Raw genomic sequence first — 287,242 nt, 5'->3', positions numbered from 1 at the left:
ATAAGCTTTTTTTTTTTTTTTTTTTGAGATGGAGTTTCACTCTTGTTGCCCAGGCTGGAGTGCAATGGCACGATCTCGGCTCATCACAACCTCCGCCTCTGGGGTTCAAGTGATTCTCCTGCCTCAGCCTCCTGAGTAGCGGGGACTACAGGCGCCTGCCACTAAGCCCGGCTAATTTTGTATTTTTAGTAGAGACTGGGTTTCTCCATGTTGGTCAGGCTGGTCTCAAACTTCCGACCTCAGGTGATCCGCCCACCTCAGCATCCCAAAGTGCTGGGATTACAGGCGTGAGCCACCGCGCCCGGCCGAATATAAGCCATTTTAACTGAGGTGAGGTAATATCTCATTGTAGTTTTTATTTGCATTTCTCTGATGATCAGTGATATTGAGCACCTTTTCAGATGCCTGTCTGCCATTTGTATGTCGTCTTTTGAGAAATGTCTATTCAAATCTTCTGCCCATTTTTTGATAGGATTATTAGACTTTTTCCTATATAGTTGTTTGAGCTCCTTATATATTCTGGCTATTAATCCCTTGTCACATGGGTAGTTTGCAAATATTTTCTCCCATTCTGTGGGTTGTCTCTTCACTTTGCTGATTGTTTCCTTTGCTGTGCAGAAGCTTTTTATGTGACCAAATGCCTTTCAATGGGTGAATGAATAAACAATTGTGGTATAGCGTTATAATGGACTACTACTGAACAATAAGAAGGAACAGACCATTGATACATGCAACTACATAGATGAATCTTAATGACACTATGCTGAATGAAAGACACCCTCAAAGATGTATGATTTCATTGATATGACATTCTGGGAAAGGGAAAACTATAGTGATGAAGAACAGATGACTGTTTGCCAGGGCTTAGAGGTGGGATGAGGGTGTAATTACTAAGACACAGCCTAAGGGAGATTTGGGGGATGATGGAATTCCGTATCCAGTTTGTGGTAGAGGCTATATAAATCTATGCATGTGTTAAAACTCATAGAACTTTACACCAAAACAAGCATCAATTTTACTATGTGTTATCTTCTAAATACAGACCTGAACACCAAATAGGTCAATTTTACTCTTTATTATTTAAAAGTAAAATGGAAACACAATGAGATATCACAACGTACACCCTAAAATGGCTAAAATGTTTAAAAGACTGATCATAACAAGTGCTGGCGAGGATGTAGAGCAACTGCAACTCTTAACACTGCTGGTGGAATTGTAAAATGGTACAACTATGTAGGAAAGTTTGGCTATGTCTAAAATATTAAATATATACCTACCACACAAACTAGTCATTCCACCTACCCCAAAGAATTGAAAACATATGTCCACACAAATATATAAATGTTCATGGCAGTTTTATATGTAATAGCCCCAAACTGTGAACAATCCAAATGGCTATCAAGAGGTGAATGGGCAGATTGTGCTGTATCCATACAATGGAATAATACTCAGCAATTAAAAGGAATAAACTATTGATATATGCAGCAATAGAGATGAATCTCAAAATAATGGTTCTGAGTGCAGGAAACAAGACTAAGAAGGGAAAAAAAAGGAGTAGCAGAGTTAAGAGATGATATGTAGCCCATAATGAAATTACTGAACTAGAAGGCAGGTTAAAAGAAACTATCCAGAATGAAGCATGGAGAGACCTAAAACATGGAAAATATGTTTTGAAAAGTGCAAGAGACATACAGGATACAATGTGAAGGCCTAACAAATATTTCTCCCTTTTTTTCTTTTTTTGAGACAGGGTCTCACTCTGTCGCCCATGCTGGGGTGCAGTGGTGCAGTGGTGCAGTCACGGCTTACTGCAGCCTTGATTTCCCAGGCTCAAGTGATCCTTCCACCCTCATACACTGCTGATGGGAATGTAAAATCATGCAACTGTTTTGGAAAATAGTCTGGTAATTGCTAAAAATGTTAAAAGTCAAGGTACTATATGAGTCAGCAACTTCACCTCTAGGTTCATGGCCAAGAGAAGTGAAAACATGTACACACAAAAACTTGTACACAAATACTTACAGCAGCATTATTCATAATAGCCAAAAGGTGGGACAACTCAAATGTCCATCAACTGATGGAAGAATGGATAAACAAAATGTGGTATATCCATACAATGGAATATTATTTGGCCATTAAAAAGAAACAAAGTACTGAGACATGCTACAACATGGATGACACTTGAAAACATTGTGCTAAGTGAAAAAAGCCAGTCAAAAACAGCATATATTTTATGATTCCATTTATATGAAGTGACCAGCATAGCAAACCTATAGAGACTAAAGGTAAACTAGTGGATGTCAGAGGCTAGGAGGATGGGGGGAGTGGGAAGTGACTGCTTATGGGTATGAAATTTCTTTTTTATTATTATTATTTTTTATTTGGAGACGGTGTTTTGCTCTTCTCACCCAGGCTGGAGTGCAATGGTGTGATCTCAGCTTACTGCAACTTCCACCTCCCAGGTTCAAGCGATTCTCCTGCCTCAGCCTCCTGAGTAGCTGGGATTACAGATGCCCACCACCATACCTGGCTAATTTGTTGTATTTTTAGTAGAGAGGGGTTTTGCCATGTTGGGAAGGCTGGTCTCGAACTCCTGACCTCAGGTGATCTGCCCGCCTCAGCATCCCAAAGTGCTGGGATTACAGGCGTGAGCCACCGCAACCGGCACTGGGTATGAAATTTCTTTTGAGAGTGATGACATATTCTAAACTTAGATCATGTTGATGGTTGGACAATTCTGTGAATATACTAAAATTTGAATTGTATACCTTAAATGGTTGGATTTTACGGTGCGTGAATTATATCCCAGTAAAGATTGTTTTAAAAAGCCATGATGGGGCCAGGTGCACTAGCTCATGCCTGTAATCCCAGCACTTTGGGAGGCTGAGGCGGGTAGATCACTTAAGGCCAGGAGTTCGAGACCAGCCTGGCCAACATGATAAAACCCTGTCTCTACTAAAAACACAAAAATTAGCTGGGGGTGGCGGTGCGTGCCTGTAGTCCCAGCTACTCGGGAGGCTGAGGAAGGAGAATCACTTGAACCCGGGAAGTGGAGGTTGCAGTGAGCTGAGATTACACCACTGCACTCTGGCCTGGGGGACAGAGTGAGACTCCATCCTCCCCCGCCCCTGCAAAAAAAGTTATGGGGCACAGTTACAGAGAAAGACAAATGACAAATGGAACAAAACAGAGATCCTAGAAGCAGATCCACTTACACAGGAATATTTTATATATCATGGAGCTGGCTCTGCAAATTAGTGGGCAAGTATTGATTTTTTCAATAAAGAGTTGAACTGTATGAAGTTGAAGTTGAAAAACGTTAAAGTGAATGCTTAACTCACACTATAATCCACATCGAATCCGTTTCAGGATAAAGACATAAGTATGAAAAGTCAAACTACAGAGCTTTAAAAAACTAATATCAGAGAATAACCTCATTACTATCAGGAAGGATTTCTTAAGACACATAAAGCATTAATCATAAGGAAAAGATACCAATTTTACCAGGTTATAATGATGAACTTAAGTTAATCAAAAGACACAATAGAGTAAAATGGCAAGCCACAGACCAAGAGAAGATATTTACAGAGATTTTAAAATTACATGTATGGCCAGGTGTGGTGGCTCATACCTGTACAGCACTTTGGGAGGCCAAGGCAAGAGGATCACTTGAGCCCAGGAGTCTGAGACCAGCCGGGGCAACACGGCAAAACCCCATCTCTACCAAAAAAGAAAAAAATAGAAAAATTAGCCAGGCGTAGTGGCATGCACCTGTGGTCCCAGCTACTCGGGAGGCTGAGGTGGGAGGGGTGGTTGAGCCCAGGAGGTAGATGTTGCAGTGAGCCAAGATTGCGTCACCGCACTCCATCCAGCCTGGGCGACAGAGCAAGGCCCTGACTCAAAAACTAACTAACTAAATAAATAAAATTACATATAACTGACAAAGGACTAATATCAAGACTATATAAAGGGGCCAGGCATGGTGGCTCACACCTGTGATCCCAGCTCTTTGATTGAGCCCAGGAGTTCGAGATCAGCCTGGGCAACATAGTGAGACCTTGTCTCTTAAAATAGATGATAGATAGATAGATAGATAGATAGATAGATAGATAGATAGAGATATAGATGTTTATGGATCAACAAGAAAAATGTAAGTGATCCAATAGAAATGGGCCATTCATAGAAAATAGGCCAAAAAAAAAACCAATATAGGCTTGTCACAAAAGAGGAAATGTGAATAACCAATAAATATGTGAAAAGATGCTCAATATTATTCATAATTAGGGATATGTTCATTAAAATCTCAATATAATATTCTTTTACATGCACAAAATTGGCAAAACTTAAAAGTGTGCCAATATTACCGTGTTCTCATTGCTGCACATCCTCACCAAAACTCAATATTTTCCAATTTTGCTGTGAAGAGTGTAAATTGGTCCATTTTGAAACAAAGCTTAGGACTGCACATGTGAACAAAAGTTCTCTGGAAAGGAATTTGGAGGAAAGATACTTTATTTCAGTGCATGGTTTGCAAACTAGGGAGAGGAAGGCTTCCCTGTAAAACAAAGGTGTTTTCCAGAGAACAAAAACAGGGTTACGGTCTCATAGCAAAAGTTCTCGACCAAGTTCCCAATCTGGTCTGTTCATGCAAATAAAGGACTGAAACTTAGTTTTGATTGGTCAGTGAAGCTGAGTTCTGATTGGTTGATACAGCTGAGCCCTGATTGACTGAGGCAGGTATGCTCTGATTAGTTGATTCAGGTGAGTTCTGGAGTCCCAAAGTTGAACAGAGGTGTGGATTTAGGGGGAATTCAGAGGATATGGGTGACCTCTAGTCAGCAAATGGCTGCTTGGCTCTGTTTTATTTTTACAGTTTTTTTCCTTTTTTTTTTTTTTTTTTCCTATACCAGTTGGTTCACATCTATTTTAAATTTAGGCCCAGTTAGCCACTGGGGATCCGTCTTGAATGATTGGCTCTCTCAGGTTCACATTTGTTCACACATGTTAAATTTGAATAAGATCAGGAATGACATTCAGGGACAGTGGTGATGTCTGCTACAACAATGCTCTCATTCTTGCTCATTTAACAAAATGTGTAACGTATAGGGAAAGGAAGAGATGGAGAACTCTTATTCAGCACTGTGTACCTAGCATTAAGACTTTTTTACATGCTTCTTTATTTAAAGTTGAGGCAAAGAAGGTACTCAGAATGCTGTTATTCTATGAAAGGAAATTTCTGGCTGAAGTTCCTTCTACTAGGGAGAAATAAATCAAGAGCACTGTTACTCCATCAGGACAGGTTGCACATTTACAGACTATCACTCTCTTGCTTCTTTTTTTCTTTTTTTTCTTTTTTTCTTTCAGCAATCCCACCACTGGGGACATACCTTCTCTCTTCAAGAGACATCCCTTTCAAACATTTAAATTTTTCGGTACAATAATGATCACACGCTGGGGCACGGGATTAAAGGGATTCTTTCTTCTTGGTGCCATTTTATGATGACAAGACAAATCCAGGAGATGTTATATGTGAAAAATAGGAATTCCCGAAGAAGCAAAATGCCAGTATGATAAGTAATAATTACACACAAGATGTAAGAAAACTTCTTTAGCTGAAGAGAGACTTAACAGAAAGAAAGGAATCAGCAAATAACAAATCCCAGATGTGATTAGAAGTACACACAAACACACACGTGCACACACACACCCCTAGATAGATTCTAGTGACCTTTCTGAGTTCCAAAGACAAAGGAAAATTCATATGAACTTCAGGAAACAAAGGAAGAGGCATTGGAGTTCTCATAACACTAAAGTTGGAAAACAATGAAACATCTATAAACTGTGAAAGAAAAGAGACTGTGAACAGAAGTTTATACCTACTAAGATCATTTGTCAAGGCAAAAATAGATGTTTTGGGGTAGTCAAGGTTTTAGAAAGAATATACACCCACATACCAAATATGAAGGAACAAACGAAGTATACATCAACCAAATGAAAATTTATTCAGCACAGAGATGTCAAATGGGGAAAGATGAAATGGACAAGAAACAGCAGTAGCCAAAAATTCTGCAGTGTACACTTATGTCTAATAAATTATGATAACAGAATTTGTAATATAAGACATAAGAAAGGATTGAAATAGAAAACACATATCAAAGTAGAGTTCAAGACCAAATACGTTAAAGAGGACAAAAATATCCTGTAAAAGGTACAATCATAAATAAGATCTGTCAAACATCTATGAAACAAAAATCGATAGAAACCAATTATATAAAGCAAAACTTTAAGTACAAGGAAACTCCATAAAACTCCCTTATAGTGAGATATTTTGATATTTTTTCAAAAATTAAAAATCAAATAGTCGCCAGGCACGGTGACCCATGCCTGTAATCCCAGAACTTTGGGAGGTTTAGGTGGGAGGCTCGCTTTAGCCCAGGAGTTTGAGACCAGCCTAGGCAACACAGCGAGAACCTGTCTCAGAAAAAAACAAACAAAAAAACTCAAGTAGTCAAAAAATAGCAAGGATATAGGATATAAAGGATCTGAATAATCAACAAGCTCAGTTTTATCTATAAGTTTATACCTATAAATGTAAAGATGTTATACTATATCTGTGTTGTATTTTCAAAAAAATTATGTCTTGCCGAAAAGGAAAACTTCAAAAATTCCAAAAAAAAATGTAGAGGTTATACAGGCCATACTTTGAACTCAGACCAACAAAACTAGAGATCAAGGCTAAAGGGATTAATAAAAATGTTTACTACTTGAAAGTTAAACTCTACTTAAATAGGAAATCAAAACAGATGTAAAACTATCTAGAATACAAAAAAGGACAATTCATATACAATGGCCTATAGCTAAAGTTGTATACCAAAGGAAATACACAGGTTTCAAGGATTTCCTTTAAAAATAAATGAAAATTAATGAAATACAAAACATCAGACATTTTAATTAGATAGTAAAATATACCAGAAGAAAATAGGAAAAGAAAATAGGCCAGGCAGGGTGGCTCACACCTGTAATCCTAACACTTTGGGAGGGGGAGGCAGGTGGATAGCTTGAGTTCAGGAGTTTGAGACCACCCTGGGCAACATGACAAGACACTGTCTCTACCAAAAAAATACAAAAATTAGCTGGGCATGGTGGTGCGTGCCTGTGGTCCCAGCTACTCGGGAGGCTAAGGTGGGAGGATCACTTGAGCCCAGGAGGTCGAGGCTGCAGTGAGCTGTGATCACACTACTGCACTCTAGCCTTGGCAACAGAGTGAGACCTTGTCTCAAAAAAAAAAAAAAAAAAAAGAGAGAAAAAAAAAGTAACAACGAAAGATAAAATTAAGTAGAAAACCAAAAAATATAAACAAAAGAGCAGTTTCTTTGACACCACCTATGAAATAGCAAAACCTCTGAAAGCCACTTAAAGAAATATGAGCCAGGCACAGTGGCTCACACCTGTAATCCCAGCACTTTGGGAGGCTGAGGCAGGCGGATCACCTGAGGTCAGGAGTTCGAGACCAGCCCGGCCAACATGGTAAATCATCATCTCTACTAAAAACACAAAAATCAGCCAGGCATGTTGGCGTGTGCCTGTAATCCCAGCTACTCTGGAGGCTGAGGCAGGAGAATCTCTTGAACCCGGGAGGCAGAGGTTGCAGTGAGCTGAGATTACACCACTGCACTCCAGCCTGGGCGACAGAGCAAGACTCCGACTCAAAAAAAAAAAAAAAGAAATATGACAGAAAACAAAACATATAACATTTAAGATGAGGAAGGAGATGCAACCAGAAATGCGAGAGAATGAGATTATTAAATAGTAAGAAAATATTGTATCTCTATGGCAATAAACTGCAAATCTAGAAGAGTGGTTCACATCTTGGCTGCACATTGTAATCACCTGAGGAACTTGAAAAATTACTGTCTGAGACCCATTCCCACCGGGCTCTGGGAAGTTCAAAGGCTGCCCCGTGTAATTCTATGACCGAAATCGAGAACCACTGAATTCTTCCAGGGCTTGGACCACGTGGTCCATGGACCACAGCGTCAATATCACCAGGGAGCTTGCAGGAAGTGCACAGTCACAAGCCCCACTCTGGACTCACTGAATCAGAATGAGCATTTTCACAACATACCCCGGATGATGCATATGCACATTAACAACATGAGAAGTATGGATCTAGAGAAAATGGATGATTTTCAAAGATACCAAATCTTAAGAAGAAAAGCTGATGGGCTAATTAATGTAGAAGAGATCGGAAAAGTAAAGGCCTCCCAATTTTATTTTATTGATTGATTGATTGAGACGGAGTTTCGCTCTTGTTGCCCAGGCTGGAGTGCAATGGCGCGATCTTGGCTCACCGCAACGCCGCCCAGGTTCCCAGGTTCAAACAATTCTGCCTCAGCCTCCCGGAGAGTAGCCGGGACCACGGGCGAACCACCACACCCAGCTAATTTGTGTATTTTTAGTAGTGGCGGGGTTTCACCATGTTGGCCAGGCTGGTCTCCAACTCCTGACCTCCAGTGATCCGCCCTCCAAGTGCTGGGATTACAGGCGTGCGCCACCGCCGCCTGGCCCCAAGACCTACTATTTATAAAAAGGCATCAGACCCAAATGCTTTCACAACTGAGTTCTATCTAATCTTCAAGGATTAGATAATGCTTCCAGTTTTTAAACTATTGGAGATTGTAGAAAAGTTTCCAAGTTTATTTTTTAGAGCTAGAGTTAAATTAATATGCAAACTAATTAGTATTAGTCTCGGCCGGGGGCCATGGCTCACGCCTGTAATCCCAGCACTTTCGAAGGCCGAAGTGGGCAGATACCTGAGGTCAGGAGTTCAAGACCACCGTGGCCAACATGGTGAAACCCCGTTTCTACTAAAAATACAAAAATCAGCTGGGCGTGGTGGAGCATGCCTGTAATCCCAGCTACTCGGGAGGCTGAGGCAGGAGAATCGTCTGAGCCCAGGAGGTGGAGGTTGCAGTGAGCCGAGATCTCACCACTGCACTCAAGCCTGGGCGACAGAGTGAGACTCCATCTCAAAAAAACAAACAAAATGCATGCAATCTGAATCAAAAATCCCAATGAGGCTTTTAAGGGAAACTGGGTAAAATGATTTTCATGTTCCTATGGAATAAGTGTCAAGAAAACTATGAAAAAGAACTAAAGAGGGACTTGCCTTCTGGTTCACCAGACTATTGTGAGAAAAACAATATGACATTGGCACAAAAATGACAAACATCAGTAAAACAAAATAGACTTCAGAAATAAATCCAAGGACATATATGATGACAACATAAAGTGTCATTTCGGCTCATGAGGGTAAAGGGTGACTTCATAAACAGTACTGGAATAGGTGGCTCTCTATCCAAGAGAAAACAGAAATTAGATGCCCTACCAAACAATACATTTTAAAAAAATTTTTTTGAGATGGGGTCTCACTCTGTCACCTAGGCTGGGGTGCAGTGGCACGATCATAGTTCACCATAGCCTTGGATTCCTGGGCTCAAGCTATCTTCCCACTTCAGTCTCCAGAGTAGCTGGGACAACAGGTGCATGCCACCTTGCCCAGGTAATTTTTTTTTTCAAAATAATTTTTAAAATCACCATTGGATCTGCTAAACAAAATAATTTTAATTACATAAAAATCCAAACAAAACAATAAAAATATAGGAAGAAAATCTAGGCATATATTTGTAGAACTTTGCGATGGAAAAGACCTTTTTAAGCAGAACAAGAAACACTAGGAATCATAAAGGAAAAAAACATTTGATTACACAAATATTAAAGATTTTTATATATGAAAAGATTACATAAGCAATAACAAGATAAATCATGGACTACAAAAATGTGCAGCAAATGTATTGGAAAGTTAATAGGCTTAATGTACAAAGAACTCCAAATAGAAAATGGGGCACAGGATTTGAATAGGCAGTTTATCAGAGCGACAACTTAAAGTGCTATTATATACATACAAGTATTAAACCCCACTAGGAGTCCAGTCAAAGCAAATTGAAACAGCAATGACATATTCTTTTTTTAACCTGTGAGATTAGCTGTAACACCCACTGTTTGTAAGGTTGAGGGGAACGAACTCTCCCATATACTGGTGTAGACACATGAATTACATTTGATGTTTGAAAAAGAAAATCCCTGAACCCAGAATAGAATTGATATTGTGGTTACAAGACAGATAAAAGATTTATGTGTATGGACTAAGACTAGAAGAGAACAAAGACAAGCAATCCCTTTAATAAAGGTGGTGGCCTTGTGGGTGATCATTTTCCCAATTTTTGTTACGAAAGCATGCAATAAAAATAACTTGCAAGATTTCCATCTTTGTATAGTAAGTACATTTGCCCTTTAAAAATTAATTTTCTGAAGAACCACCAAAGCATACTGCCTTGAGAGAGAAAGGAACTTTAGAAAGTCTGCCACAACCACCACTTCAAGGGGGAACAGTAAAAATCAATAAAAGTGGACACAAACATGCAAGGCTAATGGCGAAACCTCACATGTTGCTAGTGTGCTAATGTCAGAGGGCAATCCAGAATTGGACTAACCTTTATTAGGATGATGTAAGGGAACTCTCCCCCTTTTCCTGTGTTCTAGCCTGGGAGGGCTGGAGTAGATGCTCCCTTTCTCTGATGACAGAACTAGTCTCCTGATAGCTCACAAAGGAGTGGAAGGTAGGCCCCATGCCTTCAAATGACTGGCTGCATCAGTCAAGGCCTACATTGGAGGGAAAGAGATTGGAAACAGACTCATCTCAGCCTCTGGGTCTCCCAATCCAGCCTTACTAGAATAAATCGCACACTTAATTGGTGGTTTCTTGTCTATCTTCAATGTGGTTAGAACTCAAGAGGGGAGGACAGGTGACTAGAACCTTCAAAACCCCAACAGATGGCTTTGCAATACCCCTCCTATTTCAAAGAATCTCAGACAAAAGGAAATGGGTTCTGCATTTAAAAGCAGAAACTGGCCTCTTAGAAAGCAAAATAATATAGGTCTAGTTAACTATTCTATACTTTTAGTCAATGTGTTTAGATACTTCTGTGGTAGTTCAGAGCCAAACAACATCTAGAAGTCCTGAGCAGGTTTTTAGTAGCCAAGTCTCCTAGTGGCTTTACAGTCTCGACAGGTCACTGTAATGCCAGATCCTTTGTGTCCACCAATACCAGCAATACAAGTAACATGAGAGACCAATTGAATAGGAAAAACCAAGTAAAGGAAAGTAATTCTTGATTTTGACCTCAAACTTCATGGAGTGAGTACTTCCATCACAGAGGTCAAAACATGATTTTGAAATCCAAGTCGGTACAGATGCTATGCCTATATGCACCAGTGACATGTTCCTTGGTGCTATTATTAGTGTTGAACCACTGAAGGGAGTCGAATCACCTCCAGCTTCAAACAAGTTGGGAATTCATTAACTGTGTGATTTAAGTCTCCTCGTTTCGAGTATATACCTTGTCTATAGCCAACACTCCACTAGGGTAACTTAAAACAAAATAGTAATTTATTTACAATAGCAAAGATGTCAAAAATAACAGGAACAATATATAACAAATCCAAGATTTTTATGAAAAAGGCAAACAGTATATACACGAAACAAAAGATGAAACAAAATCCATAGGGTAAACTTAATTTGACCTTAGCTAAACAGTTACAGAATGTGGCAAAATGGTTATGATTTATTTAAGTAACCCTGGGCCAATTAAACACACACACACACACACACAATCTTTTTCAACCCTTCTCTTTTAAATGCTGAATCTTCCTCTCAACTCAGTTTACCTTTGAAGAATGTAACCATGGGAGGCCACACGAGATTTAGGAAGTGCAGGCTATTTACATGTGCGCTAAAGGCATACTTGTTGACTTGGCAGGCTCACACTTTTAAAACAGCAAATGGAAGGTATAAACTGTCTGGGGTCCTATTTTTCTCTCACTGTTCATTTCTGATTTTTTGTGATAATTTCTTTCTTATCTACCACACAAAATGCTGAACCAGTCATCTTTTAGGTTCCTCAAGTGCTCTAAAAGTGTTTCCCAAGTTTGAACAGGCATCAGAATCACTTGGAGAACATGTTAAAACAAAGACTGCTGGGTCCCACGCCAGTTTCCCAATTCAGTAGGACTAGGGTGGGGCTGAGAATTTGCATTTTTAACAAAGTCCCAGGAGATTAAGATGCTGCCAATGCTGTCCGGCCATACTTTGAAAACCACTGCTCTGAAAGATTGCCCCTTTAAGATATTGATTAGCCATGTTTTTCCTTACATGAATGCTAGAATTTGTGGGAAATGAAATTATTAATACTGAGATTCCCAGAGAATACAAATACAGCAGCATGTTATCGGACTTGTTGGATCACAGACAGGTTAGGTGTCATTTGTTGGGTGTTCCATTACAAAAGTTTTTCAGCATGCTATGTATGGTTTTGTCTGATTTATGGCTCTGGACAGTGACATTCACCACATTCCCTTCGTCATTTACCTAAAATTTTAATTTATTGTTTCAACTATTAGGCAAACGTTTGTTCATACAGTTGGAAGAACTGCAGAATCTTGTCTATAAAATCAAAGATGGCACAACTCTATCTCTTTTGACTCCTGACATTTACTTAACTGCCGATTTTTAACTGTGGCAATGACCATTCCCTAGTATGTTAGCATCTACTAGTCCTCTAAACTGGGCGCAGTGGGGTAACTCGAGGGCATGATTTCTGTTGTGGAGGTGGTAACAGTCCCCACTGATTAAATATGCTGTAAATTAATACTGAAATGAACTTTAAGTGCTCTCAAAAACCACTTTATGCATGAGTAATTTATCTCAGGGGAATTGGAGATGCTAATAAAACAAATCCTTTATGAAGATAAAAGAAAAAATGAATTCCAAGGACATGCTCATCAAAGGACTCACCAATCACCTCTTAACTTCTCTGAAATATTACTTGCAAATTCACAGAACTGAAATATTACCAGTATTTGCATCCGAGTCACAAAATTCAAAGCAATCAAGCACTTTGCATTCCACTGCTGTGAAAAAGAAATTAAGAAATGGGGGGATGAAAATAATCCACTGCTTTTGATGTTTATTAGGTTTACAAAAACTGTACATTTTTTTTCCTTGAGAAAAAGCATTAACTTAGTACTGGTATCAAATAGACTAAACATTCAATAACAGGAAAATATTCTGATTTTTATTTTTGCACGTTATTCTCAAGTACACAATTACAATAATGTCACACATCCCTATATGATTTTCTTTTTATGTATTTTACTTTCTTTACAAAGTGTACAGAGGGAGGGACATACAATATTTAATAGGATATTTCTACAGAACAATAACTTATATTATGTCCTTGTAAAAATCTGTACCTCTTTAAAACATTTAACTGAAACATCCATTTTTTTTTAGCTTTGCTAATCAAAATTGTTTTAAGAATTAAAACTAGGTTGTAACTAATGTCAGTACATAACAGTGACTACAATTTCATTTTCTCTTTATACAGACAAGTATGTTTTATCATATTCACTTGACCAAACCCTTAAATACCTTTTAAAGGTTTTAATGTTGTGCTTTAAAAAGAACTGTGTATGATTCCGGAGTATGTAAGAGAAATATAAAATGTGTGAAGTGTTGTGTTCTTTATCTTTCAGTTTATTTAAAAAAATATAGTTAAATGACCCAATCATTTATATTTTCTGTATTAATTTTATAGGATTTAAAATTAATACATTTCCACTTTCATTTAAGTGTTTTTACATTATTTCTGGGAAAATAAAAATTAAGGGAGATTTTAAAGGTTCTCACAAAAAAACAGACAGAGCTTTCAAGAATCGCAGGGCAATGAATCACGGATCACAAAATTGTAAGTTAGTTTAAAAAAAAAAAAAAAAAAAAAACACATTATGGGGGCCAAGAAGGTACAGGAATTTCCTATAAGATAGGCTAGGAAAACCCATGCCTTGACTTTGACTGGCATTTGGGCTGGAGTTCACACCTGCCTAAAGCACTTGGTTTAAAACTAGACTAAATCAGTCTAGCACTTCAGAGGTTTGCCAAACACCAAATATTTTGATTTCTAACCCTAAAAATATAACTCTTGAATACAAACATCAATGGCAAAGAGAAAGATGAAAGGTAAAAACCTAAGCACACAGGGGATGGAGCACCATAATGAGGTGACAAGGCAGCTATCGGGTGGGAAGACAATTTCTAAATCTCCTACAATGTGCTAGATGCATACGGACCAATAGCCAACTGAAGGGACCCCAAAAACTGTTTTCTGTTCTCCCAGATTCGTCTTAACATAACCAAGTTCTAATTAACCGAGTTTGTTTTATGAATGTATGACACTGATTCAGACCTATGTGGTGTCTGGGCACGGTGGCTCACGCCTGTAAACCCAGCACTATGGAAGGCCGAGGCAGGTGGATCACGAGGTCAGGGTTCAAGACCAGCCTGGCCAAGATGGTGAAACCCCATCTCTATTAAAAATACAAAAAATTAGCCGGGCGTGGTGGTGGGCGCCTGTAATCCCAGCTACTCGAGAGGCTGAGGCAGATAATTGCTTGAACCCAGGAAGCAGAGGTTGCAGTGAGCTGCAGAGGTTGCAGTGATCACACCACTGCAGTCCAGCCTGGGCAACAGAGCAAGACTCCGTCTTAAGAAAAAAAAACAACAAAAAAAAACAAACAAACAAAAAACCTGTGGAAGACTTAGTGATGTTCCAAATAAGGCCTCAGACTTTCCTTATCCACTTAAAACACATCTTTACCTTTTAATCAAAGCCAACTTGAGTGTTAAGTTTTTAAAGTTTGCTAACTGTAACTGAGAAATAACAGATCAGCCTGAACTTGCCGAGTGTGAAGTCATAATTAGCACCCGTTCTCTGGTCCACAGAGCCATCACTTCTTTTCCATCCCCCTCACTAGGTAAGACAGAGTTCCCTCTCAGGCTTCTCAAAGAGAACTGTGGGAGTCATGTCTGGATACTCATTTGCTTTTCAGAAAAACATAAAGACATGGAGGTGAAATTGTATGAAAACATTCTACCTAGAAACATCTTAACCTCTATGTTTCAATTACCAAAGATATTTAAAAGAAAATATCTTTACTCTTTAAAAATACTAGTGTCCTTATTTTCCTTCTAATTCTTCACCTGAGTAGTCTCTCTGAAGAGCATGACTTACAAAATGCTCTCTCATGCATCCCTGGATCTTTCATGTTATTGTAAATTTAATACTTTTCATTATAGATTTTAAACAACTACTACTTGGGGTTGTGTGTATAAATATGTAAAATAAGCAATACACACAGGTACATGATATATATGTGTATATATATAATTCAGGGTACATTTACATACATAAAGTTGCAAAAGATCCTATAAGCCATGAGTTACCTCTAGGAGATTCCAAAATGCAGTCCTCAGTAAGTGTCATTTGTAGCACACAACCATTCCAAGATGAAGCCGCACAGACAGAATAATCAAAATACAACATGAGCAAGCACAGTTTTTCAATAAGGTTTTCTAAAAGTTTGCTACGCTGACAAAAGATGTAAATAATCCAAAGAAAGCCAAAAGAAGTATATTTGAAAAGTAAACACGAACCCAGCCACTGCTCTTTACTCAGCAAAGCCAGGGACGCAACAGCTCAAATGGAAACTTTCACTGTCAAGTGGTCTGAAAATATTAAGCAAGACAAGTAAATGACTTCCATGTTATGATAATTAGACCTGACTGTAAAATCTCCCATTTATATTAGTAGATGTCTCTGACAATTTTATTGTGAGAAATGTATGGGGAAAAAAATGAGTCAACATGAATACTTTCAGAGTTACCAATATAAAGTTACCTTAAGTTAATGGTCTTAGAAGAGTACCATCAAGGTAAGCAAGGTAAATATTTAAATAAATATAAAATTCTAAGATATAAAACTTCGGTATAGAATCAGGGATTACTTTATTAAAAGTAACTAGCATGTTGCCAGTTTTCCCTATTTATTAAACAAACTGAATAGAATTCAGAACACACTACTGAGCAAAATGTATATTTAAAAAAAAGTCAACTAGAAGTAATAATTCTATTTGTACACAGCATAAATCAATATACAGTATTGTATGTGAATGAGACTGATTGGCTTTAAAATGAATTTTCTGCTTCAAGGCCAATATCTCTACAAACGTTCTGTAGAAGTATTGTTAGGGCAGGCCAACTTCTTTATGATGTCGCATTATGTGCTGGTTCTTTTCTGAAGGTCTTCGGAAGCCTTTCTTGCAGTACTCACACCGGTGAGGATAGTCTTTCGTGTGAATGGAAATAACGTGCCGTTTAAAGCCTGAGGCATCTGTAGTGCTATACTCACAGTACTCACACTGATACACTTTCCTGCCACTGTGTGTCTTCATATGCTTTTTAAGCTCACTCTGTTGCCTAAATCCCTTTCTACATCTCTTGCACCTAAATGGAAGATCCTTTGTGTGAACTGAGAGAATATGGCGACTTAGAACAAATGGATCTGCAATCTTAAAGTCACAATGTCTACACTGGTGCATTTTTTTGCCCTTGTGGGCAGCCACGTGTTTCTTGAGTTCTGAAGGCCTGTGAAAGCCTTTATCACACATGTCACACTTATGGGGGTAGTCTTTCGTGTGAACTGAAATTATGTGTCGTTTCAAATCACTTGAGTTCGAACTCTTGTGGTCGCAATGCAAACACTGGTGTGTTTTGCTTTCTTGGTGGATAAGAGCATGTTGCTGCACCTCTTTGGTATCCGAGAAAGTCAGAAGACAAATGTCACACTTGAATGGCATCTCTTTACTATGCTTAGTTTTGACATGCGTTTTCAAGTTAGAAGAGTCTGCAGACCTATATTCGCAGTACTGGCATTGGTACGGCTTCTCCCCAGTATGGATTCTCATGTGCTTTTTGAGCTCTGACGGGTGACGAAAACCCTTACCACACTCCACACAAATATGAGGAAAGTTCTTGCTGTGGACTGCCAAGAGGTGGCGATTCAATAACCCTTGTTCAGCTGTCTCGTATTCACAGAATTTACACTTGTGCATTTTGTTGGCTCCTTTTTCCTTATGCACCATTTTGTGAGTAAACAAAGCCCCTGCATGAGAGAAATGCTTCCCACACTCATCGCATTCAATGGCCTTCTCTGCCTTGCTGGTCAGCTTGTGGCTCTCCAGGTGGTTGTGTAAACTTATCTTCTTGTTGGTAGTGTAATCACAGTCAGTACAGCGGTATTTCTTCTTGGCAAGGTGTTCGGGATGGTTTTTCATGTGCCTTTTCAAAAAACCTCTCGACTTAAACTTCTTCCCACAAATCATGCAAGGATAGACAGTCAAAGGATGTCCATCAGGGCCAATAATTATTGCTAAAAAAGGAAAAGAAAGGAGTATGAGTGCTCAAACCAAGTTCTGTTCCAGTTTCTTTGCGAATATAAAGTGTGGGTTCTGACCACTGTTGGCCAAGGACTCCTAAATTGGACTATTTGCTGCTTAACATTCCTTTTACTGTTTTTCAACACAAGAGATATAGCAACCTAGTCATAGAGAAAATGGTCTGGAAACTTCCTTCATGAAGACTGTACCGCCTTCACTCCCTCTAGTTTAATAAAATTAATGAATATGTAACTTTTATCAATTAGTGATTAAACCTACAGCAATTTAGAAATTGGTGGAAAATTGGCTGGGCACGGTGGCTCACGCCTGTAATCCCAGCACTTTCGGAAGCCGAGGCAGGCAGATCACCTGAACTCAGGAATTCGAGACCACCCTGACCAACATAACATGCTGAAAACCCGCCTCTACTAAAAATATGAAAATTAGTGGGGCACAGTGGCACACATCTGTAATCCTAGCCGCTTGGAAGGTTGAGGCAGGAGAACCACCTGTACCCAGGGGGCAGAGGTTGCAGTGTGAGTTGAGATCACGCCACTGCACTCCAGCCTGGGCAAGAGAGCAAGATTCTGCCTCAAAAAAAAATAAGTAAATAAACTGGTGGAAAATTATTCATAAAAATAAACTTTGGTGACAAAAATTTCCACTGTTTATTCCAAAAAACATAACTTACGTTAACTTACAGCAAAGTTTAAATATACCCATAAAATTTTTAATACGCAAATCATCATACAAGAATAGGAATGTCATATGAACTAAAGTACTTATCCTGCTGCTCTGTAAATTATGCCTGCTTTATGCTGACATAGATTCTCTAAATGTATTAATTTATTTAAAAAGTTAATGCTTATAACATATTTGAGGGATTTCATTCCATGTACACATAAAAATCATCCAAGTTTTCAATTTTTCTCATCCATGTTTCAGCCATGTCCTGTTTCTTTTTATCCAAGGAAATCATTCATGAATATCACTGAATTCTGAAAATTATATTTTCAAGTTCAATAGACAAAGCTATATATGGTCTAGCAGCTAAAATGCCATTGTGACACCCCTGTGGATACATACTAGAGTTTCCTCTGAGAGCTCGCAGAGCACGCTGCGCCATGGAACTCGTGCGCCCTCACCTGTTTGGTACTGCCTGGAATCAGGTCTTCTCCTTTTCTTTGGTTTTTGTTTAGCCAGTCTGCCGAGGCCAGCAGACTCATCTATGTGCAAGAGGGCACTTGCAGTGCCATTCCGGTTTTCAATTCCATCAGAATTATTACCTAACAATGTGTATTAAAAAACAAAATTATACAGTATTATAAATTTTAAAGAATTAGGAATTCTTCATTAACTACAACAACGAAAAGTAAGCCATGATACTCATGAATGACAGAAATTCCCCATTCTAGGTCATGGGTTTTATGAGCACATTTATTATCGCGAGACCGTAGGAAACGCCTAGCTTCCAAAGCTAAAAAACACATGTCAGCATTTTTGCGCCATGGACTCCCTTGTTGTCTCCCAAAATGAAAAAGTCATGGGCCAAACATAATCAAGATGAAAACTTTCAGCCTGAAAGCCTGTGTACTTCTTGCAGTACTTCCTTCTACATAATATACACATGAAGGAAATTCCTGTTAAAAATAAAGACAAAAAGTAGACTTTATACTCTAATTCAATTCAAATAATCCTTACAGGATACTGGTATTTCAGACTTCTGAAACCTAAGACCACAGAAACCATTTTTCAATCATGGATTCATGTTTAAGAACCAACTTCTTCAATGCTAAGAGCTGCTGGGCAACTTACCATAAGCTGCTGCCCATGCAATCGGCATGAAGGTTTTGATTTCATTGTCATCCATTTGCTGCTCGTGCACGGCGGCGGCTGCCGCTGCTGCTGCAGCATCCTCCTCTCCTACGATCACTTCCATATAAACTTCGTCAGCGATTTCAGCAACATCTAAGTAGAAAGTTACAAAAACTTCTGTGACCAGGTTTACAGAGATCACAGGAAACACGTTTTTATTTGAATTCAGTTAATAGACAAAATGGAAAGATGGTCCAAATATTACATACCTAGAACATAGCTTTCACGTAGTAAGCACTCAATACATATTTGTTGAATGAATCATTTACTTCTTGGCTTTCACCATAACTTGGTTTTAAAGCAACATCATAAGCATATATAAAAGAGTCAAAGATGTTTCCCTTGGAATGTAGTAGCATAATAATCTCTAAAATAATGCTACTTATTTCAAACACTGGCCACTTAAAAGCTCCAGAAACATAAAATTTTCTCCCACAAAAAGGCCACCTACTTACTTAAATCTTCATCTTCTGGCTGAGAGTCATTGACAGTCATATAAACCATCTTTTCCCTGGGAACACGAATACTGCTGTTCTGATCAAGCAGTTCAACTCCATGATCATTCTCAGGCTCACTCTCCACAATGTCTACAGTTCCACCTATCAATCAGGGAAGAAGACAGCTTCAATAATTTATTTGAAAACTGCATTTCCACCTATTTCTTTTTACATAATTTTCTTATTACTTTTTACAAACTTTGGTATTACTACACCGGAATTCTTACATAAAAGTTACTTCAGAAGAGACTCCAAATGTTCTCAATCTAAATAACCCAAAAGTAATCAGGCTGAAACATTTGGATGAGGATGTATAATGTCTAAACACTTCTTCTTACCTAAGTCATCTTCTCCAGGGTCAGCTTTAAAAATGTACACCTTGATGACCTCAGGGCAAGTGCCATCCACTTTACAAGGATCAATTTCCGACTCTGTGTCCATGGTCATTCCAGAAGAACCATCGTGTTCTATTTTGCCAGCATCATCCACTAAAAAGGAAGGAAATAAATCACAAATAGTAACAGATATTTAAATAAAATGTTACTATTCGCAAAAAAAAAAAAAAAAATTTTTTTTTTTGAGACGGAGTCTCACTGTCACCCAGGCTGGAGTGCAGTGGCGCGATCTCAGCTCACTGACTGCAACCTCCGCCTCCCAGGTTCAAGCCATTCTCCTGCCTCAGCCTCCCGAGGAGCTGGGACTACAGGCGCCTACCACCACGCCCGGCTAATTTTTTGTATTTTTAGTAGAGACAGGGTTTCACCATTTTAGCCAGGATGATCTCGATCTCCTGACCTCGTGATCTGCCCACCTCAGCCTCCCAAAGTGCTGGGTTACAGGTGTGAGCCACTGCGCCCGGCAAAAGTTCTTTTACAAATATAATCTCTAACTTGATTCACATAAAATTGGATTTTACCTAGACAACTAGAAGATTCAATAAATACATTTCTAAAGACTTCTAAAAACAGAATCAGATATTAAAGCAAAAAATACTATACATAGAGAAAACTCCTGGTAGCCTAGAAAACTGTAAATACAAAAGAATATACTTAACAGCCTTTGCTAAGCCATAAGGTAAAAGCACTCTTATATTAAAGATCTTCTAATACTAAAACCTTAAAAGAACCAGCCAGGTGCAGTGGATCATGCCTGTAATCCCAGCACTTTGGGAGGCCAAGGTGGGTGGATCACTTGAGACCAGGAGTTTGAGACCAGGCTGGGCACCATGGCAAGACCCCCATCTCTACCAAAAAAAAAAAAAATACACACACACACACACACACACACACACACACACACACACACACACACACGCCAGGCATGGTGGCATGCGCCTGTAGTCCCAGCTACTCAGGAGGCTGAGGTGGGAGGATCACATGAGCCTGGGAGGTGAAGGTTACAGCCTGGGTTACAGAGTGAGACCCTGTCTCAAAACAACAACAAAAAAACTTAGAAGAATGTCCTAGAAGTAAAATCAAGAAATAGTCTTCATATAAATATTTTATAAGCAGTACTTCGTGGTCACTATTCTTGAATATCACTTGATATGATCTATTTGCAATAGAATAATACATTTGAAAATAATCAAAACATGATTGCCAGAAAGGTACACCACAATGAGATTGGTCAATGGAAATTCAGCTTCAATCTGCTTAAATGTAAATATGCATAACATACACACACAACTTTAGTTTATGACAATAATGAGTCTAGGTCCTTGCTGGCAAATGCAGCAATACGTGAATTTAAACATATTCTCATATACCCATTGCTCTCATTAATGAAGGTATAATAGCCTGTATGTGTTAAAAAATGAACAAACAGAGAGAGACAGAAGGGGAGAAAAAGAGGAAAAAAATTTAAAAAAAAAAGAGGTACATATGATTTCCAATAGTAGAGACTCAGGGGATATACAACAAACATCACATTTATTTATTTTTATATTTTATTTTATTTTTATTTATTTATTTTGAAACAGAGTCTCTGTCATCCAGGCTGGAGTGCAGTGGCACAATCTTGGCTCATTCTGCTTCCTGGGTTCAAGCGACTCTCCTGCCTCAGTCTCCCAAGAAGCTGGGATTACAGATGCCCGCCACCACACCCAGCTAATTTTTGTATTTTTAGTAGAGACAGGTTTCGCCATGTTGGTCAGGCTGGTCTCAAATTCCTGACCTCAAGTGATCCACCCACCTCGGCCTCCCAAAGTGCTGGGATTATAGGCGTGAGCCACCACGCCCAGCCAAACATCACATTTTTTAAAACTTTACAAAGTAGCCAAGAAAATAAGTGTCCTGTTATTCACAGGACCTGGAAAATAAAGCTGCAAAAAATGGTGTCTTCAAATAACAGACTCTGGATTTGAATAAATACCAAAAGCATAATCCCCATATAATGTAGCCTTACATTACATGTCACTTATGGACACTCACTGCTATGTCTAGCTCAACAAAAAGTGTGGCAAAGACTAATGAAAAGTTAGCACCCAATACAATTTAATTTATCACAAAAAGTTGGGTTTTTTCAATGTTGAGTCCATTAGTGAAACACTGAAGGAATGTTCTCTCTGCTCTAGGCCCAGCTGGCCTATCTGACATGGTGGAAGACCAACTAGAGGGGAGCAGGACCGAGGCCCAGAAAAGAAGGCTCATTGAGCTTGTCTGTAATACCTGCAACAACAAGCCTTTTCATTTCCCCTTTGCCCTTTTAGTTCCCTTTCTGGTGTTCCTCTGCTAGACATATCTGTTTTCCTTTTGGATGGACATTGTTTTATTCAGTTCAACAAACAGTGAATCACAACTACATTAGACTCTAGGCAGGTATTGGAGATGCAAATATGAAAAAGTCAAGGGCTCCAGAAATTTACAGTCTTATGGCAAAGTGGACAAGTAAACAGGTGAGTATTTTTAAATGTAGTAATAATAATGCAGCTACCATTTACTAAGTGATTATGGTAAGTACTACTTAATACCTACAACAACCCTGTGAGGCAGGTGGTACAATATTCTCTACATTTCACAGCAAAGCAAACTGAAGTTTAGAGAGGTTGAGTAACTTATCTGGAGTCACGCAATTCAGATCTCAAGCTACGTTAGTCCCAATCAGGGCTCGTCAACTTCTGGAATATGGAGCATGGGGTTTAAATTGGTAGAGGCAACTGTGATTTTTGAAAAATCAGAAAATAGTGTAACTATCTAAACATGCTTTCTTTTCGTGAAAAACAAATGAATGTGCTCATGACTCAGGCAGGCATAATCAGTATTGCAACCAAGGCTAGGTGGTGGTGGTTCTGACCACTATAACTTTTAAAATTCACAGTCATCCCTTGTGTAATTTACACCAGTTATACCAAGACAGAACTCAGATTCTGACGTCTTTGAAATGATACTTCTGCAAAGTTCTGTCGTGATCTCCATCAGATCCAAAAACTGTGTTTACCTAATCAAAATTCTTACACAGAACATCAAGATGAATCTAATATCTCAAAAGCCAACATTAAAAAGCAAAAATACAGTGACAATTTGTCAACTTAACTTCTGACTTACTGAGAATCAAGACCATCCACATCCCAAATTACTTGCAAAGAAAAGCTTGAAAATGGCAGCCCCAAACCTTTGTCATTTACAAACATAAAAATTATAAAATTTAATCAGCTTGTTTCAAATGCAAAGTTCAAGATTCCCAAACTCTGGGTCACTGAAAGCAGTTGTTGTTTTGGTCTATTTTTGATATCACTAATCAACAAACTACATTTTAATATACCTTCAGTTTCAAAACCAAACAAGTCACTTAAAAATGCACTTGTTGATAAATTATACTTTTTCCTACATAAATTGAAATGAAGGTCATTTATGAGAAAAAAGCAAAAGCTTATTTATGTATATTGTAAGATGACATTAATGTTGAACCCTCTAATGCAATCTTTAATAAACTGATACAGAAAATGAGAGGATGAGAGTCTGAAATGACTGGCAAATATCACTGTGCACTGATCGCTGCCATGGGAACAAAGGAAAGATACCTCACTCAGGTGAAGAGAAAGAGAGGGGACAAATGAAGGGAGACACAAAACGGCGTGATGGTAAGGGAATGCATGGTTCAATATTGCTGGAATGTGAGGGTAAAGGGTGGCACAGGACATGGCAGGAAATGCAGCCGACTGCTAAGCTGAAGCCAGGTCATGAAGGGCCTCATGCACAGGCAGAAGGGCTCCGACTTTATCCTTGCAGGCCAAGGGTTTCTCAATCTGGTCAGGTGTCAAAATCTCTTAGGGAATTTAAAAACAAAGCATCCAGTCCAGCAGCTCTACAGAATTAGAATCTGCAGCGCTGGGACCCGCTATATAGAGACAGATTTAGGGGCGCCCTGCCTCTGGGACTCTGATGAGAGGCTGGAGAACATCTGCTGCAGGACTGGGAGACTTTCACACGGAGCAGTGACTAAGTCAGGTGCCCGTTTTTGCTGGCCTTGGAAAGGTAGATCCAATGAGATCAAAGCATGGAGCTGACCTGAGTCTACTGCAGTAATGCAGGTGATAGATGACGAGGCCTTGAATCAGGACGGAGGTAGTACAACTGGCGGAGTGGGCTGGATTTGAGGCCTATCTTGGGACTGAAATGAGTAGAACTTGGTGTCTGACTGAAAACCCAACATGACGAAGAAGCCAAGGATAACTGGGTTTAAATTTAGGTGACTGAGTGACTGGGGTAAGAAATGTGAGAGAAATGAGGAAAAGGATCTCTCTTCCTGCATGTTTGATTAACTTAAGGTCCTAAGAATAACGTCCTGAAAAGCCCTAAGAACCAGTGATTGTCACTATTGCTTTGTGCTCACGGCACCCTTTGCTTGCTTCTCTTGGAATATGTGATTCACTGTGTGGCCACTGTCTGGTTTTTCTCCCCGTCTTTCCCATTGACACAGCAGAACCTGTATTTTCATTACTCAGTCTTTTAAGACCCAGTCTGGTGATGGTAGATGATCAGAATATTGATGAATCAACGATTCACTGAATGAATGAGATGTGAAGCCAGCTGCTTAATATTCAAGTCTGAAATTGGAAGGCTGACACACTTTGGGGAGCCCTCAACTGTGTTAACTAAGCTTTGCCATCATGCAGTGAGAATCTGCAGTGTGAGGACAGAGTCCTGGGGAATGCCACAGTTGAAGGGAGGGGCAAGAGTAGTTCATAAACCAGAGAAGGGAAAGCTGGAGAGGGCAGTAGAAGGGCATGAAGGAAGCTAGGGAGTTAAAAGATGCAGGAACCCTAGTAAGGCCCATGGCAATAATGCAGCACCACACAAGAAGGAACGTGGAGGAGGAATGTCCACCGTAGTAGCATGAGGTCGCTGATGTTCTTGGTTAAAATCAGTGGAGTGAAGGCTGTAGGGGGTCAGACTAGAGTGGGCTGAGGAGTCAATGGAACATGTGAATTTCTTCAAGTATGTAAAAAGGCAAACAAAAGGACAATAACTAGAATGGGTTGCAGAGTCAAGGACTTTTCCGTTTAGTATTAATAGATAAAAATACTCAAGCATGCTCAGTCTGTGGGAGAAAACGGAATAGAAAGTGAGAGACTGAAGCCAGAGCACATGATGAAATTTTGGGATCCAGATCTCAGAGGAAAAGGGATAAATGAAACTAGGAGCAAAGATGAAGGAATTTTCCTTAAATAGAAGAGAAACATGCTATCCTTCTGAGACTTGAATGAGAATGTAGCTATGCTGGGTTTAGGGAAGCAGGGAAGGTGATAATGCAGAAAGTTGTAGTTCATGGCTGGTGGCTTCAATCATAGGTATGAAACAGGAGGCAAGAACTTGGATAATCAGTGAGAAAACAACAGACTGGGTTAAGAGCTTGAGAAACTAGAGAAAATGAGTGATCCAGGACAAGCTTAATGATATGAAGGCTTAAAGAGTCCAACTGGTTAAAGTCTTTGCAGTTAGAAAACAACTACAGGTTCTCTAAACGCTGGACATAACTATCTAAATTAAAGTATTTTGATTATGCTTTATAAAAATGGTTTGTAGGGAGAAAGAGTCAATATTAATGTTCTTACTTCTGGACTGATATGTACTTACCCTTTTTCAAAGCTATTTTTATGATATACCCGGCTAACTGGGCCAAGGTTATTTTCTTAAAGGTGGTTTGGAATTTCAAACTGAGGTAGCAGTGGAGGGATAAAGTTATCACCAAACTAGGCAGAAATCTGTAACATCTTTGGATAACTCAACTCGAAACAGTTTGATGTTGTTGATAAAGCTGGCCTCTTTTGACAAGGCTTGTCAAAACTGATTCTAACAAGTACTGGAAAATCCAATGTCCTTGTGTTTACAAAGAACAGGGCCAGGCTTGTTGTTTTTGCATGTCAATTTGTCTGTACCCTTCAGGTTAAACCTCTGATGACTAGAAAATCCAATCATTTTAGAGCTTGCAAAATGTCATGGTTTTACCTGTAACTTGGAGTAAAAGCCCTTTGTTTGCTTTCACAAATGTGAGGGAAAACACATTCCAAATATATGAGCTTACCTGGTAGCAAAGCTATTCTATTACATAAATATAATTCACCTTCAGATTTTCACCTTGAACATTTATCCCACTAACTCAATCTATAAAATTATTCTGAATATGAAATGTTACAGGAATGATTTATCTTTAAAAAAGACACTTTTATGGTCCTGTTAAGTACTCAAAATTTCACTATGATTTTAAAGCTACCATTATTAAAAATGAATTTCTAAAAACAGACAAAGAAGGCTTCGATAAAATTGAGTCATCCTACCTATGATTCCTGCATAAGTGCCTTCTCCTAATGTAGTAATGAAGAACTAGAGCTTTAGAATAAGGCTTCTCCAAAATAGAAGAGCATAATTTCTGGAAATTAAGACTACTTCTAATAATAACTACCAATTGCATGGCATTTTGTAATATCCTTAGCATTTCTACATTTTTTTATTACATCTGATTCTCATCTTTTCCAGATAAAGAAATACAGGCTCTGAAATGGCATGTGATTTGCCCAAAGTCAGTGAGCTACTAAGTGAGAGGTGGAAGAGAAAGTGAGGTGCCTGTCTTTAGAACTCAGACCTTTATCTTCATCTTCTGAAAGAAATGAAAATGTGCTCAAAATCCTGCCACTGGGAACTATCAACAGAATTTACAGATCATTAGACATTTCTCCACGCATACTACAAATAAAAGGATGGAAGAAAGAACAGAGATTTTTTTGTGAAAATAAGATATTGTAACATGCTCTTTTTAAACAAAGGTACAACATTAGAATTTAAACTCAACAACAAAACAATTTTAACTCCAAAGTCGATCCCATTCCCTTGCCCACGATCTCAATTCCCTTTCCCTACCCCTTCTTTTGTTTCATCACACAGGCTTGGCACAATCAGACACTTTACAATTTGCCTCTTTGCCTCTGCACTAGCACCTATGTAGCTAAATGTGGCTGGAAACACACAGAAACACAAACACACACCCAGCAGATGGTTTCACTTTAAATTCATAACCCTGAACCTGCAGTGAGCCATTTCTGCTACTTTCTGTTCTCTCCTCTTTTCCCTATTCTCATCTCCCCTCAAATGTCTAATACCACCTCCCCATCATCACTTACTTCTTACTTCACCTAGAATTCAAACAATCAGAAGAGAAGATTTGCTAGCACATCTAATCCACCTACCAGCAACTAAGCCCATAAACGCTGTCTTCAGCCTGTTCCCACAAACCATTGTGTTCCTTCCTATCGCCCATCCCCTCTTTCTGAAGGCCCTTCACTGCTTGAGCACCTCTCCCCTCTCTTTCCCTGCATCCTCTACTGGATCATTCTCATCAGGATACAAACAAGCCATTCTTTCTCCCCTGCTTAAAACGAGCAAAAACTTTTTTTTTTTTTTTGAGACGGAGTTTCGCTCTTGTTGCCCAGACTGGAGTGCAATGGTGCGATCTCAGCTCACTGCAACCTTTGCCTTCCAGGTTCAAGCGATTCTCCTGCCTCAGCCTCCCAAGTAGCTGGGATTATAGGCGTGCGCCACCACACCTGGCTAATTTTGTATTTTTAATAGAGATGGGGTTTCACCATGTTGGTCAGGCTGGTCTTGAACTCCTTACTTCAGGTGATCCACCCACCTCAGCCTCCCAAAATGCTGGGATTACAGGCATGAGCCACCGTGCCCGGCTAAGCAAAAACTCTTGATCCCATTTCTCCACCACCTCCATTTCTCAAATTAGCCTCATTTCATCCTTTAAAGTCACTTCAAGGTTGGGTGCAGCGGTGCACACCTATAATCCCAGCTCTTTGGGAGGCCAAGGCAGGAGAATTGCTTAAACCCAGGAGTTAGAGACCAGCCTGGGCAACACAGCGAGACCCTTATCTCTACAAAAAATTAAAAAATTAGCCAGGCATGGTAGTGTGCACCTGTAGTCCCAGCTACCCAGGAGGCTGAGGTGGGAGGACAACCTCAACCTGGGAGGTCGAGGCTGCAGTGAGCTGTGATTGTGCCACTGCACTTCGGCCTGGGTGACAGTGAGACCCTGCCTCCAAAAAAAAAAAAAGATTCACTTCAATCAGGTCATTCTTTGCCCATAACTTCACCAAAACTGTTCATCAAGGTCACTCGTGACCAATTCTCAGCCCTCGTGTGACTTGCAGCGGCAGCATCTGACAGATGCTCACTCTCTGTGATTTACTTTCCTCACTTGGCTCCCCTGACCCAACCTCTTGGTTTCCTCTCACCTCACTAACCAAGACCATGCCTCCTCACTCTTTTGCTGGAGCCTCCTCTTACCGCCTAATGCTGCAAACCCCAGGGCTTAGTCCTTAGTCTTAGTTTGTCTACAATCACTCCTTTGGTTATCTCTTTCTGTCTGATGGCTTAAATTTCATCTATGTACCAACAACTCCCAAATTTACATCTCCACTCTAGACCTGTCTCCATAACTCAGATTTGTACATGTATTTCCTCTTTGGTGTCTATCAGATGTCTCAAAAATAAGTCTCTGCTCAAATGTTACCTTCTCAGCAAAACCCTGACCATACTTATAACCCAAATCCTCCTTATACTGCTTTTTACCTCCCTAAGTACGTATCACCTTATAATATGCTGTATTACTCACCTATATCTGTGTACCTCTGCTAGAATGTAATGTCTATAAGGGAAAGAAACTTCCCTGTGTTTTGTTCACTAATGTATTCCAAGTGCCTACAATACTGCCCAGCATATAGAGTAAGCAAGCAACATTCATTCGTTAAATATATGAATGCTAATCTTCAAGTAAATGTTTGGTCATTAAGATATTAGTTCTTAACCCTCTAAAAAAAAAAAAAAAAAACAAAGCCAGGTGCAGTGGCTCACGCCTATAATCACACCACTTTGGGAGGCCAAGGTGGGAGGATTGCTTCAGCCTGGGTAATATAGTGAGACCATCTCTAAAAAAATTTTTAAATTAGCTGGGCATGGTGGTATGGGGCTGTGGTCCCAGCTGCTCGGGAGGCTGAGGTAGGAGGATCACTTCAGCCCAGGAGGTCAAGGCTGCAGTGAGTCATGATCGTGCCACTGCACTCTAGCCTGGGCAACAAAGCGAAACCCCACTTCAAAAAATAAATAAAAGAAAAAATATTATAAAAGCATCCATATTTTGCCTATAATACACAAATAAGTTTTAGAGCCAGCATCTACTGTCACTATGTGAAAGATGTGGAAGTTAACATTTTGACTTCTCCACTCCCCCAAATATTTTATAGCTAGTTTTATATTAAATGAATTCACTGCTCATTTCTAGTTTTTTTAAAATCAGTTTCTCCATTCTAGGGTTCTTTCTATTGATTGATCCTTTCATCTGCTAGATTCAATACCAAATAGTTCCCCCATCCCTGTCAAGAAAGGCCAATGGGTACTACAGTCCCTGAATTCCTGAATACTTGAAAATGTTGGTCCATGGCCTTTACTTGAAGAATGAATTGGCTGAGTACAAAACTCTTAGGTTACAATTTCCTCAGAACTTTGCAGACATTGTTCCACTGTCTCCTAGCATTGAGCATTTGTGTGTGGATGTCCCTGTAATTCTTGATCCTTAAAGTTCACTAAATAACAGTATGATTATGATTTGCTTGTTTTACCATTTTGACAATTTCTTGGAACAAGAAAGATCCTAATCTTTATCTCAGGAAAAAAATCTCCCATTATAAATATTTTTCTAGTTCATTAGTTGTTCTCTTCTGGAATTTCACTTATGTGTGTTTGTATCCTTTATCTTTCTCCATATCTATCCTCCTTCTCCATAAGCATTTTCACAATTTTATTTTCTTACAATTTCATTTTGTGATTTCTTAAAGCCCAATCCCTCTGTCCTTGGCTATATGCTAAGATACATTTTTTCTTATTGTTGCTTCTCTGGTGGCTTTTACCTTGATCATATTTTTTTCTCTTCAGCTTCTTTCTGAATTTTGTCAATTTCTACTCTAACTGCCCCTATTGCCTTGTAATATATGATAAATAAATGTTTTTGTTTTGGTAGAGATGGGATCTGTGTTGCCCAGGCTGGCCTCGAACTCCTGGCCTCAAGCAATCCTTCCACTTCCATTTCCTACAGCGCTGGGATTACAGGTACAAGCCACCACACCTGGCCTGTCTCAAGTTTTTAAAAAGACATCATATTGTTTGCAATTTCACTGAGCCTGCAGATCAGTGCTAACCAACAGAACTTTCTTTGATGAAGGAAATGCTCTGCACTAGCCACATGTAGCTATTGAGTACTTGAACTGTGACTGGTGCAACGCAGGAACTGTATGTTTAATTCATTTTAACAACTTTATTTAGCCAAATATGTGGCTAGTGGCTACTATTAGAGGAAATCTCCAAATTCAAAGGGCTCCCATGCATGAAAATACAATGCATAAACAAACAAACAAACCAACCTACAGCCAAACATGGTGGCTCACACCTGTAATCCCAACACTTTGGGAGGCCAAGGTGGGAGGATCACTTAAGCGAGAAGTTTGAGACCAGCCTGGACAACATAGTGAGACCCCATCTCTACAAATAAAATAAATTAGCTGGGTGTGGTAGCACATGCCTGCAGTCCCAGCTCCACAGGAGGCTGAGGCAGGAGGACTGTTTGAGCCCAGGAGTCCAAGGTTGCAGCAGTGAGCCATGATCACACCACTGCACTCTAGCCTGGGCAACAGAGCAAGATCCTGTCTCCCAAAAGAAAAAAAAAGGTAATACAAGGGGGAAAGGAGACAATTAAAATTTCTAGGGGAAAAAAGCTGTATGCAAAAATGTAATCAAAGTGATCAATGGTTATGCTGCAAATGATATTTTCACAATCAAAATAATGTAAGCACTGAGTACTGATTTTCTACTTTATTGGAAGGCTAATGGTTATAGAACATACATGGATTGGCTGGGCGCAGTGGCTCATGCCTGTAATCCCAGCACTTTGGGAGGCCAAGGAAGGTGGATCACCTGAGGTGAGGAGTTCGAGACCAGCCTGACCAACATGGAGAAACCCCGTCTCTACTAAAAATAGAAAAATTAGCCGGGCGTGTTGGTGCATTCCTGTAATCCCAGCTACTCGGGAGACTGAGGCAGGAGAATCGCCTGAACCCGGGAGGCAGAGGTTGTGGTAAGCTGAGATCACGCCACTGCACTCCAACCTGGGTAACGAGCAAAACTCCATCTCAAAAAAAATAAACTTAGATGGATCAGCCTCAACAATACAAAGTAAACATAGATTGGAAGGTAGGCTGAACAGCTCAAGGAAAGTGGAGGGCAAAGGCACTGATATCCTCATCTTAAAAAGGAGGAGTCAAAAGATACTGTCCACATTTGATGGAACAAGAAATAAAGATGTTAATGTATTACTTAAATTCTAAAAGGCAAAGAACCAAAAATTGTAACACACTTATCATGAAAAGTCACGGGAAAGGGAGGTGAGAACAAAAGTGAGCAAAATTGTCAGCTATCACAACAGGACGTGAAGAAAGAACATATAAAACAGAAGTAATAAAAATCAAGAAAGTGGCCGGGCGTGGTGGCTCATGCCTGTAATCCCAACACTTTGGGAAGCCAAGGTGGGCAGATCACAAGAGACCAGCCTGGCCAACATGGCAAAACATCGTGAAACGTCTCTACTAGAACTACAAAAATTAGCCGGGCACGCCGGGCATGGTGGCTCACGCCTATAATCCCAGCACTTTGGGAGGCCGAGGCGGGCGGATCATGAGGTCAGGAGATCCGAGACCATCCTGACTAACATGGTGAAACCCCGTCTCTACTAAAAATACAAAAAAAGTTAGCCAGGCGTGGTGGTGGGCATCTGTAGTCCCAACTAGTCAGGAGGCTGAGGCAGGAGAATGGCGTGAACCCGGGAGGCGGAGCTTGCAGTGAGCCGAGATCGCGCCACTGCACTCCAGCCTGGGCAACAGAGCGAGACTCCATCTCAAAAAAAAAAAAAAATTGGCACGGTGGCAGGCACCTGTAATCCCAGGTACTCAGGAGACTGAGGCAGGGACAATTGCTTGAACCTGGGAGGCAGAGGTTCAGTGAGCCAAGATCACGCCACTGCACTCCAGCCTGGGTGCAGAACGAGACACCGTCTCAAAAAAAAATCAAGAAAGCGTATTATTTACAATCATATAGATAAGTACCATTAGAAATAGCTGAAAGAGAAGTACAGTGTAAGTCCTCACGTAATGTCATTGGTAGGTTCTCGGAAATTGTGACTTTCAGCCAAACAACGTAGTATATAACAAAAGCAGTTTTTTGGCCGGGTGCAGTGGCTCACGCCTGTAATCCCAGCACTTTGGGAGGCCAATGTGGGAGGATCACTTGAGGTCAGGAGTTCGAGATCAGCCTCGCCAACATGGTGAAACCCCCATCTCTACTAAAAATACAAAAATTAGCCGGGCAGGGTGGTGCATGCGTGTAGTCCCAGCTACTTGGGGGGCTGAGGCAGGAGAATTGCTTGAACTAGGGAGGTGGAGATTGCAGTAACCCGAGATAGCACCACTGCACTCCAGCTGGGGTGACAGGGTGAGACTCTGCCTCAAAAAAAAAAAAAAAAAATTTTTTACTGTAGGCTAATTGATATAAACAAGAGTTAAGTTCCTATGGCACATTTCTGGTCACAAAAACATCACCAAACTTCTAAATATAGTCTAAAACACTTGTAGCATTAAACATGGAAATAAATGTGGGCTACACATATATTTAAGAAAGAGTAGTAAAAACAAGATAATTATTTGCCCAGTGATTCTAGATCAGGGTCATGGGTGTAGGAGCCTCTCCAGCAGCTCAGGGTACCAGGCAGGAACCATCACAGGGCATGCTCACTCACATTGGGACAGTGTAGACATGCCAATAAACCTAATGTGCACAGCTTTGGGATGTGGGAGGAAACCCACATGGACATGAGGAGAATGTGCAAACGCCACAGGGACAGTGGCCCCAACAGAAAGTCGATTTTCTTTCTCATCAACATTATAAGGAAATAACGTGTTATTCCAGGACCTGCTACAGTTGCTTTGGTGGGGGGGAGAAGGGTAAGCCAGGAAGAACAAAGGGTAGGTAAGGCAAAGGATTACTGCTTTAAAATAGTTTTTCACTGGATAAACACAATATGGTCTATCCATACAATGGAATCCTATTTAGCCTTAAAAAGGAAGGAAATTCTGACACAAGCTACAACATGAATAAATCTTGAAAAATCATGCTAGGTGAAATAAGCCAGCCACAAAAGGAAAAAATACTGTATGATCCCACTTATAAGAGGTAGCTAGGGTAGTCGAATTCCTAAGAGACAGAAAGTAAAAGGGTGGCTGCCAGGGGCTGAAAGGAGGGGATCGGGGAGTTAGTGTTTAATGGATATAGAGAGTTTGTTTTGCAAGATGAAGAGTTCTGGGGATGGATGATACTGATGGTTGCTCAACAGTGTAAATGCACTTAATGCCACTGAACTGTATACTTAAAAAATTGTTAAGATGGTAAATTGTAGGTGTATTTTATAATTAAAAAACAATAATTTTAAAAACTAAATTAAAAGCTTTTGCCACAATTCCACAACTATCACCTCTCCTTTTTTAAACATCCCTCATGATACCTGAAGATATTTTACTGAAAAAAGTAATTGCTTAAAGAGGAAAAGCTAATTTGGGACCTTTAGTAAATAGAAAAGCTAATAATAAAGGCTCTAGGGGATTGTTGCTTGGCCCATTTGGCTTTTATCATTATTGAGATATAGTTTACATAACAAAATTATCCATTTTAAAGTGTACAATTAAGTGATTTTTAGTACATTCACTGTGGTGCAACCATCAGCACCCTTCTAATTCCCCATAAAGAAACACCATACCCATTAGCAGTCAGGCCCAACTCATTCTTCCCCCAATCTCCTGGAAACCACTTCTCTACTTTCTCTATGGCTCTGCCTCTTCTAGACATTTCACATAGATGGAATCATACAACATGTGGTCTTTTTCGCCTGGCTTCTTTCACTAAGCATAACGCTTTCGAGGTTCATCCATATTGCAGCATTCAACAAAACTTAATTCCTTTTTATGACTGAATGATATCCCATTGTATGGATATACCACATTTCAGTTATCCATTCATCAGCTGATGAACATCAAGGTTGTCATCACTTTTTGGCTAATGTGAATAATACTGCTATGAATGTGCAGAAGTTTTTGTGTGAACATGTTTTCAATGGCCCATCTGGTTTTACATCTTTAAACCAATATACTAGTGTCTGCTAATGACACTAGAAGGGCATAACATGGAAGTACTAAGCCTTTGGAAGTATAAAAGAAACAACAAGACCTGAAAGATAAGAAATGATCTCTTAAATAAAACCCAGAAAAGAGAAGTCATTAAACAGTCATTAAAATAAGCTCCAATAAAATCTTTTTTTTTTTTTTTTTGAGACAGGGTCTCGCTCTGTCACCCGGGCTGGAATGCAGTGCACAATCATGGCTCACTGTGGCCCTGACCTTCTGGGCTCAAGCAACCCTCCCACCTCAGCCTCCTAGGCATGTGCCACCACACCTAGCTATTTTCTTTTTTTAATTGTTTCTAGAGATGGGGTCTCCCGATGTTGTCAAGTCTAGTTTGAACTCCTGGGCTCAAGTGATCCTCCCGCCTCAGCCTCCAAAAATGCTGGGATTACAGGTGTGAGCCATTGTGCCAGGCTTCAAAATCTTAACACTGCAACACTGATTGCCACATTTCAATAAAGATTGAAAAGATCTTGTGCTCGTCTTGAGAACAACTGAAATTATCTAGGAGGCACAAACAAGAGGGAAAATCTATGCCATGAGGACACAATCAGTCTCAAACTCTAATTAAACTTGAAGTCAATAAACCTACGGCCAATACTCACAAGGTAGACATAAATTCATTCACTAAATCCCAGCCTTCCAGACACCTGATAAATCTTTAAACAGGCTAATCTGAGAGAAAAATAAAGATGATTTTACTTCCTAAGTAAGTTACCTCAAGGGGCAGTATGAATACACAAATCTTTTCTAAAGTTTTAACAAGATTCACACCTGTGATCTTGGGACTGATGTCAATGAGGGAAACCAGGCCTTTCCTTACCATACACCTCACTATTGCTAAGATAAAATTAGGTTCTGTGAACAATGAGCCTATTCTAACTTACTATGGCAAGTCTAATAGTCTTACTACCTAATTACCAGAATGTTTTTTAAACCTCTAACCCCAAAATCCAATCAAAAGAAAAACTGTAGGATAGACTTGATATTATTCAACATCCTCAGGGTCCCTGTGTGGATGGCTATTTAATACTCAATGAAGGCCGGGCTTGGTGGCTCACACCTGTAATCCCAACACTTTGGGAGGCCAAGATGGGTGGATCACCTGAGATCGGGAGTTTGAGACCAGCCTGGCCAACATGGCAAACCCCCATCTCTACTAAAAATACAAAAATTAGCTGGGTGTGGTAGCGCACACCTGTAATCCCAGCTACTCGGGAGGCTGAGGAAGGAGAATCGCTTGTACCCAGGAGATGGAGGTTGCAGTGAGTCAAGATCGCACCACTGCACTCCAGCCTGGGGGGACAGAACAAGACTCCATCTCGGAAAAAAAAAAAAATCCAATGAAGATATCAAAGATGGGTATTTCCTCCTAAAAGGATATCTGAGCAACTATTATGTCCCAGGCACTATGGTAAGTAGTTTCCCTGTATTTTATTATGAAATCAATGACGACAACCCCAGAACTTAGATGTTCTGTCTCTACTTGACATATGTGAAAACAGAGCACCTAAAAGACTGAGTAACTTGCAGGAAGTATTCTGTCAAGAAGGCAAATGCTTTAGTAGATAAATACATTTAAATTTCACTCTTAGACCTTCCTCTCTTAACTTCCTCCTCAGGAACCCTCTTTGTGGGGTTAAAATTCCACCTTATTTTTATTATATAGCCTATAAGAGACTTGAAAGAATTGGGTACGATCTGATCTCCTTTAATTCTTGAAACATTCCTAGAGCGATTCAAAGGTTTAGTGAAATTAGCCTCATTCCGTAGACGAGGAATTAAAGGAACAGTGCCAGTCAGGTCCCTGTCCTAAGTTAGAGTGATCTGTAGCATGGTGTCAGAGACCTAAGTAATGAAAAATAGTTGAATAGGTCTAAAACTAGTAAAACAATAACTGATTTCTTTATACATTCAGGAGGAAAAAAAAGGAATAACTGTTACAATCCCACCCTGTACCTGCCCTTACCCAGGAAGAATTCCCTGATGGGACAACAGAAAGGTCATAATGAAGCTAGTCGAGATTGAGCCTTGCTAGCCCAATGGATGCTACTGACTGAAAGCCTCTGGATGATAACCACAGCAACAGCTAGCAGTGACTGACAGGATCTCTCATTCTCACAACCACCCTGGAAGTCAAGCAGTATTGCTGCCATTTCACAAATAAGGAAGCTAAAACAAAAAGGTTAGTTAACTTGCCCGAATTCATTCAGCTAATGAGTAGCAGAGCTGGTATCCAAATCCAAGGCTGCCTGACTCAGCTGCAAGCTGAGTTTCCATATACCAGATGTTGCTTCTCTAAGATAGGCAAGGAGAGGTATGTTCTCTCTCTCCCTCTCTCCTTTTCTCTTCCCTCCCCAAGCCCATTACCTCACAAAGTAATCATATATCTGTTCAAAGGGCAGGGTGACATTTTTGTCTAGGTTTCAGCAGATAAACAGTAAATATTAACCACAAGGCCAGTCTGAAGCTCCAATTGCTTGTAATGCTTTCAAAATAGAGACCTTTTCCCAACCTTGTTTTTGGCAGGGGAAGGGAGAAACTAAAACATCTTTGCCTTATTTGAGTGCTTTATTCTTGTTATAAAGCTAGCCAACACCTAGATTGAACATTATACTGAAAACTCTTAAGTCATTAATTGTAGTGTTGATTTCTAAATAAATTTCAGTTTACAGTAAAGATACAATTTTAGATGGATTAAAATAACCACTTTTCGAATTTTATCTGAAAAAGCTTTAAAAAGATGCTTGAGGTGACTACAGTTAATAACAATGTACTGTATACTTGAAAATCACTGAGAACAGATTTTAAGTGTTCTCACCACAAAAAAATAAGAATGTGAGGTAATATACGTTAATTAGCTTCACTTAGCCATTCCACAACACATACATATTTCAAAACATCATGTTGTGTACCATAAATATATACCATTTTTACTGGGCAACTAAAAAAATTTAATTAAAAAATAATGAAATAAATTTTAAAAATCTTCAATACACCTTCTCCAAAATATCCTTAGTTCAGTAAATAACACTTTTCTCACATTTCAGAAATATTCCCATGTAGATATATAGTTTTCAAATTCCAAACTTTTTCCTGTGTTTTATCAAATGGTTTTTAAAAAATTGGTAGGGTACATACATAAAAATAATAAAATACATACCTAGCCAATAATTAACCCATGGAACAAAGGAGTAAATATTTTACTATCTCTTCTGTGCTAATAGTCCCTAGAATCAATCAATAAACTATTAGGATGTGTTGACCCTCAGAGTTTATACATTAAAGATAGGAGTTTGGACTTTATGTATTTATTTGCTCCCTGGTTTAAAAAAACTGGTAGGGTACATACATAAAAATAATGGTAAAATACATACCTAGCCAATAATTAGCCCATGGAATGAAAGAGTAAATATTTTACTATCTCTTCTGTGCTAACAGTCCCTAGAATCAATCAATCAACTATCAGATTGTGTTGACCCTCAGGGTTTATACATTAAACATAGGGGTTTGGACTTTATGTATTTATTCGCTCCCTGAACCACGTTTTATTGGATGTCTACTATGACCAAAGTCATGCTTAATTAGGAGCTAATATTAGAATGACTGGTCAAAATACCTAAACTAGATGGCCAGGGCAAACCAGGGCCACCTCATTACACATTTGCAGGAGTCCCTTTACATTGTAGTTGTATGCAGCAACCCTGTAAATAAATCTTTAGCATGTCCATCTGCTCCTCTTCTAGTAACAGTTTTGCCATGTGCCCAGTTGCATAAGCTGGAAACCAAGAAGTGAGCTGCAAACCCTCCCCTCTTCCTCAACCCTAAATTTAATCCAAATTCTACTTCCTACATATGTCATGAATCAGTTTCTGCTAAATTCTACCGATAAAACCTTATTTCAGGCCAGGCGCGGTGGCTCACGCCTATAATCCTAGCACTTTGGGAGGCCGAGGCAGGCGGATCACGAGGTCAGAAGATCGAGACCATCCTGGTTAACACAGTGAAACCCCGTCTCTACTAAAAATACAAAAAATTAGTCAGGTGTGGTGGCACGCACTTGTAGTCCCAGCTACTCGGGAGGCTGAGGCAGTAGAATCGCTTGAACCCAGGAGGCGGAGCTTGCAGTGAGCAGAGATCGCACCACTGCACTCCAGCCTGGGTGACAGAGCAAGACTCCATCTCAAAAAAACAAAACACAAACTTATCTCAAACTATTATCATCTGTTTCTTACCTAGACTACCACAATAACCTTCCGAAATGTACTTTTTGTTTCTGAATTCGCTCTTACCTTGCGCCTGCCCTGAACATTGCCATTATCTTTCTAAACTATAAATCTAAACATGTTATTATTAATCTGCCTAAAATCCTTTAACAGCTTCCCACGTCCAAAAAGTAAAGCAGGCGTCTATGTTCAAGAGCCTTTATGTTTTGGGCCCTATTTGCCAATCTTCTTTCTCACCACTTCCTCCATCCTCCTCACCAGACATTATTAGCACCCAAAGAATAGGTCTCTGAACACTCAATGATGTCTCACATCTCTCTGCCTTTCTTCCCTCCTCAGCCACCTCATGAACATTTTATTTTATACACCCTTCAGATTGAGTTCATCTCAAATTATTTTTTAAAGCTTTGAAAACAGTTTTTTTTTAATCCTTGTCTTTGAAAAGCAAATACTGAAATACTTATGAAAAAAATGTTATGTGGAATTTGCTTAAAATACAGGAGGGAGGAAAATGAATAGGAGATAAAATAAACTTGGTCAATATCTTCAAGTGAGCTTCCATAGAACTTCAGTTTATAACGCTTTTGTAGCATTTGTCTCCCTCAAGCGTACCAAAAAAAAAATTTTTTTTTTTTTTGAGACAGTCTCACTCTGTCACCAGCGTGCAGTGGCTAGAGTGCAGTGGCATGATCTCAGTTCACTGCAACCTCTGCCTCCCGTATTCGAACGATTCTCCTGACTCAGCCGCCTGAGTAGCTGGGATTACAGGTGCGCACCACCATGCCCGGCTAATTTTTGTATTTTTAGTAGAGACAGGGTTTCACCATGTTGGTCAGGCTGGTCTCAAACTCCTGACCTCGTGATCCGCCTGCCTCGGCCTCCCAAAGTGCTGGGATTGCAGGCGTGAGTCACCGTGCCCAGCCCCATCCTCTTAGTGCTTCTAAAGTACTTTCTATATCTATTTACATACCTTCCTACACTCAACTGTAATTGCCTGTTTCTGTTTATCTTCCCTCCCAGACTGTGAACTTAAAAAGCCAGGGACTTTGCTGTTTATCTCCAACCCCTAGTGAGGTTCGCAGCTCATTATGGCTGATCAATAAATGTTTTCTGAATGAATGAAGGCAAAAGAAAAATCAACACTGGCAAGAGTAAAAGTGATAGCGTATATATGATTCCTTTTTCTCATGTAAATACAAATTTGAAAAAAATTAATACTTTTCAGTTAGAAAAACAACAGGATGGGGTTTGGAAGCTGTCTGGGCTTCTGCTAGAATGAGTTAAATAAAAAAAATGCTTAAACCCTCCCAACAAATTATTGTTTAACATTGTTGAAATTTGGAATTCATTATTATTGTAAATTGTAGTTATCTTTGGAATTCTATTTGCCTCCCCCATCTACCAATAAGCACTATTTATCATGAACTCTACTGCTTTGTAGTATTAAATTATACACACATACATACAAACATACAAACACAGAGAGAGAGACACAGAGAGAGAAAGGGGGGGCCAATAAGAGAATTAAGAGTGGACACTTTGGAATAAAACATAACTGGTTTCAAAGCCTCACCCTAATGCTGCTGGGAGTGACCTTGGAGAAGCTATTATTCGAGGCTGCAGTGCACTATGATCAGACCTGCAGATAGCCACTGCACATCTACAGGCATGTATGTATGTATGTATGCCTGGGCAACACGGTGAGATCTCATCTCAAAAACTAACTATATTTTCAATTCCGGCACATAGATATCATTTATTGAAGATTTACTATTACCTATTTTTATCAAGAGACAATAGCTACTGGTAGGGAAGAAATTTATCGTTAATGCCTTGGATGAGGCATGATGTACACGGACTTTCAGCTATAACATTCATATATTCACTTATTCAACAAATATTTATTTCATACCTAATATACATACGGTGTGATGGGGAAGATACATAAGCAGCAAAGATGCAGTAAATAGTTCCTGTCCTCAAGAAACATATAATTAACTTAGAAGCCAATCATAAAATCTAGATTGCAAAGACTGAAGAAGGCAGTCATCCTGACCTCAAAGGTAGCTATATACTGTGACAATGAACATCTGTGTCTATATACACAACCATGATATTATAAAGAATGAGGACTGCTTCATCATCATTTATTGTTGTTTTGTGTGGTTTTTTGGTTTTTGATTTTTTTTTAAGAGATGGGGTCTCGTTCTGTCACCCGGGCGGAAGTACAATGGTATGATTACAGCTCACTGCAACCTCGAACACCTGTGCTCAAGGGATCCTCCTGCCTCTGCCTCCTGAGCAGCTGGAACCACAGGCACATGCCACCACACCAGCTAATCTTTTTTTTGGGGGGTTGTGGGGAGTAGAGATGGAGTCTCGCCATGTTGCCCAGGCTGGTCTCCAACTCCTTACCCTCGAGATCCTCCCACCTCAGCCTCCCAAAATGCTGGGATTACAGGTGTGAGCCACCTTACCTGGCCCATCATCATTTTAAATGAGACGTGCAGAGGGAAGAAACCTGCCAAGATGGATACTAAAGACATTGTAAAAGCTGTTTATTAGACACTCAGATCCAGTAACTTACTGAAATTTTTAAAGAAGAGAGTAGAAAAGAGAGTACTTGGACATCTGGCCACATTTCTGACCTAAAGATAGAGTGTTTAATAAATATAAGATTCAGAAATACTACCATCTCTCATCATAATATGAAAAGCATTAAAGTTGACTACCGATAATGGTATCTTCACATTCTCTATCATGGATTAAATCAGCCCATAGTTCCTCTATATACTTACGACAAAACCTTTGTTAATCCTTAACTTCTGAAATCAATATAGGTGTTTTAGGGGGGTTTTGGGAGGGGTTGTTTTTTTTTTAAGAAACAGGGTCTCATTCTGTCGCCCAGGCTGGAGTACAGTGGCGCAATCAAGGGTCACTGTAACCTCTGAACTCCTAGGCTCAAGCGACCCTCCCCCATCTCGGCTTCCCAAAGTGTTGCGATTACAGGCATAAGCCATTGTGCCCGACCTCAATATAAGTTTTAAGTTAAAATGCATCATTAAGGCCGGAAGCAGTGGCTCACGCCTGTAATCCTAGCACTTCGGGAGGCCGAGGTGAGCAGGTCGCTTGAGGCCAGAGTTTGAGACCAGCCTGGCCAACATGACGAAACCCTGTCTCTACTAAAAATACAAAAATTAGCCAGGCGTGGTGGCACGCGCCTGTAGTCACAGCTACTCAGGAGGCTGAGGCAGGAGAATCACTTGAACCTGGGAGGTGGAAGCTGCAGTGAACCAAGATCATGCCACTGCACTCCAGCCTGGGCGACAGAGCAAGACTCTGTCTCAAAAATAAATTAATTAAAATAAAATGCATCATTAAGTATCTTTGCTGGGAGGCACAGCCAAGAGAAATATTAGTTAATTCTAAAGTGTTCAATTGGTTTGATCCCAAAGCCAATAGTAAATTAAATTTTAAAATATGATCATTACTTTGAAAGGAAAGGGGATGATGAAGTAGAGGGAAGTAAGAGTGCAAAAGTGGCTGTAGAGGCCGGGCAAGGTGGCTCACACCTGAATTGAAGAAATTGGGGAGGCTGAAGTGGGCAAATTGCTTAAGCCCAGGCTGGTTCAAGACCAGGTTCAAGACCAGCCTGGGCAACATGGCAAAACCCCCTCTCTACAAAAAATGTAAAAATTAGGCGGGTGTGGTGGCACATGCCTGTCATCCCAACTACTCGGGAGGCTGAGGTGGAAAGATTGCTTGAGCGCAGGAGGCAGAGGTGGTAGTGAGCCGCGATGGCACCACTGCACTCCCAGCCTGGGTAAGGGAGCGAGACTTCATCTCAAACATAATAATAGAGAAGACAAAAGATACTACTAAAGGCCACCATCTCTAAACCCAACTTAAAAACAACCATTTCATTATAGTGAAATAGGGGAATAGCACATGTGTGCACGCAAATGCTCATGTGTGTATGTATTTGTTTAAATGTATCTCTGCATTATTTGAGTTTGGATATGTTTTATTTTAAAAGGAAAGAAATTATATTATCAAAATATATACACATACATAAAACATATATTAAAATATATAAAATACACTAATAGCCATTTATGTTCATCCATATTTACTTTTTCAGGAACATTAAAATCTATATAAATTAGAAGAAACCCAGGGCCTAAAGATGACTATAAATAAAATTTTTAATGAAAATTTTACAAGTCTGTAAAATTTTACATGTCTTGTATTACAAATTCTGTAATACAAGAACCTGATATGCTGAGTAAATTGTTACTAAAGCAACTTCTGGGTTTTTTTCAATGACTTCCTTGGAGGGCTGAACTTCCTAAAAGAGGAGAAAGTAAAGGCAAGAGATAGTGCGCAGTTAAAGGGCAAACCAATACCATGCATTTTACTCCTTAGCAAAAAAGCTGAGGAAGACAGAAAGGGCAGAAAGTGCAGAGAGAAGTCAAGGAGAAGCGAGAGTGCTTTATCCTCTTCAGTATTTCACCAGGCCCTCTTCCCCTCACAAACTGGGACGAACTCAACTCTCTGCTTTCTCTAGCCTTGGTCCTGGGTTGCCCGGTCTTGTAATAGAAAATCTGGCAGTCGTAAGGGTTGAGTAACCCTTATCCAAAATACTTGGACCAGAAGTGTTTCAGACTTTTGTGGATTTTGCAATATTTGCATATACACAATGAGATATCTTAGGGATGGGACCCAAGTCTAAACATGAAATTTATCTGTGTTTCAGCCAGGCATGGTGGCTCACGCCTGTAATCCCAGCATTTTGGGAGGCTGAGGCAGATGGATCACTTGAGGTCAGGAGTTCGATCGAGATCAGCCTGGCCAACATGGCAAAACCCCGTCTCTACTAAAAATACAAAAAAATTAGCTGGGCATGGTGGCACGTGCCTATAATCGCAGCTACTCGGGAGGCTGAGGCAGGAGAATCACTTGAACCCAGGGGGTGGAGGTTGCAGTGAGCCGGGGTGGAGGTTGCAGTGAGCCGAGGTGGAGCCACTGCACTCCAGCCTGGGAGACAGAACAAGACTGTCTCAAATTAAAAAAAAAAAAAAAAATTATCTGTGTTTCATATACACCTTATACACATAGCCTGAAGGTAATTTTATACAATTTTTTAAAACAATTTTGTGCCTGAAATAAAGTTTATATACATTGAACCCTCAGAAAGCAAGTGTCAGGTGTGGAATTTTCCACTTGTGGTGTCATGTCTGTACTTAGAAAGTTCTGGATTCTGGAGCATTTCAGATATTGGATTTTTGGATTAAGGATGCTCAACCTGCATTTTAAAATAGCATTTTCGGCCAGGCGTGGTAGCTCACGTCCGTAATCCCAGCACTTTGGGAGGCCGAGGCGGGTGGGATCACCTGAGGTCAGGAGTTCAAGACCAGCCTAGGCAACATGGTGAAACCCCGTCTCTACTAAACAATACAAAAATTAGCTGGGCATGGTGGCGAGTGCCTGTAATCCCAGCTACTCGGGAGGCCAAGGCATGAGAATCGCTTGAACCCGGGAGGCGGAGGTTGCAGTAAGCCAAGATGGCGCCATTGCACTCCAGCCTGGGCAACAGAGTGAGACTCCATCTCAAAAATAAAATAAAATAAAATAGACTCCTAACCTCAGCTGGCCCCTCAATGCGGTTCAGCAATCTATCTCATAAATTCTTGGCTTCCTACACTGGCCCATCCCCTAAAGACTAAAGCTTTTCAACCCTTTGCCATTATCCTTCAGCTTTCCACCCAGCCTCTGCAGTCCTTCCATATGTGCAGATGAACCTGCTTCACAGACAAAATAGCTCCCAACATTCAAGTACTCCTTTTACCTTCTGTCCCTGGAAAGGGGCCTCATCCTTAACTGTCTTCCTGTCTCAGAGAAGGGGACTCACTTTCCCTCTCCAGGACTTACCTAACAGCCATCTCCTGCAGCCCTGGACCCCAGTCCCTTCCCCTTCTCTGGAACCTGCTCCACTAGCCCATCCTTTCTTTATCTTCAGGTTCTCTCTGTCCAGTGATTTTTTTTTTCCCTTAAGTCTATAAACATGTTCAACTTACTTTCGCCATCCAGGCAACCATCAAAAGCTATACTCCCACCTCTTTAGTCCCTTTGCTGACCAAAATGGCAATTTATCCAAACCGCTTCACCTAACTCTACTTCCACTAACTTCTCAATCCATCACAGCTCATCTCTTCCATCTCCTCTCCAATAGCCCATGCCTTACTGAACCTACTCTAATTTAGATACCAATGACCTCCTAAATGCCAAACAAAAAAGCCTGCTTTCTCCTCAGTGGCTGATAACTTGTAGAAACTCTATCCTTAACAGTGTTGGAAATACTTTTTCTCCTCCTTCTCTTCCCAAAACCTCCTGATTTTTCAAGGACTCTTTTCTGCCTACTTCTTAAATACCTAAAGGAGCCATACTTGACACTCTCACTCGACAAGCATGCTCTGGAGACTACCATCCATTTCCATATATGATACTGCCTACATTCTGTTGTCCTAAATTTCTTCCTCTAGCAACAAACTCTCTCAAAAGCACCAAAGTCATATTTTCAACTGCCTAGAAGAAACATCCACCAACAAGCAATTCAAACTGTAACAGATCCTAAATCTTCCCCCTTCCCCCACCTTCCCCCACCAAACCTACTCCTCCTTTCAGGTAATGGCATGACTAGGCATCCAATCTCCCAAGGTAGAACACTTAGGGTCATCCTTGAATTATCTTTCTTCCTCAAACCCCTAGCCTCTTTTATCTATCATCGAATCTCATCCATTTTTCTTCCTAATCTCTCTTGAATGCAGCTACCTCTCTGTCCCCTTTACTATTATTAACGTACTTCAGATCATCTTATATATGAACCATTTCAACAGTTCACTGCCACTAATCTCTCCCTCACTTAAGTCTTATTCCACATACAAGGATCATCATCCTAAAATAAATTCAAAATTGAAACAGGGTAACGTATTTTTCCCTATCAGAATGGCGAAAACTAAAAAGAAAAATAATACTCTGTGTTGGTTCCAGTGTAGGGAAATGAACATTCTCATCAACTTGGTGAAGGGAATATTAAGGCAAAATACCAAGAGAATTTAACCAAACTTCAAGCATAACCAAACTTGTAAATGTGTACACCCTTTGATCTATCAATTCTATTTCTACAAATTTATTCTAAGGAATAAAATAGAACGTACACAAAGATATAAAAGTGTATCCTAAAGTTCCCATCATTATCAGCAATATCAGCAAAGGCCAGAACTTTTTTCTTTTTTAATACACTATACTATATGCCTGGAATGTCTTCCTGCCACCCGTGCCCTTCATCCTGTAAAACTAGAATTCATCCTTGATTTCAAAGGTCAGCTACTCCATCCCATCTCCATGGCAGTTTAGTCACACCTCTGCATCACACTACAAACTTTCTCTCCCACAGCAGATCAAAAGCTCTCCAGGGATAATGGTCTTATGTATGTATTTATTTAGCACATATCTGTATCTACGCTACCTACAACAATGTCTCACACATTCAGGGTCCAATAAACGTGTTGAATGAAGGCATTTTCTTCCCTTTTCCACAAATAATTCTTTGATTTTCAAAATCTCAAGAAGTTTTCAAAGGAGTTTCAAAATCTCAAAGAAGTTTCCTAAAATGCTGGTGGACTCCAGTATATTAATGTTATATTAAATTCCTGTATGAAAACAGGTATTCGAACAAAGCAAATATTCTTGTAAATTTATAAATAGTCTGTGAATCCTTTATATTTTAAGTTTAGTTCCTTAAGGCATAAGAATTTCCACACTGGGTCAGAACCGTGGCCTAGCCAATCTAGAATTTTATCTCCGAAATTGGTACCAAGAAGTATGTTGTAAGAAGATAACGGTTGTCTTTCCAGATGCTAAGATAAACATGTAAAGGTGTGTTTCAAAATACTTTACTTTTCTCCAATAACCTAATATGAATCCATCATACTTGATACCATGTTTTGGAATCATGTTTCATACTATACCAGAGCTCTTTTTCATGTTATCTGTTATGCAGTGTTTTACATATTATATAAGTACATAAGTATTACATAAACAGTACCGTGTATCCATATTCAAGAAAATAAGTAGCAGCGTGATACCTCACACCTGTAATCCTCCCACTTTGGAAGGCCAAGGCAGGCGGATTGCCTGAGCTCAGGAGTTCAAGACCAGACTGGGCAACATGGCAAAACCCCCTCTCTACTAAAAATACAAAAAATTAGCCAGGCGTGGTGGTGCGTGCCTACAATCCCAGCTACTTGGGAGGCTGAGGCACGAGAATCACTTGAACTCGAGAGGCAGAGTTTACAGTGAGCTGAGATCGCACCACTGCACTCCAGCCTGGACGACAGAGCAAGACTCTCCCTCCGAAAAAAAAAAAAAAGTAAGTAGCTTGGTTAGACTTTTTGTTTTTCCAAGTTGAACTCCTTTTAGGTTTCAAGAGAGTTCATAATTCTAATAAAGGCTGGTAACAGCCTAATCACATTCTTCATGATTCCAAAGTTCAGTTCTGTTTGTTTCAGCTTTTTTTTTTTTGAGAAGGAGTCTTGCTCTGTCACCCAGGCTGAAGTGCAGTAGCACAATCTTGGCTAACTGCAACCTCCGGCTCCCGGGTTCAAGCGATTCTCCTGCCTCAGCCTCCCAAGTAGCTGGGATTACAGGCGCCCACCACCACACCCGGTTAATTTTTGTATTTTTAGTAGAGACGGGGTTTCACCATGTTGGTTGGCCAGGCTGGTCTCGAACTCCTGACCTCAGGTGATCCACCTGCCTCAGCCTCCCAAAGTGCCCGGACTACAGGCATGAGCCACCACACCCGGCCTCACTTTTCTTAATTTTCAGTTATCTTGTAGGCTGCAAATGGAAACAACAATGCAGGTAGGTCTATGAGATTTACTTTTACAGACATTTAAGTCAAGAAAATTTCACCCCTGATGTAAATTAGAAGAGGCAGCCTACAAAAACACCTTTGACAATCACTGTACCCCAAGACTTACAGGAAATCATAAGGTAGTCCTCACAGTTGCCTTTGTCATCATCCTGCTGGTCCACAGGGATCCCATTGGCATCTATGACTGCTTCAGAGGCACAGTCTGCTACCAATACTTCTTCTGAAACTACGTCGGTAGTCAGAGGATCAGTGACAATTTCTGCTTCCACTACACTATCATGAACCACATGTTCAACATGTCCAACATGTCCAACATGTCCAACGTCAGACACATGTATAGAATCACCCGTCAAGACGTGTTCTGGCATAGACATTGAGGCTGAAGTAATGTCAGAAGCTAAAACATCATCTGGGACTGTGCAATGTGCTAAAGAAACTTCTTCAGTTACATCTGAGTCCAGCACTTGCTCAGGAATGATGACCGTTTCAGACACATCTGCTTCTTCCATGATATCTGGGCACTGAACATCTTCTATAACAACGTCCTCAATAACATCTTGGATTACAACTGAATCTGGGTCATCAGGAACAAAGTTATGCACAGTTATGTCTGAATCCACAACATCTGAAACAAAAACAGTTTCTTGTACTTCCACAACAATTTGATCACCATCCATGTGTGTACCATCAGCTCCTTAAAAAAAAAATTAAAATGACAAATTTCAGGTAAGTATGCATGACTACAATTAACGTAAATGTTACTTAATTTCTACTGGGAAAACAGATTAGCTCCTCAGTTTTCTTAAACATTAAGATAGATTAAAGAAATAAAGAGGGAATCTATTTTTGAATCACATGTTTTTAACCCAAGAACTTTTGTAATCATCTCAAATCAATAGATTTTTAAAAATTAGGAGAACAAAGCAATTGAGGCAGTCACAGAAAAAATACATACATGAAAGTAAAATTTTAGGCACACTAATAAAATCCATATATAGCCAGGTGCAATGGCTTCACACCTGTATTCCCACCACTTTGGGAAGCCAAGGTGGGCAGATCACTTGAAGCCAAGAGTTTGAGACCAGCCTGGGTAACATTGTGAAACCCCATCTCTACTAAAAACACAAAAATTAGCCGGGCATGGGTAGCACAAGCCTATAATCCCAACTTCCTGGGAGGCTGAAGCAGAACTGCTTGAACCAGGGAGGCGGACATTGCAGTGAGCCAAGGTGGCGCTGCTGCACTCCACCTGGGTGACAAAGCAAGACTGTTTTAAAAAAAAAAAAAAGGCCAGGCGCGCTGGCTCAGTCCTGTAATCCCAGCACTTTGGGAGGCCAAGACGGGCGGATGACCAGGTCAGAAGCTTGAGACCATCCTGGCTAACATGGTGAAACCATGCCTCTACTAAAAATACAAAAAAATGAGCCGGGTGTGGTGGCGAGCGCCTGTAGTCCCAGTTACTTGGGAGGCTGAGGCAGGAGAATGGCGTGAACCCGGGAGGCAGAGCTTGCAGTGAGCCGAGATCACGCCACTGCACTCCAGCCTGGGCGACAGAGTGAGACTCCGTCTCAAAAAAAAAAAAAAAGAAAAGAAAAGAAAACCATACACATAGGTACTTAAGGGAAGATTACAAAAATTAATTAAGTAGGCCGGGCGCAGTGGCTCACGCCTGTAATCCCAGCACTTTGGGAGGCCAAGGCAGGTGGATCACAAGCTCAGGAGATTGAGACCATCCTGGCTAACACGGTGAAACCCTGTCTCTACTAAAAATACAAAAATTATCCGGGTGTGGTGGCGGGCACCTGTAGTCCCAGCTACTCGGGAGGCTGAGGCAGGAGAATGGCGTGAACCCGTGAGGCAGAGCTTGCAGTGAGCCGAGATCGTGCCACTGCACTCCAGCCTGGGTGACAGAGCAAGACTCTGTCTCTAAGTCTCTTAAAAAAAAAAAAAATTAAGTAATGCAACTTCAGGTGACAAACATACTATTTTCCTTCATTATATGTGTTTTACCTTTTTGCTCCACCTCCCTCTCCTCAACTCATATTTGTTCTTCTTTCCATCTCTCCCATGTGTTTCTTTTACTTCTATTTTTTTTCCTTTCTCCCTTCACACGCTTCCCTTTTTGTTCTGGTGCAATATACCACCAATATGCTCCATCTATGGCTATAGAAATTTAGAAATCATCCTCTGAATCTAGGACATACAAGGATCAAAGGATAAATTAAAAGAGGGACTAAAGACCACAGTTGAGGAGGAAAGACAACTGGGTTGAGGAGGCTCTGGAGACTGATAGGATAAATACAAGTGCAGCTGCGCTGGAGTGGTGGAGGTTGAGAGTAGTTGGAGCAGGAGCTGCCCCAACTTCACCAGGGTACGTTGCCTCCATCTAGCCTCCTCCCGTCCCCCTAGACCCGAACTCCCAAGGCAGTTCCTCGGAACATAGTTCCCCTACTCTAGTCCATTTTGCAGTTAAGGAATGAAGGTAGAGGACTGAATCAGTTGAAGCCCAGTGAGATTAAATGACTTAACCAAGATCACACAGTTTGCACAGTGTATGGTGCTCAGAAAATATTATTCTGAATGAATGTCACAAATGGAAATAGAATCAAATATCCTTATCAAAAATATAAAATAAAATAAAAGAAGGCTGGGCACAGTGGCTCACGCCTGTAATCCCAGCACTTTGGGAGGCCGAAGTGGGCAGATCCCGAGGTCAGGAGATCGAGACCATCCTGCCTAACACTGTGAAACCCTGTCTCTACAAAAAATACAAAAAATTAGCTGGGTGTGGTGGCACGTGCCTGTGGTCCCAGCTACTAGGGAGGCTGAGGCAGGAGAATTGCTTGAACCCAAGAGGCAGAGGTTGCAGTAAGCCGAGATTGAGCCACTGCACTCCAGCCTGGGTGACAGAGCAAGACTCCGTCTCAATAATTAATAAATAAATAAATAAAATATCTTGGCTTCTGTTCTACAGAAAAGCAAAGAAAGTTTTATAAGTCTTACCTACATAGCTATTCAGTAGATTAGTGCCTCTGGTTGACTCAGACCAGGCTGAGTCCAACCAGGTGCCTAACTCAATGACTATGTGTCACTGGCCAGGCCCTCAGAGAAATACACAGCTTAATCAACAACCAAAAATGATCAGGTCTGGCGTGGTGGCTCACGCCTTGTAATCCCAGCACTTAGGGAGGCCAAGGTGGGCAGATTACCTGAAGTCAAGGGTTCGAGACCAGCCTGGCCAACATTGTGAAACCCCGTCTCTACTAAAAATATAAAAATTAACCAGGCGTAGTGGTGCATGCCTGTAATCCCAGCTACTCGGGAGGCTGAAGCAGGAGAATCCTTGAACCCAGGAGACGGAGGTTGCATTGAGCCGAGATTGTATCACTGCACTCCAGCCTGGGCGACAGAGTAAGACTGTCTCAAAAAAAAAAAAAAAAAAAAAATCAAAGGCCAAAGAATATTAGAAATTATAGGAAGTCAACTAATATCTATTTTAATTACATCTAGAAATAATAAAAAGAATATGTTCACTTTAGGCTGGGAACGGTGGCTCACACCTGTAATCCCAGCACTTTGGGAGGCCAAGGCAGGCGAATCACCTGAGGTCAGGAGTTCGAGACCAGCCTGACCAACATGGAGAAACCCCATCTCTACTAAAAATACAAAATTAGCCGGACATGGTGGCGCATGCCTGTAATCCCAGCTACTCAGGAGGCTGAGGCAGGAGAATCATTTGAACCCGGGAGGCAGAGGTTGTGGTGAGCAAAGATCGCGCCATTGCACTCCAGCCTAGGCAACAAGAGCAAAACTCCATCTCAAAAAAAAAAAAAAAAGAGTATGTTCACTTTAATTTCTACAGAATTTCTACAAAATGCTTTAAACTTGTTTTCAATATCCACAATATTATCATTAAGTAATAGATCACTAATCTCCATTTAGCATACATAAAGATGAAAGCATCTAGTGGCAAGAGCACTGGTTATAAAACGTAAATCAGCCGGGCGCGGTGGCTCACGCCTGTAATCCCAGCACTTTGGGAGGCCGAGGCAGGCGAATCACTTGAGGTCAGGAGTTCAAGACCAGCCTGGTCAACATGGCAAAACCCCATCTCTACTAAAAATACAAAAATTAGCCGGGCATGGTGGTCTGCACCAGTAATCTCAGCTACTTGGGAGGCTGAGACAGGAGAATCACCTGAACCAGGGAGGTGGAGGTTGCAGTGAGCAGAGATCATGGCCACTGTACTCCAGCCTGGGCAACAGAGCAATTCTCCATCTCAAAAACAAAACCAAAAAAAAACCAAAATCTAAATCAGAGAGTACATCAGGGTAGGACACTTATTAGTTTTGTGACCTTGGGCAAGTCATTCAACCTCTGAGTTTCAGTTTCCTCATCAGTAAAATGAGGACAGTAGTATCTGCCATGCATACCTCACAGGACTGTGGTGATGATCAAATGGGAATGTATGGGAAGTGTTCTGAAAAACTGTAATGAGAGGTTTCATTATTATTATGACATATGAAAACGGAGGCCCTGGCAGATTAAGTGACTTGCTCAAAGATAAACAAATACCATTAAGTGTTATCAATCAAGACTAAAACGCAATAGCCCTTCAATCTACCACTTAGTCCATTACCTAGGTTTGCCTGTGGCAAGATTAAGTGAACAAACACTGCACATTTTTCTCCAAAGAGTTTAGTCTCTTTCAAGTATATTACTTATATTTCATGTTCCAAGGAAGAAAGAATTATAAACCTTACATTTATCATTATCAAATTGAAATTACCAAACGAGTTAAAAGAGTATCCCAAGTTGTTAAGAAACACACACACATCCCCACTGGATTTAGAGATTCAAGAAAATTTTAAAATTTGACCGAGCACAGTGGCTCACACCTGTAATCCCAGCACCATGAGAGGCCAAGGTGGGAGGAGCACTTGTTCGAGACCAGCCTGGGCAACATAGCGAGACCCCGTCTCCACAAAAAATAAAATTAGCTGGGCTTGATGGCGCCCATCTGTAGTCCAAGGTACTCAGAAGGCTGAGGTAGGAGGATCCCTTGAGCACAGGAGTCTGAAGTTACAATGAGCTATAATCATGCCACCGTACTCTAGCCCAGGCAACAGGGTGAGACCCTGCCGCTAAAAGAAAAATAAAATAATAATAAAAAGAAAATTTTAGGGCCAGGTGCGGTGGCTCACCCCTGTAATCCCAGCACTTTGGGAGGCCGAGGCAGGCGAATCACGAGGTCAAGAGATCGAGACCATCCTAGCCAACATGGTGAAACCCCGTTCTACTAAAAATACAAAAAAATTAGCTGGGCGTGGTGGTGCACACCTGTAGTCCCAGCTACTCGGGAGGCTGAGGTAGGAGAATCACTTGAACTCGGGAGACAGAGGTTGCAGTGAGCCGAGATCATGCCACTGCACTCCAGCCTGGTGACAGAGTAAGACTCCGTCTCAAAAAAAAAAAAAAAATTTTAATTTAAAATCACTGACATTTAATTTCCTGATAAAGTTGATTGCTATTTCTTTAATATACTACAATCTGATCATTTACAGTCCAATGGAAAACTTATTAGCATTTTATTTATAATAAGGGGTAGCTACCTGGTGTGATATAAAACCCTTTTATTTTTTATTTTTATTTTTTTTCTCTTTTGAGACTGCGTCTCGTGCTATCACCCAGACTGGAGTGCAGTGGTGCGATCTCAGCTCACTGCAACCTCCGCCTCCCAGATTCAACCGATTCTCAGGCCTCAGCCTCCCGAGTAGCTGGGATTACAAGTGTGCACCACCACACCCAGATAATTTTTTTGTATTTTTAGTAGAGACGGGGTTTCACCATGTTGGCCAGGTTGGTCTTGAACTCCTGGCCTCAAGTGATCCACCCACCTCAGCCTCCCAAAGTGCTGGGATTACATGTGCGAGCCATCGTGTCTGGCCTCAAATCCCTTTTATGTTATAAAACCAAGTATAGGCCAGGCATGGTGGCTCACGCCTGTAATCCCAATACTTATAGGAGACCGAGGCAGGCAGATCACATGAGCCCACGGGTTCAAGACCAGCCTGGGCAACGTGGCAAAACCCCGTCACTACCCAAAAAAAAAAAAAAAAAATACAAAAGTTAGCCAGACATTGTGGCACACACCTGTAGCCCCAGTTACTCGGGAAGCTGAGCAGATCACTTGAGCCTGGGAGGCGGAGGTTGCAGTGGACCCAGATGGCGCCACTGTGCTCCAGCCTGGGTGACAGAACGAGACCCTGTCTGAAAACAAAAAAACCCAAAACGCAAGTGTAACCACTTTACAACGTTATATAATTATAACCATGGGTAATCTGAAATACATGTTTTCTAATACTGTTTTTTTTCCTATTTTTAGAACTTCCTGAGTATAATTTTTCCTTGTACACTATGGGGAGTGAAGACTCCATCTTCCTGAAGCAGAAGTCTCTTTTTGGGAACTTGCAAGAGAGAGAGTTATAAAAATAGGACAGGGTCAATGTGGGAGACCTTCTTTATCTACTGGGTATTAGAGAATAGAGAAATGACAGGATCCACATGTTATTTTACAGTGAGTACTCTGATCAGCAGGCTAGATAAGAGAGACTAAGGATAAGGAAAATAATGCAAAAGTTATTTCCAGACTAAGAATGAGACGTAGAGCCTGTCTATGTGGTAGGCACTAGGATGAAGAAGAGCAGATGTAAATAAAGAATATTTTTTCTTTTTCTTTTTTTAAACAAAGGTCCAAACAAAGCTAACAAGGAATATTTTCAAAGGGAAAAACAACAGGAATTAGGGACATAACTCGTCAAGATATTATCTTCATAACTGAAGATAAAACTAAGGTTTGATATTGCTGCTGTTACTGACAAGAATATGAGAGTTGGTTGTGAGGGAGCCACATCTTTGAGGAGGGTAATAATAATGTGCTCACCGTAACACCTGTGAATTTTGACAGGATAACAAGATAACCTGTGAATGATCAATGTGAGAGTTCTAGCAATTCATTGATGACAACCAACTCCAAATCTGGTAGATGGGAAGTGGAACAATTCAAGTAGTTATACCTGTTGCATCAAAAAATGAGTTTGGCTCTTGTTGTAATTCAAGCCCATCTTCATCCATGGCCTTTAATTCTCATCAGTCACAGCTCCTAAATCAGGGAAAAAAGTAAACCAAAGCCATTAGTTTTTTCATATCAGGTATTAAATGCCATCATGATAGTTTCATTTCTGAGACACTCAAATTATGTGAAAGATAAATGTGTATCAAAAACTTACTTATCTAAAGTAAAATAGAACTTACTTGATTTACAATGATAAATGGGCATCTATATGACAAAGCAGGGCAGATAAACAAGTCAACTTTGCCTGGACTTCTTTTTAAGTTGAAGCAATAAATGTATTGCTTAGGTCTATCAAGTGCACACATCTTGATGAATTCTAATACATACATAAACTTTTGTAATCACTACCCTGATCAAAATATAGAACGCTTTTAAGACCCCAGCACTCTTGTGTCCTCAGTCTGTAACACCCCATGTTCCCACAAGGGTAACCAGTTGTGTTAAGATTCAACTTAAAATACATTCTGTAGCTTACTGGGGGAAATTTTTGCACAATTTTCATATTCTCTATATGTAATTAGTCTACTAACTTCCAACCAGTAGATTACACAATGATAAAAATTCAAAGTGCATAACTGTAGTAAACAACCCTTGGGATTCTGCCTAACCTCTCTTAACTAACCCTCTCATCTAGAGAAGTAAATTCCCATAGTGTATTTATATTCTCCTGGCCACAGTTGATTGGCACTAGCTATAAAACGGTAAACAGTAAGCTCATCTTTAAGCACAATAAAATCAAAGTCCTATCCCTGAGAATCCAAAACCATGAGCAAGAATCAGTGTCTGTCTGTCTGTCTGCCTCTCTCTCTCTCTCTCTCTCTCTCTCTCTCTCTCTCCTTCTCTCTCTGTCCTGGTGGCTGGAACATAAGAGCTGAGAAAAGTCATTTTGCAACTCTGGCTTAGACTGTGAGTGCCTTGAGTAACAGAATAGAGTAAGCAGGGAGGGGAGACAGCTGTTTAGCTCCTGGTTCTAGACCTATCTGAGGTCCAGCTATATTCCTGCCTTGAATTCTTGTAAGACATTCCAATGGCCTTAATTCTCCCTTTTCTACTTAAGCCAAAAACTTCTGACAAAAAGAACTCTAACCAATAATTTTCACCTTTACCGCTTTTTTTTGCTGATTTTATAAGTACTACATGCTTATTAAAATTTCAATTAACAGAAACACAAGTCATTTTTCTAAAGCTAGGTGACATCATTCCTCTGTTCAAAAATGTTTAATGGCTTCTTGCTCCCTCTAAATAAAATTCAAACACCTGTCATCTTCTAAGTTCTGGCCCCAAACTACCTTCCCATCATCATCTCCCCTAACTTTCCTTCAAGCACTTCCCTCTACCACTGTCAGCATGTACACAAACACATGGTCCCCACCCACACAAAGTTCAGCCAAACAAAAATGCTCAACATCCCCATAAAACCCCAACTTCATATTTGATTCAGGGATCCTTCTACCTGGAACCCCTTTCCCCCATTATCTCTGCTTTGATCTTTCCCTCTAAATCTCCTTCCCCACAAAAAAAAGAGAAAGCTGGAAACAATTTTTCCCTCTGAAATTTCCACAGCACTCTATTCTTCTCTTATTGTACTGGTTTGTCATATTATGATTATTTATATATGTCTTACTTACAGATACTAAATTACATATATAGTCCTTAAAAAAATCCATTAACATGGAATAGTAATGGAAATATCCATTAAATGTTAATTGAGAAAATTAACATTCATAAAAGGAATTCTCAACATACCAACTCTGAGATATATTCTACTCATTTTTAAGAAATAGCATGTTTCATGTTATTTATTCAAACTGTTTCAAATAAAAGTAAATGGGCTGGGCATGGTGGCTAACGCCTGTAATGCCAGCACCGTGGGAGGCCGAGGTGGGTAGATCACCTGAGGTCAGGCGTTCGAGACCAGCCTAGCCAACACGGCGAAACCCCTCCTCTACTAAGATACAAAAAAATTAGCAGGGTATGGTGGCGCATGCCTGTAATCCCAGCTACTCAGGAGGCTGAGGCAGGAGAATCGCTTGAACCCGGGATACGGAGGTTGCAATGAGCCAAGATCATGCCATTGCACTCCAGCCTGGGCCATAGAGCAACACTCCGTCTCAAAAAAAAAAAAAAAAAAAATTAAAGAAAAAAAATTAAAGCAAATGAAAAACAGAAAGTGTACATGCTCTGAAAAAGTTATTACTGCCCCACTCCCGCAAAACCACCTCTGGCTATAGAATACCTTTTCCCCCTTTTAAAAATGATAAACGTAAATTAATCTTCTAAGCATTGGCTGGACGTGGTGGCTCACATCTGTAATCCCAGCACTTTGGGAGGCTGAGACGGGTGGATCACCTGAGGTCAGGAGTTCGAGACCAGCCTGGCCAACATGGCGCAACCCCATTGCTACTAAAAATACAAAAATTAGCCAGGCGTGGTGGTAGGTGCCTGTAATCCCAGCTACTCAGGAGGTTGAGGCAGGGAGAACTACTTGAATCCGGGAGGTGGAGGTTGCAGTGAGCCAAGATTGCGACACTGCACTCCAGCCTGGGCAACAGAGCGAGACTCTGTCTCAAAAAAAAAAAAAAAAATTCTAAGCATTATGAAACACTATGACATTAAAGCAAGCCAATTAAGAAGGCAATAAAGGGGATACATTAAGGTATTTAAGCCCCTCACCGCACAAATTTCCCTACATAAACCCAATCCCATCAGCTCTACGGATTCTCAACTTGCAGAACAACTTTTCTTGGCATTCATCCTCCTTGGCATTTCTATTAAACAATCAACTCCCTAATTTGTGAAGTGCTCTCCTTCCTCTGTTGCTTTAAGTGACTTCTAGTTCTCTTCCCTCTTCTTAACTGCTGGCTGCTCACCCTCCCCTCACCCCTTACTGCGGCTCAGCCCAGGTGTGTGCTCAACCCTCTCCTCTTCTGCTTTCTCTTTATTCCCATGGTTTCAACTACTATTTCCACAACAATGATTCCTACAATCATCCTAACATGTCCAACAGACTGTTGAATATTCTCATCCGGATAAAACCCAGCCTTCTCCTGATATGACCACTATGGCCTTTTTCTTCTTCTCTGCTCACAGTCAGATTGCCAGATCTTGTCAATTCTCAACTTCTCAAGAATCTTTTTTTTTTTTTTTTAATTCCTAGTTAGCATTCCCACTCAGCTTCATATTTCCTGATCCCTGGGGGATGAAAATAGCCTCTGGACTGGCCTTGCTCCTTTCTGCCACTCCCACAACAAATGACTAGAAACCCTAAAACTACACGTAAGGGCTGGTGCCAAGTATTGAGGCATTTCTGCAATCTGTAGGCAAATTAACCCTCCTGAAGCACTGCTTTGATCATACTACTTCCCTGCTCTGAACACTTCAGCAGTTCCTCAATACTCAAAGGCTCTGCAGTATTAACCCAAGCTACCATTAACAGACTGATTTGCTTTCTTCCCATCCTTTTACATCACGTGCATTTCCTAATAGATATTCTGGCCTACATGGGGGTGCCCGCTCATCTCATCTTAAGTGAGCAGTAATTATTCAACAAACTATTGTTTTGCCTGGTCATTTTCCCTTCGGTTTTGTCATTACAAAAATTCAAACATTCTAAACAGAGATGACTATACCTCAACTTTGTAACCCCTCTGGAGTTAGAATACTAACTCCCTTTGACAATCAGAATGAAACTGTTCTCAGAACAGAACCTACTCAGAGGAGTTCTCAGATATGATAAACGAAGGGTGGAAGAAGGTACGTGATAATGTAACTGGCGGTGTCCATGCCTTTGTAGTACAAACCAAGCCCAGAGATCAGTTGAACCTAAAGACAAATAAGTAGGATGGTTCAGAGAACCAAGAATCTCAGAATTTGGGTGAACAAGTACTAACATTTAGTCTTACTATCAAACGCCCTCAAGGTATTTCTGGGACTCTACTAACACCTCAAACTCAGTAAGATATTCCCTTCCCAGTTACGAGAATCATGATCCTGAAAATAATTCACAGTGGAAAAACATAGTTTTTGGGAACAGACTGTGAGGACAGAAAGTAAAAAAAAAAAAAAAAAAAGAAAGAAAGAAAAGAAAAACATATAGTTTTGAGGGAAATAATGGGCTAGGAGAACCCAGGAAATTCACAAAAATGTCCTTCCATTCTTTAAAGCAATATCATCCTAGAAGAAGGTAATTATAAATAAAATATATAATAAAGCAATAAAAGTTAACAGGTATAGCAATGGCATTTTATCTATCTTAAATTAGGGATCACAGATATAATTTATTTGTTTTATATATTTTGATGCTTAGATACTTCTGTGATCTCCCTCTTGGGCAAGTTAACAGGATTCTTATTTATTCACTTTGCTTTTTGCAGCTAATATGCATATAAAAATCACTTTTCTGCTTTAGGTCTCCCAAAACCTCACTGCCTGTTAATTCTATGACTCAACTCTAATTCTTCTCACTAAGTCACACTCAGAGAACTAAATTTTATTATACATGGTAGAAGGAATGCTTAAGCTGCAGGAAAGGCAAACAAAGGCAAATGTGTCTATAACAATTTGTCTTAGAGGGAAATCAGAACTGGTGAAAACTTATATTTAAGGCCTAATTAATATCTTCTCTCTTAAGCTGCATTTCTTTCCTAATTTTTCCCCCATGTTGTTCAATGTTAGCCATCATTTCTCCAGATATCTCATTTTCAAATCTGGAGTCATATTTCTCTTCTCTGACTCTATCAGCCCTTAAATTAAATTCATCTCAAAGCCAGTAACTCTTATACTTATCACTTCCTCTTTATTATCACTGCTACCACTCTAACAAGTTCTCTTCTCACATGCAGACCATGTGGGGCCTTTCAATCAAAAGACTTAAGCCCTTCTTGAACTTAGGAAAGTTTCTTGTTGTTTCTATACTTTCCTCCATTTTCTCTGTTCATTCTTACTAGCATTTATTACAGGATGTAAAAAGGCTACTAAATCTAGCTTCTATATTGCTTTAACTTTTCTCTCAGATTTTGTCTTTCTACTACACTCTCAGAGAATCCCTGAATTCTTTCTTCTAAGCTAGCTAATTTGATCTCCACCCCATCTACTGAATTTTTCTTTAAAAGTTCATATTTTAATTCTAATAGTTTCTTTTCCATAGCAATCTTTTCTTTTTTGGGTGGACACGGTATCTTCCCAAATCTCTCTGTGGATTTAAAGTTCATTCTGTACCCTATATAAACTGTCTCCTCTGGTGTTTCATTATTCAGTTAGTTGAATTTGGTGCCTCTCTTTTAAACTGCTGGTTTTCCTGAAAAGCATGGTTCTTCCTGGTTGTCTATTCCTACTTGTAGATGAGGGTCCAGACTAGAGTTATATTCTGACTGCTGGGGTGAACTTCTTCAGCCCAAGTGATAATTCCTGTTTGCCCAACAATAAACTTAAATTCAGATCACAGAAGTCCTATCTAGAATGAGTCCATAGGCGAGAAAGGAGCCATGTAACCAGCCAGGTTCTCCTTTAATGGTGGAAGAGTATCCCATCTTCCAGGTGCTGGAGGTTCAATATCCTTCAGGATAGCCACAAGCTACCTAAACTACTGCCCCTATCTTTCTTGCTATACAGCACTCACTTTGGAATTTCCTATGGACAAACAAGCAATTCAGAGAGCTGAATTTTGGGCATTATCCCAGCAGGAAAACCATTGCGGGCACCTATACTAATAGGTAAATGGCTTAGCTTTCCATGGCTTTAATTATCTGGCTGTACTCATGGCTTGTTCTATCTCCAAGTGCCTCCCTGCTTTTGATGTTGGTGGTACTGCAGGATGCCAATTCTTGGCTGGTCCCTTCTACTTTCTGAATAAGGTCACACGTTCACTAAGCTCTCTTGGGTTTTGACATTAATTGATTTCCAATTGCTTTATTCAACCAAAAATTCATCATATTCTGATTCATACCACTGAGGTTTTCTTGTTTCTCTGGATTTGTTTTTATATTCTTTATGTGATTTTAGAAGGAAGAAAAAATAAGTGTGTGTGTTCTCTAGTCTATGTTGAATTTGAAGTCATTATGCATTTTTATGTGCCAAATAAAACAGCATGGAAATATGTAAATATAAAAAAAGCAAAAGAACCTATGAGACAGTAATAAAAAAAATCAATAGTAGTGGAAGGTTACAACAACTATCAACACTTAACAGATCAACTAGTCTAAAAGGAAAAGAGAAAATGTATATAATCGATATTAATCTAATAACTGTAATTCAAGTTCCATTCTCTAAGAAAAGAATATTTTATTTTCAAATAGCCCTGCCTACTCCACGTCAAGAAGAGGAAAAGAAAATATCTGCTGTTGTAAATAGAGCCCCATCCTTCCTTGCCCTGTCCCATCTGGAACTTTTGTAGGCTTTGCTCAAATAGTCAAGGCCAAGTTTTTGTATTAGTTTTTCCATAAAACCACGCTGAGCCAATCAGTAATTTCAAGGTTTTGTTTGTTTAAAATCTAAGAGTCCAAACTTTCACAATCTATTAAAACTTGGCTGTAAAATGACAAACCTTCTTAAAGCCTATTTTCTCAAAGCTTCTATTCCTGCTCAGATTAAGAGTTGACACAATACTCTCTGAACCTACTTGTACCAATGAGCTACAAACACTAGTTTTAAATGCTTTTGTTTTTAAGGCTTAGCTTGATGTGAGGAAATGCACACATTCTAACTAGTTTTCAGATATTTAAAGCAGTACAGCCTCCTTAATAAAGTACTGCCATTTAATGCATTCAATAATTTAGCAATATCCATGTTCATTCCATAACATTCTACCATATATCATAATGGAATGAGTAAAACAACTCAACTCTTTGGATCACTCTTTTATTTCATAGTGAAAAACTTTAAAATAGCTTATTAGTTTTTGCTGAAATTCTGAAAAGAAATTCTATTCACGTTTCCTCTACTGAAGTATTCTACCTTTAGTTGCAGACTTAGTTCGAGCAGTGTGAGAAACACTTGATGTAATCAAAGGATGAAGACAGGATTCTGACATGGTATCAAGTGGAGATTTAGACTACATTGTACATGGAATAAATGAAATAAAACCATCCTAGGTAAAATTTTTAAAAGGTTAATTTCTGTCAAATGCAGTACATGATGAAGAAAGGTTTAAGTATCAGAAACTGTTTTCTTATACATTTCCTTTTTCTTGCACCTGCTACCTTTCCCAAAATTGGGCATTTAATTTATCTCTGAACTAGTCATTAACATAGTTGTTAACTTAGTAAGTTTTCTTATCAAACCCCTTCTCAATGAGCAATATGTCTCCTTGTATTAGAAAATCTTTCTGGCCGGGCGTGGTGGCTCACGCCTATAATCCCAGCACTTTGGGAGGCCGAGGCTGGCGGATCACAAGGTCAGGAGATCGAGAACATCCTGGCCAAGATAGTGAAACCCTGTCTCTACTACAATACAAAAAATTAGCCAGGCGTGGTGGCACGTGCCTGTAGTCCCAGCTACTCAGGAGGCTGAGGCAGGGGAACTGCTTGAACTCAGGAGGCAAAGGTTGCAGTGAGCCAAATTCATGCCACTGCACTCCAGCCTGGTGATAGAGCGAGACTCCGTCTCAAAAAAAAGAAAGAAAAGAAAATATTTTTCTGATACTGTATTAGGATTTGGGGTTTTTTTAAATTAGTGCAGTCTCGCTTTCATGTTACTTTATTCAAGCTAATTATGTGCTTTCCTTCATTTTCTGGTAACTAGTTGTAAAAATCATGCCTTGCAGGTTTACAGTTTTCAAAACACTCTAAATTTTTTTTTTTTTTTTCAGACGGAGTTTCACTCTTGTTGCCCAGGCTGGAGTGCAACATCGCCATCTCAGCTCACTACAATCTCTGCCTCCCAGGTTCAAGCAATTCTCCTACCTCAGCCTCCCAAAAGTAGCTGGCATTTACAGGCATGCACCACCACGCCTGGCTAATTTTTTGTATTTTTTACTAGTAGAGACAGGGTTTCACCACGTTGGCCAGGCTGGTTTCGAACTCCTGACCTCAGGTGATCCACCCGCCTCAGCCTCCCAAAGTGCTGGGATTACAGGTGTGAGGCACCGTGCCCAGCCCTAAATATTCTTAAACTATGATCTTTCTTAACATAATTGTCTTGCCAACTCCCTTGTCACTGATCACCAACGCTGTAATTTGACCCATATTGACCATACTATATCTCACCTACATGAATGCATACTTACTATTATTGCTTTTCCTAAATACATTACTTTCGGCCTATGAGGTTCTGTAAACTCAGTGTTAACACTTACAGTATTCTCTGTATACCTTAAGCACTGGCAAGAATATAACACTGGGCCTTTCAACAACTAGAACAAATATTTTAAATGGACAGTTCCAGAATTGTGGGGTATTTTTACATTGATCTTTTGCTAATGCAATCAGCAATGTGTTTTGCACATGGAATTTAATAAATCCTTTAATCATTAAAAAAATAATAAAAGAAAAGAACAAGCTGGGCAATGCAGGGGCAGGTTTGAAATACGCCTGCTTCTCAAAAGACCAACAACAGGCATGCTCCAGGTTGAGTATCAGCAACCATTAATTTCATGACCATTCTCTGGAGCAAAGCTAGGGAGCCAGCTAATTTTTACCCCAAAAAAATCTCCAAACCAAGCTTTTTCCAGGGGGTTGGGAAGACAATAAAATACAAGATAATAATCTAAAAGAGGGGAAGAAACTGGGAGAAAGCACAAACATATACAATTTGAAATAAGAAAAAAAAAAAACAGAAAAAAAGAAAACAACTTGTATGAAAATGGTCTAGAATTCTACACTAGCACAGTGACGGAAAATGTAAATTACCAGCATTAACTCAATAAAAGAAAACCCGATCGTAATGAATTTTTTTTTTTTTTTTTTTCTTTTTTTTAAAAGAGGGGGCCTGGGCACAGTGGCTCACACCCGTAATCCCAGCGCTTTGGGAAGCCAAGGCAGGAGATCACTTGCAGCAAGGAGTTCAAGACCAGCCTGGACAAAATAGCTAGACTCCATCTTGACAAAATAATTTTAAAAATTAGCTAGGCGGCCGGGCATGGTGACTAATGCCTGTAATCCCAGCACTTTGGAAGGCTGAGGTGGGTGGATCACCTGAGGTCAGGAGTTCGAGACCAGCCTGGCCAACATGGTGAAACCCCATCTCTACCAAAAATACAAAACTTAGCTGGGCGTGGTTGCTCGCGCCTGTAGTCCCAGCTACTCAGGAGGCTGAGGCACGAGAATCACTTGAACCCAGGAGGCAGAGGTTGCAGTGAGCCAAGATCGCGCCATTGCACTCCAGCCTGGGCGACAGAGTGAGACTCTGTATCAAAAAAAAAAAAAAAAAAAAAAAAAAAAAAACCTAACAAAAATAATTTAACCAAATTACAAACTTGGTTAATTATGAATCCCAAGTCAAGTATCCGCAAATATGATCCGTCATGTAAAAAAAAAAAAAAAAAAAAAAGCACATCCATGTACATGTACACACACACACACACACACCACAGACCTTGGCACAGTATGGGTACTCTAGAATTCAAGGATGGAGCCAAATAATGGCCCAAATTAATAGGTCAAAAAAAAAAACGCCTGATATTCTCAACAGATGCTGAAAAGTTGAAACTGAACGCCTACTTTTGATTTAAAGCAAACTTTTGAGTCAAATTGGGATAGATATTTTAACAGTTAACAAATTAAATAAATAGGATACACGCTAAAACATGGATGACCTTGAAAACAATATGCTAAGTGAAAGGAGCCAGACACGAAAGACCACGTTATAGGATTCCATTTATATGAAACGTCAGGAACAAGCAAATCCACACAGACAGAAGGTAGATTAGTGGTTGCTAGGGGATGAAGGAAGCGGGGAGAGGAGAGTGATTACCAGTAGGTGTAGGGTTTCTTTTTGGGGTGACGAAAATGTTCTAATTAGTGATAATAGTTACAGAACTCTGAATCTACTAAAAAACCACTGAAATGTACATTTTAAAGGGTAGATTTAATAATAGCTTTATCTCAATAAAGCTGTTTAAAAAATACTCAAGTATATGCAATCTTAAACCAGTTCATGTCAGAACATGTGTTTTGGGATATGAGAATGATGTCAGTTATCACTTTATAACAAAAAGACATCTATTAAACCTAAGGTAAAACATTAGAAGTATTCTCTCTAAAGTCAAAATTAAGAATGGCCATTAATACTATTATTATAGGATTGTGTGACAAATGCCAGCCAGTGTAATTAGGTAAGATGATGAAATAGAAGATATAATTATTACTTGAAGGAAATTAAACTTATTTGCATATGCTATATCTAGGAAATACAAGAGAATCAACTGAAAAACTATTATCGGTATGAATTCATAAGGTGTGCTGGTACAAAATTAATATACTTGAAGACAAAAGCTTTCTCATGTAAACACCTAAGAATGAAAAAATCCCACTGATAAGAGTAATTAAAAACTCTACTGTGTGGGATTTTTTTGTTTTTTGAGACAGAGTTTCACTCTTGTTGCCCAGGCTGGAGTGCAATGGCACGATCTCAGCTCACCACAACCTCTGCCTCCCAGGTTCAAGCGATTCTCCTGCCTCAGCCTTCCAAGTAGCTGGGACTACAGGCATGTGCCACCACGCCCAGCTAGAGATTTCTTTTTTTTTTTTTTTTCCTTTTTAGACAAATAAATAGAGAAAGCAATCTTGCTCTTGAATATGTTACATTAGGGCCAGGTGCAATGGCTCACACCTGTAATCCCAGCACTTTGGAAGGCTGAGGCAGGTAGATCACTTGAGGTCAGGAGTTCGAGACCAGGCTGGCCAACATGGTGAAACCCCGTCTCTACTAAAAATACAAAAGCTAGGCAGACATGGGGGCGCACACCTGTAATCCCAGCTACTCGAGAGGCTGAGGCAGAAGAAGAATCACTTGAACACAGAAGGCAGAGGCTGCAGTGAGCCAAATTTGCACCACTGCACTGCATTCCAGCCTGGATGACAGAGGAAGACTGTCTTTAAAAAAAAAAAAAAAAAAGAAAGAAAAAGAAAAAAAAGAATATGTTAGATTAGTAGTATCACTTCTCCCTTAATTAACCTCTACATTCAATCAAAATCCCAATACACCTTTCTTTAAATCAACTGACCTTGTATGTGTAGGTCAACTTTTGGACTCTATCCTGTGCCACTGGTCAATCTGGCTTTGCGCCCACTAATTTAATCACTGTAGCTTTATAATAAGTGTTGATATATGTTAGTGTTAAGTCTTCCAACTTTTTCTCAAGATTGCCTTTGCCATTCTTGGCCCTGTGCCTTTCCATGTAAATTTGAGAACTAGCCTATCCAAAAGAAAAAAAAGCAGCAGTGGCAGCAGCAACAGCCCTATTGAGATATTTATTGCGATTGCACTGAATTTCTGTATGTATCAATTTAGAGAGAACGGACATCTTTACAATACTGACACTTCCAATCCAATGAACATGGTTATCTCTTGCCATTAATTTAGGTCTTCTTTCATTTCTCTTAGTAAGGTTTTTACTGAAGGTCTTGGTATGCTTTGTTGGATTTATTTCAAGGTATCAGATGTTTTTTGACCTTATTATAAATTATATTAGTTTTCAAATTTGATTTTCAAATTGTTTGCTGCTGGTATAGAGAAACAGAGTTGATTTTTGCATCTCAATGTTCCCCAAGTATAATACAATAAAATTAGAAATAAATATCACAGAGATAACAGTAATACAAAAAGAAAATCCTGTAAATACAAAGTTCTAAATAATTTTAATGGGCAACAGGAAAATTATGGAGATCACAATATATTTAGAACTAAATAATAAAAACCAATTCATGTCAAAAATCATAGTATCCAGAGATAGGGACAGTTTGGTTAACAGATACAAATTATAGCTAAATAGGGGGAATAAGTTCTAGTGTTCTATAGCACTGTAGGGTGATTATAGTTAAAAATAATTCATTATGTATTTTCAAATATCTAGAAGAAAGGATTCTGAACGTTCCCAACACAGAGAAATGATAAATGCTGGTGTGACAGATATGCTAATTACCCTGATTTGACCATTACACATTGTATACATGTACATAATCACTCTACCCCATAAATACGTGTATTTCGGCTGGGCTCAGTGGCTCACACCTGTAATCCCAGCACTTTGTGAGGCCGAGGCAGGTGGATCACCTGAGGTCAGGAGTTTGAAACCAGCCTGGCTAACATGGTGAAACCCCGTCTCTACTAAAAATACAAAAATTAGCCAGGTGTGCTGGTGCACGTCTGTAATCCCAGCGACTCAGGAGGCTGAGGCAAGAGAATCGCTTGAACCCGGGAGGCAAAGGTTACAGTGAGCCGAGAGTGCGCCACTGCACTCCACCTTGGGCGACAGAGCGAGACCCGCTCTCAAAAAAAAAAAAAAAAAAGCATTTCAATTTTTTTAAATAGCATCCAATTATAGTCTAGAGAAAATTTTATAGTTTTTAGTATATATATTATAAAAATAGATTAAATATGAATGAGCTAAGCCTCTAACTTACATTTTTAAATGTCAGAATGAATGCAAATAAAGCAGAAGGAAAATATTAACCACAGGAGTAGAAATAGAAAGGATCAATAAAAATAACTATGTTAAAAAATCCAATAATAAAGGCAGTTACTGGCAATACTGATCAGAAAAAAAGGAACAAACTAACAAAATTAGGTTTTTAAAAGTCATCAGGGAAATCTGTATTTTATAATAATGCATTTGAAATTTAATATTTTTCTAGAAAATTGTTCATTTTGTATAAATGACCAAAAAAACTCAAGAACAGCTAAAACAAGACTTATCATCATGAAAGAAACAATTAACAAATCAGAAACCACAAATTTACACTCAAAAGACACCAAGCACAGATAATCTCACAGATGGGTTCTTACTTTTAAGAAACAGATCGTCTCGCTCGGACACGGTGGCTCATGTCTGTAATCCCAGCACTTTGGGAGGTCAAGGTAGGCCCATCACCTGAGGTCAGGAGTTCGAGACCAGACCTGAGGCCTGGCCAACATGGTGAAACCCATCTCTACTAAAAACTACAAAAATTAGCCAGGCATGGTGGCGGGCACCTGTAATCCAGCTACTCAGGAGGCTGAGGCAGGAGAATCACTTGAACCAGGGAGGCAGAGATTGCAGTGAGCCGAGATCGTGCCACTGCACTCCAGCCTGGGCGACAAGAGAGAGATTCTGTCTCCAAAAAAGAAAAGAAACAGATTGTCTCTATTAAACAGCAACTGTTTAAAAGAAAAAAGAAAAAAATACTCCCCAATTTATCTTATGAGGTTAATACAACTTTGTTATCCAAACAAGATTACATAAAAAAGGAAAAGTACATGGCAATAACAAAGATATGCGAATATCCGGGAATCGAAAAATAGTTTAAAATAGAAAATGTAGGACCCACGCTGTAGCTCACGCCTATAATCCCAGCTCTTTTGGAGGCCCAGGCAGGACAACTGCTTGAGACCAGGAGTTCAAGACTAGCCTGTGCAACAAGGCAAGACCGTCTCTACAAAAAAATTAAAAAATCAGGCCAGCATGGTGGCACATGCCTATGGTCCCAGCTACTTGGGAGGCTGAGGTGGGAGGATGGCTTGAGCCCAGAAGGTCAAGACTGCAGTGAGCCATGCACTCCCACCTGGGCGACAGAGCAAGACCCCATCTCAAAATGAAAAATAAAAAAAACTAAAAATAAAATAGAAGATTAATGGACTTCATCACGCCAATAGATGTAGCAAAAGCATTAGCAAAATTAAACTCCTGCTCACAGTAGAAACTCTAAAATGATAAGTAAAAGAGAACTGCAACTAAAAAATATCATCCAGCCTGGCCAGGATGGTGAAACCCTATCTCTACTAAAAATACAAAAAAAAAAAAAAAAATTAGCCGGGCATGGTGGCACATGCCTGTAGTCCCAGCTACCTGGGAGGCTGAGGCAGGAGAAGGGCTTGAACCCAGGAGGCGGAGGTTGCAGTGAGCCGAGATCGCACCATTGCACTCCAGCCTGGGCGACAGAGCAAGACCCCGGCTCAAAATAAATAAATAAATAAAAATATCATCAGCACCCCCTCTCAAAAAAGCCCACTACAATATCATATTTAATGATAAAACATTAGAAGCACTCCATTAAAGTAACTAGAGAAGGATGCCCATTATCAATGCTTCTACTGAACACTTCAATAGAGGAATTAGTCAATGCAGTAAAACCAGAACAAGAAACAGGAGGCAAGAAGGAATGGAAAAGAAGAAATAAAACTGTATTATTCACAGACATGAAAACTATATACAAAAGAATTATGAACTGTGTTTTTTTGTTTTTGGTTTGTTTTGTTTGTTTGTTTGTTTGAGACAAAGTCCACCCGTCTCGGCCTCCCAAAGTGCTGGGGTTACAGGCGTGAACCACCACACCCGGCATGAACTGTTATTACTACTACATTTCACTGACTCTGAAGATACCAATTGTAAGCTGTACCCTTATTTTACATGACTAAGAAAAAAACATTGCCAATTAAACTGATACAGTATTTTCTTATTATCTAGGATTTTCATTCTAGATTTATCAAGACAATTCAGACTTATTTAGACAGACTTTTATCATATCTTGTGTATACAGAAGCAAAAGAAATTGGCCGGGCACAGTGGCTCATGCCTGTAATCCTAGCACTTTGGGAGGCCGAGGCGGGCAGATTGCCTGGGTTCAGGAGTTCGAGAACAGCCTGGGAAACACAGTGAAAACCTGTCTCGACTAAAATACAAAAAATTAGCTGGGCGTGGCAGCGTGCACCTGTAGTCCCAGCTACTCGGGACGCTGAGGCAGGAGAATTGCTTGAACCCGGGAGGCGGAGGTTGCAGTGAGCTGAGATCGTGCCACTGCACTCCAGCCTGGGCGACAGAAAAAAAAGAAGCAAAATAAATTGGTAAGGTATTCCTACAACTTCACATTCAAGGTCCTACTATGGATTGCTCTTCCACTCAAAACTGTTCAACTGTTGCTAACAATATTGTGCTCTGCCAATAAGAGTGTTGGTGATGCAGCACTTCTTAAAATGATCCATTATTATTTATGGGATTTTCTTTCAAGGCAGACACCCACTTTGCAATTTCTTCCGCCTCCAGTTTTATTGTTTGGCATGAAATAACAATACAGCAATGCACATACTCATTTAAAGTGATGACAAAATGAAGAGCCCTGACCAAGTTTGTGCATGTGCAAGCAATGATAACTACATCATGACTGCTGCCTAGACAACAGTGATTATGGGACACCATCAAAGATCTATTTTGACTTCAGATATGTGAAGATGTAGGGGGGAAAAGTGTACCTCAGAATCTATGAAATATGATGAGAGTTCAGCAAGGTTACGTGATCAATACATATAAGTCAACAGTGATCCTTATACATCAGCAATAATAGCAACTATAACTAAAAGAAAATCCTATTCACAATGACAACAAAAATTACACAGTATCTAACAAAAATATCTAACAAAAGTTGTGCAAGAGCTTTATGAAAAGTAGTAGCACATACCCAGAATTCAAATCCCAGCTCTATTAGCATTTATCTACATGAATCTATGTATTTATTCTATAAATTTGAGGCAAATATAAAAATCCAACAGTTTTCACAGAAAATGACAAACTAACCCCAAAATAAGCAAAGGGAGGAAAACAGCTAAAATAATCCTGAAGGAAAAGAAGATATACTCAGTTTTAATTATAAAGCTATTATTAAGGCCGGGCACAGTGGCTCACGCCTGTAATCCCAGCACTTTGAGAGGCCGAGGTGGGCAGATCATGAGGTCAGGAGATCGAGACCATCCTGGCTAACACGGTGAAACCCCGTCTCTACTAAAAATACAAAAAATTAGCCGGGCGTGGTTGCGGGCGCCTGTAGTCCCAGCTACTCGGGAGGCTGAGGCAGGAGAATGGCGTGAGCCCAGGAGGTGAAGCTTGCAGTGAGCTGAGATCGCACCACTGCACTCCAGCCTGGGCGACAGAGCAAAACTCCGTCTCCAAAAAAAAAAAGGCTATTATTAAATCAGGATAGTATAGATATAGAGATAGGCAAACAGACCAATGAAACCAAAAGAGAGAAACTAAAAACAGATACATATGTGGGAATATGATATATCTCAGGAGTTGCATTATAAATCAGTGGGGAGAAACGCTGAACCATTTGATAAATCCACATGAAAAAGATATTAGATTCCTACGTCACACAATATACAAAAAACTCCGGTGAATTAACGACCTAAATATGAAACAGCACAGTATCATTACAACCTTGGGGTAAGGGAAGAATGTATTGAAGACATAAGAAAACACAAGCCATAAATGAAAAAAACTGAGAACTGGCTACCATCATATTATGAAGTCCTACATAAAAAACTTTCCACAAACAGAGCTAAAAGCCAAGCCACAGACCAGGAAAAGATATTTTCAGTGTATATAATCACAAATTAGTATCCAGAATATAAAACCCATAAACCAGCCAGCCACAGTGGCTCACACCTGTAATCCCAGCACTTTCAGAGGCCAAGGAGGGCCGATCACTTGAGGTCAGGAGTTCGAGACAAGCCTGGCCAACATGGTGAAACCCCGTCTCTACTTAAAGCACAAAAATTAACCGGGCATGGTGGCAGGCGTCTGTTATCCCAGCTACTCAGGAGGCTGAGGCAGGACAATTGCTTGAACCTGGGAGGCAGAGGCTACAGTGAGCCCAGACCACGTGCCACTGCACTCCAGCCTGGGCAACAGAGCAAGACTCCATCTCAAATAAATAAATAAATAAATAAAACCCATATACCAATAAGGAGGAGGCAACAATCCAACAGAAAAATGAACCAAAGGTATGCACAAGCAATTAATAGAAAACTCTGATGGCCGATAAATACATGGGGAAAAAAGGTCAACCTCACTAGTAATCTTAGAAATGCAAAATGAAAATAGCAAGGAGATGCCATTTATACCCAACAGATTGGGAAAAAATTGCAAAATCTAATCCTTTGGCAGTGATTTGGAGAAACGGGATCAAACACAGCGGGAGTGTCAAATAGAAGACAATTTGCCATTTTGGCAATTCCCAGTAAAGTTGATAATGCACAGACTTCTTAAATGAAGCAATTCTACTTCTACTATATGTATATAATCCCAAGAAAGACAAACCATGTATAAGGATGTTCATAGCAGTAGTGTTTGAAATTCAGAAACTGCAAACAGTTTCTATCGGTCCCTCCAAGAAGAAAAGATAAATAAACCACAGTATATTTATTTATACACTGAAATACAAATAAAATGAATGGAATCAGTAGTTTTCAAACTTCGTGGTCTCAGGACTCCTTTGCACTCTTAAAAATTAAGGATCACAATAAAATTTAAAAAACAAAACAAAAAACAAAAATTAAGAACCACAAAGAGTTTTTACGTGGGTCGTATCTATAGATGTTTATCATACTAGAAATTAAAACTGAGATATTTAAAAGCACTTATTAACCCATAAAAATACTTTTTTTCTTTATTCCTTTTTTCCCTTTTGTTGAGATTTTTTTAAAACTCTTATTTTAGGTTCGGGAGTACATGTGCAGGTTTGTCACATGGGTAAACTTCTGTCACGGGGGTTTATTGTACAGATTATTTCATCACCCAGGTATTTAAGCCCAGTACCCAATAGTTATCTCTTCTGATCCTCTCTCTCCTCCCTCCCTTCACCCTCTAGTAGACCCCCAGTGTCTCGTTTCCTTCTTTGTGTTCATCAGTTAGCTCCCACCTGTATGTGAGAATATTCGGTATTTGGTTTTCTGTTCCTGCGTTAGTTTGCTAAGGATAATAGCCTCCAGCTCCATCCATGTTTCCGCAAAAGACACGACCTCGTTCTTTTTTATGGCTGCATATTTATTTTAAAATAACTATTTTTCTAAACAAAAAAAAATAGTAAAACAAGTGGCACTGTTTTACATTTTTGCAAATCTCTTTCATGTCTGGCTTAATAGAAACCGGCTGGATTCCCGTAAGTGTTTCTGCATTCTATCTATTATGACATCATATGTCATGCAGCCTCTGTACAGTATTCCTATAGTGTACAGGAAAATGTGGGTGAAAAGAGCAAATAAAAAGTATTATGAAAATAGTTTTGACCTCATGGACCCCCTGAAAGAATCTTAGGGATCCCCAGGAATCCCTGCAGCACACTTTGAAAACTGCTGGACTAAACACATTACATGGATAAATCTCAAAAACACACTGTTAAGTAAAAATAATATATAAGGTATGGTTATGATACTGTTTATGTAAAGTTAAACACACAAGCAATACCTGATATTGTTTTGGTACATACATATTGGGACAGGTGGTTACTTCTGGAGAAAAGAAGACAGGAAGGGGATGGGGAGGGACCCTTTGAATCTGTGAGATTTTATTTCTTTAAACAACAAAAAGATATGAATCAAATATGTAGCAAAATATTAAGATCTCTTAAATCTGGGTGATTCTGATTTTCAGTAATTTAAAAATATTCCATAAAACTTTTTAAATATATTTTTTAAATGCCTAATGGCTGTGTACCTCAAGGCCACACAATTTCCTTAGAGTATACTTCCTTTGAGTAAAATACAATTACAAGATACCTGGGTTTTATAAAATGTTGTCTGGAAAAATAACTTGGCAGGAATAAGAATAGGCTGGCCATATTCCAATCAGATAAGGGGTGGTGGGAGGGGTTACTCCTTGACCTGGTGCCCTAATAAGTGTGCCTTAATATGTATGTCCCTGAGTCAAAAAACACACTGACTGGATACCTGATTTTTGAACAGCTGAAAACTATTAACTACGTAGAATTCTCTGTACCCAGTAACCGAAATTATTGCTTTGAGAGATAATGGTCCATATGCCAGGTACTGCTTGGAGACAAAGATAAATCAGAACTTGTCTCTATATTCACAGTGTAGAAGGAAAAAATATAAACACACAGTTCAAATATAATACATTAAATGATAAATTAAGGGGAATCCCACCATAGAAGACAGAGAAGGCACAGAGAGTTTCTGAAACACAGAGCACTTTTATATAACACACCTGTTAACATGCTGTGCAAGTTTCCCAATTTGGGTAATACTGGATTTAAGAATAAGTGGGGTGCAAAGAAAGTGAAGACAGGTGAGGCTTTTGTAAGATGAGCAAACCTAGGAATATTTGTAAAGAGAGGTTAATGATGCAAGAGACGGCATCACGCACAGAGCTTGGTCCCTAAGGAGGCAGCCAGGGTGAAGAGCAGGCTCAGAGCAGCAGTGGGGCTTGTGAGACAGCAATCCCTCCTGCAACCTCCCCTGCGGCAAAAGGAGGAAGGCCTAGGTGAAGACAGGAAAGGCATGAAGGGGAAGGGAGGGGAGACTTGGCTCTTTATCAGATGGCCATCTACCCTTCTCAGTGAAGTGAAAGACTGGGTAATCTTTGCTGAAGATGAGAGATTTCAAGGACCCGTTGAGTAGTTTTAAGAGTGAAAAAAAGTTTGGAATTGCCAGTGTACACAAGAACAAATAATACAAAGAAGATTATCAGTGACAGAATCAGTCTAAATGGGTTAAGTGAGAGTAAGCATTTGCAATGAGAGTAAGCATTTACAAAAAGCAATGTGGAAAAAAAAATTTGTAACACATTCGTGAGCATGTTTTTTTAAAAAAAGAAATCTGCATCTATCTGAAAAATACACAGAAATTAAAAACTAACACCTTATTCATCCAGGGTGGTTGGGTTCGAAGGTGTTCCACCAGTCAGTTTTCCAAAGTTTCAAGGTCTACCCTTTCAGGCAAAAATAATTTTATATTTAACCATTTCTAATTGAAACTAAACTACACACTTACCTGTCTTAATCACACAACTTGACTCTAATCTTAATCTTGAACATCCACTGTTGCTGTACTGCGCAGCAAAACAATTCTATCTTCTTAATAGTTCTTCTATGTCTTTCCCAGCTGTCAAAATATAAAAGCACCTGGTTCTTCTAAGTTTATGTTTACCCTTAACACCTCAACAACCACAGCCCGCCTTCTCAACTTGCTTCTAGTCAGCCTCATGCAATGCACTGTTTCTCGAACTTTTCTAAACCATAGCCCTTTATAATAAACATGAGACTCTCATTCCCTCCAGCCCTTTCATGGAGCACCGCTGCTCACGACCTGTTACAGTCTAGAAAAATGGAAAAACTGAAAATGGGTATCTATGCCACCTAAAGGTTTCCATCATAAAATTCTAGGAAACAGGCAGGGCACGGTGGTTCATGCCTGTAATCCCAGCACTTTGGGAGGTCAAGGCAGGCAGATCACTTGAGGTCAGGAGTTCGAGACCAGCCTGGCCAACATGAAACCCTGTCTCTACTAAAAATACAAAAATTAACCAGGCATGGTGGCAGGGTCCTGTAGTCCCAGCTACTCGGGAGGCTGAGGCAGGAGAATTACTTGAACCCGGGAGGCAGAGGTTGCAATGAGCCAAGATCACACCACTGCACTCCAGCCTGGGCGACAGAGTGAGATTCAGTCTCAAAAAAAAAAAAAAATTACCACGGGAATACTCATTTCTCATTTTCGTCAAATAACCCACAGCACTAGTCCTGTACTTTTCAACCATGGTAAATGAAATGTTAGAAACCCCTCCCTATTTGTGTACCATAGAAATTCTGACAACTCTGAGCAAAAGATTATTTCGGATGAGAAATCAGGATAGAAAAAAGGAGCAGCTGTCTTAATAGAGACGCATCGTTCCAAAAGTAGCAAAATTTGCTTAACTTCTGAACATTCTTGTAATCGTTCTGATAATGAAAACACTGATCAACTTACTACTCTCATTATTTTTCAACTTTGAAACTTTTCCTAGTCCAATGGAACTACTAAGTACCGTAAAGCACAGCTCAGGGAACAGACGGCAGTGACAGGCGGGCAGTGGGAGGCGGGAGAACGGCTTGAGCCCAGGAGTTCGAGACCAGCCTGGGGCAATATAGCAAGAACCTGTCTCAAAATAAAAAATAAGTAAATAACAAGGTGCAGCTCAGGTGTGCCATCACTCTTCTAGTTGAGGGCACCCCCGCTGCCTACCCCATTGAGTATAAGCCCCTCCACCTGGCAAGCAAGCCCTTCTGCAATCTAACTTTTCTAGCCTGAATTCCCACCACTCCCCTACCTATACCATCCACTTTTGCCAAACTGTAAATACTTACTGTTTACTGAAGAAGCTTCACCCTTGAAACGTCCTTTCTCCACCTCCACCTCTACCTAACAAAGTCCTACCCATCCCTCGGTAACCTTCTCAAAATGCCACCTATTAATACTTCAGGAACCCGTCCCTCCCTGATCCTCCAATGGCAACCTTGCTTCCCTCGGAAATCCCAGTAATTAGTTGTACCTCTCACTTTACTGCATTTCACCTTGCCCCACCTACCTCTAAACATGAGACTTCTTGCAGCCACCGTCTGCATTACAAGAACCTTTTTAATGTTTCTTAGCATCTAGCACGGTGCATCGCTAACAGTAGGCTCCGAGTTTATCAAGAAAGTTGCACAGTGTGCAATCAAAAAAGTACGTTAGGGGATGAAACTCCGCCTTAAAACTTCACAAATGAAAAATCGAAATACCATGACAGGCAAATGCACAATAAATATGCACCACACTAAGTTGTCCTCCAATAAGAAAATAAAAAAGTCTGCCCTTATTCCTCGATTTAAAAAAATACCACCAACAGATCACTACTTAAATCGTTTTTCAAGAAAGTTGTTTCCACATAAATGAGTACGAATGATTCAAAATTTTATTCCTCCGCTCTCGTGTTGTGCAATTTTTTTCCCTATAGGACAAAAGAATGGCAAAAACTTTCCCATCAATCTTTATTTTTCTTCCTTTATTCAGATACTCGGGGCGGCAAAGATTGTTGGAAAAACAACTGCATCGAAAGCACCTTAGCAGCCACATATGATTTGACTTAAGCAAAAATAACATTTCCTGGGGTCCCGTATGCCCTGGTAAGCCCAGGTGTCCGGAATGCCACCTGCCCCGACTGCCCTCGGGTGGCTACAGGCGCGGGGGAAGGCGCAGGGCCAGGGGCGCTGAGGGTGAAACGGTCCCGGCGTCCGGGCGGCGGCGGTGGCCGCCTGCGGCAGCTCAGCTGAAACGCAGCGGAAACTGCAGCCAGTCACGGGGCTGCGGGAGGCAAGGCAGGAAGGTGGCGCTGCCGCCGAGCGCCTGGAGCCCGAGCGCTCATCATGGCGGCAAGGGCAATGGCCGCCACGGGGAGCGAGCACGCCCCTCCGCGCGCACACGCCGCCGCGCCGGGCCTCCGGGGCCCGTCACCGGCGCCGCTGCCGCCGCCGCCCGCTCTCCCACCCCCCCTCACGGGCTGTAGCGGAATTTTCTCTCCAGACACCGCCTCCAAGATGGCGGCTCCCCCTCCCGGCAACCCCCTCTATCGTCCCCTGCAGCAGGCGCCGAGCCGCCGCCATCTTGTCCCCCGTCCCTCCCCCCCCCTCACCGATATTTACATAGCGAAAATCGGCCCGGCCGGCCTGCGGCCTTCACCTCACGCCTGCAGCCTTCGCCTCCTCGCCAGGCCTCACCCCGGCGCGGTGCCCCAGGTCGGCCGCGGAGCCGACCCGGGGCCCCTCGACCGCCTCCGGCACAACCGGGCGACCCTCCCCCAACCCCCGCCCGCTTACGGAGCGCGCCTCCGCCGCCGCTCGGGGCAGCCGGGCTCCTCCCCGGGCCTAACTGCGGCCTCCTCGGGGCCTGCTCGGCGCCGCGCGCCACGCCGCCCGGCCTAGCGCGGGAGGGCGCCTTGCGGGCCGCCGACCAGGCCGAGACCAGGCCGCTGTGCGCGCACTAGGCCCCGCGGCCGCGGCGGCACCCGGGACTCACCGGACGGACGTGCGGGCGGCCGGCGACGGTGGCGGGTGCTGCAGGCCGGCCTTTCTCTGGAGCACTGGGCCGGGCTCCGGCTGGTGGGGCGGGCGGAGGGAGGGAGGAGGGGCCGAGCTCGGAGCTGACAAAAAGCGGCCCAGCTCCCCGGCACGGGCCCGCCGTCAGCACGTCACGTCACCGCCCGGGAGAGAGACCCAGGAAAATGCGGAAGGGTAGACAGGCCCCCTCCTCCGCCCGGTGGGTCCTCCTGGCACCCCGTGTCGGCGCCGCTCCCGCCCCGCGACCGGGGAGCCCAGTGGCCTCGCTGCGGCGGGGTCTCCGGCGGCCGGAGTCTCCGTGACAGCGCCCCCCTTCTTTCCACCTCCTCCGCGCTCCCGCCCGCCGCCGCCACACACGCGCCGCTGCCGCCGCCGCCTCGGCCGTAAAGCCCGCGCGGGGCCGCGGTCGGCCGACCCCGCGGAGAGGCAGGCGGCCCGGCCGCCCCCCACCATGTCCCGTGGGCCGCGGCCGCCCCCCGGGGGCCTCCCTGGAGACCTACCGCCTCTCGCGCCGGTCCTGGCCGAGGCTCCAGCTCGAGTTGTTTGCAGGCCCTCAGACCCCCGCCCGCAGTAAATGTGTTTTCTTCATCCCCGTGGCTGGGGAGGAAGATAAATTTAGCAACCCCCGCCGTCCCCTGCCTTCGCTTAAAAAAAAAAAATCTTTGAAATAAAATGAAAACGGGCTTGCCAGTCTAAATGGGTGTGCGGGAAGGGGGGTGGAGTGGGGGGAGAAGGGTTATCCCTAGAGCACCTACCAGGCCGTCTACTTTTTAAAAATAAGCAGTCAGAGCCAAACTGATTTTATTAGTTTGTACGGGGGAGGGAGATGAGCAAAGTTGCATTTTGAAACGTTTCGCACGTTGCAAAGAACAGGAATTTTCTGTGTATTTTCCTATGTACCCGTGTTTCAGAGCTTGGGAGCCTGTGAAATGTAAGACTGGTGTCATCGTTTCATAAATCATGAATTTTCCACATTCCTTAATAGAGAGGAGCCCAATTGGGTATGGATTTTTTTTTTTTTAAACACACTGCTTAAACAAGCCTTTTGAAGTTTCAAAAGACTTGGGAGAGAAGGGGAAAATGATTAAACAGCACTTACCAACTTCAAAAATGTGTATTTCGCACTTTACTTAGTTTAAATGTTTATGCTATCTTTCCATGCTGAACTTGGAACCCAAACTCTGTTTTAAAGTTACTAGGGAAAAGTTAAATAGTGGAGTCTTTACATTAATCTGGAATCTGGCATGCTATCCTTTAACACAGCACTAAATGTTAAAGGCATTTTTAAACAATAAGAAACACAAAAATTATAAAGCAAATAGTATACTGGTGTGAAATCTCTTTAAATACAGAGGCCACGTATTTTAGTTGCCTGACATAACTCTTTAAAACTCCCAGAATGCAATTTGTCCCTTCCCTCAGACATCTCTCAATCACAAATGCTTTCAAAAAGGAAAAACAAAAGTAGAGTAAGAAGAAATCTCTGAGCATGCACTGGATGATAATTTTCCTCTCGGGGCTTTAGTCTGAATTTTTCCAAGCGATTAAATTTCCTTTCAAAAATAGTAACAGCATGTATTCATTGTTTATAAAAATTACATCAGGCTGTGATAGACTTTCACAGAAAGACATTTCACAGAAAGGTAAATGAAACTAAGCAATGTTGTTTCAATAAAAAAAAATGAGAAATAGCTTGTGTGCCCACATTAATATTTCTTGCACTCCCAGACTGGAGTGCAATGGCGTGATCTTGGCTCACTGAACCTCTGCCTTCGGGGTTCAAGCGATTCTCCTGCCTCAGCCTCCCGAGTAGCTGGGATTACAGGCACTTGCCACCACGCCTGGCTAATTTTTCTATTTTTTTAGTAGAGATGGGGTTTCACCATGTTGGCCAGGCTGGTCTCCAACTCCTGACCTCAGGTAATCCACCCGCCTCGGCCTCCCAAAGTGCTGGGATTACAGGCGTGAGCCACCGTGCCCGGCCGCCCACATTAATATTTCAAAACATTGATAATCAGCGTTTAAGTACTTTCCAAGGGCCTCAGTGTGATGCTACGGTATGGCAAGAATGGAGGCCAGGTTCCCTGGTTCAGTCCTGTAATCACAGCACTTTGGGAGGCCGAGGCGAGAGGATCACTTGAGCCCAGGAGTTCAAGACTAGCCTGGGTAACATGGTGAGACCTCGTCTCTATTAAAAAAAAAAAAAAAGAAGAAGAATAGAGCCTCACTTCATCCATGCAACTGTAAGCAGCATGTTCAAGACAGAAAAACCTAATGTCACCATTCTTGTTAGTTTTTCCATAATTACCATCAAAAATACTTATACATCCACCAGTGTAAAGCACTTAAGAAAACAGTGTCCAAGGAGCATGAAAGAAAAAGAAGTTTTCTCAGTTTAAAAGATCACAAGTAGTTTAGGGATTGATACTTTCAAAGAGCCCTTTGTCATTACTTTTCATACAGGAAGAGACTGTTAACTTTGGTGGGAAACAAAGAAAGGATGGCCTAGTTCTATTAGATTAGATAAACCTTTATTAAAGTCCAGCAAACTTTATAAAGTCCAGTTATTTTATAGATGACTATACAGATAAGGTCAACTATATTTTTTTTAGTTAAAAAAAGGTAAAGTTGTACTTTAAGCCCATTTATGGAAGTCTGTAAAGAACATTGTTTAACTGGTAAAAGAACAATGGTAAAAATCATTTCACTAGAAGTACACTTAGTATTATACTCATGATAAAGTGAAGATGAAAAGGAAGTGTAAACAGCAGAGATCAGAAATTGTTTGATGTGACAAAATACAAAATGCATTTTATGAAAGTACTCACAATAGGACCTTGAGGACACCTAAGATCCTTGAAAGCATTTGGTAATTAAGCACCAGACATCTTGCACTTAAAGGACCTACTGCAGCCTATCTTGCCTTGATAATTGTTTTCGTATTAGGGACCTTTAGAATTCTGGGCACAGGAAGTAACAAAGATGTGCTTGCCCTTGGGGAACTCGAATAAGGAGGCTGTGTAAGGCAAAATAAAAACATTCCTAAGTACTTTCATTTTCTCACTTAAGTAAACATAATAAAAGGAAATTTTATCTAGGGAGGTCGAGAGCAGAACATTTCAAAAGAGAATGCTATGAATACAAAATAGCTGGTTTCAAAGCAGTAAAAGGAATTTTGATTACGTGCTAAAATGTATTTGTTCCTTCAGAGCTGTTAATGTACATCAGATAGTTAAAAGCATTTACTCAAGGTTTTGACAGTGTTTTAATAAATTAACTAAAAATCTCTGACATGTTTATAGGTCCTTGAGCCAGAAACGATAGAAGGCCTTTCAATCATTTTTCCAGAGAAAGATTAGTCAGAAAAGAAGCTGTTGATTTTCACTCCACATCGGAGACTGATGGGAATTCAAATAAGAAGCAATAAATTATTGGCTTATGAGAAAATGTAGACCTTCTTGAATAAAGTTGTGGTAATTCTTTTTTTTTTTTTGTATCCCAAACATTAAAAAATATTTATCTTCCCCTAGAAAGGCCCTAGTTTTATTGAACTAAGCATGCCCTACAAAAATTAACCATTTATCTGACACCTGATACTTAGGTTATACTTAGCGTGAGCAAGTTGCATCTTCTGTTGGAATTCAGTTGGCCATAATTAATGCCAAGTAAGAATTTTTCATCTGAGCCCTTAAGCCACACACTCTCCCCAAGGAGAATAATTTTAAAATAAACAATGACTGGCAAATAGGTGATTTTCAAGCAGTGCTTTTTACATGAGTCATTAGTCGAACAAGACATTGTTTAATTCCTGAAAATAATAGCCAAATTCTTCATGGATTATAAATCACAGGGCACAGCAAACAAACTAGCTCCACTAAAGAGATAAAAAAATCAATATAGAGGCCTAGAAACAATGAGCAGTAGCAGTGAGCACCCCTGGTGTCCAAGTTGGGGCCTCTACAGTTTCCCACCAAAGGAAAGGGAGAAGTGATTGATTCCAGGGCTGGAGCAGGAAAGTATAAGATAAGCCAGGAACATCTCCTTATAGCAGAAAGCAAAAGAAGAAAGTGTCCAAGCTTACTAGGTTGTCTAACATTAAGAAAATTTGGATGTCAAAAAAAATTGCTATGGAGTGAAACATAGTGGATATGTTAATGAATTTATGAGACTTTAAAAATGATCAACTAGTGGTGATGGTTGCACAACTTTGTAAATGTACTAGAAATTAGTGACGTATGTATGCTTTAAAAGGGTGAATTTGATAGTATAAGAGTCATATTTCAATTTTTTAAGTGATCACTTTTGGAGAATGCTAGGGAACCAACTCAATATTTTGAAAACTAGTGAAGGAAAAGAGATGAAGCCTGTAAGATCTACTCCTCAGAGTAACCAAATAGTTGACGAAGGGACCTTCCTTTTAATAGAAGTATTCCAACTAATACATGAAGAAGTCCTGATGAAATTAGAATATCACCATTTTGGATTTTGTCGACTGCAAAATATCACCATTTTGCAACATCTAATGAATTAATGGACCTTGGCAATGATCATCAGTGGCTGCTAAGCAGAGAGAAAACCAGAAACATGCCTCAAGATGGAAGGACAAAATGCTACTAGACAAAAAAAAAAAAAAAAAAAAATCGAACCTGAGTTTGATCAACCTTCTAGCTCTAACTACCAGTTTACAGGAAATACAGGAAACAGAGAAACATATCAATGAAACCACAGGGATGCGGTCGACAAAATCCAGTTGATGAGAAACTCTAAAGGACAAATGAAAGATAAGAATAAACAAATAAATTATAAGAAAACAAATTATAAGAAAAATTCAACATTTAACAAATACATTTCTTCAACAAACAACTTATTAGAAAAAAATAGGAGGGGAATCAATAGATTAGAAAAGACTTAAAAGACATGTTCATCAATGGCAGTGTATGAACTTCATTTCATTTTTTTTTCTTGTGGCAGGGTCTCTCTCTGTTGCCCAGGCTGGAGTGTAGTAGTGCAATCACGGCACACTGCAGCCTCGACCTCCCAGGCTCAAGTGATCCTTCCACCTCAGCCTCTTGAGTAGCTGGGACTGCAGGTGCACACCAGCACACCCAGGTAATTTTCGTATTTTTCGTAGAGACAGGGTTTTGCCATGTTGCCCAGGCTGGTCTTGAACTGGACTCAAGTGATCCACCTGCGTCGGCCTCCCAAAGTGGGGGGATTACAGGCACAAGCCACGGCACCTGGCTCATTTCAATCTTGATTCAAACAAACTGTAGGTAAGGTGCGGTGGCGCATGCTGTAATCCTAGCACTTTGGGAGGCCAGTGAGCTCAGGAGTTCAAGACTAGCCTGGACAACATGATGGAACCCCACCTCTACAAGTACAAAAAAATTAGCCAGGCACGGTGGGGCTCCTGTAGTCCCAGCTACTCAAGAAGCAGAGGTTGGGAGGATCGCTTGAGCCCGGGAGGTTGAGGCTGCAGTGAGCTGAGATCATGCCGCTGCACTCCAGCCTGGGAGACAGAATGAGACCCTGTCTCAAAAAATAAATAAATAAATAAATAAATAAATAAATAAATAAATAAAAACAAAAAACTAAAAATATGAGACAATTGGAGAAATATGAACACTGGATTTTGTCAATACTGACTGGATACATGCTCATATAAACAAATTATTGTAATGTTAATTCATTTAGATATAATGATGGTGTGATTATGTCTAAAAACTAGTCCTTATCGGCCAGGCACAGCGGCTCACACCTGTTATCCTAGCACTTTGGGAGGCCGAGGTGGGGCGGATCACGAGGTCAGGAGTTTGAGACCAGCCTGGCCAACATGGTGAAACCCCATCTCTACTAAAAATACAAAAAATTAGCCAGGCGTGGTGGTGAGTGCCTGTAACCCCAGCTACTCAGGAGGCTGAGGCAGGAGGGTCACTTGAGCCCAGGAGGCAGAGGTTGCAGTGAACTGAGATTGTACCACTGTACTCCAGCCTGGGTGACAGAGTGAGACTCCATCTCAAAAAAAAAAGATCTGCCGTTACCAACGCGGGTGAACATCGTCCAATCCATTGAGGGCCTAAATAGAACAAAAATTCAGAGGAAAGGTGAATTCTCTTCTTGAGCTGCCCTGGGACATTGGAGCTCCTGGTTTTCAGGCCTTTGGACTCAGATCAAATTACACCACCAGTTTGCCTTGTTCTCCAGCTTGCATAAGGCAGACTGTAAGACTGCTTGGCCTCCATAATCACATAAGACAATTCTCATAATAAATCTCCTCTTATATATCTATGTATATATCTTATTGACTCTGTTTCTCTCTGGAGAACCCTGACTGATACAGTAGGTATGGGATAGGGCCAGTTTAACCAGGAGTCTTGGTGATACACAGACAAGTCATCCACACACCAATAACACTTTAAGAAATATTAGTACATCCTTGTAAATGCCTCTTGCCCACATGTATAAGAGTTTTTCTTGGAGTATAAACAAGTAAAATTTCAGAATATGGCACATTTTCAATATTACTCTCCAAAATGACTATCCTAATAAACATTCCCTCCAGCAGAATATGAGAATTCCCAATTCCCTACTCCTTCGTAACTCTTGATGTGCTCATACTTTTTCACAATCTAATAAGTGAGAAATGGTAAAATTGTTTTAATTGACATTTCCTTGATAACAAGTAAGTTCAAGGTATCTTTCACTCTTTATTAGCTATAGTTTTCCTCATCTGAAAATTGCCTTGGAATAACCTTTGTCTGTTTTTCTATTGTTCTTATTCATTTGTAGAAATACTTTCTACATTCTGAATATACTTCTTTGCTAATTATGTATGTTACAAATATCATTTCCTTGTCTGCTGCTTGTCTTTTAACTAATTTTGTCTAAGGTAGTTTTTCTAGTTGCACATCTTAAAGTCAATTAAAATCCTGGGGAACTTTTTTTTTAAATGAGATAGGGTCTCACTATGTTGCCCAGGCTGGTCTCGAACTCCTGGCCTCAAAAGAGACCCCCCCCCCCCTCCCCCGCCGCCTTGGCCTCCCAAAGTGCTGGGATTACAGGCATGAGCCACAACACCCAGCCAAAGTAATGTCTTTTTATTTATTTAGTTAGTTAGTTAGTTAGAGACAGGAGTTTCGCCCTTTCGCCCAGGCTGGAGTGAAGTGGCAGGATCACACCTCACTGCAACCTCTGGTTGCCAGGTTCAAGTGATTCTCATGCCTCAGCCTCCCAAGTAGCTGGGATTACAGGTGCACACCACCACACCTAGCTAATTTTTGTATTTTTAGTAAAGACAGAGTTTCTCCATATTGGCCAGGCTGGTCTCGAACTCCTGACCTCAGGTGATCCTCAGCCTCCCAAAGTGCTAGGATTACAGGCATGAGCCACTGTACCCGGCCCCAAATTAATATATTTAAATCTACCAATACCACTATACATTTTGTGGAATTAAGAAATTTGCTGTAGGCACATGACCAGTAAGTACTTTAGTGCTGGTACATGCTTGGACTTTCTGGGTTTTTTGTTGTGGTTGTTGTTGTTTGTTTTGTTTTGTTTTGTTTTTGAGACGAGTCTTGCTCTGTTGCCCAGGCTGGAGTGCAGTGGCACGATCTCAGCTCACTGCAATTTCCGCCTCCCGGGTTCACACCATTCTCCTGCCTCAGCCTCCCAAATAGCTGGGACTACAGGCGCCCGCCACCACACCCAGCTAATTTTTTGTATTTTTAGTAGAGACGGGGTTTCACCGTGTTAGCCAGGATGGTCTTGATCTCCTGACCTCATGATCCACCCACCTTGGCCTCCCAAAGTGCTGGGATTACAGGCGTGAGCCACTGCGCCCGACCGACTTTCTGTTTTTGTCCTAAATTTTCTTTTCTTTAAAACCTTCCTTACCAAAAATACATCTTCATATCTATAACTTTCTTCACATCTCTCCTCTACTTCCTGGTTCCTTTCTACCTTGTTTCCTGAATAACATTTTGAAGTCTGTAATTTGAATTAATCTTCAGATAACTTCTGAATTAGATAAAATTATTCTTTCTCTCAATAAAACCACATCTTCTTGGGCACATATTATATACAGAATTATATCTTAACTAGAATTCTTTTCCTTAGTAACTTTAAATTTAGTGAAAACCTGGGAAGCAAGAAATCCTGAGCTGCCTATCACATATTAGCATTTTATAGATGAGAACCATTCCACGATTTTTAGAAACATGTTTCCCCATATCATAATCTTTTCTTAATGGGAAATGACCCAGACATCCAATGAAGCAGCAAAAATAACTTTAAGATTTTAAGTTAGACAAGAAGTTCACCTATAGCACTTACTCATTGATATTTTGTTTTTAGCAGTTTAGGTTATTTATAAATCATTTCCTTGTTATCTATTTTACAAACTGTGAATATCAGGTGTTCACCTTTTAAGAACCTTAAAGGTAACTACATGGGCATTTTCACCACTAACTCAGAATATTCTGCTGTTTTTTTTTTCATTAAACCAATAATATTAAATTAGTCTTACTTACTTAAAAATGTGCATAAAGGTCATTTTGTTTTGGCTGGGTTTATAGTTTTATAACCTTCTGTGCCAAACCCTGATATCTCAAGATATCTAGCAGAGACAAATATAAAACCCAAACAAAAATGTATGCTGACAACTCTGAAGACATTTCTATTTTTATTTTACCAATAATTTTATTTATTTATATTTATTTGTTTGTTTGTTTTTTGAGACAGAGTCTCCATCTGTTACCCAGGCTGGATTGCAGTGGCGCCATCTCGGCTCACTGCAACCTCCACCTCCTGGGTTCAAGCGATTCTCCTTAATCAGCCTCCCAAGTAACTGGGACTACAGGCACCCACCGCCATGCCTGGCTAATTTTTGTGTTTTTAGTAGAGACGGGGTTTCACCATGTTGGCCAGGCTGGTCTCGAACTCCTGACCTCCAGTGATCTGACCGCCTCGGCCTCCCAAAGTGCTAGGATTACAGATGTGAGCCACCGGGCCCAGCCTCAGTTGGGCTTGTTCAACCTGCAAATGGGAATTCCTTTACAAATTTCCCAAACTGAAAGGAGCAGATCCTGCTGTCTGGGCCCAAAAAGTGCACTCATCCTATCTGGATGCAGTTGTCAAATTTCAAAGACTGTTCTTCCGAGGCAATCAGGAACCCTGTTGGGGCTGGCTGCAGAGGGGCCAGAGAAAAGGAAACTCACCTCCAGCCTAAATTGGGTGGGCAGCTGCTTAGGAGGGCTTCTGAGACTCCCAGCAGCCCACTGCAGCCAAGCCACAAGCAAAGCATACTGGGTCAGGGAACCAAAATCTGTTACTAAAACACCAGGGGCTCCATCTAGGTTCTGCTGCTCGTGCACAGAAAGACAAATCACTGAGACAACAATGATTGCCAAGGAAGAAGGTTTTAATCAGGTGCTGCAGCCAAGGAGATGGAAGATCAGTCTCAAGTCCATCTCCCTGACCAACTAAAATTAGGGGTTTATATAGCAGGAAAGAAATGTTAACTATGTATGGGAAAACAGAGGAAGCAATCATGATGAATGAGGGTGTCTTAACATCTGGATGCAATGATCTGGTGGGTTTCAGTTATTTGATACCTTTTGAGAGGCTTGGTATCCCATTGCCTAGATCTGGTAAGTTTCAAGTTTTAAGACCAGAAAGGTCAATTTCTATGTTTATCAAAAAAAAAAAAAAAAAAAAAAAAAAACCTGTCTTGGCCAGGTGCAGTGGCTCATGCCTGTAATCCCAGCACTTTGGGAGGCCGAGGCAGGCGGATCACCTCGGATCACCTGAGGTCAGGAGTTCCAGACCAGCCTGGCCAACATGGTGAAACCTGGTCTCTACCAAAAATACAAAAATTAGCTGGGCGGGGTGGCAGGCACCTGTAATCCCAGCTATGTGGGAGGCTGAGGCAGGAGAATTGCTTGAAGCTGGGAGGCTGAGGTTGCAGTGAGCCAAGATGGCGCCACTGCACTCCAGGCTGAGTGACAGAGGGAGACACCGTCTCAAAAAAACAAACAACCGAAAAAACTGTCTATGGGACTGTTAGGTTGGTTTCAATATTAGCTTATCATTTTCTTTCCATGTGAGATCTTTTTCCAGTTTTTTTGTTTTTGGGTTTTGTTGTTGTTGTTGTTGTTGTTTTGTTGTTGTTTGAGACAGAGTCTTGCTCTGTAGCCCAGGCTGGAGTGTAGTGGCACAATCTCAGCTCACTGCAGCCCTGAGCCTCCAGGCTCAAGCAATCCTCCCACCTCAGCCTCCAGAGTAGCTGGGACTATAGGAGTGCACCACCACACCGGCAAATTTTTGTGTTTTTTGTAGAGATGTGTTTCGCCATGTTGCCCAGGCTGGTCTTGAACCACTGGACTCAAACGATCCACCCACCTCGGCCTCCCAAAGTGCTGGGATTACAGGCATGAGCCTCTGGATCTGGCCTTTTTCCAGTTTTCATATTAAGGTTAATGTAGCCTCTTAAATGAGTTGGATAGCATTCTCTTTTATTATTGTTATTATTGTTATTTAAATAATTAAGATAAGGGTTTTCTGTTTTCTTGTGGGTTGAGCAACACTCTCCTATAAAACCCTCTGGGCCTGGTTGTATTTTGTTTATGTGTGTGACTATTTTAGGTGATTAAGTATTTTCACTATTATATCAGTTCATTAATAGTCTGTGTCTGAATTCTATTACCTCTTGAATTCATTTCGAAAATTTATATTTTTCTAGAAAAGTGTCTGTTTCATTGTGAGTTTTCTAATGCATTTCTATAGAGGAGATCATAATAATCTCCTATGAGTTTTGGCAACTTTACTGTTTCTATCATAGTGTGCCCTTTTTCCTTCGTACTATTGTCTATTATGCCTCTTATTTTTCTCAGTTAGTTTTCTAAGTGATTAGCCTATTTTTAATTCTCTTAAATTAATTGACTTTCAGTTTTGATCACCTATTGTTCCTTGTTATCCTTGTTTATAGCATTCTGCTTTTATACCTATTGTTTTCTTCCTTCAATTGTCTTTGAGTTTACTAATATGGTTGCTTATGGCAGTTTGGTAATCGTCCCCCAATATCTTTTTCCCTTTCCTTCAGAGATATGGAATTGTAATTGGACTCAGGACTTCTTATCTAAACTCCATAGTTCTTAATAATCCCCTTTGCCGCTACCTGTCATCATATGACCAAGTTCTAACCAATGGAATGGAGGACCACTTCAGGGTCTTTTTTTTTTTTTTCTTTGAGACAGTGTCTCCCTCTTGTCATCCAGGCTGGAGTGCATTGGCACCATGAATCGTGACTCATTGCAGCCTGTACCTCCTGGGCTCAAGCGATCCTCCCACCTCAGCCTCCCAAGTAGCTGGAACCACAGGTGTTTGCTGCCATACCCAGCTAATTTTTTTACTTTTTGTAAAGACGGGGTCTCACTATGTTGCCTAGGCTGCTCTTGAACTCCTGGGCCTCTTGAACTCCACATCGGCCTCCCAAAGTGCTGAGTTTATAGGCAGGAGACATCTCACCCAGCCCAGGTCTTACATTTTTTAAAAATTGTGTGTGCACTCTCTTGAGCTCATTTCCACTGTCTGATACTGAAAGGTGATGACAACCAGATAGTGCTACTTTTGACATGCAAATGAAAGGCTTATGTTGAGTTTGACATAAATGCCTGCCAACCCTGGACCTACCACCTACCACAAGACTATCTTATGAGAAGAAAACAGTGGTCTATCTTATTTAAATTTCTATATTTTGGGGACTCATTGATAAAAGTACTGAGCCTGGCCGGGCGCGGTGGCTCACGCCTGTAATCCCAGCACTTTGGGAGGCCGAGGTGGGTGGATCACCTGAGGTCAGGAGTTCGAGACCAGCCTAGCCAACACGGTGAAATCCCGTCTCTACTAAAAATACAAAAATTAGCCAGGTGTGATGGTGCGCCCCTGTAATTCCAGCTACTCAGGAGGCTGAGGTGGGAGAATTGCTTGAACCGGGAGGCAGAGGCTGCAGTGAGCTGAGATTCTGCCACTGCACTGCAGCCTGGGCGACAGAGCGATACCCTGTCTCAAAAAACAACAAAAAAGTACTGAGTACTGATTCTCTACCTTTTCTGAACATTCTGATCATTAAGTGTAAATTTTTTTGTCTAATATATGCATTTAAAACTTTAATTTCTATCTAAATACCACCTTTTATCACACAAGCTTTTTTTTTTTTTTTTTTTTTTTTTTTTAAGACAGAGTCTCACTCTGATGTCCAGGCTGCAGTGCAGTGGCACAGTCATGGCTCACTGCAGTCTCAACCTCCTTGGCTCAAGTCATCCTCTCACCTCTGCCTCCTAAACTGCTAGGATTACAGGCAGAGCTCCCACACCCAGCCCACACAACCTTTCATGGATTCTGTTCTGTTGCTGTTCAGCTCTAAGTATTTTGTAATTTTCTTTTCAGTTTCTTTTTTTAACCCAGTCATTATTTAGAAATGTTTTTAAATGTCCCTACTAGGGGCAGAGGAAGGTTATACTTTCATTCTATTATTTATACCAAATTTGATTTCTTGAAGCCAGATAATATGCTCTATATCAGTGCTGTTCAAACCATCTGCAGTGAAAAACCAATTTTAAAAAATTTTCCCATCTATTGCACACTGATATTTCTGTAAGATATAATAAAAATAAATCACTAGAAAAATAAAATTTTAAAATGATGTATAAAATACAAAGCCAAAGTTTTACTGTTAAAGGCAGCAGACATAAAAATATGTTATAAAAGTTTCTAAACACTCTCAATTTCTGTATTTATCTCATCACAGATGGGTAACAAAGAGTTCACTGACTGACACCGCTCTACAAACTATATTTGTAATGGCACTGGGGTTTCTACAATATATATAACATATAATACACAACTACCTTACATAATGACCCTTCAGTTAACATTTGCCAAAGCAGCTCTCGAAACTTATATCACCTTTTGAACAAAGACTCCTTTTTTTAATGACATAGTGACTTTTCACCCCCAACATATATTTAAATAAATATGCTAAAAGAAGTGATAATTCAACATTACAGCTTAATGCAAAAATATACTCACCAATTATAGGACATAAGAATTCCTAGTCAGAGACTATCATATGGAACGAATTTGGATCGTGCCCTGTGCTTCAATGAGCCGCAATGTGTTCTGCTTATTTATTTCTTTTAGCATACAGACATCAAGCAAAAGAAATAAACATCCCAAATTGAGAACAAAACAGGAAGAAGCAGCTGGCAGAACTGTGGAAAGTTTTGTAATTCTCGAAAAGGTAAGGCAAGCCAAGGACACAGTAAAATTAAAGTTTCAATGAAGTCTGAATTGTGCATACAAAACTTCAAAGTGCCCTGGCAACAGAGCTCCCACTTTATGGCAATAACATTACATTGTTCTTAAGAATTTCTGAGTTTGAAAAAATAAAAAATAATAAAATAAAATCATTATATTGAGGGAAAATATCACACAAAAACGAAGTAGGTATTAATAGTAAAGAGAGTCAGTATTATATGATCTCATCTGGTGAGGAGTTGGGGGTTTTCACCGTAAAGAATGACTTTGTGGGTAGACAAAAAATGGATTATGAAAAAAGGGTTAAACTGAGCCTGCACCCTGGAGCTGAGCTTCGCAAACTTTAATGTGCACACGAATCACCCACGGATGTTGTGGAAATACTCGTTCTGATTCAGGGGTCCAGGATAAGGCACGAGAGTCTGCGTTTCCAACAGGCTCTCAGTGCGGCCTTTGGAGCTGCTGGGCTACACAGCAGGGGTCTCTGGGATCCTGCAGAGCTGTTGCATTTCCCACTGGCTTTGCAGAAAGTCTGTGTCACCAAGTCCTATATCACCCACACCTGCCAGCACCACTGCTAGAAAGACAATGGGGGACCCAGACGAGGCAGAAACTCATTTCCCCTGGTGGCCTGTGGGAAGGAGCTGGGCTCGAGGCAGGAGGTGGCTTAAGATTCCTCCTCTGTCCCTTGGACGGCCCTTGGATGGAAGGTTGGGGTGGAACAAGGAGTCAACTGCTCTCATAATTAATACTTTCACCAAGGCCAAGCCCTGAGGAATTCCCACATTCGGAGGTGGAGGAGAGAGAAAATTATGAGAGAGATGACAGATACGGAGAACAGAGAATGCGGCACCAACACACAGATAGTTACCGTTCCTGGCCAAGAGATGCAATCATGAAAGAGCTTTGGAAACAATTTTCCTAAGCTTAAGAAAGATCAGTATCTGCAGACTGAAGGAATTTACCACATTTCAGGAGAATCAGCTACCTACACGTACACACATTTGGCAACAATTTTATTTTTTCTTTTTTTATTTTTGAGCAGAGTCTTGCTCTGTGGCCCAGGCTGCAGTGCATTGGCGCCACCTCGGCTCCCTGCAACCTCCGCCTCCCGGGTTCAAGCAATTCTCCTGCCTCAGCCTCCCAAGTAGCTGGGACTACAGGCACGTGCCACCACGGCTGGCTAATTTTTATACTTTTAGTAAGAGACGGGGTTTCACCATATTGGCCAGTCTGGGTTCGTACTCCTGGCCTCAAGTGATCCTCCCACCTTGGCCTCCCAAAGTGCTGGGATTACAGGCATGAGCCACTGCTCCAGGCCCAACAATTTTTAACTACAAGGAAAAAAACTCCTACACTCATTATGACAGGAGGAGACAGATCATCTTTTCTTGAGGACTTGCCTTGTGTCTGACACATACTTGGCGCTTTACACGAATTCTCTTATTTAAACCACACAGCATCCCAATAAAGTGGCGGCGCCAGCCTGGACGTTGGCTGGATGCAGGAACTCAACCCATGTTGTCGGGGTGCCTCTGCTCTCCAGCTGCTCAGCTCCGGTTGGTTCTTGTGGTAGCCTGAGCCTCTCCTACTGCAGACAGGCTTCCAGGTGAGGCCCAGGCAGCTCCAGGTTCACGTAATCCTAGCTCAGGAACCCCAGAAGGAAGAAAGAGTCTCCCTCCTGGTTTGCCCATAGAAGGACTCCTGTTGTCTTCAGGGTACATGCTCAACACTTAGATCCAGCACAGTGGCCAACAGAATTCAGTGAGATATTGGCAAGGGGGTGAAGCTGCTATGAATGCAAGTCCCACCTGAATCAAAAGGTTGGAGTGAAAAAAACCCAAACAACTAAAAGGGAGGAAGGATGGTTTGGCCAACAAATGCAAAGGGTCCACGAAAGGGAGGGTCTATGAGTTGCCCCACATTACAGGAGAGATCAACTTGTCCAAGGTCACACATCCAGTAAATGGGAGAGCCAGGACTCATACCAAGGCAGTCCAACCCCAGACTCTTAACCACCCTGCTCTAAGGAAACAAAGCCTCTTTGGTTTCAGAATTCTCTGCAACATTAGCTTTCAGAAGAAAATGGAGCAACAGCTGGACTTTCTGGAGAAAAAGATTGTAACTGAAGATTCATACACTCTGCCAAATTGTCTTTCACAATTTCAGGATAGCTAAAAAGCATTTAAACACACACCATGTGACAGGCACTGTTCTAAGTGCTTTATATGTATATTGAGCCATTCACTCCATGAACAACTCTATAATATAGGACTTCTTATCCTCATTTCACAAATGAGAAAACCAAAGCCCAAAGAAGTTAGGTAACTTACCTAAGAGTCAGGATTGAGCCTAGGCAGTCTGATCTTCTGAGCTCATGCTGTAAACTTCTCTGATCTCAGAATATGGGATGTCTCCTTTTATTTAAGCCTTCTTTAATTTATTTCAGCAATGTTTTGTGGTTTTCAGTCATTCTTTCTTCAAATATTTTCTCTTCTCCTTTCTCCTTTTCTTTTTCTAGTATTCCCATTACATGTATATTGGTGTGTGGTTAATGGTGTCCCAGATTTCTGTGAAGCTTCTAATTTTTCTTCATTCTTTTTCTCACTCTGTTCTTAAGATTGCATAATCTCTATTGATCTTCAAATTTACTGATTGTTTCTTTCTTTCTTTCTTTCTGTCTCTCTCTTCCTTCCTTCCTTTCTTTTTTTCTTTCTTGGCGTACCCGAGTTTATATGGGGCACACTGGGGTGAGAGGCCCCTGCAACTAGCAGAAGGTGTTGGTCCTCTTGGTAGTGAAGCATGGCTTGTGCTGATGGTGCAGGACGCGGTGGAGCAGCAGGAACTTGATGGATTTGTGGAACTGCACTTGCTGGCTGTAATCTCCTCCAGTGGGCCAGGGTGTGGTGCTGGGCACCCATGTCTAGGTCTCTAAAAAGGGGGAGGGAGCAGGGTAACCGCATTTCCTGGACTCTAGGCATTTGGCAAACCTCCTATCGAGTGCCTGTCCAGTGACCTGGTACATTCTGTCAGGCACAGCCATTGCCTGGGGGCGATGACTTGGGGCTGACTGGGGGGCCAGATGGCCACAGCCTCTGGTCCCAGCAGGCACTGGCCACCAGGGATGTAGAGCCTCTAAGTTCACTTTAAGGAGCATGGCCACAGCCACCAAAAGTAATGAGATTCGCTTGCTGTTTGCACCTTGTTTAAACCACCACTTCAAGAAACAGTGATTCTTTGGGTTTAGGTGCAAGTGATTCTTTTTTTTTTTTTAAGGGACAGCTGTCCCAGAGGGTAACACCAATTAATTTTGACACTTTTTTCTTTAGTGCATTATTATTATTTATTTATGACAGGGTGCCACTCTGTCACCCAGGCCAGAGTGCAGTGGCACACAATCTCGGTTCACTGCAACGTCTGCCTCCCAGGCTTAAGTGATCCTCCCACCTCAGCCTCCCGAGTAGCTGGGACTACAGGTCCACACCACCAAACCCAGCTAATTTTTCTATTTTTAGTAGAGACGGGTTTTCACCATGTTGGCCAGGCTGGTCTTGAACTCCTGACCTCAGGTGATCTGCTCACCTGGGCCTCCCAAAGTGCTGGGATTACAGACATGAGCCACTTTGCCCGGCCTCCTTCAACCCTTTAAACATGGTTTCGCCTGGTTTTTTGAATATATTTGTAATAGCTGCTTTGAAGTTTTGCTAAGTTCAACCCATTGACCCCTCAAAAGCAATTTCTATTGTGTGCTTTTTCCTTATGTATTGGTCACACTTTCCTTTTTCTTGCATGTCTTGTAATTTTTTTGTTGTTGAAAATGACATTTTAGAGACTATGGTAGCAACTCTGGATACTGATTCCCCCTTACCTACCTCCAGGACCTGTTGTATTTGCTTGTTATTTGTTTAGTGACTTGATTGGACTAGTTCGGTGAAGTCCAGGTACCCATGCAATGTGGAGCCGCTGGTGTCTTCCTCAGAGGCCACAGCCTTGGGCACACACAGTCTCCATGACCACCAGGGATGACTGACTCTAGGCTCTCTATCTATTTCCCTGATGAACTGTTAAGCTTTTGGCTGGTCTACTTCACACCCACTTAGCCTCTTCTAATTTCTAGGTGATTGTTCTATGGTTTTGTTTTGTTTTGTTTTGTTTTTTTCAGAATCTCGTTCTGTTGCCCAGGCTGGAGTATAGTGGCGTGATCTTGGCTCACTGCAACCTCCACCTTCCCAGTTCAAGTGATTCTCCTGCCTCAGCTTCCTGACTAGCTGGGATTACAGGTGCCCACCAACACGCTCGGCTAATTTTTGTATTTTTAGTAGAGACAAGGTTTCCCCATGTTGGCCAGGCTGGTCTCAAACTCCTGACCTCAAATGATCCGCCCGCCTTGGCCTCCCAAAGTGCTGGAATTACAGGCGTGAGCCACCACACCCAGCCAGCAATCTGTTCTTTTGGTTTGCCTCTCCTGTTGGACAGAACCTCTGTACCACTACTCCTGAGCTGGCCGGGGGAGGAAGATGGTGGCCTGCTTTTCCCAGAATGACACACTTGCTCTTCAAGAGGGGCACTGGGCAAAGATAGTATCCCCTGGTCTTCTCATCTCCCTCCTCCTGGTGTGGAAACTCTACCCTGTGAATAAGCAAGGCAAAGTACTGCAGCCTGCCTCCATGTAGTAGAACTTCTGCTCTAAGGTGGAGGCTGGAAGGAGGAGGGAGCTCCAATCCTCTGCCCTGCAGTTGCCTGGAATACAACTTCTGTAAGACAGAACTGGTGGTGATGCGATGCTGATGGCATGCCCTTCCTAGAGTAAAACCATAGCCCTACTCTGGGATCTGGGAAGAAAGGGTGCCCCATCTTCTTGGCTGTGTCTTCCCAGAGTAGAGCTTCTAACACACTGAGCTTGAGGTGAGAGGACAGGAAGCATTTTGGGGTTCAAAAGCCACAGACTCCCATTGTTCTTCCCAAGGTTTAGTAGGTAGATTTTCTTGAATAAGTTTCTCCACTTGAGGAGTTCAAGACCAGCCTGCGAGGTTGAGGCTGCAGTGAACCATGATCATGCCACTGCACTCTGCCCTGGGTGACAGAGCAAGATCCTGTTCCCCCCCAAAAAAATGAAGACAAAAAGAAAAAAACAATAATAATTTTCACCAGTTAAAGTTTGTTCCATTTGGGAGTATATCTACTGATCTCCTCATCCCACTATTTTGGAAGTCCTCTACCTCAATCAGGTTTTTTTAAAGGTAAAAATAAGTTTGTTTAGTAATATTATATATTAATGGGCTCAAACTTATTTGATGTGTTTCAATCAACTGCAATTATTTCTGTTGATACTCAAATTATTTTAATTTTGGCTAGTAGGAACTTCTTTAAGTTGGCTCCTTAGTCCTTTAGACGGGAACCTAGCAATTGTTGATAACTTTCTTGCTATTAAAATGCCTTATATAGGCCGGCCACGGTGGCTCACGCCTGTAATCCCAGCACTTTGGGAGGCTGAGGCAGGAGGATCACCTGAGATCGGGAGCTCAAGACCAGCCTGACCAACATGGAGAAACCCCATCTCAACTAAAAATACAAAAACTAGCCGAGCATGCTGGCACATGCCTGTAGTCCCAGCTACTTGGGATGCTGAGGCAGGAGAATCGCTTGAATCCGGGAGGCGGAGGCTGCAGTGAGCTGAGATTGCGCCACTGCACTCCAGCCTGGGCGACAGAGCGAGACTCTGTCTCAAAACAAAACAAAACAAAACAAAACAAGATCTACATCATCAGACTAAAACTGAGTTGTTAGCTGGCCTTCTGAGAAATCAGGAGACAGACAAAGCCCAATATCCCAAGCAGGCCAGTTTCCATCAGCATGATAATGAAGTTCCCTTTGCCTTTAGTCCTTACAACAAAAAGTAATCTGAAGTAACCTCATGTTAACCAATCAATTATTTGTCTATTGTTCTGTTTCCCTGTTCCCACTTTACAAGGAAAGTAACTTCGAAATGACCAGTCCACTTTTTGTTCTTTGTTTCTGCTTTCTTCAGCCCTTTCTGTCTATAAAATCAACCTCCTCTGCTCAGTCCGTTGGAACATTTACTCTATTTTACAGAATAAAGTGTTGCCCAATTCTAGAATCACACACAAAAAAGCAAACTAAGATCTTAAAACTACATATTTGTGATATTGTTCTTTGATGCTCCCAACTAAAGTACTGTGTTTATGTACAGTTTTTTGTTGTTGTTTTTTTGTTTTTTGACACAGTTTCACTCTGTCATCCAGGCTAGAGTACAGTGGCGGGGTCTCAGCTCACCGCAACCTCCATCTCCCAGGTTCAAGCGATTCTCCTGCCTCAGCCTCCCTAGTAGCTGGGATTGCAGGCGCCCGCCACCACACCCGGCTAATTTTTATATTTTTAGTAGAGATGGGGTTTCACCATATTGGCCAGGCTGGTCTTGAACTCCTGACCTCAGGTGATCTGCCCACCTCAGCCTCCCAAAGTGCTGGGATTACAGGCGTGAGCCACCTCGCCTGGCCTATGTACGGTCCTTTTTGTCTTTAGCCTTACACTATCAAAACACTTTTTAGCAAACGTTGCTTAATCAGCAACTTCTTCTCCACCATCTTCAGTAATGTCATATATTTTTCATAAAATTAAATTATTTTATTATTTTTAATTGACAAATAAAAATTGTCTGTTAACCTTGTACAACATGTTGTTTTGAAATATGTATACATTGTGTGAAATGGCTAAATCAAGCTAATTAACATATGCATTACTTCTCACACTTATCATGTTTCGTGGTATACCTAAAATATACTCTCTTAGCAATTTTCAAGTATGCAATATATTGTTATTAACTACAAGCACCATGATGTACAATAGCTCTCTTGAACTTATTCCTCCTGTCAAACTGAAATTTTGTATCCTTTGACCAATATCTCCCCAACACCAGCACCCCTCCCCTTCCTCAGCCCCTGGTAACCACCTTTCTACTCTCTGCTTCTTTATTTCTTATTTTTTCAACTTTTTTTTTTTTTTTCTTGAGATGGAGTTTCGCTCTTGTTGCCCAGGCTGGAGTGCAATGGCGCGATCTCAGCTCACGGCAACCTCCGCATCCTGGATTCAAGCAATTCTCCTGCCTCAGCCTCCCGAGTAGCTGGGATTATAGGCATGTGCCACCACGCCCGCTAATTTTCTATTTTTAGTAGAGACGGGGTTTCTCCAAGTTGGTCAGGATGGTCTTGAACTCCCAATCTCAGGTGGTCCACCCGCCTCGGCCTCCCAAAGTGCTGGGATTACAGGCGTAAGCCACCACGCCCGGCCAATTTTTTCCTTTTTTAGATTCCACATATAAGTGAGATCGTGCAGTATTTGTCTTTCTGTGCCTGGTTTATTTCACTTAACGATTTCCTCCAGGTACAATTAATTTATTTTGTCATCCTCTGCATTTCATCCTGGAATCACTGAAAACCAGGTTGATTCTTTTTTTCAATTTGCACACAGTAATGTTCACTCTTGGGGTTGTACCATTCCACAGGTTTTGACAATTGTAGAGTCGTATATCCACCACCAACCTCATGTACTCAACCCTTCCTTCTCCCCTACCCCTGACAACCACTGATCTATTTTCAGTCTTGTTCTAGACTGAATAATGACCCCGGAAAGATATCCTGTCCTAATCCACAAAACCTGTGAATGTTACCTTACTATGACAAAGGGACTAGGCAAATGTAATTATATTAAGGATCTCAAGACGAGATTATCCTAGATTATCCAGGTGGGCCCTAAATGTATTAATAATAACAAGGGTCCTTAAAAGAGGATGGCAAGAAGGTCAAAGGACGTCATATGAGAGGTGAGGATAGCAGCAAGAGGTTGAAGTGATGTGAGGAAGGGGTCATCAACTAATGTATGCAGATGGCCTCCAGAAGCTAGAAAAGGCAAGGAAATGAATTTCCCCCCAGAGCCTTGTATTAGTCTGTTCTCACGCTGCTGATAAAGACTTATCAGAGACTGGGTAATTTTTTTTTTTCTAGACGGAGTCTCACTCTGTCGCCCAGGCTGGAGTACAGTGATGCGATCTCGACTCACTGCAACCTCTGCCTCCCGGGTTCAAGCAATTCTCCTGCCTCAGCCTCCCAAGTAGCTGGGAATACAGGCGCGTGCCACCACACCCGGCTAATTTTTGTATTTTTAGTAGAGACCGGGTTTCACCATATTGGCTAGGCTGGTCTCAAACTCCTGACCTCGTGATCCATGCCCCTCAGCCTCCTGAAGTGCTGGGATTACAGGCATAAGCCACCCCGCCCGGCGAGACTCTGTTTCAAAAAAAAAAAAAAAAAAGATTCATCTATGTTTGTTATATATATTTTGCCACTAAAAGAAAACAAGATTTGGCTGGGCGAGGTGGCTCACACCTGTAATCCCAGCACTTTGGGAGGCCGAGGCGGGCAGATCACGAGGTCAGGAGATCGAGACCATCCTGGCTAACACGGTGAGACCCCCGTCTCCACTAAAAATACAAAAAAATTAGCCAAGTGTGGTGGCGGACACCTGTAGTGCCAGCTACTAGGGAGGCTGAGGCAGGAGAATGGCGTGAACCCGAGAGGCGGAGCTTGCAGTGAGCTGAGATCGTGCCACTGCACTCCAGCCTGGGTGACAGAGCAAGACTCCATCCCAAAAAAACAAAAAACAAAAAAACAAGATTCACCTGTATTGTTGAGTGAGTCGATAGATCTTTCCTTTTTTTCATTGACGAGTATTCTACTGTACACATATACCACAGTTTGTTTATCCATTCACTTGCTGAAGGAGATCTTGGTTGTTCCCAGTTATTGATTAATAAAACTGCTATAAGGCCAGGCACGGTGGCTCACACCTATAATCCCAGCACTTTGGGAGGCTGAGGTGGGTGGATCACTTGAGGTTAGGAGTTTGAGAACAGACAGCAAACATGGTGAAATCCCATCTCTACTAAAAATACAAAAATTAGCCAGGTGTGGTAGCACGCACCTGTAGTCTCAGCTACTCGAGAGGCCGAGGCAGGAGAATTGCTTGAACCTGGGAGGCAGAGATTGCAGTGAGCCGAGATCACACCATTGCACTCCAGCCTGGGTGACAGAGAGAGATTCTGTCTCAAAAATAAATAAATAAATAAAACTGCTATAGGCCAGGCACAGTGGCTCATGCCTGTAATCCTAGCACTTTGGGAGGCTGCGGCGGGTGGATCACCTGAGGTCAGGAGTTCAAGACCAGCCTGGGCAACATGGTGAAACCCCTTCTCTACTAAAATTAGCTGGACGTGGCAGTGTGCGCCTGTAATCCCAGTTACTTGGGAGGCTGAGGCAGGAGAATTGCTTGAACCTGGCAGGCGGAGGTTGCAGTGAGCCAAGATAACGCCATTGCACTCCAGCCTGGGTGACAGAGCAAAACTGAAAATAAATAAATAAATAAATGTATTTATCTCAAAAATAAATAAATAAAATAAATAAAACTGCTATAAACATTTACATACAGGGTTTTGTCTGCACAAAAATTTTCAATTCACTTAGCTATTAAAGAAAACTTGGCCGGGGGAGGTGGCTCACCCCTGTAATCCCAGTAGTTTGGGAGGCCGAGGCGGGTGGATTGCCTGAGGTCAGGAGTTCGAGACCAGTCTGGCCAACATGGTGAAACCCTGCCTCTACTAAAACTACAAAAAAATCAGCCGGGTGTGGTGGCGTGCGCCTGTAGTCCAGCTACTCGGGAGGCTGAGGCAGGGGAATTGCTTGAACCAGGGAGGTGGAGGTTGCAGTGACCTGAGATCGCGCCACTGCACTCCAGCCTGGGCGACAGAGAGAGACTCCGTCTCAAAAAAGAAAAGAAAAGAAAAGAAAACTCATAGGTATTCACAGCTTTTAGGACATGGAGAGGTCAATTTAAATATTATCACTAGGGGAACAGATTATTAATTGATACAAACCAAAAGAATTACAGACTTTTCTTCTTTTCTTTTCTTTTCGGAGACAGAGTCTCACTCTGTTGCCCAGGCTGGAGTGGAGTGGCATGATCTTGGCTCACTGCAACCTCTGCCTCCCGGGTTCAAGCAATTCTCCTGCCTCAGTCTCCAGAGTAGCTGGGATTACACGGGTGTGCCACGACGCTTGGCTAATTTTTGTATTATTAGTAGAGACGAGGTTTCACTATGTTGGCCAGGCTGGTCTCAAACTCCTGACCTCAGGTGATCTGCCCACCTCAGCCTCCCAAAGTGCTGAGATTACAGGCGTGAGCCACCGCGCCTGGCCAAGAATTTCAGGTTTTTTAAGGCCAAGGTTACATTCATAGATCAAGTCACAAGCTCAGAGTTCTAGATGTCTTACAAGAGCCCTTTGTTAGAAATAACATTTTCAAGGGTATTTTAAGAGACCAGAAAAATAACTTTTTCCTTATTCCGTTGCTAGGATTTCTTATACCAGCAGTCAGGAGGGCCTGTGGTGTTGCAGATGAAATGCTGGAATTCCATTATTTAGAACTGAAAAAAGTAAAGACAGATCTGAGAAGCTTAAAAGCTACTATGGAAAAGAAAGGGGCAAAATAATATTATAAACAATTGGAATTTGAGGCATGTGATGTTATCCATCTATAGGATGAATAGAAAAAAATGACAATATTTAAATTTCTGGTTTATTATATCGGCAATCCAGTTGCCCTTAGTCCTTAGTACTGTTTGCTATGAAACTCTGTCAAACACGTTCATGAAGTTATTAAAAGTGACCTGTTTTTTCCAACAGATGTGCAGTGATACCTTTGCCAGTGGAGTTTTGCCTGAATAACAACAACAAAAAAAAATCATTCAAACACAAAAGTGACAAAGTTTTTCCCTTAGGGACCAAAACTACAGAGAAATAATTGAGTTGTACCCTCCAATGCGAAATCACATACAAGTCACATGATGTCCAAAAGCTTGTAAAACCAACTGCAATGTTTCTAACGAATATTTGCCAGGGTCTGGGATTTCCCCCTATTTACACGTTAGCCTTTTGTGGATCCACATATCCATTTCACGGATGTCAGCAACACGAGCTAGCAGCATGAGCATCAGCATATTTGTGTCAGTTCTCTAAGTCTCACATGGGATCATGCAGTTCCCTAAGTCTCCAAGTCCCACAGGACCTTGCGAAGGGGCCCAGGTGGATACACTGTGTACACAGTGCAGGTTTGCCTCACAGCCAAGGAATACCAGCCTTGGGGAAAGCAAGCCTGCTCTTTGTCCCAGAAGGAGATATCACCTCATCCCCCAAGGCAGCTCCTGGCAATAGAGCCCTGATAAACGGCCCAGCTAAAGAGCAGTCAGGACCTTGCATTTTTGGCATGCCCAGCAAGAACAAGCAGGAACTCTCTGGGCCATGGGGGATCACCTCTCCCAACAATATGCCCGTAGAGAAAATAGGCCATCTCTCCTTCCACATGAAAGGGACAACAAGAAGTACTGCCCAAAGTGTTGCCCCTTCACCACTGTCTTTCAGGGGCTAGAATGCAGCTACCACCCACTTTTAGGTTGTGCTGGGAAACTGTGCATCATAAACCTTGCTCTTTCTCTGTTATCCAGTCATAGGGAACTCTCCAGGAAGTCGCAGATCTGGGTTAAAGGAGAAGTAAACCAGTAGCAGCAAGCATCGTGAGGGTCTGAACCACCTCTTCATGCAGTTTACTTGTGCCTTCCAACCAGCTTGGACCCAAACTTATATATTACGTTTTCATTTTCTAATGGAATATGGCTTTGCACATTCAACCTAGCCTTGATGGTCATTTCAAATGGCACACCTCACTCTCCTCCCACCTTCCAGATCTCCTGCCAATGCTTCCCACTGAGTGAACCCACCCAGAAGCTGGAAGGCAAGGAAACCTGTTGCTACAGCCCCTTTGCTGGGCACAGAGTAGGTAAAGAAGGGTGGAGTGAATCTGGAAAGGCAAATGGAAGATATCCAGCACAGCCCATAAATGACATTTATGTCATTGGTGTGATTTTCTAAAACATTAAGCTATTCTTGGAAAAGTTCCAAACAAAACAACACACACTCCTTTCAATTTACATAGTAGTTCCGTTCCTGGAAAATTCCACATATATTAAAACCGTGCAGAAAATCCTTTGAGTTATTGCTTGCTTTAGCAGCAATATACTAACATTGGAATTATATTGATACTAAGAAAATAAGTATGGCCCCTGTGCTAGATGACATCCTGCTAGATGACATGCACATTTGTGAAAGCATTTCATATTTTAAAAAAAATAAATTTCATAAAAAAGTAGTACTTTGAGTTTACAGGTAAAACAAGGTTAAGTTTAGGCTCAGATAATCACAAATAGGTTTTCATATACACAAATGTCTAGGGAGACATTTGAAAATTATGTTAGACGTAGGAAAATTCTTCCTTGCAGGAATGTCACATGCATTGAAGGACATATGACATTCTTGGCTCCTGCCCACTAAATGGAAGAAATGACTTCTCAATTTGTGGGTCCCTGTTCCATCCAACACACAGAAGTTTCTGACCTAGCTACCAAACTCTTGCTGCCATTTCTGACAACGTAAAATTATGAATTGGAATTTTCTGATTTAGCATGAAGTAATAACTGGCTACATATGAAACTGAAGCTTCAGGACAGGCGAGGTGCCTCATGCCTATAATCCCAGCACTTTGGGAGGCCGAGGTGGGCAGATCACTTGAGGTCAGGAGTTTGAGACCAGCCTGGCCAACATGGCGAAACCCTGTCTCTACTAAAAATATAAAAATTAGCCAGGCGTGGTGGTGCACACCTGTAGTCCCAGCTACTCGGGAGCCTGAGGCAGGAAAATGGCGTGAACCCAGGAGGCGGAGCTTGCAGTGAGCCGAGATCGCACCACTGCACTCCAGCCTGGGCGACAGAGTGAGACTCCATCTCAAAAAAAAAAAAAAAAAAGTTAATAGTTAATAAAAGATAAATAACCACATTTCATGTCACTTGAAAATAAACTATAACATTGTTCTATTTTTAACATATGCACTTTAAGTAATTCATGCACATTACATAAAATTAGAAAATGCAAACACAAAACTAAAAACTAAAACCCACATTCTGTAGTAGACAGAATAATGGCCCCTTAAAGATATCCATAATCTAGTTTCTGGAATCTTTTACATGGCAAAAGGGACTATGCAGATGTCACTAAATTAAGGATCTTGGGATGGGGAGATTATCCAAGATTATCCAAGCAGGGCCAACGTAATCTCAAAGATCCTTATAAAAGGGAAGTGGACCCGGTGCAGTGGCTCATGCCTGTAATCCTAGTGCTTTGGGAGGCCGAGGCGAGAGGATCACTTGAGGCCAGGATTTTGAAACCAGCTTGGGCAACATAGTGAGACCTCATCTCTACAAAAAAAGAAAAAAGAAAAATTAGCCAGGAGCCTGTTGTTCCAGCTACCCGGGAGGCTGAGGTGGGAGGACTGTTTGAACCCAGGAGGTCATGGCTGCAGTGAGCTGGGATCACACCACCGCACTCCAGCCTGGGCAACAGAGCAAGACCTTGTCTCAAAAAAGAAAAAAAATCATGGACTTTTTCATAGATTCCATCTGTTTCCACCATTAGCCTTTATAATGTTCTAAATGTCATGACTGTGACCAATGGTATATGACCCAAATGATACTTGAGAATTTGACTGATTTCTAGCACAATCAAATAGACTTGGCTTTCCTTATACTTTCCCTGCCCCAGACCTGGAATAAGACATTGCTTCAAAGAGCCCAGCTTCCCTTTAATGGGGGGGATGGTTTGGTTTGTTGTAGTTGTTGTCGTTGTTGTTGTTGTTTTGCTCTTGTTGCCCAGGCTGGAGTGCAATGGTGCGATCTCGGCTCACCGCAACCTCCGCCTCCCAGGTTCAAGCGATTCTCCTGCCTCAGCCTCTCAAGTAGCTGGGATTACAGCTGCCCACCCCCATGTCCAGCTAATTTTGTATTTTTAGTAGAGACGGGGTTTCTCCATGTTGGTCAGGCTGGTCTCAAACTCCCGACCGCAGGTGATCCGCCCCCCTCGGCCTCCAAAAGTGCTAGGATTACAGGTGTGAGTCACTGCGCCAGGCCGGGGGAATGGTTTTTAAGGACCACAACCTGAGCACTAGAGATGTTCATTATTACAGAGTGAAGTTGCTTTTAGGCTACTTCAATGGACACAGCTAGAAAAAAAATGTATACATATTTATGACACACAGACTCTAGAGTGGCACTCATGATCCCTGCCTCCTGCTGTTCATGCTCCCGTGTGATCCCCTCCTCTTGAAAGTGGGAGGAACCATGACTTGCTTCTGATCAGTAATATATGTCTAAGGTGACAGGATGTACATGGTTACATATACATGAGTACATTACGTTCAGAATGATTACATGATGATTGTAATGCCCCTCTTGCAAAGACACTCTCTCCTTGTTGGCATAAAAGAAGCAAGCTGTGTATGGAGAGGGCCATATGGCAAGGAGCTGAGGGCAGCCTCTGGCTAACAGCCAGCGAGAAACTGAGGACATCAGTGCAGCAGCCTGCTAGAAACTAAAGGTTGCCAACAACCACGTGAGCTTGCAAGCAGATGAAACTGCAGTCCCTCCAACACCTTGATTGAAGCTCTGTGAGCCATAAGCAGAACATCTAGCTAAACCATGCTCAATCTCCTGACTCACTGACAGTGTGAGATAATAAAAGTGTCTTGTGTTTTTTGTTGCTGTTGTTTTTTTGTTTTTGTTTTTGTTTGAGAAGGAATTTTGCTCTGTCACACAGGCTGGAGTGTGCGTTCTCGGTTCACTGCAACCTCTACCTCCAAGGTTCAAGCGATTCTCCTGCCTCAGCCTCCCAAGTAGCTGGGATTAGAGGCACCCCGCACCACACCCAGCTAATTTTTGTATTTTTAGTAGAGACAGGGTTTCACCATGTTGGCCAGGCTGGTCTCGAACTCCTGACCTCAAGTGATCTGCTCACCTTTGCCCCACAAAGTGCTGGGATTAAGGCGTGAGCCACTGAGCCTGGCCTGATTTTTTGTAGAGACGGGGTTTCACCATATTCCCCAGGCTGGTTTCTAACTGCTGGACTCAAATGATCCTCCCGGCTCGGCCTCCCAAAGTGTTAGAATTACAGGTATGAGCTCCGTGCCTGGCCAATAGATTAACTTAAATCAAAGACTTTTCTAGCACAACTTCACAAGTTCTTTACAGTTCTGCTCTATGTCATGAAATTGTTTTCTCTGGATTAACAATGCTTTATTTATTTATTACTTTTTTAATTTTTATTTTTTTGAGATGCAGTCTCGATCTGTTGCCCAGGCTGGAGTGCAGGCTGGAGTGCTGGAGGCATGAGCCACTGCACCGGGTCCACTTCCCTTTTATAAGGATCTTTGAGATTACGTTGGCCCTGCTTGGATAATCTTGGATAATCTCCCCATCCCAAGATCTTTAATTTAGTGACATCTGCATCTGGCGCGATCTCAGCTCACTGCAGCCTCTGCCTCCTGGGTTCAAGCAATCCTCCTACCTCAGCCTCCTGAGTAGCTGCGATTACAGGCGTGTGCCAACATGCCTGGGTAATTTTTGTATTTTTAGTAGAGATGGGGTTTTACCATGTTGGCCAAGCTGGTCTCGAACTCCTGACTTCAAGAGATCCACCTGCCATGGCCTCCCAAAGTCCTGGGATTACAGGCGTGAGCCACCAAGCCCAGCCTGGATTAATGCATTGAAGAGGCTGAGGAATCCTGAGGAAAGGGTCTGAGTTTTATTTCTCTCTCTAACCCTGGACCTAGTATAGAACCTGGCATATTAATTCAATTAATGTTAAGTAAATGACTGGATAATTAGAGGGACAGAGGGGAGAAGGAAGAAAGGAAAAAAAGAAGGAAGGAGGGAAGAAGGAAGAAAGGAAGAAAAGAAGGAAGGAGGGAAGGAAGGAAAGAAGGAAGGAAGGAGGAAAGGAAGAAGGAAGGAAGGAAGGAAGGAGACAAAAGATCCATGAGATGGCTTTAAGTGGCTTTAAAGTTACCCTGAAATATATTTAAGGCCGGGTGCAGTGGCTCATGCCTGTAATCCCAGCACTTTGGGAGGCCGAGGCAGGTGGATCACCTGAGGTCAGGAGTTTGAGACCAGCCTGGCCAACATGGTGAAACCCCGTCTCTACTAAAAACACAAAAATTAGCCGGGCATGGTGGCGCATGTCTGTAATCCCAGCTATTTGGGAGGCTGAGGCAGGAGAATTGCTTGAACCCAGGAGGCAGAGGTTGCAGTGAGACAAAATCGCACCACTGCACTCCAGCCTGGGCGACAGAGTAGGACTCCATCTCAAAAACAAAAACAAAACAAAACAAACAAAAAACAAAAAAATATATATTTAAATATCTTAAAAGGAATAAAGAAATGCAAAGCAATGAAGTAGTGAAGGAAGTTAGCTAGTGAAGGAAGTTGTCTTCATGAAAGCTGCAGATTTCCATGAACCAGTGAAAGAAATAGGTACTGGTAGGATATAAGCCCAGAAATGAGAACTATGTGGACTGTGGGAACAACCCCTATCTAAAAATTTTGGAATCCATGTCATTTTGTCTATAAAAAGGGGATTAGTCTAGCCTTTGAACTCATGAGAAACTGGAGATCTACAGCCCACATCTTCTTACAACCCAGCCAGTTTCTGGACAAAAAAGCAACCTCAGTCAAAAGAGAGAGTAGGCTGGGCGAGGTGGCTTACGCTTGTAATCCCAGCACTTTGGGAGGCCGAGGCAGGAGGACTGCTTGAGCCCAGGAGTTTGAGACCAGCCTAGGCAACATGGCAAAAACCCGTCCCTACAAAAAAATACAAAAAAAAATTAGCCAGGCATGGTGACGTACATTGTAGTCTCAGCTATTCAAGAGGCTGAGGTGGAAGGATGGCTTGAGCCCAGGAGTTCCAGGCTGCAATGAGCCACAATCGTGCCACTGCACTCCAGCCTGGGTGACAGAGTGAGACCCTGTTTCAAAAAAGAAACAAAAAACAAAAAAAAACTGCAAAAGAGGCCAGCTGTGTCTCACACCTGTAATCCTAGCATTTTGGGAGTCTGAGGCAGGAGGAGAGCTTGAGCTCAGGAGTTCTAGACCAGCTGGAGCAACATGGGGAGAACCCTATCTCTACCAAAAAAAAAAAGTTTTTTTTTTTAATTAGCCAGGCATGGTGGCACATGCCTGTGGTCCAAGCTACTCAAAAGGCTAAGGCAGAGGATTGCTGAAGCCCAGGAGGAGGAGGCTGCAGTGAGCCATGATGAGACCACTGCACTCCAGCCTGGGTGTCAGAGTGAACAAAAAATGTGTCTAGGCTGGGCACGGTGGCTCACGCCTGTAATCCCAGCACTTTGGGAGGCCGAGGCAGGCAGATCACAAGGTCAGGAGATCGAGACCATCCTGCCTAACACGGTGAAACCCCGTCTCTACTAAAAATACACAAAAAATTAGCCGGGCGTGGCTGTGGGCGCCTGTGATCCCAGCTACTTGGGAGGCTGAGGCAGGAGAATGGTGTGAACCCGGGAGGCGGAGCTTGCAGTGAGCCAAGATCGCGCCACTGCACTCCAGCCTGGGTGACAGAGCGAGACTCTGTCTCAAAAAAAAAAAACAAAAAAACCTGTCTAGACCAAAAAACGAAAGAGGGAAAAAAAAGGCATTAGCACTAAGAAATGAAAATTAAATCATTAGCCAACTTTGCATCTGCCAACAACTGATACCAGAAGACAGCAGAATGATATTTTCGAAGTGAAAAAGGAAATAATTAGCCACCTAGGATTTTATACCTAGATAAATGATTTTTCTAGAGTAAAGGCAAAATAGAGACATTTATAGACATATAAAAAAGTATTGTTTACCACTCACAAACTCACTAAAAGAAATATTATGGGCCGGGTGTGGTGGCTCACGCCCGTAATCCCAGCACTTTGGGAGGCCGAGGCGGGTGGATCACTTGAGGTCAGCCTGGCCAACATGGTGAAACCCCGTCTCTACTAAAAATACAAAAAAAAGGCTGGGCGCGGTGGCTCACGCCTGTAATCCCAGCACTTTGGGAGGCTGAGGTGGGCGGATCACAAGGTCAGGAGTTTGAGACCAGCCTGGCCAACATGGTGAAACCTTGTCTCTAATAAAAATACAAAAATTAGCTGGGCGTGGCGGCACATGCCTGTAACCCCAGCTACTTGGAAGGCTGAGGCAGGAGAATCGCTTGAACTAGGGAGTCAGAGATTGCAGTGAGCCAAGATCGCGCCACTGCACTCCAGCTTGGTGACAGAGCGAGACTCCATCCCCCCAAAAAAAAATAAAATAAAAATAATAAAAATACAAAAAAAGAATTAGCCAGGTGTGGTGGCACACGCCTGTAATCCCAGCTACCCGGGAGGCTGAGGCAGGAGAATTGCTTGAACCTGGGAAGTGGAGGTTGCAGTGAGCCAAGATCACGCCACTACACTCAAGCCCAGGTGACAGAGCAAGACTTCGTTTCAAAAAGAAAAAGAAAAAGAAATATTATGGATGTACTGATTTCTGTTGCCAGCCAAGATGGAGTAAGTCCACTGTAGTCTCTCTCTCCCACTTATGACAACTAAAATTTCTGTAGAAAACACAAAAAGCAACTACCTGAGAACTCTGAAAAGTAAGCAAGACTAGGTAAATTGGGAAGAAAAACCAAAACTTGAAACAGTGCTCATACAGGGATGAGTTACTTATATTTTTTTCCCCACCTTCTCTTCCAACATTTATCAGTGAGGAAGTCTCCAGCAAAGCTGCTGTAGGTGATGCAGGGAAGAAAACTCCAAGGAGCCCCATTTTACTGGCCAGAAGACTGAGAAAATGGGCCCCTGAAAACTGGACAGTGTGGAGGGAATCACAGAGGAGAGAACTGGAGAGAGGATCCTTTAATTGTGTGTGTGTATGAACATGGCACAAATCCCAGACTCATCTCTGAGCTGAGCATGCGTGAGTCAGACCCAAATAAACAGCAGACTTTGAAAACTGAACTACGATTTAAAACAGCAGACTAACCCCTGAGGAGGCCATATGTGAAATAAGCCCAAAATAGCGTGGCAAAGGCTTTGAAAATTGAACTGACACTGAACCAACTGCACACAGAAGGTAAGATAGAACTTGTAGTCTGAGCCTAACCAGGTTGATAGCCTGATTTAAAAAAAAAAAAAATCACATTCACCAGAGGACTTGAACAGGACCCAGATTCTTACAATATAGTATTTAAAAATGTCCAGGATCTAATCCAAAATTACTTTGCATACAAAGAACCAAGAAACTGTAATTCTCAAGAGGAAAGACATTCAACAGATGCAAAATCCAAGATGATTCAGATGTTGAAATTACAAGACAGACTTCAAAGCAGTGATTATAATTATGCTCTGTGAGGTGAGGTAAAGGTAAAGGTGAACACTCTTCTTCTTTATTTTTTATTTAGTTTTATTTTTTTGAGACAAGGTCTTGCTCCGTAGCACAAGCTGGAGTGCAGTGGAATGATCTCGGCTCCCTGCAGCCTCGCCCTCTGGGGGCTCAAGCAAGCCTCCAGCCTCGGTCTCCCAAAGTGCTGGGATTACAGGAGTGAGCCACCACAGCTGGCTTGAACATTCTTTAAATAAATGAAAATATAGTACTCAGCAGAGTAGAAAGAAACTATAAAAAATAACCAAATGGAAATTTTAGAGAGTAAAAATACAATATATTTTAGGGCAGTGAAAATACTCTGTATGATACTATGAGGATGGATAACATGTCATTATATATTTGTCCAAACCCATAAAATATACAACACCAAGAGTGAATCCTAATGTAAACTATGGACTTCGGGTGATTATGATTGTTGATGTAGGTTCATCAATTGTAATAAAAGAACCACTCTGGTGGGGGATGTTGATCATGTGGGAGGCTATACATGTGTGGGGCAAGGGATATATGGAGATCTCTGTACCTTCCTCTTAATTTTGCTGTGACCCTAAAACTGCTCTAAAAATGAAGTCTTGGCCGGGTGCAGTGGTTCATACCTGTAATCCCAGCACTTTGGGAGGCTGAAGCAGGCGGATCGCTTGAGGTCAGGAATTTGAAACCAGCCTGACCAACATGGTGAAACCCTGTCTCAAATAGAAATACAAAATTAGCTGGGTGTGGTGGCACATGCCTGTAATCCCAGCTACTCAGGAGGCTGAGGCAGGAGACTTGCTTGTACCCGGGAGGCAGAGGTTGCAGTTAGCCGAGATCGTGCCATTGCACTCCAGCCTGGGCAATAAGAGGGAAACTTCATCTAAAAATAAATAAATAAATAAATAAATAAATAAATAAATAAGAAGTCTCTACAAAATACCAATGCACTAAAAATAATAAGAATACAATATATCAAATTAAAAGCTCACTACATGGGCTCAATAGCAGAAATACATGTATATTAGTCAGGGTTCTCCAGAGGAACAGAACCAATAGGACATATGTGTGTGTGTGTCTCTCTCTCTCTCTGTGTATATATATATATAGGCAAGTCCAAGTTCTGTAAGGCAGGCCAGCAGGCTGGAGACCCAGGGAAAAGTGCATGCTACAATCTTGATTCTGAAAGCAGTCTGGAGGCAGAATTCTTTCTTCCTCTTTACTTCTACAGACTCCCACTGATTACATGAGGCTTACTCACATTATAGAGGATAATATACTCTACTCGAAGTCCACTGATTTAAATGTTAATCACACCTAAAAAAATATACTGGCTGGGCCGGGCGCGGTGGCTCACGCCTGTAATCCCAGCACTTTGGGAGGCCGAGGCGGGTGGATCACGAGGTCAGGAGTTAAGAGACCAGCCTGACCAACATGGTGAAACCCTGTCTCTACTAAAAATACAAAAATTAGCCAGGTGTGGTGGTGAGCACCTGTGATCCCAGTTATTCGAGAGGCTGAGGCAGGAGAATCAATTGAATCTGGGAAGCAGAGGTTGTAAGTAGCCGAAATCACACCACTGCACTCCAGCCTGGGTGACAGAGCGAGACTCCAACTAAAAAAATAATAATAATAAATAAATAAATTTTAAAAATAAAAAAAATAAAGAATGGAAAGAAGATTGAAAAAAATTTAACAGATCCTCAGTCCTGTGAAAACATATCAAAAGATCTAACTTTTGTGGCTCTGGAGTCCCAGCAGATTGGTGCAGAAAAAATATTTGAAGAAATAATGGCTGAAAACTTCCCAAATTTGGAGGAAGTTTTTTGCTGCTGTTGTTGTAGTTGTTTTGTTTTGTTTTGTTGTTCAGACAGAGTCTCCCTCTGTCGCCCAGACTGGAGTGCCATGGGGTGATCTCAGCTCACTGAAGCCTCCACCTCCTGAGTTCCAGCGATTCTCCTGCCTCAGCCTCCTGGGTAGCTGGGATTGCAGGCATGCGCCACCACACCAGGCTAAGTTTTGTATTTTTAGTAGAGATGGGGTTTCACCATGTTGGCCAGGCTGGTTTCAAACTCCTGACCTCGGATGATCCACCTGCCTAGGCCTCCCAAAGTGCTAGAATTGTAGGTGTTAGCCACCACACCCGGCCAAGAAAGACAAGTTTTTTATTCAAGATAAGCAAACCCAGAACAAGATAAACTCACCAACAAGAAAAAATATGTTCGTTCTCCTTAGTTACATATGAAGCATTCACAAAAAAAAAAATCAGATATAAATGATGGACTGGATGCAGTGGCTCACACCTGTAATTCCAGCACTTTGGGAGGCCGAGGTGGGTGGATCACCCGAAGTCAGGAGTTCAAGACCAGCCTGACTAACATGTGAAACCCCATCTCTACTAAAAATACAAAAATTAGCCAGCTGTGGTGGCAAGCACCCGTAATCCAAGCTACTTGAGAGGCTGAGGCAGGAGAATAGCTTGAATCAGGGAAGCGGAGGTTGCAGTGAGCTGAGATTGCACCACTGTACTCCAGCCTGGGTGAGAGAGCGAGACTCTGTTAAAAAAAAAAAAAAAAAAAAAAGATATAAATGATGAATGAAGTCTCAACAAATTGGAAAGAATTAATATTAAATAGACCTCACTCTCTATTATTATTATTATTATTTTAATTTTAGAGATAGAGTCTCAGTCTGTTGCCCAGGCTGGCCTCAAACTCCTGGGCCCAAACCATCCTCCCATCTCAGCCTCCCAAGTAGCTGGGACTACAGGCATGCACCACCATGCTCAGTCAGAACCTTACTTTCAAAAAGAAAAGAACAATAAAAAGATAAGTTTTAAAAATAAATGTTTACAACACTAAAATGTTACTAAATAACTCATGGGCTTAAGAGTAAGTCACAATTGCCGGGCACGGTGGCTCACGCCTGTAATCCCAGCACTTTGGGAAGCCGACGTGGGCGGATCATGAGGTCAGGAGGTCGAGACCATCCTGGCTAACACGGTGAAACCCCGTCTCTACTAGAAATACAAAAAAAAAAAAAAAAAAAAAAAATTAGCCAGGCATGGTGGCAGGCGGCTGTAGTCCCAGTTACCCGGGAGGCTGAGGCAGGAGAATCACTTGAACCCAGGAGGTGGCAGTTGCAGTGAGCCGAGATTGCACCACTGCACTAAACTCCAGCCTGGCGACAGAGCAACACTCCGTGTCAAAAAAAAAAAAAAGGAAATTGCACAAAAAACCCACAGAATGGGAGACCATATTTGCAAATCATAAATCCATTAAGGAATTTGTATCTAGAATTAAAAACTCTTAAAATTCAATAATAATAAGACAGGCCAACATTTTAAAAATAGGCAAAGGATCTGAATAACATGATCGGTATCTCTCCAAGGAATATATAAATGGCCAATAAGCACATGAAAAGATGCTCAATATCATTACCCATTGGAGGAATTCAAGTCAAAATGAGAATGAGATACCACTTTGTACCCAGTAGGATGGCTAGAATCAGAAAGTCATAATAAGCAACAGGAGCTCTCATTCATTGTGGGTGGGAATGCAAAATGGTACAGCCACTTTGGAAGACAGCTTGGCAGTTTCTTACGAAACTAAACATACTCTTACCATATGATCCAGCAATCGCACTTTTTGGTATTTACACAAATGAATTGAAAACTTATGTCCACATAAAAACCTGCACATGAATGTTTATAACAGCTTTATTCATAATTGCCAAATGTGGAAGCAACCAAGATGTCCTAAAATAGGTGAATAGATAAACAAACTGTGGTACATTCATACAATGGAATGTTATTGAGTGATAAAAAAGAAATGAGCTATGAAACCAGAAAAAGACATGGAGGAACTTTAAATGCATATTGCTGAGTAAAAGAAGCCAAACTAAAAAGTCTACATATTGTTTGATTCCAACTATATGACATTCTGGAAAAGGCAAAACTATGGAAACATAATGGTTGCCAAGGGTTGGAAGGGAGGGAAGGAAGGAGGGATAAGTAGGTGGAACATGGGGAATTTTTAGGGTATCAAAACTATTCTGTGTGATACTGTAATGGTGGATACATGTCATTATACATTTGTCCAAATCCACAGAATGTACAGTGCAAAGAGTGAACCTTAATGTAAGCTACGAACTTCAGTTAAAAAGAAAACCTGGCCGGGCACGGTGGCTCATGCCTGTAATCCCAGCACTTTGGGAGGCCAAGGCAGGCGGATCACGAGGTCAGGACATCGAGACCATCCTGGCTAACACGGTGAAACCCTGTCTCTACTAAAAATACAAAAAATTAGCCGGGTGCAGCAGCGGGTGCCTGTAGTCCCAGCTACTCGGGAGGCTGAGGCAGGAGAATGGCGCGAACCGGGAGGCCGAGGTTGCAGTGAGCCAAGATCGCGCCACCGCCCTCCAGCCTGGGCAACAGAGCAAGACTCCGTCTCAAAAAAAAAAGAAAAGAAAAGAAAAAAAAAAACCTGCTGAAGAGTAAAATAAAAAGAACACAGCCAAAGAAGTCATAGTAACAAGTGCTGGTGAGAATGTGGAGGAATCAGAGACCTCATACATTGCTGGTGGGAATGGAAAATGGTACAGCTGCTGTGGCATATAGTCTGGCAGTTCCTCAAATAGTTACCATATGACCCAGCAATCACACTTCTAGGTATACACTGAAGCGAAATGGAAACATATGTCTACACAAAAACCTATATAAAATGTTTAAAGCAGGCCGGGAGCAGTGGCTCACGCCTGTAATCCCAGCACTTTAGGAGGCCAAGGCGGGCAGATAACCTGAGGTCATGAGTTCGAGACCAGCCTGGCCAACATGGTGAAACCCCGTCTCTACTAAAAATACAAAAATTAGCCAGGCGTGGTGGCGGGTGCCTGTAATCCCAGCTATCCAGGAGGCTGAGGCAGGAGAATCGCTTGAAACCGAGAGGCAGAGGTTGCAGTGAGTCGAGATCGTGCCTCTGCACTACAGCCTGAGCAACAAGAGCAAAACTCCGTCTCAAACAAACAATGAAAAATAAAAACAAAAATGTTTATAGCAGCAATATTCATAAAAGCCAAAAGGTGGAAATCCAAATGTCCATCAACGGACGAATGCATAAACAAAATGTGTTATATCCATACAATGGAATATTATTCAGCAATAAAAAGGAATGAAGTACTAATAGATGCTACAGCTTGGATGGACCTTGAAAACATTATGCTAAATGAAAGAAGCCACATATAAATGAAAAGACCACATATTATATGATTCTAGTCATACGAAAGTTTGCAACTTAGAAATCTACAGACACAGAAAGTAGAGCAGTGGCTGCTTAGGGCTGGGCGTGGAGGAGGGTGCTAAGGAGTAGGGGGATGATGGCTAGAGGGTACAGAGTTTCTTTTTGAGGAGATAAAAAGGTTCTTTTTTTGGCCTTTTTTTTTTTGAGACAGAGTTTCGCACTTGTCCCCCAGGTTGGAGTGCAGTGGCATGATCTCGGCTTGCTGCAACCTCTGCCTCCTGGGTTCAAGTGATTCTCCTGCCTCAGCCTACCGAGTAGCTGGGATTACAGGCATCCGCCACCACGCCTGACTAATTTTTATATTTTTAGTAGAGACAGGGTTTCACTATGTTGGTCAGGCTGGTCTCCACCTCCTGACCTCAAGTGATCCGCCCACCTCAGCCTCCCAAAGTGCTAGGATTACAGGCGTGAGCCACCACGCCTGTCCCCAGGCAGAACCCCAAGGTCGCCAAGTAATTAATGGAGAATACTTTGTCTCCATAGAAGAATTCCAGATAAAAAAGTACAAAAAGAATGAGAGAATTAGAAAATCAACATTTTGCCACTGCAGCCTCCGCCTCCCGGGGTTCAAGCAATTCTCGTGCCTCAGCCTCTGGACTAGCTGGAATTACAGGCATAAGCCACCACACCCGGCTAATTTTTGTATTTTTAGTGCAGATGGGGTCTCGCCATGTTGACCAGGTTGGTCTCGAACTCCTGACCTCAGGTGATCCACCTGCCTCAGCCTCCCAAAGTGCTGGGATTACAGGCGTGAGCCACCACACCCGGCCGGATAAAAAGGTTCTAACATTGACTATGGTGATGGTTGCACAATTTTATAAATACACTAATGGCCATTGAATTCTACACTTTAAATGAGTTAATTGTGTGCTGTGTACATTATATCTCAATAAAGCTGTTTTTAAAAAAGGAATGGGGCCAGGTTCGGTGGCTCACCCCTGTAATCCAGCACTTTCGGAGGCTGATGCAGGCAGATCACTTGAGCGCAGGAGTCGGAGACCAGTCTGGGCAACATAGCGAAACCCCATCTCTTCTGAAAATACAAAACCTAGCTGGACGTGGGTGGCACATGCCTGTAGTGCCAGCTACTCGGGAGGCTGAGGTGGGAGTATCACCTGAGCCCCGAATGTCGAGGCTGCAGTGAGCTAAGATGGTGCGACTGCACTCCAGCCTGGGAAACCGGAGTGAGAACCTGTCGAGAGAGAGAGAGAGAGAGAGAGAGAGAGAGAGAGAGGGAGGGAGGGAGGGAGGGAGAGAGAGAGAGAGAGAGAGAGAGAGAGAGATCTGTCCCTTAAAAAAATAAAATAATAAAAATAAAATAATTTAAAAATAAAAAGGAATGAACTCATGCTATAACATGGATGAACTTCAAAGACATGACCACATATTATATTATTCCACTCTATGAAAGTCCAGAATAGCAGCCAGGTGCAGTATCTCATGTCTGTCATCCCAACTATGTGGGAAGCTGAGGGGGGAGGATCACTTGAGCCCAGGAGGCGCAGGTGGCAGTGAGCCAAGATCACCATTGCACTCCAGCCTGGGTGACAGAGCCAGACCCTGTCTCAAAAAAAAGAAAAAGAAAAAAATGTCTAGTATCGAAAAACCTATAGAGACAGAAAGTAGATTTGTGGTTATTAAGGTTGGGAGGTTGGGAGGTTGGGAGGTTGGGAGGTTGGGAGGATGAGGGATGAGGGAATGATAACTAAAGGATATGGTTTCTTTTTTTTCTTTTTTTAAGAAATTGATTTTCTTCATTCTCCTTTTCTTGTTTTACTTTTGTATTTCTTTGTTGTGTCCCCAGCTTACTGAAGGGTTTCCTTCTGAAGTGATTCAAATGTCCCAACTGTCACGATGGTGGCATATATCTGGTAATATACTAAAAACCATTGAATTGTACACTTTAAATCAGTGAGTTGTATAGTATGTAAATTACATCCCAATAAAACTGTTTTTTAAAAAGAGTAAATCAAAATAAAAATTACAAAATAGGCTGGGCACGGTGGCTCATGCTTGTAATCCCAGCAATTTGGGAGGCTGAAGCAGGAGGATCACTTGAGCCCAGGAGTTCGAGCCCTACCTGGGCAACATGGTGAAACCCCGTCTCTACAAAAAATAGAAAAAATTAATCAGGTGTGGCCATGCCCATAGTCCCAGCTACCTGGGAGGCTGAGGTGTGAGGATCGCCTCTGCCCAGGAGATTGAGGCTGCAGTGAACCGTGACTGAGCCACTGCACTCCAGCCTGGGTAACACAGCAAGACTCTGTCTCAAGATTAAAAAAAGAAAAAACAAAATATTTATATCTCAACTGGAATGTTAGTATTTCACACCAAAACTTACTGGATGTAGCAAATCAGTATTTTGAGGTAATTTTTATTCATAAGTGGATTAACTTGGGTTTTTTTGGTTTTCGTTTGTTTGTTTTAAGACAGAGTCTTGCTCTGTTGCCCAGGCTGGAGTGCAGTGGCACGATCTCGGCTCACTGCAACCTCTGGTCCCGGGTTCAAGCGATTCTCCTGCCTCAGCCTCCCAAGTAGCTGGGATTACAGGCACCCGCCATCATGCCTGGCTAATTTTTGTATTTTTGTAGAGATGGGGTTTCACCATGTTGGCCAGGCTAGTCTCAAACTCCTGACCTCAGATGATCCGCCTGCCTTGGCCTTCCAAAGTGCTGGGATTACAGGCATGAGCCACCGTGGCCAGCCAGTGGATTAAGTTTTAAAAAAGAAAAGCCCCCAAATGGCTGATTCCACATCTGAGACAGGAAATTTATAACACAAACCTGGGACAGCTTGCCAGGATACTATCAGGAAGGCACAGGAGTCACCTTGAAGGGGCTCCCACTGGCCAAACAAGAAATAATTTGAGCATCATAAACAATAATGAGTGTAATTGATTGAAGTATGTAAAATATGTATGTGAGCCCACAGAGATAATTTTAATAACCCTCACCATGCTAAAGCACCATCTCATAACTCTGCAAACTGATAAATGGAAAGAATTAAACATTTATCATGGCATTTCTGTCCCCAGGCAGAACCCCAAGGTCACCAAGTAATTAATGGGGAATACTTTGTCTCCATAGAAGAATTCCAGATAAAAAAGTACAGAAAGAATGAGAGAATTAGAAAATCAACATTTTGCCACTGTAACCTCCGCCTCCCGGGGTTCAAGCAATTCTCGTGCCTCAGCCTCCGGAGTAGCTGGGATTACAGGCATGAGCCACCACGACCGGCTAATTTTTGTATTTTTAGTACAGATGGGGTCTCTCCATGTTGGTCAGGTTGGTCTCGAACTCCTGACCTCAGGTGATTCACCTACCTCAGCCTCCCAAAGTGCTGGGATTACAGGTGTGAACCACTGCACCTGGACTTGCTCTCCCCACTTCTATTCTACATTGTAGAAGAGGTTCTAGCCACGACAATCAGGCATGAAAAAGAAATAAAAAGGCACTCAGATGGAACAAAGAAGCAAAACTATCTCTATTTGCAGATGACACAGTCTCAAATGCAGAAAATCCTAAGAACTTTGCTAAAAAAAAAATCAGAACTAAGGAACAAGTTCAGAAAAGTGTCAGGATACAAAATCAACATGCCAAAGTCAGTTGTATTTCTATACACTAGCACTGAAGTATCCAAAAACCAAATTAGGATAACAATCCCATTTATAATAGCAGCAAAACCAAAGAATACCTAGGAATAAATTTAAGAAAAAAGCACAAGATTTGTAAACTGAAAACTATAAAACACTGTTGAAAAATCTTTAGATCTAAAAAATGGAAAAATATATATGTTCATGGATTGGAAAACAAACATTGTCAAGATGATAATACTCCCCCAATTCACCTACAGATTCAATGGAATCCCTATCAAAATCCCAGGCTGCTTTGCAGAAATAGATAATTTAACCATAAAATGCATATGAAAACGCACGGGACTCAGAATAGCCAAAAAAATATTGAAAAAGATCAAAGTTGGAGGAGTCACATGTCCCGATTTCAAAACTTACTACAAAACTACAGTAATCAAGACAGTGCACTACCGTCATAAGGATAGGCTTATACATCAATGGAACAGAATTAAGAGCTCAGAAATAAACCCTTACATTTGTGGTCAACTGATTTTGAGAAGGGTGCCAAGACAATTCCATGGGGAAAGAATAGTCTCTTCAACAAATGGTGCTGAGACAACTGGATATCCCCATGCAAAAGAATGAAGATGGACCTCTTCCTCACTCAACACACAAAAATGAACTCAAACGGATCATGGCCTGAGTGTAAGGGCTAAAACTGGAAAACTCTTAGAAGAAAATTTAGGAGTATGTCTTCATTACCTTGGATTTGGCAGTGGTTTCTTAGACACAATAACAAAAGTACAAACGACGAAAGAAAAAATAAACTGAGCTTCCTCAAAGTTAAAAACTTTTGTGCTGCAAATGATCAAGAAAGTAAAAAGACAATCCACAAAATGGAAGAAAATATTTGCATATTACATATCTATAAGGAACCTGTATCTAGAGTACCTAAAGGGTTCAATAATAAAAAGTCAAATAACCAAATTTAAAAATGGGCAAAGGAGGCCATGCGTGGTGGCTCACGCTTGTAATCCCAGCACTTTGGGAGGCCAAGGCAGGTGGATCACCTGAGGTCAGGAGTTCGAGACCAGCCTGACCAACACAGTGAAACCCCGTCTCTACCAAAAATATGAAAATTAGCTGGGCATGGTGGCAGGAGCCTATAATCCCAGCTACTCGGGAGGCTGAGGCAGGAGAATTGCTTGAACCTGGGAAGTGGAGGTTGCAGTGAGCCGAGATCGCGCCATTGCACTCCAGCTTGGGTGACAGAGTAAGACTCTGTCTCGGAAAAAAAAAAAAATGGGCAAAGGATTTAATAAACATTTCTTCAAAGAAGATATGCAAATAGCCAACAAATACATGGAAAGATGCTCAGTATCCTTACTTGTCAGGGAAATGCAAATCCAAACCACAATGAGATACCACTTCACATCCACTAGGATGGCTAGAATCAAAATAATACATGCTGGTGAGGATGCAGAAAAATTAGAACCTTCCTACATTGCTAGTGGCAACGTAAAATGCTGCAGCAGCTGTGAAAAACAGCCTGGCAGTTCTTCCAAAGGCTAAACACTGAGTTGCCATACATCCCAGCAATTCTATTCCCAGGCATATACCAAAGAGAATCAAAAATATGTGTCCACACAAAACCTGTATGTTCATAGCAGCATTACTCATAACAGCTAAAAGGCAGATACAACCCAAATGTCCATCAACAAATGAATGAATAAAGAAAATGTGGTATATCCATATTATTCGAATATTATTTGGCAATAAAAGGAATGAAGTGCTGCTATGAGTTGAGTTGTGACCCTCAAAAAGATATATTGAAGTCCTAACCCCCCAGTATCTCAGATTGCGACCTTATTTGGAAATATGGTCTTTACAGAGGAAATCAAGTTAAAATGAGGACATTAGGTTAGGTCCTAACCCAACAGGACTGGTGTCCTTAAAAAAGAGGAAACTTGGACACAGAGACAGGCACACATACAAGGAAAATGCCACATGAAGATGAAGGCAGAGATAACGGTGACATGGCCGGGCGCAGTGGCTCAAGCCTGTAATCCCAGCACTTTGGGAGGCCAAGGAGGGCGGATCATCTGAGGTCAGAAGTTCAAGACCAGCCTCCCCAAATGGTGAAACCTCGTCTCTACCAAAAATACAAAAATTAGCCAGGCGTGGTAGCAGGCACCTCTAATCTCAGCTACTCAGGAGACTGAGGCAGGAGAATTGCTTGAACCCGGGAGGCAGAGGTTGCAGTGAGCCAGGATCACGCCACTGCACTCCAGCCTGGGCGACAGAGTAAGGCTCCCTCTCAAAAAAAAAAAAAAGATATAAGGGTGACACATCTTATCTTTGGAATGCCAAAGACTGCCAGCAAGGCAGCAAAAGCTAGGAGAAAGGCCTGGAACAGATTCTCCCTCACAGCCCTCAGAAGGAGCCATTCCTGCCAACACCTTGAACTCAGACTTCCAGCCTACAGAACTGTGAGACAATACATTTCTGTTGTTTTAAGCCACCCAGTTTGCAGTACTTTGTTACAACATGGATGAACCTTGAAAACGTTTGGCAAAATGAAAGAAACCAGGCAGAAAAGGCCACATATTATATGAATCCATAATAAAAGTGTCTAGAATAGGCAAATCCATAGAGACAGAAAGTAGATTAGGGTGTGCCAGGGGCTGGGTGTGTGTTTGAGGTAGTGCTGGGATGGCTGCCTAATGGATATGGGGTTTCATGTTTCAGAATTAGATCGTGGTGGTGGTTGCATAACTTTGGGAATATACTAAGAACCACTGAACTATATATTTTAAAAGGGTAAGTTTATAGTATGTGACTTGTATTTAATAAAAAATAAGTCCTGGCCTGGTGGCTCACGCCTGTAATCCCAGCACTTTGGGAGGCCAAGACGGGTGGATCACCTGAGGTCAGGAGTTCGAGACCAGCCTGGCCAACGTGGTGAAACCCCCGTCTCTACTAAAAATACAAAAATTAGCCGGGCGTGGTGGCGGGCGCCTGTAATCCCAGCTACTCGGGAGGCAGGAGAATCACTTGAACCTGGGAGGCAGAGGTTGCAGTAAGCCGAGATCATGCCATTGCACTCCAGCCTGGGCGACAAGAGCGAAACTCCATCTGAAAATAAATAAATAAATAAAATAAAATAAAATAAAATAAAAGGCTGGGTACGATGGCTCACGCCTGTAATCCCAGCACTATGGGAGGCCAAGGCAGGCGGATCACTTGAGGTCAGGAGTTTAAGACCTGCCTCGCCAATACGGTGAAACTCTGTCTCTACTTAAAATACAAAAAACGAGCCAGGAGTGGTGGCAGGCGCCTGTAATCTCAGCTACTTGGGAGGCTGAGGCAGGAGAATTGCTTGACCCCGGGAGGTGGAGGTTGCAGTGAGCCGAGATCGTGCCATTGCACTCCAGCTTGGGTGACAAGAGTGAGACTCCATCTCAGAAAAAAAAAAACAAAAATACAAAAATTAGCTGGGCATGGTGGCACACACCTGCAATCTTAGCTACTTGGGAGGCTGAGGCAGAAGAATCGCTTCAACCCAGGCCAGACGCAGTGGCTCACGCCTGTAATCCCAACACTTTGGGAGGCCGAGGCAGGCGGATCATGAGGTCAGGAGTTCAAGACCATCCCGGCCAATCTGATGAAACCCCATCTCTACTAAAAACACAAAAATTAGCCGGGCGTGGTGGTGCACACCTGTAGTCCCAGGTACTCGGGAGGCTGAGGCAGGAGAATCGCTTGAACCTGGGAGGCGGAGGTTGCAGTGAGCCGAGATCATGCCACTGCACTCCAGCCTGGCGATGGAGTGAGACTCCGTCTCAAAAAAATAATAATAATAAAATAAAAAAATAAAAGCATCACTTGAACCCGGGAGGTGGAGGTTGCAGTGAGCCGAGATCATGCCACTGCACTCCACCCTGGGCGACGGAGGAAGACTCTGTCTCAAAAAAATACAAATAAGGGCTGGGCGTGGTGGCTCATGCCTGTAATCCCAGCATTTTGGGAGGCTGAGGCTGGCAGATACTTGAGGTCAGGAGTTTGAGACCAGCCTGGCCAACATGGTGAAACCTCATCTCTACTAAAAATAACAAAAATTAGCAAGGAATGATGGCAGGTGCCTGTAATCCCAGCTACTTGGGAGGCTGAGGCAGGAGAATCACTTGAACCCGGGAGGCAGAGGTTGCAGGGAGCCGAGGTCGCGCCACTGCACTCCAGCCTGGGCAACGAGAGTGAAACTCCATCTCAAAAAATAAAATAAAAATAAATAAATAAAATAACAAAAATAAATAATCCCTCAAGCCTCAAGGAACAGGACAGGGCCCAGTGGCTGTTCCTGTTGTGGCTGGATGTTGAACCACTGGTTCTTGGGGAAGGGGCTTGATTTAAAAAAAAAAAAAAAAAAAAGTTGTGAAAACAAAAATAGGGGCCGGGCGCGGTGGCTCACGCCTGTTATTCCAGCACTTTGGGAGGCCGAGGCGGGAGGATCACTTGAGGTCAGAAGTTCGAGACCAGCTTGACCAACATGGAGAAACCCCATCTCTACTGAAAATACAAAACTTAGCCGGGTGTGGTGGCGCGTGCCTGTAATCTCAGCTACTCAGGAGGCTGAGGCAGGAGAATTGCTTGAACCCGGGAGGCGGAGGTTACGGTGAGTGGAGATCACACCATTGCACTCCAGCCTGGGCAACAAGAGCGAAACTCCGTCTCAAAAAAAAAAAAAAAAAAAAAGAAAAGAAAAATAGAAAAGACTGAAAATAAGTGAGTTATATATTCAATTCAGGATCTTAGACTGAAAAAAGTAAACCCCAAAGAAGTAGAAAGATGGGTATAAAGTCTATAAGAGCAGAAATTAATGACAGAAAGGAAAGAAAAAGGCAATCAGTGCAACCAAAATCTTGTTCTCTGACAAAACTACTAAAATAGAAAAAATTGTTGGGCACAGTGGCTGTCGCCTATAAACCCAGTTACTCAGGATCCTGAGGCAGGAGGATCACTTGAGCTCAGGAGTTCAAGGCTACAGTGAGTTATGATCCTGCCACTGTACCCTAGACTAGGCGACAGAGTTAGACACCATCTCTAATTTAAAAAAGAAAAAGGAAAAAATTCCAGCAAGTCTGATCATCAGAAAGGAGTGAGAAGAGAGAAAATAAACAATAATAGGAACAGAAAGGAAATATAACAAATGATAACAGTAGAGATTTTTAATAACATATGAGAACACTGTGAACAACCTTGTCCCAGGACATTTGAAAACCAAGACACGATGGAAAGATTTCAAGAAAAATACAGATTACCAAAATAGGAACTGATAATCAAGTATCTCTCACGATAAGAAATATGAAGCCCACACAGTTTTACTAAAAAGTCTTACCAAACCTTCAAAGGAAAGATAATCTCTCCATATTAAATAATTCTGAAATAACATATTTCAGAAAACAGAAAGAGTGGGAAATTTACTCAGCCCATATTACGAGCTAATACAAACTTAATATCAAATTCACAAAACTGTGTTAAAAAATAATGTTTTAGACCAATCTCACTTATTAACATGCATGCAAAACTTCTAAATAAAATAACAAGCCGGATGCAGTGGTGCGTGCCTGTAGTCCCAGCTAACTGGAGGCTGAGGCAGGAGGATCTCCTAAGCCCAGGAATTTGAGACCAGCCATTGCAACATAGCAAGACCCCAACTCTAATAAAAAAAAAAAAAAACAGTAACAAACCAAATTTTAGCAGACCTCATCTCTAATAAAAATAATATGCCAGGCACGGTGGCTCATGCCTATAATCCCAACAGTTTGGAAGCCTGAGGTAGGTGGATCTCTTGAGCCCAGGAGTTCAAGACCAGCCTGGGCAACATAGTGAGACCTCTCTACAAAACACTTTTTAAAATTAGCCAGCTGTTGTGGCGCACACCTCTAGTCCCAGCTACTTGGGAGGCTGAGGTGGAAGGATCGCTTCAGCCTGGGAGGTGGAGGTTGCAGTGAGCCGAAATTGTGCCACTGCACTCCAGCCTGGGTGACAGAGCAAGACCCTGTCTCAAGAAATAAATAAATAAAAATAAAAAGTAATGTGTTATGACTAAGTAGAATTTTATGAGGAATGCATGAAGAAGGGTTCAACATCGGAAAATCTAGCAAAATATTTTACAGATTAAAGGGAAAATATAATCATTTCGTGACATAAAGAAGAGACAAACACTCATTATTTAAAACAAAACAGGCCGGGCACGGTGGCTCATGCCTGTAATCCCAGTATTTTGGGAGGCCAAGGTGGGCGGATCACCTTGAGGTTAGGAGTTCAAGACCAGCCTGGCCAACATGGTGAAACCCTGTCTCTACTAAAAATACAAAAATTATCTGGGTGTGGTGGCACAAGCCTGCAGTCCCAGCTACTCGGGAGGCTGAGGCACAATAATCACTTGAACCTGGGAGGTGAAGGTTGCAGTGAGCCAAGATCGTGCCATTGCACTCCAGCCTGGGTGACAGAGTGAGACCCTGTCTCAAAAAATAATAATAATTAAGGCCGGGCACAGTGGCTCACACCTGTAATCCCAGCACTTTGGGAAGCCGAGGTGGACGGATCACCTGAGGTCAGAAGTTCGAGACTAGCCTGGCCAACGTGGTGAAACCCTGTCTCTACTAAAAATACAAAAAATTAGCCAGGCATGGTGATGGGTGCCTGTAATACCAGCTACTCAGGAGGCTGATGCGGGAGAATCACTTAAACCCGGGAGGCAGAGGTTGCAGTGAGTCGAGACCATGCCATAGCACTCCAGCCTGGCCAACAAGGGCAAAACTTAGTCTCAATAATAATAATTATTATTATTTAAATGAAAAACTTCTAAGAGAATTAGAATTAAAAGGAAATGTCCTTAATCTGGAAAAAGAAATCTATTTTAAAAACAACACTGTAGTAGAGGCAGGACTTCCAGTGAAGATGGAAGACAAATCCTCTTCCAGAAAAGTAACTATAAAGATGGACAAAATTGACAAAAACAATTGTACAATGATCTGAGAAGTGGTCATGCCTGAAAAATTGCTGAACTTTGTGCAAGAAGAGTGGGAGTCTGCAGTGTTCTTCCCTGGGGCCTCTCCCAGATTCCAGCTCCCTTAGCGTGAAAGTTCTGCTAAGGCTGGGTTGGCTGTGAGGTTGGCAGCTTTGCTGCCATAGTCAAAGTGGTCTCACTCACTTGGGAACAGTGGGTAATGTCCATGCACAGTAGCACAGTCAGAGGAAGTGACGATCTCAGCAAAGGGTGGGAGGGGATGATATACATCTCTCTTAGTCTGGGGTTGCCATTGTGGTTGCAGCAAGCACATTCCTGGCTGAGACTGTGTATACAGCAAAATCAGACAAAATGGTCTTTAAGATAAGAAATATTACTAAAGACAAAGAGGTACATTTCATGTTGATAAAAGGTTCAATACATCAGGAAGATATAACAATTATACACTGATATATACCTAATGAGAGCCTCAGAATACATGAAGCAAAAAGTGAAAGAATTCAAAGGGGAAAGAGACAATCAGCAATAATAGGCAAAGATTACAATACCTCATTCTTGATAACAGAGTGAAAAGAAAACTTTTTGTTTAAGAAGAAAACTTTTTTAAAAGTTTTTTTTAAAAAGACAGAGTTTCAATATGTTGCCCAGGCTGGTCTGAAGCTCCTGGACTCAAGTGATCCTCCCGCTTCAGCGTCCGGAGTAGCTGGGACTACAGGCATGTAACACTGTGCCTGGCATAGAGAGAAAATTTGAACAACACTATTGTAGTAGACATAGTCCCTCCAAAATATCCACATCCTAATCTCCACAACTTGTGAGTACGTTATCTTACATGATAAAAGAGACTTTGCAGATGTGATTAAGTTAAAGATCTCAAGGCGGAAGGATTGTCCTGGATTATCTGGGTGGGCCCAATGTCATCACAAGGGTCCTTAGAAGTGAAAGAGGGAGGCAGAAGAGTGAATGTCGCAGTGATGTAATGTGAGAACGACATAAGCAACCTATTGCTGACTTTGAAGATGGAAGGAGACCATAAGCCAAGGAATTCGGGGCAGCTTGTAGAAGCTGAAATTGCAAGAAAATCCCCTAGAGCACCCAGAAAAGAATGCAGCCTTGTCAACATCTTCCCCTCACCCAGTGAGACCTATTGCAAACTTCTGACCTCCAGAACTATATGATAACAAATATGTGTCGTTTTAAGCCACTAAGTTTGTGGCAACTTGTTACAACAGGAATAAAAAATGAATACTACTATCAACTGACTCCATCTAACTAACAATTTTAGAACAGTCCACTCATCCAGTTCAGAATACACATTCTTTTCAAGTAGACATGAAACATTCTCCAAGATAGAGCATATCAATAGGTATAAAACAAGCCTCAATAAATTTAAAAGAACTGGAATCATACAGAGTGTGTGGTACTCTGACCACAACGGAATCAAACTAGAAATCAAAATCTCGAAACATATGGGAACTAAACACACCGCTAAATAATCCACGAGTCAAAGAGGGAACTTCAAGGGAAACTTTTAAAACACAGTAAATTCAAAAAAGATAAATACTGTGCGGTTCTACTTAAATAAGGTATCTAAATTAGTCAAATTCATAGAAATAAAAAGCAGAATGGTGGTTCCCAGGAGCTAAGAGGAAGGGAGAAGGGTGAGTTGTTTAGTAGGTGTAGGGTTTCAGATCTGCAAGATGAAAAAGTTCCGGAGATCTGTTTCACAGCAACAAGCTGGATGATTAAAATAGCAAATGTTTATATGTTTTTTATCACAGATTAAAAGGTAAACACATTACATATTTTGGGAAAACTGGAAAGAAAAATTAATCACCTTTATCAAAATAAAAATGAATACAGTGAACTGCATGAAAGTGAAAATACATTATCAATTATTTGTAGAACATTAGCTGAAGCAGTATTAAGAGGGGAAGAAATATCTCAAAGCAATAATCTAAGCTCCCAATAGAAGAGCCTAGGAAAATAAGAGTAACATAAACCCAAATAAAGCAGAAAGGAGGAAATAATAAAGATAAGATCAGAAAAAAAAAATAGAGAAAAGTCAACAGAACAAAAAGCTGGGTTCTTGGGAAAAGACCAATAAAATTGACAAACCTCTAGCAAGATAGTTGAGAGAGAGAGGAAGGACATAAACTACCAATATCAGGAATGGAACAGGGGATATCACCGGAGACCTTGTAGACATCAAAGGATAAGGGGATACCACAAACAATTCTACACAGAAAAATTTGTCTTTTTTTCCCCCTTTTTGTGGAGAACAGGGTCTCGCTATATTGCCCAGGCAGGTCTCGAACTCCTAGGCGAAGCTATCCTCCTGCCTCTGCCTCCCTAAATTCTGGGATTTACAGGTGTGAGCCACTGCACTTGGCCAAAACTTTGACAACTAAGATGAAGTGCAGCAATTCACCTAAAGACACAAACTAATAATGCACCCAATATGAAATACATAATTTGAATAGTCCTATATATCTTAAAGAAATTGAATTCTTACTCTTAAAAATCCCATGTAAGAGGCTGGGCGCTCACGCCTGTAATCCCAGCACTTTGAGAGGCTGAGGCAGGCAGATCACCTGAGGTCAGGAGTTTGAGACCAGCCTGGCTAACAAGGCAAAACCCCATCTCTAAAAAAAATACAAAAATTAGCCAGGCGTGGTGGTACATGCCTATAATCCCAGCTACTTGGGAGGCTGAGGGAGGAGAATCACTTGAACCCAGGAGGCGGAGGTTGCAATAAGCCGAGATCACGCCACTGCACTCCAGCCTGGGAAAAAAAAATCCCATGTAAAATGCTGTAGCAGCTTTGGAAAATACTTTGGAAGTTTCTTAAAAAGTTAAAACATATAATTACCACGACCCAGCAATTTTGCTTCTAGGTGTATACCCAAAAGAATTGAAAACAGGTGTTCAAACAAAAACTTGTATAGGAATGTTCATTGCACCACTATTCACAATAGTCAAAACATGGAAACGACCCAAATGTTCAACAACAGATGAATAAATAAACAAAATATGGCATATTATTCAATTGCAAAAAGGAATGATGTACTCACACATGCTACAACATAGATGAACCTTGAAAACATTATGCTAAGTGAAAGAAACCAGACACAAAAGACCACATATTGTATGATTCCATTTATATGAATTACCCAGAGTTGGCAGGCAAATCCATATAAACAGAAAGCAGATTAGTGGTTGCCAATGGCTGAGGGGAATGAGAATGAGGAGTGACTACTCAATGAGTCTAGGGTTTCTTTTTGGGGTGATGAAAATGTGCTGGAATTAGATGGTGGTAATGGTTGTACAACATTGTGAAAGTACTTAATGTCATATTGTACACTTCACATGGCTAAAATTGGACATTTTATGTTATGTGTATTTTACCACAATAAATTTTTTTTTTAAAGAATTACACACCAGCCGGGCATGGTGGCTCATACCTGTAATCCCAGCACTTTAGGAGGCCAAGGTGGGTGGATAACCTGAGGTCAGGAGTTCGAGACCAGCTTGACCATGGTGAAACCCCATCTCTACTAAATACAAAAAATGAGCCAGGCATGGTGGCACATGCCTGTAATCCCAGCTAGTTGGGAGGCTGAGGCAGGAGCTTGAACCCCAGAGGCAGAGGTTGTAGTGAGCCGAGATTGCGCCATTGCACTCCAGCCTGGGCAAAAAGAGTGAGACTCCATCTCAAAAAAAAAGAAAGACAGAAAGAAAAAAAAAAAGGCTCATATACCATGACTAAGTAAGGTTTTTTCCATGGATGAAAATTTGGCTCAATATTCAAAAATCAGTCAAAGTAAGCCACCACATTAACAAGCTAAAGAAGAAAGATCACATAATCATATCGATTGATGCAGAAAAGGCATTTGACAAAATTCAACACCCATTCCTGATAAAAATTCTCTGAAAACTAGGAACAGAGGGTAACTTCTTCAACTTGATAAAGGATATCTACAAGAAAACTTGTAGCTAACATTATATTTACTGGTGAAAGGCTGAATGCTTTACCCCTGAGAACAGGAGCAAAGCAAGGATGTCCCCTCTCATTTACCTTCTTCAACATAATACTGGACATTCTAGCCAATGCAGCAAGATTAAAAAGGAAAAAAAAGGAAATAAAAGCCATCTTAATAGGAAAGAAATAAAACTGTCCTTATTTACAGATGACATAATTATCTATGTAGAAAATCCACAAAAGAACTCCTAGAACTAATAAGTGAGTCCAGCAAGGTCACAGGATATAATATAAACATACAAAATCAATTGCATTACTATATATTAGCAATGAACACATGGACAACAAGATTTAAAGTACAATACCTCTGCTGGGCACAGTGGCTCACACCTGTAATTCCAGCACTTTGGGAGGCCGAGGCAGGTGGATCACTTGAGGTCAGGAGTTCGAGACCAGCCTGGCCAAGATGGTGAAACCCTGCCTCTACTAAAAATACAAAAATTAGCCAGGCATGCTAGTGGGCGCCAGTAATCCCAGCTACTTGGGAGGCTGAGGCAGGAGAATCCCTTGAACCTGGGATGTGGAGGTTGCAGTGAGCTGAGATCACAGCACTGCTCTCCAGCTTGGGCACCAGAATGAGGGCCTGTCTCTCAAACAAAAAACAAAAAAAGAAGAAGAGGAGAGGAGAGGAGAGAAGAGAAGATTATCATTTATAATTGCTCAAAAAAATAAAACAGGTATAAATCTGACAAATCATGTATAGGACTTATATGCTGAAAACTACAAAACACCGATTAAAAAAATAAAAGAGGCTGGGCTTGGTGGCATGTCACGCCTGTAATCCCAGCACTTTGGGAGGCCGAGGCAGGCGGATCACGAGGTCAAGAGATTAAGATCATCCTGGCCAACATGGTGAAACCCCGTCTCTACTAAAAATACAAAAATTAGCTGGGCATGGTGGTGCGCACCTGTAGTCCCAGCTACTCGGGAGGCTGAGGCAGGAGAATCACTTGAACCCGGGAGGCAGAGGTTACAGTGAGCCAAGAACATGCCACTGCACTCCAGCCTGGCAACAGAACAAGACTCTGTCTCAAAAAAAATAAATAAAAGAAATAAATAAAAGAAGATCTAAACAAATGGAGAGATATTTCCATGGATTGGAAAACTCAACATAGAAAATATGTCAATTTTCTTCAAATTGATATACAGGTATAATACAATTCCTATCAAAATCCCAGCAAGATTTTTCTATTGATACCGACAAGCATATTCTAAAATTTACATGGAAAGAAAAAGGAACTAGATTAGCTAAATCAATTTTGAAAAAAATGAATAAAGGGGAAAGAATAAGTCAACCTGATTTCATGCTTTATTATACAGTAATCCAGATTGTGTGATACTGGCAAAGGGACAGACACAGATCAATGGAACAGATTAGAGAACCCAGAAACAGGCCCACATGAATATACTCAACTGATTTTTAACAAAAACCCTTTTCAATAACTGGTGCTACAGAAATTATACATTCATAGGCAAAAATGAGACTCCACCTAACTGCACACCTTATACAAAAACTAACTCAAAATGGGTCATGGTCTTAAATGTAAAACATAAAACTATAAAACTTCAGGGAAAAGAAAACTAGAAAATCTTCAGGATCTAGAGCCAGGCTAAGTGTTCTTAAATTTAACACCCATAGTATCATACAAGGAAAAGTGGGTAAGTTGAACTTCATTGAAATGTAAAATTTTGCTGTAATAGAACCTGTTTAGAGAATAAAAAGTCAGTCTACAGACTGGAAGGAAATATTTGCAAACCACATATTTGACAAAGAATTAGGATCTCAAAACTCAACAGTAAAAAAGTAAATAATCCAATTACAAAATGAGGAAAGGACATGAACAGTCATTTCATCAAAAAGGATATACAGATGGCAAATAAGCCCATGAAAAGACATTCAATATCATAGCCATTACAGAGATGCAAGTTAAAACCACAATGAGATATCACTGCACACCTGCACACCTATCAGAGTGGCCAAAATAAAAGGTAGTGATGGCTGGTGGGAATGTTAAAAAGTACAGCCACTCTGGAAAACAGTTTGGCAGTTTCTTTAAAAACTAAACATGTTTAAAAACTAAAACTACCTTTTCTGTGAGTTACCAGGAATAAACAAATAAATGCTAAAACTACCACACAACCCAGGAATTGTACTGCTTGACATTTATTCAGGAGAACTGAAAATTTAAGTTCAAAGACCTGTATATGAATATTTATAGCAGCTTTACTTTTTTATACATGTATTTAATCTTGCTTAATTAAGCTGAATACCGCAGCTTTATTGTAACAGGCAATAAATGGAAACAACCCAGAGGTCCTCCAATAGGTGAATCGTTAAACAAACTATAGTACATCCAGAATACTATTCAGGAAAAAAAAAAAAAAAGGGACAAGCCTGGGCAACATGGCAAGACCCCACCCCTACAAAACTTACAAAAAATTAACCGGGCACAGTGGCATGTGCCTATAGTTCCAGCTACTCTGGGGGGCTGAGGTGGAAGGACCGCTTGAGTCCCAGAGGTAGAGGCTGCGGTAAGCCGAGATTGTACCACTGCACTCCAGCCTGGGGGTCAGAGCAAGACCCTATTTCAAAAAAAAAAAAAAAAAGAACAAACTATTAAACTATTGATACACACAACAATTTGAATGATTCTTCAGAGAACTATGCTGAGTGAAAAAAAAAAGCCAATCCCAAAGTATAGTTCAATTTATATAACATTCTTGGAATGACAAAATTATAGAAATGGAGAACTGAATAGCGGTTGCTAGGAGTGAGGCAGGAAGAAAGCAGACGTGGCTACATGAGGACAACATGAGGGACCCTTGGTGATGCAACAGTCCTGTATCCTGACTGTATCAATGTTAGCATCCTGGTTGTGCTATGGTATTACAGTTTTGTAAGATGTTACCACTGGTGGACACTGTGTAGAAGGTACATGGGATCACTCCTTATGAGCGATACCCAACCTTTTTGGCCCCAGGGACCTGTCTTGTGGAAGCAAATTTTTTCACAGATAGGGGGTGGGTGGTTTCAGGATGAAACTATTCCACCTCAGATCATCAGGCATTAGTTAGATTCTCATAAGGAGTGTGCAACCTCGATTCCTCGCATGCGGAGAGTTCTCCCTTCTATGAGAATCTAATGCTCGCTCGCCTCCTGCTGTGCGGCTGGGTTCCTAACAGGCCAAGGACCGGTAAAGGTCCGCCACTCCGGGGCTGGGGATGCCTGCTGTATATGATTTCTTAGGACAGCATGTGAGTCCACAATTATCTCCTTTAAAACATTTGTTTATTTGTGTTTGTTTGTTTATTTTAGACGGAGTCTCCCTCTGTCGCCCAGGCTGGAGTGCAGTGGTGCGATCTCGGCTCACTGCAAGCTCCGCCTCCCGGGTTCACGCCATTCTCCCGCCTCAGCCTCCCAAGTAGCTGGGACTACAGGTGCCTGCCTACACGCCCGGCTAATTTTTTGTATTGTTAGTAGAGACGGGGTTTCACCGTGTTAGCCAGGATGGTCTCGATCTCCTGACCTCGTGATCTGCCCGCCTCGACCTCCCAAAGTGCTGGGATTACAGGCGTGAGCCACCGCGCCAGGCACTATTTATTTATTTATTTGAGACGGAGTCTCGCTCTGTTGTCCAGGCTGGAGTGCAGTGGCGAGATCTCGGCTCACTGCAACCTCTGCCCCCCGGGTTAAAGCGATTCTCCTGCCTCAGCCTCCCGAGCAGCTAGGACTACAGGCGCCCGCCCCCACGCCCGGCTAATTTTTTGTATTTTTGGTAGAGACGGGGTTTCACCGTGTTAGCAAGGATAGTCTCGATCTCTTGACCTCGTGATTCGCCTGCCTCGGCGTTCCAAAGTGCTGGGATTACAGGCATGAGCCACCGCGCCTGGCGGGGTGATTCAGAAATTATCTCTGCTGGGCCGGGAGCAGTGGCTCAAGCCTGTAATCCCAGCACTTTGGGAGGCCAAGGCAGGCGGATCACGAGGTCAGGAGATCGAGACCATCCTGGCTAACACGGTGAAACCCCGTCTCTACTAAAAATACAAAAAATTAGCCGGGCATGGTGGCGGGCGCCTGTAGTCCCAGCTACTCCGGAGGCTGAGGCAGGAGAATGGCGTGAACCCGGGAGGCGGAGCTTGCAGTGAGCAGAGATTGAGCCACTGAACTCCAGCCTGGGTGACAGAGCGAGACTCTGTCTCAAAAAAAAAAAAAAGTTTAATTTTAAAAATAGGATGGGATACAGAGAAAGTGGTGCTTAGAGAGAAATTTACATCTTTAAATGCCTGTATCAGAAAAGAAGGCATCATATCAATAACCTATACTTCTACCTTAACAAACTAGAAAACAGAAGAGCAAACTACACCAGAAGTGAATATAAGAAAGAAGTAATAAAGAATAATAAATAAAATGTTAAGTAATAAAGTAATAAAGGTGAGAACTGAAACACAGAAAACAGAAAAAAAAAATAGAGAAAATCAAATAAATGAAACGTTGGTTATTTGAAAAGATCCAGAAAATTGACAAACCTTTGCTAGATTGCCACATAAAAAAGCGAGAAGGCCGGGCACGGTGACTCACGCCTGTAATCCCAGCACGTTGGGAGGCTGAGGCGGGCAGATCACGAGGTCAGGAGATGGAGACCATCCTGGCTAACACGGTGAAACTCCGTCTCTACTGAAAATACAAAAAATTAGCCAGGCGATGGGGGGGCAGGCGCCTGTAGTCCCAGCTACTCGGGAGGCCCAGGCAGGGGAATCGCTTGAACCCGAGAGGTGGAGATTGCAGTGAGCCAAGATCGTGCCACTGCACTCCAGCCTGGCAACAGAGCGAGACTCTGCCATGTAAAAAAAAAAAAAAAAATCGAGAAGAGGGCCTGGCTTGGCAGCACACACCTATAGTCCCAGCTGCTTGGGAGGCTGAGGCAGCAGAATTGCTTGAACCCAGGAGTTTGAAGCTGCAGTGAGCTATGATCGTGCCATTGCACTCCAGCCTGACAGGGCGAGACCCTGACTCAGAAAAACAAACAAATCAACCAAAAAAGAGAGAAGACATAAATTACCAAAATCAGGAACAACATCTTACAGCACTACCTACACTTCACATAAAAGGATTAAAAGGCATTCTATGAATAATATTATGCCCACACATTAGAAAACTCAGATGACATGAATAAATTCCTGAAAATATACAAATTACCAAAATTAACTCAACAAGCAATAGAAAATCTAAATTATGCAGAATACATCATTTTATTACACTTTGCTTTATTGCACTTTGCAGATATTGCATTTTTTACAAATGAAAGGTTTGTGGCCACCCTGCGTCAAGCAAGTCTGTCAGTTCCAATGTTTTTAACAGTGTGTGCTCACTTAATGTCTCTGGGTCACATTTTTGGTAATTCTCAAAATATTCCAAGTCTTTTCATTATTATTATATCTGTTATGGTGATCTGTGATCAGTGATTTTTGATGTCACTACTGTAATTGTTTTGGAACACCAGGAACCATGTCTATGTACCCATAAACGTTATGTGTGTTCTGACTGTTCCACCCACTGGCCACCCCTCGCCCTCTCCTGGGGCCTCCTTATTTGCTGAAACACAATAATATTGAAAATAGGCCAATTAATCACCCAACGATGGCCTCTAAATGTTCAAGCGAAAGGTAGAGTCACGTATCTCTCACTTTAAATCAAAAGGTAGAAATGATTAAGCTTAGTGAGGAAGGCATGTGGAGAGCCAAGACAGGCCAAAAGCTAAGCTTCCTGTGCCAAACAGTCAGCCAAGTTGTGAATGCAAAGGAAAACTTCTTGAAGGAAATTAAAAGTGCTACTCCAGCAAACACATGAATGATAAGAAGCAAAACAGCCTTACTGCTAATAAGAAGAAAGTTTGAGTGGTCTGGATACAAGATCAAACCAGTTACAGCATTTCCTTAAATCAAACTCCATTCAATTCTATGAAAGTTGAGAGAAGTGAGGAAACTGCAGAAGGAAAGTTTGAAGCCAGCAGGGATTGGTTTATGAGGATTAAGGAAAGAGGCCATCTCCATAACAAAAAAGTACAAAGTGAACCAGCAAGTGCTGATTTAGAAGCTGCAGCAAGTTATCCAGAAGATCTAGCTAATTGATTAAGGTGGCTACACTAAACAACAGATTTATTTTCAATGTAGACAAAACAGTCTTCTATTTGAAGAAGATACCATCTAGGACGTTTATAGCTAGAGAGACGTCAATGCCTGGCTTCAAAGCTTCAAAGGACAGGCTGACTCTCTTGTCCTAGGGGCTAATGTATTAATAGCTGATGACGTTAACTTGAAGCCAAACTCTGGCCATTTCAAAAATCCTAGGGCCTGGGCCTGGGCCTGGTGTGGTGGCTTATGCTTATAAGCCCAGCACTTTGGGAGGCCAAGGTAGAAGGATCCCTTGAGGCCAGGAGTTTGGAGACCAACCCAGGTAACATAGCAAGACCCCAATTCTACAAAAAATTTAAAAAATTAGGCATGATGGAGCATGCCTGTAGCCTTAGCTACTCAGGAGGCTGAGGCAGGAAGATTCTCTGAGCCCAGGAGTTTCAGGCCGCAGTGAGGTATGATTATGCCACTGCACTCCAGCCTGGGCAACAGAGTAAGACCCTATCTAAAAAAAATAAAATAAAATCCTAGGGCCCTAAGGAATTGTGCTAAATCTACTCTGCCTGTGCTTTATAAATGGAATCACAAAACCTGGATGACAGCACATCTATTAGCAGCATGGTTTACTGAATATTTTAAGCCCAATGTCAAGACCTATTGCTTATTTTTTAAACATCCCTTTCAGCCAGGCGCCGTGGCTCATGCCTGTAATCCCAGCACTTTGGGAGGCCCAGGAGGGCGGATCACCTGAGGTCAGGAGTTCGAGACCAGCCTGGCCAACATGGTGAAAACCTGTCTCTACTAAAAATACAAAAATTAGCCCGGCATGATGGCGTGCACCTGTAGTCCCAACTACTCAGGATGCTGAGGCAGGAGAATCGTTTGAACTCAGGAGGCAGAGGTTGCAGTGAGCCGAGATCGGGCCACTGCACTCCAGCCTGGGTGACAGAGTGAAACTCTGTCTCAAAAAAAAAAAAATCCCTTTCAAAATATTACTGCTCACTGACAATGCACCTAGTCACCCAAGAGCCCTGATGAAGATGTACAAGGAGATTAATCTTTTTTTTTTCAGACAGCATCTCTCTCTGTCACCCAGGCTGGAGTTCAGTGGCACAATTACAGCTCATTACAGCCTTAATCTCCTGTGTTCAAGCCATCCTCTCCCCTCAGGCTCCTGAGTAGCTAGGACTACAGGCCCATGTCACCACACCTGGCTAATTTTTTAATTTTTTGTGGAGATGGAGCCTCCCTACGTTGCCCAGGCTGGTCTCAAACTCCTGGGCTCAAGAGAACCTCCCACCTCAGCCTCCCAAAATGCTGAGATTACAGGTGTGAGCCATCACACCCAGCCCTAATATTGTTTTCATGCCTGCTAACACAGCATCCATTCTGCAGCCCATGGTTCAGGGAGTAATTTCAACTTTCAAGTCTTATTATTTAAGAAATACATTTCGGCCAGGCGTGGTGGCTCACGCCTGTAATCCCAACATTTTGGGAGGCTGAAGCAGGTGGATCACGAGGTCAGGAGTTCGAGACCAGCCTGGCCAACATGGTGAAACCCCATCTCTACTAAAAATACAAAAATTAGCCAGGCACGGTGGTGGGGGCCTGTAATCCCAGCTACCCGGGAGACTGAGGCAGGAGAATTGCTTGAACCCGGGAGGCAGAGGTTGCAGTGAGCCAAGATTGCACCACAGCACTCCAGCTTGGGCAACAGAGCAAGCCTCTGTCTTGGGAAAAAAATAAAGAAATAAATTTCATGGCCTGGAGCGGTGACTCATGCCTGTAATCCCAGCACTTTGGAGGCTGAGGTGGGCAGATCACCTGAGGTCAAGAGTTTGAGACCAGCCTGGCCAACCTGGTGAAACCCGTCTCTACTAAAAGACATCCCATGTTTATGAATTAGAAGAATCAATATTGTCAAGATGGTACTTCCCTCCAAACTGGATCTAGAAATTTAGTGTGATCCCTAACAAAATTCCAGAAGGTTTGGGTTTTTTTTGTTGGGGGGGGGGGGATTTGACAAGCAGATCCTAAAAGTTATATGGGAATTCAAAGGATTTCAAATAGCCAAAACAGTTCTGAACAAAAAAAGAAGACAAAGCTGAAGGATTTACGTTACCCAATTCCAATTTCAAAACTCCCTGTAAAGTCACAATAATCAAGACAGTGTGGCATATAGATCAATAGAGTAGAATTAAAGAAATTAACTTTTATACTTATGTCAACTGATTTTCAATAAAGATGCCAAGATAATCCAGTGGGGAAAGAATAATCTTTTCAACAAATGCTTTGGGAGAATTAGACATCCATTTAAAAATAAAATTAGGCTGGGTGTGATGGCTCATACCTGTAATCCCAGCAGTTTGAGAGGCTGAGACGAGAGGATCACTTGAGGCCAGGAGTTTGAGATTAGCCTGAGCAACATAGTGAGACCACATCTCTACAAAATAAAACAAAATAAATAAAAATTTAAAAATGAACGTAGACCTTTACCCCACACCATTGAAAAATTAACTTACAATAGAACCAAAACTATAAAACTTCCAGAAGTTATATGCTAAGAAGCACATGAAAAGTGCTCAACATCATTAGTCATTAGGAAAATGCAAATTTAAACCACAACAAGATACCACTATATACCCACTAAAATGGTTATACAGGGCTGGGCGTGGTGGCTTACGCCTGTAATCCCAGCACTTTGGGAGGCCGAGGTGGGCAGATCACGAGGTCAGGAGATCGAGACCATCCTGGCTAACACGGTGAAACCCTGTTTCTACTAAAAATACAAAAAATTAGCCGGACGTGGTGGCAGGCACCTGTAATCCCAGCTACTCAGGAGGCTGAGGCAGGAGAATCGCTTGAACCAGGGAGGCAGAGGTTGCAGTGAGCCAAGATCGTGCCACTGCACTCCAGCCTAGGTGACAGAGCGAGACTCAGTCGCAAAAAAAAAAAAAAGGGTTATACAGGCCTGGCATGGTGGCTCACACCTGTAATCCCAGCACTTTGGGAGGCCAAGGCAGGCGGATCACTTGAGGTCAGGAGTTCGAGACCAGCCTGGCCAACATGGTGAAATCCCGTCTCTACTAAAAATACAAAAATTAGCCAGGCGGGGTGGCAGGCGACTGTAATCCCAGCTACTCCAGAGGCTGAAGCAGAATTGCTTGAACCCAGGAGGCGGAGGTAGCAGTGACCCGAGATTGTGCCACTGCACCCCAACACGGGCAACACAGTGAGACCCTGTCTCAAAAAAAAGGGGGGGTTATACAGTAATCCCCCCTTATCTCCAAGGTTTCAGTTACCTGTGGTAAACCAGTCTGAAAATATTAAATTGAAAATTCCAGAAATAAGCAATTCATAAATTTTGAATTGTGTGCTGTTCTGAATAGCATGATAAAATATCATGCCATCTCACTCTGTCTTGCCTAGGGTGTGAACCATCCCCTTGCGCAGCATATCCATGCTGTACATACTATCTGTGCGTTAATCACCTAGTAGCCATCTTGGTTATCAGATCAAAAAATATAGTATATATAGGATTTGGTACTAGCTACTGTTTCAGGGATTCACTGAGGGTCTTGGGATATATGCCCTGCAGGTAAGGGGGGGCAACTGTAATAAAAAAAATTACCAAGTATTAGAGAGGATATTGAGAAACTGGAACCCTGCTCTATTGTTGATAGGAATATAAAATGGCACAGCCTGGCTGGGCATGGTAACTCATGCCTGTAATCCCAGCACTTTGGGAGGCTGAGGTGGGTGGATCATTTGAGGTCAGGAGTTTGAGACCAGCTTGGCCAACACGGTGAAACCCCGCCTCTGCTAAAAATACAAAAATTCGCTGGGCATGGTGGCGGACACCTGTAGTCCCAGCTACTCAGGAGGCTGAGGCAGGAGAATCGCTTGAACCCGGGAGGCAGAGTTTGCAGTAAGCCAAGATCATGCCACTGCACTGCAGCCTGGGTGACAGAACAAGACTCCGTCCCAAATAAAATAAAATAAAATAAAATAGCACAGCCACTTTGCAAACATTTAGCAGTTTCTAAGTTTAACATAGACTTACCACACAACCCAACATTTCACTCCTAGGAATCTACTTAAAGCAATTAAAACATACAGCCGAGCACAGTGGCTCATGCCTGTAATCCCAGCACTTTGGGAGGCCAAGGCAGGCAGATCACCTGAGGTCGGAAGTCCAAGACCAACCTGGCCAGCATGGTGAAACTTCGTCTCTACTAAAAATACAGAAATTTGTTGGGCATGGTGGCATATGTCCGTAATCCCAGCTACTTGGGAGGCTGAGGCAGGAGAATCACTTGAACCCGGGAGGCGGAGGTTGCAGTGAGCCAATATCGCACCACTGCACTCCAGCCCAGGTGACAGAGTCAGACTGTCTCAAAAAAAAAAAATTTTTTTTTAAGTGGAAGAAGCCAGATGCCAAAAGACGACATATTGTAGAAGGATAAGGGAATTCTCTGGGGTGATGGAAATGTTCTGTATCTTGTTTAGGCTGCAGGATACAAGGGTGTATACAATTATCAAAACTCATCGGCTGGGCACAGTGGCTCACGCCTGTAATCCCAGCACTTTGGGAGGCCGAGGCGGGTGGATCACAAGGTCAGGAGTTCAAGACCAGCTTGGCCCAAATGGTGAAACCCTGTCTCTACTAAATATATACAAAAAAATAGCCGGGTGTGGTGGCAGGCGCTGTAATCCCAGCTACTCGGGAGGCTGAGGCAGGAGAATTGATTGAACCTGGGAGGTGGAGGTTGCGGTGAGCCGATATCGTGCCACTGCACTCCAGCCTGGGTTACAGAATAAGACTCCATCTCAAAAAAAAAACAAAAAACAAAAAACAAAAAAAAACTCATCAAAATGAATATTCAAGATTTGTGCATTTTACTGAATATAAATTATACCTAAATAAATAACATCTTATTTGCTCAACTAAGGAAGTACCGAGTGGGAAATGTTTAGCCTTAAATGTTTATACTAGAAAAAGGGCTAAAAGAAAATTAATGGGCTGGGTGCAGCAGCTCCCGCCTGTAATCCCAACACTTTGGGAAGCCAAGGTGGGTGGATCACTTGAGCCCAAGAGTTCGAGACCAGCCTGGGTAACATGGCAAAACCCCGTCTCTACAAGAAATACAAAACTTAGCCGGGCATGGTGGCATGCACCCGTAGTCCCAGCTACTTGGGAGGCTGAGGTGGGAGGATCACCTGGGTCTGGAAAGGTTGAGGCTGCAGTGAGCCTTGGTTGTGCCACTGCACTCCAGCCTGGGCAAAAGAGGGAGACCTGTGTCGTGGGGGGGGGGTGGAAATAAAATAAAATTAGTGAGTTAAGTACTTACAAAAAAAATAGCATGATAAACCCAAGTAAAGTAGAAGAAAGGAAATGAGAAAGTTAAGAAATCAGTGAAGTTAAAAGTACAATGGAGAGGCTTTAACAAATTCAAAAACTGGTTGTCTTTGCTTTCTGTTGCTGCAACAGAATACCACGGTCTGGGTAATTTATAAAGAAAAGAGACTTATTTGGCTCACGGTTCTGGAGGCTAGAAAGTCCAAAAGCATGGTGTCAACATCTAGTGAGGGTCTTCTTGCCTCATGGTAACAGGAACCCACTCTCGTGATAACCAACCCACGCTCGAGATGAAGGCATTAATCCATTTATGAGGGCAGAACCCTCATGACCTAATCACCTCTTAAAGGTCCCACCTCTCAACACTGTTACAATGATGAAATTTCAACATGAGTTTTGGAAGGAACATTCAAGCCACAGCATTGATCTTTTGAAAAGACTAATAAAATTTTTGAAAAATAAGCCATGAGCGCCTGTAATCCCAGCACTCTGGGAGGCTGAGGCAGGCAGATCAGGAGAGGTCAGGAGATCGAGATCATCCTGGCTAACACAGTGAAACCCCGTCTCTACTAAAAATACAAAAAATTAGCCGGGCGTGGTTGTAGGCGCCTGTAGTCCCAGCTACTTGGGAGGCTGAAGCAGGAGAATGGCATGAACCCGGGAGGCGGAGCTTGCAGTGAGCTCAGATCGCGCCACTGCACTCCAGCCTGGGCGAAAGAGCGAGACACCGTCTCAAAAGAAAAAAAGAAAAATAGGCCATGAGTCATATTTGATGAGAAACTTTGAGACAAGCAAAAGACTGTTGGGTTATGCTTTTGAGAATGCAAACCACTGGACTAATGGGTTTTGTTGTAATTGTGCAACCCTTTGGAGAAAGTTGAAGATGATTACAAATCATGACTTAGGAGATTCTGCAATGGACAAAGGTCTTGTTTAAGTTTGAGCTATACATATTCTGCATCTTACTATCACTAGTGTGTTCTTGGCTTGTTGAAGCTCCTACTGTGACATTCTTGGTATACTTTTTTTTTTTTTTTTTTTTTTGAGACGGAGTCTCGCTCTGTCACCCAGTCTGGAGTGCAGTGATGCGATCTTGGCTCACTGCAACCTCCACCTCCCAGGTTCAAGCAATTCTCCTGCCTCAGCCTCCCAAGCTGGGACTACAGGCATGCGCCACCATGCCCGGCTAATTTTTGTATTTAGCAGAGATGGGGTTTCATCATGTTGGCCAGGCTGATCTCGAACTCCTGACCTCAAATGATCCACCCACTTCGGCCTCCCAAAGTGCTGGGTTTACAGGCATGAGCCACCATGCCCAGCCCGGTATACATATTATTATTATTATATTTATTTTTCTTGAAATGGGAGTCTCTCTCTGTTGCCCAGGCTAGAGTGCAGTGGCACAATCTCTGCTCACTGCAACTTCCACCTCCCAGATTCAAGTGATTCTCCTGCCTCAGCCTCCTGAGTAGCTGGAATTACAGGTGCGCACCACCACACCCGGCTAATTTTTGTATTTTTAGTAGAGATGGGGTTTCACTATGTTGGTAAGGCTTGTCTCGAACTCCCGACCTCATGATCTGCCCGCCTCGGCCTCCCAAAGTGCTGGGATTACAGGCGTGAGCCACCGCACCCGGCCCTATCCCAGTATACGTATTATTTTTAAAGGATTTATTGTTATCTCTTTTGGAGTATAATACTCAAAGTTATGATTCCTGCTAAGTTTTGTTTTGTTTTTTGTTTTTTTTTTGGGACGGAATTTCCCTCTTGTCACCCAGGCTGGAGTGCAATGGCGCAATCTCGGCTCACTGCAACCTCCGCCTCCCAGGTTCAAGCGATTCTCCTGCCTCAACCTCCTGAGTAGCTGGGATCACAGGCGCCCACCACCACACCAGGCTAATTTTTGTATTTTTAGTAGAGACGGGGTTTCACCATGTTGGCCTGCTGGTCTCGAACTCCTGACCTCAGGTGATCCACCTGCCTCAGCCTCCCAAAGCGTTGGGATTACAGGCGTGAGCCACCGCGCCTGGCCTCCTGCTAAGTCTTTTTTTTTTTTTTTTTTGTTTTTGAGACGGAGTCTCGCTCTGTCGCCCAGGCTGGAGTGCAGTGGCGCGATCTCGGCTCACTGCAAGCTCCGCCTCCCGGGTTCACGCCATTCTCCTGCCTCAGCCTCCCGAGTAGCTGGGACTACAGGCGCCCGCTACCACGCCCGGCTAATTTTTTGTATTTTTAGTAGAGACGGGGTTTCACCGTGTTAGCCAGAATGGTCTCGATCTCCTGACCTCGTGATCCGCCCGCCTCGGCCTCCCAAAGTGCTGGGATTACAGGCGTGAGCCACCGCGCCCGGCCCTGCTAAGTCTTTTTATATGTTTCTTGTGGAGAATATATTATTCAACATTCACTTGTAATAGGAAATTATATTTAGGCCAGGAACAGTGGCTCGCGCCTGTAATCCCAGCACTTTGGGGGGCAGAGGCAGGCAGATCACCTGAGGTCAGGTGTTTGAGACCAGCCTGGCCAACATGGTGAAATCCCATATCTACTAAAAATACAAAAATTAGCTGGGCGTGGTGGTGCCTGCCTGTAGTCCCAGCTACTCGGGAGACTGAGGCACAAGAATCACTTGAACCCAGGAGGCAGAGGTTGCAGTGAGCCAAGATCGCGCTACTGCACTCCAGCCTGGGTGACCGAGATTCCGTCTCAAAAAAAAAAAAAAAAAAAAAGTAAAAGGAATTTATATTTGATAGAAAGCATGTGTTGTAAGAAAATAAACTGTAATGGACACACCAGCTCAAAAGTGATTAACTGTAACGTATAATTTCACTACTATAGAAGTGGCATAAATCACTTGTTAGTGTTAGATTTCTCCCTATGAGGCTGTATGAGAAAATAAAGTTGTGATTCGAACAGATTCAGTGCTAATACTGATGTGGGGCATGTTCCTTTTACATTCCTCTTCCTTCTTGTTGAGTCAGCAATAATCAATACTGCATTTTGAATTCTCAAATCACCTTAAGTCAAAAATTATTTCCTCTCAGGGATTCCCATGAAATATTTTTGGGACCAGTATTTTCACTTTTTAATTTTAACCAGGCTGAATCAAAGGTAGCTCATAGCTTTACTTCATAATAGAATGAATTCACCACAAAATATTTTAAATCATTCCCTTTGACTAACATTTAGGTGCCTTGCAATAGTTGCTATAATAAACAATGCTGGGGCCCAGCCCTGGTGGCTCGCACCTGTAATCCCAATGCTTTGGGAGGCTGAGGTGGGACGATCACTTGAAGCCAAGAGTTCCAGACCAGCCTGGGCAACATAGGAATAAAATAAAATAAGTAAACAATGCTGGAATGAACATCCTTCTACATATATCTTTATTAACACGAGCAAATATTTATGATTAATTCTCAGATATGAATTCTCGGTCAAAAGGTGAGACATTTTAAAACTTGATAGATATAACGGTAATATATCCTCGCCTACATTGATTATAAATATTTTTTATATTTTTCGAGATAGGTTCTTGCTGTCACTCAGGCTGGGCTGGAGTGCAATGGCGCCATCTAGGCTCGCTGCAAGCGCCACTCCCGGGCTCAAGCCATCCTCCCACCTCAGCCTCCCGAGTAGCTGGGACTACAGGCAGGGTCACCATGCCTGGCTTTTTTTTTTTTTTTGAAATGGGGTTTTGCCATGTTGCCACTGCTGGTCTGGAAGTCATGGCCTGAAGCCATCCACCCTCCTCAGCCTCCCAAAGTGCTGCGATTACAGGCACGAGGCACCACTCCCATCTTTTTTTTTTTTTTTTTTTTGAGACACGGGAGTCTTGCTCTGTCACCCAGGCTGAAGTGCAGTGGCGCCACCTGGGCTCACTGCAACCTCTGTCTCCTGGGTTCAAGCGATCCTCCCACCTCAGTCTTCTGAGTTGCTGGGATTACAGGCACACGCCACAACACCCAGCCAATTTTTTTTTTTTTTTTTTTTTTTTTGAGACCGGGTTTCCCTATGTTGCCCAGGCTAGTTTCAAACTCCTGGGCTCTACCTCGTCTTGTACTACAGTGAGACCCTGTCTCAATAAAAAGAAATTTTTTTTAAGCCTTTCTGGATTAGATTTAATTTGTAGAAAAAAATGGCATGGTCATCTGTACATTGATCCCATCCAATTATATTTTCCTTATAATTCATCTCTTCTTTAGCAAAATGTGTTTTATTCATACATATCTTGAGTATTTCTGTTAAATGTATACCTGGGTAGTTTACATCTATCACATTTTGATTTGTGTGTGTGTGTGGTGAATAAGGAAACTAATATTAAATAATTTTGCATATTTATCTTGAACTTTGTCACCTTACTGAACTCTCCTAGCAGTTTTTCAGTTTCTGGGATGTATTTTCTAGGTGGACTATCTTACACTTTGTGAATAACATTCAATCTCTCCATGAGGTAAACTATCTTACATTCAGTCTCTTCCATTCCCAGTACTTGTATCATTTGCTAAGCCCCAGAGAACAATGTTGTAGAATTGTAGTAGTAGCTGACATTCTTCAGGCCTTAATGAGAACAGAGGTGATGAATTCTGATATAATGCAAATTATTGCTTCTCACGCTCTGAACTGCATCCTAGTTATTTCATCAACCTCACAATAACCCATTTTACCCAAATGAAATATTTACCTCACCTATCACATTATGGCAAGATGTTACCGTGCTCCAATGTCTCATTACTGAAAATGATTCTGAAAGTTCTTTGCTTAGTACTCATTGTTTCCTTTACACCATCTCGCTTTTAAAAATCACTTTGAACTGTATCAAACACATCTCCAAGGTACTTTTTCTTTCAACCTATAATACATCCCTGTATACACATTATTTTTAATACACTGCTGGATTTATTACATTTTAGTATGGACTTTGTATCTTTTTGTGAGAATGGTCTCTGGTTTTTCTGGTGTTTTGTTGTTGTTTTTGTGTAGTATTCTCTCCCAAGTTTGAGTAGTGAGAACAGAATACTTTTTTTTTTTTTGAGTCTCGCTGCAACGCCCAGGCTGGAGTGCAGTGGCACAATCTCGGCTCACTGCAACCTCCACTTCCCAGGTTCAAGCAATTCTCCTGCCTCAGCTTCCTAAATAGCTGAGACTACAGGCATGTGTCACCACAACCGGCTGAGTTTTCTATTTTTAGTAGAGACGGGGTTTTACCATATTGGCCAGGCTGGTCTCAAAACTCCTGATCTCAAGTGATCCACCCACCTTGGCCTCCCAAAGTACTGGGATTACAGGCGTGAGCCTCCACGCCCGGCCAGCAGAGGTAATTTATTATTTTTTTGAGATGGAGTCTCACTCTGTCACTCAGGCTGGAGTGCAGTGGCACAATCTCAGCTCACTGCAACTTCCAACTCCCAGGTTCAAGCGATTCTCCTGCCTCAGCCTCCTGAGTAGCTGGGACTACAGGCGCATGCCACCACACCCAGCTAATTTTTGTATTTTTAGTAAAGACGGCATTTCGCCATGTTGGCCAGGCTGGTCTCAAACTCCTGACCTCAGGTAATCCACCCGCCTCGGCCTCTCAAAGTGCTGGGATTGCACGTGTGAGCCACCGTGCCCGGCCCAGCAGAGGTACTTTCTGAATCACCTGTTTCATGGTTATTAATCTTTTAAGGGTATCTGCTTCATTTTAGGTAATTAAAATTTTTAAAATACTATTTCCAAAAAGTACCCATTTCACTGGAATCATCACCCTATCAAGTTTTTCTAGAAATGGGATTTGTTTTATGAGTGCAGTTATTTGCATATCCTTATTAGAATAAAAGTCACGTTGCCTCTGCAAAAACAAGCACACACAGGCATCCTCTTTGGAAGTCAGATATGAGACCGAGAGCTTTCCAGGTCGGCTTCAAAACCACCTGGAAGATGTCACAGCTAGTCTGTCTTCATGCCCCCCGTTTCTGTGAGGCTAACTTTTACACCTTACTATCACAGAGTTGTATGTAGTATTCTCTAAAAAACAGGGACTCTGGCTATCGTGTTGAGAACAGACTGCAGCAGGGCAAGTGCAGAAGCAGGACAGTTAGAAGGCTAGTCCAGGTGAGAGTCACTGATGGCTTTGACTAAGGTGGTAGCAGTGGAAGTGATCAGAACTAAAAAGATTTTGAAAATATCTTGACAGTAGAGCCAAGAGGATTTACATATGCAATATACTTTTTTTTTTTTTTTTGAGATGGAGTCTTGTTCTTGTCACCCAGGCTGGAGTGCAATGGTGTGACCTCAGCTCACTGCAACCTCCACCTCCTGGGTTCAAGCGATTCCCCTGCCTCAGCCTCCAGAGTAGCTGGGATTACAGGCACCTGCCACCACACCCGGCTAACTTTTGTATTTTTAGTAGAGACAGGGTTTCGCCATGTTGGCCAGGCTGGTCTCGAACTCCTGACCTCATGATCCGCCCACCTCAGCCTCCCAAAGTGCTGGGATTACAGGCGTGAGCCACCACACCTGGCTGTAATGTACTTTCATGAGAAACATTACAGGCACATTCTCAACTAGGTACATCTCTTGCTAAGAATCACTGCTCTGGCTTCAAGTTCTATTAAAATAAGGTCCATTTACTTCCTATCTGTATATGCCCATTACACTCAGTACAGTGCTTTACAAATTTGCTAATTCATGTGGATGTCTGAAATTAATTATAATAGAATTCTGGTTTCAAATCTTACATGAGATTAATTACAATGTCTATATTTTAAGTCTTATTCCAAAATTTCTGGTAGAAGGTACCTACAAAACACATGGGGACATGTTAGATATAAAATTAGTTTGATTTAGAATTGTTTTATTTGTGTTCCTCATGCTACAACACAACCTTCAAAGTCAGCGAAGTTTATAACATTAATATGCTTCCTCAAAACATCAATTTAGGCAACCCATAGCCAGAGCTTCTAAACTTCTACAATGCAACTTCAACATTCACAAGAGCACAATATGCTTCAAATCCCATCTCAATGCAAATTTAAGAAAAGCAAAGCAAATTGTATTATCAGTCTACCAAAACTCAGTAAGATTCTGTAATTTAATATACCTACTTCTCAACTCTCTAAATTTGTTTCTCAACACTGGGGAGTTTTTAAAGATATCAATGCCTGAATTCTACTCCAAGCCAATTAAATCAGAACAATTAAAATCAGAATCTCTGTGGGGCATCTTTTTTTTTTTTAAAGCTTCCCCAGCAACGTCAGCAAGAGTTGCAAATCACTGCTCAACAGAACCTCTTACGAAGCAAAAACATAAAGAAAAATAAGCCGGGCAGAGTGGCTCACGCCTGTAATCCCAGCACTTTGGAAGGCAGAGGCGGGCGGATCACCTGAGGTTAGGAGTTCAAGACCAGCCTGGGCAACATGGTGAAACCCCATCTCTACTAAAAATACAAAAATTAGCCGGGTATGGTGGCAAGTGCCTGTAATATCAGCTACATGGGAGGCTGAAGCACGAGAATCACTTGAATCAGGGAGGCAGAGGTTGCAGCGAGCCAAGATCGTGCCACTGTACTCTAGCCTAGGTGACGGAGTGAGCCTCCGTCTCAAAAAAAAAAAGGAAAAGCACACGAAGTATAGGGACATGGGGAATAAGTTAAAAATCAAAAGGACTCACTCATTGCTTTCTAACATCTTTTACTTCTTGACCTTTTGAAACATCCAAAAATTAGTAGTAGTATAATCTATGTCACAATCATAATATAACAGTTAAGAAAAAACATAAAATGAAGGCCTAAAAAGATCTTTGTTACTCATCTAGAATTATTTGGTATAACAGTATTTTCCCATGGAGGAAGACTTGGATTTCAGGCATTAAACAACGCAGAAAAAAATCTCAAGGCATCACAGGGAGAGGGAGATAACTTTTGACTCTGGTTTCCCGTGTTTCAGGCCAGGAAGAGCAAGGGGAGAAAAATATTTGTCCATGGGAACAAGTAATCATGCTCTAAAGGACAATTTCATTCGAATCCATTCATTTCCTTTTCATGCAAAATTTCAAAGATAAAGCAACATAAAATATGGGGCCACATAAAAGGGAGAAGGTCTTCAAGGAGAATTTGTGCCTTTAAGTTTTTACTGGTACAACAGTCTTTCAGCCTGGAGGTACTCAAAGACGAATCATGAAAAAGAAAAAAAACTTTATTTCAAACAGGTTCAGTGATATATGTGTGTGCTACAGCAAAGGCTGGTTGTGGCAAAGTTTCATTTCAAACTGTATGATGTGGGCTGGGCAAGGTGGCTCACGCCTGTAATCCCAGCACTTTGTGAGGCCGAGGTGGGCTGATCACCCTGAGGTCAGGAGAGACCGGCCTAGCCAACATGCTGAAACCCCGTCTCTACTAATAATACAAAAATTAGCCAAGTGTGGTGGCGCGCACCTGTAATCTCAGCTACTCGGGAGGCTGAGGCAGGAGAATCGCTTGAACCCGGGGGGCAGAGGTTGCAGATCACGCCACTGCACTCCAGCCTGGGTGACAGAGCCAGACTCAAAAACAAAACAAAATAAAACAAACAAAAAAACAGAACTGCATGATGTATAATTTTGACATTATGTGGGAATGTTTAACTTCTGCCAAAATGTAGATTCAATCCAACATTATGCCAATTTTTATATTAATTTTAGTCCCTAAGTTTTCATAACCAAAAAAAAAAAAAAAAAAAAAGAGAATAACCTTACCGTTACCTACTAAGGTAACGAACTGTGAAATCAATTCCCCAATATTGCTTTGAAAATAAACCCCTTGGTTGTTAAGAGGAATTCCAACTTCCAAATCCATCCGAATGTATTATTTAACTGGTATTCTTCAGTCATCATCTACTGTTGGCTTGATTGTCACTCCTCTTCTTATCTGACCCCAACCAATTAAACTGCAAAATGAAAATAAAAGAAATCATAAATCTTACATCCACTTCACTCTCATTACCACACAATCTTGTGATAAATTTTACCTGCTTATCTTCTGAATTCAAATTTGTTCCCAAAGCCTGCTCCTCCATAAAGAAAGCCCACACTATATTCTTAGATTCTTTTTTATTCTTGCTTTTGTGTGTTTTTTCTGAGACAGTCTCACTCTGTCACCCAGTCTGGAGTGCGGTGGTACGATCTCGGCTCACTGCAACCTCTGGCTCCTGGGTTCAAACAATTCTCATGCCTCAGCCTCCCGAGTAGCTGGGACTACAGGCATGCGCCACCATGCCCGGCTGATTTTTTGGTATTTTTAGTAGAGATGGGGTTTCACTATGTCGGCCAGGCTGGTTGCGAACTCCTGGCCTCAAGTGATCCGCCCACCTCGGCCTCACAAAGTGCTGGGCTTACAGGCATGAGCCACCGTGCCTGGACTGAAAGTTTATTGCTTAAATCTATTTCAAAATACACTGGAAGTCGTGTGTCTGTAATAGCAAAAAAATATAATCACAAAAGACAGTAAAATCAAAAGGGCATAAGTCACCACAAATAATTATTTACTTAAGAGACAACAAAAATTTAACTTTCTAAATTACAGGGCAATAATTCAGATAAATCTCCTGGACAAGTGATGAGACCATCGTGGGCACAGTAGCATGGAAGCCTTAATAAAGGAAACAGGGCTGGGCGGGGTGGCTCATGTCTGTAATCCCAACACTTTGAGAGGCTGAGGTGGGAGGATGGCTTGAGGCCAGGAGTTTGAGATCATGCTGGGCAACACAGTGAGACCAAGTGTCTACAAAAAACAAAAAAATTAGCTGATCACGGTGGTGTGAGCCAATAGTCCTAGCTACTTAGACACTGAGGCTGCAGTGAGCTATGATCATGCCACTAAACTCCAGCCTGGTCAACAGAGAGACCCTGCCTCTAAAAAATATAAAATAAATAATTAAGGAAGTAGATAGTGGGTAGGGGTGATGTGAATAATTATGGGGACAGTTAGGGCACAAAACAGTCTAATTTAGAGGGTTTATATAAGACAATGCAGAAGGAAAGCTTAAATGGGTTGAAGCAGGTTTCTAGAAAAGTCCCAAATATCAAAAAGTAGTGAGAAGACTCTAGAAATTATTAAACACAGCATGATGAAAATGTTTTAAGAAGACTAATTTTGACCAAGTTAAGAGGCAAACTAGGAGTCTTTCGCACTAACTGTGAAGTGTAAAGTGATGGTGGTATGGACTGTGATGAGGTGACGAGGAATGGAAAGCAAGGGGCAAACTCAATAACCTGGGAAAGAGCAAAAAGTCAGGAGCCAAAAATGTGTGTATGCTTCCTGGCTCTATGCTCTCAAAAGACCTAGAAGCAACAGCACCCTAAGAGCCATGAGCACACCTGAACACTCAGCTTTTCATTTATAAGAGAAATGGCCAGTTCTAAAACTGGAACAGAGAAGGTACAAGATGAGTCTGGAAGATTTTGTGCCAGAAAATAAGGAAATGTTCCAAAAAAAAGAAGAAAGAGGTCAGGCGTGGTGGCTCATGCCTGTAATCCCAGCACTTTGGGAGGCCAAGGAGGGCGGATCACCTGAGGTCGGGGGTTAAAGACCAGGCTGGCCAACGTGGTGAAACCCCGTCTCTACTGAAAATACAAAAATTAGCCGGGTGTGGTGGCGTGTGCCTGTAGTCCCAGCTACTCGGGAGGCTGAGGCAGGAGAATTGCTTGAACCTGGGAGGCAGAGGTTGCAGTGAGCTGAGATCATGCCACTGCATTCTACCCCGGCGACAAAGCAAGACTCCATCTCAAAAAAAAAAAAAAAAAAAAAGAAGAAGAAAAAAAAATGATGAGTACATGTCAAAAGGACACAAGAGCCAGCCTGAAGGACCTCCACTGGCCAAACGTCGAACAATGCACATCAAAATAAAGGAAGACAGTGATGGATCATAACATGTTGAATAAAATAGGACTCCATGAGTCCATATTATAACTAGATAGGGAAATAAATAATGGCAAAGAAAGAATGCCAAATGATAAATGTGGGGTGGTAGAGTTGAGGGAGGATACTGCAACCCGTAGAGGTGCTATGATTTTGTAATCATTATAGTCAAGTTCGATTCAGGCAAGAATCATCAGTGGATGCTACATCCAGGGGTGTGGGATTCAATGATCAGCAGGCTATTTGTACTGGCTAGAAAGATCTCCCTACAGATTGCTTATTAGTTGCAAGGGTAGAGAGTAACTACACAGCAGAGAAGCTGGACAACATCTTGACTACATAGTCAAAACTAACCTTAACAAAGAGGAGCAGTCAGATATCATGTGCCTCTAGCTGTGATTCCTGAAAAGGAGACTTCACGGTGTATTTAAGTTAAGAATATATAACTGAATCTAATGTTAGGCTTCCGAATGATAAGAAAAACCCAAATTGAGGAATATTCTATAAAGTAACTAGTTTGTATTCTTCAGAACTGTTAATGTCAATTAAGACAAAGGCTGAAAAAGCTCCAGATTAAAGATCAAAGAGACATGAAATTAAATGCAATTCAAGATTCTAAACAGGAGGAACATAAAGTACATTATTGGGACAAGTAATAAAACTGAAACATGCACTGTAGATTTCAGTATTTTGCCAATGTTAAATTTCTAAGTGGTTACATAAGAATATCCTTTTTTGATGGGAAATATACACTGAAGTATTAAGAGATCAAGAAGCATAACATATATAGCCTACACTCAAATGGTTCAGAAAAAAACTTATATATGTAAATAAATCTGTATGTGTGTTTGTCAATCTAGGAAAAAGCTATAGAGGAGTTTTCTGTAAAACTCTTACAATTTTTCTATTAAGTGTGAAATGATTTCCAAAGCCAATGACGATAGAAATACCGAACCCAAATTCATTTGGTTTTGCATAGGTTGTGTCTAACAGGAAGAGAAGCCAATCACAGTATTTGGACTAAAATATGGGACTATAGTCAAGGTTGTAGTTTTTTCTGAGACGGAGTCTCGCTCTGTCGCCCAGGCTGGAGTGCAGTGGCGCCATCTCGGCTCACTGCAAGCTCCGACTCCCAGGTTCACGCCATTCTCCTGCCTCAGCCTCCCGAGTAGCTGGGACTACAGGCGCCCGCCACCACGCCCGGCTAATTTTTTGTATTTTTTAGTAGAGACGGGGTTTCACCATGTTAGCCAGGATGGTCTTGATCTCCTGACCTCATGATCCACCCGCCTAGGCCTCCCAAAGTGCTGGGATTACAGGCGTGAGCCACCGCACCCGGCCGAAGTATAGTTTTCAAAGTCATCCAAATAAATAGTTGAGACTGAAAGCCACAGTAACTGTTGTCCTCAAGGAAGATTGTGTGCTTTTTTTTCTGTACAAGACTGTGTCTTTTTTTAATTAGACAGTGGCAAAGACTAACAAACTTACCGCCAGTGTTTTTCAACTCTTCGGCTAAGGGCAATTTTTTCTCCTACCTCTGTGCACACTGGATTGGTCAAAACAATTTTACCCAAATCGGCCTTGACAGCACTAACTCTCCCTCCTGTTGACAGGGATCCTATGTTCACCATGAGCACTTCATTCTTAGACAGCTTTTGAACCTAGAAAAATAAATTAGGGAAAAATAAACCCCAAAATCAAGAAAATGCTTTCCAAATGTAAGTAAGAATTTACCAAATACTATTGGGAAATATGTCAATCATAAAAAAAATTCTATAGAAATTTCATTGTAAAGGAATTTGAACTATATATAGTATAGTTTATTTGGCACCCACTGAATTTACACAAGATCTACCTTTAAAAAATAGGGTAGTAACCGTACCAGAGTACCTCTTAAAATTCTGAAGCAGTTACCTAGTACAAATGAGGTACAAAATTTCCCAAAGAGGGGAGCATGAAGGACTATGGCTATATAAGAGTTAATATGGGCCAGGCGCAGTGGCACACGCCTGTAATCCCAGCACATTGGGAGGCCGAGGAAGGCAGATCACCTGAGTGGGGGGAAAAAAAAGCATGATAGCTTATTTTCCTCAATCTTTGCCAACACTAGGTGTCAGCAATTTCCCATCTCTGCCAACCTAATCTGGGACATTTTTTAAAAATCATGAAGCTGGGCGCAGTGGATCACACCTGTTAATCCCAGCATTTTCGGAGGCTGGGGTGGGCAGATTGCTCAAGCCCAGGAGTTGGAGATCAGCCTGGGTAATGCGGCAAAACTCCGTCTCTACAAAAAATACAAAATTAGCCAGGCGTGGTGACCCACACCTGTAGTCCCAGCAACTCAGGAGGTTAAGGTGGGAGGATGGCTTGAGCTGGGAGATCGAGGCTGCTGTGAGTCGAGATCGCACCACTGCACTCCAGCCTGGGCAACAGAGCAAGACTCTGTCTCAAAATAAACAACAAAACAAAAATATGGATTTTAGGAATATCATGTCTTTGTCATAAATGGCTAATACTTTTCCCTGTTTATTAAGTTTCTTTCTTAAACTAACTGCCATATAGTTCTCAATTTTGGCCGGACGCAGTGGCTCATGCCTGTAATCTCAGCACTTTGGGAGGCCAAGGCGGGCGGATCACTTGAGGTCAGGAGGTCAAGTCCAGCCTGGCTAACATATAGTGAAACCCCATCTCTACTAAAATATACAAAAATTAGCTGGGCGTGCTGGTGCGTGCCTGTAGTCCCATATACTTGGGAAACCGAGGCAAGAGAATTGCTTGAACCCAGGAGGTGGAGGTTGCCGTGAGCCGAGATCGCGCCACTGCACTCCAGCCTGGGCAACAGAGCGAGAGACTCCATCTCTAAATTAAAAAAAAAAAAACCCTCAATTTTGGGGAGGTCAAATTTATTTACCTTTTCTTTTTTTCTTAATTTCATGTTAACTGTAAAACAATAAAACTCAACACTGGTTTAACACTCCCATTTGTCACTTTTTTAGAAACAGGAATTTTTAAAAAAGCATTTACCTTTGCTGCTTTCTTGTCTCCTTCAGTGCGTACACCTAGAAGCCGTCTAAGCAGGAAATAGGAAATTTCCAATTCTGTGAATATCTCAGGTAAAGCTCCGACTGCACCAAGTACTTGCCCCACCATTCTGTCAGCCCGGCACAAAGTGGGGTCAATTTTTGTTCCAACTCCTATATAAAAATAAGATGTATATAGCTCAATTTTTTATTTCCTAAAACACCTATAAAGTGAATTAGTTGGCCAGGTGCAGTGGCTCACACCTGTAATCCCAGCACTTTGGGAGGCCGAGGCAGGTGGATGCCTGAGCTCAGGAGTTAAAGACCAGCCTGGGCAACACGGTGAAACCCTGTCTCTATTAAAATACAAAAAATTAGCCAGGCGTGGCGGCGTGCACCTGTAGTCTCAGCTACTTGGGAGGCTGAGGCAGGAGAATCACTTGAACCCAGGAGGCAGAGGTTGTAGTGAGCCGAGATCGCACCACTGCACTCCAACCTGGGTGACAGAGTGAGACTCTGTCTCCAAAAAAAAAAAAAGTGAATTAGATACCCCAAAGCCATATAAGCACAGCATATACCTACACACTTTCATACTTTTATTTTTATACTCATATAATAGCTATATAGGTACAAGAAAATACCTGTTTTATCTAGACAAATAGAAATATACACTCATGAGATGACTGGGCAAATGAGAACAGAACGATTCTCTTGATTTAAATTCTAAACAAAGGGTTTAGAAATCTGATTTTCTAGGAATGATGGCTTGGCTGAGAACTTAATGCAGGAGATGGTAAGTATTACTGACCTGGTCTTGAAAACAATAAATTCTAAACAAAGGGCAAATAGAGATAATAAGTGAACTCAAAATGAGTCCGAATATCCTTAACAAAGACCGAAAGAATACAAAATTCAAAATGAGTAGTTTGCAGAATACCTGCATGCCATTTCTCCCCTGAAAGACTGATTGAAAAGATAGTTAAAGACTACATATGGGCCAGGCGCAGTGGCTCACACTTATAATCCCAGCACTTGGGGAGGCCCAAGTTGGAGGATTACCTAAGGTCAGGAGTTCAAGACAAGTCTAGCCAACATGGCAAAACCCAATCTCTACTAAAAATACAATAGCTGGGCATGGTGGCAGACACCTATAATCCCAGCTACTCGAGAGGCTAACGCAGGAGAATCACTTGAACCTGGGAGGCAGAGGTTGCAGTGAGCCGAGATCGTGCCACTGCACTCCAGCCTGGGCGACAGAGTGAGACTCTCAAAAAAAAAAAAAAAAAAAAAAACTACATATGATTCCTGGGATCTACTTCAAAATATTCTAGCTGTGTCTTGAGGGGAGTAGGGGAAAGAAGATATATAGATGGAGCAAGATTGATTGGGAAAACTTTTTTTTGCTGCTGTTGTTGAGACACAGTCTCTGTCGCCCAGGCTGGAGTGCAGTGGTGTGATCTCGGCTCACTGTGACCTGGGATTACAGGCTGGGATTACAGGCATGTGCCACCACACCTGACTAAATTTTTTTTTTTTTTTGTATTTTTAGTAGAGACAGGGTTTTTCGAACTCCTGACCTCAGGTGATCCGTCCACCTCGGCCTCCCGAAGTGCTGGGAATACAGACATGAGCCACCACGCCCAGCCAAGACTGGTAAAACATTAATAATTGCTGAAGCTGAGTGATGGCTCTATGGGGGTTATCATTACAGTATTCTATCCTATGTTTAAAGAGTTCCTTAGGCCAAGTGTGGTGGCTCACGCCTGTAATCCCAGTATTTTGGGAGGCCAAGGAGGGCAGATCACTTAAGACCAGAAGTTCGAGACCAGCCTGGCCAACATGGCGAAACCCCATCTCTACTAAAAATACAAAAATTAGCTGGCTGTGGTGGTATGTGCCTATAGTTCCAGCTACTCGGGAGGCTGAGGCAGGAGAATTAACTGAACCCAGGAGGCAAAGGTTGCAGCGAGCCGAGATAATACTACTGCACTCCAGCCTGGGTGGCAGAATGAGACTCTGCCTCAAAAAAAAAAAAAAAAAAAAAAGAAATTAAAAAAGTTCCTTAAGTTAAATTTTTAAAAAGTTTCCAGATTTCCCTTGTTTACCACACACATGCACACAAAAGATAAAATGATAGATGGAACTACAGGCACACACCACCAAACCCAGCTAATCTTACTATTTTATTGGAGAAATGGCATCTCATGGTTTCCTAGGCTGGTCTCAAACTCCTGGTCTCAAGCAATCTTCCCACCTCAGCTTCCCAAAGCACTGGAATTATGAGCATGAGCCACCATACCCAACCTGGTAAATTCATTTTTTCTTTTCTTTTCTTCTTGTTTTTTTTTTTTTTTTGAGACAGAGTGTCACTCTGTCACCCAGGCTGGAGTGCACTGGTGTGATCTCGGCTCACCCTCCGCCTTCTGGGTTCAAGCGATTCTCATGCCTCAGCCTCCCGAGTAGCCGGGATTACAGGCGTGGGCCACCACACCCAGCTAACTTTTGTATTTTTAGTAGAGACAAGGTTTTACCATGTTGCCCAGGCTGGTCTCAAACTCCTGAGCTCAAGCGATCCACCCACCTCAGCCTCCCAAATTGCTGGGATCACAGGCATGAGACACTGCGCCCAGCCAACCTGGTAAACTCTTTTTCATTTTTTTGTTTTCTTTTATTTCCTTTTTAAAATTTTCAACCAGAGACACAACTTATTGGGTGAAGAATTAACTGTTTCTTTACCAAACATTTTCTTCTTTAATCTAAAGGTACAACACCCCTTCTAATTCTCACTGAATCTTTCATTTTTCTGGGTATTGAGTAATACACTAAGTTGTAAGGGACTAGAAAAGTTTTTAAATCACTTCAGTAATTGCTACACAAAGAAATTTACTTTCTTTTATTTCTACCTCATTGGAAATACGACCTGATATCATTCAACTGACATTTGTAGGTAATTTTCCATTTGCAAAATATACATAAAAGCAACCATGGCCGGGCATGGTGGTTCACGCCTGTAATCCTAGCACTTTGAAAGGCCGAGGCAGGGGGACTGCCTGAGCTCAGGAGTTCAAGACCAGCCTGGGCAACACGGTGAAACCCCGTCTCTACTAAAATACAAAAATCTTAGCTGGGCCTGGCAGCATGTGCCTGTAGTCCCAGCTACTCGGGAGGCTGAGGCATAAGAATTGCTTGAACCTGGGAGGCAGAGGCTGCAGTGAGCCAAGATTGCACCACTGCACTCCAGCCTGGAGGACACAGCGAGACTCCATCTCCCAAAAAAAAAAAAGGCAACCATTATCTAGCACAAAAATCATGTTAACAAAAACATAAGTGTAGGTAAATATCTTACATGATAAGTCATCAAATTTATTTTTTTATATTGCTAAAAAGGAGTTACTCTATATTTGATCAAAATGTATCCTTTGTGTTTAAAAATAATTTTTACAAACCCATGAAACCATCTTATAACCTAAAACAAGAGCTTAACCACATGATTGTTCCCCACCCTACTCTATTATTAAAATACCCAATTAAAAATCTGTAATATGTCCCTTTTGGTAATCCATCCCCCATGAAAAGTACCACAAATAGCCACAAATTAAAAGAGATGAGAAAAAAATCCTTACCAATAAGACCGCCTGGAGCAGCATATTGCAGATCATTATGCTCCGCAAAAAGTGATACAATTTTGGAAAAGATTGGTTTACACATGAGTTTTCCTTCACTATCTTTGGAAACAATACCAGGTCTTACTTCTATCTCCTGGCCCACCTGTAAACATATAATTAGTAATTAGAATTACTGTGTTACGCAAAATTATCATTTACCTATCAAAAGTTCCAACAGGGACTGGGTGCGGTGGCTCACATGTGTAATCCTAGCATTTTGGGAGGCCGAGGCGGGTGGATCACCTGAGGTCAGGAGTTCGAGACCAGCCCAGCCAACATAGTGAAACCCCGTCTCTACTAAAAACACAAAAATTAGCCAGGTGTGGTGGCACGCACCTGTAATCCCTGCTACTCAGGAGGCTGCGGCAGAATTGCTAGAACCTGGGAGGCAGAGGTTGCAGTGAACCGAGATCGCACCACTGCACTCCAGCCTGGGTGACAAAGAGAGACTCTGTCTCAAAAATAAAATAAAATAAAATAATAATAAAGGTCCAACCGGAAGACCATAAAACTGAAAAGGCAATCATTCCTGTATTTCAAAGATCATTATTCTTAAAAAAAAAAAAAAAAAAAGATGTGAACGAGACTGTCAAAACCAGAACCATCCAACTGTTGTTAACTACCCACCACACAAGTCTATTACCACATCAAATGTGCTCCATACTTACAAGTCTATAAATTTTCAAGTCAGACACATTCAAAAGACATAACAGAAAACAAAGAAATATAGCTGGGCGTGGTGGCTTATGCCTGTAATCCCAGCACTTTGGGAGGCTGAGGCAGGCAGATCACCTGAGGTCAGGAGTTAAGAGACCAGCCTGGCCAATATGGCAAAACCCCATCTCTACCAAAAAAATTAGCTGGGCGAGGTTGCGAGTGCCTGTAGCCCCAGCAAGTCGGGAGGCTGTGGCAGGAGAATCATCACCTGAACCCAGGAGGTGGAGGTTGCAGTGAGTCAAGATCATGCCACTGTGCTCAAAAAACAAAACAAAAAAAAAACTATTATCAGAGCATGTAAATTAGTATAGCTACCATGGAGAACAGTATGGAGGTTCCTTGAAAACCTGAAAATACAGCTACCATATGATCCATCAGTTTCACTAGTGGGTATACATTCACCAGAAAGGGAAGCAATATTATCAAAGAGGTATCTGCACTCCCATGTTTATTGTAGCACAGTTCACAATAGCCAAACATGGAATCAACCTAAGTGCCCATGAACAGATGAATGGATAAAGAAAATGCAGTATATAGGCCGGGCAAAGTGGCTCACGCCTATAATCCCAACACTTTGGGAGGCCGAGGCGGGTGGATCACTTGAGGTAAGGAGTTCAAGACCAGCCTGGCCAACATGGTGAAACCCTGTCTTTACTACAAATACAAAAATTAGCTGGGCATGGTGGGGGGTGCTTGTAATCCCAGCTACTTGGGAGGCTGGGGCAGGGAGAATCGCTTGAACCCAGGAGGTGAAGGTTGCAGTGAGCTGAGATCGCTCCAGCTTGGGCGAAACAGCAAGACTCCGCCTCAAGAAAAAAAAAAAAAAGAAAAGAAAAGCAATGGCAGCATATATATATATGCAATGAAGTATTATGCAGCCATAAAAAAAAATTCTGCCATTTGCAGCAGCACATCTAGAATTGGAGGCCATTTTGTTAAGTAAAATAAGCCAGGCACAAAAAGACAAATATCACACATTCTCACTCATCTGTATATGTGGAAGCTAAAAAGGTGGATCTCATGAAGGTAGATTGTGGATTCAGAGGTCTAGAAGGGTGGGAGGAGTGAAGTTTGAAGAGAGAAAAAAAGAATATTAAAAAAGAGAACTCTACATCAAATACCAGAAACCATGGAAAAAATTTTATTTTTCAATTTGGATTGTCCATACTTTTTTTCCTGATTAAGACAAGGATAAAACAAACAAACAAACAACAAAAAAAAAAAACCCAAAATCACAACAACCAAAACCCATTTTACCTTTAATACTCCTTTTAGGATACTACCACCAGCTACACCTCCCTTAAGGTCATCAACTTCACAGCCAGGTTTGTTGACATCAAAAGATCTAATAACTAAAATAAAACAAATTAAAGTCAGTTCTGTTAATCTTAACTTTAGAAGAAATATTATTTTCCATGTTAATGTTTCTAAAATAGTGGCCATTTGAGATTTATACCAAAGGGGTGCCTTTTTAACAAAATCTATTATTATTCCAATGATTAAGCAGTCTTACTTATGATGGAAAAAATGAAAGTAACTTAAGTTTATTAATAAGTGGCATATAGGGTATACCAGTATTATAGAGCATCACGCAGCTATTAACAATGTTAGAGCTATATGTAATGATCTGGAAGGATGACCCTCACATACTGTTAAGAAAAGTTATAAAAATTACACGCATAATATAATCCCACTTCCATAAAGAAAAATAAAATAATCAATGTCTGTATATGGATTTTTTTTTCCCTCTATCATAGAGGCTGGAGTGCAGTGGCACAATCATAGCTCACTGCAGCCTCAAATTCCTGGGCTCAATCTTCCTGCCTCAGCCTACCGAGTAGCTCGGACTACAGGTACACACCACTGCACCCAGCTGTAATATTTTATTTTTTGTAGAAATGGGGTCTTCCCTTAATGCCCAGGATGGTCCTGAACTCCTAGCCTCAAGCAATCCTCTCACCTCAGCGTCAGCCTCCCAAAGTGCTGGGATTACAGGTGAAAGCCACCATGCCCAGCCTGTGTATATGTTTATACACGATGATATGAACAAAGAGAAAAGTGTGGGAATAATGGACACCAAATGTTAACTTTGCTGACTTTAGGGCTAAGGAACTAGAACTTGAAGACAGAGAGATTATGGACATTTTCTTTATAGACCTCTGTAACTCCTGTAAGAACAATTCAGCTTTATAACTATAAAACACTAGGACTACATGACCTGCACTTCGGAGACTATTTCCTACTAAACACCAGAAGCTCGGATGAAAGCCAGAGGAGCTCAAATGTCTGTTTCGAGAAGGCTACTACATCCCCGTGTAGGAACCACAAGCCTAGGTGATCAAATTATACCAGTATCAGTTCTTCGTTAATTGAACAACAAAATCATCTGTAAATGTTTTAGTCAGGAAGTTCTAACACCCTAAAACATTATGATTCCATGGAGAATACTGTATTACTCCATCTTGATCATGTACCATATATTAAGCACAGAAAGGTTAGCAGTTGTTTTTGGGTTTTTTTGAGACGCAGTTTCACTCTTGTTGCCCAGGCTGGAGTACAATGGCGCGATCTCAGCTCATTGCAACCTCCGCTTCCCGGGTTCGCGCCATTCTCCTGCCTCAGCCTCCCGAGTAGCTGGGATTACAGGCACCCGCCACCATGCCCAGTTAATTTTTTATATGTTTAGTAGAGACAGGGTTTCACCATGCTGATCAGGCTGGTCTCAAACTCCTGAACTCAGGTGATCCACCCACCTCGGCCCCCCAAAGTATTGGGATTATAGGCGTGAGCCACTGCGCCCGGCTTAGGTTAACAGTTCTTACTGTGTTCAGGACTCTGTCCCTCATTCAGTAATACAATCTAGCACTGCCAATACAATCTCAGAATTGATTTCAAAAAAATTGTATGAATTATCACCTCTGCAGAAAGAGGAAATATTAATAAACATCCTTGAAGAGGAATCACCAATGTGGAAAAGATCAGATTAAGAGTTAAAGGCAAATCCTATCACTTACCAATAAGCCGGGGCTCTGAAGTAAAGTCTCTTGGGGGTACTGGAATTTTCTTTACTATGTACTCACAAACAACTTCAATATTGTATTTCAGCTGAGCTGAAATTGGAATAATGGGAGCTCCCTCTGCTACTGTACCTATATGACAAAATTTAGAAAGATCAAAATTATACAGTTTTATAAAATTTATTCTATGTATCTGTTACATAAAACAATTAAGATTACTATAATAAAATAGATGCCTAAACCCCATATAAATGTCAGCAACAAGTGGAAAGTGGATAATTCTGTTTAGAAAGATGGCAATATTGTTTGTTTTTACTCCTGAAAATGAATACAAATCCCTGTAAGAGAAAATTTGTTACATTATATTAGTAGACATACTTAATATTAGTACAATGATAAACTTATTTAAATAAAGAAAATACTAACATTCCTGTGAAAGAGCACTCTACTAGTTGAAAAAATTTCTAACAACATGTAATTAATCTCCCAATAAATGTCAAGATAAAATTACAGACTCTGCTAATCAAAGACTGCTGGCATATATACTTTTTTTTTTTGGAGATAGGGTCTCGCTTTGTCACCCAGGCTAGACTGCAGTGGCATAATCACGGCTTGTTGCAACCTCCACTTCCCAGGCCCAAGCGATCCTCCCACTTCAGCCTCCTACATAATAGCTGGGAACACAGGTGTGTGCCACCAAGCCCAGCTAATTTTTTGTATTGACAGAGTTTTACCACGTGGCCCAGGTTGGTCTTGAACCCCTGGACTCAAGTGACCCACCCGCCTCAGCCTCCTAAAGTCTTGGTATTACAAGTGTGAGCTACCACGCCCAACCATATATATTTGCTACGTATTGATTATACGTCAAACAAGCTAGTCAAAGAAATAGACCAAACACAATTAGACTTTAATCAAATTCACTTATTACTTCTCGTGATGACAGAACTGAGTTCATAAGAAATTAACCTTTCTAAAAAGAAAAACAAGACTGAGAGAGAAAATGTCAACAATAAATCACATCTCCTCTGAAATGAAAAACATTATGCTATTAGAGAAGGGACACTCTAGAGATTTATTATTTATTTATTTGAGATGGAGTTTCGCTCTTGTTGCCCAGGCTGGAGTGCAATGGCGTGATCTCGGCTCACCGCAACCTCCGCCCCCCAAGTTCAAGCGATTCTCCTGCCTCAGCCTCCCAAGTAGCTGGGATTACAGGCATGTGCCACCACACCCTGCTAATTTTGTATTTTTAGTAGAGATGGGGTTTCTCCGTGTTGGTCAGGCTGGTCTCGAACTTCCGACCTCAGATGATCCACCTGCCTCAGCCTCCCAAAGTGCTGGGATTACAGGTGTGAGCCACCATGCCCGGCCGACACTCTAGAGATTAAATAATCACTGTCACTTCCAAATCTGAAAGCTGTTCAGTAACAAATACTGTAAGACAAGGTTTTTTAAAATTATTTTATTCATTTTACTGTCACTGAGATTTTTTTTAATCTGATTGATAAAGTTTCCAGAAAACAACCTCAGTTCTAACTTGCTGCCAGCAAAAATATACTTTAGTATATTAAATTCAGAATCACAGGTTTCATTAGTTATATCAGGTTACTAACAAGCAAAAGGTAGGGCGATAAGGCTTAAGACTTGTAAGTTTACCTTGTTTTAGATAATATATTAAAAGTTAATTTAACATCTGGTATCCAGAGTAAATGCCTCTCAAAGTGATTCATAGATTTATTTCATATTATGGCTTCTTACCTTGGACAAATGCAAGGATCTGCTCGTATTGTTCTTTAGCCTGACTTTCTTTTACCAAATCAATTTTATTTTGTAGAATCAAAATATGCTTCAGTTTCATGATCTCTATAGCAGCCAGGTGTTCCGATGTCTGAGGCTGAGGGCAAGATTCATTACCAGCTAGTTGATGAAGAATAAAAAAGATGCATATAAGAATAGCTGGAAATATCCAGAATAGGCGGGCAAATCCATAAAGAGACAAAGCAAATTATGGGTTGCAAGGGGCTGGGGGAGGAAAACATGTGGACTGACGCTTCATGGGCATGGGGTTTCCTTTTGCGGTGATACAAAAGTTCTGATACAAAAGTTCTGGAACTAGATAGTGGTGAAATGACAACCACTATGTTGTAGAAAATTGTCAATGTGCTTAATGCCACTAAATTCTACCCTGTAAATACATAAAATGGTACATTTTATGAGTCTCTTTTGCCACCCACTCCCCGCCCCAAAAAAAGTTGGCATCTAATAAAGGAGACTTCTGAATGTTCTAACCCTAATAAGGAAGATATTATTGCCAGGTATCCACCTTTTGGCCCTGCTTCATCCTCTGTTGCCTGCATTCACTGGAACCTCCCAATTGTGTGGCTCCCAATCCTGGTCCTAAGCAAGAAGCTTAAAATCAGCAAGTTTGGCTTTTCTCAGGGTCTGCACTCAGCTTTTGCTCAGGTATGAGGTATAGCCCTCTAACTCTCTCCAGTTTTAGAAATGTTCTGGCCCAGGCAAGCTCCTGAGAAGTAGAGAGTAATTAAAAGGGAAAAGCACTTAATACTGTCTATGAATTTTTACTAATATCAGAGGCTACTCTTCAACTGAGGGAGGGAAGAATGCTATTGTGAAGATAACCAACAGTGTATTATAAAGAAATAGGCATGTTTTGTTGAGCACTCTAATGATCAACCTCCTCAAGTCGTGATATTCAAGTGTCCTGACTATACCAACATGGCATGCTTTAAAAAAAAAATTTTTTTTTTGAGACTGAGTCTCACTCTGTCTCTGTCACCCAGGCTGGAGTGCAGTGGCGTCACCTCGGCTCACTGCAACCTCCGCCTCCCAAGTTCAAGCGATTCTCCTGCCTCAGCCTCCTGAGTAGCTGTGATTACAGGTGTGCCCCACCACACCCGGCTAATTTTCGTATTTTTAATAGAGGCAGGGTTTCACCATGTTGGCCAGACTGGTCTCAAACTCCTGACACCTCAAGTGATCCACCTGCCTTGGCCTCCCAAAGTGCAGGGATTACAGGTGTGAGCCACCGCACCCAGCTTTTTTTTTTTTTTTTTTTAAGACTGAGTCTCCTTCTGTCGCCCAGGCTGGAGTGCAATGGCTCGATCTCTGCTCACTGCAACCTCTGTCTCCTGGGTTCAAGCGATTCTCGTGCCTCAGCCTCCCAAGTAGCTGGGATTACAGGCACGCACCACCAAGCCTGGCTAATTTTTTGTAGTTTTAGCAGAGACAGGGTTTCGCCCTGTTGGCCAGGCTGGTCTTGAACTCCTGACCTCAAGTGATCCGCCTGCCTCGGCCTCCCAAAGTGCTGGGATTACAGCCATGAGCCACCATGCCCAGTCGCTTTTTTTTTTTTTTTTTTTTTTTGAGATGTAGTTTTACTCTTGTTACCCAGACTGGAGTGCAATGGCGCAATCTTGGCTCACTGCAACCTCTGCCTCCCGGGTTCAAGAGATTCTCCTGAGTAGATGGGATTACAAGCATGCGCCACCACACCCGGCTAATTTTGTATTTTTAGTAGAGAGGGGGTTTCTCCATGTTGGTCAGGCTGGTCTCAAACTCCTGACCTCAGGTGATCCGCCGACCTCAGCCTCCCAAAGTGCTAGGATTACAGGCGTGAGCCACCGCACCAGCAGCTTTTAAAAAATTTTACCCCCTAGTAATGAAATCTCTCAACAGCTAACATAAGAAACAAAGCATACGCTACCCTTCAAAACTCCACTTATTCCTACACTTCAGCACGTATTATGAATATTTGTATCTTAAATACTTCCACAGTAGACAGTTCAGACATACACACACACAAACCATAACACAAATAGTTTTACACATACATTTAAAACTAAATAAATCACCTCATGTGATTTAAATGAGAAAAATGAACTATTGACTTTTTTTCTTTTTCTCAAATGCTACCACAAGAATTCTCGCAAGCTATCAGCCCCAAGTCTATCTTTTTGAGTATTTTGTGATAGCTGATAGGTAGGAAAGTCATCCTGGATGACATGTTAGTTCCCATTCATGTCACCCTTAGGTAATAGATATGATCCTTAAAGGCCTTAGTTCCCCTTTAAATATTTCATCTTGGATTTGTTCCACATTGATTTGTCCAAACCAATTGTGAGGTATTTACCTATCAACAGAAGAGCTGCATCCATCACTGCTGCACCGTTCAGCATAGTAGCCATCAAAATATCGTGGCCAGGACAGTCAACAAAGGAAACATGTCTAATGATTGAGAAATAACAATCAGCCTTAACATAAATCACTACTTACACATGCTAGTTTTAGATTTTTTAAAGTTAAATCAACTTAGGAAATAATCTTATTGCTATAAAATGGTTACAGGGCTTGTCGTTTCTAGAACTTGGAAATAAGTTCACCAGCTGATGAAAACCACTGCAGATTACAAAGCAAATTAAATTAGTTATGTGCAGAATGGAAGATAAACTCCAAAATCCAATGAAAATGAATATGGTATAGAATAATGGTGGAGAGTATATACTGAGAATGTCATTGATTTGAAAGCTAAAACTTATAATGACTTATAAAAACCACGTTAACAGAATGAGAATTTGAAAAAACAATTTTCTGGCTGGGCGCAATGGCTCACACCTGTAATCCCAGCACTTTGGGAGGCCAAGGCAGGTGGATCACCTGAGGTCAGGAGTTTGAGACCAGCCTGACCAACGTGGTGAAACCCGGTCTCTAATAAAAATACAAAATTAGCCACATGTAGCTGGTGCATGCCTGTAATCCCAGCTACTTGGGAGGCTGAGGCAGGAGAATCGCTTGAACCCAGGAGGTGGAGGTTGCAATGCGCCAAGATAGCACCATGGCATTCCAGCCTGGGCAACAAGAGTGAAACTCCGTCTCAAAAAAAAAAGAGAAAAAAAAAAACAATTTTCCAAAAATACCTCTAACACCTTGAAAAACTAGAATTGCCCATTTGAAGCAGAGATGGCAGCACTTTTAACAAAACTATGGTATTCATTCAGAGTCACAATTGTTTTTTTAATCGCATGCTCACATTGTCATGATCTAAAACAGAGGTCAGCCCTTAGGCCAAATCTGGCCCACCACCATACCTATTTACACACGTATTGTCTACGTTTGCTTCTGTAATAGAAGAACAGAATCAACAGAAACTCTATGGCTTGCAAAGCTGAAAATATTTACTACCTAGCCCTTTGTGGAAAAAGTTTGCTGATCCCCTATTAAAGGCCAGGACTACAGTGAGACAAGTGCAAAATTTAAGAGACTGCCAAAAAACTCAGTAATCAAGGAAAATGGCCGGGCATGGAGGCTCATGCCTGTAATCCCAGCACTTTGGGAGGCTGAGGCGGGCAGATCACTTGAGGCCAGGAGTTCGAGACCAGCCTATACAACATGGCAAAAGCCCACCTCTACTAAAAATATAAAAACTAGGCCGGGCACAGTGGCTCACGCCTGTAATCCCAGCACTTTGGGAGGCCGAGGCGGACGGATCACAAGGTCAAGAGATCGAGACCATCCTGGCCAACATGGTAAAACCCCGTCTCTACCACTGCACTCCAGTCTGGCGACACAGAAAGACTCCGTCTCAAAAATAAATAAATAAATAAATAAAAATAAAAACTAGCTGGGCATGGGGGCTCACGCCTGTAATCCCAGCTACTCGGGAGGCTGAGGCAGGAGAATTGCTTGAACCCAGAAGTGGAAGCTGCAGTGAGCCAAGATCGCACCACTGCACTCCAACCTGGGCAACAGAGACTGTCTCAAAAAAAAAAAAAAAAAAAAGAAAGAAAAAAAAATATATGCATTCAGTATTTTTAAAAAGTCGAAATTAATGCAAAAAATCAATCATAAACAAAATACAATGCCATGCTGAGCCAAAGCAAAAGGGGAAAAAAATTTAGTAATAGAGTCTGCCCTTATTTAAAATTCTGATTTATCACATTTTTTGCATTAATTTAAAAAAAACACTGCATTAAAATATTTATCCTAATTACTGAGTTTTCTGGCATACCTGCCACCGCCAGGCCCACTTACATTTTGGGCTTGAGGTGAAGGCCTCACTTGTCCCTCCCTGGTCCCAGCCCTGCCCCAATCTAAACATTCCTTGTAGGGCATCTCCAATCCCCATAAACATCACTAGACAGGTGTCAGTATCCTGATAAAAAAACAGGTATGCAATCATATTCAGAAAACAGATGGGGAACAAGTTCAAGTGTTTTAGAGAAGTAATTAGAAATGGCTCTGTTTCTCTCCTATTTAACATACAGAAACAGCGCTGTTTAAAAGAAATTCAGGAAGCCTAGAAAAAGAATCCCTTCAATCCAATGAGTTGTTTTTCTGTTTTGTTTAAGTGATACTTTTAGTTTGGAGAAATTGCATGTAAGTATTTTAACTTAGGTTTAGATGCTTGACTTTTCAGATTTCCCATAAAAACATAAACAATGGAAAAACAACAAAACCATTTAGCCATTAGGTTCACCGTTTAACACCTCGATATTTCAAAAAGCACAAAACAGAAGACAATAAAATATAAAGTGTAGTGTTTGTAGCAAAAGAGAGGTCACCTGACTAATTTGAAGTTCCCTTTGGTCCCTGGAATGTCCGTAGGAAACTCGTCAGGTGTACTGCTCCCACAAGATCTATAACATTCTGGCCGAGGGCAACTTGGGTCATCAAGCTTATAAATCTAAAATTTCAATAAAAAAAGATTTTGATTTGTTATCTGCACAACAATTAAAGTTAGTTTCTCGTTCCACAGTACACAGCTTACCTTAGCATTAGCATATCCAAGCTTGATTGTAATATTTCTTTCTAGTTCATTTTTGAACCTGACAGTATGAACTCCAGAAATAGCTTTGACGACTGTGGATTTCCCATGAGCTACATGACCAATTGTACCTATGGACAAAGTTCAAAAAATTAATTCATGTGTATTTAATTACATACCAAATATTTTTTCAAATAGTGTTAAGAGTAGAAAACCCAAAGCCAGCTGGACACGGTGGCTCACGCCAGTAATCCCAGCACTTTGGGAGGCCGAGGTGGGTGGATCACAAGGTCAAGAGAGCAAGACCATCCTGGCCAACATGGTGAAACCCCATCTCTACTAAAAATACAAAAATTAGCTGGGCGTGGTGGCGCATGCCTGTAGTCCCAGCTACTGGGGAGGCTGAGGCAAAAGAATCACTTGAACCCAGGAGGTGGAGGCTGCAGTGAGCCGAGATCGTGCCACTGCACTCCAGCCTGGCAACAGAGCGAGACTCCGTCGCAAATAAATAAATAAATAAATAAATACAATTAAAGCCAAAGCCATAACTTGCTGTAAATATCAACATAAAACCAACAGTGACTTCAATTTTTCCTCCTCCATACCCCTTCCTACTAGAAACGTGTTCTCATATAGGACTTAAGAGAAACTTCCATGTAACTAACAGCTTTACTTAAAAAATATACTCTGGGACAGACAGGGTCTCCTGCTGCTGCCCAGGCTGGAATGCAATGCCCTGATCACAGCTCACTGCAACCTCAACCACCTGGGCTTGAGCAATCCTCCGACCTCGGCCTCCTTAGTAGCTGGGACTGCAGGCATGCACCACCACGCACAGCTAATTTTTTGTATTTTTTGTAGAGATGGGGTTTGGCCACGTTGCCCAGGTGGTCTCCAACTCCTGGGCTCAAGCAATCCACCTGCCTTGGCCTCCCAAAGGGCTGGGATTACAAGCATAAGCCACTGCACCCGGCCAGAACTTTATATATTAAGGAACCTTCCAGCATTTCCAGATTAAACAGGTATGATGGGCCCTGACACAACAAAAAGGGATCTGTGAACAAACAAGGAAACAACCTAAGTTTAATTGCAACTTGTTCCGTTGATCAAATTATTGGGTCAATATATGCACAGTAATTTGCTTTAACTGGTATAGTCTTAGCATAGGTTGTTCGGAGGTTAGGTTATGCTCCAAGGTCACCTCAACCAAAATTTTTAATGCAGGGGCAGTAGTTCAAGGCCTGTAGGCTTATTTGGGCTTTGTTTGCATTAATAAATTAAAGCTCCAGACTGTAATACTGTAACTTTAATAGCCTCATGGTGGAGTCTTACTTTTTAACTAGGTTAAAAACTAGTCTTACTTTTTAACTTACTTCTGTACTTTTTAACTTACTTTCGTACAAACTGTGCTGTTTGTACAAACTCAAAATGTCCAAAATTTACACTCAGTCAACGTAACTTCTCCTCTAAAGTTCTAGGTGCCAATTAAGAAAAAAAACCTTCTATTTAATCACAGCTTGTACATCAAATAAAACTTTCATAAATTCTGCCCTTGAAATAATCCTGTGTGTCAAGTACAGCCACATTTTTCACCTCTTCCTTAAACTTCTGCTACATATGACTACATACTGCCTTATGCTATTAAACTTTTCTTATGTCTCCATTTTTTCTTCTTACCGAGTCTGTAAGCTACATGTGGGCAGCATTCTTTGTGCTCCCCCTGCACCGCAAATGTAGCAGATGCTTTATTCACAAGGACTCAGTATCTATTTCTTGAATATCTGAATCCTCATACTATTCAAGTAATCACACAAAAAGTGAGGTTAAAATTAATTGTTGGAGACCAAGGTTAGGTCTCTTAAGTTACTCTTACCTATGTTAATTGTGGCTTGTCTGCTGATAACTTCGTGTGAAAGTGGCGTCAACTTGGTAACATCCTGCAATGAAATATATTTTAAAACACTGCACGTAAAACAAATGAGAACTTTTCCTTTGACTTTACGTTTGCTATCTACATCTTGCCACCATCTGCACAGCTTTCCACTACTTCTAAAGCTCCTTTTCCCTATCAGTAACTTTGTACTCCTATGGCTGGGAAGCTGTTAAGAGCCCTTCATCATTACACAACAGACTACACCTCCACTCAACTATTAGGGGATATCTGGAAGTCAGAGATCCCCCCAATCTTGGGAACATTAGCACTAAAAGTAATGCAGACAGGACACCCCCTTCCCAGACGTTCAGAGGCTGAAACCATGACAATCAACATCAAGACTTTCCAGCCGAACCCTCCAGAAGCTAGAAGTCCCACGACCGTACACGCCTGCGCCCAGATCGTGGACTGGCCTGGGTACAGGCGGCGCGAGCATGGCTTAGGGCGCCCAGTTCCAGGTCTCCCTCCTGACCCAGGCTCCTGACCCATGCTCCCGACACTGACTAGTCCCAATACCACCGGGAGGCTCGGTCACCTCCACTCCTGAGCTCACTCTGCATCCTCCCCAAGCAAAACCTCACCAAGGTGGTGAGATCCTGACGCGAAAGATGCGGCTGCCCTAGAGTCACTCCAGCTTCTCCGCCCGCCATGTTGCCAAAAGAGGAAGGAAATCACCCCGGCTGCCGCCTGATCATCTGCAGGGGTCCTAGTGCGGGGCGGGGAAGCGGAGACGGGAAGGCCGAGTAGGGGCTCAGGATGGCCGGTGCAGCAGCGGCCTCACTGCTTGGACATCTCTCCGCTTGAATCTGCACAGTGCCTGTCGGTAGGCTGAGTGGAAAACACGGTGCGAAGTTGCTGGAGCTATTCGTCGCAGACCTGGTAGATATTTGTGCAGGCAATACTGAGGGCAGCCACCAAACCCCCGCCCCGCCGGCCCGTGCGAGGCGGGTGATGCAACCCGGCGCGCGCGCTGGCCTGGGAGAGACCATTTCCGTTTCCTGTGGAGTTTCCCGAAACCTGGGAATCAGCTAGGGTGTGGGAACAGAGAAGAGGGAGTGTCCTCCCCGCCCTTTTTTTTTTTTTTTTTTGAATACCGATTTCTGTAATTTAATAAAGCGAGATCGGCTCGGGGTCGGCGCCCACCTATGACGGGGCTCTTGGCTGGGAGAAGGCCGCGTGCTGAGCCCCGGCGGGAGGTGGGGCGGGCGCCCCCGCGCGGAAGTTTGGTGAAGGGCTCAGAGGGGCAGGGCTAGCAAAATCAAAGTCCCCAGCTTGTTCCCAGAGAGCGATTTCTAGGGCCCGGGAGGTGGGCCTTGGTGACGTTAGATTGCGTTCCCAGTGAATATAGCTAGGTGTCGTAAGAGCGTCTGAAGTTCGCTGGTTTGTGTGTGTGTGTTTTGTTTTTTTTTTTCTTAAAGAAGCAGATCCAAAAAAACCTCGATTACCGATAAATCGGTATTTTAAAATTTAAAGAATTTTGAGACCTTAACCCACTTTTCGTCGTGTTGAAAAGCAGTTGAGTGATTTGTTTTTCTCCTTGCATTTCTATACAAATTTTATCATAAACAGCTATTTCCTTTTTTGTTTGCAATAAATTTATTTCCATAAAAACTTGTTAGACAGCTATTATGCAAAAGTATAGTAAAGAGAAGTGAAAAGATAATATGAAAGCCACAATGACGAATACTGAGAAGCCAAGCTCACTTTAGAATACTTGTAAGTAGTCATCAAGTTAGCTTATTTAGGAAATAAATATTATGAGGCCGGGCGCGGTGGCTCACGCCTGTAATCCCAGCACTTTGGGAGGCTGAGGCGGGTGGATCACGAGGTCAGGAATTCGAGACCAGCCTGGCCAATATGGTGAAACTCCGTCTCTACTAAAAATACAAAAAAAAAAAAAAATTAGCCGCCCGTGGTGGCGGGCGCCTGTAGTCCCAGCTACTCCGGAGGCTGAGGCAGGAGAATGGCGTGAACCCGGAAGGCGGAGCTTGCCGTGAGCTGAGATCGCGCCAACCGCACTCCAGCCTGGGTGACAGAGCGAGACTCCGTCTCAAAATATATATATATTATAAATGAAAAAAATGAGGGAAATTAGGGAAAATGAGGGGCAATATGAGAAGTGAAGAAAGGAATTCATTAAGGTGATAATTGCTACCTCTCTTTTTTTTCCCCCCGACTTTTAAGTTCAGGGGTGCATGCGCAGGATATGCAGGTTTGTTACATAGGTAAACTGTGTGCCATGGTGGTTTGCTGCGCAGATCATCCCATCACCTAGGTATTAAGCCCAGCATCCATTAGCTGTTCTTCCTGATGCTCTCTCTCCTCCCACCCCCAGCCGTCAGACAGCCCCCAGTGTGTGTTGTTCCCCCGCATGTGTCCATGTGTTCTCACCACTCAGCTCCCACTTATAAGTGGTAACATGCGGTATTTGGTTTTCTGCTCCTGCGTTACTTTGCTGAGAATAATGGCTTTCGGCTCCATCCATGTCCCTGCAAAGGATATGATGTTGTTCCTTTTTATGGCTGCATGGTATTCCATGGTGTGTATGTACCACATTTTGTTTATCCAGTCTATCATTGATGAGCATTTGGGTTGATTCCACGTCTTTGCTATTGTGAATAGTGCTGCAGTGAGCATATGTGTGCATGTATCTTTATAACAGAATGGTTTATATTTTAGAGGCTATATACCCAGTAATGAGATTGCTTGGTCTAATGGTATTTCGGCCTCTAGGGCTTTGAGGAATTGCCACTCTGTCTTCCACAATGGTTGAACTAATTTACACCCCCACAAATAGTGTAAGAGCGTTCCTTTTTCTCCACAACCTCGCCAGCATCTTTTGTTTTTTGACTTTTTAACAATCACCATTCTGACTAGTGTGAGGTGGTATCTCATGTGGTTTTGATTTGCATTTCTCGAATTATCAGTGATATTGAGCTTTTTTCCGTGTTTGTTGGCCGCATGTATGCCTTCTTTTGAGAAGTGTCTGTTCATGTCCTTTCCCCACTTTTTAATGGAGTTGTTTTTTATAAACAGCTATTTTAAACCAGAAAAAAAATGTAAGGAGAGGTGAATAAGAATTTAGGTTTTCTGGGCCGGGTGCGGTGGCTCACGTCTGTAATCCCAGCACTTTGGGAGGCCAAGGTGGGCTGATCACTTGAGATCAGGAGTTCGAGACCAGCCTGACCAAAATCCTGAGCTGGCAAAAACCCTCCTAAAAAATAGAAAAATTACCTGGGCGTGGTGGCACTACCTGTAATCCCAGCTACTCGGGAGGCTGAGGCAGAATTGCTTGAAACTGGGAGGGGGAGGTTGCAGTGAGCTGAGATTGAGACATTGCACTCTAGCCTGGACAACAGAGCCAGACTGTCTCAAAAAAAAAAAAATAGAATTTAGGTTATCTGTGTGTTCATTGAATACTTAAGTAAAATTTATATGAATACGTGTTTTATATCACATAAATTTTTGGTACAACAATTTAGCTAAAATAGGAAGTTATGTTTCAATAAATGCATGCATTAGTTAAGTGATGGTGAAAACTGGAGGTAATCACTTTAATCTTACATTCTTTTTTTTTTTTCTTTTTTTTGAGACAGAGTCGTGCTCTCTCGCTCAGGCTGGAGTGCAGTGGTACAATCTCAGCTCACTGCAACCTCTGCCTCCTGGATTCAAGCAATTCCCGTGCTTCAGCCTGCCAAGTAACTGGGATTACAGGTGTACGCCACCACGCCCAGCTAATTTTTTGGTATTTTTACTAGAGACAAGGTTTCACCTTGTTGGCCAGGTTGGTCTCAAACTCCTGACTTCAAAGTGATCTGCCTTCCAAAGTGCTGGGATTACAGGCCTGAGCCACCACGCCCCGCCTTAATCTTAGATTCTAAATATTTATACCAGCCAATTACAAAAACACACTGAGGTGATTAAAATGCCGGGGTATTATACAGTGGTGATGATTGCACATCTTTGTAAATATGCTAAAAACCAGTGAATTGTACAGTTTAATGTGGTGAATCTTAGGACATGTGAACTTTATCTAAATAAAAAAATCCGGCCGGGCTTGGTGGCTCACGCCTGTAATCCCAGCACTCTGGGAAGCCAAGGCAGGTGGATCATGAGGTTAGGAGTTTGAGACCCGCCTGGCCAACATAGTGAAACCTGTCTACTAAAAATACAAAAAAATTTCCCGGGCGTGGTACTGTGCGCCAGTAATCCCAGCTTCTCGGGAGGTTGAGGCAGGAGAATCTCATGAACCCGGAAGGTGGAGGATGCAGTAAACCCAGATCGTGCCATGGCACTCCAGCCCGGGATACAGTGCGAGACTCCGTCTCAAAAACAAAAACAAACAAAAAAAAACAACTCCAGCGAGATAGCGCCACTGCACTCCAGCCTGGCTGACAGAGTGAGACCCTGTCTCAGAGGAAAAAAAAAAAATACAGGCCAGGCATGGTGGCCTCGTGCCTATAATCCTAGTGTGTCCGGAATTGGTGGGTTCTTGGTCTCACTGACTTCAAGAATGAGGCCGTGGACCCTCGCGGTGAGTGCTACAGCTCTTAAGGTGGCGCATCTGGAGTTTGTTCCTTCTGATGTTTCGGATGTGTCTGGAGTTTCTTCCTTCTGGTGGGTTCGTGGTCTCGCTGGCTCAGGAGTGAAGCTGCAGACCCTCGCGGTGAGTGTTACAGCTCTTAAGGCAGCACGTCTGGAGTTGTTCGTTCCTCCCGGTGGGCTCATGGTCTCGCTGGCTTCAGGAGTGAAGCTGCAGATCTTCGCGGTGAGTGTTACAGCTCATAAAAGCAGCGTGGACCCAGAGTGAGCAGTAGCAACATTTATTGCAAAGAGTGAAAGAACAAAGCTTCCACAGTGTGGAAGCAGACCCAAGCAGGTTGCCAATGCTGGCTCGGGCAGCCTGCTTTTATTCTCTTATCTGGCCCCACCCACATCCTGCTGATTGGTAGAGCCGAGTGCATTTACAATCCCTGAGCTAGATACAAAGGTTCTCCATGTCCCCATCAGATTAGTTAGATACAGAATTTTGACACACAGGTTCTCCAAGGCCCCACCAGAGCAGCTAGATACAGAGTGTCGATTGGTGCACTCACAAACCTTGAGCTAAAGAGAGGGTGCTGATTGGTATGTTTACAAACCTTGAGCTAGATACAGAGTGCCGATTGGTGTATTTACAATCCCTGAGCTAGACATAAAGGTTCTCCAAGGCCCCACCAGAGCAGCTAGATACAGAGTGTCGACTGGTGCACTCACAAACCTTGAGCTAAACACAGGGTGCTGATTGGTGTATTTACAATCCCTGAGCTAGACATAAAGGTTCTCCAAGGCCCCACCAGAGCAGCTAGATACAGAGTGTTGATTGGTGCACTCACAAACCTTGAGGTAAACACAGGGTGCTGATTGGTGTATTTACAATCCCTGAGCTAGACATAAAGACTCTCCACGTCCCCACCAGACTCAGGAGCCCAGCTGGCTCCACCCAGTGGATCCGGCACCGGGGCTGCAGGTGGAGCTGCCTGCCAGTCCTGCGCCGTGCGCTCGCATTCCTCAGCCCTTGGGTGGTCGATGGGACTGGGCGCTGTGGAGCAGGGGGTGGTGCTCCTCGGGGAGGCTGGGGCCGCACAGGAGCCCATGGAGTGGGTGGGAGGCTCAGGCATGGCGGGCTGCAGGTCCCGAGCCCTGTCCTGCGGGAAGGCAGCTAAGGCTCCGTGAGAAATCGAGAGCAGCGCCGGCGGGCTGGCACTGCTGGGGGACCCAGTACACCCTCCGCAGCTGCTGGCCCGGGTGCTAAGTCCCTCATTGCCCGGGGCCAGCAGGGCTGGCTGACTGCTCCGAGTGCAGGGCCCGCCAAGCCCACGCCCACCCGGAACTCCAGCTGGCCCGCAAGCGCCGCATGCAGCCCCGGTTCCCGCTCGGGCCTCTCCCTCCACACCTCCTTGCAAGCTGAGGGAGTGGGCTCCAGCCTTGGCCAGCCCAGAAAGGGGCTCCCACAGTGCAGTGGTGGGCTGAAGGGCTCCTCAAGTGCCGCCAAAGTGGGAGCCCAGGCAGAGGAGGCACCGAGAGCAAGCGAGGGCTGTGAGGACTGCCAGCACGCTGTCACCTCTCACTAGCAATTTGGGAAACCAAAGCTGGAGGATCTCTTGAGCCCAGGAGTTCCAGACCAGCCTGCTCAACATAGGAAGACCCCCATCTCTACAAAAATTAGCTGAACCCAGTGGCTAACACCTGTAGTCCCAGCTACTAGGGAGACTGAGGTGGAAGGATCGCTTGAGCCCAGGTGGTTGAGGCTGCAGTAAGCTGTGATTGAGCCACTGCACTCCAGCCTGGGCAACAGAGGAGACCCTGTCTCAAAAATAAAAATGAATAATAAATCATAAAATCCATTGTTAATTAAAGGCCGGGCGTGGTGGCTCAGGCCTGTAATCCCAACACTTTGGGAGGCCCAGGCGGGCGGATCACCTGAGGTTGGGAGTTCCAGGCCAGCCTGACCGACATGGAGAAATCCCCTCTCTACTAAAAATACAAAATTAGCCAGGTGTGGTGGCACATGCCTGTAATCCCAGCTACTTGGGAAGCTGAGGCAGGAGAATCACTTGAACCCGGGAGGCGGAGGTTGCCATGAGCAAAGATCCCGCCATTGCACTCTAGCCTGGGCAACAAGAGCGAAACTCAAAGAAAAAAAAAGCATCCAAAGTTCGCTGTATTTTTTTTAAAGAAGCAGATCCAAGAAAACCCCGATGGGCGGGCGCGGTGGTTCACGCCTGTCATCCCAGCACTTTGGGAGGCCGAGGCGGGAGGATCCATTGAGCCTAGGAATTCAAGATCAGAAACATTTATTGGAAGTAGAAACGTCACAGGAAATAAAACATTAATAAAAATAATATAGTTAACAATTACTGGCGCCAGCCGAGCAAGTATTAACATTAATTCTCACAAAATCCATTGAGGTAGATACTGTTATTCCCATTTTACAGGTGAGAAAACAGTCCTAGAAAGATTGAATAACGGCTAGGCACAGTGGCTCATGCCTGTATTCCCAGCACTTTGGGAGGCCGAGGAGGGCGGATCACCTGAGATCAGGAGTTCGATAACAGCCTGGCCAAGATGGTGAAACCCCGTTTCTACTAAAAAATACCAAAAAAAAAAAAAAAATTAGCCAGGCATGGTGGTAGGTGCCCGTAATCCCAGCTACTCAGGAGGCTGAGGCGGAGAATCGCTTGAACCCAGGAAGCAGGCAGAGGTTGCAGTGAGCCAGGATCCCACCACTGCACTCTGACCTGGGTGACAAAGTGAGACTCTGTCTCAAAGGAAAAAAATAAAAATAAAAGAAAGATTGAATAACATGCCCAAGATTCTACAGCTAGTAAGCAGCAGACCTGGGATTCATAATCAAGTATGAGTATACTCTTAAAAAAAAAATAGCCGGGCACGGTGGCTCACGCCTGTAATCCCAGCACTTTGGGAGGCCAAGGCGGGTGGATCACGAGGTCAGGAGATCGAGACCATCCTGGCTAACGCAATGAAACCCCATCTCTACTAAAAATACAAAAAATTAGCCAGGCGTGGTGACACACGCCTGTAGTCCCAGCTACTCGGGAGGCTGAGGCAGGAGAATGGCGTGAACCTGGGAGGTGGAGCTTGCAGTGAGCCGAGATCGCACAACTACACTCCAGCCTGGGCAGCAGAGCGAGACTCCATCTCAAAAATAAATAAATAAATAAATAAAAAATAAAGCTTTTTGAGATTAAATTTACATATTACAAAATTCACCAATTTTAGGCTGGGCGCGGTGGCTCACTCATGTAATCCCAGCACTTTGGGAGGCTGAGGAGGGTGGATCATCTGAGGTCAAGAGTTTGAGACCAGCCTGACCAACATGTTGAGACCCCTTTTCTACTAAAACACTAAAGAAATTATCCGGGCGTGAGGCGCCCGCCTGTAATCCCAGCTACTCGGGAGGTTGAGGCAGGAGAATTGCTTGAACCCAGGAGGCTGAGGTTGCAGTGAGCCGAGATCGAGCTGTTGCACTCCAGCCTGGGCAACAGAGCGAGACTCCGTCTCAAAAAAAAAAAAAAAACCAGTGGGGTGGCTCAGGCCTGTAATCCCAACACTTTGGGAGGCCCAGGCGGGCGGATCACCTGAGGTTGGGAGTTCCAGGCCAGCCTGACCGACATGGAGAAATCCCCTCTCTACTAAAAATACAAAATTAGCCAGGTGTGGTGGCACATGCCTGTAATCCCAGCTACTTGGGAAGCTGAGGCAGGAGAATCACTTGAACCCGGGAGGCGGAGGTTGCCATGAGCAAAGATCCCGCCATTGCACTCTAGCCTGGGCAACAAGAGCGAAACTCAAAGAAAAAAAAAAGCATCCAAAGTTCGCTGTATTTTTTTTAAAGAAGCAGATCCAAGAAAACCCCGATGGGCAGGCGTGGTGGTTCACGCCTGTAATCCCAGCACTTTGGGAGGCGGAGGCGGGCGGATCACGAGGTCAGGAGATCGAGACCGTCGTGGCTAACACGGTGAAACCCCGTCGCTACTAAAAAATACCAAAAATTAGCCGAGCGTGATGGCGGGTGCCTGTAGTCCCAGCTACTCAGGAGGCTGAGGCAGGAGAATGGCGTGAACCTGGGCGGCGGAGCTTGGAGTGAGCCGAGATCGCACCACTGCACTCCAGCCTGGGCAACAGAGTGAGACTCCGTCTCAAAAAAAAAAAAAACAACAAAAACCAAACCAAACCAAACCAAAATAAAACAAAACAAAATTACTGATCAATCGGTATTTTCAAATTTTTGAGACATTCTTAAACCACTTTTCGTTATGTTAAGAAGCAGTTGAGGCCAGGCTAGGTGACTCACGCATGTAATCGCAGCATTTTGGGAGGCCGAGGCGGGTAGATCACGAGGTCAGGAGTTAAAGACCAGCATGGCCAAGATGGTGAAACCCAGTCTCTGCTAAAAATACACAAATTAGCTGGGCTTGGTGGCCAGCGCCTGTAATCCCAGCTACTCGGGAGGCTGAGGCAGAGGACTGTTTGAACCCGGGAGGGGGAGGTTGCAGTGAGCCAAGATCGCGCCACTGCACTCCAGCCTGGGCGACAGAGCTAGACTCTGTATGAATATATATATGTGTGTATATACATATATGTGTATATATGTGTGTATATACATATATGTGTATATATGTGTGTATATACATATATGTGTATATATGTGTGTGTATACATATGTGTGTATATGTGTGTGTGTACATATGTATGTATGTGTGTGTATACATATGTATGTATATGTGTGTGTATACATATGTGTGTATATGTGTGTGTATACATATGTGTGTATATGTGTGTATACATATGTGTGTATATGTGTGTGTATACATATGTGTGTATATGTGTGTATATACATATGTGTGTATATGTGTGTATATACATATGTGTGTATGTGTGTGTATATACATATATATGTATGTGTGTGTATATACATATATGTATATGTGTGTATATACATATGTGTATATGTGTGTATATACATATATGTGTATATGTGTGTATATACATATATGTGTATATGTGTGTATATACATATATGTGTATGTGTGTATATACATATATGTGTATATGTGTGTATATACATATATGTGTATGTGTGTATATACATATATGTGTATATGTGTGTATATACATATATGTGTATATGTGTGCATTTCCATATTTATGTGTATATGTGTGTATATACATATATATGTATATGTGTGTATATACATATATGTATATGTGTGTGTGTGTATATATATATATATAAAAGCCAGCTTTATTGAGATTAAATTTACATACTATAAAATTCACCAATTTTAGGCTGGACGCAGTGGCTTACGCCTGTAATCCCAACACTTTAGGAGGCCCAGGCGGGCGGATCACCTATGGTTGGGAGTTTGAGACCAGCCTGACCAACTTCGAGAAACCCCATCTCTACTTAAAATACAAAATTAGCTGGGCGTGGTGGCACATACCTGCAATCCCAGCTACTCCAGAGGCTGAGGCAGGAGAATCACTTGAACCCAGGAGGCGGAGGTTGCCGCGAGCCGAGATCCCGCCATTGCACTCCAGCCTGGGCAACAAGAGCGAAATTCCGTCTCAAAAAAAAAAAAAGCGTCCGAAGTTCGCTGTATTTTTTTTAAAAAAAGCAGATCCAAGAAAACCCCGATTACTGATCAATCGGTATTTTCAAATTTAAAGATTTTTGAGACATTCTTAAACTACTTTTCGTCGTGTTAAGAAGTTGAGGCTGGGCTCGGTGACTCACGCTTGTAATCGCAGCACTTTGGGAGGCCAAGGCGGGTGGATCACGAGGTCAGGAGTTAAAGACCAGCCTGGCCAAAATGGTGAAACCCTGTCTCTACTAAAAATACAAAAATTAGCCAGGCGTGGTGGCGGGCACCTGTAATCCCAGCTACTTGGGAGGCTGGGGCAGAGAATTCCTTGAACCCGGGAGGCGGAGCTTGCACTGAACCAAGATTACGCCACTGCACTCCAGCCTGGGCGAGAGAGCAAGACTCCGTATCAAAAAAATAAAAAAATAAAAAATATAATTAAGTAAAATAAAAACAGCTTTATTGATATTAAATTTACATACTATAAAATTCACCAATTTTAGGCCGGACGCGGTGGCTCACGCCTGTAATCACAACACTTTGGGAGGCCCAGGCGGGTGGATCACCTAAGGTTGGGAGTTTGAGACCAGCCTGACCAACATGGAGAAACCCCATCTCTACTAAAAATTCAAAATTAGCTGGGCGTGGTGGCACATACCTGCAATCCCAGCTACTCCAGAGGCTGAGGCAGGAGAATCACTTGAACCAGGGAGGCGGAGGTTGCTGTGAGCCGAGATCCCACTATTGCACTCCAGCCTGGGCAACAAGAGCAAACCTCCATCTCAAAAAAAAAAAAAGGGTCCGAATTTCCCTGTATTTTTTTTTTAAAGACGCAGACCCAAGAAAACCCCGATTACTGATCAATTGGTATTTTCAAATTTAAAGATTTTTGAGACATTCTTAAACCACTTTTCATTGTGTTAAAAAGCAGTTGAGACCGGGCTTGGTGACTCACGCCTGTAATCGCAGCACTTTGGGAGGCTGAGGCGGGTGGATCACGAGGTCAGGAGTTAAAGACCAGCCTGGCCAAGACGGTGAAATCCCGTCTCTACTAAAAATACAAAAATTAGCCAGGCGTGGTGGCGAGCGCCTATAATCCCAGCTACTCGGGAGGCTGAAGCAGGAGAATTGCTTGAACCCGGGAGGCGGCGGTTGCAGTGAGCCGAGATCGCACCACTGCACTCCAGCCTGGGCGACAGAGTGAGACTCCGTCTCAAAAAAAAAAAAAGCAGTTGAGTGATTTTTGTTTGTTTGTTTGTCGCCATGCACTTCTGTACAAATTTTATCATAAAGTGCTATTTCTTTTGTTTGCGATAAATTTATTTCCATAAACACTTATTAGACAACTATTATGCAAAAGTATAGTAAGAAGTGAAAGGATAATATGAAAGCCACAATGACAAATACTGAGAAGCCAAGCTCACTCACTCATAAGTACTCATCAAGGTTGATTATTTAGGAAATAAATATTATAAATGAAAAAACGAGGAAAATTAGGGAAAGTGAGGCACAATATGAGAAGTGAAGAAAGGAATTCATTAAGGTGATAATTGCTACCTCTCTTTTTTTTCCCCCGACTTTTAAGTTCAGGGGTGCATGCGCAGGATATGCAGGTTTGTTACATAGGTAAACTGTGTGCCATGGTGGTTTGCTGCGCAGATCATCCCATCACCTAGGTATTAAGCCCAGCATCCATTAGCTGTTCTTCCTGATGCTCTCTCTCCTCCCACCCCCAGCCGTCAGACAGCCCCCAGTGTGTGTTGTTCCCCCGCATGTGTCCATGTGTTCTCACCACTCAGCTCCCACTTATAAGTGGTAACATGCGGTATTTGGTTTTCTGCTCCTGCGTTACTTTGCTGAGAATAATGGCTTTCGGCTCCATCCATGTCCCTGCAAAGGATATGATGTTGTTCCTTTTTATGGCTGCATGGTATTCCATGGTGTGTATGTACCACATTTTGTTTATCCAGTCTATCATTGATGAGCATTTGGGTTGATTCCACGTCTTTGCTATTGTGAATAGTGCTGCAGTGAGCATATGTGTGCATGTATCTTTATAACAGAATGGTTTATATTTTAGAGGCTATATACCCAGTAATGAGATTGCTTGATCTAATGGTATTTCGGCCTCTAGGGCTTTGAGGAATTGCCACTCTGTCTTCCACAATGGTTGAACTAATTTACACCCCCACGAATGGTGTAAGAGCGTTCCTTTTTCTCCACAACCTCGCCAGCATCTGTTGTTTTTTGACTTTTTCTTTTCTTTTTTTTTTTTGTGACTGAGTCTCGCTCTGTCACCAGGCTGGAGTGCGGTGGCGCCATCTCAGCTCACTGCAACCTCCACCTCCCGGGTTCAAGTGATTCTCCTGCCTCAGCCTCCCAAGTAGCTGGGACAACAGGCACGGGCCACCACGCCCAGCTAATTTTTGTATTTTTAGTAGAGACAGGGTTTCACCATGTTGGCCAGGATGGTCTCCATCTCTTGACCTCGTGATCCGCCCGCCTTGGCCTCCCAAAGTGCTGCGATTATAGGCATAAGCCACCACTCTCAGCTGTTTTTTGACTTTTTAATAATCACCATTCCGACTGGTGTGAGGTGGTATCTCACTGTGGTTTTGATTTGCATTTCTCAAATGATCAGTGATGTTCAGCTTTTTTCCATATGTTTGTTGGCCGCATGTATGTCTTCTTTTGAGAAGTGTCTGTTCATGTTCTGTGCCCACTTTTTAATGGGGTTGTTTGTTTTTTATAAACAGCTATTTCACACCAGAAAAAAAATATAAGGAGAGGTGAATAAATAAGAATTTATGTTGTCTGGGCCGGGTACAGTGGCTCACGCTGTAATCCCAGCAGTTTGGGAGGCCGAGGCTGGCTGATCACTTGAGGTCAGGAGTTTGAGACCAGGCTGGCCAACATGGCAAAATCCCGTCTCTACTAAAAAATACAAAAATTACCTGGGCGTGGTGGCACGTGCCTGTAATCCCAGCTACTCGGGAGGCTGAAGCAGGAGAATCACTTGAACCTGGGAGGCAGAGGTTGCAGTGAGCTGAGATTGTACCACTGCACTCCAGCCTGGGGAACAGAGTGAGACTCCGTCTCAAAAAAAAAAAAAAAGAATTTAGGTTATCTGTGTGTTCATTGAATACTTAAGTAAAATTTAAATGAACATGTGCTTTATATCACGTAAATTTTAGGTACAACAATTTACCTAAAATAGGAAGTTATGTTTCAGTAAATGCATGCATTAGTTAAGTGATGGTGAAAATTGGAGGTATTCCCTGGAATCTTACATTCTTTTTTTTTTTTTTTTTTTTTTTGAGACAGAGTCCTGCTGTGTTGCCCAGGCTGGAGTGCAGTGGCACAATCTCAGCTCACTGCAACCTCTGCCTCCTTGGTTCAAGCAATTCACTTGCCTCAGCCTCCCAAGTAGCTGGGATTACAGATGTGTGCCACCAGGCCCAGCTAATTTTTTTTTTTTATTTTTAGTAGAGACAAGGTTTCACCTTGTTGGCCAGGCTGGTCTCGAACTCCTGACCTCAAGTGATCTGCCTGCCTCAGCCTCGCAAAATGCTGAGATTATAGGCGTGTACCACCGTGCCTGGCCTTAATCTTACATTCTTTTTTTTTTTTTTTTTTTTTTTTTTCTTGAAAGGGAGTCTTGCTTTGTCCCCCAGGCTGGAGTGCAATGGTGCCATCTCGGCTCACTGCAACCTCCGCCTCCAGGGTTCAAGCGATTCTCCTATCTCAGCCTCCCAGGTAGCTGGGACTACAGGCGCGTGCCACCACGCCCGGGTAAATTTTTGTATTTTTAGTAGAGATGGGGTTTCACTGTATTAGCCAGGATGGTCTCGATCTCCTGACCTCGTGATCTGCCTGCCTCGGCCTCCCAAAGTGCTGGGATTACAGGCATGAGCTACCGCGCCCGGCCCCATTCTAAATATACCAGCCAATTACAAAAACCTATTGAGGTGATTAAAATGCTGGGGAATTATATAGTGGCAATGATTGCACATCTTTGTAAATATGCTAAAAACCAGCGAATTGTACAGTTTAACCGGGTGAATCTTAGGACATGTGAATTTTATCTATATATAAAAAAATCTGGCAACACCACGCCAGTGCACTCCAGGCTGGGTGACAGAGTGAGACCCTGTCTCAGAGAGAAAAAAAAAAATCTAGGCCAGGCGTGGTGGCTCATGACTGTAATCCTAGCAATTTGGGAAGCCAAAGCTGGAAGATCGCTTGAGCCCAGGTGTTCCAGACCAGCCTGTGCAACATAGGGAGACCGCCATCTCTACAAAAAATACAAAGATCAGCTGGGCACAGTGGCTCACGCCTGTAGTTCCAGCTACTAGGGAGACTGAGGTGGAAGGATCGCTTGAGCCCAGGTGGTTGAGGCTGCAGTGAGCCATAATCAAGCCACTGCACTCCAGCCTGGGCAACAGAGGAGACCCTGTCTCAAAAATAAAAATGAATAATAAATCATAAAATCCAGCCGGGTGCGGTGGCTCACGCCTGTAATCCTAGCACTTTGGGAGGCTGAGGCAGGCGGATTGCCTGAGCTCAGGAGTTCGAGACGAGCCTGGGCAACACGGTGAAACCCCATCTCTACTAAAATACAAAAGAAATCAGCCGGGCGTGGCGGTGTGCGCCTGTAGTCCCAGCTACTCGGGAGGATAAGGCAGGAGAATTGCTTGAACCCGGGAGGCAGAGGTTGCAGTGAGCCGAGATCGCGCCACTGCACTCCAGCCTGGGGGAGAGAGCGAGACTCCGTCTCTACAAAAATAATAATAATAATAATAATAATAAAATCCATTGTCAATAGGCAGAATAATAATATGCTTCATTGTCAGAAACATTTATTGGAAGTAGAAAAGTCATAGGAAATAAAATGTTTATTAATTTAAAAAATGGTTAACAATTATTGGCACCACCCGAACAAGTATTAACTTTATTTAATTCTCACAAAATCCAATGAGGTAGATCCTGTTATTCCCATTTTACAGGTGAGAAAGCAGTCCTAGAAAGGTTGAATAACATGCCCAAGATTCTACAGCTAGTAAGTAGCAGAGGTGGGATTCATAGTCAAGTATGAGTATACTTTTTTTTTAAAAGCTTTATTTATATTAAATTTACATACTATAAAATGCACCAATTTTAGGCCAGGCGGAGTGGCTCACGCCTGTAATCCCAGCACTCTGGGAGGCCGAGGTGAGTGGATCACTTAAGGTCAGGAGTTGGAGACTAGCCTGGCCAACATGGTGAAACCTTGTCTCTATTAAAAATACAAAAATTATCCAGGCAAAGTGGCGCGGGAGTGTAATCCCAGCTACTTGGGAGGCTGAGGCAGGAGAATCGCTTGAACCTGGGAAGTGGAGGTTGTCGTGAGCTGAGATCGCGCCACTGCACTCCAGCCTGGGCAACAGAGTGAGACTGAGTCTCAAAACATAAATAAAATAAAATTCACCAATTTTGAATACACAATTCCATGATTTTTAGTGAGTTTACAGAGTTGTGCAACCATCGCAACAATCCAGATTTGGAACACTTCCATCACCCCAAATAAATCCTTTGCATCTATGTTCATTCAATCCCTGTTCCCATCTCCAGTCCCAGGCAATTACTAATGGACTTTCTTTCTCTAAAGATTTGCCTTTTCTAGACATTTCGTTTAAATGGAATCATATAATATGTGGTCTTTTGTGTCTGACTTATTTCATTTAGCATAATGATTTCGAGGTTCATCCATGTTATAGCATGTATGAACATGATGTTGAATAAAATTTCATATCACATTTTATTGATCCATCACGAGTTGAATAGATATTTGGATTGTTTTCACTTTTTGGCTATTGTGAATAATTCTGCGAATGAAAATTTGTGTACAAGTTTTTATGACAACATATTGTCATTTCTCTTGGTAAATACCTAGTTGTACAATTGCTGAGTCCTATGGTAAATCTAGGTTTAATAGTTTGAGAAACAGGCCGGGAGCGATGGCTCACCCGTGTAATCCCAGCACTTTGGGAGGCCGAGGCAGGTGGATCACCGGAGGTCAGGAGTTCAAGACCAGCCTGGCCAACATGGTGAAACCCTGTCTCTACTAAAAATGCAAAAATTAGCCAGGTGTGGTGGTGGGCGTCTGTAGTCCCAGCTACTCGGGAGGCTGAGGCGGAAGAATTGCTTGAACCCTGGAGGTGGAGGTTGCAGTGAGACAAGATTGCACCATTGCACTCCTGCCTAGGAGACAGAGTGAGACTCCCTCTCAAAAAAAAAAAAAAAAAAGTTTGAGAAACATTTCAGTTGTTTCCCAAAATGGCTGTATCGTTTTACATTCCCACCAGCAGTATATGAAGAAGGCTCCAGTTTCTCCACATCCTCATCCACCCTTGTTTTTTGTTTCGTTTTGTTTTTCAGACAGAGTCTTGCTCTGTTGCCCAGGCTGGAGTGCAATGGTGCAATCTCAGCATACTCCAACCTCCATCTCCCGGGTTCAAGTGATTCTCCTGCCTCCCGAGTAGCTGGGATTACAGGTGTGCACCACCATTCCCGGCTAATTTTTTTTTTTTGTATTTTTAGTACAGACTTGGTTTCACTATGTGGGCCGGGTTGGTCTCGAACTCCTGACTTCAGTTGATCTGCCTGCTTCGGCCTCCCAAAGTGTTGGGATTACAGGCGTGAGTCACTGCGCCTGGCCCCTCACCAACATTTGTAATTGTCTCTTTGTTTACTATAGTCGTTCTAGTGGCTATGGTTTTTTTTCTTTATTATTATTATTATTATTATTTTTTGAGATGGAGTCTTCGTTCTTTCGCCCACGCTGGAGTGCAGTGGCACGATCTCAGCTCACTGCAAGCTCTGCCTCCCGGGTTCACACCATTCTCCTGCCTCAGCCTCCCGAGTACCTGGGAATACAGGCAGGCGCCCGCCACCATGCCCAGCTAATCTTTTGTATTTTTTAGTGGAGACGGGGTTTCACCATGTTAGCCAGGATGGTCTCGATCTCCTGACCTTGTGATCCACCCGCCTTGGACTCCCAAAGTGCTGGGATTACAGGCGTGAGCCACCGCGCCCGGCTTTTTTTCTTTTTTAAAGGAAAGATGGGGTCTTGCGGTGTTGCCCTGGCTGGTCTCAAAATCCTGGCCTCAAGCAATCCTCCTGCCTTGGCCTCCCACAGTGCTGATATTATAGGCATGAGCCACCATGCCAGTTCGGTGTGGTTTCAATTTGCATTTCTTTAATGACTAATGGATGTTCAGCATCTTTTCATATACTCATTAAGCCATTCATATCTCTTCTTTGGTAAAATGGCTATTCAAATATTTTGCCTACTTTTATTTTTATTTATTTTCTTTTTAGAGAAAGGGCCTTGCTCTGTCATCCAGGCTGGAATGCAGCAATCATAGTTCACTGCAGCCTTGAACCCTTGGGCTCAAATGATCCTCCTACTTCAGCCTCACAAGTAGCTGGGAGTACAGAGGCATGCCACCATGCCCAGGCAATTTTGGATTTTTTTTTTAGAGATGGGATCTTGCTGTATTGCCCAAGCTAGTGCCCTTTTTTTTCTTTCTTTCTTTCTTTTTTTTTCGTTTTTTGGAGACAGAGTTTCGCTCTGTCACCCAGGCTGGAGTGCAGTGGCATAATCATGGCTCACTGCAGCCTCAACCTCCTAGGCTTAAGTGATCCTCCTACCTCAGCCTCTCAAGTAGGGATCTCAACTGGGATCACAGTCGTGTGCCGCCATGCCTGGCTAATTTTTAAATTTTTTGTAGAGACAAGGTCTCAGTATGTTGCCCAGGCTGGTCTCAAACTCCTGGGCTCAAGTGATCCACCCACCTCAGCCTCCCAAAGTGCTGGGATTACAGGTGTGAGCTACTTTACCCAGCTGGGTGCCCATTTTTTTTTTTGAAAAATTTAAATATTTTTTTGAAATAGAAACAGGGTCTCACTCTGTTGCCCGGGCTGATCCTGAACTCTGGAGCTCAAGCAGTCCTCCCACGTCGGCCTCCGAAAGTGTTGGGATTACAGGCATGAACCACCGCACCAAGCCCATTTTTAAATTGGGTTATTTATCTCCTTAATATTGGGTTGCAAGAGGTTTTTTTTTTTTAATATTCTGGATTTTTTTAAATATTCTGGATACAAGTCCTTTATCAGATATTTGATTTGTAAATGTTTTCTCTCAGTCTGTAGTTTGTCTTTTCATTTTCTTACTGGTGTCTTTGAAGAGTAAAAGTTTTTAACTTTCATGAAGTCAATTTATATATTTATTTTCTTTTTTATGGATCATGCTTTTCGTGTCATATATAAAAACACTTTCGGCCAGGCGCAGTGGTTCACACCTGTAATCCCAGCACTTCGGGAGGCTGAGGCGGGCAGATCACGACGTCAGGAGTTTGAGACCAGCCTGGCCAACATAGTGAAACCCAGTCTCTATTAAAAATACAAAAAATTAGCCAGGCATGGTGGCAGGCGCCTGTAATGCCAGCTACTCGAGAGGCTGAGGCAGGAGAACCTCTTGAACCCGGGAGGCGGAGGTTGCAGTGAGCTGAGATTGCGCCACTGCACTCCAGCCTGGACAACAGTGCCAGACTCCATCTCAAAAAAAAAAAACAAAAAAAAACACTTTGCCTAACCCAAGGTCACAAAGATTTACTTTTATATTTTCTTCTTAAAGGTTTGTAGTTTTAGCTCTTACATTTAGGTATGTGATCCATTTTGATTTAATTTTTGTGTATGGTTTGGGGTGAGTTTTGTTTTTTTGGTTTTTTTTTTTTTTGAGATGGAGCCTGGCTCTGTTGCCCAGGCTGCAGTGCAGTGGCGCGACCTCAGCTCACTGCAACCTCCACCTCCCGGGTTCAAGCGATTCTCCTACCTCAGCCTCCTGAGTAGCTGGGATTACAGACGTGCATCATCACGCCCAGCTAATTTTTGTATTTTTTTTAGTAGAGACAGGGTTTCACCATGTTGGCCAGGCTGGTCTGGAACTCCCGACCTCAGGTGATCCGCCCACTTTGGCCTTCCAAAGTGCCGGGATTACAGGTGTGAGCCACTGTACCCGGCCGAGGTGAAGGTTTAAGTCCATCTTTCTTTTTGCCTGTGGATATCCAGTTGTCCCAGCACTATTTGTTGAAAAGACTACCCTTTCCCTATTGAACTGTTTTAGCACCTTTGTCAAAAATAAATGGACCATTAAAAAAAGAGTTTAGTGGCCGGGCGCGGTGGCTCACGCCTGTAATCCCAGCACTTTGGGAGGCCGAGGCGGGCGGATCACGAGGTCAGGAGATCGAGACCAGCCTGGCTAACACGGTGAAACCCTGTCTGTACTAAAAATACAAAAAAATTAGCCAGGCGTGGTGGCGGGCGCCTGTAGTCCCAGCTACTCGGGAGGCTGAGGCAGAATGGCGTGAACCCGGGAGGCGGAGCTTGCAGTGAGCCGAGATCGCGCCGCTGCACTCCGGCCTGGCGACAGAGCGAGACTCTGTCTCAAAAAAATAAATTAAAATAAAATAATAATAAAAAAAGAGTTTACTTCTCCGGGCACGGTGGCTCACGCCTGTAATCCCAACACTTTGGGAGGCTGAGGTGGGTGGATCATGAAGTCAGGAGATCGAGAGCATCCTGGCTAACACGGTGAAACCCCATCTCTACTAAAAATACAAAAAATTAGCCGGGCGTGGTGGCGGGCGCCTGTAGTCCCAGGTACTCGGGAGGCTGAGGCAGGAGAATCGTGTGAACCCGGGAGGCGGAGCTTGCAGTGAACTGAGATCGCGCCACTGCACTCCAGCCTGGGTGACAGAGCGAGACTTCGTTTATTTCTGGACTGTCAATTCTGTTCCATTGATCCATAAGTCTATCCTTATACCAGTATCACACTGTTTTGATTTTTGTAATTTTATACCACATTTTGAAATTGGGAAGTAGTCCTTTAACCATGTTCTTTTTCAAAATTATTTGGCTGTTTTTGGGGCCTTTGCATTTCCATATCTATTTTAGGATCAGCTTGTGAATTTCTATAAAAAAGCCTGCTGGAGGCAGTTGGGACAAAACTATAGAGCCCAGCGGCAGTCCTTGAATGACCAGGCCAGTGTTGCCCCTGGTGTCACTGAGTGGTCCCCTGCTGGTTTGTTGGGAGTGAAGGGAATCCAGGCTGGCAGAGCTGGAGCCAGTTGGGGAGCAGGGTTCTGGGAGCTCTGCAACATCAGTAGCAAGTGCTGGGAAAGGCGCATGCTGGAGACACTCAGAGCTCTGAAGACTTGCTTGAGGCTAGCCCAGTGAAGAAAAACCCAGAGATTCATGTTTCAGAGCTCCCAAGACTTGCTTGAGGCTAGCCCAGTGAAGAAAAACCCAGAGACTCATGTTTCCAGAGGTCAGTCTGTCAGGCAGGAAGGACCCAGGGTTTGAACCCAGCTTCAGTCTGCAGGCTCTGAGGCTGCCCAGGCCGGGAAAGTCCAAGGAAGGGGCCTGGTGGTGCTCCACTTCCAGTTCTTTAAAGAATGCTGCTTTTTATTCTCTTAACCCCTTCAAGTGTGTGCAGACTTCTCATTAGCAGCTGGAAGACATTCCTCCCACACTTTACCCTTCCTGGCCCAAGAGAGCATCCAGAAGGCAGTAGGACCTGGTTTTTCAGGTACTGGGAACAAGGGGCTCACTGCTTGGACTCCGCTTAGAGTAGGGACGGTAAATATCCTGCCTGCATGGCTTTACCCTCCCTCTAATCCCAAAGCAGGTATGTTCTGGTTGTCACAGAGTTTCATTGAGCCCAGCTGCAGCCACGTGGCCATCTGGAGCTGGTGCTGTAGGTGACCATCTGGTACATTGAGGGGACCGGTTTGCCTCCTCCACTCTATAAGCTGTCATCTTGGGAGACAGGGAAGAGAAGGTGGTGGGCCAGTCCTGTGTCCTCCTCCACTTCCCATGCCCCTACGTTACCCATCTGTGTCTCCTCTGCAAAAGGAGAGGAAGAGGCATTAAGGGATGAAGGGTGATTATGTATTACTTATCCATTTCTGAATAAACATTTGTTATTCCAAAAAAAAAGAGAAAAAAGCCTGCTGGATTTTCTTTTATTGTGGTAAAAATTTACCATCATAACCATTTTTAATTGTATGTAGTGTTAGGTTTTTTTTTTTTGTTTGTTTTTTTGTTTTTTTTTTTTTTTTGACGGAGTCTGGCTCTGTCATCCAGGCTGGAGTGCAGTGGCATGATCTCACTGCAACCTCTGCTTCCCAGGTTCAAGTGATTCTCCTGCCTCAGCCTCCCGAGTAGCTGGGATTACAGGCATCTGGCACCATGCCCAGCTAATTTTTGTATTTTTAGTAGAGATAGGGTTTCACTGTGTTGACCAGGCTGGTGTCAAACTCCTGACCTCGTGATCCGCCTGCCTCAGCCTCCCAAAGTGCTGGGATTACAAGCGTGAGCCATGGCGCCCGGCCAGTAGTGTTAGTTATACGTGCATTGTTGTGCAACCGATCTCTAGAACCTTTTCATCTTGCAAAACTGAAACCCTGTACCCATTTAATTTTTAAGACAGGGTCACGCTATGTTCCCCCGAGGCTGGCCTTGAACTCCAGGGTTTAAGGGATCCTCCCGCCTTAGCCTTCTGAGTAGCTGGGACTACAGGCATGTGCCATCACACCAAATTAAGTTTTACCCTGCTCTCCTGCTGGTTTTTTTTTTTTTTTTTTGAGACGGAGTCTCGCTCTGTCGCCCAGGCTGGAGTGCAGTGGTGCGATCTCGGCTCACTGCAAGCTCCGCCTCCCGGGTTCACGCCATTCTCCTGCCTCAGCCTCCCTAGTAGCTGGGACTACAGGCACCAGCCACCACGCCCGGCTAATTTTTTGTATTTTTAGTAGAGACGGAGTTTCACCGTGTTAGCCAGATGTTCCTGATCTCCTGACCTCGTGATCCGCCCGCCTCGGCCTCCCAAAGTGTTGGGATTACAGGCGTGAGCCACCGTGCCCGGCCATCCTGCCCGGCCATCCTGCTGGATTTTTAATAGGAATTGTTTTGAGTCTGTAGATCAATTGGGAAGAACCATCATCTTGACAATATTGACATCTCTGGCCGGGCGCGGTGGCTCACTTCTGTAATCCTAGCACTTTGGGAGGCCCGAGGCGGGTGGATCACGAGGTCAGGAGATAGAGACCATCCTGGCTAACACGGTGAAACCCCGTCTCTACTAAAAATACAAAAAAAAAAAAAAATTAGTCGGGCGCGGTGGCGGGCACCTGTAGTCCCAGCCAGCTACTCGGGAGGCTGAGGCAGGAGAATGGTGTGAACCCGGGAGGCGGAGCTTGCAGTGAGCTGAGATCGCGCCATTGCACTCCAGCCTGGGAAACAGAGACTCGGTCTCAAAAAAAAAAAAAAACCTCCAATCCCAGAGGACTATCCTGCCTCACCTACGCTTAACATTCTCACCTCCCTCACCAAGACAGTGCTGCCTCTTCTTCCAAGTCCCTAAGACAGCATGAAATTCACCCCTCCTTTTGTCCAGGCCTATGCCCAGACATCTATGTGTGAAACTATACCCCTGCTTTCTCTTCCACTACCCACACACAAAGCTGAGGAGGCCAGAATTGACTTACCTAAAGTCCCTCTCTGCCCTGTATCTAGAAAGAAATTCTGTCTTAGAGATAGTTTTGTGATCACTAGGTTATTTATTTGTTTTGTTTTGTTTTGTTTTTTGAGACCGAGTCTCACTCTGTCACCTAGGCTGGAGTACAGTGGTGCAATCACGGCTCACTGCAGCCTTGACCTCCCGGGCTCAAGCAATCCTCCCACTTCAGCCTCCTGGGTAGCTGGAACCACAAGTTCACAGCACCACGCTCGGCTAATTTTTGTATTTCTTGTAGAGATGGGGTCTCCCCATGTTGCCAGGCTTGTCTCAAACTCCTAGGCTCAAGCCATTCGCCCCCCTCGGCCTCCCAAAGTGCTAGGATTACAAGTGTGAGCCACTGCACCCAGCCTGTTTTTTAGTTTTTTTAATTTTAATTTAAATTTTTTTTGAGACGGAGTCTTGCTCTGTCGCCCAGGCTGGAGTGCAATGGTGTGATCTCGATTCACCGCAACCTCCGCTTCCTGGGTTCAAGCAATTCTCCTGCCTCAGCCTCCCGAGTAGCTGGGATTACAGGTGCCTGCCACCACGCCTGGCCAATTTTTTTGTAATTTTAGTAGAAACGGGGTTTCACCATGTTCGCCAGGCTAGTCTTGAACTCCTGACCTCAAGTGATCCGCCCGCCTCTGCCTCCCAAAGTGCTGGGATTACAAGCGTCAGCCACCGCGTTTTTTGTTTTTTGTTTTTTTTTTTAGATGGAGTGTCGCTCTGTCGCCCAGGGTGAAGTGCAATGGCATGATCTCAGCTCACTGCAACCTCTGCCTTGCGTGTTCAAGCGATTCTCCTGCCTCAGCCTCCTGAGTAGCTGGGTTTACTGGTGCCCGCCACCACACCTGGCTAATTTTTGTATTTTTAATAGAGACGGGGTTTCACCATGTTGACCAGGCTGGTCTTGAACTGCTGACCTCATGATCCGCCTGCTTCGGCCTCCCAAACTGCTGGGATTACAGGCGTCAGCCACCGCACCCGGCCATCACTGCATTTTTTAAGAACTTAGTTTTAGAATCAATAAATAACCTCAGAGCCTACATTCAATCTTGTCTCTATCCTTAACCACAGTCCCCAAACCCTGAAGTTGTGCTGCTGGCAACAGTAGTTACTGGAGGTTTTTTTTTCTTTCTTTTTCCACTTCTTTAGTCATACAACACCATGTAGCAGCTCTTTATTCCTGCTACTCACCTCAACTCTGGCACTCACACTTAGAATGTGTGCATGTTTGGGTACACATCTACTGAAATGCAGTACTTAAGAATATGTAGCTTGGGCTGGGTGCGGTGGCTCACGCCTGTAATCCCAGCAGTTTGGGAAGCCAAGGCGGGCGGATCACCTGAGGTCAGGAGTTCGAGACCAGCTTGGCCAACCTGGTGAAACCCTGTCTCTACTAAAAATGCAAAAAATAAGCCGGGCGTGGTGGTGGGTGCCTGTAATCCCAGCTACTTGGGAGGCTGAGGCAAGAGAATCGCTTGAACCCAGGAGGCGGAGGTTGCAGTGAGCCAAGACTACACCATTGCACTCCAGCCTGGGCAACAAGAGCGACACTCCATCTCAAAAAAAAAAAAAAAACAAATATGTGGCTCGTATCTTGAGGCTTCTAAGTATAGTGTTATTTTTCATTGGTTCATAAAGAACTTAAAAGTGATTAATTTTGCTGGGCACAGTGGCTCAAGCCTGTATTTTGAGCTACTCAGGAGACTGAGACAGGAGGATCCCTCGAGCTCAGGAGTTCGAAGCTGCAGTAAGCTATGATCACTATGATCGCACCATTGCACTCCAACCTGGGCTACAGAGGGATACCTCATCTCTTAAAAAAACTTTTTTTTAATGATTAATTTTGGGAAAGGGGGTATGTTACTCCTTTTAACATTTTCATTTACTAAGAGGCACTGTCTACGTTGCATTTCACAGTAAATAGATTTAGTTAAAATGGTGACATTCGTTTCATCTTTCATTGATAGTGGATGTTTAGCAATTACAGTACTTTTCTATCTGGCTTAGCATAGCACACTCTTTGTCTTACTCTTATCTCACTGGCTACTCCTTCTCTGTCTCCTTGACAGTCCTGTATCTTCTCCCGGATGACTCCCTCACATTGCTGCGCCACAAAGCCCAGTCCTCGCTGTACACTCAGCCCCTTGATAATCTCATAACTGAAGCTGAAGCATAATGTTATTTTTCATTGGTTCATAAGGAGCACAAAGATGATAACTTTCTTTTTAAGGTTTTCATCTACAAGGGGGCATTGTCTACACCATGTTTCAAGGTAAATATATTCCATTAAAATGGCAATATTCATTGCATCTTTTATTGATAGTGAATGTTTAGCAACTTCCAGTAACTTTCTCTCTAGCTTGTAGCATTCCACACTCTTGTCTGATCTCCTGGAACCAGTTCCCTCTGTTCTCCAGGATGGCTCCCTGGCCCAGGCACACCTCTGGGCCCAGTCCTTGCAGCTTTTCCTTCCTCCCCACTCCCTTCAAAACTGATCCTCCTGAGGTCTTTGCGATGTCAGGAAATGACAATTCCATCCTTCCAGTTGCTCAGGACAGAAAACCTTGATGTTATCCATGACTCCTCTCTTTTCCTTTATCCCTACCTCCAGGAAATCCTGTTGGCTCTTCCTCCAGAATATTTGCAAAGTCTAAGCACTTCTCACCATCTCCACTGTAGCCTCCATTCCATTCCATTCCATTCCATTCCATTATCGGAATAGTCTCCTAACCCATCTCCCTGCTTCTGCCCTAGTCCACCTAAATTCTGTTACTTACATAGCAGCCTGAGTGTCAAATCATATTGGTCCTCTTCACCAAAGCTTCCAGTGGTTCCCAATTTCTCACAGGCCAAAGACCTTACAATTGCCTACCAGGTTTTATACACTCTGGTCCCTAATTTCATTGAAGGCAAGGCTCAAATGATACCTCCTACTTTGATCATCCCAGTTAAAACTGGAACACCCTTCCCCAGCTCTGTTATTTTCCATAGCATTTATCACATCCCGATTTGGGGAATAGACGCCACAGAATTAGTCCAGGCTGACCACCACACAAACAACAAATCTAAAAATAGCAAACTCTACCACCACCTGGATTGGGAGTGGGTTAATACAGAGTCCAGAGTTGCTACAACATATTATCTAAAAGAAACAGGATGTACAAAGAAACAGCAAAGTGTGACCCATACTCAGGAAAATAAGGAGTCAACAGAAAACTACCTCTGAGGGTTCAGTGTTACTGTGATCAGTGCAATTATAGTTTTTTTTTGTCCTGCATTTTCACATAAGATTATATTAGAAACAATTTCATAAGTCATTAAAACTTCTATGAAAATAATATATATTTTTTTTGAGGCAGAGTCTCCCTCTTTCGCCCAGTCTCCCGGGTTCAAGCACTTCTCCTGCTTCAACCTCCCAAATAGCTGGGATTACAGGCATGTGCCACCACGCCTGGCTAATTTCTTCGTATTTTTAGTAGAGATGGGGTTTCCCGTGTTGGCCAGGCTGGTCTCGAACTCCTGACCTCAAGTAATCCACCCACCTCAGCCTCTCAAAGTGCTGGGATTACAGGCGTGAGCCACCGCACCCGGCCACATTTACCACATTCTAACAGGCCACATAATTTGCTTATTTATTTTATTACCTGACACATGTAATCCGTACAAGGGCTAGAGTTTTCATATGTTTTATTCACTGATGGATCCCCAGTGGGTAGAACAAGACTTGGCATGTACTAGGCACTTACACATACTTATGGAATGAATAAATAAATAGTATAGTAGATTGCAAACCAACAATTTGTGGAATTAAGTAGGAATAAAAATACAACTATGTGAAGATCATTTACTATGTTAATATAATTACATGGTACAGTGGAAAGATCATGGGGTGGCTGGGTGCGGTTGATCACGCCTGTAATCCCAACACTTTGGGAGGCTGAGGTGGATGGATTACTAGAGGTCAGGAGTTCGAGACCAGCCTGGCCAACATGGGAAAACCCATCTCTACTAAAGTTACAAAATTTAGCTGGGCGTGGTGGTGTGTGCCTGTAGTCCCAGCTACTTGGGAGGCTGAGGCAGGAGAATCACTTGAACCTGGGAGGCAGAGGTTGCAGTGAGCCAATCACGCCACTGCACTCCAGCCTGGATGATAGAGGGAGACTCTGTCTCAAAAAAAAGAAAAAAAAAAAAAGTAAAAAGAAAAGTGATTACCAAGACAACTACCACAGACTGGGAATTTCTGAAAAGCCTCAACTTTTCTTTTCTTTTTTTTTTTTTTGAGACAGCGTCTAGTTCCGTTGTCCAGGCTGGAGTGCAGTGGTGCAATCTCGACTCACTGCAACCTCTGCCTCCTGGGCTCAAGCCATACTCCTACCTCAGCCTCCTGAGTAGCTGGGACCGCAGGCCCGCACCACCATGCCAGCTAATTTTTTGTATTTTTAATAGAGACGGGGTTTCACTATGTTCGTCAGGCTGGTTTCCAACTCCTGACCTCTAATGATCCTTCCGCCTCGGCCTCCCAAAGTGCTGGAATTACAGGCGTGAGCCACCACGCCTGGCCTCAATTTCTTAAAAAGCAAAAACAGGAGGGAGGAGGAGGGTATGCAGTATCCTAAATCCTCAGAACCCCTGGGGAAGAACCTCATTCCAACTCCACCAGCACTCCCAGGCCCAGGCTTCTAGCATGCTTCCGACCTCGCTAGCTGCTAAATAAATAGCTATTGAGGAATGTGTATTCTCAAATACTTAGGCTAGAGGGCTAAGAAAAGACAGCTTCCATCTACCTCTGTGGGACTCTACCAGTGTGAAAGGATACTCTCAAGGTATTTAACAACTCCCATTACAGTCCAGAAATTGGTGGGGAAAGTTAAAATATATTTTCTTTTCTTTTTTTTTTTTGAGACGGTGTTTTTGCTCTGTTGCCTGAGCTGGAGTGCAGTGGCTCACGCTTGTAATCCCAGCACTTTGGGAGGCCAAGGCGGGCGATCATGAGGTCGGGGGTTTGAGACCAGCCTAGCCAACACAGTGAAACCCCGTCTCTACTAAAAATACAAAAGTTAGCTGGGCACGGTGGCGAGCGCCTGTAATCCCAGCTACTCGGGAGGCTGAGGCAGGATAATCGCTTGAACCCGGGAGGCGGAGGTTGCAGTCAGCCGAGATCCACTGCACCCCAGCCTGAGCGACAGACTCCATCTCAGAAAAAAACAAGCAAACAAAAACAAAACAAACAAACAAACAAAAACAAGAAAAGAAAAGTTAGCCGAGCATGGTGGGGCACGTCTGTGGTCCTAGCTATTCGGGAGGCTGAGGTGGAAGGATTGCTTGAGCCCGGGAGGTCAAGGCTGCAGTGAGCTGAGATCATGCCTCTGCCCTCCAGCCTGGCCGAGAGTGAGACTGTCTCAAAAAAAAAATAATAATAATAACATAAAAATAAGAAATAAGAGTGAAAGAGGCATCATTGATTGAAGATAACTTGGGGAGGGGTTCATATAGTAAACGTATAGATTGATTGAAAGACACAGCCCAGTTTTAAAACTACATAAATATCCAAAAAAGCACATTTGAAATTCCACGAGACCTTGCAATGTCAAAATAAGGAGGGACGGGAAGCACGGTGATCACACAATGGCTTATGACATACACTCACTACATTTATACCTGGTACAAAGAGCGCAGAAACGTTTCAACTCTTGCTTGAATCAAGAACAGAAGCCTCTCTTTAGACAGGTCAGTGCCACATAGTAATGTATAGCTTAAAATGTTAGTTAATGTACAAAAATCCAAACTCAGCGTTTAGATGTTCGGGAATAATGCATGAACATTTAAATATTCAGAAGTGGAATGTATGCATTTTTAAAGTTTATTTTATGATTTAATTTTAAAAATTTGTTTTAATGTGAAATTCTGGGGTAATTTGTCATGTAGTAATAGATACAAATATGGCAAGCAGGGATTTTTAAATAATGAACAGAAATATCTTAAAGGAGCTATTGGAAAAGATGGAAAGAAAGTGTGAACAACTTGGGAATTTCAGTGTCTTACAGTTTTTTTAAAGCTTGTTATAGTTTAAATCGGAATAAGGAAGCGTATTTCCAAAAGATTGAAGTGATTGTGTTATCTCTCCCACGAAGTAGTCTACTTCAGCAAAACAGTACACCGTGTGCTATTTTGGCCTCTTGGGAAAGATGGTATGTTCAAGTTTGCTAGAAAGAGATAATTATCGCTTTTAGCGACACCTCTCACGGAAAGTTCATCGGGATATTGGTCTAGAGAGAAAATGGCGGCGGGGGGTGGGGGTGGGGGAAGCCGAAATACCTCAGTTTAGGATCTGCTATGGGCAATGGATGCCCTAATTTAAGGTTAATTGTAGATCCACGGGCTTCCAACTGTGTATTTCCGTCATCTACACTTTTCCCAGAAAGAGATGCCATAATAAATTTACAAAACAGTCCTATAGTCTAGTTTTATATTCTTGTCAAGAAAAGGTAATATTTAAAAAGTACTAGCTAGAATTCTATAAAAAACGAACAACAAAAATCACTGCCCTCTGAATGTTCGTTCTTGATTATTTTGACGCAAGTAGAGACAGCTTTTTTAAATCCGGCATTATCTCCGGGTGGTGCAGACATGCAATTTTTTATGAATTTTCCCACCCTTGGGAAATCGATTTCTGAAACGTGTAATTGTTGTGCAGTAAGCCAAGTGGACAGTGACGCAATAGTCCACTGCAAGTTGCCTTACAAAAAATGATGTCATTTGGCGCAGATCTAGTCACTTTTATAACAGGTAGCTATGGAAAAGCTCCCTCCACGTTGTCCCCGATTCCCCCACCCCCACCGTGGCCAAGATGCAAAAAGACACTTTCCTGGCTTCCTAGCCCTCAACTTGTCGAGGGTGGGCGCACCGCAGTGGCTCAGGGCCCATCGCTCGTGCAGGCGGAGAGAGACCGCTGCAAGGGGACGAGGACAGCTGAGTGTCCTCAGCCCCGACGGCGGCGCCGCGGGGGAAGCTGCGTCGGGCCCAGTCCAGGGCCGCGACGCCCGGCCGCCTGTTTTCCTCGGTGGGAAACCGCTGGCGTGGCGGGCCGGCAGCCGGGACGCGGGGCGCCGCGGGCGCGGGACAGCCTTCCCCGCCCCCCCTTCCCCCCCGTTCCCACACCCGCTCCCGCTCCCGTGGCGCCGGAAGTGACGCGTTTTGGGCTGAAAGATGGCGGCATTGGCGCTCGACCAGGGGGAAGGTAAACACCCGCCAGGCCACGGGCTGGCCCCCTCGGGGCGCCAGCAGGGGCCGAGGGGGGGGCCTCCCGGGCCAGCTCCCCGCCCCCAACGGCTTCCCACCCTCCGCCCTCTCTCCCAGCGTGGCGGCCTTCCGCGTCAAGACGACAGCGCACTGGGCCCCCTGCCGGCCAGCCCCGCCTCCCTGGGCGGGCCCCGGGCGGCTCCCGCGGCCCGCAGGGGGCGCGCGGCCCGGAGCGGCCCCCGGCTCGTGGCCCCGCACGCCCCGCCCCTTCCCCGCCCCTTTCCCGCCTTCCTCCACCCCCGGCGTGGGTGATCCCGAGGCTCGGCGCGCTTCGGGGCAGAAGCCCAGAGACGCCGTCCTCGACGCTTCCTCGGCTGGTGCTTCTGTCTCTGCCTGCTGCCCCCCAGCCCTTTTCCCCGCCCGCGGCCCCAGTCGGCCCTCCCGCCGAGCCCCGTCGGGTGCTGCGAGGCCCCCGGCGTTGGCAAGGTCGGTCCGGGCCCCGACGCCGCGCCGCCTCGTGCGGAGCCCGACTGTCTGGTTTCTCGACTCAGCGCTGTCTTCTTTCCCAGGACTTATCCAGAGGGGGCTGCAGGCGAGCACTCTCGTGCCCCGCCGGAGCGACCCGGCTCGTGCCGGGAGCGGCTGCTCGTAGACGTCCGAGGAGCCTGCCGAGTGCCGTCCCGGCGCCCGACCGCCCACCCATCGGCCCGCTGGCCCGGTTCTTCCTGATGCAGACTGCCGTCCACTAGAGGCTGGACAGGACCCCCCGAGGTACGTAGCCGCCCCTGGCCGCCGGCCTGCGGAGCCCGGGCTTCGCCCGCGGCCCCGAGCTAGGCACGAATTCGCCGGCCCTCTCTGCACGGACCCGAGTCAAACATTTGGTAGACGCCGGGACCTCGTTTGTCTTCGAGTTTACTTAAATTGTTTGAAATGTAATTTTTTTTTCCAGAGAGAGCGAGAAAGAAAAAGGAAGAAGCATAATTCAGCCATTTTTTGCAGCACACAGCTGCAGGTACCATGATTATTTTTTGCCTAACCCGTTCCTTCCCTTTAACAATTCAATTTATGCCTGAAATAGAACTATGCAAAATGCGAGGCATAAAACTAGGAATCGGAAGGTCTGGGTTCGACTTGGGTGACTCTGAGAAAAAATCGCGTACCGAGCCTTGGTTTCTTATCTATGAAATATAGTCGGTACTACCAACATCGCAGGGTTGAGAGGACTATATGAGGTCATATATGTGAAAATAATCCTTAACTGTAGAGTGTTGTAAGAATGCAAGGCCGTTTTTTAAGTAACCTTTGGTAGAGTGGTTAATGTAGTGGCTAACTGTTGCTGCCTCTTTATTTCTATATTATAAATATAAGCAAATAAGTACGGAATAATAGTAAAGCAGTGCTGTGAATCCATAGATCTGTAATAGTCACGTTGCTTGGCCTTCCTCCTACGAAGTGCTAACTGCTTATTTAAATAACGGTATTCTTTAATTCAAATGTAACGTTACCGTAGGGGCTTTGCTTTTCATCGTTCTAGGCCGCTTTAGGCCCCTTTTCTTACTCCAAATATTTAACACCTTACATTTGTTAGTCTTTTCTGTTTTCCGAATTTGTTTGCCTTTGTTAATCTGATTAAGTGGTAATTTAGAAAATGCTTTGCAGACATATATGCCCTAATTTTAATGCCTGTTTTTCATATCTAGGGAGCAGGATGCTTGAATACTTCTACTAATTTGAAAATTGGTTTTGAAGAGCTTATCAATGCATTCATGTTTCAGTAATCCTTAATAGATCTAGAAATGTATAGAACATTTCAACTTTTTAGCACTTAATGTAATTATATAATTTTATTCTCATTTTTAATCACAACACGTAGTAGGTGCTTAGAGTCACAGTTTATCAGTGGTAGAGGATGTTAACTTGCACTCTTCATTGCTGATTAATTTGGGGAAAGAATAGGATAGTAAATATTTGTGGTTTGAAAATTGAATTTATTTTGCCAGGATTTATATGTGTAACAGATTAGTATTGATCATTTTTACTTGGCATATCAAAAATATAGTATGGTTTGGCTTAAATGGTCCACAAAAAGTGAAAAGAGAAGCATTTTTGGGTATATTGTTATTTTTAGCTAACAAATGGTTTTGAGTAGTTAGATGTTTTATTAAATTTATAATCCTCTAGTCCAATACCAGTTGTCTTTCAGAGTATGCTTTTGTGTTTTGTAAAAAGGCAAAATAATAGAAGTTGGGCAGGATTTACATAGTAAAAGGAAGAGCCTACTTCAAAGTGGCTGGTTTTATAGATTGGATTTATCACTAATCTTGATAAAATTTTGACAAATCATTGCTTTATTGGGGATTTCAAGGTTTGACCTTCTCTCTACCTCGAGTCGGGTTATCTCAGAAACCTAACCTTGATCAGGGCAGGCTTGGCTTCATGGATGTTCAGAAGGGCCCCACACTTGGTTTAATAATCTGCATGTAAAACTGGGATTGTACAGTATAAGGGTGAATGGTAAAATTCATGCTAATTTAAATTTTTAATTTTCCTTTACTCAGAACGACATTAAACATCAAATTTAAAAAACACTGAGAGCCGGGAGCGGTGGCTCAGGCCTGTAATCCCAGCACTTTGGGAGGCCGAGGCGGGCGGATCACCTGAGGGTCGGGAGTTTGAGACCAGCCTAACCAACGTGGAGAAACCCCGTCTCTACTAAAAACACAAAGTTAGCCTGGCGTGGTGGCGGGCGCCTGTAATCCCAGCTACTCTATTCCCAGCTACTCGGGAGGCTGAGGCGGGAGAATCGCTTGAACCCGGTAGGCAGAAGTTGCGGTAATCCAAGATGGCGGCACTGCACTCCAGCCTGGGCGACGAGAGCAAAACTCCGTCTCAAAAAAAAAAAAAACCGCGAAACAGTTGAGAGATACAGAAGAAAGTTTTGAAAGAGCTTTACATTTTATTACCTTTAACGACTTTTTTTTTTTTTTTAAGACAAGAGTCTTGTTCTGTCGCCCAGGCTGGAGTGGAGTGGTGCGATCCGATCCCCGCTCATTGGAACCTCCACCTCCCGGCCTCAAGCGATTCTTGGGCCTCAGCCTACTAAGTAGCTGGGATTATAGGCGCTCGCCACCACGCCCGGCTAATTTTTGTATTTTTAGTAGAGACGGGGTTTCACCATGTTGGCCAGGCTGGTCTCGAACTCCTGGACTCAAGTGATCTACCCGCCTTGGCTTCCCAAAGCGCAGGCGGGAGCCACCGTGCCCAGCCTTTTTTTTTTTTTTTTTTTATCTTTTGAGACACAGTCTTGCTCTGTCTCCCAGGCCGGAGTGCAGTGGCGCGATCTCGGCTCACTGCAACCTCCGCCTCCCGGGTTCAAGTGATTCTCCTGCCTCAGCCTCCCGAGTAACTGGGATTACAGATGCGCGTCAGCATGCTTGACTAATTTTTGTATTTTTAGTAGACACGGGGTTTCACCATGTTAGCCAGGCTGGTCTCGACTGACTTCAAGTGATCCGCCCGCCTCGGTCTCCCAAAGTGCTGGGATTACAGACATGAGCCACCGCGCCCGGCCATCGCCCAGCCTTTTAACAACATTTTTCCCTGATTTTGAACAAGAGTCCCCGCAAATGATGTAGGTGGCCTGTTGTCAAGCCTGGCCTTTCCCAGTGCAAATGTTTTGAGAGTGAATAATGTTAACTGTGAGGAGAATGAATCTTTAGCTTAGAGGAGGTGGATTACTTTATTAGCATCTATTTTCTCTGAATTGGAGTGCTATAGCTCATGTGGTGCTTTTTTTTTTTTATTGAAGAGAAATGAAAGATGGAGCCATGGGTGAGGCATTGTAGAACAGTGTTTAATAGGGGAGGCTATGAAGTCAGGCAGACCCCAACTTCACAACTTACTAATAATTATAGCCTTGGGCAAGTTACTTAACCTCTGTGAGCTTTGATGTTCTCATCTTTAAGTCGGGGATGGATACAAAACATGGAAGGTTGCGAGAATTAAATTTATCTGTCTTTCCAACAAATATTTATTAAGCACTTATTATGTGCCAAGCACTGTTTTAGGTGCTGGAGATGCAACAGTCAGTGAAGCAAAACCGACAAATTGAAGCAGAAAGGAAACTAAGTAAAATGGATAGCCTGTATTGCCATTTAATATACTGCAGAGAATAATAAAGTGGAGGGGCATGGGGATTGTCAGGTTGATGGGGCAGATGGGGTTTTGCAACTTTAAAAGAGGGTGTTTGAGGAAGGCCTCACTGAAATGACACCAAAGACCCTAAGGGAACCATATATATCTGGGGATAGTGTGATCCAGGCAGAGGGAACAGGGTGTAGAGAGGCCTTAAGTTGGGAGTGTAGCTGGTTTTCAAGGAACAGCGGCACCAAGGGAGATAGTAATATAAGATTATTATTATTGCCATTTTAAGAATCATTGGAAAGGCTCTCATAGTTCATCTCTGCCAAGGGTATATGTTGTATTGCTGCTGGTCCAAAAGTGGAAGACCTTTTCAGAATTTGAAATTTTAACTTTGCAAGTAAGAAATTAGGAAAGACAAAATATGTTGTCAGGTTTTCTGTTTTTAACGTAAGACCCTTAAAGCTCATCAGGCTCAATCACTGAAACATGTAAGAATGGATAGAAAAAAATACCCTTTGTCTCTGATAAGATCTTTGAATTTAGTTAATGATATATATTATAGACTAATGATTTGCAGGAAATCTGTATCATAACAGCAAGACTTTCCAAAATATTTAGTTTGGTTGTATAATTCTTATGAGGAACTGAAAGGCTAACATTACAGTATTTGTGATTTCATGTTAGAATAGAACTTAGAAGATTTGGGGTTTTATTCCCCAATAGAGGCTTTTCCTAGAATTCTCACTGGATCCAATCTCTAAAGGCTAGGGAAGCTGTTTTCCATGACATCACTCTTGGACTACTTCTAGTCATAGTGTGGAATAAGCAGAGAAGCATTAAATTAAAGTCTTCTGATGAAAAATAGCATTCAAGCAGGGTTTTTTTTTTCTTATAAGGCTTCTTGTATTATAGGATGACGAAATGCTAAACATACCTGAAAAGTGAAGTAATTTGGTGCCAGTCTGGAGGCTGGAGGACCCAGGGCCCTCCTAATAGCTTAGTTAAATGGTCATTTGCAATTTGGTCCTGAGTTATAAAAATATTTTGATGACAAGAAAGAATTTCCAGTATTAAACAAATTAAAGTTAACTTACACAACGTCTCCTCCCATATTAAAGTGAGTTTTCAATTTGAGTAGTGTATTGAGAGTAAAGTGACCGCTAATAGAGCTTAAAAGTCTGTCTTTAAATTTGTCTTTTCTTTTATATTGGTATGTTGAGAAGTTGGCTGCTTTGAGATTGTCAAATTTACATTTTTTTACTTTATGGGTTACAGAAGTGAGAAATGTTATGACTCAGAAATTAATTCTGTTTTTATCCGTAGTAAGCCTTTGCATTCTCTTTTCGATATGCAACTGTGGCATTTTCTGCATAGGCATCAATTTTGGTAGGAGAACAGTTTGGGGATGAAGATAGTATGAAATCATTTAAATTTTTCATTGAGGGTAAGTATATTATATCAACCTCTGAGAATCTAGCTTTTGCATTGAATACCTTAAGCTTTTGTATGAATTTTCAAGCAGCTGTGGAAGGAATGTGAAAGCAATAAATTATTGCTTATGGCACAAACATAGAGGTTAATTTTGAAATGTCTTTTAATTGCCTATAATTTTGCCTTCACATCAGAATGGCAGCCTTATAACTGAAAAGGAAGCATTTAATTTCTTTGCCTTTAATTTCCTGTCCAGTTTTACCCCCACCAAACTTCTTTTTTTACTGGTCACTAGAGAGTTTGAAGTGTTCAAAAATTCTGTGATATAAATAGCAGTAATAGTCTTCCAGGGCAGAGGTAGGAAGAGGTTGAGGTTTGTGCGTGCACGTGTGTGTGTGTGTGTGTGTGTTGTCACTTATCTCTTACACTTTCAGTTGTTCTCAAGCCTGTGGTCTCAGGACTTCTTTGTACTTATTTGTACTCTTAAAAATTAGTGGGGGCCGGGCTTGGTGGCTCACACCTGTAATCCCAGCACTTTGAGAGGCCGAGGCGGGTGGATCGCTTGAGGCCAGGAGTTCGAGACCAGCCTGGGCAACATGGTGAAACTCCGTCTCTACTAAAAATAAAAAAATGAGCTGGGCGTGGTGGTGGGCTCCTGTAATCCCAGCTACTCAGGAGGCTGAGGCAGGAGAATCGCTTGAACCCCGGAGCAGAGGTTGCAGAGATCATGCCACTGTACTCCAGCCTGGGTGCAGAGTGAGACTGTCTCAAAAAATAAATAAACAAATAAAAATTAATTCTATTACATGGTAACCTAAATAACATTTTTTTATGAAAAATAACTTTTCTAAAACAGTTAAGAACTTGGTGAAAAGAGTGGCATTGTTTTAAATTTTTGCATATCTCTTTAATATCTGGCTTAATAAAAGCCAATGGGCTTCTCATCAGCTTCTGCATTCAGTCTGTTGCAATATCACATACCATGTGTAAACCTCTAGAAAACAGAATGAAAGTGAAAAAGACAAATAACTATTCTTTATTTATGTATTTATTTTGAGAAGGAGTCTTGCTCTGTCGCCCTGGCTGGAGGTGGCGCAATCTTGGCTCACTGCAACCTCTGCCTCCTGGGTTCAAGCAATTCTCGTGCCTCACCCTCCTGAGTAGCTGGAATCAGACGCACATGCCATCACCCCTGGCTAAGTTTTGTATTTTTTAGTAGAGATAGGGTTTCACCATATTGACCAGGCTGGTTTTGAACTCCTGAGCTCAAGTGATCAGCCCACCTCTACCTCCCAAGGTGCTAGGATCACGGATGTGAGCCACTGTGCCCGGCTGACCAATAACTTTAAAAAAATTATTTGGATAATAATTTTGACATTGGGAAGCCCCTTTAGTGGGGACTGGGATCTTTTAGGACAACTGGATTCACTTGTCCCCAGATCATGCTTTGAGAATCCCTATACTAATCATTCTTAGGCACAAAAATGTGAGGCTTTCTTTTATTTAGTCAGTACCAAGTTTATGAAACAAGACACGTTCTTCAGTATTTCTTTCCTGGTAGTATAAGTATGCCTTGTCATTTGGTCTAATTGGTTTCCCTCTTGAAAAAAAAAAAACCTACTATTTGAAATTCTGAAGGCCATGTATAAAGTGTTGATAAACCTATATATGAAAAGTAAGGATACAGAATTTTTGTACATTGAACATTTTGTCAGTAAATGTTTTTCCTCAAAGCCTCTTAAATTTTTCCTCCAGCACTCATTTAAAGAGTTCTTATTTAAGGTTTTTGTGTTTTACAATGATTCGTTTTTTTCTTTTGGGAGAGTGGGGCTACGCACTTCTTGTTGAGCACGCTACTGCTGCCGCGGCTGTCTCTGCCATTGCAAAGTAGTTCTTATAATAGTTTTCTTCCTTAAATTGATATAATTCTGTACTTAGATTTCTTTTTAGAGACAGGGCCTTGTTCTGTTGCCCAGACTGGAATGCAGTGGCTTCATCGTGGTTCACTGCAGCCTCGACATCCTCACCGCAAGCGATTTTCCTGCCTCAGCCTCCCAAGTAGCTGGGGCCACAGGAGCACGCCACCAAGCTCTGCTATTTAAAAAAATTTTTTTGTAGGGAAGAGGTCTGGCCACATTGCCCAGGCTGGTCTTGAACTGGATCAAGTGATCCTCGTGCCTTGCCTCCCAAAATGTTGGGATTACAGGCATGAGGCCGCTGTAACCAGTTAAAGAATTATGTACACAATTTTTTTTTTTTTTTTTTTTTTTTTTTGGGACATGGTCTCACTCTGTTGCCCAGGCTGAAGTTCAGTGGTGGATTATAGCTCATTGCAGCCTCGGCCTCCCGGGCTCAGTTTATCCTCTGACCTCAGCCTCCTGAGTAGCTGGGACTACAGTCACACACCACCACGTCTGACTAATTTTTATGTTTTTAGTAGAGATGGGGTTTTGCCACGTTGCCCATGCTGGCCTCGAACTCCCGAGCTCAAGCGATATGCCCATCTCGGCCTCCCAAAGTGGTGGGATTATAGACGTGAGCCACTGCGCCTGACTCTGATCTGTTATAAATCTGCATTATGATAAACCCTAGGGAGGCATGGGGTTGGTAGAGAGGGGAGACTGAGGGTTCTCACTTAGGTTAATTCATTTATTCACCACCCTAACTTGATAATAAGATGATGATGATTATTAGTAATGTATGGATGGAAACCAAGATAGGAAGTTAACAAAATTTCTGTAGGTCACACAGTAAGCACTCTGATTTCAGAGGTTTTGCTCTTTCCGACCACACTATTTTGTATTTTTTGCAAATAGAATCTAATTTTTTTTTTTTTTTTTTTGAGACAGGCTCTTAGTTTGTTGCCCAGGCTGGAGTACAATGGCGCCATCTCAGCTCACTGCAACCTCTGCCTCCTGGGCTCAAGCAATCTTCCTGCCTCAGTCTCCCAAGTAGCTGAGACTACAGGCACACACTACCACGCCCAGCTAATTTTTGTAGAGACGGGGTTTTGATATGTTGCGCAGGCTAGAATCTAGTCTTAACTTTATTTCTAGCTACTAGTTCTATGACCTTGAATAAAAAGTCAGTTCACCCGTGGACATTATTACTGTCTTCATCTGTGGAGTTAGAGTTGACCTGGGTCCTGAGTCTTGAGAAACTATACTCAGAAGGTGGGCTGGGGGGTTTCTTCAAAGTTAACTAGATCAGGCTTACTATTTTGGCTGTAGTAGTACCACACGAAGGGGCATGATAATAAGCCTTAATGTTACAGTGTACTTAAGGTCCATGCACTGTACTAAGTGCTTTACATCCATTAACTTACTTTATTATCGCAGCAACCTGTAAGGTAGGTTCTATTAATATTAGTACCCCAATTTTTTTTTTGAGACATGATCTCACTCTTTTGCCCAGGCTGGAGTGCAGTGGTGCCATCTCTGCTCACTGCAATCTCCGCCTCCTGGGTTCAAGCGATTCTCCCACCTCAACCTCCCGACTAGCTGGGATTACAGGCGTGAGCCACAACACCTAGCCAATTTTTTTTTTATTTGTAGTAGAGATGGGGTTTTGCCATGTTGGCCAGCTGGTCTCGAACTCCTGACCTCAAGTGATCCACTTGCCTCGGCCTCCCAATATGCTGGGATTACAGGCATGAGCCACTGCACCTGGCCAAGTATACCCCCCCTTTTTTTTTTTTTTTTTTTTTTTTTTTTTGAGACAGAGTCTTGCTCTGTCGCCCAGGCTGGAGTGCAGTGGCACCATCTCGGCTCACTGCAAGCTCTGCCTTCCAGGTTCACGCCATTCTCCTGCCTCAGCCTCCCAAGTAGCTGGGACTACAGGCTCCTGCCACCATGCCCAGCTAATTTTTTAGTAGAGACGGGGTTTCACCATGTTAGCCAGGATGGTCTCGATCTCCTGACCTCATGATCTGCCCGCCTTGGCCTCCCAAAGTGCTGAGATTACAAGCGTGAGTCACCGTGCCTGGCCTGAAGTACCCCAATTTAAAAGTTTTAGATTTTACACTTTTTAAATTAATTAACTAATTAATTAATTTGAGATGGAGTTTCACTCTTGTTGCCCAGGCTGGAGTGCAGCGGCCCGATCTCGGCTTACTGCAACCTCCGCCTCCCAGGTTCAAGCGATTCTCCTGCCTCAGCCTCCCAAGTAGCTGGGATTACAGGTGCCAGCTACCATGCCCGGCTAATTTTTGTATTTGTAGTAGAGACGGGGTTCCACCACATTGGCCAGGCTGGTCTGGAACTCCTGACCTCAGGTGATCTGCCCACCTCGGCCTCCCAGACTGTTGGGATTATGGGCGTGAGCCACCGTGTCCGGTCCAGATTTTACATTTTAGAGCACAGAGAGGCTGAGTAGCTTGCCCCAATATCACAGAGCTAATAAGAGGTAGAACCACGCTTCAAACCCAGGCATCTGACGCCAGACCTATACCCTTACTTACTACTACCATCTAGAGACTCTATCATGTTGGTCACTTAATCACTGAGTGTTTCACTGTTTTCTACTTAATACACGCTTACCATAAAAGTGTAAAGTACTGCTGCTCCTCTAAAGTTGTAGTCTTATTGATAAATGCACTAAGCTTTTTAGGTAGAAAATAAGTTACTGCATATGTCTCGGCTATCGCAGATGAGTTTTAAAAGTGTTTAGATCAGGTAAACTTCACAAATGCGTTGCTGAGACTTTAAAAGTAGCTATAGTTTATTTAACTGGCATGTGTATTTAGTGTGTTGCATATTTACAAAATCATATAAAAAGAATGAGAATTTTAGGACTAAAAATATTTTAGAGATCATGTCTAGTGCTCTTGTTTTTACAGATGCAGAGAGAAGGCCAAGAAAATTTGAGTAACTTACAGATATTTCTGTTCTAAAATTATTAGTTAGGACCCTTGGTTATAAGTAGGAAAAATCAACCTAAGGTAGTAAAGAGGAAGAATTTATTCTAAGAATGTAAGGTTCTCTCAGAACCCAAGGGCAGACATCGAACTGGGCTTAGCAACTGGGAGAACGAGGCGTTCAGGAGCACTGCCTGTCCTCCTTTTGGCTTTATTCTTTCTCAGTTGACTGCCTTTCTCTGATCTTCAGCCCACATGGCAGACAGAAGTGGGTGCCCACAGTTGCTCTTTGACATGTTCCAGTTCCCGTCATACACAGTCAATACACGTCTCTCTCTTTTTATCTTTGTTTCTCTTTCCCTCGCCTTTGCTAAGTTTCTGTTCATCTTGATTCATATTTCCCACTCCTGTATGACCACGAGTGACTGTGGCCAGGATCACAGAGTGGGAGGCTGCCTGCTAGGAATCCCTCTCAGCAGGCTGGGTGCCCAGAGGAGAGTGCTGTGTACTCAGACAGGAGCTGTCTTTACATATGTCTTTGGGGTCTTCTGACTCACAGTTTACCAATTCTCCTCCTCCTCCTCCTCTTTTTTCCCCCACTGCTTCTCTGCCTTATAATATTTCCATCATAGTAAGTATCTGGAACCTTAATTGTTGTGTTTTTTTTTGTTTTTTTGTTTTTTTGAGAAAGCATAGTTTCTCCTTTTATAAATTTCCTTTAGATGGAGTATTTTTCAGAAACGTGAATATTAGCTGTTTTAGACCTTTTCAGGTAATGATTAACTGTTGAATAGAGAGGGTGACTTTGACATGAAGTGAAGTGTGGTATTTTTAGGCATTGTCAAAATAACAGATTAATGAAACACAAAGCAGTTTACTCTCAAGTATATGAACACTAATTTCCAGCCTTCTATTATTAAATCTTCATTAAATGTGACCAATAAATCTTTTCTTTCAGAGTTGGGGTCTTGTTCTACTGCCCAGGCTGGAGAGCAGTGGCATGATCATGGCTTACTGTAGCCTGAAATTCCTGCCTCAGCCTCCTGAGTAGCTGAGACTGTAGGTGCATGCTACCATGCCCAGCTGATTTTTTTTTTTTTTTTAATTTTGTTAGAGATGGGGTCTATGTTTCTCAGGCTGGTCTTTCAAGTGCTCCTTCTGCCTCAGCCTCCTGAGTTGCTTGGATTACAGGCACAAGCCACTGCTCCCTGCAGACCAATACAGCTTGACAAGGCAGAATGATCGTTGGTGACCATAATGATCCTGAAAAAAAATATATAGTATCAAAATTTTCATCCAGTTTAATTTGTTGTTTTTAATTCTAATTGTTTTTTTCTATTATTACTACTTTTTTTTAGAGATGGGGACTCGCTATGTTGCTTAGGCTTGTCTCAAACTCCTGGGCTCAAGCAATCCTCCCGCCTTGGCCTCCCAAAGTGTGGGATTACAGGTGTGAGCCCCACACCCAGCCCTATTCTAAATATTTTGAAAACTGATAATTAGTGTGATGTTGATAGCCTTCTTAGAATGGTTATTCAAACACTACACTGTACGAGATTCCTTTTGTTCCCAGTATGCATTTGTGTATGTAGGAAAATTCTAAGCTCATTAATTTTACCTTTAAAAATAATTCAAGCCTGGGTGTGGTGGCTTACGCCTGTAATCCCAGCACTTTGGGAGGCCGAGGCAGGCAGATCTCTCGAGGTCAGGAGTTCAAGACCAGCTGGCCAACATGACGAAACTCCTTCTCTACTAAAAATAAAAAAAAATTAGCCGAGTCTGGTGGCGTGTATCTCTAATCCCAGCTACTTGGCAGGCTGAGGTAGGAGAATCACTTGAACCCAGAAGGTGGAGGTTGCAGTGAGTGGAGATCGCACCACTGCATTCCAGCCTGGGCAACAGAGTGAGACTCTGTCTCAAAAAAAAAAATTTTTTTTTAAGCTGGGTGCAGTGGTGTGCCTACTCAGGAGATTGAGGTAGGAGGATTGCTTGAGCCCAGCAGTTCAAGACTGTTGTGTACTATGATCATGCCTATGAATAGCTACTGCACTCCAGCCTGGGGAACATAGCAAGACCCTGTCTCTAAAAACTAAACCAATAATTCAGATGAACAAGACCAAACTTGTAGCTTACTTTTATCTTAAATGTATTAGTAAAGTTGTTTTGCCAAGCATTGATTAGTTTCCAGAATATATTTTTTTTCCAAATTATAGATAGACCTCTTGTGTTCTCCCTTTCCAAATGAAATGATATAGCTTTCGATTAATGGAGTACTAATAAAAATTTGTTATTAATTTCATCTTTTACATACTTTGCTGTCTTAGATAAGTGAACCTTTAATGTGGTAGAATCAATAGGACTTAAAGGTAGGTTAGGGGACAGAAGGGAAGAAAGAGGCACCTCAGATGCCTCTTGAGAAGATAGAGAATGCTGAAAAAGCTGATGTGGGGGCAGAACTGGTTGTTTAGACATGTTGATTTTGAGATGTCAAAATGGGATCATACCAAAATGGAGCACCCAGAATTGTCTCCTAGGCAGTTGATTACACATATATATGGACTGGAGTAAGGATGGAGATCTTGACAGAGATTATCCAGGTATTGGTGAAAGTACATATAAGTAGAAACCATGGATTAGGTGAGCTCATTTAGGGAGACAACAGTGTTTAGATGAGAAAAGAGGCAAGAACAGAATCCTAGGGAATACCGATGTTGAAAGGGTAGCTCAAGAAAAGTGAGCCCATGAAGGAGATTGAGAAATGAGCAGCCCAGGACTAGGAAGAGAATCAGGAGCACAGTGTCATAGAGCTGAGAGTGTGATGAGCTGAGCATAATTTATGCTACAGAAGGATCCAGGGAAATGGGGACTAGGATGTAACCTCTGAATTGGACCAATTAGGGCCTTTTAAAGAGATTTTTATAAACTTTTTTAAAAGCAGTAATACACTTTCATTGGAAATAGATTAGAAAACACAGATTAGCAAATAGGAAGGGATAAAAGTAAAACTACCTGATACTCTACCATTTTTTATTTTTTATTTTTTTGAGACAGGGTCTTCCTCTGTCATCCAGGCTGGAGTGCAGTGGCACGATCTCAGCTCACTGCAACCTCCACCTCCCAGGTTCAAGCAGTTCCCTGCTTCAGCCTCCCCCGACCTGAGTAGCTGGGATTACAGGTACCCGCCATCACACCCAGCTAATTTTTGTATTTTTAGTAGAGACAAGGTTTTGCCATGTTGGCCAGGCTGGTCTTGAACTCTGACCTCAAGCAATCCGCCTACCTTGGTCTCCCAAAATGCTGGGATTACAGGCGTGAGCCACCGCACCTGGCCTACTCTACCGTTTTTAATGTTTTTGGCATTCTATCCTTTTAGACTTTTTCTTTTTTTCTTTTTTTGAGACAGGGTCTCACTGTGTCATCCAGGCTGGAATGCAGTGGCATAATCATGGCTCACTGCAGCCTCAACTTCCTGGGCTCAGGTGATTCTCTCACCTCAGCCTCCCGAGTAGCCAGGACTACAGATGTGAGCCACCATGCCCAGCTGATTTTTTTTTTGAGACAGAGTCTTGCCCTGTTGCCCAGGCTGGAGTGCAGTGGCACAATCTTGGCTCACTGCAACCTCCAGCTCCCAGGTTCAAGCAATTCTCGTGCCTCAGCCTCCCAAGTAGTTAGGGTTACAGGCATGCGCCACCATGCTTGGCTAATTTTTGTATTTTTGGTAGAGATGGGGTTTCACCATGTTGGCCACGCTGGCCTGGAACTCCTGACTTCGTGATCCGCCTACCTTGGTGTCCCAAAGTGCTGGGAGGCTCACAGGCGTGAGCCACGGCGCCTGGCCCTTTTTTTTTTTTTTTTTTAAGAGACAGTGTCTCACTATGTTGCCGAGGCTGGTCCCAAGCTTCTGGCCTCAAGCAGTCCTCCTACCTCAGCCTCCCGAAGTGCTGGGATTATAGGCATGAGCCACCATGCCTGCCTTTTCTTATTTATTAACAAGGGTTTTTCTTTTTTCTTTTTTCTTTTTTTTTTTTTTTGAGATGACTTTGGGCTGGGATAACTATTGAATAAATGGGTTAATCTGTCAGGAAGTTGAATAAAGGGTATCATGGACAACATATTGATGAAACAAAGTAGTAAATCTAGTGATAGTTTATTCATGAGAGTGGAGAAGTGGCGTCTTTTTAGTGTGTACATAGATGCCACCTTTTCCTTCTTGGCAACTGAGGGCTCAGCCAAACCCAGAGTACAGAGGGATTCCCAAATGGCACTCATCTCCATACCTAACACAGTACCTGGCACACACAAGGGCTCTTCCTTTTAGTAAATGAAATGGGAAGGCATTGACAGAGTGGTGACACTGGCAGTGACAGCCTCCCTAAAGAAGGAGGTGTAGAGCAAGTGACAGCAGTTGACTGTAGTGTCCGCTGCTTCTCTGGAGGGCTCGGGGTCCATATAAATACCTAACCAGGGGAAGGACAGAACTTGGGAGATTGGGTCCCAGCAGTGTCACTGGTGGAAATTCAGAGCCGTAGATGTTGGCTGCCACATCCTTAGTGCTCTTTTAGGCTAGTGTGGTTTGTAGGTCATGTTCTAGAAAATAGCTGCAACATATGATTCCAAGTCATGAGATATTCTAGAAAGTGCTTAAAAATGGCTGTAGTATCCCAGAGATTTGTCCATATCTGCTGTCCTTAGTTTGGGAACATCTTTGATAGTGCTTCAGTGTTATACCAGCAGGGAATGCCTCACAACTGTTCGGTGGACGAAACTGCCAAGAGGCACTGAAGATTGGCCCAAGATTAAAGGACCAGTTGGCATAGTTTTTGTTTAGCAGGGCAGGGATGGAGGACAGGCAGAGAGTTAAGGGAAATGAAGGCCCTGGTAAGAAAGTGGTTGCTCTGATATGGTAAGGTCTAAGCTGGAGAAGGACAGAGGTTAAGTTAGGAGATGATAGACCAAGTGAAAAGAGAGTAGGAAGGTTAAGTAGGAAGTTGACAGTTAAGATTTCAGATGTAGACCAGTTTTGGATCAGGAACAGGTCCAAGTGGGGTGGGAGTAGGGTTTGCAATGGAATAAGTGGGGAGGTTGTAGGAGTTGAGATGGTCAGGGAGTTTTGACTTACAGTTTTTGGATGGCTGATCTTATGTGAACATTGAAGAGGTGTGAAAGATGACTTAGCCAGGTGTTGAAGTCTTTTTTTTTTTTTTTTTTTGAGATGGAGTCTTGCTCTGTTGCCCAGGCTGGAGTGCAGTGGTGCGATCTTGGCTCACTGCAGCCTCCGTCTCCCAGGTTCCAGCGATTCTCCTGCCTCAGCCTCCCAAGTAGCTGGGATTACATGTGCCAGCCACCACACCCAGCTAATTTTGGTATTTTTAGTAGAGAGGAGGTTTCTCCATGTTGGCCAGGCTGGTCTTGAACTCCTGACCTCAGGTGATACACCCTCCTCAGCCTCCCAAAGTGTTGGAATTACGGGCGTGAGCCACTGAGCCCGGCTTTTTTTTTTTTTTTTTTTTTTGAAAATGGAACCTCGCTCTGTCGCCCAGGCTGGAGTGCAGTGGTGCAGTCTTGGCTCACTGTGACCTCCACCTGCTGGGTTCAGGAGATTTCTCCTGTCTCAGCCTCCGGAGTAGCTAGGACTACAGGCGCCCGCTACCATGTGCGGCTAATTTTTGTATTTGTTTTGTATTTTATTTTATTTATTTTGAGACGGAGTTTCACTCTTGTCGCCCAGGCTGGAGTGCAGTGGTGCAATCTCAGCTCACTGCAACCTCCGCCTCCCGGGTTCAAGTGATTCTCCTGCCTCAGCCTCCCGAGTAGCTGGGATTACAGATGCCCGCCACCATGCCTGGTTAATTTTTATATTTTTAGTAGAGATGGGGTTTCACCATGTTGGCCAGGCTGGTCTCAAACTCCTGACCTTCAGGTGATCCACCCATCTCGGCCTCCCAAAGTGTTGGGATTACAGGCATGAGCCACCACGCCCGGCCTTTAATTTTTGTATTTTTAGTAGAGACAGGGTTTTACCATGTTGCCCAGGCTGGTCTTGAACTCCTGATCTCAAGTGATCCGCCTGCCTCAGCCTCCCAAAGTGCTGGGATTACAGGTGTGAGCCACCATGCCTGGCCCAGGTGTTGAAGTCTTCATCAAATGTTTGAGAGTGATTGATCAGAAGATGTGTATGGAAGTGACAAGGGGTGACAGAAGATGGATTTTTATCTGAGCAAAAGGCCAAGTTATAGAAAAAGAACAATAGAAAGCTAAGAGAAAGAAGACTTGGAAAGTAGGGCTGTAAGCTCTAAAAGTTTTTTTTTTGTTTTGTTTTTTTTTTTTCTAACACGCGTGGGAGTAGAGCTAGAGGTTGGAGGCAGGAGGCCTGGAAGCTGTGACTTTTAGGAAAACTATGTCTCATTTAAATCAGGTCGAGGAGGGAACTTTCTGTGACCAACCTGAGCATGTAGGGGATTTTGTTTACATTGAAGTAAGGTTCCACAGGGCACAGTGGAAAGGTTTGGGAGAGAATTCAGGGATGGAGGATGGGTCATTGGGGAGGAAGCCGGGAGCTGTGTAAGGATGAGAATTAAGAAGATAGATGGTCTGGGGTGGGGGTATGTGAAAAGGAGAAAATTAATTTGCTTCATAAATAACCCAGTAGACTGAATTAGTGGCCAGGCGCAGTGGCTCACGCCTGTAACCCCACCACTTTGGAAGGCCGAGTCAGACGGATCATCTGAGGTCAGGAGTTTTAGACCAGCCTAGCCAACATGGCGAAACCTGTCTTCACTAAAAATACAAAAATTAGCTGGGCGTGTAGCAGGTGCCTGTAGTCCCAGCTACTCGGGAGGCTGAGGCACAAGAATCGCTTGAACCCGGGAGGCGGAGGTTGTAGTGAGCCGAGATTGTGCCACTGCACTCCAGCCTGGATGACAGAGCAAGACTCCGAAAACAAAAAAATAGACTGAATTAGTTTATTCCGCTGTATTTAAGATATCTAATTATAGTTCTCTATTTTACCTTCATTTCTCTGATATGGAAAGATTTGGTTTAATTTCCTTTAAAATTATATATTTGTATTTTTAAATATATAAGCATTACATCATTATTGTTTTTCAAAGTAAGGGTAATGAGGTAAATGAAAAGAAAGCCTCTCCTGAAAACCTACTACCCAGGGACATTATTTTGGTATATATTTCTCCAGACTTTTTCTCATCTAACAAATATATGCGTATTTAGTTTTCGAAGACGTACTCAGTATACTGCAGTCACTTGTTTTTTTTTTCATACAATATCTGATAAATATTCTTTGTAAAAATAAACTGTTGACATCATTTTAAATTGATAATTTATTGTAGGACTGTATCATGTTTTAATAATTTGTTATTGGACTTTTGAATAGTTTCTGATTTTTAAATAATAAGCCTAGATAGAAAAACCTTATATGTACAACTTGCCTATTTATTTGAATATTTCCTTTAGGTAAATTTCTAGGAGTTTTCAGGTATACTTTTTAGTTTCATTTTTGTCCCTTTTCTCATTATTTAGTATTTGGCTGTGAAATCATTTTTATGTTGCTAATTTTGGAACCTGTTCAAAGTATATTTGATGAACAATATGAAATCAATGGAATAGGCATATATTATTTGTAAGATAACAATTTACCATTGTTTGATATATATATATATATATATATATATATTTTTTTTTTTTTTTTTTGGAAATGGGGTCTTGCTGTCTCCCAGGCTGGCATGTAGTGGCATGATCTTGGCTCACTGCAACCTCCGTCTCCCGAGTTCAAGCGATTCTCCTGTCTTGGCCTCCTGAGTAGCTGGGACTATAGGTGCATGCCACCACACCTGGCTACTTTTTGTATTTTTAGTAGAGTTGGAGTTTCATCGTATTGATCAGGCTGGTCTTGAACTCCTGACCTCAGGTGATCCACCCACTTCGGCCTCCCAAAGTGCTGGGATTACAGGTGTGAGCCACCGCGCCCAGCCGACATATATATTTTTAAGAGATAGGGTCGTGCTCTGTTGCCCAGGCTGGAGTGCAGTGGTGCTATCATAGCTCACTGTAGCCTCAAACTCGTGGGCTGAAGGGAATCTCCCACCTCAGCCTCTGAAGAAGCTGGGGCTGCTGGCAATGTGCCACCATGCCCAGCTACTTTTTTTTTTATTGTTATTATTTTGTAGAGACAGGGATTTGCCATCTTGCCTAGGCTGGTCTCCAACTCCTGGGCTCAAGCGATCTTCCTGCCTTGGCCTCCCAAAGTGCTGGGGTTATAGGCATGAACTATTGATGTATCTTTAATAGATTCTTTTCCTTAGATAGGGAAGCCAGAAATATTAGTCTGCAAACCTTTAGATTGTCTTCTCCCAAAGGACTTGTACATTTTGGACTTAGTCAGTAGAATTGAGATAATAGCAAAAATTGTTAAAACTCTAAGTTAATATTTTCTTCTGAATGCATGGAAGTGTTTAACATTGTTGTCTTTGATTTTTTTCCAGGTGATTCATGGCAGGGGACGTGGAAGGATTCTGTTCCTCCATCCACGACACCAGTGTCTCTGCTGGGTTCAGAGCACTGTATGAGGAGGGATTGCTTCTTGATGTCACTCTGGTTATTGAAGATCATCAGTTCCAGGCCCATAAAGCACTCTTGGCCACCCAGAGTGATTACTTCAGAATTATGTTTACTGCAGACATGAGGGAACGAGATCAGGACAAAATTCATTTAAAAGGTCTAACAGCTACCGGTTTCAGCCATGTCCTGCAATTTATGTACTATGGAACTATAGAGCTGAGTATGAATACCGTTCATGAGATTCTTCAGGCTGCCATGTATGTTCAACTTATAGAAGTGGTGAAGTTCTGCTGCTCTTTTCTCTTAGCGAAGATCTGCCTAGAAAATTGTGCAGAAATTATGAGACTCTTAGATGATTTCGGCGTAAACATCGAGGGAGTCAGGGAGAAGTTAGACACCTTTCTGCTAGACAACTTTGTGCCACTCATGTCTAGGCCTGACTTTCTGTCCTATCTGAGCTTTGAGAAGCTCATGTCTTACTTGGATAATGATCATCTGAGCAGGTTCCCAGAGATAGAGCTGTACGAGGCTGTGCAGTCTTGGCTGCGGCATGATAGAAGACGCTGGAGACATACCGATACCATCATTCAGAATATCCGGTTTTGCTTGATGACCCCAACCAGCGTTTTTGAGAAGGTTAGTGCATTTGAAAGCAATAGACAGTACTCATCATTTAGTTAAGGCAGTGTATGTCTTTATAGATAAGATTCACAGACTTAAGAGCCAAGAATGAATAACTTCATTTTGTTATTTCTTATGTTATTCAAGAATGAATAACATAAGAGTACTTTATGTATAAGAAGCCTGATTTGTTGTGCATTTAGGTTTTGTAAAATACATTTTGTGGGTGAAAGATAAACCACGTAGGTAGTAAAACAGTTTTATTTTAAAAGTACTTTTAAAGTTGAAGCATAATTACTTTATGCAAAATATTACATGTTTGCTGTAGCTTTTCTTTTCATTTCATCAATTAAATCGGAACCGAGTCAGGCTAGATCTCTTTTTAAAAATAAATTTAAGTAATACATGCAGAAATTGGCATTGAGAAGAGTTCTGCATGGTATACATTAATAGAGTTTCTTATTCCTCTAAAATATAGCAAGGACGTACAAAATAGCTCTTGAAAACCAATAGGCCCTAATGGTGATTTTCTTCCCTGCTCTTACCTTCTGGTTTTCCCCGTTTTACTGTGAATACTAACTAAATTTGACAATGAAAACATGTTATATGTCTAAAAACATCATTTTGGCATTTCTAAACAAGTAGACTATAACTCTTCTATCTACATTGATCAACCATCCCTGGGCACATTTTACCATGCAAATAGTTCTCTTAAAAATAGTCTTTCTCTGAAACAGCCTTGGCCTTTTTTTGCATGTAAGCATTTTCATTTTTATATCAGAGTTTCACTTGTGATCCTTTCTTGCCCAAAGGTCATAGAGCACTTTTAGTAATTGCTTAACTTAATTGGTTTCTAATCACATGGTTACCTCTGGGGCTCTGTTTACTTCTTGCATCTTCTCTTTTTTCTAGAAAGCACACTGAAAACTTGGTCGGTCACTTTTCATGTTAAATAGTTCCTCAGCTTTAGTTATTAGACCTGGTTATAAAAATACAGTATCTGCAAAGGAGGGTTGTCTACGCCATTTGAAAAATAAACCCATTTGCGCCTTTGAATAACAGCAGCCTGACATATTTTTTTTTCCTCCAAAATGCTGTGAAACTGAGAATTCAGTTTTGTGGATTTTTGTCTTTTATTCTCAATGTATTGATGTGGCAGAAATAATTGAAACTAAATTATATATATGTATGTATGTATTTTTTTTTTTTTTTTTGAGACAGAGTCTCGCTCTGTCGCCCAGGCTAGAGTACAGTGGCGTGATCTTGGCTCGCTGCAAACTCTGCCTCCCAGGTTCAAGCGATTCTCTTGCCTCAGCCTCCCGAGTAGCTGGGATTACAGGCGTCAGCCACTGTGCCTGGCTAATTTTTGTGTTTTAGTAGAGACAGGGTTTCATCATCTTGGCCAGGCTGGTCTCGAACTCCTGACCTCATGATCCACCCGCCTTGGCCTCCCAAAGTGCTGGGATTACAGGCGTGAGCCACCCCACCCAGCCAATAATGTATTTCTTTTATTTTTTGTTTAGTGATAATCAGCCCCACATCAATTATGTAAATCATTTGTCTCTGATGTTTTGATTTTTTTCCTATTGTTTTTATTGCTCTTTTTCCCTGGGGAATCCTGTTTTGTTTTGTTTTTGTTTGTTTTGTTTTGTTTTGAGAGGAGTCTCACTCTGGCCCTGGAGTGCAGTGCTGCGATCTCAGCTCACTGCAGCCTCCACCTCCTGGGTTCCAGCAATTCTCATGCCTCAGCCTCCCGAGTAGCTGGGATTACAGTTACCCACCACCATGCCTGGCTAATTTTTTGTGTGTGGAGATTCTTAATTCTTCCTTTGGTAGTAACAGATTTGAACAGTGACTTAATAGTGTAGGGAAGGGGGCATTCTGCCTCAACCCAAGGAAAAGCCCCCATTCGTTCTAGGGACACAAGTCATGTCCTCTAGCTGTGCTGAAATCTTTGGGTTTATCCTTCTGCAGTATCTATGTAGTCCTCTACTGGATTTTCTCCTTAGGTGAAGATAAGATTGTCTTAACTTTTTTTTTTTTTTTAGTATACTTTTTTCTTTTTTAATATTTAACTTTTTTTTGTAGAGATAGGGTCTCACTGTTGTCCAGGCTGGTCTTGAGCTGGCCTGAAGTGATCCTCGTGCCTCGGCCTCCCAGAGTGCTGGGATTATAGATGTGAGCCACCGTGCCTGGCCAGATTGTCTTAATTTTTGTACTAAGTATTCTGTGGGACCATCATCGAAGAGGCCAAGGCTTCCAAATTTCCTGAGTTCCTTAGAGGCAGCAATACTGTTTATCTGAACACTGCATGTGCACACGAGCACACACACACACACACACACACACACACACATATATTTATGCTAGGTCATGTACTAAGTGCTCTTACCGTACATATAGGTAGCATCTACATGGTTTTTTTTTGTTTTTTTTTTTTTGGTTTTTTTTGAGACGGAGTCTCACTCTGTTGCCCAGGCTGGAGTGCGGTGGCACGATCTAGGCTCACTGCAAGCTCTGCCTCTCAGGTTCACGCCATTCTCCTGCCTCAGCCTCCTGAGTAGCTGGGACTACAGGCACCCGCCACCACGCCCGGCTAATTTTTTTGCATTTTTTTTTTTTAGTAGAGACGGGGTTTCACTGTGTTAGCCAGGATGGTCTTGATCTCCTGACCTCGTGATCCGCCTGCCTCGGCCTCCCAAAATGCTGGGATTACAGGGGTGAGCCACCGCGCCTGGCCATGCATCTACATGTTATCCCCATTTTATAGATAAGGAAACAGGCACAGAAAGGTTAAGGATCTTATTCCAGACCAAGTGGCACTGTCCAGACTGAAAGCCAGGGCAGCTGCTTCCCAATCTGGGACTTCCTGTTACAGCTAATAGAATAGGGAGAAGACCCTAAAGTGCAGGAAGCATGCTGTTAACCTGTGGCCTAGCTTGGGTCATTCTGAAGTTGTTAAAGAGCTATGAAAATTCTAAGCTGTTTGCATTAACAAAACATAGCCTAAGGGCAAGTGTATGTTACAGAGTTGTAAAAATTCTAAGGTGTTTACATGAGCAAAACATAGCCGAAGGGCTAGGAAGGGTGGTTTACGCCTATAATCCCAGCACTTTGGGAATCCTAGGCAGGAGGATTATTTGAGCCCAGGAGTTGGGGAACAGCCTAGGCAAAGTAGGCAAACCTATCTCTACAAAAAATGTAAAAATTATTTGGGTGTGGGGGCACATGCCTGGAGTCCCAGCTACTGGGGAGTTTGAGGTGGGAGGGATTGCTTGAGCCCAGGAGGTCGAGGTTGCAGTGAGCCACGGTCGTGCCACTGCCTTCCAGCTGGGCGATAAAAGTGAGAACCTGTTCCCCCCAATCCCCTACCCCACCCCATCCAAAAAAAAAAAAAAAACATAGCCTAGGAAATTTAATGGCACTGAAAAATACATATAAAGTGTGGGAAAACTTTGATATGAAAGCACAAATCTTGGGTTTTCACTGAAATAATCAAAGAAATTGAAATTTTAAGGATCTTGTCCTTCTGACATAGTTATTTAAGGATTTTTATGACTCATTTGATCTATAGTGGATTCCTAGTTTTAAAACTAGACTACAGTTTCAGTTTTTACTTATGCAAATGTCTGTGGCATGTATTTTTACTAGCTCTGATGGTCTTTGCACATGTTAACAGATAAGGCCTGACATTTGTCATTCTGAATTTCAGTGATGTGAAGATTTAAATAGTTTCAACTGCTTTCTTTGGTCTTTGATTTTTAAAAAACAATGATTGTTTTATTGAAAACATTTTATGAAGTAAACGTATATTTGGCAAAATGCATATTATACTTTCTTTATTTATTTATTTATTTATTCATTTTCTTTTGAGACAGAGTCTCGCTCTGTTGCCCAGGCTGCAGTACAGTGGCGCGATCTCAGCTCACTGCAAGCTCCACCTGCCGGGTTCACGCCATTCTCCTGCCTCAGCCTCCCGAGTAGCTGGGACTACAGGCGCCCGCCACCACGCCCGGCTAAGTTTTTGTATTTTTAGTAGAGACGGGGTTTCACTGTGTTAGCCAGGATGGTCTCGATCTCCTGACCTTGTGATCCACCCGCCTTGGCCTCCCAAAGTGCTGGGATTACAGGCGTGAGCCACCGCGCCCGACCTATATATATATTTTTTTCTTCTTCTTTTTTTTTTTTTTTTTTTTTTTTTGAGTCAAGTCTCGCTCTGTCTCCTAGGCTGGAGTGCAGTGGGGTGATCTTGGCTCACTGCAACCTCCGCCCCCCGGGTTCAAGCGATTCTCCTGCCTCAGCCTCCCGAGTAGCTGGAATTACAGGTGTGTGCCATCACGCCCTGCTAATTTTTGTGTTTTTAGTAGAGATGGGGTTTTGCCATGTTGGCCAGGCTGGTCTCAAACTCCTGACCTCAAGTGATCTGCCCACCTCGGCCCCCCAAAGTGCTGGGATTACAGGCTTGAGCCACCACGCCCAGCCTATGCTTGACTTTTTTTGTACATAAAAGATTTTTAAAGCAAAATTGTTAAATTATTCATTAAAATACCCATATGTTGATTCTCTAGTACAGTGACATTTTAATATTTTTGAACCCAGGGTATCTTCAGTATTATAAATATGCATAAGGTAAGATTCAGCATCCCAATGATCCCCTTAGAAATTGTATTAATATGTAAAATACAGTATCTTACATAATCATAAAATCTTTTCACTTTCTCAGAGGGAAAGAAATCTATTTTAAATCCGATAAAGAGAAAAAACACATTAGTTCAGCTTTGTATTTAGGATTTTATAGTTCATTTTTCATTGGCTATTAAGGAAGTAGATTATATAGAAGTATTCTGCTTTAAATACAGCCATCATGCTTATTCCAAATATTTTATTTTATAAACTGGCTCATGATAGACCCCCTAATGTACTTTTTTCCCCAGTCTGTTAAATGTAATTCAGTATATCCCCCCAAAATTGGATTTCTGTAACTTACAGAGAATTTATTATAAGAATATTCACAACTTTGGGCCGGGTGAAATTGAGGTACATTTTTAAATGTGTATTTAAAAGCTACATTTTAAAATGGGGGACATTTATTGTCCTTAATATAATCTCATGCTTAGGTGGTAATGCTGTTCTGGTTAATTGAGGCACAACCCATTTGGTAAATGAAATTGCCTGGGCAAAGCCACATCTATGTAAACTGTAGGTGCTGTATGCCCCTCCAGAATTCCTTCACTTAGGCATTGGAACATGTTTTAACTAATCCAGCACTTGACCAATGCAAAATTTCTGTCCAGGAAACCATCAACTGCAGTGTTACCATAATTTAGCCAAAAACTCTTTGGAAAAAAACAGTTCATTTATATCTAATGACTTCAGCTAGAGCCAGATAAATCTAGAGAAGTAGAAATTTCCCTCTAACCCTCAGTTTTGGAAGTACATGAGAAATATAAGCCCTCAGTTTTAGAAATATGTGAGAAATATAAGCAGTGCTGTGTTTGACACTAACAAACTTTTTTTATTATTTATTTATTTATTTATTTTGAGATGGAGTCTCACAGGCTGGAGTGCAGTGGCACAATTTCTGCTCACCGCAACCTCCAACTCCCTGGTTCAAGTGATTCTCCTGCCTCAGCCTCCCAAGTAGCTGGGGTTACAGGCACGCACCACCACGCCCAGCTAATTTTTGTATTTTTAGTAGAGACGGGGTTTCACCATGTTTCTCGATCTCCTGACCTCATGATCTGCCTGCCTCAGCCTCCCAAAGTGCTGGGATTACAGGTGTGAGCCACCATACCCGGCCGGGCCAACTTTTTAAAAGATAGTAACCTTTATTTCAAATGTGAAATTTGATTAGAATTTCTAATAAGCTTGAGTTGTTTTTGAAAAAGTTCTAAATCTCCTTCAGATACCAGATAATATGCAGCTAGAACTTGAAATTGCTTAAATTAACAATGAACTCACCTCTTGGAGTGAAAGCATAGAGATGAGCAGGTTTTCTGTTAGAAACTAGGTCAGTGGGTTAAGTGTACTTTCTCAGTTAACTTAATGTCTTTTTCTGCATCGGACTCCTTTTTGCCAACCCTTCCTCCCCAACCCCATGGACTTTGGAAGATTGTAATTAACGCATGTGCAGTTCTTTCGAAATCACGCAAGGTGTTTTTCTCCTCTAAAGTTTTCTGCCTTTTATGTATAGATGTAGAGTGTTCTTATTTTCTACCTTTGACTCGCATTCACTCCAGGTTCACAGATTCCTGAAGAGTGCCTGTAATCTAGGTGTTGACTACTATTAGGGCCTTAGGAAGGAAAGATAGTATCTTGGGGAGTGTATTAGACAGACAGGAACCTATTGAAAATTGGAGTGTAAAAGTTCAATCTTACTTGCTGATTCTCTCTTTTTTTTTTTTTTTTTGAGACGGAGTCTCGCTCTTTCGCCCAGGCAGGACTGCAGTGGCGCTATCTCGGCTCACTGCAAGCTCCGCCTCCCAGGTTCATGCCATTCTCCTGTGTCAGCCTCCCGAGTAGCTGGGATTACAGGCGCCCGCCACCGCGCCCGGCTAATTTCTTGTATTTTTAGTAGAGACGGGGTTTCACCGTGTTAGCCAAGATGGTATCGATCTCCTGACCTCGTGATCCGTCTGCCTCGGCCTCCCAAAGTGCTGGGATTACAGGCATGAGCCACCGCGCCAGGCCTCTCTTTTTAAATTAAAGATGAAAACAAGCATAGGACAATTGGAAATTAAAAAGGAAGACGTGGAACAGGGACAGCTTTCTTGACATTTAAAAGGAGAAAACCGTGGCCAAGCGCAGTGGCTCACGCCTGTAATCCCAGCACTTTGGGAGGCCAAGGTGGGCAGATCACCTGAGGTCAGGCGTTTGAGACCAGCCTGGCCAACATGGTGAAACTCCGTCTCTACTAAAAATACAAATAAATTTGCTGGGCTTGGTGGCAGGCGCCTGTAATCCCAGCTACACGGGAGGCTGAGGCAGGAGAATCCGCTTGAACCCAGGAGGCGGAGGTTGCAGTGAGCCGAGACTGCACCACTGCACTCCAGCCTGGGCAGCAAGAGCGAAACTCCGTCTCAATCAATAAATAAATACATTTAAAAAAATGAGGAAACTCTTAAGAAATTGGAAGAAAAAAACAAATGATAAGCAGAAATTGAAAAGGATCAGAGAGTCTGGAAATGACTGGAGAAAAGGTTTGGAGCAGGAAAGGAAGAAGGGGAAGTACTATGAGTTAAGGCTTTTAAGTTTTAGTTCCAAATTTATTATTCAGAAAATGCCACTTGTGTAATAGGTAAGCATTGTTCATTCAAAAGTTAGTTTTAGGATGAAACCTTTTATTTGGCTTTCCTGTTCTATCATAAATAGGAAAATAAAATCCCTCATAAGTTGTGAATTCTAGAACTTAGTTGTACTATCTAAATATTAATATAACCAGAAAATAAAAAGATGGTCCTAAGTCACACCTGTAATCCCAGCACTTTGGGACGCCGAGGCGGGCAGATCACGAGTTCAGGAGATCGAGACCATCCTGGCTAACACAGTGAAACCCCGTCTCTACTAAAAAATACAAAAAATTAGCCGGGCATGGTGGTGGGCACCTGTAGTCCCAGCTACTCGGGAGGCTGAGGCAGGAGAATGGCATGAACCCAGGAGGTGGAGCATGCAGTGAGCCAAGATCGCGCCACTGCACTCCAGCCTGGGCAACAGCAAGACTCCGTCTCACACACACACAAAAATTGCTGGGCACGGTGGCACACGCCTGTAATCGCAGCACTTTGGGAAGCCAAGGCGGGCGGATCACAAGGTCAGGAGTTCGAGACCAGCCTGACCAACATGGCGAAACCTCATCTCTACTAAAAATACAAAAATTAGCCAGGCCATGGTGGTGCGTGCCTGTAATCCCAGCTACTGAGGAGGCTGAGGCAGGAGAATCACTTGAACCTGGGAGGCGGAGGTTGCAGTGCGCTGAGATTGTGCCACTGCACTCCAGCCTGGGTGACAGAGTGAGACTCCGTCTCAAACATTATTTTCTACCTCGGAGGCTTATTAGGGTTTTTTGTTTGTTTTTTTGGTAGGGATGGGGTTTTGCTGTGTTGTCTTGGCTGGTCTCAACTCCTGGCTGGTCTCCTGGCATCAAGCCGTCCTCCCGCCTCAGCCTCCCAAAGTGCTGGGATTACAGGCATGAGCCATGGCACTTAGCTGAGGCTTGTTAGTTTCTTTTTCTAAAATTTAAAAAAAAAAAATTTTTTTTTTTTTTTTTTTTTTTTGAGACAGAGTCTCACTCTGTTGACCAGGCTGAAGTGGAATGGCACAATCTCAGCTCCCTGCAACCTCCACCTCCCGGGTTCAAGTGATTCTCCTGCCTCAGCCTCCCGAGTAGCTGGGACTACGGGTGCACACCACCACGCCCAGATAATTTTTGTATTTTTAGTAGAGATGTGGTTTTACCATGTTGGCCAGGCTGGTCTTGAACTCCTGAGCTCAGGTGTTCACCTGCCTCCCTAAGTGCTAAGTCTACAGGCGTGAGCCACCCCGCCTGGCCAAAAATTTTATTTTTTTAGAGACGAGGTTTTGCCTTGTTGCCCAGGCTGCAGTGCAGTGGCACCATCATAGCTCACTGCTGCCTTGAATCCCTGGGCTCAAGTGATCCTCCCACCTTGGCCTCCTGAGTAGCTGGGACTACAGGGGCACACCACTATGCCCAGCCTTTTACATTTCTAATAGTGTTCTATTACTATTGCACTGAAATTTGAAGGAAATTAGACTTTGTAAGCACATTTATTCTTTAAGTATTTTTTACTCTCTAAAAGGGTTGAAGGGATAGAGAACTTTACCAAATTGTGCTAAAACTCTCTTGCCCTGAGGGCACCTCTCCCTCACCCCTATTTACCCTGGTCACTTTACTTCTGAAGTTCACTTCTGAAGTTCAGTTCATTTTTGACTTTGCCTGCTTGGAGAGAAGAGGGTGAGTAAATTCTTACTACGATTTATCTTTATTTACCATTTGGTATTGACTATAAATACAGTATGACTGAAAGGATTTATGCTTAGCATGAACTGATTTTTCATAGCTTTATCCTTGGTCATTAACTCAGTTTTTCAGGACAAAGGGATTGATTAAAGGCATATTGCACCTAGCTTTTTTTGTGATGATTTTGTTTTACGTAAATCAATATAAGCTTTAGTTCTGAGCAAGATTTTACAAATAAAGACTTCTCATACCAGGGTACATAGTTTTGCAATATAGCATCTAAAGACTGCTCCATGTTTTACTGAGAATCAAAATTATATCAAATGTAGCTGATACAGGGTTTTTTTGTTTTGTTTTGTTTTTTGAGATGGAGTCTCGCTCTGTCATCCAAGCTGGAGTGCAGCGGTGCGATCTCGGCTCACTGCAACCTCTGCCTCCCGGGATCAAGCGATTCTCCTACCTCAGCCTCCTGAGTAGCTGGAATTACAGGTGCCCCCCACCACGCCCAGCTAATTTTTGTATTTTTAGTAGAGACAGGGTTTCGCCATGTTTGCCAGGCTAGTCTCGAACTCCTGACCTCATGATCCGCTCGCCTGGCCTCCCAAAGTGTTGGGATTACAGGCGTGAGCCACCACGCCCGGCCTGATATGGTTTGTTTCAGCATTAAAGCACCACGATAGTAACTACTTGGGAAGATTGCATCATGGTGGAGAAGAGATGATAAAACTGACAACCAAGACTCAGTCTTGATACCTCCTTGTACTTGTCATTCGAGCGATTAGGTTAGCATTTTTTGGATGTAGAAAGGGCCAGAGAGGTGCCTGTTCACACAGGTAACCTCTTTAATAGGGCCAGGCACCATCTTAAGTTCAGGAATTGCTCCCCCACTTCCACCCCTTCTGATAGATAAACTAATAAAAGGTATTTTGTTTCTTTGATTTAATATAAGCATATTGGATATTTTAAAAATTATTTCGTGGCTGGGTGTGGTGGCTCATGCCTGTAATCCCAGCACTTTGGGAGGCCAAGGCAGGCAGATCACCTGAGGTTAGGAGTTCGAGACCAGCCTTGCTAACATGGTGAAACCCCATTTCTACTAAAAATACAAAAAATTAGCCGGGCATGGTGGCATGTGCCTGTAATCCCAGCTACTCGGGAGACAGGCAGGAGAATCACTTGAACCCAGGAGGTGGAGGTTGCAGTGAGCCAAGATCGCACCATTGTACTCCAGCTTGGGCAACAAGTGAAATCCGTCTCAATTTTTTTTTTCTTTCAAAAAGTGTATCTTAAATTGGCTGGCTAGGCTGGGCACGGTGGCTCATGCCTGTAATCCCAGTACTTCGGAAGGCTGAGGCAGGCAGATCATGATGTCACGAGTTCAAGACCAGCCTGGCCACATGGTATTCAGATTCTTAAGTTTTAAAGGTAATTTGTATATACCGTCTTTAATTTTGAGAGAATTAAAATGTAACTTGCAATATAATTAAAATAGGGATTTCCACAGAGTTTACTACCTTTATTTGATTAAAAAATCTGGAATTAAAAAAAAATGTACTCTAACTGGCTACAGTCTAGAATTATTTTAGGCTTTTAGCCAGCCTTTTTTTTTTTTTTTTTTTTGAGACAGAGTCTCGCTCTGTTGCCCAGGCTGGAGTGCAGTGGCGTGATCTTGGCTCACCACAACCTCCACCTTCCGGGTTCAAGCAATTCTCCTGCCTCAGCCTCCCGAGTAACTGGGACTACAGGCGCACACCAACATGCCCGGATAATTTTTGTATTTTTATTAGAGACTGGGTTTCACTATGATATAACATTTTGACAGTGAATGGAGAAACATGAAATATTTGCCCAGCTGTAATGGCTAGTTATTTCTCCAACTTTATATATTTGTGTGTGTGTATATATGCGTGTGTGTGTGTATGTGTATACATATTTACAGGAACTGTATTCAAAGTTAATCATTTCTCATACTTCATTGTCAGCTATATCATACATGCACACACAATTAAAGTAAAAGATGTTTAGAGGAAATGGACAATTTACATTTTCAGGCTGGGCAAGGTGGCTCATGCTGGTAATCCCAGCACTTTGGGAGGCCGAGGTGGGAAGATCACTTCAGCTCAGGATTTTAAGGCCAGACTGGGTAATATAGTGAGACCCAATCTCTATTTTATTAAATAATCAGTAAATTAAAAAAATTTTTTTTCAGACCACTGAAATTATATATAATTATATGATATATTCAGAATAAGACAAAATGCTTTTCATTATACAGTTTTTTAAAGTATCAAAGCAAGAAAAGTAGTAACATTCTTTCCAAGCTTTAAAACATGACAGCTGTTTAATCCTGTGAAAGGCAAAGGAAAGTAATTCAGAACATGAAAGAAATGTCGTTCTTTCCATACCTCTTTGAGAGTACCTGATACACAGATAAACTGTTATGTGAGAAATGAAGGATGGGAGAAGTGCCTTCTCTATGAAAAGATGAGCCACATACTGTTCTGCAGTTTTCTTATTTAACATTTTGAATATCTGTGTTAGTGCATATGGATCAACCTCACTCTTTTTCACAGCTGCATATGGTATATACCAGAGTGTATCCAACCAATGTCTTATTGATAGGTGATTGGAGTTATCCCAGGTTTTGTGCTCTTACAAACAATAATGCAATGAGCATCCATTCTCTTGACAGTTCTTACTACAGAACTTTTTCTTACACTGGCATAAAATCTCCCTCTTAACTTCCACTTACTGGTCCTGAAAAGAGTTGCCATCTTTCTGAGTCTTCTCTTGTGTTGAAACATTCCTCACCCATTTGACCATTCTCCCTTTGGATCCCTTCACTGTCTTCCAGATGTGGTCCACTTTGTCAGTGTTTAATAGTATAGTGATAATAACTTCACACTGTCTTGGTTGTGGTTTTACCTGAATAGAGAGGGTGGACTTGCCTATTTTCTTTTTTTCTTTTTTTTTTTTTTTTGAGACAAGGTCTCACTCTGTTGCCCAGGCTGGAGTGCAGTGGCACTATCATGGCTCACGCAACCTCAACCTGGGCTCAAGCTATTCGATTCTCCCACTTCATCCTCCCGAGTAGCTGGGACCACAGGTGCATGCCACCACGCCTAGCTATTTTTTGTATTTTTTTAATTATTATTATTTTTGTAGTGACGGGATTTCGCCATGTTGCCCAGGCTGGTCTCAAACTCCTGAGCTCAAGTGATTTGCCCGCCTCGACCTCCCAAAGTGCTGAGATTACAGGTGTGAGCCACCGTGCCCGACCAGGATTGTCTGTCCTTTTAATTTAGTTTACAGTTTTGTTCCTACAGCTGCCATATCACTTTAGTTCATATTGAGGATAGTCAGTCGAAGCTTTACATTTGGAATTCGTGGGTCCCTGGAGCACCTGATAAAAACTGAACTTCCAGTCACCTCACCCTACCCCCCAAATGCATTAACACACAATTATTGCTGCAATTTCAGGTGGTTCATGGGTCCCTGGTGTTTCTCTTTTCTTTATGATTAGACCTTGTTGATTACTTTGCTGAAGTCATAGGTTCTCTCATTCTCTATCAGTGCTGTTACATCATCAAAAATTCAACAGGAAACTGAGTCAGCCTTGGCATTACCCTGTGAGTTCATGCTGCCTCCAAGTGTGGGGCGCTTTTTTGTTTTGGTGGGCTATTTTTCAACAATACAGGATCTACCTCAGGCTAACCAGTCTGTAGTTCAGGAATCTGTCTGGCTTCTAGTCCTGTCCCATTCATCGCAATTCCACACAGATTGCAGAAAGCAATTAAGCAGCCTTATCTATGAAGCCTCAAGGATCCCAGGAAATTAGTTTTGAGATCGAATGACTTGAACTTGCTGAGAATAACTAGCTAGTTTTTCTTTTTGTTCTCAACCATCTTGGATTTAAGTTTCTTCTTAGTAATTGTATTTAATCCTCAGATTAGAAGGCATAAGACATTAGCTAAGAATGGAAATCAAACAGGAGTAGGGTTGTTTCTCTTTGTTATTTGTTAATATTACATTAACCACCCTATGGGATGGGGGTGGGCTTCACTCTTCCTTTAACCTATAAAATGCCATTTATTCCACATCTCTTACTTCGTCAAGTCACAGTTCATCCTGAGGCTTTAGCCTTATTCACTATATTCTTGTAGCTCTATTTCACTCGTTATAATACTTGTTTTATGTGCCCAATTTTTACCATCTGTTGTAAGTGGTTTTTTAACATCTGAATTCCAGAAAGCTCTCTGTGCAGCGCATCAGATTTAGATACGTTCCCCTTTTCTTCTTCTTATCAGTGTATTTTGCAATTATGCAGTCAGCGTTATGCTTTTGAGAGCTTCCAAGCCTTCTTGAGCTTCCTTACACAGTTTCTGATCTTGGAATTGATCCTAATTTTCCTTTGAAAAACTTGAAATCTGCCTATCCAATATGTGCAGCATTCTCCTTCCTTTGTTTTTTGATCTCCAAACAACATGGCTTCTTTCTCTAAAGCTTCCTCCCATTTGCACATTACCAATCATGTTTCACCAGTGAGGATTAGGTCCAAAATAACAGTTTCTCTCATTTCTCCTCAGTCTTCTGAAAGACTAAATTTTTACAGAGACAAAAGCATGTCATGAGATGCACTGATTTAAGCTGAGTGACACTTTTGCAAATGTGCCCTGGTCATTAATAATAGCTAATAATAGCTGATACTTTTTGCACACTGCCACACGACAGGCACCATACTAAATCCTTTTCACGTACTCTCACTTCTATCATAGGGTTATGAATGTGTTATCCCAATAATACAGTTGAGGATATGGGCTTAAAGATATTGAGCTATGTGCCCAAGATTGCCACAGCTCATGAGTGCCAAAGTCAGAAATTTCCTAAATTGGATCCTTAATCACCAGACATGGTGCTTAATTACCATGCTGGACAGGATTCTGTTACTTGAAAACCTGTGTAGCTCTCAGACCACTGGCTGTGCACAGTAGGCACTTAAATATTTAATTTGAGGTTTATGATTCTTGCTGATTTTCAGAGTATTGCCCTTCAGCTCCTACAACTCAATAAGAAAAAGATGAGAAAAATCGGTAAGGCACACTATTAGGCAATTTATAGAAGAAATGAATGGAAAATACTCAGTTTTGTTTTTTGTTTGTTTTTTTCAGGTTTTTGTTGTTGTTTTTTCGAGATGGAGTCTTGCTCTGTCACCCAGGTTGGAATGCAGTGGCATGATCTCAGTTCACTGCAACCTCCGCCTCCCAGGTTCAAGTGATTCTACTACCTCAGCCTCCCAGTAGCCGGGATTACAGGCAGGCACTGCCACGCCTGGCTAATTTTTGTATTTTTAGTAGAGATGGGGTTTCACCATGTTGGCCAGGCTGGTCTCGAACTCCTGACCTTGTGATCCGCCTGCCTCGGCCTGTCAAAGTGCTGGGATCACAGGCATGAGCCACCGCGCCCAGCCTGGTTTTGGTTTGTTTGTTTGTTTGTTTGTTTGTTTTTGGAGATAAGAGTTTCGCTGTTGTTGCCCAGGCTGCAGTGCAATGGCATGATCTTGGCTCACTGTAACCTCCACCTCCCGGGTTCAAGCGATTCTTCTACTTCAGCCTCCCAAGTAGCTGGGGTTACAGGCATGCACCACCACACCTGGGCTTTTTTTTTTTTTTTTTTGAGACAGAGTTTTGTTCTTATTACCCAGGCTGGAGTGCAATGGCGCAATCTCAGCTCACTACAACCTCTGCCTCCCAGGTTCAAGTGATTTTCCTGCCTCAGCCTCTTGAGTAGCTGGAGTTACATGTACCTGCCACCATGTCCAGCTAAATTTTGTATTTTTAGTAGAGACGGGGTTTCACCATGTTGGCTAGGCTGGTCTTGAACTCCTGAGCTCAGGTAATCTGCCCGCCTCAGCCTCCCAAAGTGCTGAGATTACAGGCATGAGCCACCGTGCCTGGCCAATGTTAGTTTTCTCTCTTATGTAGTTGGACGAGGGGTTCTCAGCCTTTTTTGTGCTATTTACCCCTTTGCTGATGTTGTGAAGCCCATGGAAGGACCCCTTCTCAAAATAATGATTTTAATGATAAAATGCCTGACATTACAAAGGAAACCAGTTATACTGAATACAGTTTTCAAAATACTTAAATTTGTGACGTTTTTTGTTTTGACCACTGTTTTGGACTAAGGCAAGGAATTAGTGAATGGGCTAAAGAAAGAAAGATAGGAAGGAGGAAAGGAAAGAGAGGAGAAGGAAGGGGGGGGAGGAAGCTCATAAATATATACACCTGGTTTTGACTTCCCTCCCAAACTGTCATCCCAGATTTCCAACAGGCTCTTAGACATTTCCGCCTCAGAACCCTATCAAGGAAGTTGAATACCTCTCCCAAACCAGCTCATCTTCCCTGCTTTCCCTATTGATATCAACACTCTTTCCATCACCTCAAGTCTAAATGCTCAAATCACATTTGAGTCCTCATTCTTTCACCCTATTTCAAATCAGTCATGGTTGTCTGTAGATGTTATCTCTACGCTATCTAATTCCTGTTACCCAAATTTAAGACCCTCTTATCCTTGTCTTATTATGACAAAGGATTTTTCTGCTTGGTCCCCTACTTCTTATATCTTCCACAAAGTATCTCTTGAATGTCTTGGGCCAGTTTAGTATAATCTTTATCTCTAATTCTGCCACACTCACAGATGTGCTGTTTGGCTTCATACCTAATTGTCACCTGACTCATTTACCTATTGGTAAATTTGTATTTGTTTCCACTTTCCCAAATACATTCTAGGTTCTTTAAGGAAACGGATCACATCTTACGCTTATTTTTGTTTCTCCCTATAGCACTTAGGACAATACTTAAAAGTGCTTTATTTTTATTTTATTTTATTAATTTTGTAGAGATGAGGTCTTGCTTTGTTTGCCCAGGCTGGTCTCAAGTGATCCTCCCACCTTGGCCTCCCTAAGTGCTTGGACAACAGGCATGAGCCACTGCACCTGGCCAAAAATGCTTTATATAAATCTTGGTAGTCATCATAATTAGGTAGCTCCAGCTCCAGAAGCAAAAAGGAAAATGTTTGCCAGGCGCAGTGACTCACACCTGTCATCCCAGCAGCTCAGGAGGCTGAGGCAGGAGGATCGCTTGAGGCCAGGAGTTCAAGACCAGCCTGGGCAACAGAGCAAGACCCCATCTCTAAAAATATATAGTAATAATAATTTTAAAATAAAATTTTAAAAATTAAAGGAAAAAGTTTGACCTGATATCTACTGAATTCTTACAGGAGTTATCAGACCAAGTCTTTATGTCAAAACCCCGAAATTTTACATGTATTTAAATTTTCACTAACTTAACTCCCCAAATGATTCAGTCACAGCTTTATGATGTTACTTGTGGTTAAGAAAACTGTGGATATGGTTTCCTCTACTGTGAAGCCCTGTACTTGTCCTCATACCCGCTACTTGTAGCCCAGGGCTTCACATAATAGGTGCCTAATTATTTGTTTACTCTTAAAAGCTTGGGAATGTACATAGATCATTATAAATTAAGAAAACATAGGAGGCCCAGTGCAGTGGCTCACGCCTGTAATCCCAGCACTTTGGGAGGCTGAGGCGGGTGGATCACAAGGTCAGGAGTTCAAGACCAGCCTGGTCAAGATGATGAAACCTCATCTCTACTAAAAATAAAAAAATTAGCTGGGCGCGTGGTGGCAGGCGCCTCAGGAGGCTGAGGCAGAGAAGTGCTTGAACCTGGGAGGCGGAGCTTGCGGTGAGCTGAGTCCATGCAACTGCACTCCAGCCTGGGCAACAGAGTGAGACTCCATCTCCAAAAAAAAAAAAAAGATTTTTTAAAAGCTTTGTAGAAAACAAAAGAAAGTAGGTGATCTTAGCAGGAAAAGCAGTTTTAGTAAAGTGAGCCTAAGATGATCGTATTAGTCAGCTTTGATAATTTGTTTGCAGCTGATGCTTTTTCCTTTGGTTAAATTCTTTTTCTTGTGTTCTTAGGTTAAGACATCAGAATTTTATAGATACTCCCGACAGCTCCGTTACGAAGTTGACCAAGCATTGAATTACTTTCAGAATGTTCACCAGCAGCCTTTGTTGGATATGAAGTCAAGCCGCATCCGTTCTGCAAAACCGCAAACTACAGTATTTCGAGGAATGATTGGACATAGCATGGTTAACAGTAAAATACTTCTCTTAAAGAAACCAAGAGTCTGGTGGGAGCTAGAAGGCCCACAAGTACCTCTGCGACCTGACTGCCTTGCTATCGTCAATAATTTTGTGTTCCTGTTAGGCGGGGAAGAGCTGGGCCCGGATGGTGAATTCCATGCTTCTTCCAAAGTATTCAGGTATGACCCGAGACAGAACTCCTGGCTGCAGATGGCAGATATGTCTGTACCACGCTCTGAATTTGCTGTAGGTGTTATTGGGAAGTTTATTTACGCCGTAGCAGGCAGAACCAGAGATGAGACTTTCTATTCAACTGAGAGATATGACATCACCAACGATAAATGGGAATTTGTGGATCCTTATCCAGTTAACAAATATGGACATGAGGGGACAGTGCTCAATAACAAATTGTTTATCACCGGTGGAATCACCTCATCTTCCACCTCCAAGCAAGTGTGCGTGTTTGACCCCAGCAAAGAAGGGACCATAGAACAACGGACCAGGAGAACTCAAGTGGTTACCAACTGTTGGGAGAATAAGAGCAAGATGAATTACGCGAGATGCTTTCACAAGATGATTTCTTACAATGGCAAGCTTTATGTCTTCGGTGGTGTCTGTGTGATCTTGAGGGCCTCTTTCGAATCTCAGGGATGCCCTTCTACAGAAGTATACAACCCAGAGACTGATCAGTGGACCATCTTGGCATCCATGCCGATTGGTAGAAGTGGCCATGGTGTGACTGTGCTGGACAAACAAATAATGGTTCTTGGAGGCCTTTGTTATAATGGTCATTACAGCGATTCCATCCTCACTTTTGATCCGGATGAAAACAAGTGGAAGGAAGATGAGTACCCTCGGATGCCCTGCAAGCTGGATGGTTTACAAGTATGCAACCTGCATTTTCCGGACTATGTACTGGATGAGGTCAGGCGTTGCAACTAATGACATCCTCCTCCCTAAAAAAAGAGGCAAACAAAGTATTTGTTTGCACAGAGTAATTAATTAAAACATATAAAGAAAAACCTCACCAGTTTTACTATCAAAGCCATTGGTCTAACATTGTAAGAATTTTTCATTCTGTGCTAGCATCCTTTTTTTCTTTTCAGTGGCCTCAAACTCATGCAATAAGTTAATTCTAAGTGCTAGCTCTTGAAACTACTTCCAGAAGCAGTTGAATAGAATGCTCCACTTATCTGGGATATTGATTTTCTGCTTTAAACATTTCTTTCAGATGTTAGCGTAGGAGTCATGTGTCTTCTAAGAGAAGACCCGATAAGTGTCACTGGATGTGATTTCAGTCTCTGTCTCTATCTGAAACCTTTTTGAAGATTTATTTCAGTGTATTTCAGTCTGTTATACTTTTTAGTTTTATTATTTAAAAGTTTAAAACTCTTGACCTTTTTGCATGGCTTTTTGCTGAAAATGCAAAAATATAAATTTTCTACAAAATTAACTTTTTATATTCAAAACACTATTTCTAAGCTGCCTTCTCTTATCCGCATTGTGTTAGTGAAAGCATATTCATACTCGCATACAACCTATAAATACACAAGGCACATCCCTTTTATGCGTGGTTAGGATTCTATATTTTTAAGCTAGTGCACTTACTTGCACACACAGTTCGCCATACTTGTTGAATTTTAGATGTAACGTCTTTTCACATATTAACATTTTTAGAAAGTTGAAATAACTGGAGTCCTCATTTGCTATCAAAGTAGCCTATCTTCAGTCCATACTGATTCAGTAATATTTGAACTCCTTATATTTCTGAAACATGTATGGTTATGAAAACTAACACTTTATATTTTATTTTCAAAAGTAAATGTTAGTGTTCTTTGTCGATGTATGTCTTTTCTTTTTGAAAATGTTTTTCTTTGCAGTCTGTTTAACGTTACCCTGTTTTTAGTGAGAATCGGAGTGGTATATGACAAGTTCTGGCCCTGCAGCATGCAAGCACTTTTAAAGAGCATTTAGGTAATACCAGACTCCTAAATCAAGGCCCCTTAAAAGTAAGTGCAACTCCCATTTTTTACATTCAGTAAGGCTGCTGCATTTGTTATTGAATGGAAGGTAGAAACTCTTAGAAAATTTGACCTCAGTTTTGACTTAGAGGTAAGAAATAGAATTATAATGTTACTGGTTTTATCTACTTGTTTATTTTGTACAAAATACCCAGCGACACTAGGGATGTAAGCCCTCAGTTTTTGTTTTATTTACTGAAAGCTATTAGCATGAAGGATAGTAACCACAAAGTTCAGAATGGATCAAGAATAGCTGTTTAAAAGCATTTATAATAAGTGTTTTAGGATTAGCTGCACCTTTCAACTCTTTAAATGCAGAGGAAAAAACATAGTTGACAAAGTTAAGCAAGAATAACCTGGGAGTGGATCATTGAAATTGATGCCATTTGCGCATGAGTAGTCTATATCTGATACAGACTAGATCTATACTGGCAAAACTTGCCAGATCTTAGAATATTGGTGCAATATTGCAATGCCTTCTATATGGCTGCTGATGTATAAATTTTCTAGTTTCACTTTGTTTGGTGTTTTTTGTTTTTTTGTTTGTTTGTTTGTTTTTTTGCTGCTGCCACCATTGAACATAAAATGGAAGTGTGAAGTCATGGAAATGTGAAGACTTTGGTTTTTGGGGGTTTTTTGGGCAGTTATTAGACATACTATGAGATTAAACCTGATCTTCAAACTCCAGAATTGGAGGCATTTGGGTTTAAGAAACCAGGTACATAAGTAGCTTTTGAAAAAACCATTGGCATTGATTTCAAAAATCAATAATAATCTTATTTTATATATGAGACTTATATTTTCATTAACTAGTCCTGTCATTTACTTACAGTTTCCAAACATGAAATTTGGTATCTTGTTTCCCATGGTAATATGGGTAAAAGTCTTTTTCTACATTTAAAAAATACATTATTTTATTTTTGAAAGTTAGGAATAAGTTAGCCATTTAATTTTTTTCTACATTAGTTTAGTGGCTTTGTATGTGTGCTATTTTGCTTTAAAGAAAATAACGTCTTCATTATTTTCCTCATTGATGTCTTTTGCTAGAAAAGACCAAGAAAGAGCCATCAGGCCAGGTATCCACATCAAAGCCTTTACACTATAGTGGTGGTTCTCTTTAATTGCTTAGATATGACTTCATGACCCTAGTCAGGGTGACATCTGGGCAAACATTTGAGTATTCTTGGTCTTCCATTTTAAAGACAGAGGCCAAGATCAAAGTTCATGTTTTGTAAAATTCGTAAAATCTTAACTTGAACTAACTCTGGGTTCAGCTTTACGTAAGTCACGTCGGACCTGATGTTAGCTGTAATCAGTTTTGAGCTTTAAGGATAGTTGCTGTTGCTTGGGTTCTGAATGTATGAGAAAACTCCCTGTTTATATGTAGTTCTAATTTAGGTTATTTTAAATCCATGATTAACTTACATTCCCTTTTAAAATTATGGTTTTATTGCTGCAAGAGATTTATTTTTGTTATACTAAACTATGGAAAAGTTTTTCATAGCATTTTTTTCAAGTTTATTTTTTGTGTGCTTCATTTGGAGTTTTTGTTTATATACATTGCGCTCAAAAAAGTAGTTTTTTGAAAAATTCAGTAAGATTTGAATCTATACAGTTTAACTGTTATGACCTTTATGCGTGTTGTTTTCACTTTATATCTCAAATGCCAGAGTTCACAAAAATAGCTGATCTTCATTAATTACATCTTAATTAGAACCATTTGTTCTCTTCCGTGTCTTTGACCTTCTAAGTTTTGATTTTAAAGAAATTCCTTGCACTACAGCCTTTTCTTAAAATGCAAGATTCTCACTTTGAAGGTTTTGTGTTGGAAGAAATGCTACTGGTTTTTAAAAAGCAAAGCTTAACTAATAGAATTATTAGCTTTTCTTGAGACAGCTTTCTGTGTCCTCATTACTCTGCTCTGTGTGAGTGTTACTAGAATTTGTGAAATACTGACTGAGCCCTTCACTTATCTTTTCTAAAGCAGCACCTTTGGACACCTCATTCTGGGAAGCCTGCTCGAGTCATAGTAAAGGACACACGCTTTATGTGGGGAGAAGTGGTAAAAATGGAGTTTTGTCTTAATTACATGAAACTAAGCTTTAAAATATTTTATAACAGATTATTTGAGCTGCATAATCTAAACATGTCAAACGTTCAGTGGGACTATTTTTATATATGTATATGTGGGTGTAGGTCATAACATTTCAGTTTATAATATAAATTGTTATTTCAGTTTATAAGCTATCTCTCAGAGGAGACTAGCTCTTTTGAGAATTCATAATTTAAAGTTTTAGACTGAAGTAAAATGCAACATAGATAATAGTGTAAATCAGATATAATTGAGGGCTATATGGCAGTAAAACTGCTAGTGCCAGTTTTCTTGTTTGCCTGTTATACATTTTTGATTTTTGTTTTTGTATTCTGAACATTTTGAGAGATCATATGTTTGTTCAATTACATTTAGAGTTGGTTTGGGAATAAATATCTTCTAAAAAGAGATTTATCTTAAAAATGGAAGTCCTAAAAATTAGTTTATCCAGAGTTTATAAAGTCAAATATTCAGTAGGCATAGACTGGAATAGATAAATTCATGGAAATCATATCCTTTCAGTACACCGTATAACTTCAATATTACACAAGTAACATTGAGGAGAATGCCATCAGCTTTGTTCTCCCTTAAATTCTTTGGTTTTCTTTTTACATTTTGGGAACAACTGCATTTAAAATGTTATTAGTCAGTATATAGTAAGGATTAGGTGTTTGCTTTCTGAAGGAATGGTCCAGTGAGGTGATTGGGAGAGGTTATTTTCTACCTAACTTGTATATGCCCTATACCTCTTGGGCATACTTTGTCTATAGAAAAATATTTTGACCTTTAGGTACATTTTGGGCCAGTAGTCAAATAATCCTAGGGCCGATATAAAAATCTTAGAATAATTTAAGGTTTGCCTTTTATACCTGTTTTGAAAGCCTTTACATTTTTGTCAGGTAATTTTTCCCAAGCCGTGGATATAATCTATTCAAACATGTTTATGCTATCCATTCTGTTTTTAAATTGAAAAAAATGTTAAAAGTGTTTATGAAGAAAAGTTTAAATAAAATATTTTTAATCTTTAAAATATACTTCTTTATCTCTGATTATTTGCTGTTTTTTGATATAATCCATCACTTTCAAAGTCACTAATGACTTGATTAGCAGAATACATTTTGTTTTCCTTCAACATGCCAAGGAAGTGCCATGAAAATGTGATTTCTGCCAGTGCTTTCAGCCGCAGATTCAAATGAGAGCATTAGAGTGAAATTATTTATACTCTTATATGCAATGGAAATTTTATAATGAAGCCAAGTAATTAAAGTTCTACTAACACAGAGTTTTGCAGTCTTGCAAAATGAAAATATAGAACTGAGAAAAAGCATTTACAAGCCTCAAGCCTTAGTTTGGTGATGTTTAGATTTCCTTAAGCATTTTTGATTCATTGGTCTTCCAGGCATTTCTGAAATTCAGAACTAGGTGGAGGCCTTGGGTACATCAGCACATGTGTGCCATCTTTCAAATGACACCTAAGAAACCTCAACAGCATTCCCAAGCACCTAGATCCTGGCCTCAGGCAACCTTTCCAGCCTCTTTCTCCCCACCACTTCCTACACTCCATTCTGTTGTGATCTTTACATGTGTTCCTTTCCAGCCTAAAATTACTTGCCTTTCTTTCCCCTGCCCTGCTTGTTAAAATCCACTTATTTTTGCAAAGTCCAACTCAAATGTTTCCCTCCCCTCCTGAAAGCTGCATTAGCTCTTCCGTTGAATTAATTGCCTCTTCTACACTCAACACACTTATAGTTTCTATTTAACTTCATTTTGCATAATAATTGGGCATGATTCTTTCTCCACAACTAGATCATAGTCTCCTTGGGTGAAAAGATCTTTCATTCTTTGTACCCTCATATCTAGCATTTGTACACAGTACGCACTGAGCTAAATGTTTATTGCAGCATATGACAAATTCAATATGTAACAGACAAATGGTATAGGTATTCAGATGAGAGAGAGATTACAATGCCCTGGGGTTTTGTCTCTGCTTGCATCTCAGTCTACATACTCTGTACTATCTCATCCATACCTATACCTATGGCTTCATCTACAACTGTTACTCTTTTTTTTTTTTTTTTTTTTTTTTTTTGAGACAAGAGTCTCACTCTGTCCCTCAGGCTGGAGTGCAGTGGTGCAATCTCAGCTCACTGAAACCTCTGCCTCCCAGGTTCAAGCAATTCTCTTGCCTCAGCCTCCCGAGTAGCTGGGATGACACTCCCAGCTAGTTTTTGTGTTTTTAGTAGAGACAGGGTTTCACCATGTTGGCCAGGCTGGTCTCAAACTCCTGACCTCAAGTGATCCACCCGCCTCCGCAGCCTTTTACTGATCTCCCTTCACCCTGAGACTAAGATCCAAATTCCCTAGCGTGCGTGCCACACAAGGCCCTTCATGCGTTGCTCTCTTTGTACCTGTTCAGTCTGTTTTACGTTCTATCCTCTAGCTATGCAAGCTAATTGGAGTTCCTGAATAGACTGTGTTTTCTTAAGCCTGTCTGCCTTTGCACACATGCTTCCCCTCTTCCATTCCTGCCTAACCCTTTCTTGGCCTTCAAGAACCAGCCTGGGCATCATGCCCTCTGTCAGTTTTTGGTTTTTTTTTAACCCCTTGGGACATGTTAACATTGTCCCCTTGGTCTTACCATAACACTTGTGGATACCTAGACCCCATCTCCCTTAACACGTGATTAGAACTGTCTTCTCCATCCCACCCTTAATCGTACTCCTTGAGGGCAAATACTGTGTTTTTATTTTCCAAGAGTCTGACTTAATGTCTGGTACATGGTAAGTCCTCCTTAAAAGAGAACTCAGAAACTTGGAATGTTGCCAATGAAATGCTCTGGGTGAGGGGGTACCTGTATGAGAGAGCTTGATTGTCTGCCAAAGTTGACCTCCCAGAGGAATTTCCCTCCATTTCCACAACCACCACTCCTGTGTCTAGAAGGGTAATGCATACAGCTCTCACAACTGTCAACAAATACTTCTTCCTTGAACATCTCACTATTTGTGATCCAGATTGAAAATATCAAGACAGACCAAAGGGTGTTTTTGCAGAACATTAATCCCATGAAATGCTCTGTTGGGGGAGGTGTTCAGTGGTCACAGTAATCTTGGGAAACACTACACTTCTCTTCTTGGAGAATCTCAACCAACATTAGCCTATTAAAGGCTCCCAGAAGTCCTGCTGTTAACTCATTTTGATTTTGTTTAGCTCAGTATAAACCAAACATTTCACTGTTTGTAAACCAGTCAAAGAGCTGAACTCTTTTTCATGGAGTATATGTGATCCGTGAATGCTCTGGAAAAAGCCTCGCTAAGGATTAACTGAAAGAAAACAATGCAGGTACTTGGGAGCCTGAGGCAGGAGGATAGTTTGAGGCTGCAGTAAGCTATGATCACGCACTCCAGCCCAGGTGACAGTGAGATCCCGTCTCTGAAAAGAAGAAAAAAAAAAAAAAATCTCAAGACTACTAATTCAGGTACTCTGGTCTACAAAACAGGACTTCCTCCTGCAGTTGCAGTTAGTTTCTAGGTGAAGTTAACATTTTGCAAAGATGACATTACCTTAGGGATTTTACTTAGCAAGGAAGGTCCCACTTTATCCTAAGATTAGGATGAATTTGTTTTAATTTTTTTTTTTTGAGAGAGAGTCACCCAGGCTGGAGTGCAGTGGTGCAATCTCAGCTCACTGCAACCTCCACCTCCTGGGTTCAAGCAATTCTTGTGCCTCAGCCTCCCAAGTAGCTGGAATTACAGGCACCCACCACCACGCCTGGCTAATTTTTGTATTTTTAGTAGAGAGGATTTCACCACGTTGGCCAGGCTGGTCTTGAACTTACCTCAAGTGATTCTCCTGCCTCAGCCTCCCAAAGTGCTGGGATTACAGGCATGAGCCACCACGCCCGGCCAGTATAATTAATTTTTACAACTGGTATGGTTTAAGGAGCAGTGCTTCCAAGAAGGCCAAGTAAGGAGCTCAGCAAATCCTCTCCCTAAAAAGCAATGACAAAACTGAACAAACTTGTCACAAAAAAAAAAATTAAGACTGGAAGTTGACCAAAGGCATACAAAAAATTGAGGGGTGTTTATTCAAGAAAATCTACTGAACCCCTCTCTAAGAAAAGTAGGAGTCTGTGATGTTTTAACCTGGGGCTGCTCCCATCCCAACTCCCTTCTCCCCAGGCTCTGTGTCACAGAAGTTCTAGGGCTGTGGGAGGGGGCTGACTTCATTTGGAATAGAGTGTGGAGAATCCCATATTTCAGTGTGGCCAACATTGCAGCTAGCCTGAGGTCTCAATAGTGATTTGGGCTAGCAATAGAGAGGCAGACAGAGCAGCGAGCAGTTTAACAGGGAGGTCTTGGGAATGTAACAGCAAAATACGCATGATAAGATCCCACTTATCCCTAGTGGTCCATAAGGCTGTGCTCTTCATGTGCAGGGCCGTGTGCACCCAAGAAGAGACCTAAAAGGGCCCTAACAAGCTACTTGTCCCTGCCTGCATGTGAAGCCTTGCAAACAGAAAATCAAAACTGGAATAAATAGACTTGGAAACTGCTCTGACTGGAATGCATTCCCCAGGTCACACGCATTCATCAGCAGAGGGTGAGAGCTTTACTGGCTCAAGGTGTTTAAACAACTTCTGACCAATCATTGGCTGACCTATGCCGACTCAGAAGTGATCCCTAGGAATCCAGTCTTAAAAACAAGAATTTTGAAAACAGCAGAGACATCAGTGGCTGTACACTGGAGAGGGGGGAGAGTGAGTGGGGAATAGACGCCACAGAATTAGTCCAGGCAGATCACTAAACAAACAACAAATCTAAAAATAGCAAACCCCACCACCATCTGGATTGGGAGTGGGTTAATACAGAGTCCAGAGTTGCTATAACATATTACCTAAAAGAAACAGGATGTACAAAGAAACAGCAAAGTGTGACCCATACTCAGGAAAATTAGGAGTCACCAGAAAACTGCCTCTCAGGGGGTCAGTGTTATTGCGATCAGTGCAATTATAGTTCTTTATTCTGTATTTTCACATTATATTGGAAACAATTTCATAAGTCATTAAAATTTCTATGAAAATTACATATATATATTATATATATGTATATATATTTTATATATATATATATATATATATATATATATATATATATATATATATTTTTTTTTTTTTTTTTTTTTTTTTTTTTTTTTTTTTTGGAGACAGTCTTGCTCTGTTGCCCAGGCTGGAATGCAGTGGTGTGATCTCGGCTCACTGCAACCTCCACCTCCTGGGTTCAAGCGATTCTCCTGCCTCAGCCTCCAGAGTAGCTAGGACTACAGGCATGTGTCACAACGCCTGGCTAATTTTTGTATTTTTAGTAGAGACAGGGTTTCTCCATGTTGGCCAGGCTGGTCTCGAACTCCTGACCTAAGGTGATCCACCCACCTCGGCCTCCCAGAGTGCTGGGATTACAGGCGTGAGCCACCATGCTTAACCTGAAAATAATATTTTTAGTGATTACTTAGTGTTCCATAATATGGTTATACCATCATTTATCTAACCATGCCCCTATTGTGAGAAATACTTTTTTTTTCTTTTCTTTCTTTCTTTCTTTTTTTCTTTTTTTTTTTTTTGAGATGGGCTCACTCTCTCTCTGTTGCCCAGGCTGAAGTGCAGTGGCACAATCTTGGCTCAGTGTAACCTCCACCTCCTGGACTCAAGCGATCCTCCTGTCTCAGCCTCCCGAGTAGCTGGGATTACAGGCGTGTGCCACCACACCCAGCTAATTTTTGTATTTTTGGTAGAGACAGGGTTTCGCTATGTTGGCTGGGTTGCTCTCGAACTCCTGAGCTTGAGTGATCTGCCTGCCTCCGCCTCCCAAAGTGCTGGGATTACAGGTGTGAGCCACCGTGCCCGGCCAGAGTTGGTAGAATTCGGATTTAAGTGTTTGCACTTAGAAACATGGAGTCACAGTGTAGTGTCCTCAGGCTCCAAACAAGGGGAAGGTCGAAACATCCTGTTCTTGAGTTGCTAGCAGCCAAAAATGAAGAGGATTTGTGCCAGGGGAAATTGCATGGGTAAATGCAGAGTGGAAAAGCATATGGAATGCTTTGGGAATGATGAATTCCTCACTGACAGAGCTATGAGAGCAGATGTCAAGCAAAAACAAAATCATATTCATGAATATTCTGTGGATCTGCAGATTACTTTGTTAAAAGAGGATAAGAAAAAATAGGATTTTACAGCCCCCCATTGAAATGCCTCACAACTTTTCACTAAAATATCCCGTGACCTTATAGGAAAAGAATAAAAACCGATTAAAATAGAGATTGACCGAAACATCATATAAAATGGTGAGCTGCCTTGAAAATAATTTTAAGGCCAGCGGGGTTAGACTGAGAGAAGCAGATCCACAGTTCACCTTATGGAACACCCAGGCTTCTCTTCATGAGAGTAACTGGAGAAATACTTTTTTTTTGGCCAGGTGCAGTGGCTCACGCCTGTAATCCCAGCACTTTGGGAGGTGGGGGCGGGTGGATCACGAGGTCAGGAGTTCGAGACCAGCCTGGCCAACATGGTGAAACCCCCATCTCTACTAAAAATACAAAAAATTAGCTGGGCGTGGTGGCGTGCTTGTAGTCCCAGCTACTCAGGAGTTGAGGTGGGGAAAATCCCTTGAGCCCAGGAGATCGAGGCTGCAGTAAGCTGAGATGGCACCTCGGCACTCCAGCCTGGGTGACAGAGCAAGACCCTGTCTCAAAAAATCTTGGGGCAGCCAAGAGACTGAAAGAGAACCAGGGCATCTGGTTGAGGTAAGGAATGCAGAGAATGTGATGGAAGATGAGATGGGAGAGGAACTAAGGCCAGAACACCCAGGGTCACATAAGGGGCCATGAGGAGTGTGTATTTTATTCTAAGGCAAGTGGGAAGGCATTGAAGGGTTCTAACTAATAGGTGACTGATGCAATTTATACTTTAATTTTATTTATTTATTATTTATTTTATTTATTTTTTTGAGACGGAGTCTTGCTCTGTTGCCCAGACTGGAGTGCAATGGCGCTCCACTGCAACCTCCGCCTCCCGGGTTCAAGCGATTCTCTCTGCCTCAACCTCCCAAGTAACTGGGATTACAGGTGCCCACCACCACGCCCAGCTAATTTTTTGTATTTTTAGTAGAGACGGGGTTTCGCCATGTTGGCCAGGCTGGTCTCGAACTCCTGATCTCAGGTGATCCACCCGCCTCGGCCTCCCAAAGTGCTGGGATTACAGGCGTGAGCCACCATGCCCAGCTTATTATTATTATTTTAGACAGGGTCTCACTCTGTCACCCAGGCTGGAGTGCAATGGTACGATCCTGCCTCACTATAGCCTCGACCTCCTTGGGCTCAGGTGATCTTCCCACCTCACCATCCTGAGTAGCTGGTACTACAGGTTTATACCACCATGCCTGGATAATTTTTTAATTTTTCTGTAGAGATGGGTTTTACCATGTTGCCCAGCCTGGTCTCGAACTGCTGGGCTCAATCGATCCACCCCCCTCCTGCCTCTCTAAGTGCTGAGATTACAGGTGTGAGCCACTAAGCCCAGCTGCAATTTATATTTTAAAAGGTCATCTGGTCCCTGAAGGGAGGTAAGGATAGAATTGGGAAGCTCAATGAGGGGGTCAGGGCAATGTGAAGAGTGATGATGTCTTGGGCTGACACCGCAAAAAGAAGTGAATGGAGTTAGGACATGTTCTGGAGGTTAAGACTGGCAGAACGTGGTGATAGAGTGGATATTGGAGGTGCTAGAGATGAGAGACCCAAAACAACTCCTGGATTTCCAACTTGAGCCCAGGGCATGTGATGATGCTGTTAATTAAAATGGGAAAGATGGGGAGAAGAGCAATTTGGGGAGAAAATAGCAAGAGTATGGGTTTAGGTGTGATATGGTTTGGCTGTGTCCCCACCCAAATCTCATCTTGAATTCCCATGCGTTGAGGCAAGGATCTGGTGGGAGGTAATTGAATCATGGGGACAGGTGTTTCCCATGGGAAATATCTTTCCCATGCTGTTCTTGTGATAGTAAGTCTCACGAGATCTGATGGTTATTATAAGGGGGAGTTTTTCTGCACAAGCTCTCTCTCTCTCTGCCTGCTGCCATCCATGTAAGACGTGACTTGGTCTTCCTTGCCTTCTGCCACGATTGTGAGGCTTCCCCAGCCACGTGGAACTGTAAGTCCAATTAAACCTCTTTCTTTTGTAAATTGCCCAGTCTCAGGTAGGTCTTCATCAGCAGTGTGAAAACGGACTAATACAAGGTGCATTAGGCCTCCAATGCTTGTGAGGTGTACAAGAGTGAGGAGGTCGAAAAAGTCCTAGATCTATAAATCTGGATGAAGCTCAGAAGATAGGTCAGAACAGGAGAGACACATTGGACAGTCGCCCACTATTACAGATAGTGCTTCTTTATTTTGGTTTTATGTACTTTTTCCTTATGGAAATAGTCAAACACAAAAGTAAAATAATATAATGATTCTCCATACACCCATCATGGTACAAGCAATATTTTCCCATGAGAATGATAAAGTCTCCTAAAGAGAAGGAGCCAACTCCCACTTACTATTCCAGCCTGAGTTTCCTCATCTGCAAAAGGAATATTCCCATCTACCTCGTGGAGTTCTGGTGAGGATGAAGTGAGATTAACCATGTCAATGATGTACAGTAACCAATGTTAGCCGGTAATATTTTGTTATTGTTGTGGGGGGGCAATATTGATCCAATATGGGAGAAAGAAAATATATCAAGGTTTGTGGGTACAAACAAAATGAGTTAACTTTTTAAACTTGGAGGAAAGTATTCGAATCAGTGACTCTTAAAGATAGAACAACAAAACAGAAGCTGTTAACACAACTATGTCATGTCTTGGCATTCTCGCAAGGGAGAGGCAAGCCAAAGGACCCAGTAACAGAGACCAAGTAGAATTAAGGTTTCAGTGAAGTCTGAATTGTGCATACATGACTACTAGGTGCCCTGGCAACGAAGCCCCCGCTTCATGGTAATAACATTAGAGTAAGGGAAAATATCACATGAAAATGAAGTAAATGTCAAAGTGCCCTGGCAACAGAGCTCTCACTTTTTGGTGATAACATTATATTGTTCTTAAGAATTTCTGAGTTTTGGCCGGGCGCGGTGGCTCACGCCTGTAATCCCAGCACTTTGGGAGGCCAAGGTGGGGGGATCACGAGGTCAGGAGATCGAGACCATCCTGGCTAACACAGTGAAACCCCGTCTCTACTAAAAACAAAAAAATTTAGCCAGGCGTGGTGGTGGGCACCTGTAGTCCCAGCTACTCGGGAGGCTGAGGCAGGAGAATTGGGTGAACCTGGGAGGCAGAGCTTGCAGTGAGCCAAGATCGCGCCACTGCACTCCAGCCTCGGCAACAGAGCGAGACTGTTTCAAAAAAAATAAAAATAAAAACATTATATTGAGGGAAAATATCACATGAAAATAAAATAGGTATTAATAGTAAAGACAGTATTATGTGATCTGGTCTGGTGAGGAGTTGGGGGTTTTCACTGTGAAGAATGACTTTGAGAGGCTGGGTGCAGTGGCTCACGCATGTAATCTCAGCACTTTGGGAGGCCAAGGCAGGCAGATCACCTGAGGTAAGGAGTTGAAGACCAGCCTGGCCAACATGGTAAAACCCTGTCTCTACTAAAAATACAAAAACTAGCCGGGCATGGTGGCGGGGGCCTGTAATCCCAGCTACTCAGGAGGCTGAGGCAGAACAATCGCTTGAACCTGGGAGGCGGAGGTTGCAGTGAGCTGAGATCGCACCACTGCACTCCAGTCTGGGTGACAGAGCGAGACTCCGTCTCAAAAAAAAAAACTTCGTAGGTAGACAAAAAATGGTTTATGAAAAAGGTTAAACTGAGCCTGCATCCTGGAGCAGAGCTTCGCAAACTTTAATGTGCACACGAATCACCCACGGATGTTGTGGAAATACTCGTTCTGATTCAGGGGTCCAGGATAAGGCACGAGAGTCTGCGTTTCCAACAGGCTCTCAGGTGCGGCCTTTGGAGCTGCTGGGCTGCACAGCAGGGGTCTCTGGGATCCTGCAGAGCTGTTGCATTTCCCACTGGCTTTGCAGAAAGTCTGTGTCACCAAGTCCTATATCACCCACACCTGCCAGCACCACTGCTAGAAAGACAATGGGGGACCCAGACGAGGCAGAAACTCATTTCCCCTGGTGGCCTGTGGGAAGGAGCTGGGCTCGAGGCAGGAGGTGGCTTAAGATTCCTCCTCTGTCCCTTGGACGGCCCTTGGATGGAAGGTTGGGGTGGAACAAGGAGTCAACTGCTCTCATAATTAATACTTTCACCAAGGCCAAGCCCTGAGGAATTCCCACATTCGGAGGTGGAGGAGAGAGAAAATTATGAGAGAGATGACAGATACGGAGAACAGAGAATGCGGCACCAACACACAGATAGTTACCGTTCCTGGCCAAGAGATGCAATCATGAAAGAGCTTTGGAAACAATTTTCCTAAGCTTAAGAAAGATCAGTATCTGCAGACTGAAGGAATTTACCACATTTCAGGAGAATCAGCTACCTACACGTACACACATTTGGCAACAATTTTATTTTTTCTTTTTTTATTTTTGAGCAGAGTCTTGCTCTGTGGCCCAGGCTGGAGTGCATTGGCGCCACCTCGGCTCCCTGCAACCTCCGCCTCCCGGGTTCAAGCAATTCTCCTGCCTCAGCCTCCCAAGTAGCTGGGACTACAGGCACGTGCCACCACGGCTGGCTAATTTTTATACTTTTAGTAAGAGACGGGGTTTCACCATATTGGCCAGTCTGGGTTCGTACTCCTGGCCTCAAGTGATCCTCCCACCTTGGCCTCCCAAAGTGCTGGGATTACAGGCATGAGCCACTGCTCCAGGCCCAACAATTTTTAACTACAAGGAAAAAAACTCCTACACTCATTATGACAGGAGGAGACAGATCATCTTTTCTTGAGGACTTGCCTTGTGTCTGACACATACTTGGCGCTTTACACGAATTCTCTTATTTAAACCACACAGCATCCCAATAAAGTGGCGGCGCCAGCCTGGACGTTGGCTGGATGCAGGAACTCAACCCATGTTGTCGGGGTGCCTCTGCTCTCCAGCTGCTCAGCTCCGGTTGGTTCTTGTGGTAGCCTGAGCCTCTCCTACTGCAGACAGGCTTCCAGGTGAGGCCCAGGCAGCTCCAGGTTCACGTAATCCTAGCTCAGGAACCCCAGAAGGAAGAAAGAGTCTCCCTCCTGGTTTGCCCATAGAAGGACTCCTGTTGTCTTCAGGGTACATGCTCAACACTTAGATCCAGCACAGTGGCCAACAGAATTCAGTGAGATATTGGCAAGGGGGTGAAGCTGCTATGAATGCAAGTCCCACCTGAATCAAAAGGTTGGAGTGAAAAAAACCCAAACAACTAAAAGGGAGGAAGGATGGTTTGGCCAACAAATGCAAAGGGTCCACGAAAGGGAGGGTCTATGAGTTGCCCCACATTACAGGAGAGATCAACTTGTCCAAGGTCACACATCCAGTAAATGGGAGAGCCAGGACTCATACCAAGGCAGTCCAACCCCAGACTCTTAACCACCCTGCTCTAAGGAAACAAAGCCTCTTTGGTTTCAGAATTCTCTGCAACATTAGCTTTCAGAAGAAAATGGAGCAACAGCTGGACTTTCTGGAGAAAAAGATTGTAACTGAAGATTCATACACTCTGCCAAATTGTCTTTCACAATTTCAGGATAGCTAAAAAGCATTTAAACACACACCATGTGACAGGCACTGTTCTAAGTGCTTTATTTATTTATTTATTATTATTATTTTTGAGACGGAGTCTCGCTCTTTCGCCCAGGCCGGACTGCAGTGGCGCGATCTTGGCTCACTGCAAGCTCCGCCTCCCAGGTTCACGCCATTCTCCTGCCTCAGCCTCCCGAGTAGCTGGGACTACAGGCGCCCGCCACCGCGCCCTGCTAATTTATTTATTTTTTTATTTTTTGTATTTTAAGTAGAGACGGGGTTTCACCGTGTTAGCCAGGATGGTCTCGATCTCCTGACCTTGTGATCCGCCCGCCTCGGCCTCCCAAAGTGCTAGAATTACAGGCGTGAGCCACCGCGCCCGGCCTCTAAGTGCTTTATATGTATATTGAGCCATTCACTCCTTGAACAACTCTATAAGACAGGAATTATCCTCATTTTATAGATGAGAAAACCAAAACCCAGGGAAGGAGATAACTTACCTAAGAGTCAGGATTGAGCCCAGGCAGTCTAATCTTCTGAGCCTTCCTGTGAATTGCTATGATGCTAGAATTTAAAAACATATAATCGGCCAGGGGCGGTGTCTCACGCCTGTAATCCCAGCACTTTGGGAGGTCGAAGCGGGCGCATCACGAGGTGAGGAGATCGAGACCATTCTGGCTAACACGGTGAAACCCCGTCTCTACTAAAAATACAAAAACAAAATTAGCCGGGTGTGGAGGCGGGCACCTGTAGTCCCGACTACTCAGGAGGCTGAGGCAGGAGAATGGCGTGAACCCAGAAGGCGGAGCTTGCAGTGAGCCGAGATCGCACCACTGCACTCCAGCCTGGGCGATAGAGCGAGACTCTGCCTCAAAAAAAAAAAAAAAAAAAAAAAATATATATATATATATATATATACACACACACGTGTATATATATATATATATATATATATACACATACACACACATATATATACACGTGTATATATACATATATATAAAATCAATGCCCACTTCGTGAAAAAATCTAGTAAAAACATACACCACAATAACAAGAAATCAAGAAAACTAAGCCGGGTGTGGTGGCGTGCTCCTGTAATCCCAGCTACTCGAAGGGCTGTGGGCTGCAGAATCACTTGAGCCCAGCAGTTCGAGACCAGCCTGGGCAACATGGCAAGACCGCGTCTCTACAAAAAATACAAAAATTAGCTGGGCGTAGTGGTGCACGCCTATAGTCCTAGCTACTCTGGAGGCTGAGATGGCAGTCTGGGCAATAGAATGAGACCTTGTCTCAAGAAAAAAAAAAAAAAAGGAGAGAAACGTGCAAACTTCAAAGGCAAATTTAAAAGTCTAAAAATAATCTGTGTCTAAATCTAAGATTTTATTAACAAAGAATGAGGAAAGTAAAAAGTGAGCTCAACACAGCCAAATGAGAAGGAACTAAAAGGTTACCATTTCATTTTTTAAATTCTGACAATTTAAGAAATATAGGCCACAGAATGCTTTTTAAAAATTATTGTTGTTCTTGTGGAACTGGAGGTTATTATGTTAAGTGAAATAAGCCAGGCACAGAAAGACAAATGTTGCATGTTCTCACTCATATGTGGGAACTAAGAAAGTGAATCTCATGGAGGTTGAGAGTAGAATGGTAGACACTAGAGGATGGGAGGGGTAGTTGTCGGGGGATGAAGAGAGGTTGGTTATTGGGCACAAACATACAATTAGATAGGAGGAATAAGTTCTACTGTTTGATAGCAGAGTAGGCTGACTATAGTTAAACAGTATATTGTATATTTCAAAATAGCTACAGGAGGGGACTTGGAATGTTCCCAACACACAGAATGATAAATACTTCAGGTGATGAATACCCCAAATACCCTGAGTTGATTATTACATATTCTATGCCTGTAACAAAAGATCACATCTACCCCATAAATATGTACAAATATGTCACAATACAAATTATTGTTTTTCTGCTTGAATATTTTTTTCAGCAGTTTTCCAAATAGAGTTAGTGACATAAACTTATCTAAAGGAAACAATATGTTGTTTTACAAAAGGTAAACAATAAGTGTTTCTTTTCTGGTAATATTATGAACTCACAGACTCACACTTACTTGATGTGATTCAATTGACTGCAATTATCTCTTTTTTTGTTTATTTATTTATTTTTTTTGAGCCAGAGTCTCACTCTGTTGCCCAGGCTGGAGTGCAATGGTGCAATCTTGGCTAACTGCAACCTCCACCTCCTGGGTTCAAGCGATCCTCCCGCCTCAGCCTCTGTAGTAGCTGGGACTACAGGCATGGCGCCACCAAGCCCAGCTAAATTTTGTTTTTTTAGTAGAGACGGGGTTTCACCATGTTGGCCCAGCTGGTCTCAAACTCCTGACCTCAGGTGATCCGTCCTCCTTGGCCTCTCAAAGTGCTGGGATTACAGGTGTGAGCCACTGCGCCTGGCTCCCACTGCAATTATCTCTATTGATGCTCAAATTATCCCAAGTGTGGTTAGTGGGAACTTGTTTAAGTTGGCTCTTGAGTCATTTTGCCATGACCTAGTAGTCTTTGATAACTTTCTTGCTCTCAAAACGTCTCGTACGTGTTCTTCCCCAGACTCATAGAACACTTAAAATCACACTTACGGCTGGGCGCGGTGGCTCACGCCTGTAATCCCAGCACTTTGGGAGGCCGAGGCGAGTGGATCATGAGGTCAGGAGATCAAGACCATCCTGGCTAACATGGTGAAACCCCGTCTCTACTAAAAATACAAAAAAATTAGCCGGGCGTGGTGGTGGGCACCTGTAGTCCCAGCTACTCGGGAGGCTGAGGCAGGAGAATGGCATGAACCTGGAAGGCAGAGCTTGCAGTGAGCCGAGATCGCACCACTGCACTCCAGCCTGGGAGACAGGGAGACTCTGTCTCAAAAAGAAAAAAAAAATCATTCTTACTAGTCCTAAAAGGAATATATATGTTCTCCGTAGTAATGAAGAAGATAAAAGCAACGAAAATACTCATAAGAGAAAAAAAGTATAAAACAAAAGAAATGGCAAAGAAGCATTAAAAATACTATTCAAAAGATGAAACATAATAAACTAAATGTAGTAGTTATAATGATAAATACAAATGGAACCTACTCCTGTATTTAAAAATAAACATTTCTAGATCGCATTTTTAAAAATCAATTATATGTTATTTAAAAGAATTGAACAGTGGCAAAAAAAGATCAATCTTAGAGAATAGGAAAAACGTTATATACAAAACAGATCCAAATTAAGAGAAACGAAAGACTAAAACACTTAAATTGGTACAATCTGAGATCAAAAAAACCCTGAATAAAATGGCATTGAAATTTATAAAGCCAAAATATGAAGGATAGAGACTCACTTAGCAGTACGATTAAAAAGGCTTACTTAATAGCTTCCTGGACAGAAGCATGTACAGCAGACAATATAACCTTTTTTTGTCTAGTGCCCTTGCAACAATTATAAAAATAGACTATATAGCTGCACTAATAGTGGCACTTAAAAACAGGGTTCGATTGCTAAAGAAGACTCATAGGACCCGAAATGATAAAGCTTACAAGTCTACGCTTTGTTACAAGGAAAGGACCCACTATAGCAAGAGCATGAAAGTCAAGCTATACACCAAGCAGACGACTCCAAAAGGGGCCTGGAGAAGCCAGGTGCAGGCTCCCATTGTCCTCTCCATAGGGCCAGGCCAGATGTCTCCTGGATCCGGGGCCACTAATGTGTGCACAGAACATTTCAGAACCAGGGAGACTAAAATGATGTCTTTGCGGAGGTGGTTTGTATTTTGCAGGTCTGCCGTATAACCAACAGAACCCTGGGGAGGAGAAGGAGGTTGCGGGGGAGAGGTATCACATCAAGACCAGGTGCTACTCTTCCATCTCATTGTTATCAATAAACAATGCTGACAAGCTCGATCAAACTGCCCTGAAAACTCTTCGGGCTCATGGCTACATAGAGACAATATTAATATGTTTCGACCAGACATGGAAGCTCATGCCTGTAATTCCAGCACTTTGGGAGGCCGAGGAGGGTGGATCACAAGGTCAGGAGTTCAAGACCAGCCTGGCCAATATGGTGAAACCTCGTTTCTACTAAAAATACAAAAGTTAGCTGGGTATGGTGCCAGGCGCCTGTAGTCCCAACTACTTGGGAGGCTAAGGCAGGAGAATCACTTGAACTTGGGAGGCAGAGGTTGCAGTGAGCTGATATCACGCCACTGCACTCCAGCCTGGGCGACAGGCTGAAAAAAAAAAAAATCAGTATGTTTCATGCTTTGACCAGGAGTCAGTGTCAAGCAGGAGCTTTATCCAAATAGCTCACGCTAATTACAGACCTGCTGTGATTAACCCTTACAGCACAAGAGCAAGACACTAAGACTCTCAATAATTTCCAAAAAGCTCAAACTGTATAAACTCCATTTTTGGACTATAATTCAAAATTGAATGAGTATGACGAATAAAAAGTAATCAAAATTGCAAATTAAAACAAGGTACTTTTTTTAGAATCTAAGTCTGATTAAAATAAATGTTAATATCCAGTGTCAGCAAGGATCTAAGGGAAAATAGGCCCCTTTATTTACTGCTCTTGGAAACAAATTTGTAGACTTCTCAAGTACATCTCAGTAATTAGTATCAAAATCCTTAAAAAGGTACATTCTCTCTGCACAGAAATTACATATGTGGCATTTTATCCTGAGGAAATAATTGCAGATATAGGCTGACAAGGATGTTTATTGCAGCATAGTGGATAATAGCAAATGTTGGAAACAAAAATGTCCAGTTACATGGTTTTAGCTGTCTCCCCATCCAAATCTCATCTTGAATTGTAGCTCCCATAATTCCCACGTGTTGTGGGAAGGACCAGGTGGGAGATAACTGAATCATGAGGGTGGTTTCCTTCATACTGTTCTCCTGGTAGTAAATAAGTCTTATGAGATATGACAGTTCTTTCGCTTGGTTCTCATTCTTTCTCGTCTGCCACCATGGAAGATGTGCCTTTCACCTTCCACTATGATTGTGCGGCCTCCCCAGCCACATGGAATTTGTGAGTCCATTAAACCTCTTTTTCTTTATAAATTACATAGTCTTCGAATGTCTTTAGCAGCAGCATGAGAACAGACTAATACAGTAAATTGGTACCAGTAGAGTGGGGCGCTGCTGTAAAGATACTTGTAAATGTGGAAGCGACTTTGGAACTGGGTAACAGGCAGAGGTTGGAGCAGTTTGAAGGGCTCAGAAAAACACAGGAAAATGTGGGAAAGTTTGGACCTTTCTAGAGACTTGTTGAATGGCTTTGACCAAAATGCTGACAATGAAATTCAGGCTGAAGTGGTCTCAGATGGAGATGAGAAACTTGTTGGGAACTGGAGTAAAGGTAACTCTTGCTATGTTTTAGCAAAGAGAATGGCAGCATTTTGCCCCTGCCCTAGAGATCTGTGGAACTTTGAACTTGAGGGAGATGATTTAGTGTATCTGGCAGAGGAAATTTCTAAGCAGCAAAGCATTCAAGAGGTGACTTGGGTGGTGTTAAAAGCATTCAGTTTTAAAGGGAAACAAAGCATAAAAGTTTGAAAAATTTGCAGCCTGAAGATGCGATAGAAAAGAAAAACTCATTTTCTGAGGAGAAATTGAAGCTGGCTGCAGAAATGTGCATAATTAACAAGGAGCCAAAAAATCCCGAAAAAACGATGGGTAAAATGTCTCCAGGACATGTCAGAGACCTTTGTGGCAGCCCCTCCCATCACAGGCCCAGAGGCTTAGGAGGAAAAAAATGGTTTCGTGAGACCAGGGTCCCCTGCCGTGTGCAGCCTAGGGACTTGGTGTCCTGCATCCTAGCTGCTCCAGCTTTGGCTAAAAGGGGCCAAGGTACAGCTCGGGCCATGACTTCAGGGTGCAAGCCCCAAGCCTTGGCAGCTTCCACGTAGTGTTGAGCCGGCAGGTGCACAGAAGTCAAGAACTGAGGTTTGGGAACCTCTGCCTAGACTTCAGAGGATGTATGGAAATGCCTGGCTGTTCAGGCAGAAGTTTGCTGCAGGGGCAGGGACCTCATGGAGAACCTCTGCTAAGGCAGTGTGGAAGGAAAATGAGGGGTTGAAGCCCCCACACAGAGTCCCCAGTGGGGCACTGCCCAGTGGAGCTGTGAGAAGAGGGCCACCCTCCTCCAGACCCCAGAATGGCAGATCCACTGTCAGCTTGCACCATGCACCTGGAAAAGCCACAGACACTCAACAGCAGCCCATGAAGGCAGCCAGGAGCGGGGGCTGTACCCTGCAAAGTCACAGGGGCGGGAGCTGCCCAAGACCATGGGAACTTACCTCTTGCATCAGTGTGACTTGGATGTGAGACATGGAGTCAAAGGAGATCATTTTGGAGCTTTAAGATTTGACTGTAGGCCAGGAGCAGTGGCTCACGCCTGTAACCCCAGCACTTTGGGAGGCCGAGGCAGGTGGATCACAAGGTCAGGAGATGGAGACCATCTTGGCCAACATGGTGAAACCCAGTCTCTACTAAAATACAAAAAATTAGCCGGACGTGGTGGCATGTGCCTGTAATCCCAGCTACTTGGGAGGCTGAGGCAGGGGGAATTGCTTGAACCCAGCAGGCGAAGGTTGCGGTAAGCTGAGATCGCGCCACTGCACTCCAGCCTGGCGACAGAGCAAGACTCCGTCTCAAAAAAAAAAAAAAAAAGATTTGACTGCTGTGCTAGATTTTGGACTTGTATGGAGCCCGTCGCCCCTTTGTTTTGGCCAATTTCTCCCATTTGGAATGGCTGTGTTTACCCAATGCCTGTACCCCCATTGTATCCAGGAAGTAATTAACTTGCTTTTGATTTTAAAGGCTCATAGGCGGGAGGGACTTGCCTTGTCTCAGATGAAACTTTGGAACTGTGGACTTTTGAGTTAATGCTGAAATGAGTTAAGACTTTGGGGGACTGTTGGAAAGGCATGATTGGTTTTGAAATGTGAGGACATGAGATTTGGGAGGGGCCAGGGGTGGAATTTTATGGTTTGACTATTTCCCCACTCAAATCTCATCTTGAATTGTAGCTCCCATAATTCCCACATGTTGTGGGAGGGACCTGGTGGGAGATAATTGAATCATGGGGGCAGTTTCCCTCATACTGTTCTCGTGGTAGTGAGTAAGTCTCACAAATCTGATAATTTGTTTGTTTGTTTTTGAGACGGAGTCTCGCTCTGTCGCCAGCCTGGAGTGCAGTGGTGCAATCTCGGCTCACTGCAACCTCCGCCTCTCAGGTTCAAGTGATTCTCCTGCTTCAGCCTCCTGTAGATCTGATTATTTTATAAGAGGTTTCCCCTTTCGCTTGGTTCTCATTCTCTCTCGTCTCGTAAGACATGCCTTTCGCCTTCCACCATGATTGTGAGGCCTCCCCAGCCATGTAGAACTGTGAGTCCATTAAACCTCTTTTTCTTTATAAATTACCCAGTCTTCGATGTGTCTCTATCAGCAGCATGAGAACAGACTAATACATCCAGCAATATAGGGACTGTTTTAGTAACTTATATCCGTATTCAATTATTCAAAAACATTTGGTAGAGGTCTGTCTTATGGCAGACTCTGTTCATTGCAGGTCTATTATCCTTTCCTCTTTTTTTTTTTTTTTTTTTTTTGAGACGGAGTTCACTCTTGTTGCCCAGGCTAGAGTGCAATGGCACCATCTCAGCTCACCGCAACTTCTACCTCCCGGGTTCAAGAGCTTCTCCTGCCTCAGCCTCCCAAGTAGCTGGGATTACAGGCATGCACCACCATGCCTGGCTAATTTTGTATTTTTAGTAGAGACGGGGTTTCTCCATGTTGGTCAGGCTGGTCTCGAACTCCCGACCTCAGGTGATCTGCCTGCCTCAGCCTCCCAAAGTGCTGGGATTACAGGCGTGAGCCACCGCGCCCGGCCCCTTTCCTCTCTTCTTCTATGCTAATAGCACCCAGATATTGCTCAGGGCAGCAAAGTTCACTGCTCCAGGCACAAAATTAGGACAATCCTGATCCCACTTTCCCAGCTTCTCTTACAGCTAGGAGTGGCCATGTGGTCCAGTTCTAGTTATTGAGATGTATAGAGAAGTCTACTGGGGGCTTTTGAGAAGGATTTTTACTTTCCTAATAAAAGGGACAGATGTTGTTGATGCCAGCAATCATCTACCGCACACTTTATGTTAAATGAGAAAAGTTAAGTATTTGTTAGGAAAGGGGGTCAGTCGTATTTTCTGTTGTTTGGAGCCAAAAGTGTCCCTAACCGTGGTGGATTCTGTGACGTGCTGCCCAGGTCTCCCTTCAAGGCTGCCAGACACTTGGAGTGCTGTGGGCTGTTTTCCTCCGTGAGCTACCTCTAGGAATTGCACTCAGCTGTAGTCCGCTGCCTTGCCCAATGTAACCCCGAATCCCTTCCCGGGAGCATCCCAGCAGGAGTATAAAGGCCCGGCCTTCTTTCTTCAATTCCAGACAACTCTGCAGGGCCCTCCCAGCTCCAGAGCTGGAGCCCTTGTGGCTACTGCACCGATTGTCTAACTTCCCCTCTGCCTAATCCTACTTTATTCCCTTCCTCGGTAGGTGTTGACCTCAAGAGCACACCCTAATAAATTTTGTGTACACAAATCTCTGTCTCAGAGTCTGTTTCCTGGGCAACCCCACCCACAACAGCAGTGACATGTTTATTAATGTAAAAAGATGTTCAAAATATATTGCTAAAGGACACAACAATAGGTTACAAAGTAGTATGCATGGTGTTTTCTTAGTATACAGATTGTATATCTGCACAGAAAAAATTTCTGAAAAAGAATGCACTAATACCTTAACAGCAGGACTTCTGTTTCCAACAAATTGTTGGACTAGATGTTCAGAGAAACTCCTTCTGGTTCAGAACATTAAATACCAAAAAAAAAAAGTTTTTCTGTTTTGTTTTGTTTTGTTTTTGAGACAGAGTCTCACTCTGTTGCCTAGGCTGGAGCACAGTGGCACAATCTTGGCTCACTGCAACCTCCAGTTCTGGGGTTCTAGTGATTCTCCAGCCTTACCCTCCTGAGTAGCTGGGATTACAGGCACGCACCATCACACCTGGCTAATTTTTATATTTTTAGTAGAGACGAGGTTTCACCATGTTGGCCAGGCTGGTCTCAAACTCCTGACCTCAAGTGATCCATCTGCTTCGGCCAACCAAAGTGCTGGGATTACAGGCATGAGCCACTGCGCCCAGACAGAAAAAGTTTTAATATTTTAATATGTAGGGTAGTGGCAAGAAACTATGGACATTCCTGGGAGGCCAGAAATGATAGGAAAGCACAAATCCATGAGAGATGCAGACCATATTTACTCGGGAGCTATCTGCTGATTCCTATGGTTCTAGCCCCAGGTTTTAATGAGTCATTCCTATGGGGGACAGGAGATAAAGCCTAGAGTCCAAGCACTGTACGAGGTCAGACTGGAGATCCCTGCAGGAAGGCAGGAGAGCCAAAGAGCAACACCCTCAAGAAGTTCAACTGGGGCCGGGCACGGTGGCTCACGCCTGTAATCCCAGCACTTTGGGAGGGCAAGGCGGGCGGATCACTTGAGATCTGGAGTCCAAGACCAGCCTGGCTAACGTGAGGAAATCCTGTCTCTACTAAAAATACAAAAATTAGGCCAGCTACTTGGCAGGCTGAGGCAAGAGAATGGCTTGAAGCTGGGAGGCAGAGGTTGCAGTCAGCCGAGCTCACGCCACTGCACTCCAGCCTGGGCGACAGATTGCGACTCTGTCTCAAAAAAAAAAAAAAAAAAAGAAGTTCAACTGGAAAGAGCCCATCCTGCTGATGGAAGTGGTGGAAATAAACTCCCCGAGAATAGCCAAGCACAAGCAAACTCACACCAGCATCGGACAGACCTCAACCTGAATTTCTGTGGCCCCAAATAAACACTATGCCAAACATAGGGTTCAAAGTGGTCCTTGGTAGAGAAAACCACCAGAAGAAAACAAACAAATTCTTTGGAGGAATGCACTTTACAGACTTAAAAGAACTGCTGTAAAGTTACAAATTCAGGATTAAAAAAAAATCACTAAACCCATGGGGAAACAAGCCATCATTAGTAAGAATAAGCCGAAATATCAATTTCAGAAAAAAGCACACACAAAAACCTATAGTGAGACTTTCAGATATAGAGTATAAAATAATATTTATAGTGTATAAAGAATTAAAGGGGCCAGGTGCAGTAACTCACGCCTGTAATCTCAGAACTTTGGGAGTCCAAGGTGGGTGGATCACAGGAGGCCAGGAGTTTGAGACCAGCTTGGCCAACATGGTAAAACCCTGTCTCTATTAAAAAGTCCAAAAATTTAGCTGGGCGTGGTGGCACATGCCTGTAATCCCAGCTACTTAGGAGGCTGAGGCAGGAGAATCGCTTGAGCCTGGGAGGCAGAGGTTGCAGTGAGACGAGAGTGCATCACTGCACTGCAGACTGGGTGACACAGCAAGACTCTGTCCCTAAAAAAAAAAATTTAAATTAGAAATTCAAAAGATGATATAAACAGCAGATAGAACTGAAGAGAAAATAAGAGAATTAGAAGATAGATGTAAATAAATTATCAATATAGGACAAAAAAGACAGAATTATAAAAAATATTAATTAGGGGTTAAGAGAAATGGAGCATAGTGTGAGAAGGTCCAATATATGTAACAACTAGAGTTTCAGAAGGAAGGAAGAAAGATAATAGAGGACAAGGTAATATTAAAAAGATAATGTTTCAGAAATTATGGGCCAGGCACGGTGGCTCACACCTGTAATCCCAGCACTTTGGGAGGCCAAGGCAGGAAGAGTCCAGGAGCTCAAGACCAGCTGGGCAACATGGCAAAACCCTGTCTCTACAAAAATAGAAAAATTAGCAGGGCATGGTGGCACCTGCCTGTAGTCCCAGCTACTCCAGAGGCTGAGGTGGGAGGATCACCTGAACCCAGGGAGGTTGAGGCTGCAGTGAGCTATGATTGTGCTACCGCACTCCAACCTGGGTGACAGACTGAGACCCTGTCTCAAAAAAAAAAAAAAACAGAAAAAAGAAATTGTGAAAGACACCCATTTTCAGATGCAGAAACCCAAGAAATTCCAAGCAGGATAATTAAAAATAAATTTACACTTAGACACATAGTAATAAAATGTCAGAATATCAAAGACAAGAAGACATTCCAATAATGGTAGCTGTAACACAATGAAATAGGTCCTTTGAAGTGGCAAGAGAAATAACTGTCAACCTGGAATTTTACACCCGGCAAATAAACTTTTATGAATGAGGGTATAATAAAGATATTTTCAACCATAAACAGACATCATTAAAATAACTTTTAAAGAATATATCCAGGCCAGGCGTGGTGGCTCACGCCTGTAATCCCAGAACTTTGGGAGGCCAAGGCAGGTGGATCACCTGAGGTCAGGAGTTCGAGACCAGCCTGGCCAACATGGTGAAACCCCGTCTCTACTAAAACTACAAAAAATTAGCCAGGCATGGTGGCACGCACCTGTAATCCCAGCTACTTGGGAGGCTGAGACAGGAGAATCGCCTGGACCTGGGAGGCAGAGGTTGCAGTGAGCTGAGATCACACCATTGCACTCTAACCTGGGCAACAAGAGCAAAACTCTGTATCGAAACAAACAAACAAACAAACAAACAAACAAAAAAAACGCCAGGCCTGGTGGCTCAAGCCTGTAATCCCAGCACTTTGGGAGGCCGAGATGGGCAGCTCACCTGAGGTTGGGAGTTCGAGACCAGCCTGACCAACATGGAGAAACCCCATCTCTACTAAAAATATAAAATTAGCCAGGCGTGGTGGTGCATGCCTGTAATCCCAGCTACTCGGGAGGCTGAGGCAGGAGAATCGCTTGAAACTGGGAGGCAGAGGTTGCGGTGAGCTGAGATCATGCCATTGCACTCCAGCCTGGGCAACAACAGCAAAACTCTGACTCAAAAAAAAAAAAAAAAGAAAGAAAGAAATAATATATCCCAAAAGGATAAACATGATTCTAGCTGGAACCTCTGGGATGAAAGAATAGTGATCATTGCCAGGCATGGTGGCTCATGCCCGTAATCCCAAGACTTTGTGAGGCCAAGGCAGGCAGATCACCTGAGGTAAGGAGTTCAAGACCAGCCTGGCCAACATGGCAAAACCCCGTCTCTACTAAAAATACAAAAATTAGCCAGCTGTGGTGGCGGGTGCTTGTAATCCTAGCTACTCAAGAGGCTGAGGCAGGAGAATCACTTGAACCTGGGAGGCAGAGGTTGCAGTGAGCTGAGATCGCGGCACCGCACTCCAGCCTGGGTGACAGTGAGACTCCATCTCAAAAAAAAAAAAAAACAAGTGATCAATATTCAACATTGTATTGGAAGTCCTAGCCAGTAAAATAGGCAAGAAAATGAAACAAAGGGCATACAAATCAGAAAAGAAGAAACAAAACCATTTCTATTAACAACCAGTCTATGTAGAAAAACCCAAAGAGTCTACAAAAAAAGCTACTCAAACCAGTAAGTGGGCTAATCAAGGTCACAGGATATAAAGCCAATATACAAATCAATTGTATTTTTGTATACTCGCAATAAACAATTCGAAATTGAAATTTTAAAGCAGTGCCATTTACAGTAGCACCAGAAATATGAAATCTTTAGGCATAATTCCTATAAAATATGTGCAAGGTGTGTGCACGGAAAACTACAAAACATCAATGAAAAAATCAAAGAAGACCTAAATAAATGATATATTGTGCTCCTAAAGTGGAAGACTCACTGTTAAGATGTCTGCGGCAGGCAGCCTTTAAAATGGTCCCCAGTGATCCCTGCCTTCTGATATTCATGCCCTTGTGTAATCCTCTCCCCATAAGGGTGGCCTGGACCTAGTCATGCACTTGTAACGAACGGAATAGGCAAAAATGATGAAATGTCACTTCCTCGATTAGGTTGCAAAGAGTCTATGGCTTTTGCCTTGAGCACTCTTTCACACTCTTGTTCTGAGGAAAGCTAGCTGCCATGTAGTGAGGTGCTTTACAGAGAGGCCCACAAGTCAAGGAACTGAGGGAGGCCTTCAGCCAATAGTCAGCAAGGAACTGAATCTTGCCAACAACCACATGAGTGAGTTTGGAAGCAGAACCTCCCCCAGTTGAGCCTTCATCTCAGCCCTGGCTGACAACTTGATTGCTTGCAACCTTGTGAGAAACCTTGAGACAGAGGCACTGAGCTAAGCTGCACCCAGATTCCTGACGCACAGGATCTGTGAGATAATAAATATTTGATGTTGTAGGCTGCTAAATTTTGGGCTAATTGGTAATGCAGTGATAGATAATACAATGTTGATTCATCCCAAATTGATTAATAGATTCAATGCAACCCTAACCAAAATCCCAGAGAGATTTTTTTGTAGAAATTGTCAAGGTGGCTTTAAAATTTACATGATAAAGCAAAGGAACTAGAATAGTCAAAACAATTTTGAAAAAGAAGAGCAAAGTTAGAGAACTCACAGTACGTGATTTCAAGATGTACTATAAAACTAGAGTAATTAAGACAGTGTGGTACTGGCAAAAGGACAGACCCATAGATCTGGAACAGAGTCCAGACATAGACCCACACATACATGGTCAATTGATTTTTTGGCAAGAATGCAAAGGCAATTTTTTTTTTTTTTTGAGACGGAGTTTCTTGCTGCCCAGGCTGGAGTGCAGTGGCGCAATCTTGGCTCACCGCAACCTCTGCCTCCTGGGTTCAAGTGATTCTCCTGCCTCAGCTTCCTGAGTAGCTGGGATTACAGGCATGTGCTACCATGCTCGGCTAATTTTGTATTTTTAGTAGAGATGGGGTTTCTCTATGTTGGTCAGGCTGGTCTCGAACCCCCAACCTCAGGTGATCCGCCTGCCTCTGCCTCCCAAAGTGCTGGGATTACAGGCATGAGCCACCGTGCCAGGCCCAAGAAGGCAATTTTTAAAAAGATAATCTCTTCAACAAATGTTGCTGGAGCCACTGAACATCACAGGCAAGCCAAAGGACCTTCTTGCATACCTCACATTATGTACAAAACAGAACTAAAAATGGATTATGAACCTAAATATAAAATTTAAAACAATAAAACTTTTAGAAGAAGACACAGAGGAAAATCTTTTTGATCTGGTTAGACAAAGACTTCTTATTTCTGACACTGAAAGGACAATTTGTAAAAAACTGATAAGTTGGACTTCACCAAAACTAAGAACTGCTGCTTTTTGAAAAAACATTATTGAGAAAAGGAAGAAAAAAAAACACATTGGGAGAAAAATATTTGCAAAACGTATCTCTGATAAAGGAATTGTAAGCAGAATACATATAGAATTCTCAAAAGTCATTAATAACACAAACAACTCAGCCAAAAAAACGTGCAAAATATTTAAAGACACTTCACCAAATAAAATATACAAATGGGAAATAAGCGTATGAAAAGATGCTTATCATCCTTAGTCATTAAGGAAATGAATATTAAACCACAGTGAGATACTACTTCATACCTACTAGAATGGCTAAAATATAAAAGATTGACAATATCAAGAGAAATGAAAGTCTACATCCACACAAAGACTGCTCATAAATGCTCAAAATAGTTTTATTTGCAATAGTCAAAAACTGGAAATAACCCAAATGTCCATTGACAGGTGAATGGATAAACAAATTGTGGTATATTGAAACAATGGAATGCAACCTAGATGAACTTTTGATACATGCAACGATATAGATGGGTCTCAAAATAATTATATTGAATGAAAGAAGCCAGGCCCCCCTGCCAAAAAAGCATATGCTAGTTGATTCCACTTACATAGAACTCTCAAAAATGCAAACTATACTGACAGAAAGATGAGTGGTCACTTGGAGATGGGGGCTGGGAAAGACAGAAGAGAGGGACTAAAGAGGCATGAGAAAACGTATGGGGATCATCATCTTGACTGTGGTGATGGTTTCATATGTCAAAACTTATCAAATTGTCCTCATGCAATATGCATAATATACTGTATGTCAATTCTACCTTAACAAAGCAGTTAACTTTGAAAAATTATTTTATAATTTTCACATTGCATTGAGAATATTTTTCCCTGGCCCAATTTTCCAAGGGAAGATGATATCCATAGTCGCACTTGACTAGGCACTCACCATTTATCAATTATCAGAAACAGAAAAACAGGGATTAAAGGATTAAATTATTTTTTCCTTTTTGAAAATTATTATTATTTTTACTTGCATAATTCAGCTTCTTCAATCAATACACTTCAACATTTGGCTGAAATGTGGAGTGTTTTAGTAAAGGCAGGAAGGAAATAAATGAAAGATAAGAAAACATTACATTTAAAATAACTACCATACTGCTTTGTTCATTATCATTGTTGATCTCTTATCTCAGTCTGACCAAAATACTATTAAATATTATTAATTTCGCTAGTGTGGAACTTCAAGTCTGGAGCCAAATGGTAGAAAAAATGGAGTTCTGTCAGAAAAGAAATGTGACTGTAGTTTAGCCCCTGATCCAGCTTTTTTTTTTTTTTTAAGACGGAGTCTTGCTCTGTTGCCCAGGCTGGAGTGCAGTGGTGTGATCTTGGCTCACTGCAACCTCCGCCCCTGTGTTCAAGCAATTCTTCTGCCTCACCCTCCCGAGTAGCTGGGACTACAGGCGCGTGCCACCCATGCCCGCCTAATTTTTTGCAGTTTTAGTAGAGACAGGGTTTCACTGTGTTAGCCAGGATGGTCTTGATCTCCTGAACTCGTGATCTGCCCACCTCGGCCTCCCAAAGTGCTGGGATTTCAGGCGTGAGCCACTGCGCCTGGCCTTTTTTTTTTTTTTTTTTTTTTTTTTTTTGAGACCAAGGCTCACTCTGTTGCCCTAGGCTGGAATGCAGTGGCACAATCTCGGCTCACTGCAACCTCTGCCTCCCGGGTTCAAGCGATTCTCCTGTTTCAGCCTCCAGAGTAGCTGGGGTTACAGGCTCCTGCCATCACAGCCGGCTAATTTTTGTATTTTTAGTAGAGACGGGGTTTCATCATATTGGCCAGGCTGGTCTCGAACTCCTGAGCTCAAGTGATCCGCCCACCTCGGCCTCCCAAAGTGCTGGGATTACAGGCGTGAGTCACCACGCCCCGCCCTGATCCAGCTATTTTTCATGTGTAAAGGCAAACATTTTCAGACATTTCAGGAGTCATGTCCCTTTCTAAAAAGATAATTGGAAGCAATAACATAATGCCATAAGAAATAATCAGAATGAAGCTCTAGATATGAGAAACATTGGTAAGCAATGAATCCAACAAAAGCAATAAATATACATACCGTTTAATATGATTGTGATAAAAAGCAATTTTGGAAAAAAAGTAAGATATAAAAATTAAAACTCGCTGGGCACGGTGGCTCAAGCCTGGAATCCTAGGACTTTGGGAGGCCGAGGCGGGCGTATCACGAGGTCAGGAGACCGAGACCATCCTTGCTAACATGGTGAAACCCCGTCTCTACTAAAATATATGAAAAATTAGCTGGGCGTGGTGGCGGGCGCCTGTAGTCCCAGCTACTTGGGAGGCTGAGGCAGAAGAATGGTGTGAACCCGGGAGGCGGAGCTTGCAGTGAGCCGAGATCGCGCCACTGCACTCCAGCCTGGGCGAAAGAGCGAGACTCCGTCTCAAAAAAAAAAAAAAAAAAAAATTAAAACACAGATATTTCAACAACATATTTGATATATGGGTAGGGTTAAAGTGTGTTAAATTTCTTGATGGGCATTGGGGGGGTGGATGTAGATAATTTTTACTTCTCGTGATTAATTTAAATAGTAAATAGTTTCAAATATGGAATTAAAATTAGAAATTAAGGAAAATAACAGCAGAATACAAATAATATACAAGTCTTACAAATCCTAGAGGAAAAATAGAGATCAATGGAAACTGAATAATCCTAGCAAAAGTCAGAAAAGGAAAAAAGTGAAACACCAAGAACACATAGGGGCCAGGTGCAATGGCTCATGCCTGTAATCCCAGCACTTTGGGAGGCCGAGGCAGAAGGATAGCTTGAGCTCAGGAGTTCAAGACCAGCCTGGGCAACATAGCAAGACCTTGGCTTTACAAAATATCAAAAAAATTAGCTGGGCATGGTGGTGTTACTTTGGAGGCTGAGGTGGGAGGATCACTGGAGCCTGGGAGATCAGGGCTTCAGTGAGCTGTGATTGCGCCACTGCACTCCAGCCTGGGCAACAGAACAAGACCCTGTCTCAAAAAACAACCCCCGCCCATCACCCGCAAAAAAAAAAGAACACACAGGAAGCAGCAAGCACAAAATAATATAAATAAGACCAAAAGTAAGTTGTCACAGTAAACATAATAGGTTAAATTTCTTCTTTAAAAGACAAAAGACTTTCATATTGAGGAAATAAAAACACAGCTATATGCTGTTTATCAAAGACACAAATGACAAGCACATGTTAAAAATAAAATTTGGGGCTGGGCACGGTGGCTCACGCCTGTAATCCCAGCACTTTGGAAGGCCGAGGCAGGTGGATCACCTGAGGTCAGGAGTTTGAGACCAGGCTGGCCAACATGGTGAAACTCCGTCTCTACTAAAAATACAAAAATTAGCCGGGCATCGTGGCAGGAGCCTGTAATCCTAGCTACTTGGGAGGCTGAGGCAGGAGAATTGCTTGAACCTGGGAGGCAGAGGTTGCAGTGAGCCGAGATCGCACCATTGCACTCCAGCCTGGGCGACGGAGCAAGACTCCGTCTAAAAATAAAAAAAATTGGGCAAAGCTATACCAAACAAATTCTGATGAAAAAGAAAGAGTTGTGCAAATTTTAATAATAGGCAAAGCAGAATTCATGGCAGCAAACATTTGATAAGACAAAGATGGATATTTTATAATTATATAATACATAGTTGATGAACCTTTATGTACCCCCAATAGTGGCAAAATACAGACAGAAAAGCAGGTAGAAACACAAAGAACAGTAGAAAAGGCAGAAAAGGTTGTGCCCTGTGAGAGTATTTCCACCCCAATAGGAAGAACAAAATATTCTCCTTTAAGCTTCAAGAATACTGTTTTATAATGATGTGTAATTCACATTTTAACTCACACTAACGTGCTTACTGTCCTAGGACATTATATTTTAAAGAACACCATTTCTAATTTTGAGTTAAATATATTTTTCTCTAATTAGAGAGCTTTGCCCACGTTAGTGAGTTGGGGAAAGGCTCACTGGGCAAGAATACAGTTTGTCCTGTAAGTATACCTGCTTCAGTCTTATTAGTGTGCCAAGTGAGGCGAGATCAAAAAGGATAGCAAAGTACGTGGGCCAGGCCTCTTTTCCTCCCCATCCCACTCCCATTCCTTTGCAGGAATGATAATGAGGCACTGTGATGTGGTGAAAAAAACCAGTAGACTAGAAGTAACTATTCTAGCCCCAGGCAGGCCTTAATAGTTTTATCGCCCTTGGGCACCTCTTATCAGTCTATATACTTTTATCACCTGTAAAGTGACAGCAGCCAAGAATCTAAAACCAATACCTATCGTGCCTTTTCCCTCTCCTGTTATGATCACATAAACTCAGAATTTTAAAAAAAATTTACTTTGAGGCCCGGTGCGGTGGCTCATGCCTGTAATCCTAGTACTTTGGGAGGCTGAGGCAGGCGGATTGCCTGAGCTCAGGAGTTTGAGACCAGCCTGGGCAACACCGTGAAACCCCATCTCTACTAAAATACAAAAAATTAGCCGGGCGTGGCGGCACATCCCAGCTACTCAGGAGGCTGAGGCAGAAGTGCTTGAACCTGGGAGGTGGAGGTTGCAGTGAGCCGAGATCGTGCCACTGCGCTCCAGCCTGGGCGAGACTCCGTCTCCGAAAAAAAAAAATTTTACTTTGAAATAACTATAGACTTATACGAAGTTGCAAAAATAGTCCAAAGTGCCCCATGTGCCCTTCCCGCAGTTTCCCCCAGTGGTGAGATCTTATATAGCCATAGTATATCAAAACCAGGAAACTGATATTGGTAAATTACTGTTAATTATACTATAGACATTCAGTCTTCACCATTCTTAACCTTCTCATAATACAAGTTGGGAAATATTCCCTCCTCTTCAATTTTCTGGAATAGTTTCTGTAAAATTGGTGCTAAAACTCATAGAATTTTAAAACTGAAAGACACCCTCGAAATCACCCAGTACTGACTGGAACCTTGATTTGACTATAAAGACAACAGAGACCCCATTTTTTCTCTCCAGGTAGCCAAAATCAATGGTAGATTTCTATACGTTGGAGGATTAAAAAAGGAATAAAATGACTATTCTTAACACAGTGTACAAAGAAGGCAGTCTGTTCAGAAATAGCTGAAAAGCCATTTCCTAACAAAGTTGACATTCTCTGTCTTCACTGCACTATAAAAACAAGAAACGACAAATGAATTCAAATGTTGAGGAAAGAATGAACCAGAAACAGGGTCTTCTGGTTTTCCCCAGAAGCCTATCCTGAGGCAAGCATTCCACTCTAAGTACAATAATTATTTAGAAGGTGCAAAACCAAAACAAACCAAAAAGAAACCGCCACAGTAGAATGGGGAAGTTACCGGGGAAGTAAGAAAGGCAAGGCAGCCAATAAAGGATGTATTACTAAGTCAGTTACCGCTGTGGGTTCCTGGAACTTACTGGTGCTGGGGACATTCTGAGAACCAGTACAAAACACACACATACACCTCGGTTATTCCACCCAGGGCAGAAAGAGCTGAGATATTTATACATCAACTTCTCTCAGGCATTGAGTGAGAGCAACCAGAGGGGCATTCATTCCCTGGCACTTCCGGCCTGCTTGCATAAGCACCAGTGGCAGTGGGCTCCAGCAACAGGAGAATGCCCTAAACAAAGAAGTCCATGAGCTGGTAAGTTAGAAGTCAAGCTGTGTGCTCGGAAGTGGTAAAGGTGAGAGGATAAAGGCAGCCCACTTACACACAGTATGTGTCACAGCAGGGTAGGAGAATTACCTTAACACATGAGAGAAATTATCTTCCGAAGGAGGATTTCTATGATTTTAGCAGGAAAATGTGAATGTTGTGATTTATTTCAAGATTACTTAAATTATAGAATATTTCTGGGGGTGTGTTTCTCAAAAATATTCCTTTGAGGTTGTGCCTTCAGAAATAATCTGTGAAGACAAAAGGAGAGTGGCAAGGTACAGTCTTTGCATAGAGTATTTCTATCCACTTTAAATTCATGCAAACTTAAATATCGTCATTTTATTCTATTTATTTTAGCATGTTAAAAGAATTACATTAATTTATTTGTGCTAAATGAGAAGGTACCCTCAATGAGAAAAAAAGGTAATGGGTTGCATGCTGAGAATAACCTATGGATTAATATTTAAAGTTTCTCAAGAGATGATGTAATAATAAAATCCCTGGGACAGATAGTATAATGGCATTAGTCATAGATTTCCGGAAATGCTAATCCAACGTCTTTTAACACTGGAGGTGTTTTATTCATAGAAATCTGTAATAATTATTGATCCAAAATATGCTTAGGTTGTATTTGATTCTTTCTTAATAGCCTATGATGGAACTGTATAATTTTTGGTATTTATTTTTTTCACTCTGGTCCATAACCACCATATCTTGATATTTTTCCCTTTTAGAAGTTTCTCATAGCTCTGCAAATGTTGGAGAATTTTGAAGAATATAATTTGACAGGTTAATTTGAATGCTAAAGATTGTCATAATTTAATATTACCAGGGAGAAATGAATATTCACTTTTCCAAAAATATAGAAGGAAATGACTTACTCTTGGAGAACTTTAAAAAATAATATGCATGAATATTTTAAACTTAATGTGATTTCTATGAATCATAGCCAATATAATACTGTAAATTTATAGATCAGGGTTGAAAATTTTTGGACTTTGGACGATCTTCACTCTTTCACATCTTCCTGGTCCAGAAATCTGAGCAACTCACCTTACTTACAAACAAAGACTTAATAGAGGTGAAGTAAGTTTTCATGTTTCTAAAACTTCATTAATTGTATAAACAGTATATACATTCACCAGTACATTATGAAAATAAGCTACAAAACAATTGTAACTTAAGCCACACTTAAAATACTTTAGCCAAATACTGTTTATGAAAAGGAAGCCTTGATGTTTGCTTTCAAGCAAATCAACATTTCTTCAAGTTGTCAATATTATTCTACAAATAATTAGCATTGGTTAGGGAGACTGTGTTATTGGTCCACCATAGGAAAAAGTGATAGAGAGTATCAGGTTATAGAATCTTATTATTCTGTGTCCTTTTCATTTTATTTTATTTTTATTTTTTTTGAGAGAGTCTCACTCTTGTCACCCAGGCTGGAGTGCTGTGGCACGATCTTGGCTCACTGCAACTTCTGCTTCCTGGGTTCAACCAATTTTCCTGCCTCAGCCTCCCAAGCAGCTGGGATTACAAGCACCCGCCACCATGCCTGGCTAATTTTTTTTTTTTTTTTTTTTTTTGTATTTTTAGTAGAGACAAGGTTTCACCATGTTCGCGAGGCTGGTCTCGATCCGCTGACCTCAGGTGATCCGTCCGCCTCGGCCTCCCAAAGTGTTGGGATTACAGGCTTGAGACACTGCACCCAGCCTTCGGTGTCCTTTTTAAACTTAAGGTTCTGATAATTTAGAAATATGTAGTAAAATTTATTCCTCTTCTTTTTAAAAATCCTTGATTGCTGAATTCCTGCAAATTGTTCCTACAAAATTTGTAATCATTGTCAGTGGTGCTTGGTCAATGCACCATTGTTAAAACCAGCCTTGAAAAATAGACAACCTTTTGTATACAAGTGGTTATGCAGTTAATAATTTCTTCAGAAAGGCACTGCTACACTATTTCTGTGCTATTATGAGGAGTCTCTTTGTCAGTTAATATGTATTTCACCCACACATTTTTTGAGCTATCTCCTGAGTTGATGACCAAGCTAATGGCATAGAGTAAACCGTAACAATTTGTCCCCCGAGAAGATCCTGTCAAGTTGCCTAAAATGATAAATGTCCTTAATAATTACTTCATATTTTTATCCTATTCAGGCATGTAGTAGATATTCAACATATATTTACTGAATTGGTATTTTTGTTGTTGTCACTGTTTTTAATAATAAAGAATTAGTCTCTTAAGGCCAGACACAGTGGCTCACACCTATAATCCCAATACCTTGGGAGGCTGAGGTGGCCCGATCGCTTGAGCTCAGGAGTTCAAGACCAGCCTGGGCAACATGGTGAAACCCTGCCTCTACGAAAAATACAAACATCAGCCGGGCATGGTGGCACAGCCTGTAGTTCCAGCTACTCGGGAGGCTGAGGTGGGAGGATTGCTTGAGCCTGAGAGGTGGAGGTTGCAGTGAGCCGAGATCATGCCACTGCACTCCAGCCTGGGCGACAGAGTGAGAACTTGTCTCAAAAAAAAAAAAAAAAAAGGAAGAAGAAGAAAAGAATGATTCTCTAGATCCAATTTACAGGAAATACAGAGGACAGAGTTACGTGTTAGCTACACCAAGGAATTCAATCAGCAAAGTCTAGATCATGGGAAATGTTACAGAATGAATGATCCAGTTTAATTAACAAATTGTAATGGGGGAGAAAAAAAGAGGTGGATAGGGAACCTACAGATTAAAAAGAAATAAAAACCATATAAAAAAAGAGGCAAAATTAAACTACATTGTGTATGGGTGCATGCTTAGGTGAGGAAACTATAAAAGAATGAGGTGATTACCATAAAAGCCAGGAGAATAGTTACTCTTAAGAGACGAGGTGCAGGGCCAGGTAGAGGGTTTCTGGGGTGGTCAGGTATGACTCTTTCTTCTGACGTGGATGGTAGTTACTAAGGTGTCTTGCCTTACAATAATGCATTCAACTGTAAAATCATTTTATATGATTTTCTATAGATGTGTTATACTTTTAAAAGTTTAATACACAACAAGAAATATATACATATATATGTTTTCAAATTACCAACATGACGTCACAACAGTTGGCAAGAGATGTCTAGTAGCACATCACTCTACAGCATTTCCACCATACAGATACAATAGATATAAATAGAATCGGCCGGGCACAGTGGCTCACACCTGTAATTCCAGCACTTTGGGAGGCCGAGGCAGGCACATCACAAGGTCAGGAGTTCGAGACCAGCCTGGCCGATATAGTGAAACTCCGTCTCTGCTAAAAATACAAAAATTAGCCGGGCGTGGTGGTGGGTGCCTGTAGTCCTAGCTTTTCAGGAGGCTGAGGCAGGAGAATCGCTTGAACCCGAGAGGGGGAGGTTGCAGTGAGGCGAGATCACACCATTGCACTCCAGCCTGGGCAACAAGAGCGAAACTCCATCTCAAAAAAAAAATAGAATCAAGAACTCATATCATAGAATGTAAAATGTAGAATCATTAGAATGATTCTCCTTAAATAATAATTAAAATAATTAGAAGCGATACTTTTTGAGAAGTTTTACCTGTGATTTTAATACAGGTTACCTAAGTAAACTATACAATTACGAGTTTATACAATTCATTTTTTTTTCTTTTTGAGACAGTGTCTGGCTCTGTCACTCAAGCTGGAGTGCAGTGGCACGATCTCAGCTTACTGCAGCCTCTGCCTCCCAGGCTCAAGCGATCCTCCGACTTCAGCCTCCCACGCAGCTGGGACTACAGGCATGTGCCACCATGCCCAGCTAATTTAAAAAAAAATTTTTGTAGAGATGGAGTTTTGCCATGTTGCCCAGGCTGGTCTCAAACTCCTGTGCTCAAGTGATCCACCTGTCTCGGCCTCCCAAAGCACTGGGATTACAGGCATGAGCCACTGTGCCTGACTACAGTTTAATTTTTAATAATGGCTATACTTACCAACCAGCTCACAAAATTCCTGAAAATTTAACAATGAATGTTAAAAATTTAACAACAGCAAGCTAAGTATGAGCCACTTTAGCACGCTCTTGTATTCATCCTAACAATTCCCCGACTTTCTTGTGTTTTTTAAATTTAGTTTTTAAAATCAAATGCATACTTGCAGTTTTAAAAATCAAATAGTTCTCCATTTTCTGATCCTCAGAGGCAACAGTTTCAAATATTTTATCTGATTCTTTTGGTATTGACCTCCATCTCTCAAAATTAGATACTTCTTGATTTTTCAGTTTTGGACATGGCTATAGACTGAATGATTGTGTTCCCACCCCCACCCCAATTCATATGTTGAAATTCTAACCTCCAGTGTGATGGTAGAGATGGGGCCTTTGGAAAGTGATTTAGGTCACTAGGGTAGCACTCTCATGAATGGGATTAGTGCCCTCATAAGAGACCCCACTTGCCCTTTTCTGTCATGGGAAAAGACAGCCACCTATGAGCCAGGAAGCAAGCCCTCACCAGACTCTGAATCTGCCAGTGCCTTGATTTTGGACTTCTCAGCCTCCAGAATTGTGAGAAGTTTCTGTTGTTTATAAACTGCCCCGTTTATGGTAGTCTGTTATAGCAGCCTAAACAGACTAAGACAGACATCATTTACTGACTTTACATTATGAGACGTAAGGATTAAATTCTCTCTCATTCCCTACCCAGCTACACACATACACATTTCCTATCCCTCCAGGTTTCACATATGGTTATATTCTAATTTTAGTTAGATCAGTAAAGGAAAATGCTATTTACTGTTCAAATGTGTAATATACTATGATTATTCTTCCTTTCCAACTTTTTGGTTTTTTTCTGAAGCTAATAACTGTTCTGGGTTTTTTTTTTTTCTCATTTTTTCCCATTTGTTTGGTTTCCTAAGTCCATATCCTCAGACTTTCTCTCACTCGGGTAAATCTTTCATATTCAAACATACTAGGTTTATGAGTTCATCTACCTAAAAAGTCTCTTCTGGAACCATCTGGTCTGCTCCAATCTGGATTTGTTTCTCTAAGTCTGCTCAATGGCTGCTGTTTGGAGACTTTCTCATCAGGGATTCCCTTTACCTCTCTTACGTTGCATCCCCTGTTTCTTGGATCCCATATTCACCTTCTTTCCTTGCTTATACTTTTGTATTGGTGAAATAACATCCTCTAAAGTTTCTTTTTTTTTTTTTTTTTGAGACGGAGTCTTGCTCTGTTGCCCAGGCTGGAGTGCAGTGGCTCGATCTCGGCTCGCTGCATGCTCTGCCTCCCAGGCTCACGCCATTCTCCTGCCTCAGCCTCCGGAGTAGCTGGGACTACAGGCGCCCGCTACCACGCCCAGAGAATTTTTTGTATTTTTAGTGGAGACGGGGTTTCACCGTGTTAGCCAGGATGGTCTCGATCTCCTGACCTCGTGATCCACCTGCCTCGGCCTCCCAAAGTGCTGGGATTACAGGCGTGAGCCACCGCGCCCGGCCTTAAAGTTTCTTGAGAAATGCATATGGGAGGTAAAAATTCCTGTAATCTTGAATATCTGAAAATGTCCTTATTCTGCCCTCAAACTCAATTGAGAGTTTGCCTGGTTTTAGAATTCTGGGTAGGAAATTATTTTCCTCAGAATTATAAAAACATTGATTGCTTCAGTGTTGCTGTTGAGAAGTCTGATCTTGATTCTATATGTAAAATCAGTTTCTCCTCTCTGGAAATTTATGGGACCATTTATTTGTCTTTGTCCCCAGTATTTAAAAATATTACAATGAAACCTTGTGGTTTTGATTTACTCCTGGAAGAGTTTGTTAACTTTATTTTATATATTTTTTTGAGATAGGGTCTTGCTCTGTTGCCCAGGCTGGAGTGCAGTGGTGCAATCTCAGCTCACTGCAACCTCCGCCTCCTGAGCTTAAGCAATCCTCCCACCTCAGCCTCCTGAGTTGCTGGGACCACAGGTGTGTGCCACCACATCTGGCTAATTTTCATAATTAAAAATTAAATATAAAATTAAATTAAACACAGTTTTGCCATGTTGCCTAGGCTGGTCTCGAACCCGGGCTGAAGTGATCCACCTGCCTCGGCCTCCCAAAGTGCTGGGATGACAAGTATGAGCCACCGTGCCCGGCCTTGACTTCCTTAACTTTAAATTCAAACCTTTGAGGCTTTAAAATGCAAAACGATTAGAATCTTCATACACACACATACATATAACCATGCTGTTCTTTTTTCTTTTCTTTTCTTTTCTTTTTTGAGATGGAGTTTTGCTGGTTGACCAGGCTGGAGTGCAATGGAGTGATCTCAGCTCACCGCAACCACCACCTCCCGGGTTCAAGTGATTCTCCTGCCTCAGCCTCCCGAGTAGCTGGGATTACAGGCATGCACCACCATGCCCAGCTAATTTTGTGTTTCTAGTAGAGACGGGGTTTCTCCGTGTTCGTCAGGCTGGTCTCGAACTCCCAACCTCAGGTGATCCACCCGCCTTGGCCTCCCAAAGTGCTGGGATTACAAGTGTGAGCCACCGCGCCTGGCCAACCATGCTGTTCTTATTTCATGAATGCAGTATATTTTCTTATATCTTATTAGTGGTCTGTTTTTTTTTTTTTTTTTGAGGTTTCTATATTTGGATCATTTATTTCCTTCAAGTTTTCTCCTCTGTTTGCTCCTCTGTCTTTCATGCTACAAGCTTTCTTCAGATGTCCAGTGATGGGTGGTTGTCTGTGCTTATTTCTTATTATTTTATTTATTTTTTTGAGATGGAGTCTCACTCTGTCACCCAGGCTGGAGTGCAGTGGCATGATCTCAGCTCACTGCAACCTCCATCTCCCAGGTTCAAGTGATTCTTGTGCCTCAGCCTCCCGAGTAGCTGGGACTACAGGCACGTGCCACCACATCTGGCTAATTTTTTGAATTTTTAGTAGAGACGGGGTTTTACCATGTTGGCCAGGTTGGTCTTGAACTCCTGACCTCAGGTGATCCACCCACCTCGGCCTCCCAAAGTGCTGGGATTACTGGTGTGAGCCACCATGCCCGGCCATCTGTGCTTATTTATGAGTGGGGCGCCAAAAAAACAAGATTGGAGGCTCTGTGTAGTTGGGTGGAACTAGGGGGCTATAAGCTTCCCTGCCTAGTTGGGCCATTAGTTGTAAGACTCCCTTCATACCAGTATTTTGAAGTCTTTTCCCTTGTTGGCCAGACTCTCCAGAGAAGTCTCTTCTAAATTTCATGGAGGGTGTAACCCTAACGGCCAGCATTTTGAGTGCCTGGTGGGAGAAGAAGGCAGGAGTCTCAACATTCAATATGTCAACTTTTGCTTAACCCCTGTTCTCAGGACAGTACCTTGGCCCCTAGCTGTCCCTTATGTTTTCCAGTTCAGAGAACTTTTGTTTTGCTCTCTCTAGACAAAAAAAAAGTCTCCGGTTTTGGCCCGAGTGAAGGAGAAGCAGTTGCCTGACTGCAAGGTGGTTATATTAGTCTCCTAGGTATTTGCAGTAACAAAATACTCCAAAGTGGATGACTTAACACAATAGAAATTCATTGTCTCACAGTTCTGGAGGCTAGAAGTCCAAGATCAAGGTGTCTGCAGGGCCATGCTCCCCCTGAAACCTGCAAAGGAGACTCTTTCCCTGCCTCTGTGTAGTTTGTGGTGGTTTGCTGGCAATCTTTGACATCCCTTGGCTTGCAGCTGCATGACTTCAGTCTCTTCATCATTACATGGTGTTCTCCCTGTGGGTCTTTGTTTTTACATGGCTGTCTTCTTATAAGGACAACAGTCATATTGGATTAGGGGCCCAGCGTATTCTAGTATGACCTCATCTTAATGAATTACATCTGCAACAACCCTATCTCCAAATAAGGTCACATTCTAAAGTACTGGGGGTTAGGACTTCAACATATTTTTTCAGAAGAGGGTTGGGGGGATGAGAGGTGGCGGGGTAGTCACAATTCAACCCATAACAGTGGGGAAGGGATTTGGTGCTGTAACTGCTTCTTAAACAGATTTTCAACCAACTCCTTCTACTTCACCCCTCACTTCCAAAGGTTACCTGCTGTTGCCAATTCCTGAGTCTTCTAGGGGGTTCCCCCAGTGTAAACTGATTTGTTTCTTAGCTTTTTTTCAACACCAGTTTAAAACTCAGTTTTCTCAGATCTGCTATTCAACCAGCACTCATTTGTAAGCTTTCTAACTGACAAAATGTTGCTACTGTTTTCTCTGATTTCTCTTTATCATCAAGGTTTAGGCTCTAAAAAAAAATCTCCTTACTGTTATTGCAGTGGGGTTTGAAGGGGGAAAGAGACTTCGATGCTCAAGCCAGCATTTTTAGCCAGAAGTTCTCCTACATGTATCTTCCTTCTCTCCCTCTCAAATGGCACCTTCTTTCTTAATTCTCTCACATTTCAAACCACAACAAAACGTTTAAGGAAAAAATTTTCTCTAATCTCTAAATATGTAAATAATGGAGGGGTTGAGGGAGAGATGACGATAGGGAGAAAGAGAACCAAATTTGGCAGATTCAAAGCCCATACTCTATCATAGCACTCTGCCTCCATGAAGTATAAACAAACATCAGTATCATACCACTCAAAGAGCAAACGGCTGAAAAGCAATATGACAATGCATATAAACAGCTATAAAAATGTTTAAAGTCTCTGATGTAAGTAGTGCCACTCTCAAGATTTTAGCCTAAGGCTATAATTCAACATAATGAAGTGACAACATGGACTCTGGCTTATGAGAAATCAGTAGACCAAATATCCTGAAAAAAACTAACCCATTGTAAAAACCATAGAAATTCTAGATAAAATGCAAAAACATCTTTTAAAAGGCATAACTGAGCTTGTAAGAAGGAAAAATCCTCAGGAGTGAAAAATAAAGAGAAAGCTACACACTAGCATGGTAAATGACTGAAGCCCTGAGCATGTGTGTCAACACCAGGGACCTGAAGTTTCGGGTTTTTTTTTTTTTAATGCAGTTTCTCTCCTGTTGCCCAGGCTGTGCAATGGCACAATCTCGGCTCACTGCAAACTCTGCCTCCTGGGTTCAAGCGATTCTCCCGCCTCAGCCTCCTGAGTAGGTGGGATTACAGGTGCTCGCCACCACGCCTGGCTAATTTTTGTATTTTAGTAGAGACGGGGTTTCACCATGTTGGTTAGGCTGGTCTCAAACTCCTGACCTCAGGTGATCCACCCGCCTCAGCCTCCCAAAGTGCTGGGATTACAGGCATGAGCCACCACTGCGCCCGGCCGAGTTTTGGATTTTAATGACCTCAGGTGTGTAGAAGACAAGCTCTTGTGCTCAGGGAAGGTAGGGGGTTGAAAATGAGACCTCTACGTAAAGTCAGACACTCAAAGGACAGTAAGGTAAAAAGCAATGGAAATAGAGAAAGCACATGGGAGGGTAAATCTTCTTCACTATAACTGAGAAACACAAAATACAAAGAGAACATCTTCAAAGTTGTCAGAGAAAAAAAAGAGATCATTTAAAAGGAATAACAATTAGACTGGAGGCAGCAGCCAGAAGACAGTGGAACAAGACTTTGCGTTGCTAAGAGAAAACCATAGCCAATGTAGAATTTGATACCTACCTAAATTACATATTTAAGAATAGGGGCAAAATGAGGACATTTTCAGAAAATCAAAAACTGAAAGAGTAATTATTACCAAAAGATGCTCCTTAAAGGAGCTTTTAAGAATATACATCAGGATAAAGAAAAATGATCTCAGAAGGAAAGTCTGAGATTAACAATAATAATATCTAAGTTGGAAGTTAAAAACAAGATAGTGCTAAAATATTAGATATAGCAATAACCTGTAAGACAAAAGGATGGTGATTAGCATTCTTAGTTTGGGAGGAGAGTGGAGCTATTGATTAACTTTAGATTTTAAGTACGCGTGCCATAATTTACACATAATCAGTAAGAATAAAAACAGAGTCGGCCAGGCGCGATGGCTCATGCCTGTAATCCTGGCACTTTGGGAGGTTGAGGCAGGAGGATCGCTTGAGGCCAGGAGATCGAGACCAGCCTGGCCAACATGGTGAAACCCTGCCTCCACTAAAAATATTTTTAAAAATTAGCTGTGCATGGTGGCACATGCCTGTGATCCCAGCTACTCCGGAGGCTAGGAAGGAGAATTGCTCGAACCTGGGAGGCGGAGGTTGCAGTGAGCTGAGATCGAGCCACTACACTCCAGCCTGGGTGACAAAGAGAGACTCCATCTCAAAAACAACAACAACAAACCCAGAGTGTATAACTTCCAAAATAGTAGGGGGAAAAATGTAGAATTGAAATCTGAAAGAAAACAGGAATGGCAGGGGAAAGACAAAGAAAATGCAGGAGAGATAGCACAAAATAAAATGGTAAAAATAATTCCAAATATGTTAGCAATTAATTAAAATTGCAATAAAGTGTAAATGAATTAAACTCACCAGTTAAAGATGTCCTGGGATTGAATTAAAACAAAAACAATCTAGATATTTGCAGTATCCTAGAGAAAACCTAAAACACAAAGACAGTGTATTTGACATTATATCAGAATGATTAATGTTATCTGTTGTAGCAAATAACTCCTAGGATTATTGGGACTTAACACACAAAGTTTATTTCTCACTCACATTACAGTTCAGCAAGTCAGGCTGCTGCTCTGGCTGTCTCTCCTTCAGTGACAGGAATCCGGAATCCTTCAATCCTGCTTCTACCACCATGGAGTTCTTTGCCTCCAGCCACAGGAACGAGAGGGAGGGGAGAGGGAGAATAGAAGACCACGTTTATTTTAGGGGCCAAGGCTAGAAGTGGTATACATCACTTCTGCTCACATTCCTCTAGCCAGAAGTCAGTTCACAGGGTCCCAACATAGCTGCAAAAAATGTTGGGAAATGTGTTCTCAGGAAGAGAAAATGAAGTCAGTGAGCATCTAGCCAGTCTCTGATACATGAAAAGGTTGAACATTTTAAAAGATGGAAAGGGATATGCCAGGCAGACACTAACCAGAAGAACGCTAGAGTAGCTCTGTTCACATGAGACAAAATAGTCTTCCAGCCGGGCGTGGTGGCTCACGCCTGTAATCCCAGCACTCTGGGAGGCTGAGGCAGGTGGATCACCTGAGGTCAGGAGTTCGAGACCAGCCTGGCCAAAATGGTGAAACCCTGCCTCTACTAAAAATATTTTGAAAAATTAGCTGGGTATGGTGGCGCATGCCTGTGATCCCGGCTACTCGGGAGGCTAGCAAGGAGAATCGCTCGAACCCAGGAGGCGGAGGTTGCAGTGAGCTGAGATTGAGCCACTGCTCTCCAGCCTGGGTGACAGAGCAAGACTCCATCTCAAAAAAAAAAAAAAAAAAAAAAAAAAAAAAACAGTCTTCCAAGCAAAATGCATTATTAGGAATAAAGGGACCAGGAGTGGTGGCTCATGCCTATAATTCCAGCACTTTGGGAAGCTGAGGTGGGAGGATCACTTGAGCCACCTCGTCTAGCCGGATGCACATTTTTTCTTAAGAGTACAAGAAACATTTATGAAAATGGACAATGTACTTGGCTATAAAGCAAGTATCAACAAGTTTCCCAGAATCAGTATCATACAAATCATACTCTCCGATTATAGTGCAATTAGGCTAAAAATAAATAACAGAAAAATAACCAAAAGAAGACTATGTATGAAAATGTTCATTCTAATGTTAATTACCTATAGTAGTAAAAAATTAGAAACAACTGAAATATCCAATGATATGAGTATGGCTAGATAAATTATGCTTTATCAATTCAATGGGCTATTGTATACCCATTAAATTATTTTTAAGTGGATCATGTTTAAGATATAAGCGAAAAGTGACCGGGCATGGTGTCTCACCCCTGTAATCCAAGCACTTTGGGAGGCCAAGGCGGGTGATCACCTGAGGTCGGGAGTTCGAGACCAGCCTGACCAACATGGAGAAACCCTGTCTCTACTAAAAATACAAAATTAGCCAGGCGGGTGGCGCATGCCTGTAATCCCAGCTGCTCAGGAGGCTGAGGCAGGAGAATCGCTTGAACTCAGTAGGCGGAGGTTGCAGTGAGCTGTGATCGCACCATTGCACTCCAGCCTGGGCAACAAGAGCATAGCTCCGTCTCAAAAAAAAAAAAACAAACAAAAAAAACATATGTGAAAAGTTTAAATCTATATGTTAGCTATTATTACAACTATGTGAAAAATATGTGTGCATTTAGACAGATTAGAAAGGTATAAGCAAATGAAAACAGTTGTTATATTATGGTGATGGGATTATGTGTAATTTTACTTTTAAAAGGATTTTCGGTGATGTGGTTATATTATTTAATGTGAGTTAAAAGAATTGATAGAAGACATGATCTCTGGGAGCAGAAGCTAGTTGTGCCTTAATATCCACTACCATTTCTTTTATGACAACAGAATTTTAGTTGGGTACATAAATGCCCCAAACAAAAATACATTTCCCAGCCTCTCTTGGAGCTAGGTGTTACGATGAGACAAAGTTATAGCTAATGAAATATGAGAAATGGGAATCCTGAAACATAAAGAGTATGTCCTTCCTTTGTCTTTTCCCTCCATCTTGCTACCTAAAATCTTCCTTTGTTATTACACACACTATAGATAGAGTCTGATATGCATTTGATCAGATGAGAGACTACATCCCAAATTAATGCATGAAAACATGTGTGACTCATGAGGACAAATAGCTGTTTTTCCATTCAACCAGTGTCCAGTACAAGCTCTGAAAACAAGGGGCTTATCATTCCATTTTTGAATATCAAATGACAATGCATTAATA

General features: G+C 42.3%; 3 protein-coding genes, 3 long non-coding RNA genes and 1 other non-coding gene across 58 annotated transcripts, besides 26 other annotated features; 2 read left to right on the top strand and 5 right to left on the bottom strand.

Moving 5' to 3' along the window:
- On the bottom strand, positions 11,322-78,595 carry ZFX (zinc finger protein X-linked). 52 transcript variants are annotated; one of them, XM_047442439.1, is made up of 12 exons: positions 78,324-78,595; positions 75,777-75,886; positions 74,747-74,857; positions 65,735-65,862; positions 54,777-54,862; positions 53,854-53,970; positions 47,807-48,394; positions 20,102-20,251; positions 19,722-19,865; positions 19,207-19,359; positions 18,537-18,677; positions 11,322-17,384 (listed from the first exon to the last, which is right to left on the bottom strand). In XM_047442439.1, exons 5-12 carry the CDS (start codon positions 54,832-54,834, stop codon positions 16,201-16,203), a joined length of 2,535 nt encoding a protein of 844 aa, XP_047298395.1. In that variant the 5' UTR covers positions 54,835-54,862; positions 65,735-65,862; positions 74,747-74,857; positions 75,777-75,886; positions 78,324-78,595; the 3' UTR covers positions 11,322-16,200. The 52 variants fall into 52 exon arrangements, with proteins under 52 accessions (XP_047298395.1, XP_047298394.1, XP_047298406.1 ...); XM_047442438.1 differs by lacking the exon at positions 78,324-78,595 and adding an exon at positions 77,783-77,848; XM_047442450.1 differs by lacking the exon at positions 53,854-53,970.
- Positions 73,917-74,006: an enhancer, noted in NCBI's record as "active region_29500". NCBI's record gives its function as "activates an Ori minimal core promoter by ATAC-STARR-seq in GM12878 lymphoblastoid cells {active_cell/tissue: GM12878}" and the evidence as "EXISTENCE:reporter gene assay evidence [ECO:0000049][PMID:35858748]".
- Positions 76,842-77,351: a silencer, noted in NCBI's record as "silent region_20717". NCBI's record gives its function as "represses an Ori minimal core promoter by ATAC-STARR-seq in GM12878 lymphoblastoid cells {active_cell/tissue: GM12878}" and the evidence as "EXISTENCE:reporter gene assay evidence [ECO:0000049][PMID:35858748]".
- Positions 77,392-78,205: an enhancer, noted in NCBI's record as "NANOG-H3K27ac-H3K4me1 hESC enhancer chrX:24167489-24168302 (GRCh37/hg19 assembly coordinates)". NCBI's record gives its function as "activates a minimal SCP1, AML or CMV promoter by ChIP-STARR-seq in naive H9 embryonic stem cells {active_cell/tissue: H9 hESC(naive)}" and the evidence as "EXISTENCE:reporter gene assay evidence [ECO:0000049][PMID:30033119]".
- Positions 77,392-78,301: a biological region, named in NCBI's record as "NANOG-H3K27ac-H3K4me1 hESC enhancer GRCh37_chrX:24167489-24168302".
- Positions 77,402-77,451: a silencer, noted in NCBI's record as "silent region_20716". NCBI's record gives its function as "represses an Ori minimal core promoter by ATAC-STARR-seq in GM12878 lymphoblastoid cells {active_cell/tissue: GM12878}" and the evidence as "EXISTENCE:reporter gene assay evidence [ECO:0000049][PMID:35858748]".
- Positions 77,472-77,881: a silencer, noted in NCBI's record as "silent region_20715". NCBI's record gives its function as "represses an Ori minimal core promoter by ATAC-STARR-seq in GM12878 lymphoblastoid cells {active_cell/tissue: GM12878}" and the evidence as "EXISTENCE:reporter gene assay evidence [ECO:0000049][PMID:35858748]".
- ZFX-AS1 (ZFX antisense RNA 1) lies at positions 77,923-81,352 on the top strand. Its single transcript, NR_046657.1, has 3 exons — positions 77,923-78,022; positions 78,735-78,824; positions 81,126-81,352. It is a non-coding gene; the product is annotated as a ZFX antisense RNA 1 (long non-coding RNA).
- Positions 77,942-78,301: a silencer, noted in NCBI's record as "silent region_20714". NCBI's record gives its function as "represses an Ori minimal core promoter by ATAC-STARR-seq in GM12878 lymphoblastoid cells {active_cell/tissue: GM12878}" and the evidence as "EXISTENCE:reporter gene assay evidence [ECO:0000049][PMID:35858748]".
- Positions 78,412-78,511: an enhancer, noted in NCBI's record as "active region_29499". NCBI's record gives its function as "activates an Ori minimal core promoter by ATAC-STARR-seq in GM12878 lymphoblastoid cells {active_cell/tissue: GM12878}" and the evidence as "EXISTENCE:reporter gene assay evidence [ECO:0000049][PMID:35858748]".
- Positions 94,260-94,391, bottom strand: LOC124900492 (small nucleolar RNA SNORA68). The gene has a single exon (XR_007068424.1). It is a non-coding gene; the product is annotated as a small nucleolar RNA SNORA68 (small nucleolar RNA).
- A 30,214-nt stretch (positions 94,392-124,605) lies between these two features.
- LOC124905261 (uncharacterized) lies at positions 124,606-139,331 on the bottom strand. The gene is made up of 2 exons (XR_007068415.1): positions 138,953-139,331; positions 124,606-126,753 (listed from the first exon to the last, which is right to left on the bottom strand). It is a non-coding gene; the product is annotated as an uncharacterized LOC124905261 (long non-coding RNA).
- Positions 131,762-135,142, bottom strand: LOC124905260 (uncharacterized). The gene is made up of 2 exons (XR_007068414.1): positions 134,998-135,142; positions 131,762-133,053 (listed from the first exon to the last, which is right to left on the bottom strand). It is a non-coding gene; the product is annotated as an uncharacterized LOC124905260 (long non-coding RNA).
- Positions 134,086-134,586: an enhancer, noted in NCBI's record as "H3K27ac hESC enhancer chrX:24111108-24111608 (GRCh37/hg19 assembly coordinates)". NCBI's record gives its function as "activates a minimal SCP1, AML or CMV promoter by ChIP-STARR-seq in primed H9 embryonic stem cells {active_cell/tissue: H9 hESC(primed)}" and the evidence as "EXISTENCE:reporter gene assay evidence [ECO:0000049][PMID:30033119]".
- Positions 147,009-147,188: an enhancer, noted in NCBI's record as "active region_29498". NCBI's record gives its function as "activates an Ori minimal core promoter by ATAC-STARR-seq in GM12878 lymphoblastoid cells {active_cell/tissue: GM12878}" and the evidence as "EXISTENCE:reporter gene assay evidence [ECO:0000049][PMID:35858748]".
- EIF2S3 (eukaryotic translation initiation factor 2 subunit gamma) lies at positions 148,767-172,621 on the bottom strand. The gene is made up of 12 exons (NM_001415.4): positions 172,540-172,621; positions 171,899-171,962; positions 170,029-170,156; positions 169,823-169,944; positions 167,395-167,489; positions 165,003-165,161; positions 163,242-163,376; positions 161,485-161,579; positions 159,469-159,613; positions 155,850-156,019; positions 154,314-154,486; positions 148,767-150,855 (listed from the first exon to the last, which is right to left on the bottom strand). Exons 1-12 carry the CDS (start codon positions 172,606-172,608, stop codon positions 150,792-150,794), a joined length of 1,419 nt encoding a protein of 472 aa, NP_001406.1. The 5' UTR covers positions 172,609-172,621; the 3' UTR covers positions 148,767-150,791.
- Positions 172,363-172,432: an enhancer, noted in NCBI's record as "active region_29497". NCBI's record gives its function as "activates an Ori minimal core promoter by ATAC-STARR-seq in GM12878 lymphoblastoid cells {active_cell/tissue: GM12878}" and the evidence as "EXISTENCE:reporter gene assay evidence [ECO:0000049][PMID:35858748]".
- Positions 172,453-173,002: an enhancer, noted in NCBI's record as "active region_29496". NCBI's record gives its function as "activates an Ori minimal core promoter by ATAC-STARR-seq in GM12878 lymphoblastoid cells {active_cell/tissue: GM12878}" and the evidence as "EXISTENCE:reporter gene assay evidence [ECO:0000049][PMID:35858748]".
- Positions 173,063-173,272: a silencer, noted in NCBI's record as "silent region_20713". NCBI's record gives its function as "represses an Ori minimal core promoter by ATAC-STARR-seq in GM12878 lymphoblastoid cells {active_cell/tissue: GM12878}" and the evidence as "EXISTENCE:reporter gene assay evidence [ECO:0000049][PMID:35858748]".
- Positions 199,312-199,811: an enhancer, noted in NCBI's record as "H3K4me1 hESC enhancer chrX:24045883-24046382 (GRCh37/hg19 assembly coordinates)". NCBI's record gives its function as "activates a minimal SCP1, AML or CMV promoter by ChIP-STARR-seq in naive H9 embryonic stem cells {active_cell/tissue: H9 hESC(naive)}" and the evidence as "EXISTENCE:reporter gene assay evidence [ECO:0000049][PMID:30033119]".
- On the top strand, positions 200,391-243,857 carry KLHL15 (kelch like family member 15). The gene is made up of 4 exons (NM_030624.3): positions 200,391-200,437; positions 202,519-202,720; positions 220,877-221,588; positions 238,547-243,857. The coding sequence occupies exons 3-4, from the start codon at positions 220,884-220,886 to the stop codon at positions 239,654-239,656; spliced, it is 1,815 nt and encodes a 604-aa protein (NP_085127.2). The 5' UTR covers positions 200,391-200,437; positions 202,519-202,720; positions 220,877-220,883; the 3' UTR covers positions 239,657-243,857.
- Positions 201,019-201,522: an enhancer, noted in NCBI's record as "NANOG-H3K27ac-H3K4me1 hESC enhancer chrX:24044172-24044675 (GRCh37/hg19 assembly coordinates)". NCBI's record gives its function as "activates a minimal SCP1, AML or CMV promoter by ChIP-STARR-seq in primed H9 embryonic stem cells {active_cell/tissue: H9 hESC(primed)}" and the evidence as "EXISTENCE:reporter gene assay evidence [ECO:0000049][PMID:30033119]".
- Positions 201,523-202,027: an enhancer, noted in NCBI's record as "NANOG-H3K27ac-H3K4me1 hESC enhancer chrX:24043667-24044171 (GRCh37/hg19 assembly coordinates)". NCBI's record gives its function as "activates a minimal SCP1, AML or CMV promoter by ChIP-STARR-seq in primed H9 embryonic stem cells {active_cell/tissue: H9 hESC(primed)}" and the evidence as "EXISTENCE:reporter gene assay evidence [ECO:0000049][PMID:30033119]".
- Positions 201,523-202,239: a biological region, named in NCBI's record as "NANOG-H3K27ac-H3K4me1 hESC enhancer GRCh37_chrX:24043667-24044171".
- Positions 201,690-201,789: a silencer, noted in NCBI's record as "silent region_20712". NCBI's record gives its function as "represses an Ori minimal core promoter by ATAC-STARR-seq in GM12878 lymphoblastoid cells {active_cell/tissue: GM12878}" and the evidence as "EXISTENCE:reporter gene assay evidence [ECO:0000049][PMID:35858748]".
- Positions 201,800-202,239: a silencer, noted in NCBI's record as "silent region_20711". NCBI's record gives its function as "represses an Ori minimal core promoter by ATAC-STARR-seq in GM12878 lymphoblastoid cells {active_cell/tissue: GM12878}" and the evidence as "EXISTENCE:reporter gene assay evidence [ECO:0000049][PMID:35858748]".
- Positions 202,320-202,389: a silencer, noted in NCBI's record as "silent region_20710". NCBI's record gives its function as "represses an Ori minimal core promoter by ATAC-STARR-seq in GM12878 lymphoblastoid cells {active_cell/tissue: GM12878}" and the evidence as "EXISTENCE:reporter gene assay evidence [ECO:0000049][PMID:35858748]".
- Positions 202,400-202,549: a silencer, noted in NCBI's record as "silent region_20709". NCBI's record gives its function as "represses an Ori minimal core promoter by ATAC-STARR-seq in GM12878 lymphoblastoid cells {active_cell/tissue: GM12878}" and the evidence as "EXISTENCE:reporter gene assay evidence [ECO:0000049][PMID:35858748]".
- Positions 202,560-202,639: a silencer, noted in NCBI's record as "silent region_20708". NCBI's record gives its function as "represses an Ori minimal core promoter by ATAC-STARR-seq in GM12878 lymphoblastoid cells {active_cell/tissue: GM12878}" and the evidence as "EXISTENCE:reporter gene assay evidence [ECO:0000049][PMID:35858748]".
- Positions 212,770-212,899: an enhancer, noted in NCBI's record as "active region_29495". NCBI's record gives its function as "activates an Ori minimal core promoter by ATAC-STARR-seq in GM12878 lymphoblastoid cells {active_cell/tissue: GM12878}" and the evidence as "EXISTENCE:reporter gene assay evidence [ECO:0000049][PMID:35858748]".
- Positions 221,391-221,685: a silencer, noted in NCBI's record as "tiled region #13558; HepG2 Repressive non-DNase unmatched - State 23:Low, and K562 Repressive DNase matched - State 14:Gen5'". NCBI's record gives its function as "represses a minimal TATA promoter and a strong SV40 promoter by Sharpr-MPRA in HepG2 cells, with weaker repression in K562 cells {active_cell/tissue: HepG2 | K562}" and the evidence as "EXISTENCE:reporter gene assay evidence [ECO:0000049][PMID:27701403]".
- Positions 273,908-274,445: an enhancer, noted in NCBI's record as "OCT4-NANOG-H3K27ac hESC enhancer chrX:23971249-23971786 (GRCh37/hg19 assembly coordinates)". NCBI's record gives its function as "activates a minimal SCP1, AML or CMV promoter by ChIP-STARR-seq in primed H9 embryonic stem cells {active_cell/tissue: H9 hESC(primed)}" and the evidence as "EXISTENCE:reporter gene assay evidence [ECO:0000049][PMID:30033119]".
- Positions 274,446-274,984: an enhancer, noted in NCBI's record as "OCT4-NANOG-H3K27ac hESC enhancer chrX:23970710-23971248 (GRCh37/hg19 assembly coordinates)". NCBI's record gives its function as "activates a minimal SCP1, AML or CMV promoter by ChIP-STARR-seq in naive and primed H9 embryonic stem cells {active_cell/tissue: H9 hESC(naive and primed)}" and the evidence as "EXISTENCE:reporter gene assay evidence [ECO:0000049][PMID:30033119]".

The sequence above is a fragment of the Homo sapiens genome, chromosome X (genome assembly GCF_000001405.40).
Source record: "Homo sapiens chromosome X, GRCh38.p14 Primary Assembly".
In the NCBI taxonomy this organism is placed as follows: domain Eukaryota; kingdom Metazoa; phylum Chordata; class Mammalia; order Primates; family Hominidae; genus Homo; species Homo sapiens.
Note: the sequence above shows the minus strand (reverse complement) of the source record. Positions and strands in the feature narration are given on the sequence as shown.

Bases quoted from the DNA above. Each gene is read 5' to 3' on its own strand.
- EIF2S3 (NM_001415.4), bottom strand. From the start codon at position 172,608: ATGGCGGGCGGAGAAGCTGGAGTGACTCTAGGGCAGCCGCATCTTTCG. The intron at 167,490-169,822 runs GTGACCTCTCTT...CTCAATCATTAG, and splicing joins GGGAACTTCAAATTAGTCAG to ACATGTTTCCTTTGTTGACT. The intron at 165,162-167,394 runs GTAAATACCTCA...TTCATCAACTAG, and splicing joins TGCAGCTCTTCTGTTGATAG to CTGGTAATGAATCTTGCCCT.
- ZFX (XM_047442439.1), bottom strand. From the start codon at position 54,834: ATGGATGAAGATGGGCTTGAATTACAACAAGAGCCAAACTCATTTTTT. The intron at 53,971-54,776 runs GTATAACTACTT...TTTTGTTTTCAG, and splicing joins CTCATTTTTTGATGCAACAG to ACAGGGTCTCGTTCTGTCAC. The intron at 20,252-47,806 runs GTAAGTCTTGGG...CTTCCTTTTTAG, and splicing joins GGACTACCTTATGATTTCCT to TGGATGATGCTGGCAAAATA.
- KLHL15 (NM_030624.3), top strand. From the start codon at position 220,884: ATGGCAGGGGACGTGGAAGGATTCTGTTCCTCCATCCACGACACCAGT. The intron at 221,589-238,546 runs GTTAGTGCATTT...TTGTGTTCTTAG, and splicing joins CAACCAGCGTTTTTGAGAAG to GTTAAGACATCAGAATTTTA.